At 40.0% G+C, this 288358-nt stretch overlaps 2 protein-coding genes, 1 non-coding gene and 1 pseudogene across 10 annotated transcripts in view; 3 read left to right on the forward strand and 1 right to left on the reverse strand.

Moving 5' to 3' along the window:
• The first annotated feature begins 11110 nt into the window (after positions 1 to 11110).
• Positions 11111 to 11724, forward strand: LOC104675215 (annotated as a pseudogene).
• Positions 11725 to 27085: 15361 nt separating this feature from the next.
• On the forward strand, positions 27086 to 180420 carry MBOAT2 (membrane bound O-acyltransferase domain containing 2). Of its 4 annotated transcripts, XR_749744.2 has the most exons (14): positions 27086 to 27353; positions 66717 to 66862; positions 81242 to 81319; positions 130056 to 130151; positions 144314 to 144369; positions 149829 to 149883; positions 154869 to 155052; positions 159181 to 159373; positions 164661 to 164764; positions 168943 to 169007; positions 170438 to 170570; positions 170839 to 170890; positions 172387 to 172538; positions 174168 to 180420. XR_749744.2 is itself a non-coding variant. In XM_010379688.2 (13 exons), the coding sequence occupies exons 1-13, from the start codon at positions 27279 to 27281 to the stop codon at positions 174391 to 174393; spliced, it is 1563 nt and encodes a 520-aa protein (XP_010377990.2). In that variant the 5' UTR covers positions 27086 to 27278; the 3' UTR covers positions 174394 to 180420. The 4 variants fall into 4 exon arrangements, 2 of the variants coding, with proteins under 2 accessions (XP_010377990.2, XP_030777450.1); XR_004054436.1 differs by having other exon boundaries at positions 170438 to 170890; XM_010379688.2 differs by lacking the exon at positions 170839 to 170890.
• Positions 52043 to 52147, reverse strand: LOC115894470. Its single transcript, XR_004054586.1, has one exon. It is a non-coding gene; the product is annotated as a small nucleolar RNA U13 (small nucleolar RNA).
• Positions 180421 to 196164: 15744 nt separating the features above from the next.
• Positions 196165 to 288358, forward strand: part of KIDINS220 (kinase D interacting substrate 220) — a 113490-nt gene continuing 21296 nt past the window's right edge. For 2 of the 5 annotated variants that reach the window (XM_030920929.1, XM_030920931.1), the window contains exons 1-23: positions 206685 to 206792; positions 214965 to 215063; positions 216058 to 216156; positions 223835 to 223933; positions 224676 to 224777; positions 230812 to 230910; positions 234047 to 234244; positions 236678 to 236776; positions 238877 to 238975; positions 240325 to 240423; positions 243184 to 243361; positions 247334 to 247498; positions 248783 to 248962; positions 249704 to 249869; positions 252190 to 252341; positions 252519 to 252808; positions 259111 to 259251; positions 259363 to 259606; positions 259765 to 259853; positions 261758 to 261902; positions 268156 to 268318; positions 286850 to 287028; positions 288131 to 288354. In XM_030920929.1, coding sequence (XP_030776789.1) covers positions 206685 to 206792; positions 214965 to 215063; positions 216058 to 216156; positions 223835 to 223933; positions 224676 to 224777; positions 230812 to 230910; positions 234047 to 234244; positions 236678 to 236776; positions 238877 to 238975; positions 240325 to 240423; positions 243184 to 243361; positions 247334 to 247498; positions 248783 to 248962; positions 249704 to 249869; positions 252190 to 252341; positions 252519 to 252808; positions 259111 to 259251; positions 259363 to 259606; positions 259765 to 259853; positions 261758 to 261902; positions 268156 to 268318; positions 286850 to 287028; positions 288131 to 288354 — 3417 coding nt within the window. Of the gene's footprint in view, positions 196310 to 206648; positions 206793 to 214964; positions 215064 to 216057; positions 216157 to 223834; positions 223934 to 224675; positions 224778 to 230811; positions 230911 to 234046; positions 234245 to 236677; positions 236777 to 238876; positions 238976 to 240324; positions 240424 to 243183; positions 243362 to 247333; positions 247499 to 248782; positions 248963 to 249703; positions 249870 to 252189; positions 252342 to 252518; positions 252809 to 259110; positions 259252 to 259362; positions 259607 to 259764; positions 259854 to 261757; positions 261903 to 268155; positions 268319 to 281165; positions 281752 to 286849; positions 287029 to 288130; positions 288355 to 288358 lie in introns of those variants that run through there. The other 3 variants (XM_010379689.2, XM_030920932.1, XM_030920930.1) reach the window with 3 other exon arrangements.

Below are 288358 nucleotides of genomic sequence, written 5' to 3' on the forward strand. Positions count from 1 at the left end.
AATCTCCTGGTGTGCCCGTTTGCTTAAAGGGCAGTATTGGGGTGGGAATTACCCGATTTTCCAGGTGTTGTGTGTCTCAGTTCCCCTGGCTAGGAAAAGGGATTCCCTTTCCCCTTGCGCTTCCCAGGTGAGGCAATGCCTCGCCCTGCTTCAGCTCTCGCTGGTCGGGCTGCAGCAGCTGACCAGCAATGATTGTCTGGCACTCCCCAGTGAGATGACCCCAGTACCTCAGTTGAAACTGCAGAAATCACCGGTCTTCTGTGTCGCTCACGCCGGGAGTTGGAGACTGGAGCTGTTCCTATTCCGGTGCTTTGTCTTTTTATCTTATGTTCAAAAACAGACTGATATACCTCTGATCAGACCTGGGCTAAGTTGATAACATGGAAATGGTAAAGAAGAAACATTTTTCATTTTATTAATGATAAGGAAATTGACAAAATGATAGATGAGTTGGAGAATTTGGAAGGTGTTGTCAAAAGGTCAAGTTAGCATAGAAATTTTCTGAAAGTGTGGAACAGTGGAGAATCGAGCGTTTCTAGTACAATGAGCCTGGTTTTCTAAGTGTGAAGTTTCAGGCATCAGAGACACATTCAAATGCAGATATTCCAGAAGAGAGTTGAGATGTGATAAAATAGGTACCAAGCATTTCCCTATCTCTGTCTCCTCAGGGTCATTCTGCTGCCATCAACCATCCCACATGCTTAGAAAAAAGATAAATACTTCAAAGACCCAACGTCTTTGCTTTTCCCAGCTACCCCTTCTTAGGCAGACCTTCTTCTCACTATACCCACTGCAATCCAGTTCAAATAGTTTGTTAAAATGCACCTCTATGCTATAAAGGAAGTTAGACGGTATCACTGTAAAAGTTGAACGAGGCTGGGCACAGTGGCTCACGCCTGTAATTCCAGCACTCTGGGAGGCCGAGGTAGGTGAATCATCTGAGGCCAGAAGTTCAAGACCAGCTTGGCCAACATGATGAAACCCCCATCTCCACTACAAATAAAAAAAAATTAGCAGGGCGTGGTGGCACAGTCCTTTAGTCCCAACTACTTGGGGGGCTGAGGCAGGAGAATTGCTTGAATCCAGGAGGTGGAGGTTGCAATGACCTGAGATTGCTCCACTGCACTCCAGTCTGGGTGATAGTGTTGGGAACAAGCCCCCCAAAATCTGGCCATAAATTGGCCCCAAAACTGGCCATAAACAAAATCTCTGCAGCACTGTGACATGTTCGTGACGGCCATAATGCCCACGCTGGAAGGTTGTGGGTTTATGGGAATGAGGGCAAGGAACACCTGGCCCACCCACGATGGAAAATCGCTTAAAGACATTCTTAAGCCACAAACAATAGCATGAGCAATCTGTGTCTTAAGGACATGCTCCTGCTGCTGTTAACTAGCCCAACCTATTCCTTTAATTCGGCCCATCCCTTTGTTTCCCATAAGGGATACTTTTAGTTAATCTAATATCTATAGAAACAATGCTAACGACTGGCTTGCTGTTAATAAATACATGGGTAAATCTCTGTTTGGGGCTCTCAGGTCTGAAGGCTGTGAGACCCCTGATTTCCCACTTCACATCTCTATATTTCTGTGTGTGTGCCTTAATTCCTCTAGCGCTGCTAGGTTAGGATCTCCCCAACCAAGCTGGTCTCGGCATGATAGAGTGAGACTCCATCTCTAAATAAATAAATACATACATACATACAGAAAATAAAATAAAATAAAAAATAAAGGTTGAACAATATACTGGATGCTGTGGTATAGTGTGGAGAGCTCAGATTCCAAAGGTGAATGTTACTTGACTCCTGGCTCTACAGTCTACCAAAGGTATGGCCATGGTCAAGTTAGTCTGGCTGAACCTCAGTTTTCTTCTCTGTAAAATGTGTGTAACGAAAATTCTCCACAGTGATTAAATGAGATAGTTCATGAAAAGTGCACAGCCTAGGTCCCGGCACATGGTAAACATCCAGTAAATGGGAGCAAGTATATCCCACGAGTTCTACTTGTCCCACACTTAGGCCAGGAGATGCATTCCTGGAAGTGGGAACTGTAAGTAAAACAGCACTGTTAGGGATTGTGGGCGGTATTGCATATTCCCTGTGAAGATGAGTTCTGGAATTATACATCGGCAACCGTTGTTTTGTTCTCTTCAAACCCTTAGAAGTCACTGTGTGCTCAGGCCATGGGCACCTCCAGCCACTATTCATGTGCTTGATCATTCCTCCCAGGCTACTTTACGATAGCCTTGAAGATTTTACAGGATTTCCAATGATCATTAATTACCTGCTTATCATTAAACTCTCTCCTCTCCACTATATTTTTCCTCCTCAATATAAAACTTGATTTTTGTTTTTTGAAATAGAGTTTTGCTCCTGTTGCCCAGGCTGGAGTGCAATGGTGTGATCTCGGCTCACTGCAACCTCCACCTTCCAGGTCCAAGTGATTCTCCTGCCTCAGCCTCCCCAGTAGCTGGGATTACAGGCACCCTCCACCATACCCAGCTAATTTTTGTATTTTTACTAGAGATGGGGTTTCACCACATTGGCCAGGCTGGTCTCGAGCTCCTGAGCTCAGGTGATCCACCCGCCTTGGCTTCCCAAAGTGCTGGGATTACAGGTATGAGCCACAGTGCTGGCCTAAAACTTGATTTTTGACATCCAGCTTGAAACGCTTCCATGACACTTTGGAAACAGGTGCAGCACTGACCCCATTTGTGGGCAAATGTGTTCACCAGAACATGAAATATTGGTGGAAGGCGAGATCACAGCCATGTCATGAGCAGACAGGTGAGCACATTTCAAAACAAGGAAATCTCCTTGATGGGCAGAGTTCCATGGAGCACCTGTCGTGTTGTAAGTTACACAGATGTTTGGGGATGAACAGGGGTAGGGCGAGTCAGTGTGGTATGAGGGGGGATTGAAAGAGCAGCCTGACTTCAGCCACATACTAAACCAAAGGGTTTCCCCAGGACATGATCCACATTAGAAAAAGACCCCGAATTCAAAAAGGACTGGGAAACCCTGGATAAATCGTAGGGCTCTCAAGATACTAAAGACTTGGAGGAGATCTGAAAGTAAAGAAAGCCTTCTGGCTCTGTTAAATCCATACTCTCCTGAGTATACGGACCACAGAACACATTTTGGAGCAATAAGTAGAAAATCCACACCAAATACCTGCTTCCAGGTACTTCCTGTCCCACTGCAATTTGATCAGATTATTGTCCTTCTCCTGGACCTTGATCTTGATGGTTACATCCTTGTAATTAACACACATTACTTCTACCTCTACCTCCAAATGAACTACCATTTTAACCATTTTTCGTTTTCTTGTTAGACCAAAATCCTTTCTCTTTGAGTCTCAGGTATATTCCAATTGTCATCAGTTCCATTAATCTGCATAGCTATGACTATATAGATATTATTTCTTATGCCAGTAGCTTATCAATTTTATTTCTTAGAGCAGTGCTGTCCAGTAGAATTTCCCGTGATGACGAAAATGGAAATTTCTCCCCTCTGTCTCTCCACTGTGTCCAATACTCTAGCACTAGCCACAGGGAACTATTGAGCACTTTATGTGGCTAGTGCAACTGAATCTTAGTAGAATGGAATTTTTTATTTTAATCAATTTAAATTTAGATAGCCACATGTGGGTAATCACTGTCATATCGGAAAATACAATTGTTGGGAAAACTCCCTGCCAGAACAGAAAACTGCCCTCTTTAAGCAGAGAGCAAGCTCAGACCAAAGAAAGAGGTGGAGCACTCCAGTCTGGGAGGTCATCAAAGATTTATTCAGGGGGAACTTACATGTGAGGCAGTCCAGGGTGGCAGCAAGACAAGGCAGATCTTGCAATGCATGCTCTCTATTCTCTTACACCATGAAAATAAAAGGGAAAGGGGGAAAAAGTCACTGGTGGTGTGTCAAACCTCATGGCTATTTTCCTAATCTATTTACTTTCTACTTAAAGGGACTGGTTGAGTTCCCTACAACCTGGTCAACATTCCTAAACAGGGCTGTTTCAGGGGCAAGCAGTTATCTTGTTCCACCGGTTGCTCTATCCTACAACTCACACTGTGGCCACATACCCAGAATACATTTTCACAACAGCAGTCTTACTAGATCCTGTATACGTATGTATCTGCATCCAGGAGAGAGATAAGATAATAGTTAGAAGTCACGTGAATCAGATAAAGCCACAGTAACCCCTACAAGGCACAAAATATTGCTGATCACCAATCATCTCTTCAAAATACAAAATGTTGAGTATTCTCTTGATGTGCCATTTGCATAATTTTAAATAACAAAAACATAGATAATTTTTTGTATAATATAGCGAATAATATAGAGAAAAAGCACTATTGGAGTATAATAAATGAAACCACTTATTGGCAAAGCTAATATTATTAGACTAAAGAGAATTTTTGGAAAGATACACTCTAAATAATGATGGAAAGGTTGGAAATAACCGCCAGGAATATTCAATGTGGATCCACTCTGATGTAAAATTGACTTTCAAATGTTCCAGTGGAAAAAGCCAAATCTGAAAAATAAGAAATCCATATGATTAAAGTATCGTTGTGTGTCTATGGCCACCTCCAGAGTGGAGGGGGTGGCCTCCCTACGGTGAGAGTGCAATGCAGACGCCTCAGTGTTCACGAAAGGGTGCTCTGCTGCTTACATATCTGGTAAAGGGAGGATGCGGCTCTCCTTTCAGTTACAATATTGGTTATCTGACTTTCAGCTACATGTTAGAGACTCAACTTATGAACTGTCTGGACATAGCTCATTTGAAAACTCCGGCTGAGACAAATGTCATTTTCCAAGGACCCTGTTCCTTAAGGTTCCCTGAGTTTCAGCACTGTGTCAAGATGAGTCTCTAGAAAACTTGGACCCAACTTGTATTCCCTTGGCACCTTCATCGCAGAAGAAAAACTTCACAGCATGGTTCAGCCTCATAAGAAACAGTCATGAGTAGAACTTTTGGGCCTTTCTTGTGAGACTGGGAGGGGACATTGTCCGGCGTGCTACTCACTAAATCCACCCTCTTGAGAAGTTGCTCACAGACATGAGAGCCAGAAAACGATTGTTTCATGATGGACTGGAGTGTTTCATTTTCTAAGACAATGAAAAATATGTAACCAGTGTGTTTCCCTCTTTGTCTTCATCCCCAAGCAACTCAGAGCCACTTATGTGCTTATTTGCAGATTTTCTCAGTCCAAGATTTCTTTTTTCTTCTTCTTTTTTCTTTTTTTAACAAGGCCTTTTTTTTTTTTTTTCACTCCAACATCTGGAGAAAACACATTTAAGGAAATGTTATCAAATAGTTACAGGAATTGATAACTTTGAAATATATGTACTTCCTTATAGAGGGAAAAAATAATCAGAGTAGATAGAATCTTTTAAATCAGTTTTACACAGAGAATACCGAAAAATGTAATCATAAAAATGATCTCATTTAAGAAGATTCAGTTTATGTCCTTTCCTAGGGTCAACCAAATGACTAATGTCAAATTCCCAAAGCACATAGATACAATAACATTTCCTCACAAAAGAATGACCTAGGATTTCAATGTTCAAATTTTCAAATTTTCCACTTTTTGAAAAAACTGTGTTTTATTTTAGATTCAGGAGCCCATGTGCATGTTTGTTACATGGGTATATTGTGTCATGTGGGATTAGGCCTCTAGTATACTCATCACCCAAGCAGTGAACATTGTACCCAATAGGTAATTTTTCAGCCCTCATCCCCACAACCCCCCCTCTGTTGGAGTCCCCAGTGTCTCGTGTCTCTTATTTCCATCTTTTTGTCCCTGTGTGCCCAGTGGTTCACTCTCACTTTTAAGTGAGAACACGAGGTATTCGATTTTCTGTTTCTGAGTTAGTTCACTTAAGATAATGGCCTCCAGCTCCATCCATGTTGCTGCAAAGGACATGATGTCATTCCTTTTTATGGCTGCACAGTATCCCATGGTGTATATATACCACATTTTCTTTATCCAGTCAACCATTGATGGACACATAGGTTGGTTCCATGACTTTGCTATTGTGAATGGTGCTGTGACGAATATATAAGTGCAGATGTTGTTTTTATATAATGATTTCTTTTCCTTTGGGTAGGTACCCAGTAATAGGATTAATAGGATTGCTGGATCAAATGGTAGTTTTATTTTTAGTTCTTTGAAAAATATCCATACTGTTTTCCATAGAGATTGAACTAATTTACATTACCACCAACAGTGTATAAATGTTCCCTCTTCTCTACATCCACACCAACATCTGTTGTTTCTTGACTGTTCAATAATGGCCATTCTGACTGGAGTAAGATGACATTTCGCTGTGGTTTTAATTTGCATTTCTCTGGTGATTAGTGACATTGAGCATTTTTTCATGTGTTGTTTTAAGCCCAAGATTTATTTTTTAATTTTTTAAATTTAATTTTTTTATTTCAATAGGCTTTTGGGGAACAGGGTGTTTGGTTACATGAATAAGTTCTATAGTGAGATTTTGGTGCACCCCTCACCTGAGCAGGGTACACTTTTACCCCTCAACCCCTCCCACCCTTCTCCCCGAGTCCCCAAATTCCATTATATCATTCTTATGCTTTTGCATTCTCATAGCTTAGCTCCCACTTCTAAGTGGTGTCCGCCACCACTCCCAGCTAATTTTTGTATTTTTAGTAGGCACGGGATTTCACCATGTTGACCAGGCTGGTCTCGAACTCATGACTTCAGGTGATTCACCCACCTCGGCCTCCCAAAGTGCTGGGATTAGAGCCATAAGCCACCACGCCCAGCCCAAAAAGATTTTTATAGGATTAAAAGGACCATCAAGTTTATGATGTTTCTACATAAAGTTATATTCTGACATCTTTGCTGAATAGCATTCAAATATTGCCAGATGGGTTGGTATCTCTGGCATTCTTAAAGTGCTGCCATGCCTCCGTTATGCACTTCGTATGATAATGATCTGTTAGCATCTAACTTTGAGCTCCTTAAGGGAAGGGCTATGTCTTATTTCATTTTCCCATTAGTGGTCCATAGCACAGTATTTTTTGCCCACTAAACAAAAAATGGATTTTCAGGAAGATTATTTTCCTCATTTGTCACTTTAATCAATACTCTATTTATGTTGAAATTCAGTACTGGTTATTTTATTGCTGTTGTTATTCTGCCCTTAATAAAAATGGGAAACAATGTTACAAAGAATCAAAAACAGAATAATCAAATTCCTTTCCCTAGCTACCTACCTTTCTGTCCTCAAATCTCTGATTTTTCAAGCTTTCCTTATGGATAATTTCTTCTTAAAAAATCATTACTGTGTAGCTACCTCAGAACTTGTCCAGATCCTCAATTTTATTTAGTTTGGAGTTTTAAATTTTTGTTTTTTAAGATACCTATACAAATTATTCCAATAACTTCTGAATATTTATCTTCATCTTTCATGTTGAAAACTTTCATTCAATGTAGTGAAGAAGAATTTATTGATCACTGAGGGCACTGTTCTATTAGAGGTCAAATAAAATTTACGTAAGTCTTTCTCATTCAGCTATGTGAAAATCCCCATGTTTTCCTTAGTATGTTGGAACTCAGAAACTACTAACTTACTTGCAGAAATGGAAAGGGTAAAAGGAGGGTGTGGCTGACTGCAAAGATGGCCAACAAGAATCCTGCCCATCCCTATGCATGCATGCTTCTCCTTCTACCAAGAGGTGCAGTGCGTTTCCCCTCCCTTGAAATTGGACTAACCTGTGACATTTTGATCAATGAAGTGACACTGTACTAGTTCTAAGCCAAGGGTATAAAAAGCCTGGCAGCCTTCTACTTTCTTTCTCTTGGATCCCTGAACCACAATGCGAAGAAGCCAGGCTACCCTGTTGGAGAGAGAGGTGGCATGGAGGAACACTGAGGTGCCCCAGCCAACAGGCAATGCCATGGTCCCAGATATATGAGTCAGGTCATCTGGCATCCTCTAGTCTTAATTCAGCCCAGCTGCCACCATGTGGATCAGAGAGAAAACATTCCACTGAGACTTCCCCCAACTGAAGATCCACAGAATGGTTAAGTCAACATGTTTGGGGATAGTTTGTTACACAGCTTTGGAAAACTGATGCAAAGGAGGTGTGGTGGTTAAATCATATGTGTCAATGTGACTGGGTTAAAGGATGCTCAGATGGCAGGCAAAACATTGTTTCTGGGTGAGTCTGTGAGGGTATTTCCAGAAGAGATCAGTATTTCCAGAAGAGATCAGTAGACCCAGTAAAAAATCTCCTCTCTCACCAATTGGGCTGGCATCATCCACTCCATTAAGGGCCCAAATAGAAGAAAAAGGCAGAGGAAGGGTGAAATCTCTCTCCTTCCTAAGCCAGGACATCCATTTTCTCCTGCCCTCAGACATTGGCACTCCTGGTTCGGAGGCCTATGGACTCAGACACACTGGCCTCCCTGGGTCTCCAGCTTGAGGGCAGATCATGGGACTTCTTGGCCTTCATAGTCACATGAACCAATTCCCATAATAAATCTCCTCTAGTATATCTCTACATATTCCATTGGTTCTGTTACTCTGGAGAACCCTGACTAATCTAGAGGGAAAAGGGAAACTCTTTCCCTGTGCTTAGCATCTATATTCCTTGTCTGCATATGCTACAATGCTAGTTTCTATTCTCCGTACCTATCAAAATTCTACCTGTCTTTAGAAACTACACAAAGATCCAAGCATAGGAGATTGGTTTTTTTCCAGATTATTTCCTCCCCCAGGACTGAGGCACAGTATCTTCAAGATGGGCCTGGAACTTATTGTTCCAGAAGTGGCCCATGCACTAGGAAGTAAGAAAGCATGCACACACACACACACACACACACACACACACACACACAAATTACAGGGACATTCAAGGGGATCTCACTGGTCAAATCTGTTGCAATTTGCCACCCAAATTAAAAAGTACAGTAATGAATTATAAATAATACAGGAATTCATGAGTTTAGACCAAAAATAAATATATATGAAACAAAAGGAGGAAGAAGGAAAAAAGAGAGAAGGATATGTTGATAGATGATAGACAGGTAGGTAGACACATAGATAGATAGATAGATAGATAGATAGATAGATAGATAGATAGACAGACAGACATAGAGGAGAAGAAGGGAGGGCTCTTGCTTATACCAAAATGCCAAAGCCAAATGGAAAATATGGTGGGAGTGTTGGAGTTGGAAAATCCTAATTTTGTAACCATCATGTTAAATGTTGGCTCCAGCAATTAACAGCTGCTAAGTGTAAGGGAAATATTGATGAGAAGCAGGATATTCATAAGTTCTTAACATGCCAGTCTCTAATAAAACTCATTATTAGTTACAAGGGAGAAAAATAAATCATAATTATAGACTGGAAAGATCAGACACCACCTTAACCAGATAATCAAAATGAGCATCGCTTATGAAGGACAGGTGGATATCACGTGCTACCAGATGTGATACCCTGAAAAGAACACAACCCTGCCTGTGCCGTCTTCTGGTCAAGAACACATAACCCCAGTGTAACCACAAAGGAACAGCAGATAAGCACAAATAAATACTGTTATCAAGGTAAAAAGAAAAAAATAGTGGGAACTAAAACCATACTCTCCAAAAGCATCAATGCCATAAAGGGCAAAGAAAGGCTGCGGTTTCAAGGAGGCTAAAAAGTCTCAATAATAAATGCAATATTTGACCTGGATCCTGTACTGGGAAAAATGCCTTAAAAAATGCTACTAGATCAAGGGAAAAAATTGGAAAATGGATTGTAGATTGATAGATTAGAGAAATGTATTATGTATCAATATAATTTATGAAGTTGATAACTGTACTGTGGTTACTTAAGAAAAAAATCCTAATCTTAAAAAATATACACTGAAGTATTTAGTGGTAACGGGCTATAATGTATGTAACTTATCCTTAAATAATTTTTTTAAAGTGTGTGTAAATAAATAAATAAATAAAGAGCAAGCACCAGTGATAAAGCAAATGAGGTAAAATGTCAACAACAGGTGAATCCAAATCTGGATAAAGGGCATACAAATGTTCCTTATACTATTTCTATTTTCGTAATGATTTTAAGGCTGAAATTATTTTCAAACAAAAGTTAAGAAGTTCTACCATTCTAAGATATAGCCCATGAAGCTGTTTAATTCTCAGACCTAAATCATCTCCCCTCTCTAAATCCCATGGCACTTTACTGTTTTGTTTGTTTTCGTTTAATTATCACATACAGCTTTGTGTTGTTAGTTGTCGCAGGTTGTTTGGGGTGTAGAAGTCTGGATTTTGGCTTCTTGGTTTCATAGGAAGTCCCCCGCATGCTCTTTGTAGCTCCCTCGTGTCCCTTGTAGAATGCTGGCACAGGGTAGGTGCTCTGCATGAGGTGTGGAAAGCTCTGGATACCAAGATTTGGCTTGAAGTCTTTGCTCTGCCGCTCAATTGCTCCGTGAACGTGGCAAATTAACATAAGTCTCTGTGCCTCAGTTTTCCTGTTTGTTAAACTGGAGTTTTCCTGTTTGTTAAACAGTAGGTGGCTTTTCCTGTTCTAAAATCAGTGGTTCAGTATTTGTGTGGTTACGTTTCAGCAGTTTAATGTTATAGATGAAAATGTAAACAATTTTGAGATTTTTTTTTTTTTTTAAGACAGAGTCTAGCTCTGTTGCCCAGGCTGGAATGCAATGGCACCATCCCGGCTTGCTGCAACCTCCACCTCCCTGGTTCAAGTGATTCTCCTGCCTCAGCCTCCTGAGTAGCTGGGATTACAGGCGTGCACCACCACACCTGGCTAATTTTTGTATTTTTAGCAGAAATAGGGTTTCACCATGTTGGCCAGGCTGGTCTCAAACTCCTGATCTCAGGTGATCTGTCCGCCTCAGGCCTCCCAAAATGCTAGGATTACAGGCTTGAGCCACTGCGCCCAGCCAATTTTGAGATTTTTAATGTGTGTATATATGTCAATTGATATGATAACAGGTTGCAGCTATTCAAAGCGATTCAATAGCCATTGCAGTACATCGAGTTCCATAGAGACTGCGCCAGGAGCCCGTGAGAGCTGGACAAGCATGGGGCAAGGCTGTGTCTCGTCAAGGAAACATAACTAACCATGGGCAAAGGTGATCTTAAAAAGCTGAGAGGCAAAATGTCATCATAGGCATCCTTTGTGCAAACTGGCCGGGAGGAGCACAAGAAACAGCACCCAGATGGTTCCATCAGCTTCTCAGAGCCTTCTAAGAAGTGCTCAGGGAAGTGGAAGACCATGTCAGCTAAAGAGAAAGCAAAATTTGAGGACATGGCACAGGTAGACCAGGCCATGAAATGAAAGAGAAATGAAACCTACATCTCTCCCAAAGGAGAAATGAAAAAGAAGCTCAAGGATCCCAATGCATTCAAGAGGCCTCCTTCCGCCTTTTTCTTGTTCTGCACCCCAACATTAAAGGAGAACATCCTGGTATGTCCATTGGTGATGCTGCAAAGAAACAGAGAGGTGTGGAATAACAGTGCTGCTGGTGACATGCAGCCTTGTAAAAAGAAGACTGCAAAGCTGAAGGAAAAATACAAAAAGGACATTGCTTATTGCTGCATACCCAGCTAGAGGAAAACCGGATGCAGCAGAAAAAAAAAAAAGAGTCATCACAACCGAAAAAAGCAAAGAAGGAAGAGGAGGAAGATGAAAAGGATGATGATGAGGAGGAAGATGAAGAAGATGATGATGACTAAGTTGGTTTTAGGGCAGTTTTTCCTTGTCTATAAAGCATTCAACCACTCCGCACATAATTCACTCCTTTTAAAGAAAAAAACTCTGAAATATAAGGCTGTGTAAGATTTGTTTTTAAACTCTACAGTGTCTTTTTTTGTACAGTTACATTACCAAATACGTCTTTAAATAACCCTGTCCTGGTGCTATTTTCAATAGCCACTAACCTTGCCTGGTACAGTATGGGGATTGTAAATTGACATGGAAATGTAAAGCAGGTTCTTGTTGGTGTACAGCACAAATTAGTTATATACACGGATGGTAGCTTTTTCATTTTCAGTTGTCCTTGATGCAGCTTATAGGAAACAACTGTTGTTCTGTTAGCATTGTTGTTCTGAATACCACTCCATAACTGCAAAAAAAAAAAAGTTGTAACTATTTGGTTGACATTCCAAATGCTTCTAAGTAAATACAAGTTTTTTTTTTTTTTTAATTAAAAAAAACAGTAATTTGGGGGCAGGGGGTCCAAGAGTCTTAGAAGTGACATTTTGCACACATTTGTTGAACCATTCATAGATCCTTTCCTTGTATCATTTGACGACATTTTTCTGTACCATAGATGTCATGATAATGACTTGGGATGGAGGCACAGAGAAAGCTGACACCCGGGACCCCAGACGCTTGGGTTGTCTTTTTCAGCAGTTAAGTTGGTTTTATATCAGTCTATCCACACTCCACCAGTTTCCCTTGTGGCTCGTGAAATACATTTGCAAGATACTTGGTGAAGGTAATTAAGTGTGCCCAGGGTTCCTAGTAGTTTAAAGTTCATTTAATAATTCTTCACTTCTTATGTCTTACCTTATTTTTGCCACTAATGATTTTGAACAAAGGCCCATAGAGTTTCAATCTTCTTTCTCCCTCCCCTTCAGGGCTAAAAATTGTTGAAATATAGTGAGAGAGTAGTCAAAATTGTGTTTTCAGATTGAAGCTATAAGAAGTCTGGTTCAAATATACATTTTGTTACTGAAATATGAAAATAATGGGGGATTGGTGTGGTGGTTCACACCTATAATCCCAGTGCTTTGGGAGGCCCAGACAGGAAGGTAACTTGAGGCCAGAAGTTCAGACCAGCCTGGGCAACAAGAGACCCCGTTTTTATAAAAAAAGAAAAAAAAAATTAAAGGCTTAGTCAGGCACTGTGGTGCCTACCTGTAGTCCCAGCTACTTAGGAGGCTGAGGCGGGAGGATCACTTGAGCCCAGGAGTTTGAGGTTACAGTGAGCTATGATTTTACTACTGCATTTCAGCCTGGGCAACAGAGGAAGGGCAAAAAAAAAAAAAAAAAAAAAAAAAGAAAAGAAAAAAATAAACAAAACAATGGACATAAAAGGAGTCCTTCTCTTTAATTGATTAAATTATCAAATTGTTCTCTTTTAATTTGACCATTATTAAAATAGTACCTATTTATTGTACTATCACATGAAAATTTTAAAAGATTTCAGCTGTTTTGAAAAGATTTGACCCACTGACGTAGGAATAAAATGTACCTTATGTTCTATTTACGATCTTTAGAAACATTTTAGATAATAAAAATTGTGTTGGAGCACCATGCTTCCCAATTGTCAAATCTTTCAGAGTGTGTATTAGAATGAAGTGAAAGTGGCATGTGTGTGGCGGTTAAACATGTGATAAATGAGGTTTGCAGTTCACAGAAACGCTGTTCGATATGTTTCTATAATCTCCTCAGTAAACATAAAGATATTCCACTCTTTGGAGGCCTGACATTCTTGTTCACTCTGATAGTCCCAGTGATTAATACAGTATCTGGTATTTTAGGAACTCAATAAATATTTTGTGAACAAATGAATCAGTGAATAATAACCGATACTTCAAGAAATCTTAATTTAATAAATTTTACATGCATTTAAAACTATTCTCCAACAACTGCATGAGCCATCTGGTTATACTGATGAGTTTATTTTATTTTTATTTTGTCATCTGTGCAAATTTTAAAGACCAAAGCTGTGTCACCTAAAATTTCTAATATTAGGACCATGAAAGCTAACTCTTTTTATCCATTCCGGTTGAATCAGGTTTGTTTTGTTCTCCAGATGGGGACACACATAGTAAATTGGAATAGTCATGACCACAGAACGAATCTTCTTCTTCTGCATAATTCTGCACCACTCTTGAGCCCTGGTCTCTCTCTACTGCATCACTGAGCTTTGCTTTGTATTGGTTGATTGAACGTATATCGGGAATAGTGGAGAACTTTCCATGATTGATCTTGTTGTTGTTTTCATTGTCATTTTTTATTTTTATTTTATTTATTTATTTATTTATTTTGAGACAGAGTCTTGCTCTGTCACCCAGGCTGTAGTGCAGTGGTGTGATCTCCACCCACTGCACGCTCTGCCTCCCGGGTTCACGCCATTCTCCTACTTCAGACTCCCAAGTAGCTGGGACTACAGGCACCTGCCACCACGCCTGGCTAATCTTTTTGTATTTTTTTTTTTTTTTTTTTTTTTTAGTAGAGACGAGGTTTCACTGCAACAGCTAGGATGGTCTCGATCTCCTGACCTCGTGATCCACCTGCCTCAGCCTCCCAAAGTGCTGGGATTACAGGCGTGAGCCACTGCGCCCGGCCTTCATTGCCATTTTTTAAAGGTTGATGAGAATTTTAGCTTGTGCCGAAGCTCTTATAGATATCAAAATAGCCATGGGGGAAAACATTGTTCAGAATTTCTACTTTGTTAGCAACTCCTCTATCACTATTACTTCTAAATAGAACTATACTTTTTGAGTCTTGTGAATAGGACATCTGGGGAGGAAATGCTTGGTTTGTATATATAAAATCAAATATATTACCCTGGCCATCAAATGAGACCACTGACCAGGGTCAAAGATGTATTTTACTTACTACAGGAATACCATTGAAGGGGAGAAGCAATATTTTCTGAAATTTGTGTCCACATTATAACCCACTGCCTACATTTTCAGAAGCAGTATTGGCTTTTTTTAAAAAAACAAATGCATTTTCAACATGTTGGTGAATTTATAACTCAACCCTCCCTTTAAATAAAGCATATGTCTTCACTAGAAATGCAAGCTGTATTTCAACTTGGAAGCCTAGGGGCTTATTATGATATTGTGTATATTTTTAAATGAAGGTCAATTTTTTTTTTTTTTTTTTTTTTTTACTAAATTGTTTGCCTGACAAAATGTTTACACCCCAAACCTTGAAAATATCTTTATTCAGAATAGGTTTATGTTTTCACATTTCAAATCGAACATTAGAAATACTACGGTAAGTTTGTCCAATTTATACACTTAAGATAAATTTTGTAAGAAAGCCTTGGCATAAATACAACTTAGGAAAAAGTAAACTTGGTTTAAAACTTAAATCTGAACATTGCTCATGTGTAACATGAAATATTTTAAATTATAAAAATGCATGTGTGTTTGTTTCTGTTTTTCTTTTCTAAGTAAACTAAATCTTAACAAGTGCATAAATATTAATTTGGGAATAGGTATTTGGAAACGTCTGATAGATGAAGTCATATTCTTTGATATCATGTTATATGTAATGATATATAAAATTGACTTAGTGGACATTCTATTTAATTAGAACATGGTTTAAATGGATACTTTAATATGTATAGACATTACTCTTACTGATATTTATTTGGTGTTCTTTGTTATTCATGCTATTTTAATATAAGTTGTGACTAAATTCCTCTTCTTTTTTTTTTTTTTTTTTTAGATGGAGTTTCATTCTATTGCCCAGGCTAGAGTGCAGTGGTGTGGTCTCAGCTCACTGCAACCTCCAACTCCTGGGTTCAAGCCATTCTCCTGCCTCAGCCTCCTGAGTAGCTGGGATTACAGGCATGTGGATCACATCTGGCTAATTTTTAGTAGACGGGGTTTCACCATGTTGGCTAGGCTGGTCTTGAACTCCTGACCTCAAGTAATTCACCCACCTTGGCCTCCCAAAGTGCTGGGATTACAGGCATGAGCCACCATGCCCAGCTGACAAATTCTTCTTCAGTATAGTGAAATTCACTATTTCAGCAAAACCTGCTCAGCAGGTTATAAGAATTGCTTGCTTTTTACTTTGAAAATATTCACCATTTAGAGTTAGTGAAGATCGTATGAGTTTGGCACTGACATTGTGAAAATCAGAAACATGAGGTAGATCTCGTATTAATGTTCTCACTTACATTTCATAAGTGATTGATTGAGGAGTTACATAAACTGTAACGTGCAGTGGGCTAGTTGATGGGAACAGTCTTTGCACAGACATTTGGGTGTGTTCTGGGTGCTTGTTCACATTTGTTTATTGTTTCTTTTATTGTACAAACCCCTTTCTCATAACTTAAACTTTTTAAGTGTATGAAACATATTTCATTGTTATTTCATTTTGTTACTCTTATTCATTGTAGGAATTTTCAATGAGGAGAATGTATATATTTTTGTGAACAATTTAATGAAAAATATCTAGAGAAAATAATAGTAAATCAGGAGAAGGTTGGAAGATAAAGTTGAGAAAGTTTATAGAAGACAAAGCTGGAAAATAGAGACAAAAATTAAGTTAGAGGATTAATCCAGAAAGTCCAATATCCTACAAATAAGAATTCCACAAAGAGAGAACAGTAAAAATGAAGAGAAGACAATTATCAAAGAAACACGAAAAACTTCCTGAACTGAAGGTCTTGTGTTTCTACATCCAAAGAGTCCACAAAATACCCAGCCCAATGAATAGCAAAGACCCACCCTAAGACAGATCACTACAATTTCAGAACATCAGTGATAAAAAAGAATATCTCTAGAGAGGGAAGAAAAATTAAAAACCAGGTCACATCTAAAGAATCAGGAATTAAAATGGCATTTCTTAATAGCATCATTGGAACTTATAAGAAAATGGAGCAATGCCTTCAAAATTCTAAGTGATAAAGGTTTCGGTCTGAAAATTCTAGACCCATCTTGGGCAGATACCACAGACTGGGGCATCAGCACCCACTCTTCCATCCCCTTCCTAACAGCTTTCCTCTGCTTTAGACGCTAAAAAGAAAAAAACTGTATTTCCCAGGCTCCCTTGCAGCAGCAGCTTTGCATGTCACTGAGGTCCATCAGGCAAACTCACCCAGGAGAGATTTGGGCATTGGAGACAAGAAATGGTAACTACACAGAAGTAGCACACATTCTGGGCATTGTGGCAAAGGCTCTGCTATCTGTGTTTCTCATCCTTTTTTCTTTTTATTATTGCTCCTCTGTGGAGCCTTTTTAGACATATTTTCCTTTACCCCATCCATGAAATCTGAATACCATAGATATATTGTTTACTTATTTATGTACTATATAAATATCTATTACCCCCAATCTCCTAAAACCAATTTTCACTGCCATTGAGAATGCATGTACTATCTGGTCCCTAGAGTTAAGCACCAAACAGCAGGTGGCGGGGGCTGTGGGATTACTATTAGAGCAGTCCTATGGTGGAACTGGGTGTTGTTCCTGGTTGTGTAACATCCAGGTGTCCCATTATGGCAGAGGAGTGAAAGGAATCCCTCCATCACACCAAAGGAAAATCCTAGGCCGCAGGCTTGCTTTGGGGCTTAAGAGTAGCCAGGACAGAATGAAGCAGAAGAACACAAGGGGCCAGGATACCCAGAAAAACACAGAACAAATAGGTCACTCCGTGCACATGGCCATGTTGATAGGAGTTCTAGAGTTCTGTGGTAGGATTTGGAAATGAATTCAAATTAATGATAGTTATGTAGAAAACTGAGTGATGAAGGAAAGGCAACTGTTAGCTCCAGGAAAAACACAAAGTTGTAGAGGACTGAAAACATAATCATAATATACTATGTGGCTCCTCTCTGAAAAATATTTATGAGTTCATAAAAATGGAAACACCAAATATTTGTTTAGCCCAAAGTAGTAATATAATTATATTGGGAGAATCAGGTTGAAGGGAGAATGGGAAAATAATTCTATTCTCATCATCCACAGTTAGGTTGTCAATGTACAATGTTTAAAATGGAAAAGTCCTGAAGTAGCACTATAAACATCTTCCCCCACAACCCCAGAAAATGTGAAGGCCAATTCATATAGAAATAGTTAAAAGAGATGAAAATGTTGGCCAGGTACAGTGGCTTATGCCTGTAATCCCAGCATTTTCGGAGACAGAGGCAGATCACTTGAGGTCAGGAGTTCAAGACCAGCCTGGCCAACACGGTGAAACACCGTCTCTACTAAAAAAAAAAAAAAAAAAAAAAAAAAAAAATTAGCTGGGTGTGGTGGCGGGTGCCTGTTATCCCAGCTACTTGGGAGGCTGAGGCAGGAGAATAGCTTGAACCTGGGAGGCTGAGGTTGCAGTGAGCTGAGATCGCGCCAGTGTACTCCAGCCTGGGTGACAGAGTGAGACTCTGTCTCAAAAAAGAAAAAAAAAAAAAAGAAAAAAGAGTTCAAAGTGTTAACTATAGGAAGCAAAATTTAGGAGAAAACATAGAACAGGGACTTCTCTTTCTTTGTTAAAATCTTATAGTGTTATTTGCCTTTTAAAATTATTTAATACAAATAAAGTGAAATCCAAAAAATAAAAACAAGAGAAAAATGCCTGCCTTGTTCTAAAACTTCTTAATTGCTTCTTTCTTCATTTCCTTCTTTTACAGTTTTTGTCTGTGATTACTTTTTCTCCATGAAAGACCTTGGCTATACCATATGTATATTACTTATGAGTCTTCACCTAGATGAAGCTCTTAAAACTGAACACTGTGCTACACAAATTCCCTTCACTTCCAAATTCTCTTCCTGGTCCAAATGCTCTATCACTTGCACGGTGTATCTAGCCAATGCTGGCTCTCAAACGCAGGATCTCAAAGCTAGCAGGTTTCTGAAATTTGTAAGAAACCATAGCTACTCGGAAAGATATAAGACTATTTACATCTTTATTACACATAATCAATAAGAACCCTGGACATTTGATTTTTATTTTATTTACATAATAAAATGGATATAGTAATGTTAGTTGTCATAGTTATTAGTACTGATGTAATGTTAGTGAATTTAATTAACATTTTAACATACAGAAAGGATTGTGGATTATTTGTAAATTGAAAAGACACAATAAAACCTAGTTAATTTATTATGGCATATGAATCAGCATATATGAATTATTTTTGTATTTGCTTAATTATAATGAAGTTCTTAATAGAATATGATATATTAAGGGCCCAGGGCAATAGTTCTTAAACTTCAGCGGGTACTTAGGAATTACCCATGAACACTAATAAAATGCAGATTCTAGGGCTCTGATGTAGAAAACGCTGATTCTTTATGTGTTGACTATTGCTCAGGGATCTGGATTTTAAATAAGCATACTGAGTGATTCCAATAAAGATGATCCTGGGACCCCACTGAGACACATTGTCTTGTTGAGTTGTATCAGACATACTTGAGTTGATTTTGTCTTTTGATTTATTTCTCAATGACACTCAGGCAACTCCAAAGGGAGCAATTTTAAGTGCTCTCTTAAATAAGTATCTAGGGACCAATAGTGGAATATATTTCACACAAAGAGGAATAGAGTGGCTTTATGCAATAAAAACAAGTTCCTGGCTCTTTCCTATAATAATGTAGAATCATTGTACTGGTTACCAGCTGGACGCCAACCAAAAAGAGATAAATATTTGTGGATTCAGAGATGGTATTTAGAGAAATACTGTGCAGAAGGATGAAATCTCATGGTGCCTGGCATTTTCAAAATAATCAATCAGAGTAATAATTTTAAATGTGCCACAAAGTAATATGGTACTCCAAATTACAAATTATGCATTCATTTGCTTAGTTCTTATCCATGAAATTTTTATATGAATTACTGTTTGTCCTTTTAAAATCCCTTTCCTACTGTGTAAGTTGTAAAGACTCAAAAGAGATACTAACAGTTAAAAGCAAAATATCTAACCACAGTATATTCCAGTATTTAAGAAGAAAAAGTTCAAAACTAGTTGTCGCCCAATTCATTTCCGTAAGTGCAAAACTCTGTTAACGCTTTCAGGTGAGTAGGCCAGGAATTTATTAATTACTTAATGTACTCTTTATACCCTAAATTTTAGCCCTCAGTGGTTTTTATCCCTCAATCTGGAGGGATAAGCTGACTAAAGCAACAACTTGTGTTTTTTGTTTGTTTGTTTGTTAGATTTTGTTTTAAGTTATGGGATACATGTGCAGGACATGCAGGTTCGTTACATAGGTAAATGTGTGCCATGGTGGTTCGCTGCACCTATCAACCCATCACCTAGGTATTAAGGCCCGCAGGCGTTAGCTATTTATCCTGATGCTCCCCCCTCCCACCCCCCAACCCCCGACAGGCTCTAGTGTGTGCTGTTCCCCTCCCTGTGTCCATGTAACAACTTGTTTTTAATCTACCCTTCTATCTAGCATATGGTACCTATGATGATAAATGTAACCATATGCTGTAAGACATAACGGTGATGATGATGATGAAGGTGCTGCTGCTGCTGCTGAAGGTGATGATGGCTAATATTTATTGAGCACTTACAATGTGACAAGCATTAAGTGTATTAAGTTATCTGAACACCACAACAAATCATTATTACTTCCATTTTATAGATGACAAGATTGAGGCCCAAGGAAGTTAAGTAACTTTCCCCAAATCAAATAAGTATGCTTCAGACTTAAGGCAGTCTCATTCCCGTGCTCAACTTCTTTATCCGTTGTTTTATATTAACATAACCCTCACCACCCAATGCCTCAACAAAGCTAAGGACAAAACTTCAGATGAAGTATCTAATAAAGGACCCTCCTTTCGTGTTTATTTCCACCTGACCTACATCTTCACTTTGGAAGTGGCAACCCATTATTTGTAAATTTAATAATAAATTGGTTTAAGCTTCCTTGGGAACAATATCTCTTTGATGATAGGTTTTCCTTTAAACTTAATGTTTTGTGATTTTAATAACAACTGTCTTGCAATATACAGTATTTTAGGCCTAGATCAGAATGTACACACAAAAAAATCTAAATAAGAGGGAATAAGTATCTGATTTCAAATGGGAAATAAATTAAAATATAATTTGATGAGATCGAAACCAGCCTATTATCTGATTATAAGGCCATTCCTTAGCAGGTACCTCATGTTTATCCAGAGTCACCCATCCTGGAGAGCAAGTTCTTTGGCAAGAGAACCAGGTTAGATGTGGTAACTCCAGACATTACGGAAAGAGATGACTCTCATTTCTAATTTTTCACTGGCTGGAACCCTGACATTAGTTAGGACACTGGTATTGTAATCTGTGGACCAAAACCCAGCATCTATAAATGACAATAAGGGAGAAAGGGTTTAGACATAAAATAACGCACAACAAAACATGCAGTTTGACACATTTACTTACAAAGAGGGAATTCTGCTGAAAGTGAGAGGCTTCTGGGGACTATACAAAACTCTTCAGCAGGCTGGAGAATAACTTACAGCTTTCTCTTTGTCACAGAGCTGGCAGCAGAAGAGGGTGGGTGTAACTCCTCCCCTAGTAGCCAGACTACACTGTTGAGAAGAACAGTGATATGTCAACATGTATCAGAAAGGCAACTCTTCTTACAATTATAGATAAACAGAAAGAACCTGGAATAGTAGGTGAACTGGGAAAATGAGACTTTCTTCCCCAGTGCAGTACCCCAAACAGATGCAATAAATGCTGCTAGTGGTGACAGTGCTTATGATGAAACCTGGGGAGGCTAGAGCAATTTATATTTAAGATGTTTCATAATTTGGACACGAAAACTATTATGCAGACATGAAAGAGACTGAACTTTATTTTTCTGTACCTAGGGATCAGGGGTTGCAGATTGCATGCTCATGCTGTAATAAATAAGCATGAAAGGGGTGTTCTTTGTGTTGAGATTTGACTCATTCACATAAAGATAAAAACGCCAAATAAAGCTATGAGGAAAACAGAATGCTTCCCTAAGATGCAGAGATTTAAAACAGAAATCTTTGCAGGCCACTAAGAAATAATAGGCATTTTTAAGAAGAATGATTGATTAGAGACGTAATAAATTCGAGGTAGTTCTGGAACCTGTGAAGTAATTAGAAAGCAATGCTATTCCCAAACTGATGAGTAATCATTAGTTTCATTTGCATCTTTTAGCCTAATTTAAACCTAGACTGTGGTCTCACAGAGACAGAGAAAGTACCAAAAATTCTTGGGAATCATATAATTTTAGAGGAAGAGGGGACCATTGAAATCATTTATTTTAAAAATCTCTTAACATATTCCCAATGAAATTGAAGATAAGTGATTTGTTTGCTGGTACAGTCCATGTCAGTGGTGAAGCCAGAACACAGTGGAGCCAGGACTTCTCCTATTGTGTTTGCTACCTCTTGTTTAGCCTACTTTGTGATTTCCTAATTAAACCATGTTAGGTCTTAAAAGGGTGACAGTCTCGTTCCATTTTCCAGTCTCAGGCTAGGGTTAGCTTCTAAGTGCTTAAAGATGCCCTTCTGGTTAACTTGGGTGTTATTATGTGTATGGTTCAATGTTCTTCATCAATCAAAATTATTCCAGGGTATAGGAGCATAGAATAGGCAAAATAATTGCCTGAGAGCTCGAATTTCATAGCACATACTATTTTTTACAAAACAAGAGCAGCTTGGCAGATTATTCATTTCTTCTCAGTGGTTTCTTCAAAGCTAAAAATAAGTTGGGAAGGAAAAATGTCATTTTAGCAATCTTTAATGATCACAGCGATTTTGGGAGGCGAGGGCAATGAATCCAGGACAAGCACACTGCTGCACTGCCATCTCACCACACATGGATGCTGCCTGGTGCTCCTACGCCTTTGTCTAAATAACTCTTGTTAACAACGTGGTTGCTATACTGAAATCCCTTACTACTGGTTATTATTCCTCAGACTAATAGTACTAGTAACTTTAAAAATAATTGAGTCTATGATTAAGTTCATGCTCATAGCCACAACACTCCTATGAGGTAGGACGAACAGTTACCATTATTCACATGTAACAATGGGAAACTTAAGGCGCACAGAAGTTAAGCCAATTTCTAAAGGTCACAGCTATCTGATGGAAAAGTTAGGGTTAAAATTCAGGTCTTTCAACTTCAAGCTAAGCTTCTTTCTTATAGACATGTTCCTTTAACATTAAAAAAAGAACCTTCCTTGGTACTTTTCTTGTAACATGTGAATTTGTGAATACGACTGTTTCTTCTTTTGATTATAGGCATCATTTATCCTTTACATCACCTCACATAGTTCCTTGAACATAGTAAGCGGTCAATAAATGTTTTAACACAAGAATCGCTCTTTATAGGATGGATGTTATCCAAGGTAGGGCGGTGAGGCATTATATACAATTAGTTTAATTCTTTCTCTTTTGTCTCCACTGAAGAGCTTCTGGTATAATTAGCAGATACTGGTCAGGCTAATTGTATGGCCTGCATACAGTTTATGCAACCATCACTGAGTTATCAGCTTAAAATGCCAGCTTCAATTTTTCATTAAAAACATGAAGAGGTAGTATTTTTAATATGAAACAAATGGTTTCCATTTTCAGAATTATACTAAATTTCTTGGATTAATATTATGTGTCAAGTCCACTGGGCTAAAAGGTGCCCAGATCGAGCTGTTGAAACATTATTTCTCAATATGTATTTGAGCATGTTTCCTGGAGAGATCGGCATTAGAACTGGTAAACTGAGTAAAGAAGATTCTCTCACCCACGTACCCTGGCATCATTACATCTGTTGAGGGCCCAAATAGAACAAAAAGATGGAGGAAGGGTGAATTCATTCTGTTGGAACTGGGACATCCATCACCTCCTGCCCTCGGATATCACTGCTCCTGGTTCTCAGGCTTTCAGGCATAAACTGAATTACACTGTTGGCTCCTGTGATTCTCAGGCCTTTGGGCTTGGACTGCACCTACACTACTGGCTTTCCTGGGCCTTTAGTTTACAGATGGCAGATTGTGGGACTTCTCAGCCTTCATAATCTCAACCCAATCTCTCGTAATAAACTTCTGTCTGTCTGTCTATCTGTCTATCTGTCTGTCTATCTATCTATCTCATCTATTTATCTCTATCTATATCTATCTATTACATATCTATCTATTATATCTAGAGTTCTCCAGAGAAACAAAACCATATCTATGTCCTATTGTTTTTGTTTCTCTGGAGAACTCTAATATAATCTTTCTTAAGTTTTATCATGCACCAAGCAACGTTCTGAGCTCTTCATGTAAGTACACCTTTATAACCTCATAAACTATGGAGTTGGTGCTGTTATTACGCTCATTTTTACACGAGGAAATGGAGACTTAGAAAAGGTTAAATAACTTGCCCAAGATCTTGCTGCTAATAAATGGAAGAGACTAGGTCTGTTTGATTCGAAAATCTAAGCTATTATTACTACTATACTATATATATATATATATATATTTTTTTTTTTTTTTTGAGGCAGAGTCTCGCTCTGTCGCCCAGGCTAGAGTGCAGTGGCCGGATCTCAGCTCACTGCAAGCTCCGCCTCCCGGGTTTACGCCACTCTCCTGCCTCAGCCTCCCGAGTAGCTGGGACTACAGGTGCCCGCCACCTCACCCGGCTAGATTTTTGTATTTTTTAGTAGAGACGGGGTTTCACCGTATTAGCCAGGATGGTCTCGATCTCCTGACCTCGTGATCCACCCGTCTCGGCCTCCCAAAGTGCTGGGATTACAGTACTATACTATATTTTACCTATAGTTTTGTAACTCTGACACAGCAAAATTTTCCCAGATGGCTAAAATACTCCCTATTCTCTCTCTCTCTCTCTATATATATTATTTATTTATTTATTCATATTTTTCTGAGACTGAGTCTTGCTCTTTCGCCCAGTCTGGAGTGCAGTGGTGTGATCATGGCTCACTGCAACCTCCTCCTTCTGGGTTCAAGCAATTCTCCTGCCTCAGCCTCCCGAGTAGCTGGGACTACAGGTGCCTGCCACCATGCCCGTCTAATTTTTTGTATTTTTAGTAGAGACGGGGTTTCACCATGTTGGCTGGTCTCAAACTCCTGATCTCAAGTGATCTACTGGCCTTGACCTCCCAAAGGCTGGGATTACAGGCGTGAGCCACCATGCCCGACCTATTTATTTTTTTGAGACAGGGTTTCACTCTGTCACCCAGGTGGGGTGCAGTGGTGCGATCACAGATCACTGCAGCCTCAACCTCCCTGGGCTCAGGCCATCCTCCCACCTCAGCTTTCTGAGTAGCTGGGCCTATAGGTATGTGCCACCACACCCATCTAATTTTTGTACTTTCTGTAGAAGTGGGATTTCGCCATGTTGCCAGGCTGGTCTGGAGCTCCTGGGCTCAAGTGATCCCCCTGCCTCAGCCTCCCAAAGTGCTGGGATTACAGGCATGAACCACTGCACCTTATCATTCCAGATATTAAAAAATTTCGTGTAGTTACTCCAAATACAGACTATGTTCTGTCATGTCTGACTAAAATAAAACTTTAGCTTTAGGAAACTCCTTTCTGCAGACATTATTTGTTCTAGCTCTGAGATTGTATCTCCATGCTGCTTACTTTAGGTTGCAATATGTTCCCAACACCCACCTTTCAAGTTTTTAAAATGGCATTTCAATTTTTTCTTCAGTTTGTATGCTCAGCCACCTGTGCGCTTCCTCTACTTCTCTAAAGTGAAGAAAAGGAAAAAAATAATTTCTTTCCAATATAATGTTAGTAGAGAGATCTGGATTTTTGGATTAATATACTGTAAGAAGCAGCTCTCTAATTGATTACAAATCCCACTGGAACACTCCCCCGGGGGAATGAAGGTCCTGGTTTTTTTACTCTTCCTTTTATCTTCTATTCCGTTTCAGCTGAGAATCCACCAAACTAGGATTGAGTCGACCAGTGAAAGAATTCTAGGCAAGAAGGGATTGCACTGATGAGTTCCACTGCCTCCTTTTCTGAGAGACAAATGTAAGCCCACAGACTGATTACTAAAGCAGGTGTATTTTTATCTGTGCTGTCTTCTTATTCGAGACTCTAAGCTAGTCATCAAGCCAATGGTATAAGTGATAGCTGACGGGAGTTTCTGGAATGGGTGTTAAGTGTGAGAGACATGAAGCGGTAAGGTCAGCTCTAAATGTAGATTTACTTGGATTCCAATCTACTGATCAGCTGTGTGCCCCTGGGCAAGTTACCTAACTTTTCTGTGACTCAATTTCCTTTAAGGAGGGTGTGTAATAGTATCTATTTCACACGGTTATTGTGAGGATTAAATGAGCTATTCTACCAAAAGTATTAAAGCTGTGGTTAAACTCTCATTAAACATTAGTTATTTCTACCAAAGTTAAACTGCCAAATCCTTGAGTCTTGATTTGTTCTTATAACTGCTGTGGCATTCCTCCTCTTTTAGAAAGTCTTCTGAACAGAAGTTGACGTCTGCATTTTAAAGGAGCTGAAATGGCTTACTTTTACAAAGTTTGGGGCAAATGGATCATATATACACGAGACCCGCCAGGGCATGTAAACCTGGCGAACTTCAACAGTCTGGGGGTGACTACACCCAAGGGGTGAAGGGATGCTTAGAAACCGTCTTTCTCAGGAAGAAGATGAGGCCTTCAAGGAGGGCGGCTGGCTACCAAAGAACTAAACTTTCACACAGCAAAGCGGAGCCGGTCTCCCTGCGCCCGCGGGCGTCGAACCCAGGCCCGGCTCTCACCACCCAAAGGCCCAGGTGCGACTGGAGGGTGACGAAAGCGTCAGACCCCGGGGCCGCTCTCAGCTTTGGGCTTTCACCCGGCAGTCTCACAAAGGGGCTTCTCAGCCAGGTCGCTGTTTTGGTTTGTCGTCCTCCCAGCCCCCACGTTGGTCCCCAACTTCCCCCGGCGCTGACTCGGCGGCGTCCCTCACAGCGCCCCTTTGGCCGCCACCCTGGGCCCCTTTGTTGTCTGCAGTCTCTCCTAGAGAGGGGTGGGGGGCCACGACATTCCAGGGAGGAGAAACCGAGAAGTCAGGGCAAAGACGCTCTTACATGCTCCCACCCGAGGAGCGCGCCCCACGACGCTCGCCAGCCGCCCTCCGTCGGCAGCCCCGGCCGCGCCTCAGCGCCCTCGCCCGGGTCCTCGGCACAGAGGAGGGGCGTGGCGCGGCCGACGCTCTCTGATTGGCTGCGGGCGTCAGGGCGCCGCGCCGCGATTGGGTCGCGCAGCTGTCTGGAGCGAGAGCGCGCGAGGTGGGGAGGGGGCCGCTGGAAGCTGCTGGAAGTCGGGGGCGGGGGATGCGGCGGGGGCGCCGGGGCGGGGACGACTGGGGCTACGGCAGGAGGGGCCGCGCCTGTGCAGGGCGGTCGGGGGCGACAGGCGCGGGAGGCGGTGGCGGCGGAGGGGGAGGTGCGAGCCGGGCGCCGCCCCCGGCCCCTCCCCAGCCCTCCCCGCTCAGCGCTCAGACCGCGGGCGGCCCAGGGGCGGGCGCGCCGCTGCATCCCCATCTCCTCGTCGTCGCCCGGCACAGCGCGAGCGGGCGAGCAGCGCGGGCGGCCGGAGCGCCGAGGCCCGGCCATGGCCACCACCAGCACCACGGGCTCCACCCTGCTGCAGCCCCTCAGCAACGCCGTGCAGCTGCCCATCGACCAGGTACCCCGAGGCGCCCTGGCGCCGGGCGTCGCGCCCTCGCCGCCCCTCCTCCCTGCCGCGGTGCCACCCGACCGGGGGCCCGGGAGGAGGGTGGGGGCTGGGGCCCGGCGCCCATTGCCCCCCTGCCCGCCGCTCCCTGGAATGGGGGGGCAACAAGCCGGTTATTGTCCCAGAGCCCCCTCCCTCGTCGGTGCGCCCCCAGCCCCGGGCCTGGCGGGGGTGGGCCGGGCATTGTTGCCGGCGACAGCCCCCGGGGAAGGTGGTCGTATGGGCATGCGGGTGTGCATGCGGTCCCTGCCCTCCGCGGTAGCGGCGCTCGGATTCAGGGGTCGGGTCCCGGAGCAGACCCCGGTGCGCATGGACCGGGGTGTAGAAAGGGTGCGGAAGGCTGCGCTTTGGTGAGCCCGGCGTGGTGCTGCCTGCCCCGCGCGCGCCTCTGAGCGACCCCCGGAGAGGCTGATGCATGGGTCTGGGTGTGCTGGGTGCCTTAGAGACGGCGTCGATGGGTGCTAGGGGCCCGGAGAGGCTTAAGCGCTATTGCACTTTGGGGACAGTTTGCGTTGGATTGTGGCTTAAGAGAGACAGAGGCAACAGTTTGGGGGAAGGCAGACAGGTTTTGAAGAAAAGTCAGAGGGAGTTAATCCCAGGATTCTAGCTGAGAAAGTGGCAACCCTGTAGATTGATGCAGCCGCCTTACCTCCTTGCTCAACCGTCAAAAAAGCTCTTGACAGTGTCTAGGGAAGGGTGGCATTTAAATGAGGCCGATCGAGTTTGATGGTTTAAAGGGCCTAAGGATTACTGAGAAATAAACAGCATTGTGATGGGAAAAGCAGCGCCATTTTTACTGAGAAAAGAAAGTTTGGAAGTGTTTTGTTGTGAGAGTGAGATTTAGGGAAGTTGTTAATGGGGCTGGGGGGCAGGCGGGGGTATAGTTAGGTGATTGCTGTAGCCCCAGGCTAAAGGTAGTTAACTTTGGAAATTTTGCTTACAATTATTTCAAGTGTACTTAACCTGGAAGTGTTTGCACTTCACACTGGATACAGGTTCACTGTCTTGAACTTGAAGGTGCTGCGGTCATTTAGTCTTCAGGGATTTCATTTCGATCTGGGATTCCTTCTTGTTCAGACGGCTTTCCATAGCAGCAAGCTGGAAACCTGACATTAGGATACTAGCTGCTTTGTGCTTTACTGTTTTAAATAAAGTCGCCTTAAGTATGTCGAAGGAGTGTTAAACAATTGTGGCTTCTGTTGAAATTCCACATCGCAGTCATAACTTCTGGTTGATAGTAAAGTACCTATCCCCCACCTGTCTTGAACAACAGTTCTAATGTGTGTCTTGCTAATAAAGTATGGTAGTGAAATTGATCGTGTAATTGAAGAAAATATTCTTCTCTCTTTATTAATAAATTGACCAGAATTTAGGGTTTTTCATCCTCTCTGCCCTGCGGAGGATTCTTGCTGACGTTTCCACACTGGTGTGCAGTGTATGACCTTTTAGCGTATCACACTCCTGCCTGAAATAGGCTGCTTCCAGTGTATCAGCAAATGCAGGGTGGGTGTCTGTTGAAAAGTTCCTTGCTGATGAGGAACAAGGGAGATAGGTGTATACACTTACATTTCTTTCAGAGAGATGGGCACATATTCACGTTCTTTTTCTCTCCCCCCTTTCTTTCCCTTTCACTCCATGTCTGCTGTAGCCCTACCTGTCCCTGCTATGCTGAAATATTTTCTTAAATATGCTAATAATACCTATTCATTTATATAATGCTTATAACTTTTTAAAGTGATTTTATATTAATGAACTCATTTAAGCATCCAGAGAAAGTTCTTTTCAGTACTGAAATAGTCAGGAGAATCAAGGGAAAGTGACAGGACTTAAAATTTTTGACATCCTTCTTTATTAGCTAAAGGTCTTAAGTTGGTACCTTGGGACTACTCTAAATTTGTATAGCCATATGTAACCCTGACTTTGTGTAGCACAGTCATGCACTGCATAGTGACATTTTGGTCATCAGACCGTATGTCCGATGGTGGTCCCATAAGATTATGATGGAGCCGAACAATTTCCATTGCCTAGTGAAGCTGTAGTCATTGTCATGTCGTAGCACCACGCATTACTTAGGTGTTTGTGATGATGCCAGTGTAAACAAACCTACTGTGCTGCCAGTCCTATAGAAATCTAGCACATTGTGTATAAAACTACACAGTTAGGTACAGTACATAATATTTGATAATGCTAAGTGCATCACTGCTTTGTGTATTTACTATACTTTTTATTGTTGTTTTAGAGTATACTCCTACTTATTTAAAAAAAAAAAAGTTAACTGTAGAACAGTCCGAGGCAGGGCCTTCAGGAAATATTCCAGAAGGCATTGTTATTATAGGACATGGCAGCTCCATGCGTGTTATTGCCCCCTGAAGACCTTCCAGTGGCACAGGCTGTGGAGGTGGAAGACAGTGATGTTAATGATCCTGACCCTGTGTGGGCCTAGGCTAGTGTGTGTGTTTATGTCTTAGTTTTTAATCATTTTTTAAATTACAAAAAAATTAGTAGAAAAAGCTGATAGAATAAGGATATACAAAAAGAATATTTTTGTGCAATTGTGCAGTGTATGTTTTATGCTGTTATTACAAAAGAATTAAAAAGTTAATAAAATAAAAAAGTTACAGTAAGCCAAGGTTAATTTATTATTGAAGAAAGGAAAATGTATTTTATAAATTCAGTGTAGCCTAAATGTAGAGTATTTATGAAGTCTACAGTGGTGTACGGTAGAGTCCTGGACCTTCGCATTCACACACTACTCCCTCACCCAGAGCGACTTCTGGTCCTGTAGGCTCCCTTCATGGTGAGTGCCCCATACAGCTGGACCATTTTAAATCTTTTATGCTGTATTTTTACTGTACCTTTTCTATGTTTAGATACATACATACTTACTATTGTGTTACTATGGTATTCAGTACAGTATGCTGCTGTATAGGTTTGTAGCCCAGGAGCAATAGGCTGTACCATCTGGTCTAGGTGTGTAGCAGGCTATGCCATCTAGGTTTGTGTAAGTACACTATGGTGTCCGCACAGCAACAAAATTACCTAATGATTTTTCAGAATATAGCCCCATCATTTAGTGACACATGACTGTACTTTGAGTTGTTTTCTCTTTGAGCAAGGCTTTAAAATACTGGATTAATTTTTCATAGTGATAATAAATTGTTTCTTTGAAGCACTTAAAAGTTGACTTTCTTGTTGATGAAGCCGTTGGAATAACTAAATCTCAATTTTGTAAAATTGGATGACTGAAGTCATTTATCCATTATTTTTAAATTGAGCAAAATAGAAAATTTTTATAATGTAAATAATTTATTCCAAGTTGAGAGAAGGCTTATGAATTTGTTATAATCGGATAGTGTGATTCAACAGGAAAAAGACAAATCAGGAAATGAAAAGTGTAAAAATACAACTTGTTAGTATGTTAATTTGGTATGTGCTAATTAACAATGTTTTGAAAAATTAGGAAATTATAAAAGCAGTTGTTTGATGTCTGAGGAAGAAAAGGATTTTAGTGTAAGAAAAACAATTGACTTTTTACTAGGTAAGTGTGGAATTTATGAGATGATAGAAATTATGGGTCTGCATGGAATGTAAGAATGCACCTTGCAGGGCAAGGTAGCAGAAAGGAGGAGTGTTTTGTGGTTAGGCTGAGGCCAGGGAGGGAAAAGAAGCAAAAGACTTTGCCGTAGACTCCTGGGCTGTTTGATCTTTACTGAGAATTCCAGAAGTATTGGAATTTAGGTAGCCATAGTATTTGTTCAGTAGCCCTTAAATTTTAATAAAAATATAGAATCTATTAAGTGAGGTTACATGATGCTTCAAGATAGGAAGTATCGGGCATCTGATGTTTGCCTTTCTAGGCCTTGTTTTCCAGATGACTTTATTTCTAGGGTAATGTTTGGTAGGTGGTTATGATTAAAGGAATGTATGGAAAGTGGGTTTTGAGGAGGGAATTGTACTGAGAAAGAGCTGTGCCAAGAAAAGGCTCAAATGTGCTATTTAGACGACATCAGGAATCACTGAAGGTATCTGTGTTCTTTATTATTAATAGTTGCTGATGTGCTGGATTTTTAAGACTCGAAAGCGAGTACCAAAATGAAACAAGAAAATAATTAAATATCCCAGATCAACCTATTTTTTAGAGTGTTTTTATTTTTCAATCTTAACATACCCTATGCTCTATTACATTTGATTTGCCTAACTCCCGGTTACCAGACTGAGGTTGCTATCCAGCCTTTTCCCTCTTCCTCCCTCCCTCCCACCTCTTTCTTGCCTTTTTAACCATTTTCTGTCCTTATTTCTCATGATGCTGTAATTACTGCTATGAAACTAGAGTAAATTTCTCTAGTGATGTGATATCCAGGATGGCATACTTGGCAGAAGGCCAGTTAGGGATGAAACTGGCCTGTATAAAGTCATTGAGCAGCCGTGTTTAGGGATAGGGGTCATTGTTTTAGAGATAATGTGCTGAATGCTGGGCAGGGAGAGGGGCAAGATGGAGACTCAGGATCTTTTGAAAGGTTTGGAGGGGGAAAGGGAAGGAGGAATGGTTATATGTTACTAATCCTGCAAAGTCAGATAATAATTATAATGTCTAACACTTAATACAGTTTTCAAAGCTGTTTCACACAGATTATATTATTTAATCAAATCCTCACAGCACCTTGTGAAGTCAGATAAAGTTCAAGGCCTGAAGTATTTAGCTTCACGGGTGTGTGTGCATGCATGTATGGTATTTACTATTTGAATAAAAAAGGTCAGTTTTAGTTTATAGTCTTAATAATATGCGGCAAATATTTTTGGCAGATCGTAATTTTAGATCATATTTTTGGAGGGAAAGGTGGAGAGCAACTGAAGGTGCCTGAAGTCAACACTGAAGGGCTAGGGGTTGTGGTTGACACAGGGAAAATAATGATGTGTGTAAGGGAGTGAAAGCATTGTGGGCTTACGAGATCTTTGTTTCCTTTTTGGACAGTTCGTTGACTGATCTTTTCTGTATATTCCCCCCTGCCGCACTGTATAGATAACCAGTGAAGTGAAGTTGATGTTAGGGAAAAGAGTAGTTTAAAACATTCACTTCTTTAATCTTCCTGCAGGTCTGTACTATGATGAATTCCATTTCATAGGTGAAGAAACAGGTGAAGTTCTCAGTATTGAGCCTTCTTAAGAGTGTGACTTTTAGGAAGGAAAGGTGAATGAATGGTAACAAAACAAGCAGATCAAAGATTTATTTTCAACTTGCCATTTGAATGCTCTAGGTTTAGAACATAAATATTTAATTCTTATCTCTTGTCTGTCTACTTTTACACTCATAATGAGCATTAGTCTTCATCATGAGAGCATGAAAATCCTGACAGTCTGCTGTGGACGATTCCTTCTCATCAGGAAGGCATATGGGACTGAGAATCTCTAATCTGTATTTTTGCCCCTGTCAGTTAACAGTTTTAGATATGTTACTATACATGAATGAGTTTCCTCCTCTGTGTGTGTTGGTCTTAGTTTTAAAATTCCATGATTCTCTGTTTGTCTTATTAACTGATGAAGCTGCCCAAATTCTTTTTGGACTAAGTTGGAGAGAAAATAAATAAAAATTTAAAGGAAGAAAGTGAACTACTAAATTTTGAAGATTTTTCAATAGTAAAGAGAGTTGAAACTGCCCCTCTGTTTAATTCAGAGCAGCTAAGCAAAATACCACAAGCCCTGACAACAACTGCAGCTAATATGGGTCTCCCTGTATTTCATTGTCCTTCATTAAGAGGAAGTAGTGGGGCAGTGGTGTAGTGGAAATGGCATGATTAAGTTGGCAGCCAGACTCTGCCAGCCTTGTGCTCTTTGGTAAAACACTATGTTTTTCTTTAAGCCCTGATTTCCTTATCTGTAAAATAAGGATAATAATAAGTGGTAGTACCTACTTGTAGGTTATCGTGAAGATTGAAACCGTAATCTTTGTAAAATGGCAGGCCTCTAGTAGATGTTCGATGCACAGGTTCTTCCTCTTTACAAATTATCAAATTTCTGGAATTTATGTTTTTCTTTTGAGAAGTTAACATCTGTTCATATGTATTTCATTTTTAATCTTTAGGACTTCCTTTTTGGGAACGGAAATACAAGGCTTGGGTCGGGTCATATGCCCACACAGTGATTAAACTAGGATTAAAATCTAGTTTTGAATTTGGAGTCAAAAGTGGTTTTTCTGCTTCCTCACTGCTCAAGAGCTCTTTGTCTCCCTGCTTTAAAAATGCTTCCTATGTTGTTACTGCCTCTGTAGGTGCAAATAGCCCTCATGTCTGTTTATTGGGTCCATCAGGACCAACTTTCCAGGGAAATAAAACAACTCATACTCAGCTTTTGGCTCCAGTTGGTTTAACAGGTGGGACTCTACAAGGATAGCACTTGGTAAGATTCCTTTAAAATAAAACCAGCCATAAATATTACCCTCAGCAGAGTGGTCTTTTAATGATTTTTATGCATGCTATGAGTGATTGAAGCAGGCTTTTGTCAGTATGTAGTGTGTGGCAAGTGGGGCAGCTGATGGGTGGAAAGGTAGGCTCAGGATTCAGGAGATGGGAACAGGCACTGGTGACATGCCCCTTCTACCATGGCTTCCCAATTCTAACCATCCTTCCTGTATCCACTGCACCTTCCATACGAATCTTTTTCTGAATCCCATCTGATGTGACCACTTCCTTATTTGAGCCACGAGAGTATTTTGGATTTGGCATTGTTCTGGCATTTGCATTCTGCTTAATGTTGTACGTATCATTCAGGGTTCTGGTAAGAGAGACAGATTGAAGTAGGTAACTAAGGCAACCAGGTAACTTAAAGAGCTATTTACAAAGATGTGGGCAGGTCTTGAGGAATATCAAGGAATAGCGAAGTTCCCAAGCCAGCTGTACTAGACGTGGAGGGTCAAGGGGGAAGGAAGGAGCAGAACCCCAAGATAGTGGCTGTGGAGCAGGGACTTCTTCGCAGCAGGGGAGGAAGAGCGATGGCCTCCAGTTGAAGGACTCAGTCAGCCTCCAGCGAAGCTGAGTGAGGGCTGCAGCCGGGAGAGCATGCCCCTGCCTTTCGCTTCTCCCATCCTCTCGTCTCCTGCTGGAGTCTACTTCAGAGGACAGGTTGGTGCTTTGGGGGCACAGAATACAGAGGAGAGTGGATCTGAAGGGGCGTTTAAATACAATCCAGAACGTTAGGGTTGCTTCAGTATTACTTATTTCTCTATCCGATGAATACAAATAAAAAACCCGTTGTCAGACTCCTTTATGCACATTCTTATTTTGTCTCTTTCTTCTTAGTCATACATTTTGAAAGAATAGTTGATTTCCTAATTCCAGTTCACTCTTTTTTTTTTTTTTTTTTTTGAGACGGAGTCTCGCTCTGTTGCCCGGGCTGGAGTGCAGTGGCAGGATCTCAGCTCACTGCAAGCTCTGCCTCCCGGGTTCACGCCATTCTCCTGCCTCAGCCTCCCGAGTAGCTGGGACTACAGGCGCCCGCCACCTCGCCCGGCTAGTTTTTTGTATTTTTTAGTAGAGACGGGGGTTTCACCATGTTAGCCAGGATGGTCTCGATCTCCTGACCTCGTGATCCACCCGTCTCGGCCTCCCAAAGTGCTGGGATTACAGGCTTGAGCCACCGCGCCCGGCCTCCAGTTCACTCTTAAAACCATTATAATCAGGCTTCTGTCTCTGATACTCGGAGCTGAATCCAGTGGCAAATGTTGAGACGCGCAGCACTCATCATTTACTTCCTTGCTTAAAACTCTTCACAGCTTCCATGTTGCCGAGCCATTGTGGTGCTTTTTTAAAGTGTGGCTCTGAGACCACTTGTGTCAAAAATCACTGGGGATTGTTACTAAAGTACATTCCCAGGCTCTACTCAGGCTACACCCAGTGAGGGCCAGGGAGTCTGCCTTTTTGACAGGGTTCCTTCCCCCCACCTCCCGCCACCATCACAGATAAGAGACTTGGACCAAAGTTTTTAAGCTCTTCGTATTATTAAAAGTTTATTAAAATGGAATGTATTTTTAAAAAATGTTTATATTTAACACATTAACATGTACTCGCCAAAATATAAGGCAGTATAATTGTGCTATTGACAATATAGTCACAAGGGAAAAATAAAATTCATAGTGGACTCTACTCTAGGCAATTTGGCCCTGAAACAAGACAAGACTGAAGTTGGATGATGTACACATCTCCCTTCAATCCTGTCACTGCATCTCTGGTGACTGTATGTATAATCCCATGTGTAGAAATGTTGACAGTCTACATTTGGGGTCCTCCCCGAATGGGAGGCCTGGGCCAAGTATCCCTTTTGGCCTGCTCTATGAGAGAGCCTGCTCCATGTGATTCTTTTTACCCTCCTTTAAAAATTTTATTGATTGATTGATTGAGATAGGCTGGAGTGCAGTGGCTCAATCTCAGCTCACTGCAGCCAGTAGTGAAATTGCTGGACTATGTGGCAGTTCTTTTCTTACTGTGAGCTTACCTTTGAGAGCCTCTGTCTGATGGGGGTAGGCTTAGACCCTCCGAAGGATGGCTTATTCAACCCCCGACCCCTGGCAGACTCTCACACTCTTTCCACACATGCCAAGTAAATTGCTTAGAGCAATGTATGCAGAAGTGGCGAGCTGGAATTTCAATCCTGGCTTTCTGCTGCTTAAAGTACTTGCATACTCAATTACTTAAAATGCTCCTCGATACATTTTCTGTCTTTTAACTCCTTGCCTTTGATTAAGCTGTTTCCTCTTGAAATCCCTGCTACACTTTCTGGCTTGGCAGATCCATAGTTTTCAATAGTCAGCTAAAGCCTGTGCCTCCTTAATGAAGCGTTTTAAGATTTGCTCATCCTTTCCTCCCTTTTTGGGTATCTTGTGTGCATCATGTGTTCATGCATACTACACCTACATGCCCTAAGTATTTGTAATACTTCAGCCTCAGGCTGCAGGCATCCCAGGTGGACCCATGACTTGGGACGCCTTCACACAGCTGTCTCGCATCCCATGCAGCATTTATGTCATGAGGCCAGTGTTCTGGAGAAGGACTGAGAGAAGAGAGACCCCTGGTAGTCCTGATCCGCCTCTTGCCTTTGCTCTGGACTAACCAGCGTGTCCCATTTATGTACCGCAGAAGCCCAGTATCATCCAGTCTTTCTGTCTTTCTTAGGAAAGAGTTAATGGCAAGATCCCATGCGGGGTACTCACCTCTCTCCACTGACTCCTTGTCATGTGTGAGTACCCCTCCAACTCCAGGAGGCAGTGCTGCAAGAGTGCCTGATGTTTCCAGGTGACTGGGCCGCCCTGTTGATTAGGGTCCTCTGAACAGTCCCCTCATGCCCCACTTTCACTGTATTCTACTCTGATAACACCTGGAGCATTGAAGTTTTTTTGGCTTGCTTTACAAGTCTCCCTCCCAAACTAAATTCCTTAAGAATAAGGATCTCCACTTACTCATCTTTGTGTCCCAGTCTGCCTAGGACCATTCTTGGCATGGAGCATGTTTGGAGTCCGCAGGGCTGGTGTGATGAAACATAGACTGGCTCAGCTTCTGACTGTCGCTTGTTAGCTGGGTGCTCTTGGCAAGGTGCTGATCTTTTATTCGCTTCAGTTTCCTGGTCTATCAAATAGGGCACATAGTGGGTCCCTCCCCACGGAGTTGCGGTTAGCACTGAGAAGACGATGCACACAGAGTCAGAACCTGGTGCTTTGGGTGTTACTGACTTTAAGTGCTTTTCCAGGGGCTGAGGAGGTCACCATGCTGTTTAAGTCTTCACATTTTTCAGAGCCTAGGAGAGTGTTCTCTGTCATCCATTTTACAAGAAGTGGAATGTCTCATATATTCCAGGTGGTGAACAAGACACAGGGTACAGCGGAGGTACTGCAGTTGAATGCAGTGATTTTCAGACTTATAACACCACAGCTCCTTGGAGCACTTAGCCTGGTAGAGAGGGCCAGGTCCTGCCGAGGAAGTTAGAAAGGCCAGGTTCTGAGAGGTGCTGTCTGGTGGGGTGGTGCTGGGTGTTCCCAGGGGACTTTTCCTGGTAACTGTGCACTTTTCCTGTCTTTCACTGGCACTCACGCCTCCTGGGCTAGGTAGAAGGCAGGTTAGGGGCTGGGGAATCTGAGGACACTCACTTCACTGGCCGACAAGCTTCTACACAGACTGAGCTTCTGGTCATTCTGTAGCTGCTTTCTCTTGCAGCTGGTCTGTGCCTCTTACCGCTGTGGAGTCTTGAGCATTCTGATGCCTTTGGTGGTTAAGCTCACTGAAGGACTGCGCAGCTGGTCTCTCTTAGGTAAGAAGTGAGCGATAGAAACCTTTTTCAAATGGGTTACTTAAAAGGAGGCTAGAGACATGCAAAACATTGAAGAATTTTGGGGGATTTTGGCTGGATTATTCAAAAACAATTGAATATAACTGAGAGGTACCAGTATTTTCAGCTGGATGATTACAGTGTCAGGTGTGGTTAGAAAAAGCTTTATGAGCATTTTAATCAAGAGATTCAGATAAAAGAAGCCTGCAGTTGCACAATTGTCTTTATCGATGGAGAACAAAGGACTGCCACTTTTAGTGTCCCTCTAGTAGGGCCCTCTAGAAAGACTCCTTTGGGATATCTCACCCACCCTCCATGTCTTCCAACCATCCATCCAGTCCAGGGAAGCCTGACTTTTGGGCAGCAGCGGATGAGTCATCGATAGATCCTCCCAGAGCAGCTCAAAGGAACAGGTAAACTCGTGTCCCTGTGGAGTGGGGAAAGCTCTGCTGAGCCAGGCGACCAGCCAGCTGCCAACCCTGTGGACCACATTCTTCTGGGAAGTCCCGGGCTCTGACCAGCATGCCTTGCTTCTGTCTAGGCATTGGACAAAGATGTAACATCCCATTTTAATCCATCATCTCTTAGAAACTTTTTTAGGTTTTGGAGATTTTCTGTGCCAGACTTAGGTGTGTTAGTGGAAGGTCAGAGTGATACATAATGTATAATTTTAGATATATTTAAGTTGTTCAATTTCGTGTATAGTGTATGTTAAAATAAAATAGATAGCTCCCTGCTTATACAAACAAAACATTCTGGTTCTTTTAACTTTCTTTTTGAAACTAAATTATAGCTGAAACTACAATATATACATGAAAAACATCTAAGTGATGCTTTCCTTGTTAAAACTCAATGCAGAGGCTGGGCACGGTGGCTCATGCCTGTAATCCCAGCACTTTGGGAGGCCAAGGCAGGAGGATCCCTTGAGTCCAGGAGTTTGAGACCAGCCCAGGCAATGTAGCGAGACCTTCATCTCTATTTTAAAACAAACAAAAAGAACGAATGGAGAGAGGTGCTGCCTGTTACATAGCAAGTAGTTACAAAACTGTTTATCTATTGGGTGCTCAATAAATAGTAAGTAAAATTGGATTTATCTAATTTAACAATATTAAATTTCATGATAGATGTAAAGACCTGCAATAAAGGTCTAGAAATTAATTGTAGACAGAAAGTGACTTGAGACCAGAAGTACATTTTATCAACAAGCCCTGGGAGTTTTTGTTGATTGTATGGTGTTGCTTAGCTGACCGGATCGTGAGGTTAGGTGAAATAGCTAATCCCAACATAAATTCCAAGTTCAGATGTCTGGAGGGTACCAGGGAAGGAACATAAATGGAAAGGCAGATGCATGGGTTTTCTGAGGTGTGGACAGCATGACCGTCCGAAAGCCCATGCCCAGTCCAAAGGGAAAGCACCTACTCACTTTTGCTAATGGCGACCGTAAAGGAATGTTGGCTTGGTGCGACCAAAGCTGATTTGTCAAGGGAAGATGGAAATTTTGATTTTTTGTGAAAATAGGATTTTTAAAATTTTGGGTAAAATTTTAAGTTTTCTCCTTTTTGAGCCCTGATAACACATCTAAGGCTAGATTTAGTTGATTGGCCACCAGGAGTTAGGTAACAGTTTCTGTTACAGTTTATGGTATTCAGTCCATCTGAAGTACACTTGTGTTCTGCGACTTAAAAGGAGCATTCACAAATGGGATTATAACCAGAGCAGGGCACTGAGGACTACAGAATGCTTGGAAACCATGTCAAACAGTAGTTGAAGATACAGTTCTTATATTTCACCGTTTAGTAATTTCATCCTTAAATTGACTGAAAGAGTTTCACATTTTATCTGACTAGTTCTTTTCATTTGGAGAAGATCACATCTTGGAAATAATTTTGAAAGTTAATACCCCATTACAGTGGAAGGTTGGAATTTCACACTACTAGCATTTTATTCTTTTTGCAGATCCAGTATTGCTATTATTAATTGGTTTACATTGTCAAGGCTATTTTATGGTATGTGACATTAAAATAAATGTCTAGCTGGAGGGGAATAAAGTAATACTTGGAAAGGTCTTGATAAGTCCCTGTCAGTTTTTTGTTTTTCTAGAATGTGTATTGATTTTTGGCCAAAATGTTTTATTTTGTGATAACTCTGGAGTTATCAGCTTTGGAGTTTAGGTTTAATCTGCAGTGTGCTTCACTGTGAGTGTCAGCATGCCTTTTCTAATACTAGGACTGACACAGCTGTTCTTATTAGCTGTATCCCAAGAATAGCAGTGACGGAGATTTTTGGTTTGCAAGTAGAGCCAAGAAGATGAAGGTAGAGGACAAGGCAGAGGTTTGTTGAACTAGTACTTAGTATCTTTGGAGATAGTTAAGGGGTTCTTAGTATAAGCTTATAATGTTGGGTGCTGTAATTATAGCCCTTGTATATTTCCTGTACAATGAGACTAGTTATGTCTTCACCTTTTGTTCTTGGAAAATACTTTTAAAGCCACATAGTAAAGGAAAATTTTGGTAAACTTGGCATCAAACATTGAGCCTCAGCTGTCTATTAGACTTGAATGGAAATTCTGATACACTAATCAAAATTAATTCTAAGTATTGTTGCAATTTTTATATGAATTGAGGGAATTCATTTCTAAGGACTCAAGTTTCTTTTTAAGGTATAAGAAATATAAATTAATGGAGAAATATTCCAAGAAGGGTTTTGGCATAGACTCAGAGTTTTACTTTATAGGATTATAAAGTGATCTGTTAAATAATTTTTGAATGAATATTGCATTGGGTAGGAAATGCTTCAGTAGATTAAAAAATTCTTAGAGATTAATATTAAAATAGTATATTAAAGATAAAAGGATGTTGGTACCATGTCAGCAAAGACAGAAAAGACTGGAATAGTGCCAGAGGCTGGGCTTGGATTGCTTTCCTTTTTGTATTTTATTGAAAGCAGGAACCACTAGAAAATAATATAAAAATATTTAACTACTTTCCCTATTTTGTCTGTATCTCCAGATTTGATAAATGTGTGACATTGAAGTTTAGCCCTTGTGAAATGAAGGAGAAAGTATAAATTTTCTTGGAATCCTGTAGCAAAGGTGCAACTTCTAGTTAAGGAAACTGCAGTGTAAAGAAGGGACAGCTTAGCTCATTCGGTATTTATTGATTGCCAGACTTTTTTCTAAGCCTCAAATTTCAGAGAGTAGAGGGTCGAGTTGGCAGGGTTGGATGATATAGCAGATGAAAAAACAAATGTGTTTCATATATTTAGATTATAGTGACTAAGATCATGGGTTCAGGAGTCAACCTCTATTCCAGTTTTGGTTCTGCAATGTAGCATCCCTTACAAGCTGTGTGAGTTTATCTGTGTGCACAGGAGTATAGTGTGTAATGAGTACTCTATAAATGGTAGCCATGTCTGCCATTGTACCTTTTGTGCAAACTGCTTGTGTGAAATAAAATTTTATCAGGTGGTGGTTATCTGGTTTGTACTTGAACACTTCTGCTGGTACAGAGCTTGCTCCCTTCGTTAGGGCAGCCAGTTTCATTTCTGGATAGTTGTAGTTGCTAGAGAGTTTGTCGTTTACGTGCGTGCAAACTTTCTGGAGTAACCCAGAAGTGGTAAGCCCATTTCTTCGTGGTTACCTTTCAGAGAATTGGACGCTTCCTATTCTTTTTTCACATGACTGGCTTATGAACAACTGCATATTTGTACATTAGGCGTCAGTAACCCTCAGTCTTCTGTGAAATCCATGGGCTTGTGATTGAACATTTCTAGCTCTCCTGGGATGATACAGCCCTGTATCTTGAAAGTTCACTTTCTAAGTGTTGTCCTCTCTAGAGTTTTGCAGTGTTGGTGTACTTATTTGAAGATATGTTTTTTTTCTCCATTATTTACTAAAATGTACTGAAAATAAAATGGCTAATTTATAATAAGCATGTTCTCATAAATTATCCTGTTGAGCCAATGATAGAAGCCAGGAGGCATGCCCAGAATACCATTTCTTTTGACGCAGTAGACTTATTTGACATTAGCTGGCTGATGGTGTGTCAGGAGTGAGAAAGGAGCATAACTGAAGGATGCAGGTGGCATGCTGGAAATGTGTTACCTAAAATTGCACTGAGATACGGGCTTATCAAACACATTTTTGGTCAAATGTCTCAATGATAGTGTTAAAATCAACGTTGAGTTAAAGCTGAATATCATCTACTCAAATCTCAAAGATTTCTTTGTCTTCGACTCCTGAAAATGATCAACAATGTCATCTAATCATTTCTGCAAACATTTGTTTCCCTCCGTAGATTCAAAACAATAGGAACTATTTTATTAAAACATTCTAAGACTTAATTTCAGGTTTGATTAGTGAGAACAATACATGTTTTAGATACTCCAGTTTTCTTTAACACTTTCCTTTTTTCTTCATATCCTTTATATATTTTATTGTGTATGGTTCATTATGGATATTATTATGTATGAGTTTAGGATTTTTTTCTCCTTGCAGTGTTCAGATGTCAGAGCTAATTGTTCTCCTGAATTCACAGATAGAGGTTTTTCATGAAAAAGGCTGTTTTTCATTACTTGAATGAAACTAAATAACTCAAAATCAAATACAGCTCCTAAGGGTTATTTTGTTTAATGTTGGCACACTAAACAAGCTTGCAAATAATATATTGTGAAATAATTGAATCTCTTAATGACTTCTTTAAAAATTTGGCTCAAAGGATCTAATGTTCTAAAAGTTGTCATATAATGAGCCCTTTCTCAATACTCACATTAACTTATTTGTTTCCCTAGTCTCAGCTATAGTATTTTATTTTTGTAATAAATATTTAAACTGATACAATAGTAATATATGAATCATATAAAGTCATTTATTCTTTACATTCCAAGGTAACTGTAGAGTGTTTATACGTATTTGAAAGTTGATGTTCATATAGTAACAATAAATATGAATGACATGCATTGTTTGTATTTTTGATGTTACTTTGCTGATCAGAAATGATGGTAGTTTAGGCTGTCAGATGGTCACTGACCTCCACCAATTTAAGGATGCCACAAATGACCAGCAAGCAGACATGAGGCCAAGACCCAAACCAAAGCAAAATAGCAGGGATTTGGGCTTAACCACGGACAAAGCCAAAGTTCACTTCATCTATACCTTAAAAAGGGAGGTGAAATGAGGTACTTCATAATGTTTTTGCTGTTTGAAAGCTAATTCTTCTCTTATAACATGCAAATATATTTAACATTTTTGCATTTCTAATTTCATTTGTGTTTTCAGTAATATGTTACATACCCTAGTAGGGAACTGAATTTAGTTTGTATATTTCTCATCTGATTTAGAAAGTAATACATCTTTACCATATGAAACTTATAAAATAAAAAAGTATAAATAGAAAATTAAAAAATCACCCATTACCCTTTAGTCCAGAGACAACTTTTGTTAATATATTTATATTAGAGTATGTGTGTGTGTTGAAACAAAATTGGGCCTATACTGAACATAAAATTTTTGTAACCCAGCCACCGCGTTGTGAGGAATCCCAGGTTATATAAAGATGCCTTGTGTAGGTGTTTGATCTTACAGGCCCAGCTGAAGTCCAGATGACAGCCAGCATCCACTGTCTGACATGTGAGTGAGCAAGCCTTTAGATAATTCCAGTCTCTTATGCCAAATAGAGAAACAGTGAGGTATCCATGCTGAACCTTGTCCAAACTCCAGATTCTAGAGCAAAAGAAATGTGAGTGTTTTCAGCTGCCAAATTGAAGGGTACTTTTTAGGTCATCAGCGTTTTCATTTGGCAATCATATATATTTAAAAAATTTTAATTGAATCTAACTTAAATATGGTGAAATGTGTAGATGTTAATTGTGCAGTTTGACCAATTTTGACAAATGTGTACACTTGTGTAACTCATATCCTGTGTAACCCTAGTAAAGGTGAACATGGTAGGCCAGAGTGAGCAAGGTGTAAGTGTTCGATGATGAGTGGAAAAGACTGGGAGGACTTTGGTCATAATATAAATATGATAGGAAGCCATGAGATTTTTGAAAATATACTTTTAATTTTAAAATAGTTTCAAATTTGCAGAAAGTTGTGAAGATAGTACAGAGAGTTTCCACATACCCCATGTCCAGTTTTTCCTCTCGTTAACATGTTTCATTAGGATGGTCATTTGTCATAGCTGGTGAAACAATATTGATACATTATTGTTGACTAAACTCTATATGTTATTTGATAGATTTCTTTAGTTTTTACTTAAGGTTAAGGTCTGTATTAGTTAGCTTTCATAACAAAAACCATAGACTGTGTGGATTAAACAACAGAAATTTATTTTCTCACAGATCCAGAGGCTGGAAGTCTGAGATCCAGGTGCCAGCATGGTTGGGTTCTGGTGAGGGCTCTCTTCCTGCCTTGCAGATGGCCACCCCTGGGGGGTGTGCTCACATGCTCTTTTCTAGATGTGTTCTTGGTGAAAGAGAGAGCAAGCCCTCTGTGTCTCTTTTTATGACGGCACTAATCCAGTCAGGCCAGGGCCCTACCTATCCTCACAACCTCATCTAATCCAAATTAACTTCCAAAGGCCCTATCTCCAAATGCATCACATTGGGGGTGAGGACTTCAACATATGAATTTTGGGGGGAAACAGACGTTCAGTCTATAGAGTCCTTTTGTGTTCCTGGATCTGATGCAGGTTACTGTATTACCTTTTTTTTCTTTCTTTTTTTTTTTTTTTAAAGACAGAATCTCGCCCTGTCACCCCCAGCCTAGAGTACAGTCATGTGATCATGGCTCACCACAGCCTTGACCTCTTGGGCTTAAGTGATTCTCCCACTTCAGCCTCCTGAGTAGCTGGGACTACAGACTGCGTGCGTCACGAGGCACAAATAATGTTGTATTTTTTGTAGAGAGGGGATTTCACTATGTCGCCCAGGCTGGTTTTGCAAGTGATCAGCCTGCCTCAGCCTCCCAAAGTGCTGGGATTACATATGTGAGCCACCATGCCTGGCCCATATTACATTTAGTCGTTGTGTCTCCTTAGCTTCCTCCAGACTGTGGCAGTTTCTCAGACTTTACTTTTTTTTTTTTTTTTTTTTTTGGTGACCTTGTCAGCTTTGAGGATTACTGGTCATGGATTTTGTAGAATCTCTCCAGTGGGATTTATCGAATGTTTTTCTCATGAGTCTGTGCTTATTGGTGTTTGAGAGGAAGACTACAAAGATGAAGTGTTGTTTTCATCACATCATTCCAAGGCTGTGTACTTTCAGTGTGACTGATCACTCTTGATGTTAATTTGATTACCTGGCTGAGGCAGTGTCTGTCAGATTTCTCCACTGTAAAGTTTCTCTTTTTACTCCCACTTTCCGTATTGCACTCTTTGGAAGAAGCCATTCTGAGCAGCCTATGCATAGGGATAAACTGTGGATGCTTTGAATAGAGGAATTAGCTACTCTGGTTTACCTCTGAAGAAGCTCTCATTACTGTGTGGAGGGCAAGAGTTGAATCAGGGAGGGAAGTTGGCTTGTGATCACAGTAGTCTAGGCTGGGTGATGGTGGTTATGGTGGGTGTGGTGAAGAGTGGCCTCATTTGGGATATACTTGAAGGTAGAACTGATATGACTTACTGGTAGATTGAATGTGGTTATGAGAAAAAGAGAAGACTCAAGGATGACGCTTCCTAAGTTTTTGGCCGAAGCAGCTCGGACAGATAATTGTGGGGAGCTAGGGGAGAGGGTGGGGAGGACTGGAAGAGAAGTGGCTTTTGGAGCATGGGAAGGGGTGGATATGAAAGGTTTTCCTTTGGGCTGTGTAAAGTTTCAGATGCTTGTTAGACTTTGAGGTATAAACATGTAGACCATTGAAGATGTGAATCTGGAGTTCAGGTATAGATCGGGTCTCAATATTCTATTTGGGGGTCACACATTTTATCTTTAAAGAATTCCATGTATTTTTAGAATAAAAATTTAGTTTGGTAGAATAAAGAGCCTGTGGTAATTCGATTCGAATTATGAAAAAAATTTAAATCAAACTTTTTTTTTCCCCTAAAAGCATTGTGAAAAAAGGGTAAAATGTAGATGATTTACAATCAGCATCAGTGTGACCTGTCTGTGTCTGACCTAAGTCTCAGCTAATATATCCAGTTGAGCAGTGGAAGATTAAGAATTTGATTTGCATGTCTTAAAGCCGTTGAGAAAAGGAACTAGACATTTTAGTTTTTTTTTTTTTCCCCTAAGGAACTATATGCATATATTTTGAGCCTTACATTTTTTTTTCTTAGAGGGAAACTAGTCAGGAGTGGGAGGCCTCTGAACAAGCTGCATTCTGTGTAGCTGCCAGCTTTTCTTTTTCTTTATCCAGGAGAACACTGGCCTTCAGCGCCTCTTTCTGCTTCCCCTTGTTCAGACCAGTGGGGGCGACTGGTTTTCCTGTCTGACTCCTCCTGTTCTGGTAATGAAGATAGGGAGGCTGAAGGATTGATATTATTTGGCTCCCTATTTAGAAGGTAGTTATGTAAAATTAAATAAAATTTGGCCGATACCACTTATAACTTTAAGTTGTTGTAGAAATTGATTCATTATTATTCAGAAAAGATAATTTTAAGTTAATAATACTGGAAGAATTTATGGTTTTTTTTCTCTTCCCTTCCCTCCCCCCTAGTTCTTTATTTATTTTTAGAGCTTTTTGTACTAGTACATCCTCCCTTTTCTGGGGAGTTGATTTGAAAAATTAGATTTGCAAGAGAATGTATGCTTTTAGAGGATGATGACAGCCACTTGCACTGCAACTTAAGGAAAACCCTTTTCAGCTCCCTGCATGCTCTTTCTAGACCCCATCCCAGAGAGGGATGACTTCTGGAATATTGTGTTAATCATTTCCTTGCCTTCTTCGTAATGTTAACCACAAATGTTTATATGTATGTGGTAATAAACATGAAATTTACCATCTTAACCATCTTTAAGTGCACAGCTCAGTAGTGATAAGTATATTCACAGTGTTGAGCAGTAGATCCCCAGAACTTTTTCATCTTGCAGAATTGAAGTTGCATATTCATTAAGCAACTCCCTGTTTTCCCCATGTCCCAGCACCTGGCCTTTTGTTTTTATGAAGTTGACTGTTCTAGATACTTAGTGTAAGTGGAAACCTATAGTGTTTGTCTTTTTGTGACTGGTTTAATTTCACGTAGCATATGTTTTCAAGGTTCATTTGTATTTTCACATAGGAGGTATGTTATGGGACTTCATAAAAGCCAGAATTTCTTTCCTTTTAAAAGCTTAATAACATTCTATTCATAGTTCTTAATTTCCATGTGATTGAAATTATAACATTTTATTCATGATTTGTGATATTTTTGTACTTAGTTTAGGAAAGTCTTCTATATGCTGAGATCATAAAGATATCTTCCTATATTATCTTTTTAAGAAATAATTTTTATTTTAAAACAATATTAAACTCACAGAAAAGTTCCAAGTACAGTTTAGAGAACGTTTTCCTGAACATTTGAGAGTAAGTTGCTGACTCGTTGCCCCATCACTTCTGAATACATTTGTGAGATTTCCTACAAAAAAGGACATTCTTCTGTGTAATCTCAAAATGACCATCAAAATTAGGAAATTAATACATTTCTATAATCAAGTCTTCAGATTTTAAGTTTTACCAGTTATCACATAAAGTCCTTTTTAGCAACAGCATCCAGTTTAGAATCACAGGTTGCATTTAGTTCGTGTGTCTCTTTAGTCTCCTTAAGTCTGGAACACTCCCTTTATTGAATTGAGAAGTATTCCTTCTTCTGTTTTCTGGAAGGGATTGTGTAAAGCTGGTATTAATTCTTTTTTAAACATTTGATAGAATTCTCCAGTAAAACCATCTGGGCCTAGATATGTTTTTTTCTAGGAGATTTTAAATTCCAAAGTGTTTCGTTAACAGTTACAGGGCTATTTAAATTATCTATTTCATATCGGGTGAGTTATAGTAGTTTGAGTATGGAATTGGTGCATTTCACCTAAGAAATTTCCATTTTAGCTAATCTGTGTGCAGTTTTATTCTTCCTTACTTTATATAGATATATTTGTAATGAAAACACAATATGTATTTATGAAAATAAATATGTATTTTACATCTGTATATGAAAATAAATATGTATTTTACATCTGTATCATATACTTTTATATCTGTATCATGTAATTTGGATCAAGCTCTAGATGCAGTCAGGACCTCAGTGGCAGGCTGTATTCTGCACAGATGGGAGTCTCAGTGACCTGTAAAGTCTGTGCCTTTACACACTTCAGAATTTGCTACGCGTGAGTCTCTCTGACCGTGCATATAGTTGTCCTGTGGCTGTTCTGTACACACACCTCATTCTATTTCAATTTTTTTCCTTCAAAACAGTGTGATACAGTGAAAATCAGATTTGCTATGGTCCCTGCCCCCAGGTTGCTTAGAGTCTCTGAGGGGTTATGGAGAAGTAATTAGGAAATTGGGAATCAGAGTGGTTTGTGTTCTGATGAGGAAGGGACAGGTCCTTATGAGAACACAGAGAAGAGGTACATGTTTTATTCTCCTCTGCATCTCTAGCACCGGGTACAGTACCTGGCACATAGTAGGTTCTCACTAAATCTTTGTTGACTGAATGAATAAACTCAGAGGTGGGTTGATTGCATGGTCACTTTTGGGGAGATCTTACGTCTGAGCTAAGTTAGTGATATCCACTGGAGGTAGATGGATAGAGGGAATTCTCCCAGGTGGGTGCAATAGTACGCAGTGTCATAGAAGCAAAGAAAGCTTAGCGATCTAAACAGTTGTCTAGAGGTGACTATTTGCAAGTGAGGAGTGGTTTCCAAAAGTGATTACAGACAGAAGATTAAGAAGTTACTCTGACCAAAGTATATATTGGACAAGGTTAGCGAAGAACTGGAATTGATTTTTATGGATTAGCATTTTTGGTTCTGGCTGTTGTTTACCATTGTTAAATTTAGTTTCTAATATGCCTTAAGAATAACGCTTCCCAAATGAATGAGAAATATTTTTTTGTGAAGTGTGGTACAGCTTTCTTCAGGTCTTACCTACTCATCTTACTCAGACTATCTTTGCTCGAAAACAAACCTTTCCTATGCTGTAAATATGTCTGTGATAAATCATGAGTTGACTGCTCATACTGGTGGGTCATACATGAGCATTTTCATGTGCCAGATACTGTATTGAGACCCTGCCGTGGGTTACCTCATTTAATCCGGACAACAGCCTATCCGAGAGGAAACCAAACCTGGGTTCGCTCCCACTTTACAGAAGTAACTAAGGTGTGGGGAAGTTGAGTGGTGTGTACCCAGCGTCTCTTAGGTAAGCCCACTACTCGTGTTTGGATCTAAGTCTGTCTGTCTTCATTAACTATTGAGTTTTGTGTGCTCTTTCCAAGGTTTCATATGTCTTTTTATTTAAATAAAAAAGACCTGGGATTTAGTTTTGGGTACAGATCTTTAGAAAGTTCATCAGTTAAATAGGGAAATAGTTTGTAATGAAGTAACATATTAGGACACCCCTAAAGCAAATTACAGAAACCCACTTCAGCTAGCCAACATGGCTGGCTGGATGCAGATAGTCCAGCAATAAACACTGTGTTCTTCGTCTCTGTCTTCCCTCCTTTTTTCTTCCCTGTTTCCCCCTCCCTCCTTATCTTACTGCCCCACTCCCTCTCTCATCCTGCTTTTCTTTGAGTGTTGGCCCATTCCCTCTTGTCATAGAAGCAGCTCATTTGAAACCAGCTCCACTTGTGATCCTGGGAAGGGAGATCATCCTCTTCTCTGAGGCTCTGGCAGAAATGCCCTAGGGAAGACTCTTGTTCCTGGGGCCTGGGGCTGTGACAGGACTTTGTGAAATTACATGGAATGGGGCTGTTGGGGGTGACAGAATATCCTTATTTCATCTTGATAAGACATATTCGATGGCTGAAAGCTATAATTATTATGTAAAGATAATGCACAGTATATTTTAATAGGTTTATCAAGATATAATTCATGTACCATACAACTCGCCCATTTAAAGTGTACAATTCAATGGTTTTAATGTACTCAGTTGTGCAACTATCACTGCTGTCTAACCTGGAACATTTTCATCACTAAAATAAACCTTATAGCATTAGCAGTCACTCCCCATTTCCCCAAACCCCTCAGCCCTAAGCAACCACTCATCTACTTTCAGTCTCTATAGGTTTGCCAGTTTCATGTAAGTGGAATCATACAATATGTGGTCTTTTGTGTCTGGCTTCCTTCATTATCATGATGTTTTCAAGGTTTATCTTTGCATATCAGTGTGCATTTCGTATTGCCAAATAATACTTCATTATATGGATATACCACATTTTATCTATCTGTTGATGGACATTTAGGATGTTTTCACATTTTGGCTATTATGAATAATGCTGCTGTGAACATTTTTGTAGAAGTTTTTGTGTAGATTTAAGTTTTCAGTTCTCTCATGTATATACCTAGGAGTGGAACTGCTGGATCATATGATAACCGTGTCTCACATTTTGAGGAACTGTTTTCCAAAGTGGCTGTACTATTTTATATTCCCATCAGTGGTGTGTGAGAGTTCAGTTTCTCTACATTCTTGTCAAGGCTTACGATCTTTTTGATTTTGGCCTCTTGGTGCATGTGAAGTGGTATAATTTATAATATTTTATGAAAAGGTTGTTTTGTGTTTTAAACACTTGCCTGTTTACTTGTTTTTTTGTTTGTTTGTTTGCCTTGTATTGGAGCTCTCCCAGTTGTCTCCCTGAACCTTTTCCACCTCAGTCCAGGTGGCCAGGTAGGCAGACCATGTCACTCAAAGGATCAGAAGTGCATGTTTGCTTGTTTTTCTTTTTCTTTATAAACTTCATAATCTACAAGTACAGATAGGGATTATTCTTATTTTCATATTAAGAAACTGTGACGTAAAGAGGTTGTAAATGCCAGAGGTTATTTGGTCAGGGCTGAAACAAGGGTTTGTCGTTAGGGTTGATTGGGTGGTGTTGAGTTGCTTGCCTCAGATCTGCTGTTGTCCGCCTGCTGTGATGTGATAGGTGCATTCCTGTGGCACATATTCCCACTGTGTTCACTGTGTTATATGTAGTTCCCACACCCTAGTTGCATCTCTACTGCTTTTTTTCTTAGAAATGTGAGGGCAAGAGTAATGTTTTAGGAATAATCTTTATTAAATTGTTCACAAACTTGACTACTTTAATTTTCATTAGTATAAATTACTTGCAGCACACCAGAACTGAACCACTTTTCTATGATTCACAATTGGTGCCTTTGACTACTTAATTATGATGACCTTTATCACCTGTGTAGGGCTGTTTACCATTCACCTTGGGGTTGGTGTAAAATGTGATATTCTGGCAGTCCATAGTCTGGGATGCACAGATGGTTTTCCATCTGTGGCTTTCTCCCTGGCCCTAAAGAGGCTCTATTGTTAGCCGTATTAGTAGTGGAGTCTGCGTTTCAGGACTCCATGTTGAGTCTTGCATTGTCAGCACAACATGAAAGAATCTATGTTGATCACACCTTACGCAAGAATCTATGTTGATCTCTTGCCATCGATTTGCCACATGCCACTGTGTAGTTTGGAAGTCAAAAACTTGTGATTTAGAATGCTGTTTAGCTCATGCTTAATATTATAATGGCATCAAGCAGTAGCAAGAAGAGATTACACGTATTGGCTGCACCCCCTAAATTTGGAATAATACAGTGATCTGCATGAGATAAAAGGAAACATGAGCTTGCAAGTATCTTAACACATACTTGTTAAGCTGATAATGTGCTGGGACTAGGTGCTGGGGGATACAATAAACAAAACAGATAAAAATCCCTGTCCTTATAAAATGGACATCCCAGTGATTAATTTAATGATTTCCTAGAAGATCAATTCATCATATGTGACATTCAGGCAAAATAATCTATTGCGGTTTTTTTTTGGTAGCAGTTTCTGGAAACTTTAAAATTCTAAAAAAGAAAAATAAGAAATTAAAAATGCCTAAATTGATTCATTTAGATAGTGTATTATGTAAGTGATTATTGGTTAAATATCCCAAAGGCAAGATACCGCAGATCCCAATCTATCCATTAAAAGTTAGTACTTTTTGTATTGACCTGATCCTTCTTGAAGAGTGTACTATTTTAGTGGGAAGCAGTATAATTTCAAAATCACATCATCATATCCATAAGTTGATAAGTTGATATTGTATCTAATGGAAATCTGATGATAATGAGGCAGGCCAGTAGAGGAGTTTTTTTTGTTTTATAGAAGCATAATTTGAAGATGTGTAAAATTAGCACTCTGGAAATTGATCTTTATTTTTAAATACTAGATAGGTAGTGTGCTGATGTTGTAAAAAAGGTTTGAGGAAAGGACATCTCACACATGAGTGTGGAAACTCAATCATCACACTTAGGAATTAAAAAAGGGTCAAAATAGATGTCCGCTCCCCCGCCCCCCCTTTTTTTTTTAAAGATGAGTGCTTTTTTAATTTTTATTTTACTTTAAGTTCTGGGATGCAAGTGTAGAATGTGCAGGTTTGTTACATAGGTATATGTGTGCCATGGTAGTTTGCTGCACCTGTCAACCCATCATTTAGGTTTTAGGCCCCAATGCATTAGCTATTTGTCCTAATGCTCTCTCTCCCCTCACTCCCCACCCCCTGACTGGCCCCAGTGTGTGTTGTTCCCCTCCCTGTGTCTGTGTGTTCTCATTGCTCAACTCAGGTGGATGGATGCCTTTTACCCCGTAGTACCTAGGCACTTGGAGAGGAATGCTTTCAAGTTCAATTAGGAAAGGATCACAATTCTTATTTGGGCTAATGTTTCTGATAGTCATAGCAGGAATGAATGAGTGAATAGATAAATTTTATTAGCATAAATAAATGAATGAGTGAATAAATTTTGTCTAAGTTTTTAAGATAAATTAGTAAATTTACTTATTATTATAAATAAGTAATTGTTTACAAGGTAATTTTAGATGATGAAAAATACTGTAAAGTCAGTAACATGGGGTCCATGACAAGTGATTGGGGATGCTTCTTTAGATTGTAAGGTCTGTGAAGCTTTGGGAGATGTTATGTGAGTTGTGAATGGTGAAACATCTGTGTGCACTCCAGGTGTGGTGGTGGGGAAGTGTCAGCTTTGGGTTGGAAGTGAGTTGAGTGTGTTGGAGATGGTCAATATGTTGGAATATAGCCAGTGAAACAGTGTGAGATGAGGCTGGAGAGGTGGAAGGGGCCTTGGTCTTTTAGGGCAGAATAAGGAGTGGAGATTTTGTTTTAATCATGGCAGTCTGTAGAGTGTTTTAGGTCTGGGGATTGGTGGCCTCGTGTCTGTGGCTTCTGTGTAGGGACTGACTGGTAGAGTCAGGAGAGAAAATGGGGACCTTAAAGAGCTGTTGTCCAGACAAGAAGCTATCGCAGCCGTGGAGACAGAGCCCGGCCCAGCTTTGTGATGTGCTTTGAAGACAGAGCTAAGAAACATAAGCGTGGATTCCTTGTGGAAGGCAGGTGATGAGGAGTCAGGGGTTGATTGCTAGGTGTTGGTCGAAGTGTGATGGTGCAGTTACTGAGATGGGTCAACTTGGAGGAGAGGTTGGTGGTGAGGGAAATCAGCAGCTCCATTTTGGCCACAATAAATTTTAGATACTTATTAGATATTCAAGTGAGGTGGTTTAATGGGCAGTCGAATAAATATCTGAAGTTCAGCGGAGAGGTCAAGACTAAAATGACAGAGAAAGGTGTCTGCAACGTAGAGCTCAGTTCAGAGCCATAGGACTAGACAAACTCCCCATTAGGGAGTGGGCTCTGCAGTTTACTTCCTTAAATTGAGAAAGTTGGATGCGATGGTCTTTAAGGTCCCTTTTTTCCCCCCCAAAATTAGATATTCATTGAGTTCTAGGAGCCTTTGTGAGAAACTTGAAGTGATGAGAATTTTCTCTAAAATGTTCTAGCTTCTTTTAAGCCATGGAAAGGATGAATGGGGAAGAAACATAGACATTTCAGTATTCCACATCTGTATTCATTCCACAATTGCTTGTCCACGAAGTGTGATATGTAACTTCAATGAAATACCCTTCTGAGAGGGAAAGTAATATCAATCACATTGCAAGGTTTTCAGTTGAACCCAGTGGTGGTCAATGTGAACTTATTTTTGTTAGAAAAAATTTAAACAGCTTCATTGAGGTATAAGTGACACCCAAGCTGTACATACTACAAGTGTAAAATTTGGTGTTCTGACATAGGTATCCACCCATAAGGCTGTCACCACAATAAAGGTGATAGACATATCTGACACCCAACAGTTTCCTTGTGCCCTTCAGTACTGTCTTGTGCCCTTCAGTACTGTCTCCCTCCTGCCTCTCCCTGGCCTCTATCCCCAGGCAACCACTGATAAGCTTTTTGTCACTATAGATTAGTTTGGGTTTTCTAGAAATTCATATAAATAGAATCATGCAGTAGGCACTCTTCTCTTCTTCTGGCTTCTTTGACTCCACATAATTATTTTGAGATTCATCCATGCTGTTGTGTGTGTCAATAGTTCTTTCCTTTTTGTTGCTAAGTAAGTCATATCCTATTGCATGGCTATACCAGATTCACTTGTGCAGTCATTGTGAAGTTAGACTACTTTCTTTTTCCCTTCAGCAGGTCTTCTGATTTGCTGGTATTATTTGTAACCACCTAAGAGATTAAACGTGTAAATGTGCACACACACAGAGACACGCTCCGAACTTGCTTTATGGAAGGGCTTCCTTGTTCTTGTATTCATCCCCCTTCTTCCTGTTCAGGGATGGGCTGCTTGGCTTTTCATTTGTCAGAGCAAGCTTGACAGTGTTTGGAGAGGAAGCAGGCCCATCCTTTCTGTGCATCTGTGTTCTGCGTGATGTTTGGGATGTGTGTATGTTTTTGAGCCTTACTTATTTTTTATCTGGCTTGTATTTATTTCAGTAGGTCGCCTACTGAAGCTTCATAGTTTAACCCTTCCTTAGGCTTCATTCCACTTGTGGATGCAGTTAATCTAGTACCTTTTAATTTCATAGGAAGTGTAAATAAATTCCTTCTCAGTTCATTGGAATTTTTTATAGTTGGTTAAGACAGAGATCAAAATGAGACAAGCACTCATTAGCCTGGTAGGTAGGTGCCTACCTTTAATCTCTGTGGTGCTTTGATTAAATCACTCGCTTTCTGCTTCTGTTTTGGTGCATTTGGAAAAACTCACCGCTTTTTGGTTTGTATGGATGATCTGAGAATATATTTAGGGATTTGTGAGTTAACCTTTGGGAGTCTGGCTGTTTTTAACAACGTCAGCTTTAGCGTGGAGTTTATGGATGTCTGGGCTGTAGATTGGCAGTTCTCTGTGCTGTTGTCTGGGGAGGAAGAGGAGAGGATGTTGTGTCTGATGTACAGGCTTGTCCTGGCAGAACAGGGCTTCTTGCTGGCTGAACCCAGTGTGTTTGGTGTAGGTGGGATTAGAATGGGCAGTGGCCATATAATTCAGGAGATAAGAAGTAGTCTTGAGAGAGGCATGCCAAATAAATCCCTCTACTTTGTGTTCTCATGATGCTGTTTCTCTGCCTAACATAAGACTTAGTGGCCATCATTTTTTTTGTATTATTCATTCAATTGTCTTCTTTTACTGGCCTGTAAGTTTTGTGAGTACAGGGAAAACCATGGCTGTGTTGTCTGTCCATCCATTGTACCTATACAAGAAGTGTTTACAGAATGTTATTAGAATGTATCCTTATGCTTCTTGTATTTATTTTACATTTGTGGTTATAAAGTTTCTAGTTGTAGCAATTAATGTTAAGAGTTTTAAGCCCTTTAGGAACGATGGAAGATAAATGTGAGCTGTTTTATTAGTCTGCTCTCCTTGGTTTTAAGCAAACTCTGGAGGCATGATTCTGGCCCCCACCCCCTCACCCCCATTTTCCTTTCAGTGAATGAAAGGCACAGATGGAGCCAGGCCTTCCACTCAGGGATTGGTAGGAATGCATAGATGAATACAATTTGTTCCCAAGCCATCAGAAGCCCACAGTCAAAAAGGAAAGTCAGACTCACAGGCCAGTAAGTTACGGTTTAATATAAGCACGTACAGAAATTAAAAGTATTTTGGGATCCCAAAAAATATGAATAAAGGTTCTACTTTCTAGGTTGAAGAGGTGGGTAGAAGTGACCCCATTAAGTAAAACAGGAGATCCAGCAGGAAACGAGGCAGATTTGGTAAGATGGTGACATTGGTCAGGTACAAGTATAGTAAATAATTCAGTTTTGGGATGTTTTCAGTTTGAATTTTGTGCAGTGTTGTTCTTTTTAGGTAATCTGTAGATTTTTGTGTTGGTTTATAAAAAACGCTTTCCCCAGTTGGTAGCTTTGAATTCGTCTTCGTTATTTATGAGGAGGCTATACTTTTTGGATTAGATATTCCCCGTTACCTTACCAAAGTTGGCTCTAAGTAGTTGAACCAACTGTCTGCTTACGTTATGCTTGGAAAAATTGTTTTTTCTATGGCAGTGACCTAGAAATGTTTGAAAATGCTTGCATCCTTTAGGGTGTGGTTGCCATTGCATAAAATGTACTGGGATGAAACTAGCAGATTCAGTATAGGGAGATGAGGTAGTTACTATCTTAAATTCTGGTGCTCAGTTTCTTGTTGGGAAATTTGAAAACAAGCATGTATTATTTTAAAAAATCATCTATTTGGGAGTAGATAATAAATGCCCATGTTGCAAAATATCAAGGGAGATGGGTACGTAATGAAAAATAAGTCTCCCTTTTACCCCATCCTCTGGATTCCCAGGTGCCTTTCCCCTTCAGTGTGTCTCATATACATGGCAAAGTCCACAGGCGAAAAGCAAGTATCTTTGTTGTATCCCTTTTTAAGAGTGAGGAAGATTTTCCCAATAATCCCTAGCCATATTTCTCATTGAACAGAATTGCAGCACAGTTACAGTCCCAGATTTAGTTGTTGGTGATGATTGGTTGAGACCAGTGACTGTTCATCCCATGAGACTAGGGAAGAGTCTAGCTTTTCTTAAAACACATGGCTGCCTGGTCTGCTTACTGAACAAAATCTGGTTTCTCTTAGCAGGGAAAAAGATTACTGCTATGGGTTATCTAAAAGATCGTTACATCTTAGTGCTTAGTACTTGGTACAGGGCTACCTCATTCTTTGTAATGGCTAGAGAACATTCATTCCGTTCACTTCATGTACATGCTTTAGTAGTCTCTGTCTTTTCCAGTTTTTCTATTATCACCATGCTGCAGTACATGTTTATAAATGTAAATACATCATCTTCTCTATTTCCAAATTGTTCCCTATTAACATTATATCAGCATATATTAAATACTTCCACCAACAGTGTTCAGTGTGCCTGTTTCCTTATACACTTGGCACTGCAGAGTACTGCTGAAGTCCATCTGATAGGTGAAAATGTTATTTTACTCTTATTTTAATTTCCGTTTCTCTTATTATAGGGTTTGGGCATCTTTTCTTATGAATGAATCATTGGTGAATCTTTTTCTGAGACCTGACTGTGCCTATGCTCTGCCTACTTTTCTATTAGGTGGTTACTGTTTTTATTATTGATATGTAGGAGCTTTAGATAGATTAAAGAAATCAGCTCTTGGTGATATGACTTAGGTTACGGCTTTTAAGTTTGTTGTTTGTCCTTTGACTTTCCTTATGGTGTTTTGCCATGAAGGAATTTTTTATATTTATGTGATGAAATTGTATCTAATTTTTTATTGCTTCCATAGTTTGTGTTATACTCAAAATATTTCAGATATTACCTTTATCATGTTCTGAATACCCAGTATGCGTTTGGATCTATCACTGGAATTCTAGTTACGTTTCACTGATCTGTCTGTTCATCTGTTCATCATTCTAGGTTTTAAAAAATGTGTTCTAGTCTCTGAAAGGAAAGTCATAAATTTTCTGGCTATCTCACATGATTATATTTCTATATTAGTTTTAAAATCAAGTTTTCTTTTTTCAAAATCCTATTGATATTTTTATTGTATGGACTTAATGATTAACATAGAGAGAAAGTAACATCTTTATGATTCTGAGTCTTCCATCCAATTTTGCATTTCCATTTATTCGAGTGAAGCTCTTTGAGCAGGGTATCTGCTTTGGACAGTTATGTGAACCTCTGTTTCATTAGAGCCAGTTACATATTTTTTGTGTCTATTTATTTCAGTACATAGTGTTACTATTAATAATAAGGTTTAACAAAAAACTAAAAGTCAGTATCTGTGTAACCACCCTGGGCAAAAAGTAGAAATATTCAGCCCACAGAAGCCCCTTGTTGTCTGTCACTGTTATAACCTGTTCTCTCCCTTCATAGGTAAACACTTTAGTGACTTCAGCGATAGTCATTTTCATCTTCTTCTTTATAGTTTTATCAATTATGGAGGCATTCCCAGGCAATATGGTTTATTGCTTGCTGTTTGGAACGTTTTGTGAAATACATTTGTATGTTGTATATATTCCTCTGAATTGACTTGAGATGTATGGTTTCTTCTAGAACTTAGTTTCTTCATCTTCATTGTTTTGTGTAATTTCCTATTGTACAGATAAATCAGAATATACGTAGCCATTTTGCTGTTAAAGGTTTTATTTTTCCTTAGCATTTGGCTATTATGAGCAACATTGTATTGAACATTCTTGTACATGCCTCTCCTAGTCCCCATGTTAGACACATGGGTATTGAGTGCTCTGTCACGGATAGGACTATTTTCAGTCCTGTAAGAAAATACTGAATTTTTTTTCTAAAGCACTTGTTGACCATGTATGAGAAATCCCATTGCTCTACATTGTATTTGGTATTGTGAGACTAAACTTTTGGCAATCTGGTAGGCGTATAACGGTGTCTTATTTGGCTTTGTTTTATCTCATAAAGATGTAAAAAAATGGTTCTTTCCTTTGCCTTTGGGCCCTGTCATCTCTACTTAACTTTGAAGTTGGTTTGTGGCTGGGAGGTTGGTTGATGAGGACACTTACTTTCCAAACATAGCTGCACATAAGTTTTGCCTGGGAAATTAAAAAAAAAAAAAAAAAAAAAAAATTCAAGGTCCCATTTCAAACTGGGGAATAAAAAGTTATGGAGCTAGAATCCAAGAATCTGTTTCTAACTAGCTGTCAGATGATTACTACACAGCTAAACTTCCACAGATAAGATCCCAGCACAGGGTCCTTAAAACTGAAGGTTGTTCTGTCTATCTGTGCTGTGTCTTCCTAGTCTGGTGAGTGTTTGGCATTTAAAACATACCTCAATTTGGAATAGCCACATGTAAGTGCTCATAGCCACATGGGGCCAGTGACTGTTATGTTGAACAATGCAGATCTATTCAGAAAACTGCTCAGCAATAAGTGTACAGTTTGATACACATTTTGAACTTTGATATACACTTTGATCTTTCGCATCAGGTTGTATACTTCACGCCTCCCCACGCCCCTTTCCATCAATGCAGGGTCTCACAAAGACTGGCTCTTCACCTTGGGAGGGACTGGTTAAGAATATGTTATCGAAAATCCATTTATATTATTTTTAAAAATTAGAACATATTTTGTATTCCATCAGTAGAGATGTGGATGTAACAATTGATTTTTGGGGGCTGTATTTATTGATTCGTTGAAGATTGTAATCACTTTGCACTATCTTAAAATTTAAGGTTTTTTTACTCCAAAATTATTATAGGTTAGTTTTTGGCTTAGTGTAGAATGCTTAATTCTGATGTGGAGGTAATTAACAAACTTTTGTTGGGCACGTGTGACAGTGGATGGGCATGTAGCTAGTGGCTATCATATTGAATGGTGCAGATCTTTTCAGAAGATTGCTCAGTTACATGTAAGTGTATGGTTCGATATGCATTTTAAATAACCCAGAAACTCCTTTCTCGTGTTCTATCTAGTAAGAGGGAGGAAATTTAAAGCATATAAAGCTGGAGAAAATATACAATCTATTGTGGAGACAGAATGTAAATTTGTGAATAACATTTTTATATTTTTTAACCACACATTAATTAAAGTGTAAGCACCCTTAGTAAAAATTTAAAGATGATAAGATCAGGTTCAACTTTGGAACTAAAAGGAAAAAAGTGTAAGATGGAGATCACAGAGGTTGAGGTCCCACATCTGCCATACTTGCTGTTTCCTTTTAAAGTAGAGATAACACTGGTCTCACATGAGCATTGAGGATAGCTTAGGTTTCATGAAATGTAATAACATTTATTATACAGAAATGGAAAATGTTAGCACTGGGAGCACTAAGGTATTTGGTTTAAGTAGGAAATAGGTATAGATAAATGTTTTAATGCTGTAAGTGGAAAATTCAGAATTCCTGGTTTCTCTTAACTCAATGATATAATTACACTTGAACTATTCTGTTTTTTAAAAAAACTAACCCAAGAAGTACATTGATGCGTGTCCATGTATTCATGTAATACAGTTGTATGTATACTGCAAAAATAAAAAGCTAAAGAGCTCACAGACTGTAATGGAAATCACTATTGGAAAAGACACCATAAAAAAAGATACAAGACTAAGCTATAGACTGAGAGAGATGCTATTTGCAAAAGGTCAGTTTCAGATATATAAAGAATTCTTTTTAGGCCGGGCGCGGTGGCTCAAGCCTGTAATCCCAGCACTTTGGGAGGCCGAGGCGGGCGGATCACGAGGTCAGGAGATCGAGACCATCCTGGCTAACATGGTGAAATCCCGTCTCTACTAAAAAATACAAAAAACTAGCCGGGCGAGGTGGCGGGCGCCTGTAGTCCCAGCTACTCGGGAGGCTGAGGCAGGAGAAGGGCATGAATCCGGGAGGCGGAGCTTGCAGTGAGCTGAGATCCGGCCACTGCACTCCAGCCCGGGCCACAGAGCGAGACTCTGTCTCAAAAAAAAAAAAAAAAAAGAATTCTTTTTAAAGAAATCAATGAGAAAAAGACAAGCTGATAGAATAATGGGCAAAGGATATAAAGGGAAAACTAAATGTCCAATAGACATAAGAAAAATATTCATCTGGGCTAGTAATCGGGAGAAATACACATTTAAAAAATAGAGAAATAATGTTTTACATTTATTAGCTTGGCAAAAATTAGTAGTCTTGACAGTACCAACTGTTGTCAAGAATGTGGAGCAGTGGAACTCACATTGCTGATAAATACTTAATTAGGAGAGCAATTTAGCAATACTTAGCCAAGTGGATGTTGCTTGACTTAGAGGTTCTACTCTGGATGTTAACATAATGAAATACAATACACAAGGTGAGTAAATAAGGTAGAGCCGTGTGTATCAACATAGATAAATGTCAGCAATGTAATATTAAGTGAAAAAATTTGCAGAAGCTTACATTCAGTTTTACACCATTTTTAGTTTAAAATGTTCAAAGCAATACCATATGTAAAATACACAAGTAGCAAAAATATAAAAATATGCATGAGAATACTGCAACAAACTTAAGGCTAGTAATCTTTGTGGGAGGGATGGAAGGAGTAGGGCCAGAGGAGGGGTTTGCACAGGAGGCTTCATTGTATGTGTAGTATTAGAAATACTGGAATATTTCAAGTCCCTGTCGTTCTCTATTACCTCCTTCCTAGAGGTGACAGCATCTAATGGTTTAGTGTCTAGTGGTTCTGGACCTGTGCATATGGAAGTAGAATAGCATGGGCTCTGGGGTAAGGGTGCCTCGTTGTGCAAGGTGGCTATGATTATTACATGAACCCCTCCTTGTAAAGCACAGTGTGCTGCACTGCCTGGCACACGTCTGGTATCTACTGAGCACCTACAATTAGTGAAGTATGATATATAAATGGACTATATGGAGACTATGTTAATGTCTAGCACATAGTAGGCTCATAATACGTACAGAATAAATGCATGTTTAATAAATGAATGTATACACATAGTTTGGATTTTTCTTCTACAAATCGTACCTTTCACTTACTAGTATTTCTTGGTAATCTTCCATATCAAAATATACAGATTTATATAATTATTTTCACCACATTTTAAAAAATCTGATTTTAATTTTTAGTTTCAGGTTGGGCATGGTGACTCATGCCTGTAATCCCAGCACTTTGGGAGGCTGAGGTGGGTGGATCCCCTGAGGTCAGGAGTTCAAGACCAGCCTGACCAACATGGAGAAACCCCGCCTCTACTAAAAATACAAAAATTAGCCAGGGGTGGTAGTGCATGCCTATAATCCCAGCTGCTTGGGAGGCTGAGGCAGGAGAATCGCTTGAACCTGGGAGGCGGAGGTTGCAGTGAGCTGAGATTGTGCCCCTGCACTCCAGCCTGGGCAACAAGAGCAAAACTCCATCTCAAAAAAAAAAAAAAAAAAGAAATTTAGTTTCTTTTTGTGACTTGTTAGTTTCTTCCCTCCCCCTACCATTTTTTTTTTTTTTTTTTTTTTGAGAAAGGCTCTTGCTCTGTCGCCTTGACTAGAATGCAGTGGCGTGATCACGGCTCACTGCAACCTTGATCTCCAAGGCTCAAGCAATCCTTCCACCTCAGCCTCCCCAGTAGCTGGGACTACTGGTGTGCACCACCATGCCCAGCTAATTTTTGTATTTTTTTGTAGAGATGGGGTTTCGCCATGTTGCCCAGGCACGAACTCCTGGATTCAAGTGATCCTCCTGCCTTGGCCTCCCAAAGTGTTGGGACTATAGGTATGAGCCACCTCGCTTGGCTCTGATTTTTGAACTGATGTTTATCTTTCTCTTACTGACTTTTAGGAGTTCTTTCTACCTTTTGAATACTAACTCTTTGTTACGTATCCCATGTGTGTATATAGGTTCTTTTTCCTTCCACATTGTTACTTAGGATGTTTTTAGTATTTTTTTGTTGTTTGTAGAAGTTTTTTATTTTTATGTAGTAAATCCACTCAATATATAAAATTTATATTAAATTATTGTTATATCACATAAGATTATAATCTCTTACATTCTTGTCTAGGATATATATATATATATAGTTTTAGTTTTCATAGTTAGGTTATGCTGCAGTAATAAACTATCCCCAAATCTCACAGGCTCAAAACACCAAAGGTCCCTCTCGCTACTTGTCCACTCATGGACTGGCAGGGTAATTTGCTCCGCATCACTTCTGGAACATTACAGATAGCACAACTCTGAAGATTCTTGTTCTGGCAGTTAAGTGTCCTGGCCGAGAAGCAACACACATCACTTCTGCTAACAATTCACCAACCAAAACTTGTCTCCACAAGGGAGTAGGAAATACATCCTCTGTCTACCCAGAAGGGGAGGAGAACCAGATATAGGTGACTGGTACTAAAGAACATTACAGTTGTGTATGGACCGTTATTTTGTTTGGGGTTTGTTTTTAAATGTGGTAAGCAGTATAATGTAGCGGTCAGAAATTCAAGTTCTAGATCCAGACTACCTGATGAGTAACGAGTTACAGTAGTTAAACTGTTTCAGACTTGGAAAGTGGAGATAATAGTAGAGTTCTCCTCATAGGGTTATTGTGAAGATTAAATAGATTATAAATGTAAGGTACTTAGAATGTTGTGTCAGCTTGGGTCCTCTGAGGAGCAGGTGCCAAGGAGCAATTAGAGAGCAAGTGATGAGCTGGGGAAGTTGTCTGTGAGACAATGCTCTGGGGAGCTGGCAGAAGGAGGGAGAGCTGCGGACTGCAGGACCGACCCCTCTGGAGGAGAGGGAGAAGGAAGGAAGGCTGGGCAGGTGGAGGCGCAGGCTGTCAGGAGTATGGCCTTGGCATGAGTCTGGGCAGAGAGCCTGGCTGTGGGGCAGTGAAGTTCTAAGGAGGTCCCACCATGGCCTTGGCATGAGCCTGGTGATGGGTATCAGGTGTGCTGCAGATGATGCTGTAGGTCAGTTATGCCCCCTGCGGGTGGAGATCTGAGGGGCGTGTACTCATACCTGCCACATAAGCACACGATTAATATTAGCAATGTGGCTTATGAAACGGGAGTGTAACTTGGTTTTTTCCAAAAGGAAAACCAGTTACCCCAGTTACATTAATTGGATAATCTAGCTTTTTTTTTTTTTTCCTACTGATGGGAAATGGAAATGTTGCTTTTCTGTAGATGTGAAATGCTCTATTTGTGTAACAGTCTCCTGTGGATGGCCCTGTGCATGTGTGCTCTGACAGTGTGTAGTGGATCTTTGTGTGTGCCTAAGCTCTTGTGCTTTTGTGCCACTTTATCTGGGGTATAGTTGTAAATGTTGAATTTCTTGGTAAAGGATATTATGTTTTAAGTTTTGGTGGCCGTTGTCCAATTTTCTTTAAAGAGCTGTCCCAAGGTGCAGTCAGATAACAGTATAGAGCACCAGCTTCCTCATGTCCCCAGCAGCACTGAGAGGTGGAAGATAGTGCCTCACTGATGGTTTTTTTCACACTTCGTTAATTATGGTTGAGAGAGAATATTTTTCAGATTGTATTGGACATTGATATTTGTAAATTGTTCTTTCCTTTTGCCCAGTTTTCTACTGAGTGGTTCATAGTTTCTCATGGATATCCAAGAGTTCTGGATATGTAGAGGTGGAGGGTCAATCTCATCACTTTCTTGTTTTAAAAATCTTCCATGGTTTTGTCGTCACTACGGGCTCAAACGCCTTGGCATGACATACAAAGCCCTCACTTCTGAACCACCCTACTTCCGACCTGATCTCCCATGATCCCTGGCTATGCGGTGCGTTTGCGCTTTCCTGTCCAAGTGCTTCCTTCATGTTGTTTTCTTCCTTAAAATGCCGTTTCCCTTTTTCTCCAACACAGTGCTTCTCACACCTTGAGGATCATAAGGACCTGTGTTTTCATTTTATTTTTTATATATATTTTTGGGCCTATCCCCCCAAAGATTTTGATTTCAGTGTCCAGAGTGAGGCCTGATCTCATTTTCTTTATCTGAATGATGACAATGTTGAAAAGAGATTTCAAAAATTCTGTACAATCCTGTATGTGTGTTGTCCTTGACATATTCTTTCTTGGAAAGAATCATACTTTGTCTTGTAATGTATGAATAGACTGATATGGAACGGGGAGGGGAAGCTGCCCCCTCCGATGGTTGTGGAGCTGTGTGGGATTGGGAAGCACTGCCCGCCCAGCTCGCCCCTCACATGCTTTGTGGCACGCATTCCTTCAGACTCGCTCTTTTGTGGTGTCTTGAAGGGTGTTCTATGTAACCATTGAGAAGACTCTGATGTTGAGTTGACGTTCCTTCTTTATATGTTTATGTTTTCCATTAGGTTCTAAAGTCATCCTGAGCTAGGACTGGGACTCGTGCATTTTTAGATTTCCCATGTTTGCCCATAGTAGATGCTCGGTAAATTTTTGCTATAATTAAATTAGGAGCTATCTGAAAAAGAAAGAAATAAGAGATATTTGAAACAAAGTTTTAAACTGTAAAAAACCATGTAGATGTGAGTAGTTAATATGAAGAATACTGATTTTTCCATTTTATTCACTTTTTGCTTAATTTAAAAAATGCTGTTAGAACCCTTTAGAAGGCAAGAAGTGTTAGAACTTTTGGAGAGACATTTTGCTTTTATTGAGCCTGTTTTAAAGAACAATTGTTTCTTCGACAATGTACAACAGTATTCTACTGTTTTCCTCCGTGAAATGTGAGAAAGAGAATATACTTGTCTGTGTCTTTAGGCAGAGATATCTCTATGGGTCTGTGGAAATAGCTACATGTAGATAGTGTGATTTGTTCACAATTTAGGTGCCTGAAACACTGATTGTTTTGTTATGTATTTTTTTGCAAGTTCCTAACGTCAATGGGTTTTTTCTTTTATTTATAGACTTTAAAGCCTATTATTCCTAAGATTCTATGAGAATGTGTTTCGTAAGAGAGAGGAGATTTTGGCTAGGTGTGATGGTTCATGCGTATAATCCCAGCCCTTTGGGAGGCAGAGGCAGGCAGATTGTTTGAGCCCAGGAGTTCAAGACCATCTTGAGCAACATAGTGAAACTTTGTCTTTCCAAAGAAATGCACAAATTAGCTTGGCATGGTGGTGTGTGCCTGTAATCCCAGCTACTCGGAAGGCTGAGATGGGAGAATTGCCCGAGCCCGGGAGGTAGAGGCTGCAGTGAACTATGATTTCACCACTGCAGTGCAGCCTTGGCCACAGAGCAAGACCCTGTCTTAAAAAAAAAAAAAAAAAAAAAGAAAAGAAAAGAAAAGAAAAAGGAAATGGAGATTTTTCTCCAGTCTGTCTTTACATACCATGAGAGATTCTTATTTTCCGTCTTTTTGTTTGAGAGAAAAGAGTAGCAGCAGTCTTACCAGAGTGTATTTCACTTCTATAAGTCAAGAACAGTTTAGTTCCTAGTGAACTATGAGGAAATTTAAAAATTGAGGTTGGTGGACTTGAACTTTTTGAAGGCTGCTTTGTCCCTTATCTAATTCATTCCTTCCCCTTGGGAGCCAATCCTTGAGATGCCTCAGAGCTTAGCTGCAGATTCCCACTGTTCACAGTGGTGATGTTTAGGCCGCAGTGGACTCCCGTTTACTCCCATTGCCACAGACTGTCTTGCATCCCACCAGATCCTCCAGCCCCTGGTGCCCTTATAGTCTCAGGGAGCTTGGGGACTTTGACCACTCCCGGAGCTTTTGCGAAGAAATTTAGGGCTCCTCTTTTTCACCAGTTATAGGATTCCTTCAGTCATTAAACAAGTTTCTCTTCCCCTTAACCCGTAGGTGCCCTGGGCTTTTTGTTTCTGTGTCTGCAAACCAGTGTCAACCAGATTTTTCCAGATGTCCTTCTACACCTCTCCCCACGTGGCCACACCTGTTCCCTGCCAGGTCTAGCAGAGACAGTATTGGTGGGCATTGGCCCATCACTTGGAACTTGAGGCTCATCCTTGGGATTTCCCTTAATTTTTGTTTTTGTTTTGTAAATTTGGAAGGTCTTAATTTTTGTGTAACCTTTATGTTTTTGTCCTGAGAATTTCAATGTAACATGATATGAAAAATTCAGGTCTGTGTTGCTAATACAAAATTTTAATTTTTCTTTACAGGTCAACTTTGTAGTGTGCCAACTCTTTGCCTTGCTAGCAGCCATTTGGTTTCGAACTTATCTACATTCAAGCAAAACTAGCTCTTTTATAAGACATGTAGTTGCTACCCTTTTGGGCCTTTATCTTGCACTTTTTTGCTTTGGATGGTAAGTAACTATTTTGATCCTTTTAAAATGAAGACTATTTGGATATATTTGAGAATTGAGTGTGTGGAAAGATACAGTATGTAGGGTGTTGTTCTTACATTTACTTAAAAGTTTTTTTTCCAGGCCAACTTTTAAATTTTTATTTTTAAAACAAAAAATAACGAATGGGAAATGGACTCTCTCTCTCTCTTAGTTAGTCTTAGAGGAAAATTTACTATTTATAATTTATGAAAAGACAGATGAAAAGTATATAAAGGCATTTTATCCTGTCATGAGTAGTTCTTTACACCTATTTTGCAAATCTTTTATACTGACAGAAAAGCCATTTAAAATGTGTTTTTCTTTGTTGTCTGTTTTTTCTCTGGGCAAGTAGCTTTTAAGAGCCTGATAAAGCCTATTGATAGAACATTACTGCTATTTTTTAGATTCTGCCATTAGCAAAAAGAGGCTTTTTGTTTGTTCATTTGTCTGTTCTTCATGGGGAAGAATTATTTATGATGGAAAGCTTTTATTTCTGACTTTTCAGATGGATGTTGGTATTTTCTTTCATTAGGTCTCTTTCTCAGTCCTCAAGGCTACCCTGAGAGTCTTAAATACAGAAATACTGAAGTAACAAACAAATGTTAGCTGTGCGTGCAGAAGAAATCAGAAGGGTACACTGTCTTGGCAAAACAGCAGAAACTCTCAGTGGCAGTCTCTTTGTGGTCTCTTCCTGAGCTTGCTTTCTTATGTGAGCCCTTGTGCTGCGTGCTCATCTGCTGTAGTGCTCGCCATTCACAGTGAAGGACTTCCAGGCTTGCTCTTCTGCAGATTGTTGTTTGATATCAGAATTCCCTGAGAGGATGAAAATGCACTCACTCGGTCTGTGCCTTAGTAGTTTCCTGTTGTGGGTTGTAGAATCTGGGACTTTAATGACGCTTTTGTGTTTGTTCTAGGATGTTGTTTTTTGCTGGTTATGAGGATTGGAATACACTGATATTTCTTAATCTAATTTTTGCCTCTGGCAATTACAAGTGTTTCCTAGAAACTCATGAAAAATTAATTAGGGATAATTTATTCAGTCTCTACCATATTGCCTCTGATAGGCACTGCCCTGGTAGACAGTGTTTAGTATTGAGATTTAAATATGACCTCTTAAATAAGACCCAAGTCTGGTCTTTTTTGCTTCGTTGATATCACATTTATATCATCACAGTTTTTTAAGGTTTCTCAGGTGATACTATTTAAACTATAGAGTAGTGTATATTTTTCAAACTTGTGATTATGGAGCTTTTCAAACATAAAGGTACAAAGAACAATATAGTGAGCCCTCATATGCCCATCACTCAGCTTCAACAGTTATTAAAATTCTACCATTCTCGTTTTATCCTTTCCAACTTATTTTTGTAGAGTATTTTAAAGCATATCCCAGTCTATGCATTTCATCCACAAATAACTTTGATATTCAGTATATATTTGGGTAGCATATTTCCATAATGCATTGGGAAAGGCTTATAGTTCATATTGGCCAACTCCAGGGGACACCATTCACTCTGTGGTCTATGGAGACAGAGTAGAAGATAAAAATATAAATAGTATCTCCTACAGTTGTGTAACATGGAGGTACTGCCAAAGATGAGGAGGCATCTCTTAAAAATCTTTTACTAAGGAAGTGTTCTCTTGCTGTGAAGCCTTCTTGGATGCCTTGTAACACAATGTCACAAGTAACCCGACACTGTTAGTGTCAGGTAGTCTGAAGTACTTCAAATTATATGTGATAACCAGGATTTCTTCTTTTTTCAATTTTTTAAGACAGGGTCTCACTTTGTTGCCCATGCTGGAGTGCAGTGACGTGATCACAGCTCACTGCAGCCTCAATCTCCTGAGCTCAGGTGATCGATCCTCCCACCTCAGCCTCCCGGGCAGCTGGGATTATAGGTGCGTGCCACCACACCCGGCTAATTTTTTGTAGAGGTGGAGTTTCGCCATGTTGTCCAAACTGGTCTTGAACTCCCAGACTCAAGCAGTCTGCCCACCTTGACTTCCCAAAGTGTTGGGATTATAGGCGTGAGCCACTGTGCCCAGCCAGGATTCTTATTTTTATTTTTCAAAAGAGTTCTCTATTTTTTTCTTAAAGGAGAAAGCTTTCTGTATTCTTTCTTTGGAAAGAGGGATTATTTATGCCTCTGTACCATGTGTAAGATCACTCTTCGTTAATTGGAATTAACTAATAGGGATATATTCTTTTGATTTGCATTTCAGTATTTTCTTTTGTAGGCTCAAAAACAATTGTATCTGCTATTGATTTTGACAACTTCTCTTTTGGAAAACATGTTAGTACTCTGTAAATATACAGGCATGCCTCAGAGATATTGCAGATTTGATTCCAGACCACCACAATATAGTGAATATCATAATAAAGCAAGTCACATAAGCTTTTTTTGGTTTCCCAGTGCAATTAAAAGTTATATTTACCCTATATTCTAGTCTATTAAGTATGCAATATAATTATGTCTAAAAAATGTATATACCTTAATTGAAAAATTTTTTGTTGGTAAATAATACTAAGGATCATCTGGGCCTTCAGTGGGTTGTAATCTCTTTGTTGGTAGAAGATCTTGTTTGATGTTGATGGCTGCTCGCTTACCAGAGTGTTATCTGCTGAAGGTTTGGGTTGCTGTGGCAAATTCTAAAAATAAGGCAACAATGAACTTTTACCATAGTGATCGACTCTTCTTTTCACAAAAGATTTCTCTGTAGCATGTGATGCTGTTTGATAGCCTTTTACCCACAGTAGAACTTTCAAAATCGGAGTCAAACCCTGCTGCTGCTTTGTCAGCTAAGTTTATGTAATATTCTAAATTCTGAATTAAAAGTAGAGTCCAAGATGGCTGATTAGAGACTTTCAGTGTGCATCAGCCACTTGGAAATAGCATGATAGTACATAAAGATCAACTCTCTGAGCTTTAATTCAAGAAGGAAAACAGGAATTCACCAGAATTGTGAAGGACACCTCAGATCCTGAAGGGAATGCTAGCAAACAGCCCCAGTACGTGAGAGAGGCAGGGAGCCCTTCTCTATTGCTTACCTTTCCACTGGGGATCTGAGCAACCCACTCTGAGGGAGAGCACTTTGTTTCTCCCAAGCCCTGGAGCCAACTTGGGGAGAGGGTTTGAGACACTGTGAGAAACAGACATCATGAAAAGCTGCAGACATTCTCTCAGACCTGAGATGGAAAACAGGACTCCGTTTTTAATCCAGGCACGTATGAAGCCAGCCATTCCTTGGTGACTCAGCAGCATGGCCGTGCAGGCATTTCAGTCTTGGTCCAGAGATTAGAGCACCTGCTCTGGAGTAGGGTAGGGGCCTCCACAGCTAGAACTGTGGAAAGTGCCTCAGCTGTAGGGCTAGAATTGTGCTTTCCTCCATTGCAAGACTGGGTCAGGAGGAGAGCTGCTAAGTTGCAGTTTCTCCTGGGCAGCAAGACTTGTAGCCAAGGCCAGCTTGGTGACCTGAAACTGATCCATGTGTGCCATTGTTGGGTGCCCCACTCTGCTCTACTGATACTGTGGTATGACAGGGCCCTCTCTACTCCACCTGCAGGCAGAAATCCAGACATTTGAGAGCACCTGTTTGCCTGGACCAGCAGACTGAGCCACCCCACCCTTCCTGGACATAGATCGTGGTACAGTGAGGCTCTCTCTGCTCCACACCCAGGCAAATCTACAGGCATTCAGAGCTTCTGTCTGTCTGGTTCAGCAGCCTGAGCCGCCGCACTCTTCCTGGACGTAGATTGTGGTTCAAGGGGACCCTCTGTGTTCCATGCCCAGGCAGGTTTCCAAGCATCTGGAATGGCAACTCTTCTAGATTAGAAGTTTAAGCCATCTCCCATTCCTATGTAGAGAACATGGAGCCCAGATGGTTTCCAAGCTGCATGCCTAGGCACAATCCTGCGTTCTTGGTGGCTGCCCTCTGGATTCTCCCTTGGCACTAGTGTCTGTGCCTGCCACTGGGGAATCTGTAGGCTAGCCTGCTCTGTTTGGCCCTGCTCTTTGTGGCCCCTGCCCCTCTGGGGCTGAATAGGGAGCTCAGACCACTATATACTCCACAAACCAGCTTATTGCCTGAGGCAGTAGAGAGCTTCTGCTAGTAAACAAGGATCGAGTATATACTCAGCTGTGTTGGCTGCAGCCAGCTTTCACTTATAAGCACCATCTGTGGGCTTGTAGGTTGAACTCCACAGCCCAATCTCATTAAGGAGGGAGAAAAAGGAAAAAGGAAAGAAAAAATAACATGATAGGGAAAGAAAGAAAAAGAAAAAAATCTTACCTGCATGAAAATAATTACAAAAATTAGAAGTGACAGCATCTCTAGATGAGAAAGAACCAGTGTAAGAATTTTGGCATTATGTAGTGACACCACTAAATGATTGCACTAGATCTCCAGCAATGGACCCTAACCAAAATGGAAACTCAGAAATGACAGATAAAGAATCAAATCCATGGATTGCAAGGAAGCTTAGTGAGATCCAAGACAAAGTTGAAAGTCAACACAAAGAAACTTCTAAGGCAATCCAGGAAATGAAGGAAGAGATAAACATCTGTAAAAGAAATCAGTCAGAGCTTTTGGAATTGAAAAACTCACTCAAGGAATTTCAAAATACAATTGAAAGCTCTATCAATAGACTGGACCAAGCAGAGAAAAGAATTTCAGAGCTTGAAGACCAGTCTTTGGAACTAACCCAATCAGACAAAAATAAAAAAGAATTTTAATAAATGAACAAAATCTTCAAGAAATATGGGATTATGTGAAGCAACCAAATGTACAAATTATTAGCATTCCTGAGAGAGAAGGAGAAAAAGTAAACAACCTGGAAAATGTATTTGAGGAAATAATTCAGGAAAACTTCCCTAATCTTGCTAGAAGTAGCCATCCATATATAAGAAATCCAGAAAACATCCACAAGATAGTATATAAAATGAATAACACCAAGGCGTATAGTCACCAGACTGTCCAAGGTCAGTGCTAAGGAAAAAATCTTAAAGGTAGCTTGAGAAAAAGGGCAAGCCATATAAAAGGGAACCTCATCAGGGCTAACCTTACAAGCCAGGACAGATTGGAGAGCTATTTTCAGCATTCTTAAAGACGTTCCAACTAAGAATTTCTCAACCCACCAAACTAAACTTCTTAAGTGAAGAAGAACTAGACTCTCTTCTAGACAAGCAAGCACTAAGGGAATTTATTACTACCAGACCAGCCTTAGCTCCTTAAGGGAGTTCTAATACAGAAACAAAAGAACAATACCTGCTACCATAATAACAGCATAAATATATAGCCCACAGACCCTGTAAAGCAGCCACACGATAGAAACTGCAAAGCAACTAGCTAACAATGTCATGATAGAATGAAAACCTCACGTATCAATATTAGCTTTGAATATAAATGACCTACATGCTCCACTTAAAAGGCACAGAGTGGCAGGTGGAATAAAAACAAAAGACTTATTCTTGTGTGGTCTTCAAGAGACCCATCTCACACATAATGACACCCATAGGCTCAAAGTAAAGGGTTGGAGAAAGATCTACTATGCAAATGGGGGGGAAAAAAACTGCAGAGGTTGCTTGCTATTCTTATATATGATAAAACAGACTTTAAACCAGCAACAGTAAAAAAAATAAATAAATAAAAATAAGAGTATTACATAATGAATCCTACATGCATAAAATCATAAAATTACATACAATTCTACCTGAATAAAATTACATAAAATTCTACCTCTCAAGGGTTCAACTCAAGAAGAAGACTTAACTATCCTAAGTATGTACGTGTGCAACATTGGAGCACTTAGATTGATAAGACAGGTACTTCTAGACCTATGAAAAGACTTAGCCACACAATAATAGTGGGGAACTTTAACTCCCACTGACAACATTAGACAGATCAGTGAGGCAGAAAACTAATTAATTAATTCTGGACTTATAGTCATCACTTGACTAAGTGGACCTAATAAACATTACAGAATACTCCACCCATCAGCCACAGGATATACATTCTTCTTACCTGCACATGGAATGTACTTCAAGATCAACCACATGCTCAGGCATAAAGCAAGTCTCAATACCTTCAGAAAAACTGAAATCATACTGTCTATGCTCTTGGACCACAGTTGAGTAAAAATGGAAATAATACCAAGAAGATCTCTCAAAACCACATAATTACATGGAAATTAAACAATTTGCTCCTGAATTGCTTTTGGATAAACAATGAAATCAAGGCAGAAGCATAAAAATTCTTTGAAACAAATGAAAACATAGACATAATATACCAAAATCTCTGGGATGCAGCAAAAGCATGTTAAGAGGAAAGTACACAGTGATAAACACCACTTCAAAAAGTTAGATCTCAAAATAATGATCTAACATCACACCTAGAGGAACTAGAGAAACGAGAACTAACCCCAAAGCTAGCAGAAGAAAAGAAATCACTGAAATCAGAGCTGAACTGAATGAAATTGAGACCCAAAAATCCAACCAAAGACCCAACAAAACCAAAAGTTTGTTCTTTAAAAGGGTAAACAGGACCAATAGATTGCAAGCTAGATTAACAAAGAGAGAAAATCCAAATAAGCATAATCAGAAATGACAAAGGTGACATTACAACTGACCCCACAGAAATACAAAAAGATCCTCAGAGACTATTATAAGCATCTCTGTGCACACAAACTAGAAAATCTAGGGGAGATGGATAAATTCCTGGAAATACACAGTCTTCTAAGATTGAATCAGGAAGAAATTGAAACACTGAACAGACCAATATTGAGTTCTAAAATTGAACCTGTAATGAAAAACCTACCAACCACAAAAAAGCCCTTGACCAGATGGATTTACAGCTGATTTCTATTAGATGTATAAAGAAGAGCTGGCGGCCGGGCATGGTGGCTCACACTTGTAATCCCTGCACTTTGGGAGGCCAAGGTGGGTGTATTACCTGAGCTCAGGAGTTTGAGAACAGCCTGGCCAACATGGGAAAACCCCATCTCTATTAAAAATACAAAAATTAGCCAGGCGTGGTGGCACACGTCTGTAATCCCAGCTACTTGGGAGGCTGAGGCAGGAGAATTGCTTGAGCTCAGGAGACAGAGGTTGCAGTGAGCCAAGATCATGCCACTGCACTGCAGCCTGGGCAACAGAGTGAGACTCAGTCTCAAAAAAAACTGGAATCATTTCATTGAGAACAGGAATGAGAGAAGGATGTCCACTCTCACCACTCCTGTTCAACATAGTTCTGGAAGTGCTAGCCACAGCAATTAGACAAGAGAAAGAAATAGAAGGCATCCAAATAGGAAAAGAAGAAATCAAACTCTTGGTCTTTGCTGATGATATGATTCTATACTTAGAAAACCCTAAGGACTCCTCCAGAAGGCTGTTAGAACTGGTAAATGATTGTAGCAAGATTTCAGGCTATAAGATCGATGTACAGAAATCAGCAGCTTTTCTATATACCAATAATGTTCAAGCTGAGCGCCAAATCAAGAATGTAATCTCATTTACAGTAGCCACACAGATAAAAAAATTACCTAGGAATACATCTAACTAGGGAGGTGAAAGATGTTTACAAGGAGAGCTTCAAAACACCACTAAAAGAAATCATAGATGACACAACAAATGGAAAAACCTCTCAGCTTATGGATTGGAGGAGTCAATGCCACTAAAATGGCCATACTGCCCAAAGCAATTCGTATCAAACTACCAATGTCATTTTTCACAGAATTGGAAAAAAACTATGCTAAAATTCATATGGAACCAAAAAAAGAGCCCGAATAGCCAAAGCAATCTCAAGCAAAATGAACAAAGCTGGAGGCATCACACTACATGACTTAAAACTATACTATAAGGATACAGTAACCAAAACAGCATGATACTGGTACAAAACAGATATAAACCAATGGAACAGAATAGAGGACTGCAAAATAAAGCCACACACCTACAGCCATCTAATCGTCAACAAAATTGACAAAAATAAAGAGTGGGGAAAGGACTCCCTAGTCAATAAATGATGCTGGTATAATTGGCTAGTCATATGCAGAGGAATGAAACTGGACCCCTACCTTCCACCATGTACAAAAATTAACTCAAGATAGATTAAAGATTTAAATGTAAGACCTCAAACTATAGGAATCCTGAAAAAAAAAAAAGCAAGGAACATCATTTTATCTGGGTATTGACCTTGGGAAAGGATTTATGACTAAAGTCCTCAAAAGCAATTGCAAGAAAAACAAAAATTGACAAGTGGAACCTAATTAGAACCAAAAAACTTCTGCACAGCAAAAAAAACTATCAGCAGAGTAAACAGACCACCTACAGAATGGGAGAAAATATTTGCTAACTATAGATTTGACAAAGGTTTAATATCCAGAATCTATAAGGAACTTAAACAGTTGAACAGGCAAAAAGCAAATAATCCCATTAAAAATGGGCAAAAGGCATGAAAAGACACTTTTCGAAAGAAGACATACAAGTGTTCAACAAACATGAAAAAATTACTCCGCATTATTAATCATCAGAGAAATGCAAATCAAAACCACAACGAGATACCATCTCATACCAGTCAGAATAGTTATTATTAAAAAGTCAAAACACAACGGATATTGGCAAGGCTATGGAGAAAAGGGAATGCTTCATACAGTGTTGGGAAAGTAAGTTAGTTCGGCCACTGTGGAAAGCAGTTTGCAGATTTTTTAAAGAACTTAAAACAACTACAGTTTGACCCAGCAATTCCGTTACTGGGTATATACCCCAAGGAAAACAAATTATTCTGCCAAAAAGACACATGCATTTCCCTGTTAAACACAGCACTATTCACAATAGCAAAGACATGGAATCAACCTAGATACTCATCAATGCTGGACTGGACTAAGAAAATGTGGTACATATATACCATGGAATACCACACAGCTATAAAAAAGAATGAAATCATACCCTTTGGGGCAACATGGATGGAGTTGGAGGCCATTATCCTATGCAAATTAACATAGGAACACAAAACCAAATATTGCATGGTCTCACTTATAAGTGGGAGCTAAACATTGGGTACTCATGGACATAGAGATGGCAACAATAGTCACTAGGGACTACTAGAGATGGGAGATAAGGTGGGGAGCAATAGTTGAAAAACTGACTGTTGGGTACTATGCTCAGTACCTGGGTGATGGGATCATTCATACCCTAAACCTCATCATTATGGAATATACCCAGGTACTGCACATGTATCCCCTGAATCTAAAATAGAAGTTGGAAAGAAAATGTTTTTGTTGTTATTCCAACAATGTTCACAGTATCTTTACCAGGAGTAGACTCCATCTGAAGAAATCACTTTCTTTGCTCATCCATAAGAAGCAATTACTCATCTGTTGAAGTTTTGTCATGAGATTGCAGTAATTGGTCACATCTTTAGGCTTCACTTCTAGTTTTCCTGCTATTTTCCACCACATCTGCAGTTACTTCCTCCACTGAAGTCTCGAACCCCTCAGTGACATCCATGAGGGTTGGAATCAACCTCTTCCAAACTGTTGCTAATGTTTATGTCTTGACCTCCTCCCATGAATCACAAATGTATTTAATGCCATCTAGAATGGTGAATCCTTTCCGAAAGTTTTCAATTTAGTTTGCCTAGATCCATCAGAGGAATCACTATCTATGGCAGCTATAGCCCTACGAAATGCATTTCTTAAATAATGAGACTTGAAAGTCAGAATTACTCCCTGATCTGCAGGCTGCATAATGGGTATTGTGTTAGCAGGTATGGAAACAACATTAATCTCTTTGTCCACCTCTGTCAGAGCTCTTGGATGATCAGGTGCATTGTCAATATACAGGAATATTTTGAAAGAAATCTTTTTTCTGAGCAGTGGATCTCAACAAGGGGCTTATAATATTCAGTAAACAATGCTGCAGAGCTGCTGTGGTTCAGACTTTGTTTTTCCATTAACAGAGCACAGGCAGAATCGATTTAGTGTAATTCTTACTGGCTTTAGCATTTTGGAATGGTAAATGAACATTGGCTTCATCTTAAAGTCACCAGCTGCATTAGCCTGTCCTTTGAAGCTTTGAAATTAAGCATTGACTTCTCCTCTCTAGCTATGAAAGTTCTCTATGACATCTTCTTCCAGTAGGAGGCTATTTGATCTACACTGCAAATCTTTTGCTTAGTGTAGCCGCCTTCATTAGTGATCTTAGTTAGATCTTCTGGGTAACTCGCTACAGCATCTAGATAACCTCAGCACTTGCTACTTCACCTTGGGTTTTTATTTCTGGAGATGGCTTCTTTCCTTAAACATCATGAGCCAGTGTCTGCTACCTTCAAAATTTTCTTCTGCAGCTTCACCTCTCTCCACCTTACTAGAATTGAAGAGAGTTAGGGTCTTGATCTGGACTAGGCTTTGACTTAAGGAATGTTTGGCTGGTTTGAGCTTCTGTCCAGACAATTAAACTTTCTCTATATTAGCAGCAATGCTGTTGTGCTTTCTTATCATTTGTGTGTGTTCAGTGGAGTAGCACTCTCAGTTTCCTCCTATAACTTTTTCTTTGTATTTACAACTGGTGCAAGAAGCTTAGCTTTCAGCCTGTCTTGGCTTTTGACATACCATCGTCACTAAGCTTAATCACTTTTGGCTTTTGATTTAACGGTGAGAGACATACAACTTTTCCTTTCACTTGAACACTTAGAGGCCATTGTAGGTTAATTAATTGGCCTAATTTAAATAATTGTTGTCTCTCCGGAATGGGGAAGCCTCAGGAGAGGGAGAAAGACAGAGGAAGACAGAGACTGCTGGTCAGTGGAGCAGTCAGAACACACCTAACATTTATCAATTAAGTTCTTATGTGGGCACAGTATGTGGTGCCCCAAATGATTACGGTAGTAACATCAAAGATCGTTGATCACAGATCACTATAACAGGTAAAATAATATTGAAAAAGTTTGAACTATTGTTGAGAATTACCAAGCTGTGACAAAGAGACACGAAGTCCCAGCACGTGCTATTGGAAAAATGGTGCCAAGAGGCTGACACGATGCAGGGTTGCCACAGACCTTCAAGTTGGAAAAAATCTCAGTATCTGCAAAGCACAGTAAGGCAAAGTGCAGTAAAACAAGTCATGCCTGTAACTTATCGTTTACCTCCTTCTCTTTGGTCTTAGTTTTTTTTTAAAAAAAAAAGAAAGAAAGAAAGAAAGAAAGATCATCTGCAAGTTCCTTTTAAGTGAGAATTAATTTAGACTATTTATTTAAATGTCTTTGATACTAACACTATATGGTAATGGGATAGAGCTTAAACTCTGAAGTCAGGCAAACCTGTATTCCAGTGTGGCTGCCTTGGTCTGGTGGCTGTATGACTTTGGACATGTTATTAGCCACTCTAAGCTTCACTTTCCTCATCTGTGAAATAGAACCAATGATTACAGTGAGAAGTAAATCTGTAAAACTACAGAAAGAACATGGTGTGATAGCTAGTCATTATGAACATGGAAAGTTACTCAGAGTCGTTCATCTGTTATTACCATCATCCAGAGTGATGCAGATTGGAAATTTTTGTGTTTATCTCTTTTTTAGCATATATCGTACAGTACTGAGGTAATCTATTCTTATCTTTCTGTCTAGACTGGGAATTCTATGAGGACATAAACTATGTCTCATTGACTCTTATATTTCTAGTGTTCAGTACAGTGCCTTTCAGAAGGTAGACATTCGGTAAAGATTAGTGGCACAATTGAAGAGATGTTTTCAACCTTTTTTTAAAACTTTTTTTTTTTTTTGCTAAAAATAAACCTTATGCTTGCCTTTAGTGTGACTTGAAATTCAGAAGACTTAAAATGTGGTGTCTGAAAACAAACTAATGTTTTGTGACAAAGTATTGTTTTATTTTCCAAGTGCTTATTTGGTAGCTTAAAAGATTATGATACACAGCTCATGGGGTTCCATTCTACCCCGCTGCATTCCCTGGAGAATCAGCCAGTGGATAAATTGCCCCGAAACAACTTGAGTTTTGATGTGAGTTGGAATATACTGACTAGATATATGATCTTAGTTTCCTCAATTCTGAAATTATGAGGGTTGGATTGTAATAGACTTTTAACATATCTGTCTTTAATTTTTACTTTACTAATAATACTTAATAGTTGAGTGCTTACTGTGTGCTAGATAACCCTGCCAATGCTTTTCGTGTGTTATCTCTTAATTCTGAAAAATCTCAAGTAGCTACTGTGTTTATTATGGTCACTTTACAAATGAGAACAAGCAGAGTAGCTCAGTACAGAAAATTATGAAGAATATCAGCAGTGCATTCACTGAGTAGAAAAGCAACTGAATGCTTGTTGCGGAGGTCAGTGAGATAGAGGTAAATGCAGATTCACCTTCTACTGCTAAACTTGGATTGTTGCAACAACGAAGGCTTACACAGCAGGAGGCTGCCCAAATGTTAAACTGTACTGCAAAGATGGCCAAACATATCACCTGAATGGCTATATCAGGAGAGGAGGGGCCACCTTAAGGTGATATGAGACACCACCATAGCACTGTTTGAGAAGACTCTTAGCTTCTAAAGTTGTGATATATCCCTCATGTTTCAAGAAATTTAACATAGCAAAGGAGCACTTTTTTCCCCCAAGAGTCCTCAAAAATGTATTTTCCATGTTTTAGATAAGTACCTCTATTGAGTTCTACTCTCAATTTAAGAAGACCTTGAAGGTATTCTAGCAACCCTTGTCACCTTTTCCCACGAAGTCAGAAGTCAACCAGTGAACTGCTAGTGTTGGCAACAAATAAGAAGTAGATCATTAATTTGAAATATGTGTGTTTTAATTGTTTTTTAAGAAAGCTTTCTTCTATTTCCTTTTATACTCATTTAGGTTTTTCTGCTTCCTCTGATTATAATAGTTTTTTTAAAAAACGCCAACATTTTTTCATCGTGTGTGTGTGTGTGTGTGTGTGTCAGTCAAACACATAGACTGACCTATTCTGTACAACAGGTCAAATAAGTTTCTCCTACGGGCCTGCCTTGGAGACTATTCCTGATTTATAATATTTCTATGGAAAAATGTGTTCAAAATTTTGCATAACTTTTCCACGTTGGAGGTGCCTGTTATTCCATATGGATTAAGTTTAAAAGTTATTTTGATCATAGGTTAACACCCTCAGTAGTAGTTTAAAATTAAAGTAGATTTAGAGATTCAAAAGAAAACAGAAAATACTTTAAATTGTGCCTGATGATTCGAAAATTTTATTTTAAATTGTTTGTGCCACCAAAGGGGAAAGAAATTAGAAAGAGTGTGTGCGCATGCACGGACATGCAAAAATTAGGGATGGTTTTGATGGATTTTAGTCACAGACATGCTGATCATATTTTGCCTGAATTTTGTGAAATGAGTAAATTATCTCATTTAATGGTGGATTTCAAGAATATTGGAATATTAGAAAATATTGTGTCATGGGCTGGGTGCGGTGGTTCATGCCTGTAATCCCAGTACTTTGGTAGACCGAGCTGGGTGGATCACGTGGTCAGGAGTTCGAGACCTGCCTGGCCAACATAGTGAATCCCTGTCTCTACTAAAAATACAAAAAATTAGCTGGGTGTGGTGGTGGGCGCCTGTAATCTCAGCTACTTGGGAGGCTGAGATAGGAGAATCGCTTGAACCCCGGAGGCCGAGGTTGCAGTGAGCCGAGATGGCGCCATTGCACTCCGCCCAGGCGACAGTGTGAGACTGTCTCAAAAAAAGAAAAGAAAAGACCGTGTCGTGTTAGCCAGAATGTTTGTAGATATGTTACAGCAAATTAAAATTAGTAAATTAGATTTATATAAGGAAGTTTATTTGACTTGAGCCATCATGTATTGAGAAGAAGTGGATTTGAGTATACCCTTTTCTTTTGTAAATTCTAATATTTAGTACTTTTTTGTTGTTTTGTTAGTCATACTGTTAAAAAGGTAGAGGCAGAGTACAAAGTTGGTATTGGAGAAACTAGTTTGGGAAAACAACTGATGTTCTGTCAGGATGATCCTGAAATTCATATTAATTACTTTTTAAAATAATTGTGCCTTGAGTTATGAAGAAAGCTATAATCCTGAGCCATGTAATCCCACATAGCTTCCATGCAGCCAGGAGACATGGAGTGCTGGGCACTGGGCATGGCTTTAGGCCTTGTTTTATTCCCCCCAGCTCTTCTGGAGCCTGTGGTATGGGACTCCCTCTTTAGGGTGTCCACAGGATTTTAGGCTTCTGAGATTTCATTCCTTATTTTTTTTTCTGGGAATATTCTGTGTTGTGCCTGAGTATTTTTTAGCTTAATTCACTTCAGCTTGATGTTTGTGACTTGGCATCCCTCTTCTAATAGTGCTCTTACTTTTTATAGGTATGCCTTACACTTTCTTGTACAAAGTGGAATTTCCTACTGTATCATGATCATCATAGGAGTGGAGAACATGCACAAGTAAGTATTCACTTTGTTCACATGCAAATACATATTTCACTTGAATAGAATTGCATGAGAATAGGATTTTATTCATTACATTAAAAGTAATTCTGAATTGTGATAACTTTCTAAAGAAGAATTGTCATAAATACAAAATTAAAATCATTGGTATGCATCATTCTTCTTTTTACTTAAAGCGCCGTTGACATTTTGGGATGGATGATTCATTGACGTTCAGGACTAACCTGTGCTTTCTTTGTAGGATGTTAGGTAGCATTCCTGGCTTTCACCCCCTAGATGCCAGTAGCACCCCTTGAGCTGTGACAACCATAAATGTTTCCAGATGTTTTCACATGTCTCTTGGAGGAGCGAAATTGCCTACTGTTAAAAACAGCTTAGTCTGTAGGTGATAGCTGTGGAGAGATGCAGTGAAGTGAGTAGACTGGAGAGAGACTTAGAAGGACCGGTAGGAAATAAGGTGTCAAGGATGACTTCTGTGTTTCTGGCTTAAACAGTAGGGTAGATGGCAGCACTGTCTTCTGAGGTGGGGAGCCCTGAAAGTGGGGAGCATGTTGAGAGTGGCATAGAGCATTTCAAGCATTTTGCCCCTAAACAGTGCTTGGTATATAGTAAACACTCAATGGATTTTTGCTGTGTAAGTGGATGCTGACTTTAAGATATCTGTAAGACGTGTAATAGGGGATAGGTAACTAAGGAGACATAGTAGGAGCTGAGTAGCTGGTCTAGAGGTGGAAATTTGGGAATAGAGAAGGATAAAATGTACTTGATTGAAAACCCAGGGACAGAGTCTATCAGCAGATCCTGCTGGGTGTTCTGCAATGTCTGAGCTATGATGTGTGACATAGATACCATATTTCTGAATTCTGAATCACATACGTCTGCAAAAACTTTGTATAAGGAATCAAACCTATGGCTTTTATTAGCCTTTTTCTAAGTCTCATTTTATTTTGCATTTTCCGTGTTTGGCATTGTCAGTCACTACCTCTGTTGTGATGTGTACTGTCTTCTCCATTTCCATTGACATCACCTGCACTGACTTTGCTTTTTCCTCTGTAAACTAACCCTTACAAGTTCCTGATGTTTTTATTTTAATTTTTCTAAGAGGAGAAAGGGTATTTAGATAGTGTTTCAGATGAAGCAATTTTTATAGGCTTATGACCCTATTTTTAAAAAAACTTGTACCTCTGACGGGTTCAAAGTGATGCTACAATTAATATCTGATACAGAAGATATTAATCAGGTTTAGATTCGATTAGACTACAGAAAATAAGGGACTTACATACATTTTGGCTAAAGCAAAAGTAATATGCTTTTCAGCTGGAAGGTTAATCAATTCATGTTTAGCAATGGGAAATTGTTTCTTTTTCTGAAAGGCAGTTGCAGTCTGTGAAGTAAACTTTGTGATACTTTAGACCTGCATTGTTCAGTATGACAGCTACTAGTGCACATGTGACCGTGTAAGTTTAAATTAATTAAAATTTAAAATTCAGTTCCTTAGTTACACCAGCCACATTTCAAGTGCTTACTAGCTACATATGGCTAGTGGCTACATTGGACAGTGCAGATAGAGAACATTTCTGTCATTGCAGAAAATGATATTATTGGATAGTGCTGCTTTAGGGACATACAGTTGTATAAAATTAGTAACGTTCCTCTCTTACAGTAAGTATTCAGGGAGATAATGCTACTTGCTTATATGCTGCTGATATTTAGAATAGAATCTTGGTGTTGTAATTTGACACTATTAGTGTAGAAGATTAGGGCAGGTAAGTAAGGTTTGCCATGTGAGTAAATTGCTAGGGTTGGCAGTAAATAGTAGGTGGATAGGCCGGGTGTGGTGGCTCAAGCCTGTAATCCCAGCACTTTGGGAGGCTGAGACGGGCGGATCACGAGGTCAGGAGATCGAGACCATCCTGGCTAACACGGTGAAACCCCGTCTCTACTAAAAATACAAAAAAAAACTAGCCGGGCGAGGTGGCAGGCGCCTGTAGTCCCAGCTACTCGGGAGGCTGAGGCAGGAGAATGGCGTAAAACCCGGGAGATGGAGCTTGCAGTGAGCTGAGATCTGGCCACTGCACTCCAGTCCGGGAGACAGAGCGAGACTCCGCCTCAAAAAAAAAAAAAAAAAAAAAAAAAAAAAAGTAGGTGGATAATTAATTTGAAAAGTACGTATTTTGATTTCTTTTTTAGCTCCCTTCTTTTCAGCTTATACCCATATATATTTTTCTATGACTTTACTTTTTTACTTTTTTTCTTATTGTCTGAATACGCTCTTTTTTTTTTTTCTTTTTTTTTCTGCTTAGGCCTTTACAGTAATTAGAAATGTTTAATGGGTCAGACCAAATACACTAGATGGAACTTAGAGCATTTTTATGTGTTGTCCAAAGTGATTGTTTATGTGCAATACAATCTGTTTATTTCTAGTTTTACATGGTATATATTTGTTATATTATATTTTAATATATTTCTTTGACTAGCCAGAGTTTGTCTTTAAAATGAACGATTTGAACTTATCTGAGTACTGAACAGTTTTTAAATTCTTACCTCTCTCTGCTTTATGATTTTTTTTTTGCTTTATGCTCTTTATGAGATATTCATAATGTAGTTATTGTATTTGCTTTGATTGACCCATGTATAAATACAAATACATATATAATATATATTATATATGTTTATATACACATGCACATACATACTTTATTTTTGTAATTCCCTTTAATGCCTCTATGGTATGTTTTATTATTCTGATTCATATCTAGATATTTTACCTTTAAAATGTAATCTAGGTCAGGCACAGTGGCTCACGCCTGTAATCCCAGCTCTTAGGGAGGCCGAGGCAGGTGGATCACTTGAAGCCAGGAGTTTGAGACCAGCCTGGCCAATATGGGGAAACCCCATCTCTACTAAAAATACAAAAAATTAGCCAGATGTGGTAGCATGCCTGTAATCTCAACTACTCGGGAGGTTGAGGCAGGAGAATCACTTGAACCCGCAGGCAGAGGTTGCAGTGAGCCAAGATTGTGCCACTGCATTCCAGCCTGGGTGACAGAGTGAGACCTTGTCTCAAAAAAAAAAAAATAAATAAAATGTAATATATTCTAAAATTCAGTGCTTTTTCCTAGTCTGTATTTTCATATAAGCCTTGAAATTTTTGAGGAAAACATTGAACAGTTTAGGTAATAGAGACAAAGAAAAGAGTGTTTGGGATGGAGTATCCTATATGTCTTACTTTGGACTGCGGTAATGATACACCTTAAGCTACATGTCTGATAACAGAAGTTTATTTTTCCCAGTTCTGGAGTCTGGGCTGTCCAAGATCAAGGTGCTGATAGATTTGGCATCTGGCAAGGACCTGCTTCCTGGTTCGTAGTCAACGATCTTCTCTCTAACCTCACATGGTGGAAGGGGCAGGAGCGATCTGGATGTCTTCTAGAAGGCACTAATCCCACACATAAGGGTTCTATCCTCATGACCTAATCAACTCCAAAAGGACTTACCTCCAAATATCCTCATATTGGGGATTAGGTTTCAGCATACGAATTTTGGGACACTCTATAGCCCTATATATTATGATATTAATTCCCCTTATTTGACATAGCAGGAATTTTAAGTTTCACCATATTCACCCAGCACTTCTGAGAGCAGATTTGACAAACTATCTTTATAAAGATCCATTTAGTGAACTTTCAGCTTGCAGGACGTACAGCCTCTGTCGCTATTCCACTCTGCTGGTGTCGTGCAAAGGTATCCATAGACAACATGTAAGTGAGGAGTGTGGCTGTGCTTCAGGAAAACTTTATTTACAAAAGCAGGTGGTGGATTGGATTTGGCTAACTTGTATTCTAAGCAGACTCCTGTCATAGGGATTTTTAAAAAGAGCAGGAGGCAGAGAGACACCTTTGCTATTGGCTTCAAAACTAGAAGTTTAAGTTTGCTAAGTGGTAATTTTAAACTCGCTAGGAGCACAAATAATGAATGTGAACTTTTAAAAATTAATGACTTACGGTTCACAAAAAATGTGAACTTTTAAAAATTAATGACTTACAGTCGGGGGTGGTGGCTCACGTCTGTAATCCCAGCACTTTGGGAGGCCGAGGCAGGTGGATCATGAAGTCAGGAGATTGAGACCATCCTGGCTAACACGGTGAAACTCCATCTCTACTAAAAAATACAAAAAATTAGCCGGGTGTGGTGGCGGGCGCCTGTAGTCCCAGCTACTTGGGAGGCTGAGGCAGGAGAATGGCATGAACCCAGGAGGCAGAGCTTGCAGTGAGCCAAGATGGCACCACTGCACTCCAGTCTGGGTGACAGAGCGAGACTCCATCTCAAAAAAATAAAAATAAAAAAAAAAAAGACTTATCATGGATTATTGTTCTGAAGCAGGTGATTTTTTAAATGCTGATTGAACTGTTTGCCTTTCCCTTGGTATAGCTGTTGTGTAAAAGGGAAGTAAAATAATGTAAGGCCTGATATTTAGCAGTTGAAGTGAGAAATATTATTCAAAACAATATAAAAGGGATAGTTAAATCACAGGATGTAAGATCAATATACAAAAATCAGTGTTATTTCTGTATGTCAGAAATGAATAGTCCAAGTAAAATTGTAAAAATTCATTCACAGTAGCACCAAAAAGAACAATATGCTTAGGAATTAGCAAAAGAAGTGCAAGATCACTACACTGGAAGGAAAAAGCATTGCTGAGAGAAATGAAAGAAGACCTAAATAAATGGGGAGAGACACCATGTTATGGACTGGGAGAGTCAGTTCTTGTTAAGATGGCAGTGCTTTCACTTCCACATTTGAGCAACAGGTTCAGTGCAATCCCTGTCAGAATTCCAGTGAGCTGTTTTGTAGAAATTGGCAAGCTGATCCTAAAATTTAAATGGAAATAAAAAGAATTTAAGATAGCCCCCCAAAAAGAAAAAAGTCAAAGGCCTACACTATCTCATTACAAAACTTACCACAAAGCTACAGTAATCAAGACACTGTAGAGATAGACATGTAGATCAGTTGAACAAAATATGATCAAATGATTGTTGACAAATGTGTGCAGTCAAGGCATTGGGGAAGGGATTATCTTTTCTACAAATAGTGCCATGAATTAGATATACACACTCAGGCCAGGCATGGTGGCTCTCGCCTGCAATCCCAGCACTGTGGCTGATTGAGGTGGGAGGACTGCTTGAGCTCAGGAGTTCAAGAGCAGCCTGGGCAACATAGTGAGACCCCATCTCTAGAAAATAAAAGTTATATGCATGGAAACAAGTAAATAATAAATCTTGAGCCCTACCTCAGCGTGTACACACAAATTAACTCAAAATAGACCAGAGACCTACATGTGAGAAAAAACTATACAACCTCTAGGAAAAAATAGAAGTAAATATATTTGACATTGGATTAGGCAAAGGTATGACATTAAAAGCACAAAATAAAAACAAAAGTAGTAGTTTGGACTTAATGAAAAGCCACAGACTAAAATAAAATACTTGCAAAATACATATCTGATAAAGGATTGTATCCAGAATATTTAAAGAACTCTTACAACTCAATATTAAGAAAACAAGCTACCCAGTTAAGAAAGGGGCAAAAGATTTGAATAGACATTTCATCAAAAAAGATACGTAAATGCAAAGTGAGCATATGAAAAGATACTCAGCATCATTAGTGATTAGCAAAATGCAAATGCAAACAGCAGTGAGGTACCAGTTCACACGCACAAAGAGCAGCAGCACCAAGTGTGGGTGATGCCGTGGGGAGGGTGTAAATTTCACACATCGCTGCTGGGAATATAAAATGGGGCAGCCACTGAGGGAAAGAGTTTGCAGTTCCTTAAAACCTTAAACATATACTTCCCACAAAACCTAGTAATTCTACTCCAAAAGAAATGGAAACATACCCTCATGGCCACCTGTCTGTGAAAGCTTATGGCCGTATTATTCATCATAGCCCAAATTGGACATAACCCAAGTGTTGATCAGCAGTGAGTGAACCATGGTACATCCACGCAGTGGAATACTACTGAGCAGTGACAAGGAATGTGCACATGCCACAGTATGAGTGAACCCCAAGTCCACATGCTGAGTGAAAGAAGCCAGCCACAAGAGACTAGCTTATAGGATGCCAGTTGTATGAAATTTCTATGCAAGGCCAAACCAGAATGACAGAAAGCATCAATGGCTGCCCAGGGGCAGGGGATGGGAGTGAGGATTCACTGCAGATGGGAATGAAGGAACTTTCACAGTGATGGAAGGATTCTAAATCTGCACTGTAGTGTGAACTCATTGAAACACATTGACTTGTACACTCAAATTAGGTAAGTTTTATGTCATGTAAGTCTACCTCAAAGCTATTTAAAAAAGATAAACGTTATAAAGGAAAATGTAACAAGGAAGGTCAATATTAAAAAGTCACAGCTTGAATGTTGGTTTAAGGATTTTGTATATTTTCTCATTGAAGCAAATGTATAGATGTTTATATACATCTGTATTTTTCTGAGCTGAAAAGAATGAAACATCAGAAGGAGCACTGACCCTCGAAGGTGCCCTTGAAGGAAGGAGGTCTAGAGTTGAAGGGGAGGCATGGTAACTGTCTTCAGATACTGGAAGGGAGTAGATGTGCTCATTCTTTGGCGTGCTCAGATGGAATACTGCCAAATGAAATGTGAAAAGGCACACATGGCCCAAGGAAGGATGGCCTCAGGTACAGTGAGAATGTTTAACAGTGTGGTCTGTGGAATATTGCATTTGTCATTGGAGATCTGTAAATTGATGCTGAGGGGACATTTTGGTTTGGATGCTGTAGGAGATTGTGTCAGGTGCCTTCTACATTCCCTTCCGGTGGGCGTTCCTGACAAGCCATGGCAGGAGCTGCTGAGCAATGATATAAGCTGTTCACGAGTGCCTTCCCCTTAAATCCATAAAGAACTAAGAAAATGGAAGAGTCAGCTGGGTACAGTAGCTTACACCTGTAATCCCAGCACTTTGGGAGGCTGAGGCAGGTAGATCACGAGGTGAGGAGTTTGAGAATAGCCTGACCAACATGGCAAAACCCTGCCTCTACTAGAAGTAGAAAAATTAGCTGGGCGAGGTGGCAGGCGCCTGTAATCCCAGCTACTCAGGAGGCAGGAGAATCGCTTGAACTGGGGAGGCGGAGGTGGCAGTGAGGCAATATTGCACCACTGCACTCCAGCCTGAGCAACAGAGCGAGACTCCCTCTCAAAAAAAAAAAAAAAGAGAAAAAAGAAGAAAATGGAAAAGTTCTATCATTGCAGCATTGGCTTTCTCCCTGTTCTCTGCCTTTTATACCTTAGTACATCCGTTCCTTCTCTTTATATTCCCAGTACCTTGTTTTCTATCCCCCATTAAGACATAGAAGGGAAGAGGGGGCTGATTGTGTGCCCCATTGGCAGTTTCACTGCTTGAGAGGTGGTGGCACCTCATTGTATAAGTAAGCAAGCAGAGACTGAGTTATTGGGTAACTGAGGACGTGTGGCTGGAAAACAGTGGGTATGAACCGGTATCTGTTCTGTTTTGAGCATGCTGTTTTAAATAATCTAATTTCATTTGACCGAAATTTATTTGCACGATCTGTCACAGGTAATTTGCCCTTTATCTCTTTTTATGAAACGAAAAACTATTGCTGTTAAAGGAATTACAGATATCAGCAGACAGAGGAGAATCTTTCTTGAGATATGGGATGAGAAAGTTCAAGTGAGTTTCTTTCTAGTAATTTTGACATCATGTGATGTTTTAGAACCATTTCCAAAGTTTATTCTGTGTGTGTATGTGTTTGAAGATTGCTCCAGGGAAAGGATTGGCTGTGTGTCTTTCCTGGCCTCAGATGACCTCCCTGCTCCCCAGGGATTGTGTGCTCTGGAAAGCAGCCGCGGAAGCCTGTTTCCTAGGACCTGTGTGGTGTGGAGGGTCTGAGAGCATCTTTGGCCTGACTGTGTCTCTGACCCTGCAGCCTAGCATAAGCTTGCTTGCTTCAGCATAAGTCGGGAAGCTGTGCCCCAACCTTGATCTCCTTGTCCTAGAACCTCCCTTCATCCCTGTCACAAGACATCTTTCCCCCATGCTCCCGCTGCAGTTGATGCCATCGGACTCTGTCCTGCCGTTTTCTTTGGCCCCAGTGGTCCCAGGTCCTCTGATTCTAGGCCAGGAGGAGTGAGCAGCAGAATTTACTCGAGTGCCACCTTGTCGGGGCTTTGGGCCTCCATCGAGTTCAGCTGTGGAGTGTGTTCCCCAGGCACAGGACATGGATATGGGGGACAAGTGACTCTGCCAGAGTGCACAGGGACAGAATTGAGATTAAATTCCTGAGATATGAATACCAGTCTCCATTTAGTAGAAAGATTCCTTCACTGTTTTGTGGTAGACAAAATTCCAGTAAGGGTGATGAATCATGAAATCAGGCTGTTTTATTGGTTCATTCATTCGTTTGTCTTATGTATAAGACTAACTTCACACCCCTCTCCTGTGTCCTAGGAGAGGACTGTCCTCTCCTAGGACACTGTCCTCTGCTTCTCCTCTGAGGAGTTCAGTATGGCAGGAGGCATGTGAGCACATTTTAATATTGTGTGCTAAGAGCTCTGGTGGGAGAGAGTTTACAAAAATAGCTAACCTAGCTAGGAGCAAGCAACTCAGGGCAGAGCTTCCTGGGGGGAATGGTATGTGAATTAGATATGAGGACTCTTAAGTAGCTGAAGAGGTAGCAAGGGCAGACTTTACTGCAGGGTGGACAGCACAGGCAGAGGCGTGGAGGACATGAAATGTGGCAGCATGAAACATGGTGGCATGAAACACGACGGCATGAAACACAGCAGCATGAAACATGACGGCATGAAACAGGGCAGCATGAAACGTGGCGGCACGAAACGCGGCGGCACGAAACGCGGCGGCACGAAACGGCGGCATGAAACGTGGAGACATGAAACGTGGAGGACATGAAACGTGGAGGCATGAAACGTGGAGGCATGAAACGTGGCGGCACGTGGCGGCATGAAACGTGGAGGCATGAAACGCGGCGGCATGAAACGCGGCGGCATGAAACAGCATGGAAGCACTGGCGGCTTAATAAGTAACCTGACTATAGGGGGTGGTGAGGTGTGAGTGTGTGTGTGTGTATGTGGTAGACAGTCAGAGCGTATGCCCAAGCATATGAGCTTGGTGGGGGTGGGGTGACAGCGTTACATCTCAAGGCATGCTTTCCCAGCCATTTCCCTTTGGCCAAAGTATATGGTTTGTGTAATAGTCCCCTTGTCCTCTCAAATGAGAAACAAATGCATCAAATGTGTTTCATCTACTAAGGGAACAGAGATACAGAGAGGGCTAAATTTCTCTTTTATCTAGCATTTATTTAGTATATACAATTTAAAAATAGACACACATGTGCCTTGCCTATAAAAAACGGTATGATCTGGCTATGAAAATAATCCCTATATGCGTCTTGATGTGTGCCACAACCAGCACCATTTAAACCAGGCCCTGGGGTAGGTATAATCTGTGTACTTGGACTTCCCTCTCACAGAAATTCAGCACCATGGTGGCAGTCACATGCACATAGCACTGTTTGACGTGATCTTGCTTGTTTACATCTTGATCTGTCTCTCCCTGGCGAGTGTGAGTGACGGAGGGGCAGGAGCACATCCTGCCTGTCTCACACACCGCTTCATCCCCAGGGCCTCGCAGAGTGCCTGGCACATGGTATGGTCTCAGTCAATACTTACTAAAAGGGTGAGTTTAGGGTACAGCCTGGTTTTATCCACCCTCTACCGACTCCTTTGCCTTGTTCTCTATGACTGCGCTTCCTTCCTTCCTGGGAAATGTCTCTTTTCTAGCAGGTATGGTTCCCTGTGTTCCTTCTGTTTGTAGTGTTCTTCATCCTAGCAAGTTCTTCATCCTAGCGTATTACATCCCTAGCGAGTCTTGCTGAGATGTCTCAATCTAGGACAAATGATTCGTTACACACCCTCTCGTGGAATTATGTTCCTTTCCTTCAGAGAATCTATCTCAGTTCTTGATGATAAATGTTTGAGAGAGTTAATGTGAGGAATGTGTTTTGCCCTCATTGACTGCAAATTTTGTGATGGCCATTGTGCTGTGCCTGTTTTGTTTTCTGAATATAGTCAGTACCTAAGAGATTGTATGCTCTCAGTGAGTGTTCAGTGGTGAATAGATGGATGATGACATGACTTCCGCATCACAGCACACCTTGTCCAAGGAGCCCCCTCAAGCTCCTGCTTCCCAGCCATAGCCCTGCCTCATTTGGAACACTGGGATCCTCCTCAGGGCCCGCCCCATGGGGGTCTCATGAAAGCCACTGTAGACTCCCTGTCTCCTTCTCTGTGCCCCTGGAGCAAGTCTCATCCCTGATTCTTGTACCTGCAGCAGCTCTTGCCAGACTGTACTCTCTCTGTTCCCAAGGAAGAAGCAGAGGGGTGGAAATTAGGGAAGGGCTAAACATAAGGAGCCTCTCCACTTAGGCTATGGACGAAGGGGAAGAGAAATGTGTTTCAGGCGTACCTAATTGGAATTAGAATACACCATGGAATACTATGCAGCCATAAAAAAGGATGAGTTTGCATCCTTTGTAGGGACATGGATGCAGCTGGAAACCATCATTCTTAGCAAACTATCACAAGAAGAGAAAACCAAACACCGCATGTTCTCACTCATAGGTGGGAACTGAACAATGAGATCACTTGGACTCGGGAAGGGGAACATCACACACTAGGGCCTATCATGGGGAGGGGGGAGGGGGGAGGGATTGCATTGGGGAGTTATACATGATATAAATGATGAATTGATGGGTGCTGACGAGTTGATGGGTGCAGCACACCAACATGGCACAAATATACATATGTAACAAACCTGCACGTTATGCACATGTACCCTAGAACTTAAAGTATAATAAAAAATTAAAATAAAATAAAATTAAAAAAAGAAAGGTATTTTCCCTGGCGAAGGCAGCACAATGTGGCCGTGTTCTGTGATATTCAAGAGTGGAAACCTATTAACCTTGAGAAGTTAAGCTGAAAATTTTCTTTATAACTTGGCAAGTAATTTCCTCCCTCCCTCCCTCCCTCCCTCCTCTCTTTCTCTCTCCCTCCCTCCCTCCCTTCCTTCCTTCCTTCCTTCCTGACGGAGTCTCCTTCTCTAGCTCAGGCTGAGTGCAGTGGGGCAATCTTGGCTCAATGCAACCTGTGTCTCCCGGGTCCTGGTTCAAGCAGTTCTCCTGCCTCAGCTGCCCAAGTAGCTGGGATTACAGGCATGTGCCTCTACGCCCAGCTAATTTTTGTATTTTTAATAGAGACGGGATTTCACCATATTGTCCAGGCTGGTCTTGAACTTCTGACCTTGTGATCTGCCTGCCTTGGCCTCCCAAAGTGCTGGGATTACAGGCAAGTAATTTTCAACAAGATACATGACCTGAAGAAAAATGTAAAAGATGTAAGTATATGCAATAAATTATTGCATAGATCTAATGGGTTGCTTTGCTGTGTGTGGAATTATATTGTAAAAGCTGTAGGAAAGTGATTTTAAAGCTCCCATTATATGGTTCAGCTGCCCACCGATTTGAACAAACACTTATTGTCGGCCACAGTATTTCCAGGAACTCAAAGATAAAGGAGATGGGCTCCTTACCCTCTGAAATGAACAGTTAAGTTGGGAATATTACAACGTCATTCCTGCAACAAATGTTTATTATGCTGATGCTGGGATCTAGTGATGAATAAAAAGACAGAGTCTTTCCCCTCATGAAGCTTACAGTCTAACTACCCACCACAGGCAATTAGTTACAAAAGAAGGGTGTACCAAAGCAGGGGGGCATCCTGGAGGGAACAGCTGTGGTGGAAAGTAGTAAAACTATGTGTTAGCCACTGACTGTATTCAGTAGAATAAAAAAGTTACAAATGATTTACAGATACTTGGTGTTAAGTAGAATGATGCCAACATATACTTATTTTAAAATATTGGGAAATATATTTTTTTCAGAAGTCTACTTTATTGATGATAAAATTGAACAGCAGACAACGACATGAAAAAAGGTTGAATTTAAACTCTGATTCCCACTGGGTGGCTTTAATGATTGATTTTTATGAGCACTGGTTGGAATCAGATATATATGGGTTTGAATTCAAGCTCTGCTAAGTTTCCATTACCTTCAGAACCTTGGCTAAGTCACTTTGCCTTTCTAGGCTTAAATTGGATTAAATCAGTAACTTTGATGAGGAGCAGGGTACCTACATGCTTCGTATTATGGGCACGTAGGTAAACTTTTCTTGGAATAATGGGTTCAGCTACCAAGAAGAGATGTTCAAACTCCTAGATCAAATCCTTTCAGAGGTCATTTTTAGTTCTGAAGTATTTTGCTGGTTTTTTTTTTCTCTCTCCTGATTATGTGATATTAAAGCTTATTTTAAAGCATTCATACTTGTCATATTTACCACCGTGTACTGCAGTTCATTTTCTTCTGCCCAGAGTGTGAACTCCTTGGCAGGGATATTTTACTCTTTTTAAAATCCCACTGTTGAGCATACAGATGATAACTCAGTAAGTGAAGTTACCTGTTGTATTCTGTTCTATCAGATGAGTATTTGTGAGTTCTTGCCTTTGACTCTTTTTAACATTTTTTTGGCTGGTTATTGGTTCCTGGTGTAAGAGATTTCTAAATTCTTTTCACTATGCTCTTGGCCTTGAATGCCACACTCGATGGGTTGACTTGCCATAGTCTCCTGGTGTTCTCTGCTTCTCTTCCCTCTTGCTTTTCTCCCTCTTAGGCTCTCCACAGGGTCAGCGGACATGGTAACTGGCAAAGTGGGGTGGAGTCGGGGCAGGAAGAAGCAGCTCGGGCTGCCATGGTCTCTATCTCAATCCACCATTACCCTGAAGAGCAGACTGTCCTGGGGTCTGTGTTACCCTTCATCTGTCAGTACTCACGGCACTCCTACAGTGGCTTCCTAGATAGAAGTGTCATCAGGAACTGCCTCAACTCTACTGGGAATGAATGATGATCTTGGAAGTGTCATCTGGCAGGCAGAAGGCTCAAGTCATTTGAAAATGTGTCCTCATGGAGTTGATTAGCAGTGGTTAGTGGCTTGGCAGGAACTCTGGGGAAAATACTAACTTCACTGAGGACAATCCCATGATTCCACAAGAGAGAATAAAATGTGGCAGCAAGGAAAGTGGACTTTAGATTGTTTTCTTGTATGTTCTCTGTGGACCATATTCACCAGCCTTTCAGGGGTTTGGAATAAAGGTACAGGCCCTCTTGGTATTGCTGTGCTAACCCAAGATAAAAATTGAATTTCATTTGGGAAGCTATGAGTAATTCTAAAACTGATTTTTTGATATTATCTTATCCTCCTAAGAGTTAATGTTTCAGTAATTACCATGTGTCAGTCACTGTGATAAGCACATGCGATTGCATCCTAGCAACAGCACTTACAGGTTTGTGTGTTATGCCTCTTTCACCAAGAAACAGAAGTTAGTAACGGTGATCTGGGATTTGAATTAGTTGTGTCCCATTCCACCCAGGGCTTTTTATTATTATTTCTAAGCAGTAACCATTATGATTATGAGATTGTGTCATTAAAAAGAAATACTCTAAATAGATTGAGGAGAGTTTGTGGAGCCAACAGGGTCTCCGAACAAAAGCGGGGGTTGTAGGTGTTCGTGATTGTTCATCAGAGCAAATATGCATATAGCTCTATCCGAAAGAATGTGGTTGCCTTTTGGCATATTGTGCTTAGGATGTAAGGTTTTAAAAATATTCTCAGTTCCCGTAGGGAGTTACTTGGTAATAGGTAATAGGATGTCCAGGTCCTGTTGGATTTCTGAAAGATTTTCAGAACATGGCATTATGCCATCAAATCCTACACTTAGGAAAGGCTGTGATTGAGATTCCTTTGTATACTGGTAAGTCAATGTCGTGTCTCTTTTGGAGGTGTTATGTTTGAATTAACTTTATTTCAAATTGTAAACTGAATCCCTGTTGAGGTTTCAGTCATTCTTGAGCAAGTAAGGGAAGCACTTTTTTTTCTTGGATCAAGGGCTTTTATATGAAGTAGGGGGATTCCGTTAATTAGAGGGATGATAAGACTAACACACATGTTTGGTAAATAAAGGCATTACTTTGGACATTCTAAACCTATTAGAGTAAAAAGAAGTTCACATAGATTGCTCATAAAATGGGGCTCTGCCAGGTCAGGACTGTCTAAAAGGTCAGTTTGATAGTTAATGCCACAAATAAATCAATTAAAAATCAAAAGATGTCATTCATGATGACTCATGCCTGTAACCCCAAATGCTTTGGGAGACTGAGGTGGGAGGATTGCTTGAGGGCAGGAGTTCAAAACCAGCCTGTGCAATATAGTGAAACCCTGCCTCTACACAAATTGTATAACTTAGCCAGGTTTGGTGATATACCTGTAGTCCCAGCTACTTGAGGAGGGCAGGAGGATTGCTGAACCCAAGAGTTCAAGCCAGCAGTGAGCTGTGATTGTGCCACTGCACTCCAGCCTGGGGAACAGAGCAAGACCCTGTTTCCTCCCTCTCTTCTACCCAAAACATTTTCAGGATATCATCCAATTTGATGATATATCTGATCTTGAAAATAATTATATATTACTGAAACATAACTGGGTAGTTGTAGTAACTTAAAATAAGAATATTACTCTTTATGATAAAGTACAAGGATGCATCTTTTGCCTTTGGGAACTTCTAGAAGCTAATCTTACTTTTATACCAAGATCCTAATCCTTGCCAGAACACTGAAAGAAAAATTAAGAGCCCATGCAACCATCCATTAGAATGACGAACAAAATTATTCAGTTGTTATAATACCATGCCATTTATATAAAAAATTGTGGTTCATGTTGAAGTTTTGTGAGAAAAGAAGCATAAGTGAAAGGGGTATTTTTTCAACTTTTGGTTAGTAAAGGAGGAAATTGTCTTAGACAGTTGAGACTTGCTAAATGATGAACTCTACCTATGATGTGGTGTGTTGTTATAAGTATATAGACTTGGCATGTGCACGTTCTGTAGTCACTGTGTTAGAAAGAGTATGGTTTAATAAAAAAGAGCTTTTGGCCTTTGACTTTGGAATCTGAATGATGGAGTGATTTCTATGTGCTACTTTGCTGAGTGTTTTTTTTTTTCCTCCTAAATACTGTATCCCATTTGACCGTTGAAACAATCCTGTATAGGAAGTGTTACTGTCTGCTTGTACAGATGGGGACACTGAGGTTCCAGAAGATTAAATCACTTCAACAAGGTCACAAAACCAGTAACTGGCAGCTCTAAAAGTCTGTAAAATTCATTAGTCTTTTTGAGGGTTGTTAGATTGCTTATTTACTCAGATTCTTGTAAAGAATGTTTTATTTAAGTTGGAGAAACAAAGATATTTTTACTTGCTTACCTGCTAGCGTAAAAATCTTGGTTTACTTTTTGAAAGAATAGCAGGCACTATTGAGATATTGTATTGTGACTGGCTTGTTCTCTGTCTTCTTCATCAGGATGTAGTATTGGGAGTCTTTAAAAAAATATTTTAACCTTTAAATAAATGTCTGAGCATAATAGTGATTTTATTCTCTAGAATCTCTCTATTTAAAATTGTTCAGCCTTCTGTAAGTGCTTGCAGTTGGTATTTATTAAAATACTAATAAATATAGACTTCAAAATAGTATTTTAATGTCAGCTGACTAAAAATATAATTTTAGAATCTTTTAGATAAATTGTGTAGGGAAAACATGGCTTCCTCCTACTTGTTGCTAGCTTATTAAACAGTCCTTATTTAGAGTAGTTATGGAAAAGACAGATAAAAGGTAACAGAGGCAATAGCTAAGAACCTGAAAAACTGCCAGGCATTTTGGTGAAAGGATATTAGAACAATTGAGCCTGGCATTTATTTCTCATGGTGAAAATTGAACATTTATGGTACAGGTACAGAAACAGACACATAGACCAATGGAACAGAATAGAGATCTCAGAAATAATACCACACATCTACAACCATCTAGTCTTCAACAGACTGACAAAAGCAAGCAATGGGGAAAGGATTCCCTATTTAGTAAATGGTGCTTGAAAAACTGGCTAGCCATGTGCAAAAAATTGAAACTGGATCCCTTCCTTACACCTTATACAAAAATTAACTGAAGATGGATTTAAAGACTTAAATATAAAACCCAAAATGATGGAGACCTAGAAGAAAATCTAGGCAATACCATTCAGGAAATAGGCACAGGCAAAGATTTCATGACAAAAACATCAAAAGCAATTGCAACAAAAGCAAAAATTGACAAATGGGATCTAGTTAAACTAAAGAGCTTCTGCACAGCAAAAGAAACTATCATCAGAGTGATCAGGCCACCTACAGAGTGGGAGAAAATTTTTGCAGTCTAACCATCTGACAAAGGTGTAATATCTGGAATCTACAAGGAACTTTAACAAATTTATAAGAAAAAAAAAAAAACATCAAAAAGTGGCCAAAGGACAGGAACCTCCTGAGGTTCTTGAGACCTCCCCAGAAGCGAAGCAGATGTCAGCATCATGCTTCCTGTACTGACACTTCTCAAAAGATGGCATTTATGCGGCCAAGAAACATATGAAGAAAAGCTCAACATCGCTGTTTAGAGAAATGCACATCAAAACCAATTTGAGGTATCATCTCACACCAGTCAGAATGGCGATTATTAAAAAATCAGGAAACGACATGCTGGCGAGGCTGTGGAGAAATAATAATGCTTTTACACTGTTGGTGGGAACGTAAATTAGTCAACCATTGTGGAAGACAGTGTGGCGATTCCTCAAAGATCTAGAACCAGAAATACTGTTTGACCCAGCATTCCTGTAACGCCAAAGGTTGTTGCCTTAGCCACACCAAAGATTTGGTGTGGCAGCAGCCCGTGGTGAGACAGAGACACAGATCGGACCGAGAGAAAAAAAAAACTGTAGGCTTTATTGAGCAGAGTGACAGTACAAAGCACAAAGCTTCCACAGCATGGAAGGGGTCCCGAGCGGGTAGCCAGTGTTAGATTTTTTGATCACCTTTTAAACTCTTTAAGGCGGGAAATACATGCAGCGGGAAGATGTTACCAGAGCGAGAAACAAAGACAATTAACATGTCTCAGATCTTGAGGAAAACTGGAATTGTAACTTAAGTTTTATCTACTTTATAACCTTGCAGCGACATGGCAAAGGAGACAGGATCTCACAGGATTTTACAAATTGTGTTTACAAGGAATTGGAATTGGGACATAGATAAGGTCTGCTGGTCACAGAAAAATGAACTTTTAACATTCCTTTTAGTTTCAGGGGAGGGGAAGGGAGAGAGGGAGAGAGGACACAGGGAAGCTTACAACAAAATTTTCGCTGTTTATAGCTTTTTTGGGGAAGAAAACACGTGCACAAATTCTGACGTTAGGAATCTTTTAAGCATATAGCTTCAATATTATTCTTCCAGGACCAAGTCCTGATGCAGGAAATGAGTGAGTTTCACAGCTTTCTGAGCCCCTGCTCGACCCAGGAAGCCCAGTTGGAACCCCATCTCAAATACCATTTGACCCAGCAATCCCATTACTGGGTATATACTCAAAGGAATATAAATCATTCTGTTATAAAGATACATGCATGCATATGTTTGATGCCTCCTATAAAATGTTAGAGCTAGCCAGGTGTGGTGGCTCACGCCTGTAATCCTAACACTTTGAGAGGCCGACGCAGGCAGATCGCTTGAACTCAAGAGTTCAAGACTAGCCTGGGCCACGTGGCAAAACCCAGCCTTTACAAAAAAATACAAAAGATTAGCTGGGCATAGTGGCGTAGGCTGGCAGTCCCAGCTACTTGGGGGGCTGAGGCGGGAGAATTGCTTGGGCCTAGGAAGTCGAAGCTGCAGTGAGCTGAGATCGTGCCACTGCACTTCAGCCTGGATGACAAATGAGACCCTTTCTCGAATGAATGAACAAATAAATAAAATGTTAGAGCCATGGGTTAATCAGTGGTTTTTCTTACCCCCAATGTATCTAACAGAACATAGTTTAATTAGTGATAGTACTTTCTATAGCAGTAATTTTTACCTCTTTGAAGTAAAGGGTTATACCAGATTTTGTGGGACTGGGACAGTGATTCTGATATGTTATTATACTCTTTTATCCCCACCTGGCTTACAAAAAAGGTGCCAGCCAATTTTGAGATCTATTTTTGTGTCTGCTGACATATCAAGTAGAAAATTCCCCACCTCCCCACTACCTTTTCCATTTACCACTGTTTCAGTTTGGGGGCTTATCTGGCTGTTCTGTTCTTTGTGTCTCTCTAAATTGCTGTCATTTACCATCCTCTGGATCAGTCATTTGCAAAGTCTGATCTGGAGATCTCTGAAAGTCCCTGAGACCTTTTTAGGAGGGAGGTGGTAAAGTCAAAACTATTTTCATAATAATAACACTTAGACATTATTTGCCTTTTTCACTTTCATTCTCTCAAGAGCATATGGGGACTTTCCAGAGTCTGTATGATGTGTGATATTGTAGTAGAAACATTTGAGGATCTGTTGGTCTACTGTTAAGTCAGACATTCAATAGAGTTGTAAAAATATAGGACAGTACCACTCTTCTCACTAATTTTTTTGTTTTGGAAATATATTTTTCATAAAAACTTTATTATAATTATTCTTGAATTAATAGATTTTTTAAAATGCTCAGTTTTAATTCCTAATATGGTGTATATCAGTGGCTATTATTTATGTAGGTTATGTTTCTTTGGTTTCCTCAATAATTTTTAAGGGTAAAAAAGGTCCTGAGACCAAGAAATTTAAGAACAGCTGCTCTAGAATTAATTCATGCCTCTTGGATAGCTGGCTCTGTAGTCTTCCCCAGTCATCCCATCCTACCAGCCTCTGTGCCAGGGGTCACCTTAGCCCCTCGTTAGCGTCCGTCATGTTTCTGCACCCTCACTATTCACTCTCTTGTCTAGTGCTGCTCTATCTGAAATCTGTAACTTCTGGAATTGGCTGAGACCCCTCTTCTGGAGTCAGGCTTGCTTACTGATATGGTTTGGATCTGTGTCCCCTCCCAGATCTCATGTTGAAATGTAATCCCCAGTGTTGGAAGTGGGGCCTGGTGGGAGGTGATTGGATCAGGGGGCAGGTTCTCATGAATGGTTTAGCACCATCCGTTTGGTACTGTTCTCACAATAGTGAATGAGTTCTTGTGAGATCTGGTCATTAAAGGTGTGTGACATCTCCCCCTGCTTTCTTACTCCTGCTCTGGCCATGTGATGTGCCTGCTCCCCCTTCGCCTTCTGCCATGATTATAAGCTTCCTGAGACCTCCCCAGAAGCCAAACAGATGTCAGTACCATGCTTCCTGTACAGTCTGCAGAACTGTGAGCCAATTAACCCTATTTTCTTTGTAAATTACTTGGAGATATTTCTTTGTAGCAGCATGAGAACAGCCTGATCACACAGTCTTACTCCCACAGGACCACCCACATTTGGATGTCTGCCTGACTGTGGTGGGTGACGGAGGGACTCAAGAGTTGAGGGCCTAGGAAGTGTGCTAGAGGTGATGCTCCTCCTCTTTCCCCTTCCCCAGTTCTCCTGGCTGTGCCTTCCTGCCCTGCCCTTCCTTGAACACCAGCTCTACCTCTCCTGCCTGCGCCCTCGTCTCCCTTGCCTCACTGGCACTCCATGCACCACCGGCTGCTTTCCCAGCCTCAGTTGGACACAGCTGTCTATTGTACTTGGGCTGCCTGTTGTTTGAGAGAAACGCAACTTGACGGAGCTACTGCAGTTATGATTTCTTACCTCACTTAAGTCTTCAGTTCTCTTGAAAATTGTTTTAATCGATGGGTTTCAGTTTCCATTCCATTCTTTTCAAAGGTTAATCTAAATCTTAGTTACCTTATTAAATCCATTCGCTTTATCTCTGTCCCTACACTTAGCAGACAATATGAATTTATAATGAAAAGTTTTAAAATGAAGATAATTCTTGGGAGATAATCCTTAAAGATATAGGGTAACATGTTTAAGAAGTAACAGAAAGGAAGAAAATGAAGGCAGAGAAATGGCCATTGGAAGAAGGAGATGGGGGTTGATGGTCCGCAGGTGCACCTGGGCAGAAAATGTTCCTGCTGCAGTCTCGCCCTGCTCATTTCTGCGTCCACCCCAGCATACCTAACGCCACACTCATCTTGGCCTCAGATCTCTTCCTCACTTACGCTTTCTGTGGCATCATTCTCTCTCTGAGGTGCCCAGGTACTGGACTAAATCATCCCTTCTTTCTTCTCACCTCCATATCTAGCCATCACTAAGAACTATCTGTGCTTTGGTTTCCGATTGAGTTGTTTTGAGGACTTGACATTCGTAAAGCGTTTAAAGCAGCCCAGGGTATGTAGTAAGCACTAAGTGGGTGGTGGTGACCCTTAGCTCTTGTTACCCCCCAACCCATGTCAGATCCACTGTTGGTCTTCAGCTCTACCCATTTCTGCTGTTTACCATCTGGTACCTGCGTCTCACATTACTCTGCCAACCAGTCCCTCTGGCCTCTGGTCTGTGCTGTGCTTTGCTGCCCAGATGATTTTTACAGTATCTGTCTGACCATGCCTCTTTTCTGCTTCAGACTCCGTTAGCTTGGCAGCTTCGCAGCGCCCATGGTGACTGCCCCTGCCTTCCTTTCCACTCTCAGTTCACAGCACTCGCTCCTCGACTGAGCCGGGCCCAGCCATAATGAACCATTTGTAGTAGTGCACACATGCTCTACTGTTTGACACTTGGTTCCTTTGTATTTGCAGGGAGCCCCCTGCCCCCAGCTGAGTTCTGGCTGGTTTTTCAGAGCCCTGTTGACCTGTGACCTCTGTGGTGAGGCCTTTTCCCTCTTAATAAAATAAGTCAGCCTTGTACTCTATCTTGAGTTTTCTACCTAGAGTTGTACTTTACCTTGTACTTCTTGTATACTTCACATATTGCACTGTATTACTCATACTTGTGTTCAGGTGATTTAACACTGCAAGTGGTCAGTGTGTGGTGCTGTGTGCCTGTAGTCCCAGCTATGCAGCAGGCTAAGTTAGGGGAATCGCTTGAGCCCAGGAGGTCAAGGCTTCAGTGAGCCATGATCATACCACTGTACTCCAGCCTGGGCGACAGACTGAGACCCTGTCTCAAATCAGACAAAACAAACAAACAAACAAACAAAAAACAAAACAAATCTGCTGCTAAGATCCAGACTTCAGAGCCACACTGCTTCTCATCCTCGCTCTCCTGCCCAGTATCTTTGTCACATTATCCAAGTTACTTACCCTCTCCATGCTCAGTTTCCTCATTTGTAAATTGGAGCAAGAATACCTACTTCATAAGATTGTAGTGAAGATGAAATGAAATGCTGCATTTCATTAAATGTGAGATGCCATTGATAGTAAGATGTACCGTTATTTTATGTACCACTAAAAAGGTTTACATGCCATCAATTATGAAGAGGATTCTTGATTTCAGAGATGTTAAAATGTGAAAACACACATGCATCGTATTCAGTGGAGTGGCCACGTGTTTGTGAGCCAGCACACGTTTGCCTTCGCCTCCTGTACTGGACTTCAAACTCAGGATGGGGACTTGTGAGTCTCATTCAATATTGTGTCCTCAGAATCCTGCCAGACAATTTTAGATGATTCACATGTATATTCTAGCAGAACTGATAGCAGACTCTGCTCACAGCTAACCATTTTCTCCTATCTGCAGTCAAAGAGCAGACTGGAGAGTGTGCCTTTTCTTCAGGGCCTCATTTCTAAGAGGGTATGGCAGCTCGTCTGTTGCTCAGCCGTGGCGGTGTCTTCACCCTGTTCCCACTTACTGGTTCAGTTGTGTTATAAACCAAAATATGGGATGGAAAGAACTGTGACCCGCATAGTCTTGTCTGCCTCGCTTTTAAGTGGTTTTCAGAATCATTTGAATTTCTTTTTTTTTCTTTTCCTACTTTCCGCCTAAAGGTTTTTTCTCCTGAAGTCGATAGAAGAATGATGAGTGATCTTGTGTGCGGGCAGGTGGGGAGATCTGGACAGTAGCACCCTTTATTAAAATGTGGCCCCTGAGGAACAGTCAGTGATAGGTTCTAATCTTGATGCAAAAACCAAGATCTTGGCATTGGGGTGTGAGAGGGGTGATACGAAGTCTTTTCCAAACATTTTTTTTCAAAGTCCTGGTTTTATTAGTGACTAGAATAGGCTGAAATCTGGATGTGTTTTCATGGATAATTGTCTTTCTCAGTTGCTCCATGATTCTGCCATTACATTGGTAGTTTTTGATGTTATTAAAAAGCTTCAAATTTTTTTTATGTGTACTTATTGAGATACTAGGAGAGCTTGAATTGGGGACTGTTAATCAGGTGATTTGTTGAAGGTCTTAAATCTTCATGTAAACTACAATATTATTCCTTGTATTTTGAAAGATAAAATAATCTTGCTTAATACCGACAGCCAAAGACCAATTTATTTGTATATTTTAGCTAGCTTTGAAATTTTCTTAGTGAAGAACAATTAAGTGACTTCATTATCTTACTGAACCAGGTGTGGGAACAAAAGTTAGATTTTGTTTTTTAAAAAAAAGCATCTGAACAATAGCTGGACAGGGGGGATGGTTCATTTTTGTCATCCGTAAACAAAGTGAGAACAGGAAAGAATCGAGTGACTTCATGTTCATTGTCACTATTTGTGTCTGGCATAGTGAATACATCGAAGGTCCTTTCCTCTTTGTTATGAATAGGGCTTTGTAAAGGAACAAACAAAATCTCTCATGACTTTTATTACATCTGTAACTCATTGAGATCCCTTTGTTCTAACTAAGAGAACACCTGGCCAGGAGAGACAGGGCAGATCACCAAGCAAGCCCACACTTCGTAGTACAGCAGAGTTTTTATTGAGGATTATGTGCAGGTCTCTAGGAAGGAAGGAAGTGGGTGTTCTGGTCACCAGACACCAGAATCTGGTGTGTCTGTATTCAAGGAAAAGCCTAGTGAGGCTATTAATCAGTGAAATGGGATTCTAGAGGAATGGCAAATTTCCCCTACAGAGGACCCCAAGTGTTCTAAAGTGAGTGGGAAGAAAAGGAGGGACCTCTGAATCTTGTGTGAAGATGGCATGCCTATCTTGTGCTGATAAAGCAGGTGGTTTAAAAAATTCTTCTATTTTTTAATAGATGCACCTGCCAGCTATTGAATAGTGAAGGGGTCAATGAATGTTCTTCCCCCTGAAATGTCTGTAAAACTGGATGAACTTTTCAGAAACACTTTTGGGCTCTGGAAATTGACCAAAAGCAAACAACAATTTGAGAAGCATTAATTCATGAAAAACTGCTGACTTTTAGATAAAAACAGTGGGAAGTGATGGTATTCTTGCTTGCAATTAGCCTGTTTCCCATTCCTTGGCAAAGTAATGCTACCAGGGTATCAGCCCGATGGGTTCTTCTTGACTACTGCCCAGAAAAACCAATGCACTGAGAACAGCAGGTATTGCAGCAAAGAAAGAGTTTAATAATTGCAGGGTCAGCCAAGCAGAGGGACAGAGGAGGTATTTCACAAATCTGCCTCTCTGAGAATTCAAATTAAGGGTGCTTTGGTTGGCAGGGGCCTGGAGAACTGTAAATAAATGATTGACTGGGGATGAAAGCATAGGGGTGTCTAAAACTGTTTTTGCATAGCTGAGTTAGTTCCTGGGAGGAGGTCTCAGGTGGTGTCTCCTGATCTGCCAAAGTGCTACTCTGAAAAATATCTCAAAGACCAGTTCTTTAAGTTTGACAATAGTGATGTTTTCTGTAGGAGTAGTTGAGGAAGTTATAAATCTTGCAACCCCTGGTTACATGACTCTGAAACAGTAAGCAATTTAGAGAAAAGCAAGCTAAGCAATGGCAGGTCATGGTCAGGTGTGCCTATTCTTTAGCAAAGATGTAGTCCCTACCATAATTCTAACCTTGTGACCTTTTGTTAGTCTTTACAAATATGGTTTCAACTTTTTTTTTTTTTAACAAAAGAATGTGATTTTATTTGTATTCAAAAAGGATTAGGCTTTAGACTTTTTTAATCAAAGAAGGTTATTACTTATAGGAAGCTAGTTTTTTATTTAATAATAGTTAATGCAATGCTTAATGACTCCTCCCATCCCTGCAGACAACATTTTAATTATACAATGCAGAATGTTCCATAATTATTTGGAATTTTAATATTTTTTCTCAAACTCTCTGTCTCCCTTCACATGTAAATTACCCATGGCTATTATTCTTTTTATTATTATTATTATTATACTTAAAGTTCTAGGGTACATGTGCACAATGTGCAGGTTTGTTACATATGTATCCATGTGCCATGTTGGTGTGCTGCACCGATTAATTCGTCATTTACATTAGGTATATCCCCTAATGCTATCCTCCCCACTCTCCCAACCCCACAACAGGCCCCGGGGTGTGATGTTCCCTTTCCTGTGTCCAACTGTTCTCATTGTTCAATTCCTGCCTATGAGTGAGAAAATGTGGTGTTTGGTTTTCTGTTCTTGCGATAGTTTGCTGAGAATGGCGTCCTACAAAGGACATGAACTCATCTTTTTTTATGGCTGCATAGTATTCCATGGTGTATATGTGCCACATTTTCTTAATCCAGTCTGTCATTGATGGACATTTGGGTTGGTTCCAAGTCTTTGCCATTGTGAATAGTGCCGCAATAAACAGTACGTGTGTATGTGTCTTTATAGCAGCATGATTTATAATCCTTTTGGTATATACCCAGTAATGGGATGGCTGGGTCAAATGGTATTTCTAGTTCTAGATCCTTGAGGAATGGCCACAGTGTTTTCCACAATAGTTGAACTAGTTTACAATCCCACCAACAGTGTAAAAGTGTTCCTATTTCTCCACATCCTCTCCAGCACCTGTTGTTGCCTGACTTTTTAATGATCACCATTCTAACTGGTATAAGATGGTATCTCATTGTGGTTTTGATTTGCGTGTCTCTGATGGCCAGTGATGATGAGCATTTTTTCATGTGTCTGTTGGCTGCATAAATGTCTTCTTTTGAGAAGTGTCTGTTCATACCCTTTGCCTGCTTTCTGATGGGGTTGTTTGTTTTTTTCTCGTAAATTTGTTTGAGTTCTTTGTAGATTCTGGATATTAGCCCTTTGTCAGATGAGTAGATTGCAAAAATTTTCTACCATTCTGTAGGTTGCCTGTTCACTCTGGTGGTAGTTTCTTTTGCTGTGCAGAAGCTCTTTAGTTTAATTAGAACCCATTTGTCAATTTTGGCTTTTGTTGCCATTGCTTTTGGTGTTTTAGACATGAAGTCCTTGCCTATGACTATGACCTGAATGGTATTGCCTAGATTTTCTTCTAGGGTTTTTATGGTTTTAGGTCTAACATTTAAGTCTCTAATCCATCTTGAATTAATTTTTGTATAAGGTGTAAGGAAGGGATCCAGTTTCAGCTTTTCAAATATGACTAGCCAGTTTTCCCAGCACCATTTATTAAATAGGGAATCCTTTCCCCATTTCTTGTTTCTCTCAGGTTTGTCAAAGATCAGATGGCTGTAGATGTGTGATATTATTTCTGAGGGCTCTGTTCTGTTCCATTGGTCTATATCTCTGTTTTGGTACCAGTACCATGCTGTTTTGGTTACCGTAGCCTTGTAGTATAGTTTGAAGTCAGGTAGCATGATGCCTCCAGCTTTGTTCTTTTGGCTTAGGATTGTCTTGGCAATGCAGGCTCTTTTTTGGTTCCATATGAACTTTAAAGCAGTTTTTTCCAATTCTGTGAAGAAGCTCATTGGCAGCTTCATGGGGATGGCATTGAATCTGTAAATTACCTTGGGCAGTATGACCATTTTTACGACACTGATTCTTTCTATCCGTGAGCATGGAATGTTCTTCTGTTTGTTTGTGTCCTCTTTTATTTCATTGAGCAGTGGTTTGTAGTTCTCCTTGAAGAGGTCCTTTACATCCCTTGTAAGTTGGATTCCTAGGTGTTTTATTCTCTTTGAAGCAATTTTGAATGGGAGTTCACTCGTGATTTGGCTCTCTGTCTGTTATTGGTGAAGAATGCTTGTGATTTTTGCACATTGATTTTGTATCCTGAGATTTTGCTGAAGTTTCTTATCAGCTTAAGGAGATTTTGGGCTGAGATGATGGGGTTTTCCAAATACACAATCATGTCATCTGCAAACAGGGACAATTTGACTTCCTCTTTTCCTAATTAAATACCCTTTATTTCTTTCTCCTGCCTGATTGCCCCGGCCAGAACTTCCAACACTGTGTTAAATAGGAGTGGTGGGAGAGGGCATCCCTGTCTTGTGCCAGTTTTCAAAGGGAATGCTTCCAGTTTTTGCCCATTCAGTATGATATTGACTGTGGGTTTGTCATAAATAGCTCTTATTATTTTGAGATACTTTCTATCAATACCGAATTTATTGAGAGTTTTTTTTTTTAATTTTTTTATTATACTTTAAGTTCTAGGGTACATGTGCATAACGTGCAGGTTTGTTATATATGTATACTTGTGCCATGTTGTTGTGCTGCACCCATCAACTCATCAGCACCCATCAACTCGTCATTTACATCAGGTATAACTCCCAATGCAATCCCTCCCCACTCCCCCCTCCCCATGATAGGCCCCGATGTGTGATGTTCCCCTTCCCGAGTCCAAGTGATCTCATTGTTCAGTTCCCACCTATGAGTGAGAACATGCGGTGTTTGGTTTTCTGTTCTTGTGATAGTTTGCTAAGAATAATGGTTTCCAGCTGCATCCATGTCCCTACAAAAGACGCAAACTCATCCGTTTTTATGGCTGCATCATATTCCATGGTGTATATGTGCCACATTTTCTTAATCCAGTCTGTCACAGATGGACATTTGGGTTGATTCCAAGCCTTTGCTATTGTGAATAGTGCCGCAATAAACATACGTGTGCATGTGTCTTTATAGCAGCATGATTTATAATCCTTTGGGTATATACCCAGTAGTGGGATGGCTGGGTCATATGGTACATCTAGTTCTAGATCCTTGAGGAATCGCCATACTGTTTTCCATAATGGTTGAACTGGTTTACAATCCCACCAACAGTGTAAAAGTGTTCCTATTTCTCCACATCCTCTCCAGCACCTGTTGTTGCCTGACTTTTTAATGATTGCCATTCTAACTGGTGTGAGATGGTATCTCATTGTGGTTTTGATTTGCATTTCTTTGATGGCCAGTGATGATGAGCATTTTTTCATGTGTCTGTTGGCTGTATGAATGTCTTCTTTTGAGAAATGTCTGTTCATATCCTTTGCCCACTTTTGATGGGGTTGTTTGTTTTTTTCTTGTAAATTTGTTTGAGTTCTTTGTAGATTCTGGATATTAGCCCTTTGTCAGGTGAATAGATTGCAAAAATTTTCTCCCATTCTGTAGGCTGCCTGTTCACTCTGATGGTAGTTTCTTTTGCTGTGCAGAAGCTCTTTAGTTTAATTAGATCCCATTTGTCAATTTTGGCTTTTGCTGCCGTTGCTTTTGGTGTTTTAGACATGAAGTCCTTGCCCATGCCTATGTCCTGAATGGTACTACCTAGGTTTTCTTCTAGGATTTTTATGGTATTAGGTCTAACAATTAAGTCTCGAATCCATCTTGAATTAATTTTCGTATAAGGAGTAAGGAAAGGATCCAGTTTCAGCTTTCTACTTATGGCTAGCCAATTTTCCCAGCACCATTTATTAAATAGGGAATCCTTTCCCCATTTCTTGTTTCTCTCAGGTTTGTCAAAGATCAGATGGCTGTAGATGTGTGATATTATTTCTGAGGACTCTGTTCTGTTCCATTGGTCTATATCTCTGTTTTGGTACCAGTACCATGCTGTTTTTCTGTTCTGTTCCATTGGTCTATATCTCTGTTTTGGTACCAGTACCATGCTGTTTTGGTTACTGTAGCCTTGTAGTATAGTTTGAAGTCAGGTAGCGTGATGCCTCCAGCTTTGTTCTTATGACTTAGGATTGTCTTGGCAATGCGGGCTCTTTTTTGGTTCCATATGAACTTTAAAGCAGTTTTTTCCAATTCTGTGAAGAAACTCATTGCCAGCTTGATGGGGATGGCATTGAATCTATAAATAACCTTGGGCAGTATGGCCATTTTCATGATATTGATTCTTCCTATCCATGAGCATGGTATGTTCTTCCATTTGTTAGTGTCCTCTTATTTCACTGAGCAGTGGTTTGTAGTTCTCCTTGAAGAGGTCCTTGACATCCCTTGTAAGTTGGATTCCTAGGTATTTTATTCTCTTTGAAGCAATTGTGAATGGAAGTTCATTCCTGATTTGGCTCTCTGTTTGTCTGTTACTGGTGTATAAGATTGCTTGTGATTTTTGCACATTAATTTTGTATCCTGAGACTTTGCTGAAGTTGCTTATCAGCTTAAGGAGATTTTGGGCTGAGACAATGGGGTTTTCTAAATATACAATCATGTCATCTGCAAACAGGGACAATTTGACTTCTTCTTTTCCTAACTGGATACCCTTGATTTCTTTCTCTTGCCTGATTGCCCTAGCCAGAACTTCCAACACTATGTTGAATAGGAGTGGTGAGAGAGGGCATCCCTGTCTTGTGCCAGTTTTCAAAGGGAATTTTTCCAGTTTTTGCCCATTCAGTATGATATTGTCTGTGGGTTTGTCATAAATAGCTCTTATTATTTTGCGGTACGTTCCATCAATACCGAATTTATTGAGCGTTTTTAGCATGAAGGGCTGTTGAATTTTGTCAAAAGCCTTTTCTGCATCTATTGAGATAATCATGTGGTTCTTGTCTTTGGTTCTGTTTATATGCTGGATTACGTTTATTGATTTGCAAATGTTGAACCAGCCTTGCATCCCAGGGATGAAGCCCACTTGATCATGGTGGATAAGCTTTTTGATGTGCTGCTGAATCCGGTTTTCCAGTATTTTATTGAGGATTTTTGCATCGATGTTCATCAGGGATATTGGTCTAAAATTCCCTTTTTTTTTGTTGTGTCTCTACCAGGCTTTGGTATCAGGATGATGTTGGCCTCATAAAATGAGTTAGGGAGGATTCCCTCTTTTTCTATTGATTGGAATATATTCAGAAGGAATGGTACCAGCTCCTCCTTGTACCTCTGGCAGAATTCGGCTGTGAATTCATCTGGTCCTGGACTTTTTTTGGTTGGTAGGCTATTGATTATTGCCTCAATTTCAGAGCCTGTTATTGGTCTATTCATGGATTCAACTTCTTCCTGGTTTAGTCTTGGGAGAGTGTATGTGTCCAGGAATTTATCCATTTCTTCTAGGTTTTCTAGTTTATTTGCGTAGAGGTGTTTATAGTATTCTCTGATGGTAGTTTGTATTTCTGTGGGTTGGTGGTGATATCCCCTTTATCATTGTTTATTGCATCTATTTGATTCTTCTCTGTTTTCTTCTTTATTAGTCTTGCTAGTGGTCTATCAGTTTTGTTGATCTTTTCAAAAACCCAGCTCCTGGATTCATTGATTTTTTTGAAGGATTTTTTTGTGTCTCTATCTCCTTCAGTTCTGCTCTGATCTTAGTTATTTCTTGCCTTCTGCTAGCATTTGAATGTGTTTGCTCTTGCTTCTCTAGTTCTTTTAATTGTGATGTTAGGGTGTCAATTTTAGATCTTTCCTGCTTTCTCTTGTGGGCATTTAATGCTATAAATTTCCCTCTACATACTGCTTGAAATGTGTCCCAGAGATTCTGGTATGTTGTATCTTTGTTCTCTTTGGTTTCAAAGAACATCTTCATTTCTGCCTTCCTTTCGTTATGTACCCAGTAGTCATTCAGGAGCAGATTGTTCAGTTTCCATGTAGTTGAGTGGTTTTGAGTGAGTTTCTTAATCCTGAGTTCTAGTTTGATTGCACTGTGGTCTGAGAGACAGTTCGTTATAATTTCTGTTCTTTTACATTTGCTGAGGAGTGCTTTACTTCCAACTATATGGTCAATTTTGGAATAAGTGCGATGTGGTGCTGAGAAGAATGTATATTCTGTTGCTTTGGGGTGGAGAGTTCTGTAGATGTCTATTAGGTCTGCTTGGTGTAGAGCTGAGTTCAATTCCTGGATATCCTTGTTAACTTTCTGTCTCGTTGATCTGTCTAATGTTGACAGTGGGGTGTTAACGTCTCCCATTATTATTGTGTGGCAGTCTAAGTCTCTTTGTAAGTCTCTAAGGACTTGCTTTATGAGTCTAGGTGCTCCTGTATTGGGTGCATATATATTTAGGATAGTTAGCTCTTCCTGTTGAATTGATCCCTTTACCATTATGTAATGGCCTTCTTTGTCTCTTTTAATCTTTGTTGGTTTAAAGTCTGTATTATCAGTCGGGCACAGTGGCTCATGCCTGTAATCCTACTTTGGGAGGCCGAGGCGGGAGGATCACGAGGTCAGGAGATCGAGACCATCCTGGCTAATATGGTGAAACCCCATCTCTACTAAAAATACAAAAAATTACCTGGGCGTGGTGGTGGGCACCTATAGTCCCAGCTATTGGGGAGACTGAGGCAGGAGAATGTCGTGAACCCAGGAGATGGAATTTTCAGTGAGCCGAGATCGTACCACTGCACTCCAGCCTGGGCAACAGAGTGAGACTCCATCTCAAAATAAATAAATAAATAAATAAAGTCTGTTTTATCAGAGACTAGGATTGCAACCCCTGCCTCTTTTGGTTTTCTATTTGCTTGGTAGATCTTCCTCCATCTCTTTATTTTGAGCCTATGTGTGTGTCTCGGCACATGAGATGGGTCTCCTGAATACAGCACACTGATGGGTCTTGACTCGTTATCCAATTTGCCAGTCTGTGTCTTTTAATTGGAGCATTTAGCCCATTTACATTTAAAGTTAATATTGTTATGTGTGCATTTGATCCTATCATTATGATGTTAGCTGGTTATTTTGCTCATTAGTTGATGCAGTTTCTTCCCAGCATCGATGGTCTTTACATTTTGGCCTGTTTTTGCAGTGGCTGGTACCAGTTGTTCCTTTCCATGTTTAGTGCTTCTTTTAGGAGCTCTTGTGGGGCCGGCCTGGTGGTGACAAAATCTCTCAGCATTTGCTTGTCTGTAAAGGATTTTATTTCTCCTTCACTTATGAAACTTAGTTTGACTGGATATGAAATTCTGAGTTGAAAATTCTTTTCTTTAAGAATGTTGAATATTGGCACCCACACTCTTCTGGCTTGTAGAGTTTCTGCTGAGAGATCCACTGTTAGTCTGATGGGCTTCTTCCCTTTTTGGGTAACCCAACCTTTCTTTCTGGCTGCCCTTAACATTTTTTCCTTCATTTCAACTTTGGTGAATGTGATAATTATGTGTCTTGGAGTTGCTCTTCATGAGGAGTATCTTTGTGGCCTTCTGTGTATTTCCTGAATTTGAAAGTTGGCCTGCCTTGCTAGGTTGGGGAAGTTCTGCTGGATAATATCCTGCAGAGTGTTTTCCAACTTGGTTCCATTCTCCCCATCACTTTCGGGTACACCCATCAGATGTAGATTTGGTCTTTTCACACAGTCCCATATTTCTCAGGAGCTTTGTTTGTTTCTTTTTACTCTTTTTTTCCCAAACTTCTCGTTTCATTTCATCAGTTTGATCTTCAATCACTGATACCCTTTCTTCCAGTTGATCGAATCGCTTATTGAAGCTTGTGCATTTGTTACGTAGTTCTCGTGCCATGGTTTTCAGCTCTATCAGGTCATTTAAGGACTTTTCTACATTGGTTGTTCTAGTTAGCCATTCATCTAATCTTCGTTCAAGGTTTTTAGCTTGTTTGTGATGTGTTCGAACTTCCTCTTTTAGCTCGGAGAAGTTTGATCGTCTGAAGCCTTCTCTCAACTCATCAAAGTCATTCTCCGTCCAGCTTTGTTCTGCTGCTGGTGAGGAGCTGCATTCCTTTGAAGGGGGAGAGGTGCTCTGATTTTTAGAATTTTCAGCTTTTCTGCTCTGTTTTTTTCCCCTCTTTGTGGTTTTATCTACTGTTGGTCTTTGATGATGGTGACGTACAGATGGGGTTTTGGTGTGGAAGTCCTTTCTGTTTGTTAGTTTTCCTTCTAACAGTCAGGACCCTCAGCTGAAGATCTGTTGGAGTTTTTGCTAGAGGTCCACTCCAGACCCTGTTTGCCTGGGTATCGGCAGTGGAGGCTGCATTAGAGTGAATATTGCTGAACAGCAAATGTTGCTGCCTGATCATTCCTCTGGAAGCTTTATCTCAGAGGGGTACCTGGCCATGTGAGGTGTCAGTCTGCCCTTACTGGGGGGTGCCTCCCAGTTAGGCTACTCGGGGGTCAGAGACCCACTTGAGGAGGCAGTCTGTCCGTTCTCAGATCTCAAACTCCATGCTGGGAGAACCACTACTCTCTTCAAAGCTATCAGACAGGGACATTTAAATCTGCAGAGGTTTCTGCTGCCTTTTGTTTGGCTTTGCCCTATCCCCAGAGGTGGAGTCTACAGAGGCTGGCAGGCTTCCTTGAGCTGCATTGGGCTCCACCTGGTTTCAGCTTCCAGGCCACTTTGTTTACCTACTCAAGCCTCAGCAATGACGGATGCCCCTCCCCCAGCCTCGCTGCTGTCTTGCAGTTAGATCTCAGATTGCTGTGCTAGCAATGAGGAGGCCCTGTGGGCATGGGATCCTCCAAGCCCGGCGCGGGATATAATCTCCTGGTGTGCTGTTTGCTAAGAGCCTTGGAAAAGCACAGTATTAGGGTGGGAGTGACTTGATTTTCCAGGTGCTGTGTGTCACGGTTTCTCTTGGCTAGGAAAGGGAATTCCCTTACTCCTTGTGCTTCCCAGGTGAGGCGATGCCTTGGCCTGCTTTGGCTCTCACTTGGTGGGCTGCACCCACTGTCCTGCACCCACTGTCCAACACGACCCAGTGAGATGAACCTGGTACCTCAGTTGGAAATGCAGAAATCACCCGTCTTCTGTGTTGCTCACGCTGGGAGCTGTAGCCTGGAGCTGTTCCTGTTCAGCCATCTTGGAATCTCAGTCCCCTTTCAACTTTTGAACAAGGGCAGGATCAGTTCAAGAAAGGTTTATTATAACCCCTCCAAAAGCAGTTTAGCCTGATAGAAGCAAGCTTGAGTCAGTTATGTCAGACCTCCCTTACCACTATAATGTTTGCAAAGGTGGTTTCAAGGGCAAGGCTGGCCGTGAAAACCAGCTGACTTGATTTGGAGTGAAAGGCAGAGAACCCCATGCAGTAGCTAACAGAATGCCTCCAGCTCTCCTAGCCTAAGGGTGGTCCATCATTTAACAGGGATATCTTGGAAGTGAGAGAGCCATCGAGGGACTTGATGAGATCTCCACACACCCCTGGCTGATGGTGGCTGCATCTCACAACAGATGAGGCCTGAGAGGACCTGGGGGAAAGTAAGAGCTGGGGCTGACTGGAAAAAGATGGAACTTTGAGCAGCTCTCTTACTTGCTTCGGGTGTTTAAGCATAAGCTCCGACTAATCATTGACTGACCACTCAGATATGCAGACACGGGGGCAACCTCTAGAGTGAGACTAAAAAAATAACACTGAGGCTTTAAAAAACTGAGTAGAGACATCAGCTGCTGCATCAGCTCTCACCGTGAGTGAGAAGGATTCAGTGGATTAACTTCAGGCTAAGAAACAAAAACAGCACAGCAGTGCTCAAGAAAAAGTTGATTAAAATCCAGAGTTACTGTCATGTATTATCTAAAATGTCCAGTTTAAAAAATTATGAGAAACGAGGAAAAAAGCAGTCAATTGAAACCGCCTCTAAACAGACCCAGATGTTGGGTTTACCAGACAAAACAACTGTTATAAATACATTTAAGGAACTAAGATAAGGAGGATCATAATTTAACAAATAGGGAATATAAATAAAGAAATGGAAACTTTGAAAAGGAAACAAATGAAAGTCCTAGAGCTGAAAAGTAATGAACCGAAATGAAAAATTCACAATAAGTGCAACATAGTGATTTGCAATGGCCGAAGAATCAGTGAACTTAAGGGTATGTCAAAGGTATTAGCCAATCTGAAGAAAAAAGGTATAAAAAATATTGAAGAAAAATAAACAGAGCTTCAGAGGCCTATGGGATAATATCCCATGCACCAACAATGTTTAACCTGAGTTACAAAACAGAGGGGAGAGAGAAAGGGACAGAAAAAGCATTTGAGGAAATGATGGCCATTGACATCCCAAATTTGATGTAAAACATTAATCTGTGGATCCAAGAAGCTCAACAGACCTCAAGTAGGATAAACACAAATAGATCTTCACTAAGTCATACTGCTGAAAGACAAAGATGAGGAGAATATCTTGAGAGCAGTGAGAGAAAAACAACTCATTTTAGAGACAGCAATGATAAAATTCTTATCAGAACAGTGGAGGCCAGAAGGAAATAGAATGACATATTCAAAATGCTGAAGAAAAAATTTTTAACTACAAGTTGTATATCCAGCAAAATTATCCTTCAGAAATGAAGGTTTAGTAAAGACATTCCGCGATAAACAAAAACCTGCTTTATAAGAAATTCCAAAGGAAGTCCTTAAGGTCGAAAGGAAGTGCATAGGAAGGAATGAGAAGCTCCAGAAATGGTAAACAGGTGAGTAAATGTGGAAGTCTGTATGCATCTCTCTTTTCTTGATTTTTTAAAGGTCGTAACAGTGTTTAAAGCAATAACTGTAATGCTATATTATTGGTATTGTAAAATTTGTAGATGCCATATATATGACAGTAGTAGCTCAAAGGATGACAGAAAATGAAGCTGTATTGGAGCAAGCTGGCCATATTTTATCAGAATTAAGTCAGTATTAATCTGAAATAGATTGTGATGAAATGAGACACGTGGTAATTCCTAGAGCAATTGCTAAATAACTATACATTGAAAAAAAAAGTATACATTGAAAGAATCAACAGAGGAATTAAAATAGTTCACTACCAAATATTTGTTTAATACAAAAGAAGGCACTAAAGGAGGAACAAGAAAGGCCTGAGACATAGCTAAAACAAATAGCAGTTAAATCTAACCATATAAATACTTACAGTAAATATCAATCAGAAGTCAGAAGTTGTCAGACTGGATGAAAAACAAAATCTAACCATATGTTTGTTATATACAAGAAAAACACTATAAAGACATGAATAGGTTGAAGGTAAAAGAGTGGAAAAGATGTAAGCCATGCAAACAGAAACCAGAGGAGTGTTAGAATAGCCAGAGAAAAATACTCTTGGGACTAATAAATGAGGCTGGCAAGGTTGCAGTTTATAAGATCAGTGTACAAAATCAGTTATATTTCTATATACTACAAATTGAGAGTCCAGAAATGCAGGTATAAAAACAATTCCATTCACAGCAACATCAAAAAGAATAAAATACTTAGGAATAAATTTAATAAAATAATTGCAATTGCACTTGAAAACTATAAAACATTCCTGAGAGAAGGAAGATTAAATGGAGAAGTATTTTATACTTATGAGTTGGAAGACTTTACATTGTTAAGATGGAATTTCTTCACAAATTCATCTGTAGATTTAATGCAATTCCTAACAGAAACACTGGCAGGTTTTAAGCTTTTCCTAAAATTTATATGGAAATACTAAGGACCTTAAATAACCGAGATAATTTTGAAAAGGAACAACAGAGTTTAAGGATTTATACTCCTGAGTTTCACAACTAATGCTACTGTGATCAAGACACTGTGCTATTGGCATAAGGATAGACATATAAATCTTTGCAACAAAATGGAGAGTTCCGAAATAAACCTTTATGGTCAGTTGAGTTTTGACAAAAGTGCCAAGGCAGTTGGAAAAGTATAGTTTTTTCAATACACAGTGCTGGGACAATCAGGTTTCTATATGCACAGAAATGAACCTGATCCTTACCTCACATCATACATAAAAATCAACCTAAAATGCATTGTAGTCCTAAATGTAGCAGCTAAACCTTTAAAACTTCAGAAGACAATATGGGAGAAACTGTGACTTTTCGGTTGGGCAAAGACTTCTTAGGTATGGCAACCAAGGAATTGTCCATAAAGAATAAAATTGGCTGGGTGTGGTAGCACATGCCTATGATCCCAGCACTTTGGGAAGCCGAGGGAAGAGGATTGCTTGAGGCCAGGAGTTTGAGACCAGCCTGGGCAACATAGTAAGACCCAGTTGTTTTTAAGTAGAAAAGTACCCCAATGTGGTGGTGCACACCTGTAGTCTTAGCTGCTTGGAAGGCTAAGGCAAGAAGATCACTTGAACCCAGGAGTCCAAGGTACATTGAGCTATGATTGTACCACTGTGCTCCAGCCTGGGAAACAGTGAGAACCTGTCTCAAAAAAAATTAAAAATAAATCATAATAAAATAAAAAAAATTGAATACTCGTTTTTCAGAATTTAAAACTTTTGCTATTCAAAAGACACCTTTAAGAAAATGAAGAGATAAGCCACAGAAGAAAAATACTTGCAAAACATGTGTCTGATACAGGACTTGGGTCTGGAAGGTGTACAGAACTCGTACAATCAATACTAAGAAGACCACCCAATTTAAAGATGGACAAAACTGCTGGTTAGACATTTCATGGCTAATATGCAAATTAAAAGATGCTCAAGATCACTAGTCATTAGTGAATTGCAAATTAAAACTGTAATGAAATTAAAACTACAATATATAATAACTACTATATATCCATTAGAATGGATGTAGTTTAAAAGACTGACAATACCCAGCATTAGTGAAGATATGAAGAAACTGGAATCTTCATACATTGCTTACAGGAGCATAAAAATTACAGTCACTTTGGAAAACATTTTGGTTGAAAGTTAAACATTAACTTACCATATGCCCTGAAAATTATGTTGTTAGGTTTCTACCCAGGGTAAAAACATATGTCCACATCAAGTAGCATTATTCATAATAGCCAAAAGCTTCAAACAGCCCAGATATTCACTGGCTGGTGAAAGGATAAACGAAATGTGGCATGTTCATGCAATGGAATACTATTCAGCAGTTTACAAAGAACAAACTGCCGAGATATGCTGCGACACGGATGAACCTCAAGAGCATGCTACGTGGACGAAGCCCGATACAAAAGACTACATATTGTATTATTTTATTTACATGAGATTCCCAGAAAAGACAGATCTAGAGACAGAAAATGATCGGTGGTTGCCTAGGGTTGAGGGTACAATTAGGGGGTACTGCAAGTAACCACAAGGGAACTCTTGGGGCAGTGGTCTTGCAGGGATGGTCACACAACTCTACACATTTACTAAAAATTGTTGAATTGTACACTTACAATAAGTAAATTTCATGGTGTGTCAATTATACCTCAATAAAGCTGTTTAATAAAAAGCCTATTTCAGTGAGGCTTGCAAGCTTTTTAGGCCTGGAGCAATAACAGCTCCTTATTCAGTATTCCTTCTGCCTTTCCGGTAGGAACTATAATTCAGGTTAAACAAATATGGGCACACCTGTTTTATTGCATTCCATTTTATTGCGCACCATAGATACTGCCTTTTTTCTTTTTGTTAAACAAACAGAAAGTTTGTGACATCCCTGCACCCAGCATTGGATTCATCAATGTTGGTTTCCAGCAACATGTGTTCACTTAGTGTCTCTGTGTTACATTTGATAGTTCTGACAACACTTCAAACATTATTGTCTCTGTTATGGTGATCTGAGATCAGTGATCTTTGATGTTACTATTGTAATTGTTTAGGGGCACTGCACACTGTGCCCATTTCCTCTTGAAAATGAATGTAAATGGAGCAAAGATGCAAACTGAACCCTGGGACCCCAGGATAAGAACGAATCTGCAAAGGGCTTGTGCAAAAATTGTTTGTTTCCAAATAATTTCTTAATCAGTTTTATTTAAGTACAACTTATCCAAAATAAAATAAAGCTGCCTGTTCCATGAGCTTGGACAAATGTATAGACCGGTGTGACTACCACCCTAAATCTAGATATAGCACATTTCACTTGTCCCAGAAAGTTCCTTCGTGATCTTTTGCAGTCAGTCCATCCTGTCTTCTGCAACCAATGATCTGCTTTCTGTCACCATAGATCAATTTAGCTTGCTCTAGAATTTCATAGCAATGGAATCATACGTTCTGTAATCTTTTGTGTCTGGCATTTTTTACTCAGCTTAATGTTTAAAAAACTCAGTCCTGTTGTTGTGTTTCACAGTTTGTTCCTTTTTCTTCCACTGTATGAATATATCTCAATTTATGTATCCTTTCACCTATTAATGGACATTTGAGTCGTTTAAAAATTCAAGAATGGGCTATTAGGAGTAAAACTTCTGAAACATTCTTCAAGTCTTTTTGTTGATACGTATTTTCATATCTCTTGTGTAAACACCTAGGAAAGGAATTGCTGGGGCATCAGATAAAAGTATTTTAATCCAGTAAGAAATTGCCAAACTTCCCAAAGTGATTGTACCATTCTACACTCCCACTGGCAATGTATACGAGCGCCAGTTCCTTTCCGTTCCCGCCAGCAGTCGGTGTTCTCAGCCTTTTCCATGGTGCTCAGTCTAACGGATATAGCGATATTTCACTGTGATTTTAATTTAGATTTCGCTGATGATTAATGATGTCAAACATTTTTTCCTGTGCTGTTTGACGAATTGTATATCTTCTTTTGGGACATTTTGTTCATATCTGTTGACTGTTGGGTTTAATTTTTGTTATAATTCATTGTTTCTATGTTTTGGATGTAAGTCCTTTGTCAGATAGATAAATTATGAAAAAATGTTTTCAACCTATGTTTGCCTTTTCATTTCCTTAGTGGTGAGTTTTGAAGAGCAGAACTTTTAAATCTTGATGAAGTGAATTTGATTTTTTAGTTCGGAGCTTTTTATCTTTTACTAAGAAATCTGTGTCTGCCCTTGGTTTATGAATAGTTTCTTCTAGAAGTTTTACAGTTCTTGTTTTTGTGCCTAGATCAGTGATCCATATCGAGTTAATTTTTGTGTATGTTAAGAGACAAGGGTTGGAATTTATTTTTTCTGTATGTATGTTCATTTGTCCCAGCACTGTTTGTTGCAAATACTTTTTCCTTTTGAATTGCAGTTTACCATCTATGTATGGCTTTATTTCTCTACTCTTTATTCTGTTCATTGATCTATGTGTCTAACTTTAGGCCAATGTCATACTGTTTTGGTTACTGAAGTTTCATACTTAGTCTTGAAATCAGGTAATGTAATTCCTCTGACTTTTCAAAAAAATGCATAAAACACTATAAAACAAGAGGTACATAGTAACAGTCTTGGAAAATATAAACAGAGGGGAAGGCAAAATAGAGAGAAAAAAGTTAGTATTCAAATGTGCAAGCCTTTTGTGCAGTTGGGCTACAACCAAAGCCGTCTAAGCCTGAGAACCTTGGAGAGTAAACAGTTTAATTTGATTTCATCGTGTTAAAACACTCATTTGTTAGTTTTTGTTTTCATTCCCATCAGGATTTTGAACCTTTTGGTGACATCACCTGTTTTCCTTTTTTGAGAAGAATTCGTTTTTAGTTCTCTTCAGCCTTTCTAGTTCGTTAATTCCCATAGTTGCTGCTACATGGGAATTAGCAATTTCCCTGAGCAATTTCCACTCTATATCTAACACCTAAGTGAACAGATATTTTAGATGTGGTTTCACCTTTTGAAATAAGGCAGCAATTCAGCAGTTCTTGTTCAATTAATAAGAAAATGTTCTCTTCTGGAACTCTTCAGAAGCTGTTGATTTTATTTTGATATTAGTAATAATCATATCTGAATTCTTTTGGCTGTGAAGAGCAGAAATCCCAACTTATAGTAGTATCTGAATGGTGTAAACAGCAGAGAAAGGTTACCTCTCGAAGCTAGAAGTCATGAGACAAGGCACCTCGTTTTCATTAATTCAGCAGCTCAGTGTCGATGAGGACATCAAAACACCAAGTTCTGTTTTTTATTTTGCCATCTCAGCATATTGACTTTGTCCTCAGGCTAGCTCCTTGTAAGCTAAAGATGGACACTGCACATATAGACGTGCCAACAGCAAGTGTCACACTAAGAGTAAGAAAGGCCTTTCCAAAAGCTCTGTGTCAGGCTTCATCAACCAGACCTAAGTTTTCTGCTACCCATAAACCAGTCAGTTGCAAGGAGTGTGAGATGACGGTGATGGGGTTACCGTAGCCAGGATCCCTGGAATAGTGCATCCACCTTTTAGAAGTGAGAGAACCAGGATGCAGAAGGATAGTCACTTTCTAAGGTCACACAGGTAGGAATAATAAAAAGTGATTGGGACTGCTATTTAAATCCAGCCCAGGTCGGTCTGCATTTTATTTGCATGTATATTCTTCTATTTGAAGACATTCAGTGAAATTCATAAATGGACTGTTGCACTTAAAATAATTTGTGCACATAGTGGCTTATATGTCTGCTTTCTCTGCTGATGTGTGAACTTGAAAAATCAAAGGCTTTTCCCAACACCCTTCCCTGCAGTCTAATTCGAAAGACAAGATAGCAACAAAAGTTTGATGTGCTTTTGGAGTTGTACAGACAGTAAACAAAACAAAACACGGAAAAACCCCCACCACCTAGAATTGTTTCTCAAGTTAGATTGTCCAGAGCTGGTATAGCAGCTCAACAATGTCATTAAAGAACCAGGTTTCCCCTCTTGTTCTGCTTCTTAGCTTATTACCTCATGGGTACAAGATGGCTGCTACAGCAGCCGTCAGATCCATATTCTAGGTAGAGAGAGTGGCAAAAACGTGAAAAGCCCCACTGGCTGTGTCTGTTTTCCTTTTTTCAGGAAAACTGTCTAGCACTGTGTGATAGAAATACAATGCAAGCCACAGATATAATTTAAAGATTTCTGGCTGGGCATGGTGGCTCATGCTTGTAATTCCAGCACTTTGGGAGGCTGAGGCAGGTGGATCACTTGAGGTCAGGAGTTCAAGACCAGCCTGGCCAAATGGTGAAACCTTATCTCTACTAAAATTACAAAAATTAGCTGGGTGTGATGGCGGGTGCCTATAGTCCCAGCTACTCGAGAGGCCGAGGCAGGAGAATCGCTTGAACCTGGGAGGTGGAGGTTGCAGTGAGCTGAGATCGCGCCACTGCACTCCAGCCTGGGCAACAGAGCAAGACTCTGTCTCAAAAAAAAAAAAAAATAAAAAATTTAAAAAATTCCAGTAGATGAGTAGATTGCAAAAATTTTCTCCCATTCTGTAGGTTGCCTGTTCACTCTGATGGTAGTTTCTTTTGCTGTGCAGAAGCTATTTAGTTTAATCATATCCCATTTGTCAATTTTGGCTTTTGCTGCCGTTGCTTTTGGTGTTTTAGACATGAAGTCCTTGCCCATGCCTATGTCCTGAATGGTACTACCTAGGTTTTCTTCTAGGGTTTTTATGGTGTTAGGTCTAACAATTAAGTCTCGAATCCATCTTGAATTAATTTTCGTATAAGGAGTAAGGAAAGGATCCAGTTTCAGCTTTCTACTTATGGCTAGCCAATTTTCCCAGCACCATTTATTAAATAGGGAATCCTTTCCCCATTTCTTGTTTCTCTCAGGTTTGTCAAAGATCAGATGGCTGTAGATGTGTGGTATTATTTCTGAGGACTCTGTTCTGTTCCATTGGTCTGTATCTCTGTTTTGGTACCAGTACCATGCTGTTTTGGTTACTGTGGCCTTGTAGTATAGTTTGAAGTCAGGTAGCGTGATGCCTCCAGCTTTGTTCTTTTGGCTTAGGATTGTCTTGGCAATGCAGGCTCTTATATCCAGAATCTACAAAGAACTCAAACGAATTTACAAGAAAAAAACAAACAACCCCATCAAAAAGTGGGCAAAGGATATGAACAGACATTTCTCAGAAGAAGACATTCATACAGCCAACAGACACATGAAAAAATGCTCATCATCACTGGCCATCAGAGAAATGCAAATCAAAACCACAATGAGATACCATCTCACACCAGTTAGAATGGCAATCATTAAAAAGTCAGGAAACAACAGGTGCTGGAGAGGATGTGGAGAAATAGGAACACTTTTACACTGTTGGTGGGATTGTAAACTAGTTCAACCATTATGGAAAACAGTATGGCGATTCCTCAAGGATCTAGAACTAGATGTACCATATGACCCAGCCATCACATTACTGGGTATATACCCAAAGGATTATCAATCATGCTGCTATAAAGACACATGCACACATATGTTTATTGCGGCACTATTCACAATAGCAAAGACTTGGAATCAACCCAAATGTCCATCTGTGACAGACTGGATTAAGAAAATGTGGCACATATACACCATGGAATATTATGCAGCCATAAAAACGGATGAGTTTGTGTCCTTTGTAGGGACATGGATGCAGCTGGAAACCATCATTCTTAGCAAACTATCACAAGAAGAGAAAACCAAACACCGCATGTTCTCACTCATAGGTGGGAACTGAACAATGAGATCACTTGGACTCGGGAAGGGGAACATCACACACTGGGGCCTATCATGGGGAGGGGGGAGGGGGGAGGGATTGCATTGGAAGTTATACCTGATATAAATGATGAATTGAGGGGTGCTGACGAGTTGATGGGTGCAGCACACCAACATGGCACAAGTATACATATGTAACAAACCTGCACGTTATGCACATGTACCCTAGAACTTAAAGTATAATAAAAAAAAAAAAATTCCAGTAGTCAGTTTAAAAACTGAAAAAAAAGCACATTAAGTAATATATTTTAGTAATAACATTTCATTTTACCCAATATAGCCAAAATAATATTTCAAAGTATAATCAATGAAAACAATTTTTGTTTTTATACTTAGTCTTCAAAATCTGAGGTGTATTTTACAATTGCAGCTTATCTCAGTTTATACTAGGCACATTTCAAGAGCTCAGTAACTACACATGGCTAGTGGGGTATATTGGTGAGTACCAACTAACTGGCTTTCTAGAAAAAAATTCATAAATATGCATACATGAGTTTATTGTAAATTTTACAAATTTAACAGACTTAGTGCACAATTTACAAATAATAATGAGAATAGAATATCCTTTATTTTCAGTTCTGTATAGCTCGTTGATTCTCACAAAACACTTTCATTGATTTTTTTGGTTTGTTTTTTCTGAACTCTCACAGCTAACTTATGGCTGCAATTCAACTGTAATTTGACCAAAATGACTATGAATAAATGCTTGGTTACTATCCTATTTAGTAAAGTAATTGCTCACATTATTGGCAAATGAATGTAGTTCCAATATGAACGTTGGTTAATATTTTTGCTTATGTTAATGAGATTTTGGTTTTTTGTTTGTTTTCTGTTGAAGCTGTACTGGCTACAGTCATGATACGCTGTATCAAGGTGCACCCATCACCCAAGCAGTATACACTGTACCATATTTGTAATCTTTTATCCCTTGCCCCCCTCCCACTCTTCCTCCCAAGTCCCCAAAGTCCATTGTATCATTCTTATGCCTTTGCATCCTCATAGCTTAGTTCCCACATACCAGAACATACGATGTTTGGTTTTCCATTCCTGAGTTACTTCGCTTAGAGTAATAGTCTCCAGTCTCATCCAGGTCACTGCAAATGCTGTTCCTTTTTATGGCTGAGTAGTATTCCATTATATATATATATATACACATACACACCGCAGTTTCTTTATTCACTTGTTGATTGATGGGCATTTGAGTTGGTTCCACAATTTTGCAGTCGTGAATTGTGCGCTATAAACATGCATGTGCAAGTATCTTTTTCAAATAATGACTTTTTTTTCCTCTGGGTAGATACCCAGTAGTGGGATTGCTGGATCAAATGGTAGTTCTACTTTTAATTCTTAAAGGAATCTCCACACTGCTTTCCATGGTGACTGTACTAGTTTACATTCCCACCAGCAATGTAGAGGTGTTCCCTGATCACTACATCCACACCGTTATCTACTGTTTTTTTATTAGGGCCATTCTTGCAGGAGTGAGGTGGTATCGCACTGTGGTTTTGATTTGCCTTTCCCTGAGCATTAGTGATGCTGAGCATTTTTTCATATGTTTGTTGGCCATTTGTGTATCTTCTTTTGAGAACTGTCTATTCATGTCCTTAGCCCACTTTTTGATGGGATTGTTTGTTTTTTTCTTACTGATTGAGTTTGTTGTAGATTCTGGATATTAGTCCTTTGTTAGATGTATAGGTTGTAAAGATTTTCTCCCACTCTGTGGATTGTCTGTTTACTCTGCTGACTGTCCTTTTGCTATGCAAAAGCTCTCCAGTTTAATTAGGTCCCAACTATTTATCTTTGTTTTTATTGCATTTGCTTTTGGGTTCTTGGTCATGAAATCCTTGCGTAAGCCAAAGTCTAGAAGGGTTTTTCCAATGTTTTCTTTTAGAATTTTTATAGTTTCAGTTCTTAGATTTAAGTCTTTAACCCATCTTGAGTTGATTTTTGTATGAGGTGAGAGATGAGGATCCAGTTTCATTCTCCTACGTGTGGCTAGCCAATTAAATCCATTTGTTGAAAAGGGTGTTCTTTCCCCATTTTACGTTTTTGTTTGCTTTGTTGAAGATCAGTTGGCTCTAAGTATTTGGGTTTATTTATGGGTTCTGTATTCTGTTCCGCTGGTCTGAGTGCCTATTTTTATACCAGTACCATGCTGTTTTTGTGACTATGGCCTTATAGTATAGTTTGAAGTCAGGTAGTGTGATGCTTCCAGATTTGTCCTTTTTGCTTAGTCTTGCTTTGGCTATACGGGCTCTTTTTTGGTTCCATATGAATTTTAGAACTGCTTTTTCTAACTCTGTGAAGAATGATGGTGGTATTTTGATGGGGATTGCATTGAATTTGTAAATTGCTTTTGGCAGTATGGTCATTTCCATAATACTGATTCTACCCATCCATGAGCATAGGATGTGTTTCCATTTGTTTGTGTCATCTATGATTTCCTTCAGCAGTGTTTTGTAGTTTTCCTTGTAGTAGTCTTTTGACTCCTTGGTTAGGTGTATTCCTTAGTATTTTATTTTTTTGCAGCTGTTGTAAAAGGGGTTGAATTACTGATTTGATTATCCACTTTGTTGCTGTTTGGTGTATAGAGGAGCTATGGATTTGTGTACATTAATCTTGTATCCAGAAAACTTTGCTGAATTCTTTTATCAATAAGTTCTAGGAGCTTTCTGGAGGAGTCCTTAGGGTTTTCAAGGTAAATTGACTTCCTTTTTACTGATGTGGATGCCCTTTTCTTTTCTCCTCTCTCTTTCTCTCTTTCTCTCTTTCTGTCTGTCTGTCTTTCTTATTGCTTTAGCTAGGACTTCCAGTACTGTGTTGAAGAGGAGTACTGAGAGTGGGCATCCTTGTCTTGTTCCTGTTCTCGGCAAGAATGCTTTCAACTTTTCCCCATTCGGTGTTATGTTGGCTGTGGGTTTGTCATAGATGGCTTTTATTACATTAAGGTATGTCCCTTGTATACCAATTTTGCTGTGGATTTTAATCATAGAGGCATGCAGGATATTTGTCAAATCCTTTTTCTGCGTCTGTTGAGATATCATGTGATTTTTGTTTTTAATTCTGTCTATGATTTGCACTGTATTCTATTGGTAAAAACAAGTTACTAAGTCTAGCATAGATTCAAGGGGGGTGGGACAGGAAAGTGTCTTAATTTAGTGTTTCTATAAAGAAATACCTGAGACAGGGTAATTTATAAAGAGAAAGGGTTTATTTGGCTTATGGTTCTGATGGTTAGAAAGTTCAACATTGAGCATCTGTCTCTGGTGAGGGCCTCAGGCTGCTTCTACGTGTGGCAGAAGGTGAAGGGGAGCCGGTGTATACAGAGACCACGTGGCCAGAGAGGAGGAAAGCAGGGAGGTGCCAGGCTCTTTTTAACAACCAGCTCTCAAGGGAATAAATAGAGTGAGAACTCACTCACCTCCTCATCCCCCAGGGAAGGCATTCATCTATTCATGAGGGATCTGCCCCCATGACCCAAACACCTACCATTAGACCCCACCTCCAGCATTAGAGATCAGATTTCTACATGAAGTTTTAGAGGAGGCAATCATCCAAACTATAGCAAGAAGTTTCTTTCAGCTCTTGATGTAAAGAGTTAGACATGTACAACAGGGAGGGATGTTATTGATGGCAGCAGTCTTGAAAGACAGCCAGTCCTCTGGCCCCCACAGTTCACATGAATCCTACATGAAAGGTTATTCACTTTCCTCCCAGGATCCCCAAAGTCTCATCTCATTAGGACATCAAGCTCAAGTTCCTGATCTTGTCATCTAAGTCAGGCCTGGATGAGGCTTCTTGGGGTGGGTCCCCAAGTACAGTTCTTTTTGATCTGAAGGCCAGTGAACTAATAGGCAAGCTTTTTGCCCCTCACACACCTAGTGTCCAGGGATGATCAGCAATAGGACGGCTGTAGGAGACACTATTGTTAATGAAAACTATCGTACTGTAAGATGCTTCTCAGCCCTAGTCCACATGTGATTGTGAAATCCAGACAGATATGTATGATCAGTTCCTTGATTAGGGCCCAGACCCAGTCCCTTGAGTGCATCTGTGTGGCTTTTGGCTTCATCCTCTGAGCTCTTGACTCCACACCATGGACTAGTCATCCTTTTTCATAAGAAATGGTCAGGTTTTGCATTTGAATAGCTTTGCTAGACTGCTTCCTATGGGTAAAATTTGGGGACCTAAACATCTCTTTTCATTTTGAACTGTCTCTCCTTTTCAGCCTAATCTTTTATAAGCCCATTAGAGAACTATGTGGGCTTCCTGTGTATCTAATTGTAATCTTCTACATTAGACAGAAACTACACCCACAAATCTCTTTTAGACAGCCTCCTTTCTACTTTCAGAGTCGGGGTGCTGTGTGACAACACCCTTGAGCTTCTTAAAAACTTTTTTTTAATCTATCAGAGAATGTCTAAGAGGCATGCCCTTAGGATTCTTAGAAACGGCTTATCTGACATATTCCATGAAGGTGTTTGGTTACAGTAGCACCCCATTTTCAGTTATCAGTTTCTGTTTTGATTATGTCATTATATCAAAACATAGTGGCTTAAAACAAAGTGATACTCTGTATTAGGTTGCTTATGACTGTGGGTAAGCAGTTCAGGAAGGATTCCACTGGATAGCATCATCTTTTTTTCATGTGGAATTAGCTTCCTCACTCACATGTCTAACCACTTAACCACTTGGTGCTCCTTGGTGCCTCACTCTCCATTTCCACCCCGCTCCTCTCTCCTTCACCCCTCTTTCCTCCCTTGCTTCCTCCCCTAGATGTGTGTGATCAGGTCCTTGATTAGGGCCTAGACCCAACCCAATCCCCAACCCTTCCTTTATCCCACCTTTTCTCTCTTGTTCTTTCTCTCTCTCTCTTTCTGTGCATGGTCTCTCATCCTCCAGAATCTCTACATGTAGTGGTCTCAGGATAGTCACACTTCTTCCCAACAACCAACTTCTAAAAGGCAAAAAGTAGAAACTGCCAGGTTAATTATGGTTCGCACCTGGAACTAGCAAAATGTTGCTTCTGTAATCCGCTGGTCTGTGCAGTTAGAAGGCTACCCACACTCAAAGTGGGCAGAGAGGTAGACTCCTCCTCTTGACAGAGAGCAGCACAGGCTGCAGAAGAGCATATGAAATGGGAGATACTGTTTTGGGCATCTTTGGAAAGTGCAGTCTGCCACATAATTTTTAGAAATTATTTTAAATTTGATTTTTCAATGCTTTGTGTATGGGTATCCATATATGCTATTTTTGTCAGATATAGCAATCATGAATATATTAACTTTGTTAAACATTTGGATTAGGAAGCTCTCCTTCCCTGTTAGTTGCTCAGGAATAATTCAAAAGATTATAATTAACTATTTGTCAAAAGTTTGAAAAGAACTTTCATAAAACCACCTGAACTGCCTACATGACAAAGATTTTTATTTGGTCAATTTTTTTTTTTTTTTAGTTAAAGGTTTTTCCCCCCTTGATTTCTTCAATATCATATATGTTTAGAAAGTCCTTCCCCAATTTCAGAACATTTGAATATTTAGTCACAGTTCCTATTTGTTGTACTTGTATATTTTACATGTAATTCATTAATCCACATAGAATTGTTTTGGTGTGAGATGAAGGCATAGCTTTCTTTTCCCCACCCAGACTTTGAACCAATTAAATAACAACTCATCCATTCCCTGATAATTTGCATTGCAGCCTTCATCCTATTCAATGTTAAGTATTCTGGAGTCTGTTTCTGGGGTTCTCTTCTCTCTTGTTGATATATAAGTTCTTTTTCCCATGCTGTGTTTTTAATTGTAACTATATTCCAAGCATCTTAAGTTGTAGAAATCACTAAGTGTTCATGGCTATGAAATGTGTGTAAATGCCACCCAACTCACACTAAGACGGTATGCTTTTAGACTATCGAGGACAAGTTTTTTTCAAAATTCTATTAAGAATTTGTTTAATGTATACCTTAGCCAAATATTTTTGTGCTAACTTTTGTGTCCTAGAAAGGAGGAATAAATGGAACACATACTAACCACATATTTATGCTCATGATCATGACTTTCAGATATATAAATTGGTGTGTGTATGTCTCTCAGAAGGAAATAAATAAAATGAATTTACCATTGAAGATGATAGTCAAGTAAACTGAAGCAGATGCTAGAAAAGAGTGTTCCTAATTTATTAAAGAAGGCTGTTTGTAGAGTAGATCTAGTAGTATTTAATTTCTGAACCATGCCATTTAGCTAATAAATTGCTTTAAAATGTACTCTTTAACAAAATGAGTCTTTTATCTTCATTAATGTAGCTTATTTTTGTTTTCCAGTTACTGCTTTGTGTTTGCTCTGGGATACCTCACAGTGTGCCAAGTTACTCGAGTCTATATCTTTGACTATGGACAATATTCTGCTGATTTTTCAGGGTAAGATGAAAACTGATTCAGTGACCTGTTTATCCATTCTAACAAGGTGGTTAAAGAACAAAATATATTTGCATTTAGTAGTTCAAATGAAAAGCTATTATTAAATATTTTAGTTGAAAATTTCTTTCTAAATTTAGAATTTCCCTCTTGTAAGTAGTCTTTTATAGTACTGTGTAAGTCAGTAAGAGCCTTGTTCTGCTTCTTCCTACCTAACGGGTCTTCCTTTGGTTGTTAGGTCCTTGGGCTAGGTCAGTCTGAGTTTCCTAGAGAAGACGCTCAAGGATGCATTTTACTTCTATGCATTTCACCTCTTTGCAGTGTTCTCCATTCAACACCAGTATTCAGTTGAGCAGTGAAAATAACTTCTAGTATTTGTTCCTTCGAAGGGGATTTATTTTCTTCCTGGTGCTAGATGAGTCTTTTTGTCCTGTAACAAAACTGATTATATGTTATCAGGGGAACTGTCCCCCAATGTTTCAATGTAGGTTCTTTTTATTTTCCCTAAGTGTCGACCAGTCTGAGAAATAAAGAGAAAGAGTACAAAGAGAGGAATTTTACAGCTGGGCCACTGGGGGTGACATCACATATTGGTAGGTCCATGATGCCCACCTGAGCTGTAAAACCAGCAAGTTTTATTAGGGATTTCAAAAGGGGAGGGGGTGTACGAACAGGGAGTAGGTCACAAAGATCACATGCTTCAAAGGGCAAAAAAGGAGAACAAAGTTCACATGCTTCTGAGGCCAGTAAAGATCACAAGGCAAAGGGCAAAGCAAGATCACAAGGCAAGGGCAAAATTAGAATTACTGATGAGGGTCTATGTTCGGCTATGCACGTATTGTCTTGATAAACATCTTAAACAACAGAAAACAGGGTTTGAGAGCAGAGAACCGGTCTGACCTCAAATTCACCAGGGTGGGATTTTCTCACCCTAATAAGCCTGAGGGTACTGCAGGAGACCAGGGCATATTTCAGTCCTTATCTCAACCACATAAGACAGAGACTCCACAGCGGCCATTTATAGACCTCCCCAGGAATGCAGTTCTTTTCCTAAGGGTCTTAATATTTAATATTCCTTGCTAGGAGAAGAATTTAGCAATATCTCTCCTACTTGCACATCTGAAGAAAATGTGGCTCTATTCTGCCCAACCCTGCAGGCAGTCAGACCTTATGGTTGTCTCCCCTTGTTCCCTAAAATCACTGTTACTCAGATATTTTTCAAGGTGCACTGATTTCATATTGTTCAAACACACATTTTACAATCAATTTGTACAGTAGTGATCCTGAGGTGACATACATCCTCAGCTTACAAAGATAACAGGATTAAGAGATTAAAGTAAGACAGGCATAAGAAATTATAAGAGTATTATTAGGGAAATGATAAACGTCCATATTAAAATGAAATCTTCACAATTTATGTTCAGAGATTGCAGTAAAGACAGGCGTAAGAAATTACAAAAGTATCAATTTTGGGGACTGATATATGTCCACGAAATCTTCACAATTTACGTTCCTCTGCCATGGCTCCAGCCCATCCCTCTGTTTGGGGTCCCTGACTTCCCACAACAATATGTCTGTTGTGAAATAAATGCACAAGCTCTTATAAAGTAACTTGCTTTCCATCTTTATAAAGTGACATCTGCTAACACTTTGGTACCAGATGGGGAAGTTGAAGATAAACCTTTATATATATATTTTTATGTCAGGCTTGACTGCTTTCTCCAGTGAACAAGATACAGTAGGCCTGCTTTGGACTAGTCTTGAGTCATCTGGACAGCATAAGTAATGAGCAGTAAATCCAATTTAAGGATACGTGTATTGGAAAAATCATGGTACCTCTGACAAAAAAATTGTTCAGCAATAGAAATGGACCAAAGTTGTATGAGCTCAGGGAAAAAAATCACTTCTATGAAACAAGAGAATTTTAGAAGAGAAAGAGGAAATACCTTTTTCTCCCTAATGAGATTGAAGTGTATTTTACTACACAGATCTTAAAAATAAGTTCAGATGAAAGGAAATTACATCAAAAACAAATAAAACCCAGGTCAAAACAAAACAGTTTAAATGCACTAAAAAACTAGTTAAAGCTATTGAGTGGAATTGGGAAATACACCTGGAAGGGCAGAAAAGGAGAGCAGATGTTGGCAATCCGGTTTATGGATAGTAGGTATTCCTGGAGAACATGACCTCATGGGCAGGATCAGTAGATGCTGGACCACTGTGAAAACCTTCATGACCTTGAGGAAGTAGCCCAGGTCACATTGTCATCATAGTGTAATGAAATTAGGAAATAGTTATATAAGTTTAAAAGAATTGCAATCACTTAGAAAATTTAATTCTCCTAAGAATTTGCAACCATATTGATCTTGTTCATCATGCATCCTAGTGCTTAGCACATGGTGGCATTAAATATATATTGAGTCAGGAATAATACTTCAGTACAGAAGAAAGTTGAAAATACAGTGAGAAAAATGGGGGAAAGTAACAGACAACACAAATGGAGAAACTAGAGCCATGTGGGCAAAGGCTGTGCCATCTGAAAGAGAAATTAAGAGCTTTGAATACTTGAATTATAGTAAGTGAGAAATAAGCATTTATTCATAGTAGAAAATAGAAACAAAAAACATACTTTTAATTAATTTAGTTTAATGTTGATAACAGAAATATTAACATTAGCAACTCAAGGTTAGCGATACCATAAAATCATGAGTTTTCACACTGACGTTTAGAGTCCTGGACTCTGCAGGCAGGTTCTGCAGGTGTCTTAGGAGCTCAGCAGATGAGGTTCTAGGTCTTCCAGTCTTGCTTCAGCCACATCTGCTCTGTATTTCTCTAGTTTGTATTTTGGGATCCCATGTAATATTTCATTAAAAATATTTTGTTGCTCTTTTAACCATTCGATTTAAAAAGTGATTTAACATAACCAAATTGAATTTATTATACAACCATGTGGATTGGTGTTAGTATGGATTTGTGTGGCCCAGTCTTTGCTGGGCTCTCACAGCCCCTCCATCAGTTTGATCTTGGTCATTACCCTTTTTATTTCCCTCTTCAGCTATTCCAAATTATTGTCAGTCTCAAGGCCTTTACCTAACATTTCTGTATTATCTAGGGATAGGCTTACTGCATTTAAAACAGTAACTTTATTTCAGTGGCTCAGCATAGTAAGAGTTTATTTCTCATTCACATTACAGTTCATTGAGGAGGGAGTCTCTGCTCCACACAGTCATTTAGGGAACCAGACTCCTTCCTTCTTGTGGTTCCACCTCCTTTGGGCTCTGGAATCCTCTAGGTTAAGTTGAGGGCAGGGTGGTGAGTGTGAGCAAAGCGAGGGTGTGCCTACGCAACAATTCTGCCTGCATCCTGTCGGCAAGCATGAGTCACAAGGCCTCACAGATCAGAGAACAATTGACATTAAGAGCATAGTGCATGTTTAAAAAACAGCTGTGTAGGACGTGACTTTAGAAGTATTTTGCTGACCTCTAAAATGCCATTGAAGGCTGGGTGTGGTGGCTCACCCCTGTAATCCCAGCACTTTGGGAGGCCAAGGCAGGTGGATCACCTGAGCTCAGCAGTTTGGGCAACATGGCGAAACCCTGTATCTACTAAAAATACAAAAAATTAGATAGGCGTGGTGGCACATACCTGTAGCCCCAGATACTCAGGAGGCTAAAGTGGGAGAGTTGCTTGAGCCCTGGAGGCCGAGGTTGCAGTGAGCTGAGATTGCACCACTGCACTCCAGCCCAGGTGACAGAGTGATACCCTGTCTCAGAAATAAAATAAAATAAAATAAAATAAAATAAAATAAAATAAAATAAGGCCATTTAAATACTTAAATGTAGTTTTAAATGTTTAAATATGTAGAAGAAAAACAACTTGGCCTTTTTAAGATAGAAAACCTGTTTATAAAACTCCAAGTTTAAAGAATACCTTTTATCCATTAGGAGAAAACTTTTTTTATTATTATTATACTTTAAGTTCTAGAGTACATGTACACAACGTTCAGGTTTGTTACATAGGTATACATGTGCCATGTTGGTTTGCTGCACCCATCAACTTGTCATTTATATTAGGTGTATCTCCTAATGCTATCCCTCCCCCAGGCCCCCACCTCCCGACAGGCCCCGGTGTGTGATGTTCCCCTCCCTGTGTCCAAGTGTTCTCATTGTTCAGTTCCCACCTATAAGTGAAAAGTGTGTGGTTTTCTGTCCTTCTGATAGTTTACTGAGAATGGTGGTTTCCAGCTTCATCCATGTCCCTGCAAAGGACATGAACTCATCCTTTTTTATGGCTGCATAGTACAGGAGAAAACTTTTGACCATTATCAGTGAACTGATAAAGATTAGACAGTCGAATTAGCTGAAGGAGACCATTGTGGCGGAGTGAACTTGAAGGCTCTTGGTTTTTTGTTTTTCGTTTTTGTTTTTTGTTTTTTAATGGACACAGGAGAGAAAAAAGCCACCTAGAGACAGACTCTCCCCTTGATGAAGTATTTGCGCACAGGGAACCCTTGAATGTGTTATAATACATGAGCAGAAAAGATCCTGACTTGATCCTAATTAGAGTGAATATCATAGCTATTCAGAATGTCAAATGGCTAAGAAGGTGAATTGGATAGTGACTCACCCTTCGTGCCGAGCTGGCCCGTTGCTCTGATGCTAGAAAGCGCAAGAAGCAAAGCCCAGACTCTTGCTGAGGAATCAACATGAAATCTCTCTTGTATGGGACAGTTTTACTTGCACAAGAGTATGGAGAAACTGCGTGTGTGTGTGTATGTGTAAATTGTTAGGCTTAAGATACATTTAAAATGTTGATTAGGTAAAGATAAACTTATACCATAATACAAGTTTATATTTACAGAAAGGTTGAAAAGCTACTGAAGTTGTTTGATCTCACGTTAGCCTCAGAAAATAGATACAAGAGAAGTATAAAACAACTAAATAGCTTTCTTCATGCCAGCAGTAATCAGTTAGAAAATGTGATAGAAAAAGGATCCTTTTTCAAAAGCAAGAAAAACCATGAAATATCTAGTAATATGTGTAAAAATAAATGTACAGAACTTCTATGCAGAAAACTATAAATTTTTACTGTAGAACACCAGAGTAATTGGAAAAAAGTTCAACCCGTTTGTTTGAATAATAAAACTCAGTATTGTGACTGGGTACAGTGGCTCACACCTATAATACCAACACTTTGGGAGGCCAAGGTGGGAGGATTACTTGAGCTCAGGAGTTCAAGACCAGTCTGGGCAACATAGCGAAACCCATCTCTACAAAAAATTTAAAAATTAGCTGGGCATGGTGCTGTGTGCCTGTAGTCCCAGCTACTCAGGAGGGTGAAGTGGAAGAATCGCATGAGCTTGGGACGTTGAGGCTGCAGTAAGCCATGTTCGCACAACTGTACTCCAGCCTGGGTAACAGAGCAAGACCCTGTCTCAAAATAAAATAAAATAAAATAAAATGAAAACAACCCTCAGTATTACAAAGATATGAATGGGGCTGGGCGTGGTGGCTCATGCTTGTAATTTTAGCACTTTGGGAAACTGAGGCGAGTGGATCACTTGAGGCCAGGAATTTGAGAGCAGCCTGACCAATATGGCAAAACTCGTCTCTACTAAAAATAGAAAAATTAGCCAGGCGTGGTGGTGCACAACTGTAATCACAGCTTCTTGGGAGGCTGAGGCATGAGAATCACCGGAACCCAGGAGGTGGAGGATGCAGTGAGCTGAGATCAAACCACTGCACTCCAGCCTGGGCGACAGAGCTGTCTCAAAAAAATAAAAAATAAAGTAAAAAGAAAAAAAATACTGATTCCCCCAAGTTAATCTGTTGGTGTAATGCAGGTAAAATTGGAGTTTTGAAGGAAATTAGATAAATAAATTGAAAATTTTCTCTAGAAGAATAAATGCTTGAGTATAGAAAAGTTGATATAAAGACATACTACTGTCTGTAAAGCAGGAGTCATTAAAATATTCTGGACTGACAGGAATAGACAAACCAAGGAAACCAGAGTGAAGGACTGAGAAAGAGACTCATGGATCTAAGAAATAAAAATACAGAACAGCAGTGGTGGGATCAGAAATCCGTGGGGAAAGCCAGGCTCTACTCTTCAGTAAATGGTATTGGGATGTTTGGAAAGAGAAGAGAAAGGTGAATCCTTGCCCCATGTATAGATAGTAGATTGTAGATGGAAGCAAGAATAGATTTTTTGGCAAAAGAATATGTTGTTTTCTGTGGTACTGAAAGAGTTGCTTTTAGTGCACCCACCAAAAAAATATGTATGTGAAATAATTTTTCATTCACGTCAAGAATATATCTTAGAGCTAACCGAACTGTATCAGAGGGTTGGTAAATGTTTATTACTGCTCAGTCGTGTGTGCTCCTTCACTAAGGTTTATTAAGCATGCGTTGTGCATTTTGCTAGGTTCTTGAAGGCTGAGCCGGGTACTTTTGTAGGCAGCATTTTTTTCAGGTATAAGAAGAAGTGATAGAGCATGTGATCTGGTAGCCACAGGTGTGCTTGTCATGTCCATCAGTCCTTTTTAGAAAGCATTATTCATGCTCAGAGTCTAATCGTAGATGTGTTTCTGTGTTCTGAAATGAGTCATGGAAGACGCCCCTTGGCTCTTCATTATCTTCCCCGCACATGGCGCCCAGCAGCTGTGTTGCAAATAGGGTTGATATGAATCATTAGACTGCCTGCAAGCAGTGGGCCTTTATCCTGGCCCATTCTGTGGGAGTGTCTCCCAGCCCCTTGACCTACGTTAGATTACAGGAAACATTCCGTTTGGCTGCCACTAATGTAATTCAAGTTACCAGGAGTAAACAGAGATGGATCCATTTATGGTTTGCTTTGTCTGTTCCCCACCCTACCCAACCAAGCCTTTCTCCCTGAATGTATGTGTGTTCACAAAGCAGTGTGGCACAAGATTCATCAGAAACATGCAGTGTTGTTCTCGCTCATAAGTGGAAGTTGAACAACGAAAACATTTGGACACAGGGAGGGGAACATCACATATTGGGGCCTGTTGTGGGGTGGGGGTTAGGGGAGGGATAGCATTAGGAGAAATACCTAATGTAGATGAGGGGTTGATGGGTGCAGCAAACCACCATGGCACATGTATACGTATATCACAAACCTGCATGATCTGCACATGGATCCCAGAACTTAGAGTATTAAAAAAAAAAAATGCAGTGTTTTCCTGAGGCTGAGAAGCTGGTGACGGACCTGCAGGGCCCCCTTGGTGTGTGCCCTCTCACCTGTTCTTTCTGTTTTCGTTCTGCCGCTCATCCCAATGTCTCTCCTTGGGACACCCTTCCAGCGATATCTATGCGTCCGAACCTCCGTCGTCTTAAAGGCCCAGACTAAATGACCCTTGTTTGAAATGCGTTCCCTCAGCTGTCTCTGTGCAGATCTTCATAGCTCGCTGGGCAGTGGATACTTTGTTATGTGGTTATTCACATACCTTTCATTGTTCATTTCTTGTTCTCAAAAGAAAGCTTCTCCAGAAACAGCACTTCCCTTTTGACGACTATGTCCCTTCAGCACCGTTGGCTTCATGGCAGTTCTGGCAGTTACTATGCAAAGGTGTGAATGGGAGGAGGGACCCAGCTCCTATTAAACATCTGCTGTGTCTCAGATACTATTGAATCTAATCCAGACAGTGGCATTGTTATCCTGTGTTTTATAGATAACCATTTTGAGAAAAGTTAAATAACTTCCTTGTCTTCCACAACTGATGTGAAGTGGGGTCAGGATTAAGTGTTCTGACCCGTATGTCCAGCTGCCTATGCACTCTGCTGTCTAGGGCCTCTTGTGCCAAGTGTGCCTAAAGCTGCAGTCCTGATTTTCCTTCTCAGTCAGTTTTCTCCTCCTAGTTAGTTACCCTGGTCAAAAACCTTGGTGGTGCCAGGTGTGAAACCCTGCATTGAATGCATTATCAAATCCTGTTGAGTTTCCCTTCAGAATAGATCTAGAGGTGACTTCAGACCTCCTGTGCTGTTACCTTAGTCTGAGCCACCATCTTCCCCTGCCCACCTCCCCTGCCTCCTCCCTCTGACCCCTCCCTCTGCCTCTGGCGGCCCCACAGTCTTTTTTCAACCTAGAGTCAGAATATATTCTTTTAAAACCAAGTCACTCTTTTGCCTAAAATCCTCCAGTAGTTTCCTGTCTCACTCAGATTCAAGCCTCTGTCCTCACTCTGCAGAGCCTGCTGGATCTGGCATCCTGCTTGCCATCTTTAGCTTCTGTTCCTGTCCTCCTTGCTCGTCACATTGGCCTCTGTACTGATCCTCAAACATGCCAATCACACTTCTTCCTGGGGCTGTTGAACTTACTTTTCTCTCTTCCTGGAACATTTTTACCCCAGGCCTCCACAGAGCTTGTCCTCTATTTCACTGTCATCTTCTGGCTGAGGCCGGTTCCCACCTTTGTTCTGTATTCCTTAGGCCCCTTACTCTGCTTCATTTCACTGCCCAGGACTTGCAGCATCTGACACACTGTATCTTTTTTTTTTTTTTTTTTTTTTTTTTTGAGACGGAGTCTCGCTCTGTCGCCCAGGCTGGAGTGCAGTGGCCGGATCTCAGCTCACTGCAAGCTCCGCCTCCCGGGTCCACGCCATTCTCCTGCCTCAGCCTCCCGAGTAGCTGGGACTACAGGCGCCCGCCAACGCGCCCGGCTAGTTTTTTTTGTATTTTTTAGTAGAGACGGGGTTTCACCGTGTTAGCCAGGATGGTCTCAATCTCCTGACCTTGTGATCCGCCCGTCTCGGCCTCCCAAAGTGCTGGGATTACAGGCTTGAGCCACCGCGCCCGGCCGACACACTGTATCTTTACCTGTTTATTTGTTTATAATCTCTCTCTCTCCAGTGTAGTATAAATTTCATAACAGCGAGGACTTGGCCTGTCTTGTTCACACTGTATCTTTGGCACATAGAACAGTACTTGGTGAATCGTAGGTGCTCATTAATTAAGTCTGGTTTTTTCTGAATGAAGCTGTAAGAAAATAAATGAATGGATGACTAAGACCAATGGCCTTTTCCATTATCTCTCACTTTGTATTCATTCGGTGTTAGGTAAGTGGGGTTACTTGGTGTCAGTGGATCTTGTTTGGATGCCAGGGTACTTGTACACTTAGGATAACTGAGGTGAACAGTTAACAGTTTGCCTCCGTTGCTGGGTAACACATGTCCTGGTGGCAAGCTGTTACCTAGTAGATGCTTTTAGTTGATTTGTAGCATTAATATACAGACTTCCCTTAAGCTTAGTGGTCTCCCAGAGATAATGGAACAATCATGAAAGTAATTGTTCATTTTTAGCATTCATTCTCTTATAATGTTTAACTACATTTGAGTTTTACTGTGTAATAGAACCAAATCCTACTATTCTTGTTCTTTGTAGAGAAAAAAAGTGTGTGAATATATTTTTTAACTTTTTCATCCTTTGTTTTATTTCAGGAAGTCTAGAGTTTTTACCTCAGCTGGATTTTTTAATATTAGCTGAAACTGTTACATCAGTTGAAGCATTACTATGAACAGTTACATTTCACATTTTCCCACATTCTTAGCAGAGGATCACTGGAAGGAAATTTCAGTAATACCACTTAAATATACTGATGTTGTCCTATAGAAGGAAAGGGAAGCTCCATCCTGAGGCCCTGACCTCACTCTGGAAGTTCCAAAGCCTTCTGCTTCCCCTACCTTCTCCAGGTTCCAGCTTCCATACTAGGGAAACAGGAGGTTCTTTCCAATTCATGTCGAGGTATCCCAGACTTTCCTAGGGCCCGGGAAGTGGTTAGATACTGAGGCTCCATTAATACAAAGTCAACAGATATTTAATAAAGTGTCAGTAAAGGCCGGGCGCGGTGGCTCAAGCCTGTAATCCCAGCACTTTGGGAGGCCGAGACGGGTGGATCACGAGGTCAGGAGATCGAGACCATCCTGGCTAACACGGTGAAACCCCGTCTCTACTAAAAAAAAAAAAAAATACAAAAAACTAGCCGGGCGAGGTGGCGGGCGCCTGTAGTCCCAGCTACTCGGGAGGCTGAGGCAGGAGAATGGCATGAACCCGGGAGGCGGAGCTTGCAGTGAGCTGAGATCCGGCCACTGCACTCCAGCCTGGGCGACAGAGCGAGACTCCGTCTCAAAAAAAAAAAAAAAAAAAAAAAAAAAAAAAAAAAAAAAAGTGTCAGTAAAGACGTAAGTGAAATAGTTGTGTAAATCACCCTAATTGTCCTGAAACAGATATTTATGAACAAAATATGCTGTTAAGAAAGCCCACTGCAGTTACCCGCTGTGCACCATTGCACTGTTTTCATTTGTAAATGCTTCCTGCACAGTCGTTCCTGCTGCGGAAGGGTGAGGTGTGCCCTTTCCCATCAGTCTTTCTTGTCTCCCAGCCAAGTACCTGCTGCGTTGGACTCATCTGTCTGTTTTGGCCTCCAGTTTGCATTTCTGAGCTCTCTTTAATCTGCTCATCCCTTACTGAACTTTTCCTATAATCCTTTCTTATTTTCATCCACAACATACTCCTGCATAGTTCCCTATGATAATTTTGTCTTCTGTCTTTCTGTTTCTCCATGTGCTACACCCTGGCTGACGGGTTGGACCAGAGGCATTGGGACTGCCATCTACTTAAAATAAAGGGAATGTATGGAGCTAATGACCATCAGGAAATGAAACCAAAACTTGATGAGGCATTTCTATAAACCCGTCAGCACACTGACAGTGTATTAGGTGCCAGGTACTGAAGGCACAGAAATAATTAAAGCAGTGTTCCTAACTGTTGAGTAGCTCATGGGTTTTTTGTGGTAATAGAAAAGTAAACGAATCATTACAATATATAATAAATGCTTTCAAGCACAGATAAGAAAGAACAAATGGGAGAGAGTATAGTTAACCTACAGAAGGAGTAGTAGATCTTGACTGGACACTTAGATTCAGTTTATTTTATATTTTAAATATATTTATTGGCCAGGCATGGTGGCTCACACCTGTAATTTCAGTATTTTGAGAGGCTGAGACAGGTGGATCGCTTGAGCCCAGGAGTTTGAGACCAGCCTGGGAAACATGGCAAAACCCCATGTCTACAAAAAATTTAAAAATTACCCATGTGTGGTGGCACGTGCCTGTAGTGTCAGCTGCTTGGGAGGCTGAGTTGGGAGGATCGCTTGAGCCCAGAAGATTGAGGCTTCAGTCAGCCGAGATTGCACCACTGCACTCCAGCCTGGGTGACAGAGGAAGAAATTGAAGAAATTTTTTAAAAAATTTATTTAGCACATATTTTGTGCCAGACACTATGCTACATGTTGGAGATTCAGTGGTGAACAGGACTGTTAGGTTCCTTGCCTCATGGACTTTCTAAAAAAGGGAGAGATTTTAAAACAACCACTGAGATTTAATAAAGAAAACAAACAACTATGAATGTTAAAACACCTTGAAGGAAACAAACAAGGACTAAGATGAAATGAAGGGTGTTTGCGTGCATGCGTGTGTGTGTTTTTGTGGGCAGAGGGAAGCTACTTGAGATCGAGTTGTCCGGTGGGCTTCGTGTGTGAAGTGATTCTTCAGCTGATTCGTGAAGAGGGAGAATAACTTATCCTTGTGAAACTGTTCCAGGAAGAGTAGTCTGGGTGAAGGGAGTAGCATTTGGAGAGAGGCTGGAGTATTCAGGTCTGTTTCCTGCCTGCCTTCCTGCTCTGTTAGGGCATGATTCTTGGAATCAGCAGTACAGCTACACGTCACCTGTCCTCCCAGCCACACGTCACCCATCCTCTCAGGTACACGTCACCCATCCTCCCAGCCACACCTTACCTGTCCTCCCAGCCACACGTCACCTGTCCTCCCAACACAGCTTACTTTCACAGGAGCTTCTGTGTCCTTTGCACCTGATGCTTCTGTGTCCTTTGCATGTGGGTTCAGGGGCCCAAGTGGGCACAAGAAGGACACTCAGAGCACTTATTTGCATTTTTGTTAACATCCTGTCTATGTATACCTGACAGCTTACTGTGTCACTGAATTGACAAAATAAATGTAATAGTTGTTTTATCAGTTGTTACTATGTTTTAAGGTGACATGGAAATTAGAATTTAGAACTGAAGAGAATGTTGTAACTCACCAGTGAGCTAAACTATGAAAATAATTAGGCAGAGTGAGAAAAATTATTCTCTCCCCCAGGGAAATGGAAATTATAGGGCATTTTTATCATTTTCAAGGGCTTGAAAATGATAAAGCCCTTGTGAGGATGTCCGTGAGGACGTCCGTGAGGATGGACATGAAGTGGAGACAGAGGGGCCTGTGTTCGTTGTCCCTCCTAACAGCAAACCCAAGGTCTCCCACACGCCCGGCCACCCAAGCCGCTCAAGGCAGCCCCCCTTCTCTTTCAGGCTGCTCTCTGCTCACCACTTGGTTTGCACGAGCGCCTGGTGCATCCCAGGACATCTCTCCCCCGGCTCCACTTCTGTCTGTGGTGCCCACATGACCTCCAGGGCACACACTGCTTCTCATCCTTGCGGCCTCCAGGCTGGGCAAGGCCCCCTCCTGGGTATCTTGCAAAGCAGAAATAGCAATCGGGTGTTCCAAGCCACCTGGGGGATTTAGGTTGGTTGAAGCATGATTCCCTGAGAAGTGAGTATGTAAATGTAAGAACTGACTTTTAAGGGAACCTAAGAGAAATCTCCTCCCTTAAGTACTTCCAGTTTAAGAACATTTGTCATTGGTGAGACCTTCCTGTTAGTTGAGGAGAATGAGCTGTAGCTTCTCAAGGGCCCAGGTCTGTGAATCAAAGTTCCAGTGGTAGGAATGTTTAAAGCAAACCCTTGCTGCCGTTTGCTGATGTTGTGAGAAAGACACCTCTGTTTGCCAGAGGCAGCAGTTTGAGTTTCTGCACTGAGCGGTGTGGGCTGCTGGAAGAGAGCAGGTCAGAACTAGACCCATGGGGGTCTAAGCCTGGAGCCTGGAGCCCCCTCCCCTCCTGGCCCCTTTCGTTGGCAGTGCATGGGGTGATGCTGTGTGCGCCACAGTGTCCTCAGGTTCTGTGAAACATGTTCTCCTCTGCATGTGTATAGAGCACAGTCTACCTTGGGTCAAAACACAATTTCCTGGTTTTATTATATTATTGTTTCAAAAAGTTAAATAACTTCTTGTCAATTGTTCTTCAATACAATCTGTAAGCTAATGTAATAGTTAAAATAATAAATAGTTAAAATAATAGTTAAATAATAGTAAAATAGTAATAACAGTAATAATTAAAATAGTAAATAGTTAAATAAAATAATTAAAATAGTAAAATAGTAATAATAGTAATAATAGTAAAATAATAGTTAAATAGTTAAAATAATAAAAGCCTTCCTGGTGGTTTTATTTATTTATTTATTTATTTTTATAGAGATGGGGTCTTGCTCTGTTGACCAGGGTGGTCTCAGACTGCTGAGTTCAAGCCATTCTCCCACCTCAGCCTCCCAAAGTGCTGGGATTATAGGCATGAGCCACCGCGCCCAGCCTTAACTGTTTTTTAACACTGTCTGTAAGCTAATGTAATCTTTAAAGGATAAGATGCATCCTGGTGGTTTTCTTATGTGGATGTATTTTTTTTCCTTTCCAAGTTACTCATTCAATTATAATGACTATAAAGTATGGGAGAATAATGCCATTTTTTAAATGATTTTAAAGTCCTTTTTCCTTTCAAATACATCATGATTTTGGTTCCTTAGATGGCTGTGTGTAGAGTCCGTAACCCCTGGGTGCCTAGTTTTTAGAATAGGGAGTTGAGAGTCTGTCCATGATATGTTGAAGAAAGTACTGAGCTGAAAGCAGGAGACTGGGCCCACATCTCATGCCTGCGCACTTCTCAAAATCTCCAGGCCTTGTTTTCTAATGTGTGAGATGAGGAGGCCAGGTTAGATCACCGGGTCACCAGAGATTTCTTTTAGGGGTGGAAACTTTTTCTTTTGTTTTTTGTTTTTTGAAGCCTTGGAGAAATCCCAGATCCCCATCTCCTATGCTGTCCTCAAATACATAACTCCTGAGTTATTGCTGAAATCCCTTGGAGGTCTTTTTTATGTTAAAAATTTCAGGATTTGTAGTGATAAAAGCAGAACAAACTCTTAACTCATAAGTATTGTTTTAACTTTCTTCTTTTAAAACACTAATTTTTTTTATCTTGTCACAGCCCAATGATGATCATTACTCAGAAGATCACTAGCTTGGCTTGCGAAATTCATGATGGTAAGAATTCTGAAATTAATTTTTATTGCTGAAAAAATTTAATTCCAGTAATATTTTGCTTGAGATATTACCATAACTTTCTGCTATTAGAGTAAGGAAATGGAGGGAGGTAAGATAGGGAAATATACTTCACTGTGCTTAGGGTTATGAAAAATGCTTGCTTTCCTTCAGTGTTTTATCTTCATTTTGAATTCAGTGCAGGGACAGAAAGTAGAGTAGTGTGATTTAGTCATGTGGCCCACAGTAGTGAGAGTTTGACATATAAAGGAAAGAGACGTTTGGTCTAGATCAAGTTTTATTATTTCCTGCTTCAACTCTCCTGTTAAATTTTTATTATGATTTATGTGTTTTCCCCACCTCTTCTCCTTTATATGCACACATTCATAAGTACATGTTTCCATGTGTTTTATCATGAATGCTCTCTGTTGAAGACGAGTGGACACCTCGTCCTGGCCTCACAGGACTCCGAGTCGCGAGATTTGGATTCTGACTCCTTCAAAGACGAAAAAGCCAAGCACCCTGTTAGAACGGTCACTTGTATGTAGCCTGGGGAGCTTCTGAGATGAGTTTGAGCCCCACTGTGTCTCCACCCATCCTGTGCCCACTCCCCGGGCAGGCTTTCCCTCTCACTGTCAGAGGACTAGCCTTGACAGTACTGTGAAGAGCGAGCGAGAGAGAGAATTTTTCCTCTTCTCCCCTCTGGCTACTAACAAGCAAAATTAGCACTTAGTTTTTTTTGGGGGGTGGTGGAGGGAAGGAGGTAGATTAAAAAAGTCTCTGCTACTTGTTTAATCAAGTCTGCAGGTTAAACAGCAACTCTCTTTCTGCCCTTCAGAGAAAGAAACACCACTGAGGGAAAATTCTGCATACAGGAGGGAACATGAGGATGTGGCTAGAGTGTGGGTTTTGGTGGATGGGCAAACATACGTTCAGATTCCAGTTCAGCTTCTTACTGCTTCCGTTTTCTCCTTTGTCAGTTAACAGTATGATTCAGCTTGGAGGGTTTTTTTGTGGATTATAATTTATGCACAATGTCTTGTAGTTCTTGCATCCTGATCAATGAAGTGGGTGAAACTCACCAGACTCATACTAGACTGTAGTTATAAAACTTATACTAGGAAACACTATAGGTAAAAGCCTACAGTTACCTTCAGGTGCTGAAACTTCTGTAGTATGCTGGTAACAGATTACTCCTGTGACACTGGAAAGAGAATATAGGAAAGTTGTGGATCAGGGATATAATTTTGTCTGTAGGTCTAGAAGTATCTGATGACAATATATATTCAACTCAGAAGAATAACAAACCTCATTTTGTGACCTGTTCTTTTAAATGGATTTAATGGTAATTATCTCTTTAGAACAGTTTAGATTTTGATTAGTCTTAGTAGCATTAGAGGAGTTCATACACTTTAGCTTTTCAAACTGGGTTCCTCTTGCAGTTTGCTTCAGTACATCCTCCGAGACAGTCTGCTGCAGGTCCTCTACACCCCATACCACCTACCCCTTTATTCCCAGAGGATAGATTGAACCCTGTCTAACCCATATTTTATCAGCTAGTCTTTCAGAGAAGGGCCTTATTATCTGTGTATCGGGGGACCCCAAGACCACTCCCAGTTTGGTGATTCACAGGACTTAGCATGTAGTTGAATTCATGACTAACATTTATTACAGCGAAAAGATTCCAAGCAAAGTCAGTAAAGTACAAAGGTGCCTGTAATGAAGTCTGGAAGAAACCAGGCACAAGTTTCCAGAAGTCCTCTCCCAAGGGAGTCACAGAGAATGTACTTAATTCCCCCAGCAACAAATTGTGACAACACCTGTGAAGTGTCTATCAGGCAAGCTCTTTAGACACTCAGCACCCAAAGTTTTTATTGGGGGCTGGTCACATAGGCCCCCTAGCATACACCAAAATTCCAGGCTCCCAGAAGGAAAGCAGGTGTTCAGAATAAACCACACTGTTAGCACAAATAGGCTAGGCATAGGAGACATTTCCTACTGGTGTAGGGGACTGTGGACCAGCCAAGTTCTCGCACACCAGCCATGGGCACAACTTATAAGCAGGCCTTTCTAAGGATAGCAGTCTCAGAACTATGTTAATTTGTTTCTGCACAGCCTGGTTCTGGACCACTCCTAGATGAAACCAAATAAATTACCTACAACTGTGTCTGTTTCTCAACTATCAATCCACTGGCGTCATTCATATTTGTATCTTCAGGAAGCAGGTGTTATTTTATCCTTGGGTATTTCTAGGCATGGTTTTTAAGACATTTCATCACCCTCATATAATAGAGCCTGCTTACCCTTCTGGCTTTGAATTGTGTATATGAGATGGCTGAGGGCTTAGGATGAATGACTAAAATAACCTGCTGGCATGTTTGCTCATGAAGTCTGGCTTGTATTGTGGCCTGTCGGGATAGTGTAGCTGGTTGTCTTGCTGGCGGCTTCGTTGATGTCACTTCACAGTAGAAATACTTCAACCTAATGGAATGTTTGTACAGGTTGAATATCTCTTATATGAAATGCTTGAGAACAGAAGTGTTTCTGATTTTGGATTTATTTGGATTTTGGAATATTTGCATACATATAATGAGATATCTTGGGACCCAAGTTTAAACACAATTAATTGATGTTTTATATATACCTTATACACATAGACTGAAGGTAATTTATACATTATTTTTAATAATTTTGTGCATGAAACAAAATGTGTGTACACTGAACCATCAGAAACCAAAGGTACCACTATCTTAGCCACGCATGTAGATAATCAGTAGTTGTTTGGCATCACCATGATTCCTGACTCCGAATTTACATGAAAATGATAAGCAATCATTTTCTTATACCTATTCATACATAAGTACTAAACAGTGGAAGATACGCCATTCCATTAATTCAGTGAAAAAATGGTGTGTTCAGGGGAACTAAGCAGCACAGTAGAATCACTGGACCACCCGTATCAGCTGTTAGACACAGCAGCAGTGGCAGGCTTTCCGTCTCCACCTGCAACGTGGTGTCCCATCGAGGTTCAGAAGTCTTCTCATATCCCATTGTTTGCTGGACCACCTCACTTGTACTTGGTTAGACTTCTAGCTTTAAAAAATGGTATCTTGTCTTTAATTGGTTTTTGGTGATTCTTTTGGCAAGTTCCCAAGTTGTGAACTGAGAAGGGAGGCTGGGCTTGTTGTGCATGTAGACTTTTGACACAAGTTTTTTCTGTGAAACTCTGTCCTTTAAGCTCTGTGTCCACTTTTCTTGGCTAGTTTACACTTCAAAAGCAGTAATTGCTTCTTTGAGTAACATGGCAGACTGAACTGGTGTAGAGACCCACCCTATGCCAAACACTTGGAAATGCTGACTAAACATAACAACATAGTTTATGTGTGGCAAAGCTTAAAATCACAAAGAAGGCTATTAACATGTCACTTGCCTGGTAAAAAGCATGAGGAAAAAAGGATAAGAAGTTTTTAAAAATTGAATACTTATCCTCATTTCTAAAGATGGCTTTTTTTTTTTTTTTTAAGGAAAGGGTGGACAGCATATATCTGATATGGGGGAAGAAAGTAGAATTGTCACAAGTAGGAATTATCCTTTTTGGGGGTTTAAATCCTGATAATGTTTTACCGTTTTCTCATCTTCTATCATCTTTTTTTTAAGTGTTTTTTTTTTCCTCCTGTTTATAAAAAGTAGATATGTGATCATTGAGGAAAATTTGAAAAATACAAATTGGAAATATGAAGAAAAATAATCTTCCATGTCCCTCCCCCAACATTTCTCAGAGCCAGACTTACTTTCTTTCTTTCTCTTTCTTTTCTTTTCTTTTCTTTCTTTTTTTTTGAGGCAGAGTCTTGGCTCACTGAAACCTCCACTTCCCAGATTCAAGTGATTCTCCTGCTTCAGCCTCCTGAGTAGTTGGGATTATAGGCGCCTGCTGCCACACCCAACTAATTTTTTTTTTTTCTTTAGTAAAGACAAGGTTTTACCATGTTGGCCAGGCTGGTCTCAAACTCCTGACCTCAGGTGATACACCCACCTTGGCCTCCCAAATTACTGGTATTACAGGTATGAGCCACTATGCGCCCGGCCCTTTCTATTTTATTAATATTTCCTTTATCATCTTATGAGGCATAGTTTTCTTTTTACATAATTGTCAAAAGTGGAGTATGTAATATATTCCCATTCCCCAATTGTTGCATATATAGGCTGTTACTTTTTTTTCTACTATTATGTATAAAGTTGTGATGATCCTTGTCATAAATTTTGAATCGCACCTTCAGTTATTTCCTTAGGGCTAGAGTTTTAGGAATAAAGGGTAGAAAGATTTCTAAAATGTTTGCTATACTGGTTTACAGAAAGATGATGTGAGTTCCTCTTGGTACCTCATTTATTTGTTTATCTTCTGTCTCCGTACTAGAATATAAGTGCTATAAAACCAGGGAGTTTGTTTTTCCTCTGCTCTTTCCTCAGTGCATAGAATAGTTCCTGAGGCATTTTAAAGCAGTAATTATTTTCTTCTCATCTTTGTTTTATATACATATAAAATACATAAAATATGTGTTTTACATAATTTAGATTCTATTATATGAGTAAGAGCCCTTTAAAATTTCTGCTTTACTTATAAGAGGTGAAAATGGCATCTTGCTCTTTTAATGTACATTTAATGATTTATAATGATAACGTTATTAATCGTGGAATTAACATTTCATGTTAGTTGGCTACATGTATTTCTTCTATGATTTGTCTTTTCATGTTTTTAGGTTTGTCTATTTATTTCACTGTTTTTTAATTGCTTTAGCTTTGGTTCTTTGGGGGAATGTTACTACTTTACTTATATTAATTTATTAATATTAATGTTGCTATTTGCTTTTTAATTTCATTCCCCTTTGATCTTTAAATTGGATTTGAGGTATATATTTTTAAAGCATATGGATCTAGTAAGTTGATGTGTAATCTTAAATAGTATATCCTCCTCTTTGAAGAGAAAGGTAAATAGATGAAAGAAGATGATGTATTTGAGTTTGGTTTTCATATATTGGAGTCATGGAGGAGTAAGGAAATTGCTCCTTGCTTTATGTTGAGCTTCTAGTTTATAGTACTCATGTGTAGTCATTTAAGTCATCCAATAATAGAAAAATTGTAATGCCCCTTTTTGAAAAGTCACAGCATTTACGATTAAGGATAATAACATTATAATTTAAAAAGTGCCAGCATTTGGGAATTCTTTAATTATAACTCCCCTTAGAGTGGAGTTAGATACCCAACCATGTGTTATTTTATAGAGACTTTTCACGTGATCGAGCCTGTGTTGCCATGAGAAGGAAAAGAACAGTCATTATATCAAAATTGGGAATATAATAGCATGAATTTCAAATGAGGAAAGTAATGAAAGTGTCCATGGGCAAAAATACCATTTTGGGGAGAAATCTTAATTGGTAAGAAGAGTACCTATTTTTGTTTCTCAGGGATGTTTCGGAAGGATGAAGAACTGACTTCCTCACAGAGGGATTTAGCTGTAAGGTACGTGCCTTTGCATCCTGTTCTGCCATGCTTCCTGCACTCCTGCCTAGGACCCACTTTCCTTCTGTGACTGAGGCTGATTAGTCCTTCTAGAGGTACTTACTTATGAAAATCAAGCCTCACTCCCTCCATGCACCTCCCTCCTGCCAAAGCCTGCTGGGCGGGGCTGGGCATCCCTTCTGGCTCCTGTAGCACCCTGCCTCTGTGATTGTACATGTGCGCCTCCTATGGGCCACAAGGTTAGCTGCTAAAGTTTTCGTTCCTGTGAGACTCTGAGTTCCTTGAAGACAGGAGGATAGTATTGTCTTCATGTCTGCCGTGTAGTAATTACTGGTAATAATAGCAGCTACCATTTACAGGCCAATAACTTGATGGCAGGTACTGGGCTAAGATATAATACATTAATATAGCATATCGATGCCATATTTTGAAATCATAAAGAACCAGTCAGATAATTCTCATTATTATTTGAGGAATTCATTCTGGGATAGGCTTCTACTTCATTTACTGAAGGCACTCTGATGACTAATCTAAGGAATGGCTTAATTTCACAGGGTCTATCTCAACTAATAAAATTTGAGATGGAATACTCATTATACTTACAGAAAAATTTCCCATGGATTACCTTGTTTCCAAAACTAGAATGAATAAGTGCATAGCTGCTAGAAGAATGAGATTGTTTGTGATATTATTTAGAACTAAACTAAGTATTCATCTTTCATCCCAGGTAGCATGTCTTGGGGGTCTTTTTGTATTTTCCCATCTTTAAAAATGTTCTATTCTGATAGCCCTTATAGTCAATCTTTATGTATCAATAAATAGACACTCGAGTAGCTTTCCTGACGAGAGGTTAATTTGGTCTTGGTTCTTTGATCTTTAGGAGCCCTTGCGCCATCCCAGTAGCTACTCATTTACAGACACTCAGCTGCCATTTCCCCTATGCCTCTCACATCGAGAGCAAATCTCCAGACCTAGGTAACCCCACCTCTCACCTACCTGAACAGTGGAAGAAAGCTGAGTGGAAAAACACTGTCTTGCTGACTGGACTCATTTTAAATTTGTTACCCCACATTTAAAATTAGGATCCTTAGTATTGCCAGTGGTTCTGCGTTTCCTCGGTCCACTCACTTGCCCACACTCTTCTAAAATGATATATTCTCCTTCCTGCCAGACTTCTAACACGCCGTCCCCCATACTTGTGTTGGTAGCAAAATTTTATTTTTTGGAGAGAAAAAAAGCAATCCTACTTTGATTCTGCAACCACCAAATCTACCATGCTGCCTGAATCTATAACACAGTGCTCTACTTTCTTTCCTGGTGTCAGGTGCTAGCTGTGCATAATCTAATCGAAGGCCATCTTCTCACTGCTGCACAGAGTTCACTTCCTTCTCAAAGATTTTGCTGCGTCAGTTACTCCTGCCTGTTCACTCACCGATTTCTCCCTCTCTGTTAGGCCCTCCCCACCATCTGAACAGAATAAGCTCATGACACCTCTCATTCCCTTCTGGCCATCACCCCGTTACTGCGCACTCCTTTAGAGGAGCACTTCTTGAAGGCTTTGTGGACATTCAGTGTCTCCCCCCATTCTCTCCTCAGCCCCCTGCATTCAAGTTTTTGTGCCCATTCTTGGTCTGAAATCATTCTTTCAAGATTGCCCTTAATCTTGGCCGATTTCATTGTTAGCTTGTTTGCATGATGCTGAACCTCAGCAGCACTGGCCAGTTGGCCACTCTTCTGAAATACCTTCTTCACTTCCTTCCAGGACATTCCCTTCTTTCAGTTTTTTCTCCTCCTTCACTGGCTCTTTGTCTCTGTATCTTCTGCTGAATCCTCTGCCCCTGCTTCTGCCTTACCACTAGCCTGGGCTCAGCCGTGGACTTCTCCGTTTTCTCCAGGTGGTCACATCCATTGGCTTTAAAGGCCATCTTCCTGTTTGAAGTCTCCTAAATTTATATTCCCGCCCAATCCACTCCCCTCAGCTCCAGCCTCATTTATCCAACTGCCATTTTAAGGTCTTCCGTGGATAGTGACAGGCAGCTCAAACAGAACATGTTCAAAACAGAACTTCTGATTTGTCTCCCTCTTCCTTCCTCCTCCCACATCTGCTCCTCCACCATTATCACCCAGTTAGTTAATAGCAGTACCATTATCACTGGTGGCCTGGGGGGACTTCCATTTTCTTACAGCAAATCCACTTCACCAGCAAGTCAAGTTAGCCCTTCCTTTAAAATTAATCTCTAATCTGACAGATTTTCACCGCTTCCACTGGTCACATCCCAGTACAAACCCTCATTTTCTACTTGGTCTGCTGTGGTAACTTTCCTTCCTGGCTTCTCTATTTTCTCCCATGCCCTGTGCAGCCTAGTTTTCAGCTAGCAGCCAGAGAAGCTTTTAATGTGCATTGGATTATATTATTCCTGTCCCCTGATGAAAATCCTCCAGTGGCTTCCACTGTAATTTAGAATAGAATTACAACCCCCCGACCACAGCATATAAGGCCCAGCAAGAGCCCAGAGCTCGACCCCGCTTCCTCACTCAGTCCATTCTTAACTGTGCAGACCACTCTGTCACAAATACCCCTCCCTTCGTGCCATCACTTTCTATCCCTTTGCTCTGCTTTGTTTTCTTCATAGTAGGTATTACTGTCTGATGTTATACAAGACATTTGTTTTATTTGTCCTTCCCCCTGCCCCTGTCATTGAGGACAGGAACTTTGTCTCATTTATTGTCCCCATCATCCAAACCGTGATCATTATTTGGAGTGATTTTGCCTCCAAGAGTCAGCTGACAATGTCTAGACATTTTTGGTTGTTACTGCTGAGGGAGGTGGTGCTACTGGCATCTGGTGGGTAGCACCTAGGGGGTGCTGCTAAACACCCTGCACCGTACACGAGGACCCCACAACAGAGAATTATGGGTCCAAAGTGTCAATAATTCTGCAGATGAGAAGCCCAAACTTGAGGCAACACATAGTTGATACCAAATATCAGTGGAATGAATGAATGAATCTTTTGTTTGATATTATACACTACAATTAGACTTAAGTTCTCATTTTATAAATAAATATAGTTATTTACTTCAGTACCTAAAATGACTTGTTGTTTGATATGACAGTTGAGCCAAAAATTACTTAAGTAAGTTTCATAGTTTAGAACTGTCTCCTGTCCTTGCTAATGGTGATACATAGTTTGACTTGGTGTTAAAATAATTGGTATTGAGAATGGAGCTCTGCTGCTGGAGTACGAGTTCTTTTATAACCTTGTGACTGCACCCTGGTCTTTGATACAGTGAGAAAGCATGCTGTTTCATCATTAAGTAGAAAGAACTAAAAGAGAAAATTTGCCAGAAGCATTTTCTGTCATCAATTTCAAGCCCTAAAAAGAAAATACTTAAGGTTCAAGACATTTTTAAAAGTGGAAAAATAATTCTGGAAAAGTTAGAAAAATGGTTTGGGCTGAGTGGTAACCCAGATAGTATCAGATGAACAGGAATCACTATTTTGTTCTATTTAATTTCTCAAAGAAAAATAATATATGCTAAGCTAGGCAAGGTGGTGTGTGTCTGTCATCCCAGCTACTCAGGAGGCCAAGGCAGAAGGATTGCTTGAGCTCAGGACTTTTGAGTCCAGCCTGGGCAACATAACAAGACTTAGCTCTTTAAAAAATTGTTTATGAGGGTATTTTCTCAACCTCTCTTGTCCACAAGAGTGTTTGTATTTTTTAAGGAGACAGCTTATCATATTCAGAGAGGAGAAGGGACTGTAACATGTTCAAGAAGCCTGCCTGCTGTCCCCAGGTGCAGTTGTGCTTTCTTTATGATGGTTTATAATTGACAGTGGACGGTAGACTTTCTTAATGGAGCTGTTTAAAAAAAAAATACACTCCTTATTCATTTATATGATAACATAAATAGTCTCCTGTGTTAACTACCCATTTTCACCGTGTTACCCATAGGTACCATGTATCATTTGGACAGACCTCTAAGGAGCGGAATTAAAAATGTTTTGAGATGTCCTTGACTCCCTTTTCTCCTCCACCTTACAGCCAATCCCTCTGCAGCCTTCAGGCTTCACTGCCAGGATGCATGCAGAGCATCTGCCCCCTCCTCCAGCCATTGTCACTTTCTGCCTGGAGACTGCAGGAGCCCCACACTTGGGCTGGAGTGATGCATGGAGACATAGGTCTTTTAAACACCTACTGTGTTTTTTCATTCCAGTCAGAGTAAAATCTGAAGTTCCTGCCATGGCTTGTAAGGCGGGCCCTGTCTGATCCCACCTCAGCTGTCTTGCCTGCTCCCACCTCTTCCCCTGGGTCCACTCTGCTGCAGCCCCACGGCTGCCTTGCTGCCAGCTATGCCCAGCTCAGGGGTCTTCACGCATCATTCGCTCTGCCTGGAAACCCCTGTCACCAACATCCACACAGCTCCTCTCACTTCTTCCTGGTCTCTGCTCAACTGTCACCTTACCAGAGAGGCCTTTTCTGACTTCTTAATAGAATAAAAGAGTTCCTTCTTTTTGTAGCACTTAGCACCTCTGAAAATATGTTTTATGTATTTTATTATTGTTTTCTGCACCCGGTATGCAAGCTCCGTGGATGCAGGATTGTCCTCTCTTTGTTTACTGCTGTATCCAGGCCCTGCAGCAGATGGGGCACACAGTGCGCAGCACGTGTTTGTTAGAAGAGCAAATGATTGCCTAGGAGGAGACAGCAGTGTGGATAGTGCATCTGTCTTTGATTTGTCTCATCATGAGAAATCTAAGTCGAAACCTTCATATTTGCTCATAAGGATCTATATAGAAACTCCTATTCAGACATACTTTTGAGCATGACTATGTCCTGATCCTTAGAATTCCTATTATATGGGTACAAATGAAAATGAAAGCTTGTCTTATTTTGGAAATGGAGAGCAGTGAGGTGGATTGTTACTCTATCAAATGTTCTGAAGCTTATGCTGCATCTCACTGGTTGCGTGTCTTTTCATTGCAGGCGCATGCCAAGCCTACTGGAGTATTTGAGTTACAACTGTAACTTCATGGGGATCCTGGCAGGCCCACTTTGCTCTTACAAAGACTACATTACTTTCATTGAAGGCAGATCTTACCATATGACACAATCTGGTGAAAATGGAAAAGAAGAGACACAGTATGAAAGAACAGAGCCATCTCCAAATGTAAGGTCATGAGATTTATCTGGAGCCTTTATTTATTTATTTATTTATTTATTTATTTATTTATTTATTTATTTATTTTTTGAGACAGAGTCTCGCTCTGTTGCCCAGGCTGGAGTGCAGTGGTCGGATTTCAGCTCACTGCAAGCTCCGCCTCCCAGGTTTAGGGACTACAGGCGCCCGCCACCTCGCCCGGCTAGTTTTTTGTATTTTTTAGTAGAGACGGGGTTTCACCGGGTTAGCCAGGATGGTCTCCATCTCCCGACCTCGTGATCCACCCGTCTCGGCCTCCCAAAGTGCTGGGATTACAGGCTTAAACCACTGCGCCCGGCCTATCTGGAGCCTTTATAGCATGTATTGGTTAGTCTTATTTAAAAATACAAATACTTTCACATTGGGAACTTATCCATCTGTTTCTTTAAAAATACTTTTCAAGATAAATGACTCTTCACACCGTACCTGGTAGAAGTACAGTCATGATTAAGAACACAAATAAGGTCACTTCAGAAACTATGTGCTGAATTCCTCAATGAGAATAATGCTTTATAGTTACAGGGGATTTTACAAGAAAGCTCTTATCATGGAATTGGCTAGCCAAATAATTTTCCAGGCCCCCTTCCCCCTTCCCCCTTCCCCCTTCCCCCTTCCCCCTTTCCCCTTCCCCCCTTCCCCCCTTCCTCCTTCCCGCTTCCTGCTTCCCTTCCTTTTCTTTCTTTCTTCTTTCTTTCTTACCTATGTCTTGTGTTCCAGCAGATTGTAAACACTCTGTGTCCTCCATTTCTTTTTTGCTTTTCCTCTCCTCTTCTTAATTATTGCCAGTTGAAATCTTTCTTCTCTTTAAAAGCCTACTTCAAATATCACCTTTTTCCACAAAACAGCTCCTGATTCCCACAATGAAGAGATTAGTAATATTATAAAGATATTAATAGTAGCTAACGCTTTGACAGTGCTCACCATGTGCCAGGCACTGTGGTGTGGACTTCACACGTAGTTACTCTTTCAGCCCTCACAGCATTCATACAAGGTAGGTGCTGTTTTTCTCACCATCTAACAGATGAGGAAACTGAGACTCATAGGCTAAGTGATTTGACCAAGATTTCCCAGGTTGACAGTAGAACTGGAATTCATACCAGTGCAATCTGATTTCAAGTCTATGCTAAGTTGCCTTACAACCAAACATAATTTTTACTTTCTTTAAGCCATTGGGGCACTTGAAATTGCTGGGATGCTGCTTCGTAAAGAAAGGCAGTGAGGCTCTGTATAGGCTAAGTTTCTGTTAGATTTCATCTGGTAAAATGTATAGTTTCCATGAAAAAGAATAGGCCAATCAGGAAGTCTGTGAGATGAAGGAAAGGGGCTAGTGTGTTTTCTCTGAACGTAGGGTTTAGAGCAAGGGGTCACCTTCTTTCTCCTGCAAATCTACCACCCTCCACTGTGTGGGCAACAAAGAGTGAATGTAGAAATGTACATGCACTCGCAAAAGATAGTATATTATCTCTTTCCTACCATGTGGCTCATTGTATTTTATACCAAAAAGATGTTTTTGTCTTCATATTTTCTATTACTGGTTAAGTGCTGAGAAATGTCATATCAAACTGAGTGGGATTCCAGACATGAAATTGATGTCTCTTCATTGACTGTTTTGTATCTCCAGGATGACCACTCAATCTTTTAGTGGTCTCCCTGCTGTAAGAGAAGGTAAAGACAATTGTAGACAGTTTCTTCAAAGTTTATTTGGGAATGCTAGAAGGAGAAGAAAAACCTAGGAATCAAGATGTTGGACGGTCAGTCAGTGGCCAGTTTGGCTCATCATTTCGGCACATCACTTAATGTGTATGAGTCCTTGTCTGCAAAAGGAGAATCTTAATGTATTCCCCATTTTAGAGACTGTATGAAGATCAAATGATTTTGTAAAATACTTGAAAATATCCAATGTTATAAACATGTGATAGTAGTAAATCAAACTTGACAAAGAATAATACAAATGTGTATATTCTGTCACTTCACTGAGTTTTTATGGGTTTTACTCTCTAAAAAGAGAGTAAACTCTTTTGGGTTATAAAGAGTTCCTCTTTTGGGTTATAGACATTCTAAATCAGAGGTTGTTGATAATGGCAAATATTCTTAATGTTTTTTCCCACCATTTAAATAATATATTTTATTTAAATTTCACATGCATATACTTTAGAAAGTCAAATAGTGGTAGTTAGTCATAAGTCCCTCAAGGGGCATTTGGAAGCTCCTTGTGCATCAGTGGAGTGCATAGATGCTGAGGATCCTAAGGAGGATGCTCATGGAGCCCACTGGCTCTTCTGTCGGGGGCCTCTCCACTGTCCTCTCCTCTATCTGCATCAGTTAGGATATGGGTTTGGCTGCTGAAACAAGGACCAAAATAACAGGAATTAAACAAGGTGGAAATTTGTTTTTATGTTACATGTGGGACAGCTCACCTGTAAACAGTACATTGATAATATGGGGGCCCCAAGGTGTTAGAGATCCAAGCTCCATCTTCCCTGTGCATACTACTTTTGCTCGCATCCTATTGGCCAGAACCTAATCATAAGCCACACTCAGGTGCAACAAAGGCTATGATGTGTCATCTTTAGCTAGACTTCTAAGCACCCAAGAGAAACTTCCTTTTCTGTGCAGGAAGGGGAGGAGGGCTCCTGGGTAACACTTGGCAGTCTCTGTCATGATGTCTGTAGCCATTTCTCTGGGGCTCTTTGTTTGTTTGAATGAAGGATTCTCCAGTCTTCTGCCTGGGGCATACAAACTTGACTGCGGGGACTCTGGGTCTAGGCAGGGAAAGGGGGCTGAGGATATCACCTCTCAGGATACAGGGTGTCTTGGTATTCTCTACATTTTCATTGCAGCACCATATCCCTGCCCTGCTTCAGAACCATATAGTCTTGTGGCCACAGTACTTCTTATTACATTACTAAAATGATATGCCTCATTTTAAAATTAAAGTATGGGGCCATTTATTTCATTTTGCTTCATTTATAATTACAATTTTTTTCTCTTCCATTTTAAAATCTCATAATTCAAATGTATAGGTAAGATATTTGGGAGGCATTGAAGAAAGAGTAGCCTTATTTTATTAAAGAAAGGGATAAAAGACAATGGAAAATGAGAATAACTACTGCTGCAAGGAGTCCTTGAACACTGAGTTCCATCTTGCAGGAGCAACCAATAATAAAATACTGTTCTCAGAAGTGCAGTGCATCTGGCATATGCTTTGGCTCTTGCCTTGGAGCTTTTCTTTTGGCACCATTATATAAAGTGTTAAAATGTGGAGCTTCATTGATAAATTACTTCAGTTAATTTGAGTACTGTTTGGTTACTGTATAGAGCATTTCTAAATCCAGGTATTTTGTTGCATATTTCATCTGAATCTAGCCTTCTCTTTGCTTGTTTCTTTTTCTTCATAGCCTATATAATCTCTTTCATACCAAATGAAGTTGAAATATTCTGACCTTCTACAAATATAAAAACAGCACGAGTTGTAAAAATACAGAACACCATGAGTTGGTAATGTGACCTTACCGCAGCATTGCTGAGAAAAGCGTCTTCTTTTCACCAATTTTATGCAAATTCTTATTCTTCTCAGGTGTATAGCTCTTTTGGTTTTTATTATTCTTGAACAAAGTTGTGTTAACTTTCAGATTTACAGAGATGCATGGATTGTTTATTGTAAAAATAACATCCATGAGATGCCTAGAATTTGGAAAATATAGAAAAGATGCAATGGAAAAAAATATACATCCGTGTAAAATTTACTGCCAGAAGTAATTAATGTTAATTTTTTTTTGTATTCACTTCCATTCACACCAATACACTTACGCTTGCTTTTAGATTTTTTTTAATTCCTGAAAGTTCAGAATACAAAATGGAGGTTTTAGTATGAGTTGAGCAATAACCCCTAGGTAGTACTTATAGATACAGTTGGAAAAGTTCATACCATGAGACTATGGAAGACTTTAAATGCCAAGTGCAATGTAGCTCTTGAATTTTGAGCAGGAGAATTGTAAGACTGATGATCGTTCAGGAAGGTTAATCTGTCGATAATACACAGAACGAATTAAAAGGAGCACGGATAAAGTTGGTGAAGTCTCGCCTTGCACTTTTCAGACTGCAGTTATTCAGAAGCTCTTAATTTGTGGGCTGTCCTTGTTATTTCACTTGACCGTCTGTACAACGCTACCCGTGGAGCACAACATCGATGAGCATTTTCAAGCTACAGCTTCGTGGCCGACAAAGGTTATCTATCTATATATCTCTCTTTTGGCTGCCAGACCCAAATACTATTTTGCATGGACGCTAGGTAAGTAACATGTAAACAGACTTCCCTGTGTCTGTGTTGAAGCGTCTCTTACCTTGTTGGTAGATTGCTATCAGCGCGCCCTCTTGAGGATACATAAAGACCAATTGGAAAAATTAAGTCATCTGTGTAGAAAAAACAGCCCTCACAACTCGTATGTAAGGATATTCTAAAAACTGAATCAATTTTATTATAATACAAAATAAAAATAATGGATCAATGAAAAGACAACAGATATTTGTTAAATGCCTATTGTATTCTAGATTCAGTGCTAGCCAGGATAGATACAAGTATGTATAAGACATAGTCCTCATCCTCCAGATGGTTATAATTTAGTGTGATTGTATTCAGCTCACCATTTTGATACCTGTTAAATAGACCATTTAGTATAATATGATCAGTAGCTTATCAGCAAAGTGAATAAAATGATATTGGCACACTGATAGGGGGTCATCAGTTATGCTTGACAGGTAGAGCAAATTTTAGAGAAAAGATAACATGCAATCGTGCCTTTAATTGAATGTGGGCCAGTTATGGTAGCTCACGCCTATAATCCCAGCACTTTGGGAGTCGAAGGTGGGAGGATTGCTTGAGGCCAGGAGTTCAAGACCAGCCTGGGCAACATAGTGAGATCCCTCTCTCTACAGAAAGATTTTTAAAAATCAACTAAGCCTGGTGGCGTGTGCCTGTATTCCCAGCTACTTGAGAGGCTGGGGTGGGAGGACCGCTTGAGCCTAGGAGTTTGAGGCTGTAATGAGCCATGATTGCACCCCTGCACTCCAGCCTGAGCAACATAGTGAGGTTTTAGTATGAGTTGAGCAATAACCCCTAGGTAGTCTCAAACACAAAAACAAAAAGATTAAATGTGATTTCACAAAGTGGAAAATGGCTAGTTTTTCACTCATGAGCAAAGAGACATGAAGGTACCTCACTTTGCATGGCAGATGTTAGCAGGGGCATGTAGGAAGGAAGGACCTGGTCAGGTGAAATGGGCTTTGACAGGACCTTGCATGCTCTGCTGAATGAGCCACAAGAGGCTTCAGGTAGGCTGACAGCCTGATCCTGTGGCAGAAGAAGACGATGCTGGCCACGTTTTGAAGGTGGGACTGAAGTAGAGAGAATGCTTCATTGGATAAATTGAAACCTCTTTTATATATGTGTTGCCTTTTTTATCTCACCCACAAGATTATAAACTCCTTTATTCTTAAGATTGTGTTCTGCTTGCCTTGTTTATATTTGTTACTCAACAAATATTTGAATGAATGCATGAAGAAACACATCAGCCAATAATTAGGCCTCTGAGGATTAGCATTTTACTGTCGGTTTTATTTGATTACAATGAAATACAGTTTGGGGCTGGAATCATTATTTTCAGTCTTTCATCATATAGCTGTGCACAGTAGCATCATTAAAAGTTGCTTTAACCTGGTGAGTTAATGGCCAATTAAAATATAATGTTACTTTATGGATTTTAATCTAAGATTTAAGGATTGAACATTTTTATTGTAGCCAAATTTAGACATCAATAATACCAAATTAAATTCCTGTACTACTTAAACTCTGACTTTAAATTGAGACTGAGAACTTTCCCAAACAAACCTGGTACTTTTAGGGGTTTATAAGAATTGTGACCTATTGGTTGAATCACTAGATTTATAGAATATAAGAGTTCTGCGTGTTTTTGGATTTGGTTGGACATCTAATTGTTGAAAATCTTATCAATAGAACAAGGGCATTGAATTTATAAGGCTTTTGAGAAAATCACAAGATCTCTGTAAATACTTAAAAATATACAAGATTTATCATTAGGCCGGGCACAGTGGCTCACACCTGTAATCCCAGCATGTTGGGAGGCTGAGGCAGGAGTTGGAGACCAGCCTGAGCAACATGGTGAGACCCCATCTCTTCAAAAAATTTTTTTAAAATTAGTCAGGTGTGGTGTTACATGCCTGTGGTCCCAGCTACTCAGAAGTCTGAGGTGGGAATATTGCTTTAGCCAGGGAAGTTGAGGCTGCAGTGAGCTGTGATCGCACCATTACACTCCAGCCTGGGTAAGAGTGAGACGCTGCCTCAGGAAAAAAAAAAAAAATTATCATTAATTTTTTATTTGCAATTATGACAATTAAAATGATTATTTGGGTACTTCTGATCTTCCAACCCCAATATTTGGTTTGAAAAATGAATCTTGTGCATTTTTACGTATTTACAAACCAAAGCAAAGGTGAGTTAATTCCTTTTCCCTGATTCTTTCCTAAAGAAATAATCATATTAGAATATATATGAATGACAATTTGAAATTGAACTATATTTAAAGAATTTAAAGAATTTTTAGCTCTAAGGCAGTAAAGTTATTCCATTCAATAAATACTTATACTATGTCTGTACTGTCTTAACACAAGTAATGGTTGAGTCCCTGGTAATGGTGCAGCCCTGAGGTTCAGGTTTCGACTTTGTCAGTGGAGACGCCAGCTGAGGCTCAGCATGCATGTGCCCACGTTCATCTCCACCCCCACTACCTTTCTTAAATTGTTCATTTGGTTGTAAAATTGGAGTTTAATGATCTCTGGAGGTCCAAAAATCTGTGTTTTGGGAAATCCAAGAGTTCCAAAATTCTTTAATTTTTTGTATTTTGTTAATGATTTATAAAATAGTATGAATGTATTCTGGATCATATGGACAGTTACTTTCCAATTTTTGTATCCACATGTACATTTTTCAAATTATAATTTCATGGATACTAGTGGCTAGGCAGGCTATATTTAATTCCTTAATTCAGGGTTCTCAAAATGGGAATCAGGCTTCTCATCTCCACAGCCATGTGGCCCTGCCCTTTTCTCCTTATCACCTCAAAAAAATGATGTCTTGGGATCTGAGCAGTTTTTTTCCCCTTTAACTCAAGTTTGAAAAACATTTAGCCCATGTAGGGACAGATTAAAGTTTAAATTGATGTTAATGGTCAGTTATTTGGAATATCTCTATATAATGACAACTTGGAAGCTCTCTCAGGGGTTACATTACCTGAGGTAAAGATTAGGCAGGATCTGTGGTGGGAGACTGGGGGGCAGGGAAACATGGAAGGTGGACTCCTGCAGTTTGATATCCCCAGTTCTCTTCTCGTTTTGTTGCTGTTGACCATACCCTGGGCCAATCTTGTTGTCAAGTGTGAAGTTGGTTAGGAGTTTCATTGCTCTTAGATCACAGCAGGGCTAAGAAAGATAGAGAGGATGAATACATGAACAAATCAGAAGTGGAGGCACCCATGAGGAAGGGAAGGAGTTCCTCAGCAGCCATGTGTATGGGTATGCTGCCCATGTGGGTAATAGATTTTTATTTTTAATTCTGTAATGGGCTTACCTTTAAGGCTCATATTTATGTGAACTGAACAAAGGTGGCTGACCTAATTAAACCTGATAGAGGAGTAAATCTTGTTTATTCTTTTCCCCAAAGTGTAATTTTTAAAGGATCTTGTTTGATGTACTAAAATGCACTAATAAACAATAAAACAGTTTAAGGATACATGTCTGTATAGGCATATTATTTTGCTGGGCTTTGATGGATTTCTGTTTGTTTATTCTTTGGTCATGATACAAATAGCATAAACAGTTTTCCAGTTGATTGGAAAAGGGCTCATTTGAGGCAGAAATTTTCTTTGCAGCTTAATCAAGCATGTACATAAAGCAAAAATGACTAATCAACCATTGTGGTGAAAAGGATTAGAAAACAAATTCTGGGCCGGGCGCGGTGGCTCAAGCCTGTAATCCCAGCACTTTGGGAGGCCGAGGCGGGCGGATCACGAGGTCAGGAGATCGAGACCATCCTGGCTAACACGGTGAAACCCCGTCTCTACTAAAAAATACAAAAAACTAGCCGGGCGAGGTGGCGGGCGCCTGTAGTCCCAGCTACTGGGAGGCTGAGGCAGGAGAATGGCGGTAACCCCGGGAGGCGGAGCTTGCAGTGAGCTGAGATCCGGCCACTGCACTCCAGCCCGGGCGACAGAGCGAGACTCCGTCTCAAAAAAAAAAAAAAAAAAAAAAAAGAAAACAAATTCTGGGTTGGGTGCGGTAGCTCATGCCTGAAATGCCAGCACTTTGGGAGGCCAAGGTGGGAAGATCCCTTGAGGCCAGGAGTTCGAGACCAGCCTTGGCAACATAGTGAGACCCCCCCCCCATCTCTACCAAAAAAAAAAAAAAAAAAAATTAGTCAGGTATGATGATATGCACCTGCAGTCTCAGCTACTCAGGAGGCCAAGGGAGGAGGATTGAGGCAGGAGGCTGAGGCAGGAGGCCGAGGCAAGAGGATTGAGGCAAGAGGCTGAGGCAGGGGGATTGAGGTAGGAGGCCAAGGCAGGAGGATTGAGGCAGGAGGCTGAGGCGGGAGACTGAGACGGGAGGATTGAGGTGGGAGGCTGAGGCAGGAGGATTGAGGCGGGAGGCCGAGGCAGGAGGTTGAGGCAGGAGGCTAAGGCAGGAGGATTCAGGCAGGAGGCTGAGGCAGGAGGCTGAGGCAGGAGGATTGAGGCAGGAGGCTGAGGCAGGAGAATTGAGACAGGAGGCTGAGGCAGGAGACTGAGGCAGGAGAATTGAGGCAGGAGGCTGAAGCAGGAGGATTGAGGCAGGAGGATTAAGGCAGGAGGCTGAGGCAGGAGGATTGAGGCAGGAGGCTGAGGCAGGAGGATTGAGGCAGGAGGATTGCTTGAGCCCAAGAGTTCAAGGCTGCAGTGAGCTATAATCCTGCCACTCCAGCCTGGGCAGAGACAGAGGGAGACCCTTTCTCTATTTTTTAAAAATTCTAGAGACATATACACAGAGTAGGTTCTGGTGAACCAAGAAAGAAAGAAAATGGAAGGAAAATATTATGCCTCACTTATATATTATTGTTTATACTAAACTTCAAATATATGATTAAAAAGAACATGGTGCTCCCAGAGCAAAAACATTCCCTTAGCAACTTCTTGGCAGCTGGTTGAGCATACTCTGCTGTGTTCCACTGGCACAGCTAATGTCGGGGAGCATTTCCTGTTCGAGTCTTCACCTTTACCTGCTGGTCCTCAGCAGCTTTTAAACTCCACCTGCCCCCAACTCATGCATAACGTGTCATGTATTACTGACTAAGCAAATTGTCCTGGGTGTGTTATTTTCATTGTATGTGATGTTGTTTCTGACCTAAAAATTAGAATAAATCTACTTTTACTGTTTAAGAATAAAAGGTATAATAACACATACCTTCTGGGAGAATATGGTAGATTGTTGTGGAGATTCTTAATAGTTTTTTTGAATTTTGTTTTCTATAGCTGATGCCATTAATAATGCTGCAGGCTTTGGTTTCAGAGGGTATGACAAAAATGGAGCAGCTCGCTGGGACTTAATTTCCAATTTGAGAATTCAACAAATAGAGGTGAGTCAATCATTAAGAAGTTAGTTAGTATATACTTTAAGTACCAAGTTTGCTTTCATAAGTTATGGTGTGATGTCCTAGGAGTGGTATTGAAGGTTTTTTAATATTCACATTCATTCTTTCATTTAACCAATATATATTGGTCGCCAACTATGTGCCCTGGGCACTGAAGACAATGAATAAGATAGGTACAATTCAGGCCCTCATGGAGCTTTAGTTTCCTAGAGGTTACAGAATAAGGTAAAATAGGTGGTGATCAGAGAGGGGTAAGGCATGTGGGTATCCATGAAATAGGAATCCAGGTTAGTTTAGGTGTTTGGGGGAAGAAGGTCCCAAAGACAATGATGCTTAAGCTGAGTCCCAAAAGACAGGCAGACACTCCAAGCAGAGGGAGCAGCCTGCGGGCTGAGAGAAGCTGTGTGGCTCATGTTGCTTCATAGTTGAGGAAGCCATGAAGGATGAGGTTGGGGAAATGGAGGCCAGGCAGCCACACTCTTACAGGCCGTATTAAGAGTTTTGGTCTTTCTTATAAGAGCAGTGGGGCACTGTGGATGGATTATATGTGTAGCCAAGTGAGGTGATCATATAGGTGTTTTAGAAGGATCTGGCATGTAGAATGTATTTCCCTCAAGAGGCAGAGAGCTCTGTTAGGAGGATGTTTTGTTAATCCAAGATGATGGTGCCCTAAACCACATACCGCCAGTAGGGCTAGAAACATATAAACATATTGGAGAACTGTGTAAGAGACTCAACAGAACTTGGTGATAAATTGGGATCAGCAAGAGAGAATGAGTTATGAATCAGGCCCAGAAATCTGATTTAAACAACTAGGTTTATGGTGATACCTTCCACTTAGATAAGGAACAGGGAATAGACATGAGTTTGAAGGGACAGGTAATATCTTCAAATCACAGACTTAGTGAGTTGTCTACCAGGCAGATCATGGTCAGACACTCAGCAGAGGCACCCGAGCTTGAGAGTAAAATCTGGGAACTGTCAGCACGTGGCAGTTCAGGCCCTGGAATGAGAACGAGAAGAGGTGAGAGTCTCTAAAAGAGCACCAGTACTGAGAGGTTGGGCAAAGGAATTCAGGAGCAGCCAGAAAGAAAAAAGGAGAAAACCAGCTGGGCACTGTGGCTCACACCTGTAATCCCAGCACTTTGGGAGGCCGAGGCAGGCAGATCGCTTGAGCTCAGGAGTTTGAGACCAGCCTGGGCAACATGGCAAAACCCCATCTCTAGAAAAAATACAAAAACTAGCTGGCATGGTGATGAGCACCTGTAGTCCCAACTGCTCAGCAGGCTGCAGTGAGCTGTGATTGTGCCAGTTGCCCTGTAGCCTGGATGATACAGTAAAACCCTGTCTCAAAAAAAAAAAAAAAAAAACATTGTTTTGCCAGCCTATGAAAAGGATCATTCCAACATTCCAAATCCAACACCAAAACTTGAGGTGAAGAGGTCAAGCTGGATCCTCTGATGAGCCCTAATGTTGCTAAAAGTGGGCAGTCAGGCAGTAAGTGCCCAAGATGGGATGCCGTAAGAAATGCAGGCCATCACTGAAGTGTGCTGAGATACCCAAATCCGAACCGGATTTCTAGATCCTTCTAAATTTAGAGGGGATGTGGAGTATAGAGAGTAAGTTAAACACTGGATCAGATCAAAAGGGGAAGTGCTATGGGACATATGACCCAAGCTATTACAGATTAAAAGGCTTTGGCCAAATGCACTGGATGAACCTTTTTTGGGATCCTGATTGACCAAACCAACTGGAAAGGACTTTTGTAAACATCAGGAATATTTTAATACAAAGGGGGATTAGATGATGTTGAGGAATTATTATTAATTTTGTCGGATCATGTCTTTTAAAAAGTCTTTATTTATTGGACACACATTCTGAACTAATTGTGGGTGGAATAAGAAGTCTGGTATTTGCTTTGAAATATTCTTAACAACAGTGTTGGCAATAAAAATGGAGAAGGAGTGGGAAAAATTGATCATTGTTGAAGTTGAATGGTGGATATAGCAGTGTTTCTGACCTTTAATTATTAACACCTTAAGGGGAGTTTTCTAATAATTTCCCCCCTGAAATTTTAATACCACAGATACACTGTATATCTGTATACCTATGGATATACTACTGTATGTATATATGTTTTTTTTTACATGAAAAAAGATATTTTTGCCCCTTAAGAACCAATTTTCATCTCCTGGGGGCGATATCACCCCTGCTGAGAGTGCATGGTGTAAGAAAAAGTAAAGAAAGGAGTTAATTTTTCTGAAGGAAACAATGGTCATCAGTGCTAAGTGCCACTGAGATACCAAGTAAGAGAAGGACACAAATGCCTTTATTATTTATTTATTTATCTATTTTCTGAGACAAAGTCTCACTCTGTTGCCCAGGCTGGAGTGCAGTGGCGTGATTTCGGTTCACTGCAACCTCTGCCTCCCGGGTTCAAGCGATTCTCCTGCTTCAGCGTCCTGAGTAACTGGGATTCAAGGCGCCTGCCACCACACCTGGCCAGTGTTTGTATTTGTAGTAGAGAGGATGTTTCACCACGTTGGCCAGGCTAGTCTCAAACTCCTGACTTCAGGCAATCCACCCACCTCCGCCTCCCAAAGGGCTGGGATTACCGGCATGAGCCACCATGCCCATCCTTGTTTATAGTTTTATGAACAACAGTTTCAGGAGAGGTATTGTCATAAAGGCCAGATTATACAGCTCCTAGGAGTTCATTCCCCATAAAGGGAAGAGGGTAGAAATAGGACAGTAGCTGAGGGGAACAGGGAATTAAGGAGAGCTGTTTGTTTAATTTTGTTTTAAAATGGAGAGATTAAAACATGTTTACTGAGTAGGAGACTATTTGGAGGGCAGAGTGTGAAGCGTCTCCTACAGTTGAAGGAGAGAGACCTATTGATCATTGAAGTCCCTGAGAAGATGGAAGTGGAGAGACTGGCCCTGAAGGAGAAGGACCACTTCTCCTGTTATAAAGACAGGAAGGAGGGCAGGATAAGTATCTATGCAGCTGAGTGTGTAGTTTGATGGTGAGAATTGGAGTCTGATGATTTTATATCGTCTCTGTAAAGTAGGAGGCCAACTTACCTGTTGTGAGGGAGAAAGGAGGTGATAGGACCAGATATATAGATGGGGTATTAGGTTGAATCATATGAAATTGCTGACACTTACCTCTTCTTGACTTTATTTTTAAAAAAAGAGAAAAGAAAATTTCAAATGGTTCAGTCCAGTAGCTGTTTTCAGGAAGAGGAGAATGAACTGTCTAGGAAAACAGGATTGTAGGTTGAGGGCTCAGTCGTGGTGGAGAACCATGAACCATGAACTTCAGACAAAGGTCTGAACTGTGGTGATACTCTGCACTCAGTGCGCAAATGTTACCAGTGGGAGAGTGGACGACAGTGTGGTTGATCTGGAATTAGGGTTTTGATAGGGAGGTGAATGGAAAGGAAAAAGAAACAAAAGCATTGAAGATTCTGACATAAGAATAGTAAATAATGGAACACAAAATCTAAAATGGTCAGAAGTGAAGACCAGAGGATGAGAGAGTTACATAGGATAAAAGTAGGGTGGGAGACGAAAGGCCCCCTCTGAGATCAAAGAATAGCTTTAATGGGAGTAACTTGAGAGAGGAAACTGGGAAGGTGGGACACCCTGCAAGATCTGGGTGTACAGATCCACTCTTTCAGGGGCAGCACAGCCAGGCAGCGCCAGAACTGAGAGTAGCCAGGGCCTCAAGAGACGATGGCAGGGCAGGATGTTGCAGTGGACGTCTGCTTCACCCAGAACCATGGCGGAGCTTGGCGGGAAGGAGGTAATGAGGTAGGCGCCCCAGTCTTCAGTGTGAGAGGGAGGCCATCGACAGGCATCTGTACACACTCTCAGGAATTTCTCTGGAAGAATTCCATGACATCCCTTGTAAATGTTAACATACAGGAGAAAATGGTGATAATCCATCTACCTCATAGATGTTCCCAACAGTAAATAAACTTGTCTTACATAGAATGATGTTACCATATTAGAAAAACAAGATTAAGGAAAGAGAAATCAGTATACTACCATTGATGTTAAGTAATTTTTGTTTTAATTTTTTAGCATAATAATATATTATTACTTATATTTAAAGCTTCATTATTTTGTGACACAAAAAAGTTTCCTTTTTTTTTCAGATGTCAACAAGTTTCAAGATGTTTCTTGATAATTGGAATATTCAGACAGCTCTTTGGCTCAAAAGGTGCGTTCCTTCAAAAACAGTCTTTAGATGTGCTTTGGCGTCTAGTTCTTGAGGTTGAGCTTCATTGAATTCAGGTTCTTGATTAAATTAACAGTGTTGAGTGACATTGTAACCTCAGTGTCAGCCGGGAAACACTGTTAGCCTCCTCCTAAGCAAGTCAGTATCGAATGAGAAGTATTTTGGCTTGAGTCACAAATGTAGCTATTCTGCAGGTGCAGCTATCCTGCCCTCTCAGCCTCCTTTAAAGGCCTCTGCCAATGTCAGAAGTCACCAGTATCCTCCTTTGCAGCTCCTGATCCCGTTCAGTAGAGATGTGGTTTAAATTAACAAGTGCCTGCACAAGCACAATACTTACGCCTGGGTATTCCAGAACAGTCCCGGTTTTAAATATTTCAATTCAACAAATCTTTATTTGTTAGGCAAGGGATAAAAAGACGAGTAAGATAAAAAGACTCAGCTCCTGAAGGTGAAAGAGTTTGCAATTTTGTTAAAGACATGGTGGTGTAATCAGACACGTGCCGTTCCCTGTTGTGAGGATTAGGAGAGACAAAGCAGGAACAGTGAGGGCACAGAGGGATGCAGGAAGAAATCCCTGGAAGTGTGGATGCTTGAGCAGAGGTTTGTGTCAGGAGTGTGTCTCATCAACAGGGCAAGGTAGAGGCAAGACAGGCTGGGTGGAGTAACAGGTGCGAAGGACAGAGCTGGGGAACAGCGCACTCTCCCAGGGGTTCTCTTATCATCCCTGTGAGCACACTGCCCTGTCTTGAGCTTACTTCATTAAAAACGGCCCCTATAATGATAGGGTGCTAAGCAGCCCTCTTTTATAGTGTCCTTTTTAAAATGACAAATGAAACATCTTTGTCCCTTGAGATGGCGAGCATACGCTAGCATCTCTTCACAGTGCCTGGCAGAGTCTCCCCAGTGGCTGCAGATCCTCTGAGCTAATCTGTTGTGTTATTTTTTGTTATTGTTATAATTTAAATTTGATACCTTAGGGAAACTTTATTTTCACTGCGTTCTCTGTCTCTGTTATAGGAAAACTGTAGACTAAGCACAGTCTATCTGCCAGAAAGAGTAGTGTATTTAGGTCATTTGAAAGTTATTGATTTTTTTTTTTAAATAAAATAATGTAGGATAAAAGTAACCTTATTCTTTTTGTGAATTGTATAGACTCCCAAATACTAGAAATGATCATTTAAGTTACTTATATGTACCAGTAAGAAGATGGGAATTAACTTTATGTTCCTAAGTTTGACACTTAATAGCTATAGCCTCCCTGAGATCATAGAGAAGTGATTGCCTAAGATAAGTTGTATTTGTTTTTCTAGTTACCCTAAATCCTGTCAGGTAATAAAAGAATGATCATTGCAGGCTTTGTAAACTCGGATCACTCACTCCGCTTGGCTCTCCATGTTTTTCATGGTTTCTAGGGTGTGTTATGAACGAACCTCCTTCAATCCAACTATCCAGACGTTCATTCTCTCTGCCATTTGGCACGGGGTATACCCAGGATATTATCTAACGTTTCTAACAGGGGTGTTAATGACATTAGCAGCACGAGCTGTAAGTATCAAGAATTTTATTTTACAATTCAATGGTCCACTTGAACTGTTAAAAAGGCTGAGTACATCTCTCTTACAAGGTAGACCCTCTTTCCTTGGCCATAGTCAGTATTGTCCTTTCCACTAGAAGCAAAGTATGTAACTGTGTGCATGTTTGCTGAGCGCTCACCAGGGGCTAGGCTCCACGCCCAGTTCCTGTGAGGAGAAAACATGTTTCTATGTGCCTGGCAGGTAGGAGGCATTCACAAAATGTTACTTTGTCTTTACAGAATTTTCTGAAGGAGAGATAAAAACTGAGTTAAATAAAGATGATCAGAATGGGTAGGTTTATTTTAGAAATGTTTCCTGAAAGTTGTAACCTTTGAGTCCTCTCTGAGACAAAGAGTAGACTGTGCAAGGCCAAGACAGTGGATGAGCCACACTGGAAGTGGGCACAGTTCTCTAAAGTATTTGCCTAGATAGAACCTAGAGTAATATTTTGGGAAACAATTGAGAAATTAGGTTGGTGACGTGAGAGAGGTGAGGAGAAGGATAATTTAGTGTAAGCCCTTGAAAAGCAGTTAGAGGAAAGTGACATGACAAAAACCACGTTTGAACAAGCTGCTAATGGCACTTACAGGTAAGAGGGTTTCATTTAACAAACTAGCAGATATTTACTATATTCCATTTTGAGGTACTCTGGGGATATATGAGGGAAATTTCAAGAAGTATTGACTAAGGGTACCTTCCGGTAGTTTGTAGTCTAATTTGGGATAAGGTGTATGTGTGTGTACATACCTTATGCATACGTGTGTGTGCACACACGTGCATCACAAGGCATGTGTGACAGATTCCATGGGTGTTATAAATACTAAGTCACATAGGTGTTTAGAGATGGAAGAAGTCTCTTTGGGTTGGGTTAATTAGAGATGGCCCCATTAGGAAGGTGTTTGGATCTGGACTTTGAGAGATGAAAGTTATTTCAATAGTGAGTGAAGTACAATGGGGAAGAAAATGACATTCTAAGCATGGGAAGGACATTAGCAAAACCCATAATTCTTAGTGGCTAGGCTCTGCTATCTCTTGCCTAGCTCACCGCCATGGCAGTCACCTGCTCTTGATTGCATCCTGTTCACCAATGACAAATCCATTTGTCCTGAGGTACGGGCTTTCAGCATTCCATTCTTGCGCTTAAAAACTGTACCTAACTCCCTCCCATTGCAGACAGAATAGGATAGGCTTCTTCCCCACTTGGTGTTCAAGTTCTACCAATGCCCTCCTCCCTTCCCCCATTTGCCTCTCTAGAATTACCCAGTGTCTATGCATACATGAATTCTCTGCTTCCATTAGATTGACTTGTCATTCCCCAAATACACCATGCACTTGCACATTAGCAAAGCCAAGTTTGTCTTTCACAAATGCAGAGGTTAAATAAGAGTTAAGGATGAAGGCAAACCAAACTTTATTTATATACTATATTTTACCAAATATGATTTAAGGGTCTCTAGGCAGTGTTGTCTTAAACTTTTTTTTTGAAACTTTTACAGAATCTAATCTACAGAAAAGTTGCAAAGAAATTCTATATGCCCCTTACCCAGACTCACCAGTCATTTGTGTTTTCCCTGTGACTTCCTCTCTTTTATACACAGTGTGTACAATGTGTATTAGCCTTTTTAGAACCAACTTTTTCCATAGTAGCAGTGTACGTTCCCACTAGCAACATAGGAGAGTTTCAGTTACTCCACTCCACATCCTTCCAACAGTTGCTATCACCAGTGTAATTGCATAAGTAATGTTAATTTAAAGATACAGCAAATATTTTTGTTTCTTTATTTCAGATGAGAAATAACTTTAGACATTATTTCGTTGAACCTTCCCAACTGAAATTATTTTATGATGTTATAACATGGATAGTAACTCAAGTAGCAATAAGTTACACAGTTGTGCCATTCGTACTTCTTTCTATAAAACCGTCATTCATGTTTTACAGGTAAGTGTTACTCTGAAAACTTTGTCAGTGGGAATAACTTTATTTTCAAAAGAAAGTTTCTTGCTATTGGATAGAATGGAAAAATAGTACCACAGCCACATTTCCTGCTGATAAATGCATTATCAGTTACTTTTTAATTCTGAACCAAGCAGTCTCAGCATTACTCTGTGGAATGACTCATACTACTCAACCCTCAGATGAGTGATTCAGCCAGGTAACCACTGCCTCAAACCTCTCCTAAATTTAACAGAAAACTTCTTAGCTTAATTGTCCTGAACCTCTTTAGGGAAAAAACTAGCTATTTCCAAATAATTATTAATTATCTTTTTTTTTTCTTTTTTTGGGGGGGGGATGGAATCTCGCTCTGTCGCCCAGGCTGGAGTGCAGTGGTACAGTCTCGGCTCACTGCAACCTCTGCCTCCCAGGTTCAAGCAATTCTCTGCCTCAGCCTCCCAAGTAGCTGGGATTACAGGCGCCCGCCACTACTCCAGGCTAATTTTTGTGGTTTTTTTTTAGTAGAGACGGGGTTTCACCATCTTGGCCAGGCTGGTCTTGAGCTCTTGACCTCGTGATCCACCCGCCTTGGCCTCCCAAAATGCTGGGATTACAGGCATGAGCCACCACACCCAGCCTAAGGAAAATAAATTATATTTTATTTGTTCCTTTTCACTGTGTCTTTTATGTTTTATTGATACTGTGGTGATCTGTATGTTATAGAAATTGTCTTGTCTCGAATTCTATATTTTTATAATCTACTTATCTCCTCTCCCTGCCCACCAAATTCCACTCCCCCATATTACATGGTGATATTTTAGAGATCAAAAACTTTATTCTTTTATAAATTCTTTATTACTCTAGCATTTAGAATGACTTAGCACAGAGTATATAGTCAAAAAATTATTGAATCAAATATGACAATAATTATACAGGAAGACATTAAGTAAGTCCTGCTAAAGTTTCCATTTTAACAATGTTAGTACATGTTTAAAAATGTGATTGGGCTGTTGGTTAGATTTTCTATCCCAGGTACTTTGTTCAGAATCACTTGGACTTATAGCTATAGATACAGTTTAGGTTACATTCGATTTATATAATTTGAGAAATGATGTTTTCAATATTTTTAATCATGTGGCCTTTCTTTGCTTCATGAAAGTAACCATCAAGAAGCAATATTGCTTCTCTGTCACTCCCCTCATTAGAATATTTGTCACTTAGAGACAGTAAATAGCAGGTGAGGCCAGACTGGTAAAAGTCTTAACTATCTCCACATTTTCTTTGTTGAGTCAACTTTTGATTCTGTGAATTGGGGAGATTTTCAGATGGCTACCGGTATTATTATCTACCTTTTTGTTTTTATTCTGTTTAACCATGGCCTTATGACCCTTACAAAGGAATGTAATATGCTATCTAGAAAATCAGGCTTCTAATCAGCCTGGGTTTATCCAGTGCTATAAATACCCACTGGCCTACACTATCAGGTTTCTCCTCCTGAGGGGGAAAAATAAAAGAATAATGTAGTAATGTAGTAAACAAATACGTCCTAAGGTGGGCTATGGGACATTTTGACAAGCGGGCAGTTATTAAGGATTATTATCACATTTGAATAAACTTTTTCCCTTTTTCTTTTAGCTCCTGGTATTACTGCCTGCACATTCTTGGTATCTTAGTATTATTGTTGTTGCCAGTGAAAAAAACTCAAAGAAGAAAGAATACACATGAAAACATTCAGCTCTCACAATCCAAAAAGTTTGATGAAGGAGAAAATTCTTTGGGACAGAACAGTTTTTCTACAACAAACAATGTTTGCAATCAGAATCAAGAAATAGCCTCGAGACATTCATCACTAAAGCAGTGATCGGGAAGGCTCCGAGGGCTGTTTTTTTTGATGTTAACAGAAACCAATCTTAGCACCTTTTCAAGGGGTTTGAGTTTGTTGGAAAAGCGATTAACTGGGGGGAAGTGGACAGTTATAGATAAGGAATGTCCTGTACACCAGATCGGAAATGGAGTGAAACAAGCCCTCCCATGCCATATCCCCGTGGGCCACGCCTTATGTAAGAATATTTCCATATTTCAGTGGGTCCTCCCAGCCTCAGCACTTGTCCCAGGGTCACATGCGTGCCCTGTTGCTGAATGTACGTTGCGTATCCCAAGGCACTGAAGAGGTGGAAAAATAATCGTGTCAATCTGGATGATAGAGAGAAATTAACTTTTCCAAATGAATGTCTTGCCTTAAACCCTCTTATTTCCTAAAATATTGTTCCTAAATGGTATTTTCAAGTGTAATATTGTGAGAACGCTATTGCAGTAGTTGATGTTGTGTACTGTAAAGGATTTTAGGAGGAATTTGAAACAGGATATTTAAGAATGTGGATTTTTTAAAATGCAATAAACATCTCAGTATTTGAAGGGTTTTCTTAAAGTATGTCAAATGACTACAATCCATAGTGAAACTGTAAACATTTAATGGACGCCAAATTATAGGTAGCTGATTTTGCTGGAGAGTTTAATTACCTTGTGCAGTCAAAGAGCACTTCCAGGAGGAATTTCTTAAAACATAATGAAAGGTTTGGTAATGTGATACTTTAAGCTTATTCTTTTTCTTAAAAGAGAGAGGTGACTAAGGAAGGCAGGAATGAAGAAGCACTGCCTGGCCTCCAGTGGAATGCACAGGGTGGAGCCACAGCTCTGCAAGGCCGCTTCTCCCCCACGCCAGGGCTCTGCACCATCATGTGAGACTTAAAAAAAAAAAGTGGAATGACTTGGTGATACTTTGGACTTCTAAACTAAATTTATCAGGCATAAATTATGTAGAATTAGAAAGAGGCTTTGAAAATAATATCGGTAGGTTGCTCAAAGGTTTTGAAAGAGAAATCGCTAGGTAGGTTACTATCTGGCTAATCAATTTCTTATCCTTGACAATTTAATTCATATTTGGGAAACTTTTAGGGAAATGAAAACTGAAAGTCATTGAGTCTAGGTGACATTTTTTGAGAATAATATAAATTCATTTTCAAACTCTTCTCATATTAAAATTTTGCTGTGATCTCTTACTAAAATGAGTTTTAGGTTCTGTAAGTGGAAAAATGTGCTTTTATTTTGTGGGCCATTTTTACCATGATTAATCTTGCCTTGGATCGCTAGGTGTCTCCTGCAATCCCACAGAGGACTGTAGTGGCCACAGGAGCTGAAAGCAGGAGAGTGGGATTTGACGCCAGGCAGTGGAGCGGCCTCAGCCCCAGATGGTACCTCCTGCCCTGTGGGAGGGGAGGGGGCAAAGCCTTCTGACTTCACCTTTATTTGACCTATGTATGGAGCTTACTTTTACTTTTTGCCTTAAATTTTTAATGAAATGCAAATTTTCTGTGATGAGTTTCTCTCTCTTTTTTGGGGGGTGGGGTCACTAGCAGATTTGCAAATGAAGTTAAGGACAAGCCAACCATCTGGCTGATGCTGTATAATACTTCATTTAAAGAAGAAAGGAGAAGTAAATGCACTTGCAGCTTTTGAGGTCTCAGCAAAAATGGGAATGTGTCTTTTTTGAAATTTAGAAATATCCTGATCTATTTTTATTTCTCTAAAAGTAAGTGTTTTCTAGCTGATAAGGCTAACCTAACCATTCCTTCTCAGGAAAGGATTGATAACTAAATAAATTTCCTCTGTTTTCCCATGCATTGAAATTATGTTGGCTGGGCGCAGTGGCTCACACCTGTAATCCCAGCAGTTTGGGAGGCCGAGGCAGGTAGATCACTTGAGGTCAGGAGTTCGAGAGCAGCCTGATTAACATGGTGAACCCCATCTCTACTAAAAATACAAAAATTAGACGGGTGTGGTGGTGTGCACCTGTAATCCCAACTACTTGGGAGGCTGAGGCAGGAGAATTGCTTGAACCTGGGTGGCGGAGGTTGCAGTGGGCTGAAATTGCACCACTGCACTCTAGCCTGGGCGACAGAGGAAGACTCCATCTCACACGCACGAAAAAAAAAGAAAAGAAAGAAAAAAAGAAAAAAATTATGCTAGCTGTTTAATGTGAGAGAATAGAAAGAATGTTCATGGAAAGTACCTGCCCTGTAAAATGTTTGATCATTTTCATTAATGTTGCAGAGAATCCAACTGCTATTAAGAGAAAGTGAACAAATTAAGAATATAAAAGACAGATTCAGGCATGTCATAAGTGAAAACAAGAAGGCTTAATACAAACTTGTTGGGTTTTGTTTTTGTGTGTGTGTGTGTGTGGTTTTTTTGGGGTTTTTTTTGGTTCAGCCTATCTAGCCACTTAACAAATAATCACATTTCTGTTACGTGAATTTACTTTATTTCTCAGCCTGTAAACCTTAGTCACTGTTACCTGTTTCTTGCTCAGTGAATATAATCTAAGCACCGTCATCTAGAAAGCAAGATATTTGATTTTTTTTCCGGTTCCTTTGAAGATAATAATTCCATGTCCAGTTTGACTGATTTTCATACCCCTGAATCAACTAGTTATTTTTATGAAGTGGTTTTTGGATAGCTCTCCTCTAGTTTGGAGAAGTAATAATCACAAAGATTAATATTTTGCTTCTAGTACTTACAGTAGAAGAATTTTAAACTGGTACGTCTACTCCTGTTAAATAGAAACAGGATTCATTGTATTATGTGCTTGCTTTTTTTTAAATCAATAGAATCAGATTCAATGCATATTTATGTTACATATTTTCCACTATTCAGGTATCATGAAATCACTCCAGAGATGATCAATCAACATCGTATTTATACTTTTGGTTAATTATATACTACTCAGGGAAAAAATGAACAAAAATAATTATTCATCCTTCAATTTCATTTTCTTGAAACAGAGTTCGTTTAATTTGGTATGCCTCAGCTGTCACCATTTTATAAGTGGCTCGTTCTGTTTTTAAAATAAGTATTTTTATTGGAACTCAGGGTAATTGGGGGAATTTATTTAGCTTCTGAAATATCCAGCAGGATAGAGAAGATTTATTTGGCTTCAAAAATGTCTGGTGACCCCTTCTTTTATTAGCCACTACTGCCCATTTGATTCAAAAATAAATTTATTGGTCTCCACCATGTGTGACACAGACAGGATTTCCAAACATACCACTTTTAAGAAAAATGTGCAGTAGAAAGGAGGTTTCTAGAAAGTGACGGTAACTCACATTTAAGCACTACCTGACCTGAGAGGGGACCTGGATCTTCATTCTGGTTCTGCCTTTCATGAGACTTAAGACTTGGAGGAGCCACCTGTCCTATAAACCCCAAGTTCCTCAGCCATAAGCAAATGGGTTAATCATAAGAGTTCAGGACCAGTTGGGTGTCATGAATGGAGCCATTAGCAAGGTCTGTAGGATTCAAGGAGTTGGGCAGATTCACAGTCCACACTATCGTCATGGTTACTGACTTGTACTCCTTGAGCTCAAAGCCCTGACATTTCAAAAGGTTGTCATGATAACAGTGAAACCTCTGAATCCCTTAAATCAGAAGGCATGGCAACATACTTTTTCTACTGGCAATAGCTCTTACAATGAGTGTTTCATAATGAAATAGTCTCTGCTGAAGAAAACATGTTTTCCTTTTGCTTTCTCTGCTTTGTTGGTTTCTGTTTGTGCTGTGTAAAATTGGAGAAGATATATGCTCTGAAATATTTTATACAGATTACTGACTACTGGACAGGGTTGACCACTATACAACATCTCAAAGTTATTCAAGGATATTTAAAGCATATTTACTTTAGTTACACCTTATTTTAAACTCCAGAAAACAATAGCTTTAAAATTTTTGACATTAAAATAATTATAAATGTATACTTTTACTCGAGGACTAGATCACAGTTTTAGGACAAAAATCTTTCCTATTTAAAAGTAATGCCTTGTAAATATTTAGTTTATCTATTCATGAACAAATCTGGACATTTATACTTTTTTTGTTTCCTTATCAACTGTTCACAATTATTACTTAATTGGTTTTAACAGTTCTACATTATAATTGAAAGAAAAACTACTTGAGAGACTGAGTGTTTCAGAATAGTGCCTACTATTTCTGTGTCAGCTAAAAATTTGTCCAGAGTTTTAGATATAAGCCAGTATTTTGTGGCGTTTTATCCAGGCATTAATAGTTCTTCCTGGCTGAAATTTAATACATCAGATTTAATATAGGTGCAGAATCCTAAATAACACTGTGAGATGTCATCTTAACTGCCCTCAATACCTTATAAAACTGCTGCACTTAACCCAGTGTGCATTTAATGAGTGGCTGGTCGTTGATACACTCATCTTAGATGCTGAAATTTCTGTTCTGCAGCCCTTGTAAAAGTGGGTTTCTTGATCAATGTGTGCTCCCAATGCTGAAGGAAAAGATTTGTGTTTAAGAAAAGAAGTACATCCTGAAATTTGAATGTGAAAGATTAGAACGTAGAGGGTCTCTACAGGGTTTTTCTGCCACACTAGGATGTCAAATCTGTTTATAGAGACTCTGATTACAACAGAAATTTTAAAACAAAATTTTCCACATAAGTATTTTGTAGGAAAGCTCTTATAATCAATGCTTAAGCTGCTTTTTGAGGCTTTTCTTGTACAGAGGTTGCAGCCAATTACATTTTAATTGGTAGGCTGCTGAATAATGTTTTTGTACGTTTTAAAATAATATTTATTTTAATAGGTTTTTTAACATTATGCAAACCCCAATAAAGAACTGACACGCTGCACAGGCCATTGACTGGGAAATTTTGTGAAACACAGCCTAAATACACAGTTTTTACACCAACTAATTTGTCTTGCCTTTAAAACTGATAACTCTTTAAGTACAACTTTTATAAAGAAAAAACACAACACTAAGACTATATATTCTATAAATTACAGTGTAATGAGCCATGCAGAACCACTGTCTGAAGCTTCCTCAGTGATGCATAGCCATCTCTCCAGCCATGTTGTATCAAATTGCACACTAAAAAGAAAGGGAAATACTACAATGAAAAACCAAAAGTTACAGAGCAACATAAGTAAAATGACTAACCAGTTTCTTAGTAACATGTTTGAAATGGAAAAGGTGACTGACTGCCTTTCACTAGAGTCTTAGCTGTTTCATGTTCACTATTTTAGGTTAATTTTCTTGGGAAATCAATTTGAATATTCCTCCCTGTCCTTTTGCATTATAGGACAAAAATATATGTTCAGAGTTTGACAGACTTTTTAAATATGCCTCTTTCCCAATTTTAAGTATTTTTGGTTCTGCGTGCACAGATTTATCAATGAAGTACATTTGCCTCTGACTTTATCACAAGGAAAAAGGAATCAAACATTGAACACAAATGTGTTCCAAACCAGTCTTGTCCATCTTGTCACTTTTATGTGACTGCTCCTCTGAACCAGAAGGGGCATGATAGACGGCAATAGGAATTAAAGTAAAAATCATTCAGGGGAAGTGAGAAATTCTACCATATACAGAGTGAAAATGTGTGATTTCATTCCTGCCTTCCTTTAAACGTTGTGTCTTGATCTCTGCCTAGTAGTAGTTAAGCCCTCAGTCGCCGAAACATGAGGAGAGACCCAACTCCAGCAGCCAGAATTTAGTATTTACATTTGTCTTCCCGAGTTGAGAATAGAATGTGGTGTTCTGTACTTTCTGTTTTTATTATTCCGAAATATTTTTTTAAAGAAGTGTTATTTTTCAACAGATTCATAAATTAGTTCCTGATGTATGGGAAATTAAAACTCCCACTGTGTCAGTCAAACTGATATGCTAATTTCATAACCACTCATTTCTAGTCTGTCAGAGCTGTACTGGTGGCTTATTGCTGGGTTTTAAAGGTGTTTTTAACTTACATATAAGTGTTTTTTTTTTCGAATTTGTGTGTCTTTACAACTGATTAAACAGTAGTTTAAAAATACGCGTGTGTGTGTTTGCTAATATCTTAGGCTTTTAATTCCACTTACAGAACAATACTGGCTCTGTTACGAGACTTAATGGTCATTTTTATTGCAGGATTCTTCAGCAATATGGTAGTAATATTCTAAAGAGTTATTGACTCTTTAGCTGCTTAAAGGTTATTTAAAAGAAACTATTGTCATGTTATAAACACTTTGGAAGGTAATTTAAACAACATTAAATTAGTGTATAGTATCTATATTCTCTCCTAAAACAGACTTGTCAAGCGAAGAAGATACTGACTTTGCTCAGCTGAAAGGGAACGCCCACCTCCCAGGCCCTGCAGTTAGCCAGTTCCCAGCACTCCTGTGGGAGGACGTGGCTGTGGCTGCTGGGAAGCAGAGTGCGGGGACTCTGCGAGACACTCAATTTCTGTGCCATCACAGACCTAGAAGAACTTCGGAGCGTTCCTGGGGGCTCTTCCTTTATGCCGTTGTGAACAATTGTAGGGAAACGTCTTCTGTTTTACTCTCGTGTAGAGATGCTAGGCTGAACATGCAGTCATAGTGCTTTCTCTCTGGAAGACCTTAGAATTTCATGCCAGATTTAAGTTACCCCATTTTGAGATTCAAGACCATGTTGAAATTGGGCCATGACCAAAAGCAGTACAGACTCAGAATTCCTACCCACGTGCTGGGTAAGGAGAATAAGTCATTACCCTTGTCCTCAAGGAGTTAGTGAACAGTGACCATGTGCCACCATCAGTGCTTTATTGGAGGCATTCACCAGGGGCCCTGGCAATAGGAGGAGGAGTGAGGACCCAGAGCTGAGTGTGGGAGAGCTCCACAGAGGAGCTGGCTCCTGGACTCCTGGGGAAGGCTTTTCCTGGGCTGAGAAAGAGGGGGTGGGGAGTTAGAGGAAGAAAGAAAAGCTACACCAAGAATTTTATAAATTATTACACACAAATATAATAAAAAATGAGTTAAGCAAGTTTAGATGTATTATGTACCAACAATAATGTCTATCTGTTTAATAACATTAAAATTTCCTATTACTCAACTGGGAAAAGGAGTAATAGGAAATCAGCCAATTTTTTTAAAACGCCAATGAAATATTTCATGCAGGGAGTTCAGCACAGAACAATATAAGACACTTGTGTGCCCACCCTCAGATTAAACAGATGTTACCACTTTGCCACATTGGGTTCAATTTTCTTCTTTTCGCATGAGAAGGATGTTGCACATAAGGACAGCATACCCACCTGTCCTGGCCTTCTCTCCCTCCTAAGGGGTACCAGCAATGTCAGCATGCACCTGTCCTGGCCTTCTCTCCCTCCCGAGGGGTACCGGCTGTGTCAGCATGGGCCTCTTTGGGGAGGCTTTGCCTTTGGCTGCCTTTCTTGTGGGCTTAGCTGTGTGATTTTAGAACAGAACTTTGTGTTACATTTCCAATAGCTTTTCTCGGTGTTTTGTGACATGATGGGTTGTGTTGGCTCAGTCAGTTTGTTGCTGGAGCCAGATGTCAGCTCAGATTTTAAGTCTTTAAATACTGCATTGTCTCTTTCCTGGTAAAAGCTTTTCTGTTTTCTGACTGTGTATCTGTTGTTCAAGTTTGCTTTGTTTTCTGCTTGAGTCTTCTTTTTTGGTACATCCTCCTGAGTGATCCCAGTGGCATCTTTTGGCACAGGCTGAGCCTCACCATGAGCAGGGGCCCTGGTCCTGATGGGTCAGCAGTGCGGAGCTGGATGCCCTGTGGCCCGGGACAGGGAGACCATTCCCTGGGTGCCATCCCTTTGTGAGGGGTGAACATGAGAGCTGCCCTAAAAAGGCCTGAGATTTTAGTTTAGATGCCAGCTGTTTTCAGCCATTACTGGGAAAGTCAGCTGCGCAGCACCAGAGACCGGAGAGTTGAGATCCTGATTGTCACTCCACCCTTTTTTAATGCATGTGTCAGTCGCCTCAAGAAGAATACTATATTCACATTGCCTTAGGATCAAGCCTGTTTCATGGGAGGGGAGGACCAATAAAAAAGGAACGGCAACCCTTTCTGCGACCCTCAGCCTTTCCAACGGAGCTTCTCAGAGGAATAGGCAACACCACCTCTGTTCCTTTTGTCCACAACACTCTCCTGAACCATTTTTACAAAGGTCATTTTCAGCCTCTTTGTTGCTGAATTCAAGGTTTTCAATCTTTATGTCACTTTATCTCTGTAGCATTTGACTATACTGACGAGTCAAATGCTCTTCTTGAAGTTATTTTCTTGGCTCTGTGTAACAATTCTTCCTTACTTCTCTTCCTGCCTCTCCGGATAATCATTTTCATTCTCCTGAGACTCCTCTTCCTTCTCTCAGTGCATACACACCTACTGTTACAGCTCCTCTGTGCTGATCCTCCCTCCAGCACACATCTGTCTGCCTAACTCCCCTCCCGCCAGCCCTTCCTCCCTTTCCCATATCTGATCAATATGTATGCAACTCCCTGCTAAGTATCTCCATCCAAAACTTACAGGCACCTCCAGCTCATCACATCTAAAACGAAACCCATTATGTCATTCCATCAGCCCCAAAGCTTGTGATAACTCTTGTAGTCCCTATCTCATTAATTATGAATATTTCCCTGGCTACCCAAGTCAGAGACCTGTGTACCATCTTGACCTCATCAACCCTGTTTGCCCACCCCCCGAATAACCGACTCTATCTCATTGCTCTCTCTCCCGATTGCTCATCTAGTTTATAGGAACAGCTTCCTAACCGGACTTCCATCCTCCAGTCACGCCTTCCTTGTCCATTCTCTACGATACAGGACGGGGTCATCTTTCTAAAGACATTTTTTATTCTCCTGCTTCAAAAGTGAAACTGGGCTGGGCACAGTGGCTCACGCTTGTAATCCCAGCACTTTGGGAGGCCGAGGTAGGAGGATCACTTGAACCCAGGAGTTCGAGACCAGCCTGGGCACACAGTGAGACCTTGCCTCTACAAAAAATAAATTAGCCAGGCCTGGCAGTGTGTGCCTGTGGTCCCAGCTACTCAGCCGTGTGAGCAGGGAGGATCGCTTGAGCCCAGGAGGTTGAACTGTGTTCTCGCCACTGCACTCTAGCCTGGGCAACATAGCGAGACCCTGTCTCAAAAAAAAAAGTCAAACTCTCTGAAACACTTGTGATAAGTGCAAACTTTTAGTGTGACATAAAAGACTTGTGGTCTGGCAGCTGCTTGCCTTCACTTCATCATGTTTCCCTCTGATTTGCCGCCCTGCCGGTACACACGTGCTCACTCTCATCCTCCAGCCATGCGGAGTAGCTGGACTTGCCTCACTGTCTGGCTTGCTCCTGCCTCCTAGCCTGTGTGCCTGCTGCTCCATTTGCCCAGAACTCCCCTCCTCCCCGCATCCTCCCCACCCCTCTTCCCTGGCTGGCTCCAGCTTCATCACCAGGATTCGGGTTCCTTGTCACTAATCAGGAAATGTTCGATGAACTTGTACTATGCTCCAAGCACTGTGATGCATCCTAGGCATTCAAAGAGAAGGTGTTTTTCTCCAGGCAACTTTTCCTGAGCCTTCCAGACACAAGTTCTCTGCTCAATATTCTCATGTGCCTTACACTAACCACACGCTGTTGTCATTGTTAATGTATAATATATGTTTGTAGAAAGTCAAAAAGTACTTCATAACCAAAGAAGGAGATAGAGTACTAAACGTAGAACAGTCTACAAATTCATGAATTATCTAACGTTTACTTCAGCCTAATTCACTTGGCTACGGGACCTCCATTGCCAAGGGCCTTCATTACTAGCCACTAGTTATAGTTGACGTGCAGATATAATTCCCAAAGTCTCTACACTGATTCATGGTAGCCAGCCCCGTTTTGTCAACATGTGTAAGTCCTGGAGGCTATATTTAAAGCATGAGAAACACTTAAAACACATACATTGGAATTGGGTATAAACAGAATCACTTAGAAAATCAGTCATTGTTAAACAGTTGCTAAACTGAAATAACCTGTACTTCTTAAATACATTTTATATTCACACAAACCACAAAGTGTTGTGAAATTTGATAAATTTTAGAAAATCTGCAGTAAGGCAAAAAAAAAAAAAAAAAAAAAAAAAGGCTTAATACTAAGACTGAAGGTGTCCTGTAGACAAGATTAAATATTTTTCATCTAAACCCTCAGATTAGGAATTAATCGGTTCACCACACACACAAATTGGTGACTCCCTCCCTGATGTTTATATTAGGCATGACCTGGGCAGTAAAATGCATTCAAGTAAATAGATCCATTGTCCTAACACTGATAAACAACTTTAACATTTCGGTACATTTCTTTCTAATCATTTTTCCATCGACAGATAAAAAGATGGAGATATATTTTACAAAGTAATTTTGTGAACTTCATTTTGAATTGAACATATTTTGTTCCTCTTTTTTCCTGTTACACTGAACATCTTTTGTTTTGTTTTTGAAACGTGGGGAAAAGAGAGATCAGACTGTTACTGTGTCTATGTAGAAAGAAGTAGACATAACAGACTCCATTTTGTTCTGTACTAAGAAAAATTCTTTTACCTTGAGATGCTGTTCATCTGTAACCCTAGCCCCAACCCTGTGCTTGCAGAAACATGTGTTGACCCAAGGTTTAATGGATTTAGGGCTATGCAGAATGTGCTTTGTTGAAAAAGTGCTTCAAGGCAGTATGCATGTGAAAAGTCATCACCATTCTCTCATCTCAAGTACCCAGGGTCACAATACACTGCGGAAGGCCACAGGGACCTCTGCCTAGGAAAGCCAGGTATTGTCCAAGGTTTCTCCCCATGTAATAGCCTGAGATATGGCCTCCTGAGAAGGGAAAGTCCTGACCATCCCCCAGCCTGACACCTGTAAAGGGTCTGTGCTGAGGAGGATTAGTAAAAGAGGAAGGCCTCCTTGCAGTTGTGATAAGAGGAAGGCATCTGTCTCCTGCTGGTCCCTAGGCAATAGAATGTCTTGGTTTCTACGTTCTATTTACTGAGATAGGAGAAAACCGCCTTAAGCCTGGAGGTGAGACATGCTAGCAGCAATATTGCTCTTTAATGCACAGAGATGTTTGTGTACATGCATATCAAAGCACAGTGCACCTTTTCTTAACCTTGTTCATGACACAGAGGCCTTTGTTTACATGTTTTCCTGCTGACCCTCTTCCCACTATTACCCTATTGTCCTGCCACATCCCCCTGTAGAGAGATAATGATCAATAAATACTGAGGGAACTCAGAGACCAGTGCCCGTGTGGGTCCTCTGTATGCTGAGCGCCGGTCCCCTGGGCCCACTTTTATTTCTCCATACTTTGTCTCTGTGTCTCTTTCTTTTCTCAGTTTCTCATCCCACCTGACGAGAAACGCCCACAGGCATGGAGGGGCAGGCCACCCCTTCAGAAACAAGGTCTCACTCTATCACCCAGGCTGGAGTGCAGTGGGCAAGAACACGGCTCACTGTGGCCGCAACCTCCCATGCTCAAGCAATCCTCCCACCCCAGCCTCCCAGGTAGCTGTGACTACACGTGTGCACCACCACACCCAGCTAATTTTTTAATTGTTTATAGAGATGGGGCCTTGCCATGTTGCCCAGGCTGGACCTAAGTTTAATTAAAAGGACAACAGCGGACAAAAGCAAAATGATAGATGCAGTTAATATGCACATTAAATAAGCCACATGTGCATGAACCCCACTCCTACCCATCAAGACAGAAAATGAGCTGTAGAGTTACATTTGCAGACTGAAGCGGTAAGCAGATTCCAGACATGGGGGCCATGATATGTATTTCTCTTCCTTGACCCTGGTGCACAGTATTTTCCCGAAAAATTTTTTTCCAGGCTAATAAACAGAAAAAAAATGAATTTGTCCAGAATAATAGAAAAGTAGACAGTGGAATAATTCAGGATATACCCAATATAAGGAAACAGCCTGTCTGACTTATCATCTGACTTTCTGAGTCAGTCTGCTCACAGAAAAACTGACTAATGATGAAGAACTAGGAAATGTTGCACCAGCAATCATGTGTTCCTGACATTTTATTCCATAAGGAATTTGGACCCATGAACTACAATGTGGGTAGTGCTTTTTAAGTACACGATGGCGGTGCTCTCTGTTGGAACTTGCTGTGTGAATGGCTCAACAATCAGCCTAATGATGCTGTTGTAAATACGGGGACTGTTTTTTATTTTTCTTCTTTGTCTGTAGTCATAGCATTCAATATACCTAGGTTTGCCAAATCATCTCCACTTTTATTAATATTCAAATTGAGCTGGGCATGGTGGCATCTATCCCAGCTATAGGGATCTATGAGGCCTAGGTCATGCCTAATTTGAGGCAGGAGGATTGCTTAAGCCCAGGAGTTTGAGGCCTGCCTGCTAGTGAGACCTTGTCTCTTAAAAAAAAAAAATTTAAATTGAAACCTTGTTATCCCCATTCAGATCTATGTAGTCCATCCGCCACCCCTGCCTCCAACTCCGCCAAACACGACCACTGACCTGGGAAATTCATGGCACATGACCAGTAAAACCAAAACCAAAACAATCCCCGTTTCCTCAGACTCTACCATTCACCTTTTGGTCTAATGAAAACCCACATCTCACCTGAGGACATAGCTTCTCTTGTAGTCCTCTGAAGTGACAGTTTCTCTCTCAACCCTCTCATCAGTGGGCCTATAGAGGAGGCAGGCACTATCCTTCCTCCTCCATGTTATCTGTAAACAACTGTCTCTTTTTCCTTCCCAAGATGCCAGAGTCCAGCTTAGGCTAGCTGACATCAAACCTCCCATTCCTCCTTGCTGCCACCATCTACGGACTTTTCTGGGTTACCCCCTACTAGAAAATATTAGAATCTGGTTATTGTCACTCTCTTCAACACAACATATGATTCTTAATGATTTCAGTATCCCTGTAGAAAACCTTCCAACACCCTGGCCTCTCAGTTCCCTGATTTGCAGTCCTCCAGTGATCTTCCCCTTTTTCTAGGTAAGCCACCAATAGACATGCTTTAGACCTTGTTGTTAGCAGTAGTCTTCATTTCAAGCATTCTATTCTCGACCACCTCCCAACTTTCCATCTCACCCTCTCTAGTATCCAGACTCTATCAGCTCACCACCATACTTCTATCCCATTGATCTTAGTTCATGTCCTACTGAGGACCCCACTGAGACTCAGTGGTCTGAAATTCTCATCATCAGTTGCATATCCCTTCAAGTCCTTCCTGTTTCCCTTCATCAGCTCGACCTGACAAAGCTAAGCAAGTCCTCCTGAAATCCACTGGCGTCCTGTGCTGCACCTGCTCCTGCACCTGGGTGGCTGACATCGTCGTGCTGCCTAGTTTCACCTTAGTAGTGCCTAGCAGTGCCAGGCAGTTCTGCCCATGTCACTTACTCTGCTTTCCCTTCTCCTAGAAGAAGATTTAATACCTTCTCTCATCCCATTTGCCGCACATCCTCCCCACTCAATCATCAATAAGATAAACTGAAGCTGCTGCTGCTAAATGACATGCTGACCTAAATTATTAATATATCTTTAGCAAGAAAAAATGGTTTGATCATTTAACATTTAAAATGAAGCTAAATTTTATGATGAAGATAGGAGGTAGGTGAAATTTCAAAACATGCTAACTAGCAGATCCAAATTACAAATTTTTTCTGGCACAATAAAATTAATATTAACCCATAGTTCTCATAGAGTTGAAGGGATTAAAAACACACCAGTGGACTGAATGGACAATATTAACCGTCTCTATTCCAGTTCTTGTTCCCTTTCATGGGAATCTATGCTGTGCGTGAACTCTGGCTTTGGAGGTTAATGGAGATTCAAGGCGCCAACTTACACTGGGTGAGATGCCAAGACCCTGGAAATGAGCAAAGGTCCCAATTTTCAAGAAAGAGAGGAAGGAACTGAACCTCTTGCTAACTTGATGTTGCCCTAAAAATAATTGCGGTTTGAGACTGTGAGCCAGTGGGGTTGGACAGCCATCCTGAGCAGAACTCCTGGCCATGTGGTGCCCATTTCACCTTATGGTTGCTGTCATTCACCTGACCCCTGCCAGACCTCTCCCGCTCTTTGAGGGCATTTACTCAACTCTTCCTAACCCCAGAGGCCACTCATTCTTCTGAGCTGCCACTTCCTCGGTTCTTACTTATGCTATCTTGTACTGATAATATCTTCCATTAGTCTATCACCTGTCTCGCTAATTAGATTGCACTCTCAAGAAGAAGGGCTCTGAGTCTTCCATCTCTATTAATGAGTAAGAATTTGGTGATGAAAACAACTTTACAGCCCTGGCAACATAGCAAGACCCCGTCTCCACAAAAAAAGAATTTAGCTGGGCGTGGTGATGCACGCCTGTGGTCCCAGCTACCTAGGAGGCTGAGGTGGGAGAGTGGCTTGAACCTGGGGAGTTGAGGCTGCAGTGAGCCCTGATAGCACCACTGCACTCCATCCTGGATGACAGAGTGAGACCCTGTCTCAAATAATAATAATAATAAAAGCAAAAAGCTCTACAGTGTAAAGCAGCTGTGGCCAGGCAGTGGGTGGGCAACATGGACATGGTCTGCCCTGTATGTTGAGCTTGCGAGACGCCACTGAAACCCAACATCTTTTCACATGAACTGATGAATGTGACCTGCAGACAACAAGTAATTCACTTATCACTTTCTTTGTCCTCTAACCATCTCTCCCTGTCTCTGTCTCTTGCTTTCCGTGTCTCCTCATTTGAACTGGCCCTTTGAACACAGGATCGTGCATTTGCCCCTCTTCTCTTGCCTCTCATATTTGTTCTAAACGTTGTCCTCTTGTGTACTCCTTTTCTTTCTGCTGCCATCCTAGAGTTAAGCAAACTTGCTTCTACGTATTTTTTCTGTAGAAGGATTGTACTGATCAATGGGGTAAGGGAGGCAGCTGGCAAAGATATCAAGAGAAGTGACATTGACAACATCACACCCTGCAAAAAATAACATCTCAGGAGTATCCTTCCCACCCCTCCCCTTTCCAACGATGAGTCTTTAAAATAATGAAATGGGTTAATAATGATTATGGTTTTTGTTTTGTTTTGCTTTGTTTTGAGATGGAGTCTTGTTCTGTTGCCCAGGCTGGAGTGCAGTGATGCAATCTCAGCTCACTGCAACCCCCACCTCCCAGGTTCAAGTGATTCTCCTGCCTAAGCCTCCCAAGTAGCTGGCATTACAGGCATGAGCCACCACGCCTGGCTAATTTTTGTATTTGTAATAGAGATGGGGTTTTTGCCATGTTGCCTGGGCTGGTCTCAAACTCCAGACCTCAAGTGATCTGCCCACCTCAGACTCCCAAACTGCTGGGATTACAGTCTTGAGCCACCGCACCCAGTCAATAAAAATTATTTTTTAAATCTCTGTTTAAGAAGTCAGAGTGATAAGATTAGGGGAGCTATCTCTTCAAACTGTTACGTATTTTCCAAATTCTTTATAATGAACACATATTCCTTTCATAATCACAGAAGAACAATTTTGAAAGCAATATGGTATGCAAAACATCTTCAGACTTCTATGGAAAATGTAATTACCATGAACTTGAAGCCTGGACTGCTGAAATCATCATCTCAGTGTGCTGATACTGGTAAAAAAGATGAAAGGGCAATTAAATTATAGTCTTGATGGGGAGAGTGGTGAGGAATGGAAAGATAACTCCTATTTTTTCCTCTACATCAAAACCACAGAGCAAGTCGAGAAGCCAGACCCTTAAACTGATTTGAGTAATTCTGCTGGAGTGAAACGCTGGGGATGAATTTGCCAAAAAGATTTAGGCTCCAGGAACCATGAGAAAAACCAAAGAATGTGGAAAGAGGGATATATTTGAAACAAAACTGAGGAGAAATAATTTTTGTTATACTTTGCAACAGTTATATCTTTGTAAAATATGAGTTTTAGAGCTCATAAGTATGAAAGAAATAAAGAGCATTTGGCATGAGTGAGGACATATTTGTTATTAAAATAGATATAATTTACTAAATGTCACCATCACTTTAATTTTTCTTTTTCTTTTTTCTTTTTTTTTGACAGAGTCTCATTCTGTCACCCAGGCTGGAGTGCAGAGGTGCAGTCTCAGCTCACTGCAACCTCCACCTCCTGGGTTCAAGTGATTCTCTTGCCTCAGCCTCCCGAGTAGCTGGGATTACAGGCATATGCCACCACTCCTGGCTAATTTTTGTATTTTTAGTAGAGATGGGGTTTTGCCATGTAGGCTGGTCTCGAACTCCTGACCTCAGGTGATCCGCCTGCTTCAGCCTCCCAAAGTGCTGGGATTACAGATGTGAGCCACCACGCCTGGGCTAATGTCACCATCATTTGAGACAGGTGAATGCAGTACAGCAGAATTGCAAAGAAACTTGCCTTTTCCTCAGGACTGCTCCTGCAAATGCCTGGGCCTATAGACCTCTTGCTCCTGTCCCTAGAGGAATTTTGAGTAGGTCTCATAATTTTCATAATTTTTCTTGTCACTTTTACATCATAAAATGTTATCTTGCCACTTTTAGTCATTACAAATTATCATTTTTAGTAATTAAATGCCTGGCCCAGTATAATAGCAAAAGCAGTGAAACCAAGGGTCTCCCCTCTCCAGTTCAGATCTGCAGGGGGGGAAGGGGCTAGGGTTTCTCCTTGCCGGCTCTCCATCATCCGCCCCCTGCGACGCCTGGCATCTGATCCTCCTCTCCTCCATCAAAATGTGGCTATAGCCGAGCCTGTTTCCAATAACTTCTTTCCAGGCTGTTATCTGGATTGCTTTCCAAAACATTCCAAAGAAAGAACAAGTTGCATGCTGTATATTCTCAGGGATTTTTCTTTGCTGGGGAGAGGAGCAGGAGGTTCAGGTGGCGTGGGCATATTCTTATCAGTGTCTGGGACTGAACCTCCCATGTCTTCTGAGATGGACATTTGCAGAGTTCTTCACTGAGAACCCCCAGTATAGTTCAGCAGTGCTTGGACCACCCAAGCTGGAGAGCCCAGCACTCCCTCCCTCTCCTCCTGCCTTGCTTACTGTTGTGTTCCAAGTTCCTCCAAGAGACGTGTTTCGGTTGTGCAGGTTCACTCACACCCAGCATGGCTCACACCCAGTAGGCAGAGCTCGGCCTAGGCATGAGCCTGGACCTGCTTAAAGCCAGTCTCCTGGGCTTGTTGTAGAGGGATGGAGTTACAGAAATTACGACGGCAGAGGCACTAGGGGGTTTGGGGTGTGAGGTGGGGTAGAGAGGTGGGGTGGGGGTTAGAATGAGGGTGGCCCTTCTCAAAATGGAGCTTGATGGGGGAGGCGAAGGCTTCAGGAGCCCCATCTTCCTGGGTCATCATTTCACTAACCAGCACACTGCAGTGAGCCCTTTCAGTGACCAACCTCTGATAGAGAACCCACATTTCCCGTGTCTGCAAGCCCACCAGGAAAAGCTGTCAAGTGCCTTGCTGACTATTCACATAGTTCCTTATGTTTGGAGCACAGCTTCCCATTCTGGGGCTATCGATCCCTGCGAGAACACAAACTGCAGCTCCCGTGTTGCTTTCACAATCGGTGGTGACTAGAAGGACACCTGCTGTCCTTTGTGGGTCCTCCCAACATTGCTTGACCTTAACAAGGGAAGTTCGTATTTGAAATCACTGATTTGGACACAATGGAACCGAAACCAAGTCTGTCAGGTGTTTCGTTAGAATCAGCTGGAGAGAACTTTTAAAATCCACATTCCTAGGCCCTGCGGCCAATAAGTGTCCATCTTGATTTTTAAAAAGATGATTGCGATGTGCATAGGTTGGGAACCATTGAAAAGCACCACCTATGTGTCATCCTGGCAACTCAGGCTACAGCCAGCAAGTACCTGTAGTCTCAGCTACTTAGGAGGCAGAGGTGAAAGGATCACTTGAGGCCAGGAGTTCAAGGCTGCAGTGAGCTGAGATCACACCACTGCACTTCAGCCAGGGCAACAGAGCAAGATCCTATCTCAAAACAAACAAACAAACAAACAAACAAAAACAGTAGTTGGTGTGCCCCCCATGAAACAAGGAGCAAATACCCCAATGTGTACAGTGAAGTCCTAAATGGTGTGATTTCTTCAATAATGGCTTGCTAAGGCCAGCCACTGTTGTAAACAGGGCAGGGTGGGTCAGGAGTTGGGGGTATGGTAGGTGTATTAGCCCGTTTTCACACTGCTCTAAAGAACTGCCTGAGACAGGGTAATTTATAAAGAAAAGAGGTTTGATTGACTCACAGTTCCGCATGGTTGGGGAGGCCTCAGGAAACTTACAATCATGGCGGAAAGGGAAGCAAACACGTCCTTCATCACATGGCTGCAGGAAGAGAGGTGCCGAGTGAAAGGGTCAAAAGCCCCTTATACATCCAGCAGATCTTGTGAGAATTCACTCACTATCACGAGAACAGCATGGGGGAAACCGCTGACATGATCCAATCACCCCCCACCAAGTCCCTCCCTTGACACCAGGGATTATGGGAAATACAATTCGAGATGAGATTTGGGTGGGGACACAGAGCCAAACCATATCAGTAGGATATAAGGATGAAGCCAACCTTAGAGTAGGGAAGAGGACAAGGACAAGGTTAAATGTGCGTTATCATCACAGCCTTTCTGAGTCCTGACCATATCCTAGGCACTGTGCAGTAAGGAGGTAAGTATGGAGGATGGAGTTACCAACTCTGCTTGGGGTCCACTAGGAAGGTTCACAAAAGAGGGGACCCCCCCCGCCCAGCTGTATCTGAGGTAGAGTTTGTCCATCACAATCAGTTGGATGGGGCTAGGAAGAATGTCCGGGTGGGGGAACAATGCTTTGGAAAAGAATAGAGATGAGAAGGAGGGTGGCCCAAAGTTCCAGGAACTGTCAATATTTGCCAGCCTTGGGGCTGGGGTGGCAGCAGGGGAGGGGGCAGTAGACAGAGCAGGGGTCAGCCTTTGAAGGGCCTTGAGTGTGAAGTACCATTTGGGAATTCGTTTTAGGGAAACAGAAGTCCACTGAAGGGATTAGAAGAGTATGGAATTTGTCTTATGGAAATAGAAGGCTGCCTCCCCCAGCATTCCCTACCCTTCCCACCACCCCCCAAACCCATCTTTCCTCGGTCTCCAGCTGCTTCCCTCAATCCCCTCCATCCTCTTCTTATCCTCCCACCGCCTCCTCCACCCTCTGCCCCTACATCCTCCCCCAACTCCCCCCACCCCCCTCTTCCTCCCACCCCTCCCTCTGTCCTCCCCTGTCTTCCTCCAGCCACCCAAGCCCCGCTAAACCTCCCACCGCTTCCCCTAGTCCTCTTTCTGTCCTCCTTCATCGTCTTCCCTCCCTCTCTTGGTAGCACAGTTTAGGACTCCCTCCTGGAAATATTTCTTCTCCTGGGCTTTTATCCTATTCTTCTGGCGGCTCCTTCTCAGATTCCACCTCCCATGAACTGTTGAGGTTGCAGAGTTCTGTTCCCACTGGACTCATCCATACCCCTCCCACCCACCCTTCCTCCTGCAGCACTAGTTTCAGAGCCCTGGCTCCATCCCTAACCACCAAAACAGGAAGTTGGAAGTCATCTTCCCCCTGATTAAATGGTCATTTAATCAGCCCATCACCTGACTGTGGCCACTTTCATCCCAGGGATCTGTTTAAAGGCCTCAGAGCTCCCAACCAGGACTATCCCAATAGTCCCCAGCAACTCTCCCTGCTAACCCAGTGGCCCCGCTGACCCAGTGGCCCCGCTGACCCAGTGGCCCCACTGACCCAGTGGCCCCGCTAACCCAGTGGCCCTGCTAACCACTTCTCCACAAACTTGCCAGCTAATGCCACTTCTTTCATTAAACTCTTCAGTGGCCTTCTGTTTCCCCAGAACAAACTCCCAAGTGGTACTTAACACGCAAGGCCTTTCAAAGGCCCTGCTCTGTCTCCTGCCCCCTCCCACACTGCTACTCCCACCCCAAGGCTGGCAAATATTTATAGTTCCTGGAACTTTGGGCCTTCTCATCTCCATTCTTCTCATCTCCTTTTCATCTCCGTTCTTTTCCAAAGTGTTGTTCCCCAACCCGGACATTCTTCCTAATCCCATTCAACCGACTGTGATGGGCAAATTCTATTTAAGATACAGCTGAGGGGGTTCCCTCTTTTGTGAACCTTCCTAGTGGACCCCCACAGAGTTGGCCATTTCATTCTCCGTGCTTACCTTCATACTGCACAGTGCCTGGGACAGCGTCGGGACTCAGAAAGGCTGTGTTAAAGAAGGCACATTTAACCTGTGTCCTTGTTCTCTCCCCTACTCTAAGGTCGACTTCATCCTTATATCTCACCATACCTCCAACACCCCCTCCCCACCCCACCCTGTTCACAACAGTGGCTGCCCTTAGCAAAGCCATTACCAAAGAAATCACACCATTTAGGGCTTCGTTGTATGTGTGAGAGTATTCTTGCCTTATTTCAGGAGGGTATGAACCCAAAATATCTGAGACAGTCTCAGTCAATTAAGAAAGTTTATTCTGCCAATGCTAAGGAGCACCCGTGACATACTCTCAGGCAGTCCTAAGGACATGTGCCCACGGGGGTCAGGGTACAGCGTGCTTTTAAACATTTTAGGGATGCATAATACATCAATGGATACATGTAAAATTTACACTGGTTCCATGGAGGGCGGGACAGCTCAAAGGGAGGGGTGCTTCCAGGTCATAGGTAGATTTAAAATTTTTCTGATTGGCAATTGGTTGAAAGAATTGTTATCAGTAGAAGGGGTTTACTTTCTACTTTTTAAGACTTTACTTTTTAAGACCGAGGTTTTATTATGCAGGTGAAGCCTGGAGTATCAGGCTTCAGAGAGAATAGACTGTCAATGTTTCTTACCAGACTTTATGTCTGCATTGATGTTAATGCTGGAGGGATATAAAGAGGCCTGACTCCCTCTTCCATCATGGCCTGAACTAGATGTTAAGGTTAACTCTGGAATGCCCTTGGCAGAGAAGAGGGGTCCATGCAGACGTTTGGGAGGCCTTAGGATTTTATTTTTGGCTTACAAGGGTCATGTCAACTTCTGATGAAGCCGTCCATGCTCCTCGCTGGCAACTTCTGATGAAGCCGTCCTGCCACGCCACGCCTGGCGAAGTTTTGCAGTTTCGTATTTTGTTTTTTGTAGAGACGAGGTCTCTCCATGTTGCCCAGGCTGGTTTCAAACTCCCGAGCTCAAGTGATCCTCCGCCTTGGCCTCACAAGCGCTGGGATTACAGGTGTGAGCCATTGTCCCCAGTCCGCACCAACTTCTGATGAAGTCAGGCTCCTTACTGGCTCTTTCCTGAGTTGCAGGTTGACATATCGGTAGGTGCGTCGCAATCATCCTTGGACTTTTTCAAAAATCAAGATTGACGCTTATTGGCAGCAAGGCCTAGGAATGTGGAGGCTGAAGGAGGTGAGGGGAGGTGGTGGGAGACCTGGAAGGCCAGGAGTGTGAACCACAGGCCCCGTGGAAGGCGGAGGTCTCGCTCCTGGATCCGGAAGAAGGCTGCTGAGCCGGCTTTCACTTCTCATGTCTGTGCAGTGTCTTCTGAAGTTATAATTGATGTTTATTTCTCTGAATAAGGTTGATATAGTGGCAAATAGGGATAATAAATTAACTGTAATAAGAGTGACAATGACAGTGAAAAACATTGCCTAGGGCGCTGGTCCCGGGTGTCCCCGCCCCGCGGCCCCTCCAGCCCCGCCTGCTCTACGCCCCTCCCCTTCACGCCCAGGGGGCGTGACAACCCGGAGTCCCGCCCCTACCCAGGACACGTGATCTGTCAGTTCGCGGAGAGGGAAGAATATGGCCGCCGGGTGTGGTGAGGGCGACTTGCTTGCAGTCGCCGTCTCTTGCTTTCCCGTGCTCTAACATCGCCTGCAGCCAAGTGGGCCCGTTCCGCCGGAGCCGAGGACCAGGTTGGGAGACGGTCAGTGTGGAGGCCGGTCGTGGGGCTTTGCCGCGGGATTGGGGAGGAGATGGGGGCGAGGCCGGGCGGGGGGAGCCGGGCGGGGAGGTGGGATAGCTGGAGAGTGCGCGGGAGGGGCGAGCTCGGGACGGGGTCCGGGGGAGGGCCTGGCGCGGGCCCCAGACGCTCGGGCCCCGGCTTTCGGGGCGAGTCCGCTTTTGCTGGAGCGCCGGGAAGGTCTCCGACCTTGGAGTCTCAGGTGGTCTGTCTCCTCGGGGCCCCTTGGGTGGGTTGGGGTGAAGGGTGTTGGTAAAACCGTTTTTTTTTTCTTTTGCCAAGCAGCCTCTGGCACATCCACCACCTTGAGAGCCCCCTTAGCTGGTACCGCTAATCGTTCTAGGTTCCTCTTCCTAGGCTTCTACGGGCCCGGAGGTGGTGTTTTCTCCCTTGCTTTTATCGTGGGCTCCATTGCTCCATTGTCCTGTGCAGGCTTTTAAACGCCTGGCAAAATAGTGCAAGCCATTGATTTCCACCCCTCCAAGATTTGTTTATAGGGAAATAATTTCTTCATCACTTTGTAATGTTGAAATTTTTATTCTTTCAAGTTGACAGGTTTAAACCGATGAATAATTTTTTTTTGAATTACTATTTATGCAGTCATATCTGCTCCCTATGGGCGCTTGTTAAAAATGTAGATTTCTTAGCGTTTTAGAGATTCCCATTCCTTCGGTCTGAGGTGTGGCTCGGGAATCACCCCTTCAGGTTCGTTCCTGTCCACATTTTGACAACACTGAGGACCAGACCTTTTTAAACCACCGTGGTGTGCCGAGTGCAGAGCCCAGGTTGGGAAATGCCGTGGCCAGGCGTGTTCTTTGTTCTCTTCTAGCTTTACTAGCATGGACTACTTTCATCAGAATCATTTTGGGGTGCTAGTTAAAATGTCAGTTTCTGGGCACCACCCCAGATCTAGGGAATGGGATTCTCCCGGGAGGAGCTCAAGGGATATGTGTATTTGACCAACTTCCCAAATAATTTTGATGCACACAAGTTTGAGAATCCTTGTTCTACACCCTTTATGTGAATAATTTCCAGATGATTCACACACAGTGTGAACGATGTATTTTTCCAAGTATTGGGTGGATTTCTCCAACTTAGCTCTTTTGGGACACTTCAAATTCAGCCTGGCCAAACCACCCCATAACCCCATTCACCCAGCTGGGGTGGTGGGAGGGAAGAGAGGAGGCATAACTAAGTAGAGGAAAGTCTACTCTTTCTCCTGTTTTTCTGTTTTTTTTTTTTTTTTTGTTTGTTTTTTTGTTTTTGTTGTTGTTGTTAAGGGCAGCTCCATTCTTCAGTCACCTATGCTGGGCATCTGGTCATCTTCCACCTGTTCTTTTCTTTTCCACCCAGTCACATAGTTAGTTTTATCTTTGTATTCAGAATATCTCTTCTGGATATTTTGGTAGGTCAGAAAATTCAAATATTGGGGATTTTATATTTTTCAAGTTAATATCTCTCATTTCTTCTCTATTCCCACTGCCTCTCCTGTGTACTGTCTGTTTGGTGGTTCCTCGACTGGCATATAGGGCCCTGATTCTTTGTGTTTTTTTCCAGTCTGGGTCACGTACACTGCCAGATTAATTTTTATAGGATCATGTATGAATGTGCCATCCCCTTCTTCCTGGTTTTGCTCAAGAACTGTCAGTTTCTCCATTTTATGTGCTGCTGTATTTGTCAGGACTGTTTAGAAGACAAAGAACAGAAACTTAAATCTTTTACTTCAAGGAAAAGGAGATTATGGGATTGAATGAGAGTCAGAAGTCAGGATCCCAGGTAGCTCCATTTTCTACATCTCCCTGGGGCAACTTTTTTGTTTTTTGTTTTTTTGGAGACAGAGTCTGGCCCTGTTGCCCAGACTGGAGTGCAGTGGTGTGATCTTGGCTCATTGCAGCCCTGACCTCCTTTTAGGGGCCACATTTGTTCTCTTACTTAGGAGGAGTCTCTTTTCTGTTCATATCTGTTGTGTTCTCTCTTTGCTGATTGGATGTCTCAGAACTGTATCATTTTATATGTGACCTGTATTGATTGGCCCAGTCTCTGGTTTCTAATTCCCAGTTCTAGAGATAGGAGTCTGATTGGCCCAGCTTATCTTTTTCAACAGTTTCATGCCACAGATCATATGCCCATCCCTGAGTATGGCTGATGCTAGAGAACATGGCTGTTGAGGGTAGCAGGGGCTGTGGGTGGGCAAAGTCCTCCAGAAGAGGTATCTTTAGCATACCTACACAGTTATTCAATTTGACAGTTATCTATTAAGTTTCTACCTGTTCTAGATCTGTAATAAGTTCTGGAGATATAAGAATGAAGGAGAGAGACAGCCCTTAATAAATTAGTTCAAGGCCGGGCATGCAGGCTCACACCTGTCATCTCAGTGCTTTGGGAGGCTAAGGCAGGAGGATCACTTGAGGCTAGGAGTTCAAGAGCAGCCTCGGCAATATAGCAAGACCTGTCTCTACAAAAATTAAAAATATAAACAATTATCTGGGTGTGTTGGTGTGTACCTGTAGTCCCAGCTACTCAGGGAGGGTGAGGCAGGAGGATCAGTTGAGTCCAGGAGTTTGAGGCTACAGTGAGCTGTGAATGTGCCACTGCACTCCATCCTGGGCAATAGAGCCAGACCCTGTCTCAATAAAAATAACTAAATACATACATACATACATATATATACATAAGGTAGTTTAAAGGTGACCCGCGAGTGGGGTTTTGAAGGATGTGTTTTGGCTTGTTAAGAATGTTCAGGTTGCTCAGGCATTCCAGGTAGTTGGATCAGCGTGGGCATGTCCATTCATTCTACCAATCCTGGGCTCTGTGGTGTGCCAGGCACTTCTCTAAGTGCTGGAGATTCAGCAGTGAACAAAACAGAGATAGTCTTTATTCTTATTGAGCTACATTTGTTTGGCTAGGGGAAGCAGACCAAAAACAAAGTATGTGGTATGTGGAGTGATGCTAGGTGTTATAAGGAAGACCTTTAAAGTAGGGCCATGGAAGAGGGGGATATAGTAGAGGGGAGAGGGCTGTTTTATACACCATTTATACACGGTGGTCAGAGAAGCTCTGACCAGGTGACATATGTACAGAAAGTCATTGTGGCCTGAGCAGAGTCAAGGAGAAGGAGCAGGAAGAGTTGAGCTTAGGGGGGTGGGAAAGGGGTGGAATAGATCAAGCAGGGCCTTGTCGGCCATGGTAGGGATCTGGGATTTTATTTTGAGTGAGAGGACAACTGTTGGGGTGTTTTGAGCACAGAATGGTCGTAAGAAGACACGATTCAGGAGGACCACTTAGGCCTCTGTGTGGAGGGGGCAAAGGGCTGCCACCTTGGCCCAGGAATGTCAGCACCAGGGTAGGCTCTGGGGACTGCATAGGGATGATCATTGCTGGAGACTTAAGTGGGAGGAGGAAAAGAGGGGCTGGAGATAGGCGAACCATGGGAGGGGCCACATTCAGGAACTTACTGTGTCATATCTGGAGGATAAGAAGTAAGCATGGGGCAGCATGGCCACTGTCGTTGCTTTCATACACTGTGTCTGTAACCGGAGAAAAGTTATAGGGTGCATCTGTTAACCGATTGGCCTTTTGGTGAAAGCATTTTGAATACATTTAGAGATTTTGCCTATTAAATTGGCAAGTTCTAAAAATGAGCTTACTGCAACATAAATTTTTTGTTCCGCCATTGCTGTTGGCTACCTCTGTCATTTTCAAAACGGGTGGCAAGACATTCATTTTTCTGCTAATTGTGCAAAAGAATGTATAGCCTTATATTCCCATTAGACAGAAAATGCTGTGGACATTAGATTCAACTGATGTCCATTTATTTAAGAAATATAGTGTCTTGTATGGTATTTGGTATAGAACAAAAGAAAATAATCCATTCTTTTTATGAGCTTATATCCTAGTGGGAGAGACAACTATTAATGAGGTAACTATGTCCCATTCCAGCAGGTGTAGCTAAAAAAAAAAAAAAAAAAAAAAAAAAAAAAAAACAAATGTAAAAAAGGTAAATATGTAAGTTACAAGTTTAGTAAAGTTTTATGAAGGAATAAAAATGATTCCATAATAGAGAACAATCCAGGTATTGAGAGTCTACCAAGAAAGGGTGGTTAAGAAATGATCATATTGTTATTATGTAAAACAGCTAATTTATTGGCTTCATATGGGTAAGGTATTATTTTAATCCCATTGCATGTAATTGTGCAGTTATTTGAAGATGGGGAAACTCAGACCCTGAGATGAAGAAACTAGCCCAGGGGACAGGGAGTGATAAAGAGAGGTTGGTTCATGAATACAGACATACAGTTAGGTAGAAGGAATAAGCTCTAGTGTTCAGCAGCACGGTACTATACTTAACAGTTTATTGTATATTTTATTTTTTATTGTATGTTTTAAATTGCTGGAAGATAAGATTTGAGATGTTCCCACCACCAAGAAATGATAAATGTTTGAGGTGATGGATATCCTAAATACTCTGATCATCACACATCATGTGCATGTAATCCAAATATTACACATACCCTGTGAATATGTACTATTATTATGTATTAGTTAAAAAATTAAAGAAGTAAAAAAGAAACTAGCCCGAGATGATATAATGGTCAGCAATAAAGTCAGGAGTCAAACCGAGGCAGTCTGTCCATACTTTTGACCACTAGACAGCTTCGTTTTAAGCCGAAAGGCCTTTTGGAAGTGAACATTGAAACTGAAATGTGAAAGACGAGAAGCTGTAGTTTTCCACCTGTGATGAAACATTTTTTTTCTAATGAAAATGAATGTAGACGTATCAAGTAAAACAATACAGCACAAAGATGCGTAAAGGCAAAGCTAATTATCTCCTTCTTTTAGTCCTACATGATAAGATAATGAATTTTACAGCCAGCTGTGTGTCCTTCCACGCTTTTCTTTTTGTTCATGTGTACACACTGGATAGATACATATATGGGGGTCTTATTTATTTTATCAAATAGCATTATACTACACACATACTTTTTAACATGACAGTGTGTCGTTGGTTTTACTATTGTTTGTATCAACAGATGTGGATTTAATGTTCAAATTTTATTTTGTAATTTCTAGGTACTTACATATGTGCTTACAAACATGACATTTAATAATAGATTATTCAGTGAAATTTATTAAACACTGTCAATGCCTTCTAGTCAAAGACTGCCAGGACCGTACCTCTAGTTGAACAAAGTTGGTCTTATTAACTCCCTGCAATGGAGAATGCCTGTCCTAGGGAACGATGGGGGTCTCTGTAAGAGGTTGTTAGAAAGCACTTAGAAGAGTCGAGATGATGTTAGGTGATTCGGGGAAGAGTTCAAGGAAGCAAAGCTTTGCTTAGTCTTGGGTGCTTCAGGAAGCAGGAGGACTGGGAATTCTGCAATTGGATATTTAAAATCTTAACGAAAAGGCGAGAGGTACGGAGTAAGGCTAAAGCTGTAGTTGATAAAGAAGCAGCAATCCTTCATATTAGCCAGGATAGGAAGATGTTTGAGCATTTTGTGGTTTGGGTGATGTTCATGTTTTTGTCTGTTCAGATATGATTCCAGAGTAGTCTTATTTTTGTCTTCATATCCTGGTGAGAGAGTGACCTTGTTTGATGTTGGCATTCTTTGAAATTGTTGCATTTACGTTAGCACACCAAGTCTGGCTGTGCGTGCCAGGTCAGTTTCCGACAGTCAGGGGCTGCTTTTCTCTCTCACCCCCTGTTGTGTGGGCATTGTGCTAGATATAAAGCAGATCCTGCTGCCAGAACTTCTAGTCTAAGGGAGATGTGGAGAGTAAGTAAAATGAGATGAAGAGGAGAGTTGAGTGTGATGTGAGCAGTCTTTGACTGTATGTATACACAGGTGTGGAGGAGCCCAGGGCCTGGCCCAGCTTGGGGTAAGCAGCCAGTCAGTGAAGGCTTCCAGAAGATCTGTTAGAGCCATGTTCTTAAGGATTGGTAGGAGCTGTCCAGGCATGCATACGTGGAGAGTGGACTTGCTAAGCAGAGGGGGCATTAAGTGCGAAGGTCTGGAAAGAACAAAGTGTGGGGCAGTGAAGGAGCTGCAAGTAGATCAGTCTGGCTGGAGCCAGAAGTTAGATGTGACTGTGTAAATGGTGGGAGGGATGGGGCTGGGGAGGGGAGAAAGAGATGAGGCTGGAATGGTAAGATGGGGCCAGATTGTGGAGGATCTGCATGCCCTCATTATAATCAAGAATTGAACTTCTGGAGTTTTCTGCTCTATGGAGAGCAAAGCTTTCCGTAGGAATTGCGTATTTGCATCTTTACAATGGCTTTGAAAGCCCTAGAAGGTGTAAGTTCCTTGAATAACTTGTAAGTAGTAAAGCTGTCATCTGTCCCCCCAACCTTGGTTTTAAGAAAAATGTATTGTAGGTTCACTGTTGCTTCAGTGTAGCAAATGGATTACAGAGGGCGGGACTGGAGAGAGGAGGCAAAAGTTTGCTGGCCTGTCACATTGATCTGGGTAAGAGATGGTGTAGTAGACGTTTTCAGGATTGATGCCTAGATTACAACTGTTTACTGTTTTCTGGAAGCAGTGCCAATATGGTGTGACCTCGTAACCCCCTCCCAACTTTGTGTCTCTAGTTGATTGGTTCTGGGTGTGCAACAGATCCAGCCTGGGCAGTCAGAGCCCTTTTCTGGGACTTTGGATCTGGGAACAAAGAATAGCCTGCTTTCTCTGGTGTTAGAGACTATCTGATTTAGGCCAGGTGCGGTGGCTCACACCTGTAATCCCAACACTTTGGGAGGCAGAGGCAGGCGGATCACTGGAGCCCAGGAGTTTGAGACCAGCCTGGGCAACATGGTGAAACCTCATTTCTAAAAAAAATACAAAAATTAGCTGGGCATGGTGGTGTGCGCCTGTAGTCCCAACTAAGGAGGCTGAGGTGGGAGGATCGCTTGAGCCCCAGAGGTCAAGGCTGCAGTAAGCCTTGATCGTGCTACTGCACTCCAGTCTGAGTGACAGAGTGAGACCCTGTCTCAAAAAATAGATAAACGATCTAATTTGAGGCTGGATGGTTGTGGGAAGCCATATTTCCCTTTCTGTAGAAGTAGTTGGTCTAGAATGAAAGTAGATTAAGCCGGTAGAGAAAGAGAATCCTCCTGGCATTTGAGGTCCAGTGGCACCCACTCTTCCCGTAGTATGGTTATGGGAATAAACCAGTATCCTTCAAATACATTTTTCTGTTTTGCTTAAGCTAGTTTAAATTAGTTTCTTGCAACCTTAGGGGTCTTGATTAGTATAGATGGTGTAGGCCTAAACTAAGGCACTGAGTGTGGAGTTGGGTGACCTCACACTTTAGGGGGTTAACTAGATGAAAAATGGTAGCTGTGTGACTCAGAGGGCCATGGATGCCTTGGTAGAGTGGAGATGAGAATGGTGTTCTACATGGAAGGAGCACATTGAGCATAGGCAGGAGTGTGGAGCAGCACTGGGGGAGTGTGGTGAATTTGAGTTCTTCTGCTTGGCTGGGCTGTGGGGTGAGCTGGGGCTGATATAGAGGGAGAGCCAGATCCAGCAAGCCCTACGGAGGTCTTAGGCTTGATCCTAGAAGGAGTAGGAACAAGTGAAGGTGAGTGTTGGTGGTGACTGCTAATAAAAAGCCTCACTGCTTTCTAATGAGAGAAGCGTCACATTCCAGAACATGTAGGAAATAAAGGTTTTAAAGGAAATAAAAATTACACTGATGCCCATCACCATTTATTCTTTTTTTATTTCCAGTATTTAAACATGTATATATTTAAAATAGCTGAGATGCTGTATATATAGCTCTTAATCTTTTACCCCACTTCTGCTATCATGAGCATTTTTCTGTAACACATTTTTTGAGACATTTTGATGACCGTATGTTATCCCGCTTTGTGAATTTTTATAATTTTATAGTTTATATAATATCCATTTCTAAGATTTTTGTTTGTAAGGATAAAATTGTTTTACTTAAAATCTTAAAATGTTGTTCATGTTTCTCATGTTTTTAGAATAATTCCTAGAAGTGAAACTATGGGATCAAATAACATCATGTTTTAAAATAAAAGTTTTTCAACCCAGGAGTATGAATTCAAGTTGCTCTGAATATATACTCCCTGAAAGTAAGGTATACTGATTTGTGGTTTACATATAATAACATTCGCCCTTTTTAATGGACAGATTTGAATTTTGACAAATGAGTGATTGTGTAACTGCCACCACAGTCAAGATATAGAACAGCCATTAACGCGCCAGATTCTCTTGTACTCTTTTGTAGCTATCTCATTCCCCTGCCTTAGACCCTGACAGCCCCGATCTTTTTTCTGCCCCTGCAGTTTTCCTTTTCCAGAATGCTGTATAAGTAGAATCATTAGAGCGCGATAGTTTCTGCCCTCTGGTCCCCAGAGATAAATTTCCTTCCCATGTCAAAACATATTCATTCCACCCCAAGGCCTCCCCAAAAGTCTCAGTTCATTTGGGCATCAACCCAAAGTCCACAGTCTCATTTAAATCCCATCATCTAAATCAGGTGTGAGAGGCTCTGGGCGTAGTCCATCTGGAGGCATGATTCCTTTCCACCTGGGAACCCCAAGAGACAAGTTATCTGCTCCAACGTAGAGTTGGGGAACGGGCATGGGGTATCAGTTACAGACAGTCCTGTTCAAGGGTAGAGGAAAAGGAAGGAAAAAAGGACTCATCAGTCCCAAACAATTTCATTTTCATAACAGCAAAAGTTTTCAATTTTGACGAACTCTGGTCTATCAGTTTTCTTTTTTTATGCACCATGCTTTTAGTGTTATATCAAATCTTCCTTAATCTAAGGTCACTAAGGTTATCTATGTTTTCTTCTAGAAGTTTTGTGCTTTCAGACATTATATTTAGGTGAATTTTGAGTTAGCACCTGTGTGTGGTAAAAAGTATGGATTGAGGTTTGTTTATTTGCATTTGGATGTCCAGTAATAAAATTTCTACTCCTTTGAAACTTAAAGTGTAGTTATGGTAGACAGACAGTCAGCGAACAATATGTCATTTTTTGGATGATGGCAAGTGCTACGGAGAGCGGTGGAAGCAGGGCAAAGGGTTGAGAGTGCAGGGCGACAGTGAAGCCTGTGTGGGGTCGGTACCCTGACATCCCACATCAGGTGAGACTTTCTAACCAGGTGACCTGACGGAGGTCAGGGCATGAGCCATGTGCATGTCCTGTGGAAGATAATTTTAGGCAGACAGAAAAGCAGCACAGAGGCCTGGTGAGGTGGGACAGGTGCTCAGCATGGCCAGGCAGCCAGAAGGGTGAGAAGGAGTGGTAGGAGCTACAGTCACAGGTGTAACACAGGTCAGACGCTTGCCACTTAGAGTTATCTTGGCCAAGGTAAAAACATTTGATTTTATCTTGAGCACTCTGAGAAGCCCTTAGAGGGCTTCGAATAAAAGAGGTCATGCTCTGACTTAGTACTACCCACATTGTGGTTCTTCCTCAGTGGTGTCAGTGTCACAGGGAGCTGGATAAAGATGCAGAGTAAGGGGCCCCACTCAGACCTGCTGAGTCAGAATCTCTGACGGTGGGGCCCAGGAATCTGCTTTAAAAGCTCTTCAGGTGATTCTGATACATGTTAAAGTTTTAAAAAAAGTAATGTAATTTTAATTGACAAATTTTATATATTTATGGGGTACAATGTGATGTTTTGATACATGTATCCATTGTAGAATGATCAAATGAGGCTAATTAACATATTCATCACCTCACATACTTAATTATTTATTTGCAGTGAGACCATTTAAAATCCACTCTTCCAGGTCAAGTGGAGGCAGGGAGGCCAGTTAAGAAGCAATGACAGTGGTGCAGATGAGTCACAGTGGCTCGTCCAGGGTGGCGGTGATGGAAGTGGTGAGTAGTAGTCAGATGTGAAATGTGTTTTACAGGTAGAACCAAAAGGATCTGCTAATAGATTGAGTGTAGTGTGTAAGAGGAAGAGGTAAGTCGTGAACATTTCCAAGGTTTTTGGCCTTGGAAGAATGGACCTGCAGCTGCCGTTTACTGGGATGGTGACAGCAGGAGGAGCAGGGAGGCATTTTAGAGTGGTGATGAGGAGGGTTTGGGGATGGATCTGGAGTTTGGTGTTTGGATAAGTTAAGATGGAGGTGAGCGTGAACCTAAGAGACATCTTGGCAGCTTTTTGACACCTGAGCTATGGGAGCTGTTGGAAGCCGTGTCTTCACTTTGCCACTGGAGGTGTCCTTGGATGTGGTTAATGTTAAGAAGGGTATTGTATTTAATAGTAACTTAATTTTTTTCTGATTGTAAATTATATGTATTTTGTCTAATTTAACAGGTATTCAAATAAAGTTAACTGCAGCTTTCTGTGAAAATGTCAGTTTTGATATCACAGAGCGTAATAAATTATGTAGAGGAAGAAAACATTCCTGCTCTGAAAGCTCTTCTTGAAAAATGCAAAGACGTAGATGAGAGAAATGAGGTAAGACCAAGTTTGCAAAATTACATTCTTTCACAAATATTTGTTGACTACCTACTACGTATAGAAGTGTGTAAGAAATAGGTAGTTCTAACCCTTAGTAATATTGCACTGTACTTATGATATAATGTCTTATAGTTAAAAGTACTTCAAATCCATGTTTTTGGAGTACATTTTAACTTATATAAATGATTGACTATTGAATTTAGATTTATTGATTTTTTTTTCCACTGATGGAATAATGTATATTCAGGAAGCTTGATTACTGAAATCATGTACTTCTATGAAACTTTAGAGATCATCTGGACCTGATCTTGATTAACCAGACAAAATCAGGGATTGTTGAAATACTTTCTTTAATGAGCTCCAACTATCTTCCTCCATTGTTTGTCCCACACACTGTGGGATTTTAAAAACCCTATATCTTTATTAGAGAGTTAAATAGGTTAGGTATTATATTTAGTAACACATTAATAAACATTAACTGAAATGAGATATTTCTCCTCAATGTCATGAGTTAAAAAATGTGTATCTTAGTTCATTATGAAAAACCAAGCTATTATTATTATTATTATTTGAGATGAAGTCTTGCTCTGTTACCCAGGCTGGAGTATAGTGGCGCGATCTCGGCTCGCTGCAAGCTCCGCCTCCTGGGTTCATGCCATTCTCCTGCCTCAGCCTCCCGAGTAGCTGGGACTACAGGTGCCCGCCACCTCTCCTGGCTAATTTTTTTTTTTTAGGAGAGACGGGTTTTCACCGTGTTAGCCAGGATGAGTCTCCATCTCCTGACCTCGTGATCCGCCCGCCTCAGCCTCCTAAGTGCTGGGATTACAGGCGTGAGCCACCATGCCTGGCAAGCCAAGCTATTATTATTTGGCAGGACATTTTAGGTGGTAATACAGTTTTGTGTAAATTTTGTGAGTGTCAGGGTATGTGTTTGTTTTACAAAACTTAAGGAAAACAACCCTGTCTCTTAGAACTGTATGTGTTTTCAAGAGTATAATATTTCTTGCCAGTAGATAAGATGAATAAAGAGTGACTTTGTACTTTACACTATATGTGTATGTATATATATGTATGTGTTTGTATATATTTGCTTACATATATATCTTGTGTAGACATATAAAAAGTTTTTTTTTTATTGTGATAAACACATAATATAAAATTTTACGTCTTTACCATCTTAACCATTTTTAAGGACAGTTTAGGAGTATTAAGTATTTCTCCATTGTTGGGTAATAGATTCCAGAACCTTTTCTTTTTCTTTTTTTTTTTTTTTTTGAGACGGAGTCTTGCTGTCGCCCTAGCTGGACTGAAGTGGTGTGATCTCGGCTCACTGCAACCTCCGTCCCGAGTTCAAGTGATTCTCGTGCCTCAGCCTCCTAACTGGGACTACAGTCGTGTGCCACCACACCTGGCTAATTTTTTGTATTTTTAGTAGAAATGAGGTTTCACCGTGTTGGTCAGGCTGGTCTTGAACTCCTGACCTCAAGTGATTCGCCCGCCTCGGCCTCCCAAAAGTGCTGCGATTACAGGCATGACCACTCCATCCAGCCTACCAGAACTTTTTCATCTTGCAAAATCAAAATTCTGTCTATTAAACAACGGCTCTGCCTTTCCCCCTCTCCCTAAACCGTGGCAGTGACCATTTTACTTTCTAGTTGTATGAATATGACTATTTAGACACCTCATGTAATTGGACTTACATACTGTTTGTCTTTTTGTGACTGGCTTATTTCAGTTAGCATAATATCCTCAAGGTTCATTCACGTTATAGCACGTAACAGGATTTCCTTCCTTTTAAGCCTGAATAATATTTCATTGTATGTACATAGCACATTTTCTTGATTTATTCATCTGTGGCTAGAAATTGGGTTGCTTCCATCCGTTGGCTGTTGTGAATAATGCTGCTATAAACATGAGTGTGCAAATATTATACATGTTTTTGCTTTTGTTTTTTGTTTTTAGACAGGATCTCACTCCATTGCCCAGGCTGGAGTGCAGTGGCAGAATCGGGTCACTGCAGCCTTGACCTCTCAGGCTTAAGCGATCCTTCTGCTTCAGCCCCCCAAGTAGCTGGGACACAGGTGTGCACCACCATACCTGGCTAATTTTTTGTATTTTAGCCGAGATGGGGTTTTGCCATGTTGCCCGGGCTGGTCTTGAACTCCTTGACTCAATCTGTCTGCCCGCCTCAGCCTCCCAAAGTGCTGGGATTACAGGCGTGAGGCATCATGCCTGACGTATAAATGTGTTTAAAGCTGCTAAATTGACTTAGGAATTACTTTATTATTACTTTTTCTGACTTGTGGTACCTAATTTCATTTAATGTTAACTCAGTCGTTAAGGAAATGTTGATACAAAAATGTTGTTATTACAATAATACTATGCTAGCTAATGTTTTTATTGAATACTTATGCAAATATTCTGGTATATATTTTCTATATCTTAGCTCATTTAACTTGCATAGCAACTGTATAAAGATTAATACTGTTATGTATCTTTATTTATGGGTAAATGATCGAATTACTCAGTTTCCTATTCAATGTATTATTTGGTAGAGTCCATATTTGAACTTTGCTCGATTTGACTTTAAGCAGATTATAATCGGTTTAAGCTCTATGTTTTTTCTGTGAGTTTTCAGAATAAAGTTTATTTAATGGTAATGCCTATATTTTCAATGTTTCTATATTGAACAAAATATATTTTCATTAGTTAACATCATTACCCCCTTCTATGATTATGAATAGTCAAAAATTGTTATACATAGATAAGATACTTATCATTGGAGGTTAATTGTTATAAAATTATTACAGAAGTAGTCATTTTGTTAGCGTATGTTAGCATATTTGGAATAACCATACGATAGTTTGAAAACATTAAATTTTACTTCAGAGACACTTGTCTAGGGAATGCTGAGAAAACAGCTTCACTCGGAAGGAGAAGATAGCACATCAGTAAGCGTAAAATTGATCTTATTGCTGTAAGGAGTAAAGCATAGTGGCATAGAGCTTAGTTTAGCATCATGCGAGATAAGCATTTAATGGATATTAACATATCCAGTTTCATATTGTATCAATTTAAATTGGAGTTTTAAAGTGATAATTTGAAACCACCTAGGCTTATTCAGTTATGGCTCAGTGTAAAAGCTGGTATTTTTTTTTTTAGCATTTTGCTTTTACAACTTCTGATAAAATGTAATTTTTATAGAATTACAAAAAGTTGTTTGTATTTTTTCCCCTTTTCTCTCATTTTATATTTATGTAACTTCATGTTAATGTGTTTTGGTTATCAGTTTTGAGAAAGATTCTTAAGTATTAGATCAATTAAAATAATGTGGGTAGACTGTATGCAGTGGCTCACACCTGTAATCCCAGCACTTTGAGAGGCTGAGTCTCTTGAGCCTAGGAGTTTGAGACCAGCCTGGGCACTGTAGTGAGACCGTACTTCTAAAAAAATTAGCTATGTGTGGCACCTTTTAGACCTAGCTACTTGGGAGGCTGAGGTGGGAGGATCGCTTGACCCCAGGAGTTCAAGGCTGCAGTGAGCTATGATTGCACCACTACACTCCAGCCTGGGTGACAGACTGAGACCCTATCTCTAAGAAATATAAAATAAACAAATTTAAAAAGGGGTAAAATTGCCTGATACTGTGCTTATTAGCATATAATTGGCCACAAACAGTGAATTCTAGTTTCCTTTTATTGCTTTATTTATAAACTAGAGAAATCTTTGGCCTATGAATATTTTCAGTGATGGCAAATCTTTGTCCTTTGTAGAGTAGCGAAGCGTTTTTATTTTTATTTTATTTTTGAAAGGAACAGACAGTCACTCTCAGCTCTCCTTGGTATAAGGGGATAGTGTTGAGGCTGGTCATTTTTCTCCTGTTTAAGAAAATGAACTGAGACTTTAAGCAATGGAATTTGCTATATGTTTATGAGTAAACTTTATTTTATTTTATTTTTTTGAGACAGGATCTTGCTCTGTTGCCCAGGCTGGAGTGTAATGGCATGATCCAGCTCACTGCAGCCTTGACCTGCTGGGCTTAAGCAATCCTCCCATCTCAGCCACCCGAGTAGCTAGGACTACAGGCGTGTGCTACCACGCCTGGCTCATTAAAATTTTTTTTTTTTTTTTTTGTAGAGATGAAGTTTCACAATTTTGCCCAGGCTATTCTCCAACTGCTGGGCTCAAGTGATCCTACTGCCTCAGCCTCCCAAAGTGCTAGGATTACAGACATGAGAGTCACTGCGCCTGGTCTGTAAATAGACTTTAAAGGAAATTTCAAAGGAGGATTTCAAAATATTTTAGTTTCACTATAGTTATTGGAAGAAGTAGAAACTCTTTATAAAAAAAGGACTGCTTTAAAAAAAACAAAAACAAAAACAGTGGTTATTTAGGTTTCATACACTTAAATAAGTAGAAATGGGAATCTGGAAATTGGGAAGAGCAAAAAGATGCTTGAATAGTAGCTGTTTTTGCATTGTAGTCTTCTGGGAAGCTGAGATAAAGTCCAGTATTTCAGTAGGTGCATAGTGTTCTGTTTTGTTTTTGGTGTGTTTTGGCTTGAGGTCACTATAAGTAGTAGAGCAGGGTTTATGTGGATTATGTAATCCTGTGTTTTCTGGAAGGAGATAGGCATGGAATTTGCTGGGATGTGTGGGTCAGGTATGGAAAGGATCTTTATTGATTCATTTTCAAGTAGAAAAATGAAAGTTTTCATGATATAAGTTACTCTATCTCTACAACTGTAGTTACTAGACTGGTTAAGCAAGAACTTGGAGAATCCAAAGGTAGGCTTTGTTTTCAGGCCCAACTTTTAAAGTAACAATCGTTCTATTTTTGGGGGTCCTGTAAAACTTTATGGCAGCCTTTCCTGAAAGTCATTATCTTTTTGGATAGTGTAGATACAAAAGGTGCATCAGTTAAGAATTGCTTTATACTGCATGGAACAGCTCTCAAGACAGTGATTTAGACAAATTAAGGTTTTGCTTTTCTCTCATTATGACAAGCTAGATGAGCCATTTCAAGGCTAATATGATGGCTTCAGGATATCCTCAAGAACCCAGGCTCCTTCCTTTCTCTCCAGTCCTCACTGTGTGCCTATTGCATCACATCCGTCATGTTCAAAAGCTCCAGCACTGTGTCTCAGTTCGGCCAAGAAGAAGGAAAAGGCACAGACCAGCAGAATTAGTCCCTGACAGAGCTTTCCTGGGAGAGCTAGCCAGGGCACCATTGTGGGATTATTTCCAGGTGCAAGTGAGGCTGAACACTGGGCATTTTTTTTTCAGCTGAGCTCATTGCCACCCCCAACAAGCCCTGTCTGTCTACATACTGGGTAGACAACTAATAGTTTCTGCAAGAAAAGATAATGACAATTCAGGTCTTTCATTTGTTGTGTTTCTAGGCTATCAAATTTATACCATCTTTCCTACTTGTGTTGTATGTATTTATAACATTTATATTCTGTTATATATTTATAACATTTATATTATGTTATATATTTATAACATTTATATTATTAAAACATTTATATTATGTTTTTCTCTCATTATCTAGAAACACTTCTCTATGTGAGCATCTGAAATGTAACTGTGACCCAGAGAGTAAACAGAAAACTTCCCTGAGTCTTTGGAATTATAATTTTGAAAACTGTGATGTAAAATTGATGTATCCTCAGGACTGTGGATTTAGAGTCTGTTGCTTTAATTTACATATTTTACCAATGACTTTGATACCTGACTTGTATCCCAGTAGATTAGAAGGAAGGACAGTTCTGTAGAATGTATACCAAAGAACCTAGAGCTGACAGAGGCATGCATGGCAAAGTAATTGATGTTGGTAGTTATGACTCAGAATTATAAATGTAATGTTTCAGGTAATCTGTTTAACAAGTAGCAGTACGTGCATAACTTTTTAGAATGATGATTATCATAAAAGTTATAATCAGCTTTAATGTTGAGAAGATAAATTGTTTCACCCAGAAAATCTATTTATGTGTAATGCGTCATTCCCTAATGACCATGGTTGGATGACATGTGGCTACCACATATAATTTAGCATCCATCCTTACATAGGAATGTCTGTATTTAATGTGACCGATATTTGAACTTTAAACCAGTGTTTGTGTTTAAATCCTTACTTGTATTATTCTTATAATAGCATCTGTTGTATTTTGCTAATCATTATAACTGTTTGCTTATTTGGATTTTGTGCCTAATAGAATTTTAAATTCTTTGAGACTTTGCTCACTCGTTTACTCAGCAAATATTTGGATACCTGTGTGGCAGTCACTGTCCCTCACACTGGGTATATAGTTTTAAACCCATAAGCAAAACAGACATGTTTCCTGGCCTTTAGGGGAGACAGAAATAATCAGTTGTTAAAATCACACAATAAAAATGTGGTTACAAACGAGGATTAGTATAGGAGAAGTAAATTATAGGGGATCAGTAAGGAGGTGGGAATGAGCAGGAGGGCACGTTGAGGCTGGAGGTGGCACAGACTGGGTCGAGAGCCAGGCACGTGTCCTGCTCCGCATCACTCAGGGTTTGTGTCAGCATGGGTAAGGATGTTGGTTCTTATCCAAAAGAACGATGGGAAAACATCGAAGGGTTTTAAGCCGAGGAATAATGTCAGGTGGGCATTTAAAAGAATCGTAGGCCGGGCGCGGTGGCTCAAGCCTGTAATCCCAGCACTTTGGGAGGCCGAGACGGGCGGATCACGAGGTCAGGAGATCGAGACCATCCTGGCTAACACGGTGAAACCCCGTCTCTACTAAAAATACAAAAACTAGCCGGGCGAAGTGGCGGGCGCCTGTAGTCCCAGCTACTCGGGAGGCTGAGGCAAGAGAATGGCGTAAACCCGGGAGGCGGAGCTTGCAGTGAGCTGAGATCCGGCCACTGCACTCCAGCCTGGGCGACAGAGCGAGACTCTGCCTCAAAAAAAAAAAAAAAAAAAAAAAAAAAAGAATCGTAGACATTTCCCTCCATTCTATTATACATGTAGTAAGTAGGTGTTTAAGTGTTTGCATAATTAAACTTAATTTTTGGTGTACATTTTTCTCATATGCCTTAGTGTGTCTCAGTACCTTTAGTATCATCACTCTTTAACCTGGTACTTCCTTTTTTGAAAAATTTTAATTTTTTTTTGAGACACGACTTGCTGTGTCACCCAGGCTGGAGTGCAGTGGTACGATCTTGGCTCACTGCAACCTTTGCCTCCCAGGTTCCAGCGATTCTCGTGTCTCAGCCTCCCATGTAGCTGGGATTACAGGTGTGTGCTACCATGTCTGGCTAATTTTTTGTATTTTTAGTAGAGACGGGGTTTCACCATGTTGGTCAGGCTGGTCTTGAACTCCTGGCCTCACATGATCCATCCACCTTGGCCTCCCAAAGTGCTGGGATTACAGGCTTGAGCCACCGCGCCCGGCCTAACCTGGTACTTGCCGATCTGTTTCCTGTCATGGCACTTACAGAAATTGATAACTTTTGACTGCACTTGCAGTAGATGAGGCTTGCTGGTAGGGGTGACTTGTCCAGGTACCTAGCTGCCTGAGCCCTGCCCTGGTCTCCAGGGCTGAGGGAGCATCGTCTCTGTACTCCTGGGACTCATTTTTAACCCGAAGGCTGGGACACTGATTTCACTAGTAGGAGCTTTATTTAGTTTAGTGAACTAAGTTTCTAAGAGAAGGCTTTAAAAAACTACATATGTGTATTATACATAGCACCTGGTTGTACATTATTTGACTTTTCTTTTTATGGTCCTATTTCAGACAAAACATCTATATGTAATTAAAAACACATTCTAGATCGTATTCTACCTGTATTGTTAGAGAATTTGGCTACCATAAGTATTCTGAAATTTTATGTATATTTCAGTAATTGCATTCCAAATCCCAGTATTATTCATATTTACTTGCTTTAAATGAATTTGCAGGGCCAAAAACAGATTGTTAATACTGTGGGAAGAAAAATTGTATTTATTTTTTCTTTGACTTTTAAATTATTACTAAACTGCAGCTTAAAGTTCAAAGCGATTTCTAAATTAAATATAGTAAACACAACTAACCAATGCTTAACATACATTCATGAAAATGTTTGGTATATTTAACTGTGATGTTTTAGTAAAAGTAGCATATCTTGATAAGTTGCCTGTGTCCTTTAAATTTTCTAGTGTGGCCAGACTCCACTGATGATAGCTGCTGAACAAGGCAATCTGGAAATAGTGAAGGAATTAATTAAGAATGGAGCTAACTGCAATCTGGAAGATTTGGTATATATTAAATAATTTACTCATTATTTGCTCACTCTTTTCTTTGCTATGTTTTTTGTTTTTCAGAAGTGATTCAAAAGTAATAATTAAAACTTTTACATATATTTCAACTTTGCCTAATGGGCTGTATCAGTGTTTTTTTAAAGGAGTAATACAGGAGAGAAATTTTTACTTTCAATGAAGGATCTCAGCTCTTTGGTTTTTTTATATGGATGAGACTGGCTGAATAGAGAGCATGTGTACATACAGTTAAATGTCTGCCTAGAAGATATCCACATAGGAGTTATGTTAGCTAACTCCCCACAATGGTAACTTATTATGAATATCATTACATATGATAATGGCCCTGAATATATGGTCCCTTCTGATACCACCTCTGAGGGGTAAATCGACGTTCCACACGGTTACATTTCCTCTGATTCTCCCTGTCTTTTTGGAATTGCTTTTGAGGGTCACACAGCTACATCTATTTTGTTTCTTAATTGAATGATTATAGTTAGGAATAAAAGTTAACATAAGATGCTTATATCCTTTGTTTAAAAAATAAAGGAGAATAGTTCTTTTCTTTATCACATTGTATCTAAACATTTGAGATTTCTGTAGTCTGGTAGTCTGTGAATGTGCTTTTAAATCTGATTACAGTCTCTTTAATTTGAATTTAAATTATAGTAATGGTGGCTAGCCATGAGGATTAGCTTTGAGGTTTTGATGATCATCTTTTCTCATTTTTAAAAACCACAGTATATGATTAGAAGTCCAGTGAGAAGACTGAACAAGCAGTTATAAAACCATGTTTACCCCATTTTTAGTGATGCAAGTGGACAGATGGATTCTTAAGAGAGCTTCAGTGTGACTGTAGAGTAGTTTAGTTAGCATGGGTCACATCATGTCAACTTGGTATGATCATTTGGTATGTAAGGTGAAATTTAGTTTTCCTTACTTTGAAGTGTTATTTTTGGTTTGAAAATGATAACTTTTAAAATATGTGTTCAAGGATAATTGGACAGCACTTATATCCGCATCGAAAGAAGGGCATGTACACATCGTAGAGGAACTACTGAAATGTGGGGTTAACTTGGAGCACCGTGATATGGTATGGACATTTTTATATGTTCTTAATTAGCTGAAATCTTTATAATCATAGATATGTGTGAAATCTTGTATTTTTATGTGTGAAATGATATTATAATAATGTTTTTAGAATTTGGGGTTAGACATTGAAATGACCCTCAAGAATGTTTTAAAACCCAGGTGTTATAATATACCTCCGTAGTACATTCTTAGTCATTTTTTGTTTATTTCAGAGTTTAAAATTCTGACATATTGTTACAAATAACTCATTACTCTTTAATATATCAACGTTTTGGATCTTCCGAGACAGTTGTTTCCTTCAGGTAGGACTTTAGGAGGGACAGTGTATGGTTTTAAAACTATTACCAGGTGTTCAAAGTTATACTTTTCAGAATAATATTTTTAGATTTATTTTTAAAATGTGATTATTTTCAGACATGCTATCTGTGCATGACAAGTTTAACAAGATGTGATCCTTGATTATTACTTAGCTCTTACTTGAGCTTGGCATCTGGTTAAAGCATAAGGTGAAGAGAGAGGTCATTTCTGGCTAATTCTGTAAAATGTTCAGCCCTTTTAAAAGTTGATTTAGGCCGGGCGCGGTGGCTCAAGCCTGTAATCCCAGCACTTTGGGAGGCCGAGACGGGCGGATCACGAGGTCAGGAGATCGAGACCATCCTGGCTAACACGGTGAAACCCCGTCTCTACTAAAAATACAAAAACTAGCCGGGCGAGGTGGCGGGCGCCTGTAGTCCCAGCTACTCGGGAGGCTGAGGCAGGAGAATGGCGTAAACCCGGGAGGCGGAGCTTGCAGTGAGCTGAGATCTGGCCACTGCACTCCAGTCCGGGGGACAGAGCGAGACTCCGCCTCAAAAAAAAAAAAAAAAAAAAAAAAAAAAAAGTTGATTTAAACAGTAGAAGAAAAGAAGAAAATGATCTGCTATGATATATAAAATGTTTATTACTTAGCTGGTGATAGTTTGAAGTACAGACAGTCTGAGTTTTTAAGAAGCCTCAGCATTTCACCATTTTGCACTTAATAACACATGAAAATTTCACAGTAGTTCAACCTGTATAATCTTATATTTGTTCTCAAAACTAAGTGCAATGGGTGGTATCCTTATTTTTATAGGAAGATACAGGGAACCACTGGTATCTTACATATTTCCAAAAAGAATTTAAGTACGTTGCAGTGAAAGTTTAGGGAGAGAAGATAATGATGTCAGTAACTGAGGCAAAGATGGATATGACAGCTGAGAGTGAAGTGTGGTTCTTGTCTTGTTGGTACGAAAGGTAGAAGGGAAATGCAGGGAGTTATCGAGTTCTCAATACTTTATTAAAGGTACCTTACCAGATTACCAGATGGGTTAATGACATAGCAGCTGTAAAGCACCTAAAGAGACCAGGTGTGGAATAGGTACCATACCAATAGGTACTATACCAGTAGGTAGCTATTCCATGCCTGGCCTCGTTAGGTGCTTTATAGCTGCTGTGTCATTTAACTGACTTCTCAGAACAATCCTATGGACTAAGGGTAGATTTTATTCTCAATGTATAATTGAGGAAATTGAGACTGGAAGAGGTGAATCTTTATCCTAAGTCACGCAGCTAATAAGCACTGAGGCTGGGTTTTGAACCAGGTCTCCCTGCTCCAAAGGCTTTCTCCTCTATCATTGTTTTACATATATCAGCAAGGGAATTAGGAACAATAAAATATACATTATGCATGTGTAAAAGTGCATTAAGATTTGTAAAAACTGATTTCTTAAACTTTTTTGGTTCTCCCTATTTCTTCAAAGTGATGACCAGAAAACCTTTAACATTTAAAGGGTCTTTATTTTGGCTTTAAAACACTGAAAACTGGGGAAACTGAGGACCGTGTCTCTCTTAGTAACCAGTATTGTGGGACCTTAACCTCAAAGGATTGGGTGGGTGGGCAGTAGTAACTACCAAGCTGAGGGAAGACAGAGTCCCTGGGACTTGTTTAAGGCGAGGAGAGTGACCACTGAGGTCCTGTGGGGCTCAGGAAGGATCCCAGGATTTAATATCAGAAGTCCAGTGGGGACTCTTCCTGTGAGGACCTTTACTGGCACCAAAGTAAAGAAAGAGTTCATGAAATATAAAGCTATACTATAGTTAATTGGTCTCAATCTTTTGCCAATTTAGCTTCATTTTCTTGAGATTAAAATTTTTCTCGTAGTTTCTTACGTAGGGGGCCAGAGGGATATTATTCTTTTTTTTTTTTTCCCCCTGAGACGGAGTCTTGCTCTTTGCCCAGTCTGGAGCACGGTGGCACAATCTTGGCTCACTGCAATCTCTGCCTCCCAGGTTCAGGCAATTCTTCTGCCTCAGCCTCCTGAGGAGCTGGGATTACAGGTATATGCCACCACGCCTGGCTCACTTTTTGTGTTTTTAGTAGAGACAGGATTTCACCATGTTGGCCAGGCTGGTATTAAACTCCTGACCTCAAGTGATCCTCCTGCCTAGGCCTCACTTTTTTTTTTTTTTTTTTGAGACAGGGTCTCTGTCACCCAGGCTGGAGTGCAATGGCACGATCTCAGCTCACTACAACCTCCGTCCCCCAGGCTCGAGTGATCCTCCCACCTCAGCCCCCCTTGTAGCTGGGACTACAGATGCACATCACCGTGGCTGGCTAATTTTTGTATTTTTTGTAGAGTCAGGGTTTTGCCATGTTGCCCGGGCTGGTCTTGAACTCCTGAGCTCGAGTGATCTGCCTGTCTCGGCCTCCCAAAGTGCTGGCATTACAGGCATGAGCTACCATGCCCAGTTGGGACATTATTCAAATTGAAGTGAGGGCATGATGATAAAAAGTTCTGGGTCAGGCTGGGCGCGGTGGCTCACGCCTGTAATCCCAGCACTTTGGGAGGCGGAGGTGGGCAGATCACGTGGTCAGGAGATCTAGACCATCCTGGCTAACATGGTGAAATGCTGTATGTACTAAAAATATAAAAAAATTAGCTGGGCGTGGCGGCTGCCTGTAGTCCCAGCTACTCGGGAGGCTGAGGCAGGAGAATGGCGTGAACCTGGGAGGCAGAGCTTGCAGTGAGCTGAGATTGCACCACTGCCCTCCAGCCTGGGTGACGGAACGAGACTCTGTCTCAAAAAAAAAAAAGTTCTGGGCAAGTATTTTACAAGTTAAAATATAGTTGTAAGACTTTACTTGACCAAATGCCCAGGTCTGTAATTTGACCTAACTACGTTGTGTCTTTCATGGTCTTAACACTTTAGAGGAGTACTCATCAGTAATTTTAGGATGTTCCTCAGTTTGGATTTGTAGATGTTCCTTTTTTTTTTTTTTTTTTTTATTATACTTTAAGTTCTAGGGTACATGTGCATAACGTGCAGGTTTGTTACATATGTATACTTGTGCCATGTTGGTGTGCTGCACCCATCAACTCGTCATTTACATCAGGTATAACTCCCAATGCAATCCCTCCCCACTCCCCCCTCCCCATGATAGGCCCCGGTGTGTGATGTTCCCCTTCCCGAGTCCAAGTGATCTCATTGTTCAGTTCCCACCTGTGAGTGAGAACATGCGGTGTTTGGTTTTCTGTTCTTGTGATAGTTTGCTAAGAATGATGGTTTCCAGCTGCATCCATGTCCCTACAAAGGACACAAACTCATCCTTTTTTATGGCTGCATAGTATTCCATGGTGTATATGTGCCACATTTTCTTAATCCAGTCTGTCACTGATGGACATTTGGGTTGATTCCAAGTCTTTGCTATTGTGAATAGTGCCGCAGTAAACATATGTGTGCATGTGTCTTCATAGCAGCATGATTTATGATCCTTTGGGGATATACCCAGTAATGGGATGGCTGGGTCATATGGTACATTTAGTTCTAGATCCTTGAGGAATCGCCATACTGTTTTCCATAATGGTTGAACTAGTTTACAATCCCACCAACAGTGTAAAAGTGTTCCTATTTCTCCACATCCTCTCCAGCACCTGTTGTTTCCTGACTTTTTAATGATTGCCATTCTAACTGGTGTGAGATGGTATCTCATTGTGGTTTTGATTTGCATTTCTCTGATGGCCAGTGATGATGAGCATTTTTTCATGTGTCTGTTGGCTGTATGAATGTCTTCTTTTGAGAAATGTCTGTTCATATCCTTTGCCCACTTTTCTATGGGGTTGTTTGTTTTTTTCTTGTAAATTTGTTTGAGTTCTTTGTAGGTTCTGGATATTAGCCCTTTGTCACATGAGTAGATTGCAAAAATTTTCTCCCATTCTGTAGGTTGCCTGTTCACTCTGATGGTAGTTTCTTTTGCTGTAGAAGTGGTGAGAGAGGGCATCCCTGTCTTGTGCCAGTTTTCAAAGGGAATTTTTCCAGTTTTTGCCCATTCAGTATGATATTGGCTGTGGGTTTGTCATAAATAGCTCTTATTATTTTGAGGTACTTTCCATCAATACCGAATTTATTGAGCGTCTTTAGCATGAAGGGCTGTTGAATTTTGTCAAAGGCCTTTTCTGCATCTATTGAGATCATCATGTGGTTCTTGTCTTTGGTTCTGTTTATATGCTGGATTACGTTTATTGATTTGCAAATGTTGAACCAGCCTTGCATCCCAGGGATGAAGCCCACTTGATCATGGTGGATAAGCTTTTTGATGTGCTGCTGAATCCGGTTTTCCAGTATTTTATTGAGGATTTTTGCATCGATGTTCATCAGGGATATTGGTCTAAAATTCTCTTTTTTTGTTGTGTCTCTGCCAGGCTTTGGTATCAGGATGATGTTGGCCTCATAAAATGAGTTAGGGAGGATTCTCTCTTTTTCTATTGATTGGAATAGTTTCAGAAGGAATGGTACCAGCTCCTCCTTGTACCTCTGGTAGAATTCAGCTGTGAATCCATCTGGTCCTGGACTTTTTTTGGTTGGTAGGCTATTAATTATTGCCTCAATTTCAGAGCCTGCTATTGGTCTATTCAGGGATTCAACTTCTTCCTGGTTTAGTCTTGGAAGAGTGTAAGTGTCCAGGAAATTATCCATTTCTTCTAGATTTTCTAGTTTATTTGCATAGAGGTGTTTATAGTATCCTCTGATGGTAGTTTGTATTTCTGTGGGGTCGTTGGAAGTTCTGGCTAGGGCAATCAGGCAAGAGAAAGAAATCAAGGGTATTCAGTTAGGAAAAGAAGAAGTCAAATTGTCCCTGTTTGCAGATGACATGATTGTATAGTTAGAAAACCCCATTGTCTCAGCCCAAAATCTCCTTAAGCTGATAAGCAACTTCAGCAAAGTCTCAGGATACAAAATTAATGTGCAAAAATCACAAGCATTCTTATACACCAGTAACAGACAAACAGAGAGCCAAATCAGGAATGAACTTCCATTCACAATTGCTTCAAAGAGAATAAAATACCTAGGAATCCAACTTACAAGGGATGTCAAGGACCTCTTCAAGGAGAACTACAAACCACAGCTCAGTGAAATAAAAGAGGACACAAACAAATGGAAGAACATACCATGCTCATGGATAGGAATAATCAATATCGTGAAAATGGCCATACTGCCCAAGGTTATTTATAGATTCAGTGCCATCCCCATCAAGCTACCAATGAGTTTCTTCACAGAATTGGAAAAAACTGCTTTAAAGTTCATATGGAACCAAAAAAGAGCCCGCATTGCCAAGACAATCCTAAGTCAAAAGAACAAAGCTGGAGGCATCACGCTACCTGACTTCAAACTATATACTACAAGGCTACAGTAACCAAAACAGCATGGTACTGGTACCAAAACAGAGATATAGACCAATGGAACAGAACAGAGTCCTCAGAAATAATACCACACATCTACAGCCATCTGATCTTTGACAAACCTGAGAGAAACAAGAAGTGGGGAAAGGATTCCCTATTTAATAAATGGTGCTGGGAAAATTGGCTAGCCATAAGTAGAAAGCTGAAACTGGATCCTTTCCTTACTCCTTATATGAAAATTAATTCAAGATGGATTAGAGACTTAAATGTTAGACCTAATACCATAAAAACCCTAGAAGAAAACCTAGGTAGTACCATTCAGGATATAGGCATGGGCAAGGACTTCATGTCTAAAACACCAAAAGCAACGGCAGCAAAAGCCAAAATTGACAAATGGGATCTAATTAAACTGTAGATGTTTCTTGTGTTCAGATGCAGATGTGCTTTAGAGGGAAGGATGTCCCAGAGGCGATGTGCTTTTCTTGCTGTACCTCCTAGGGGGAACGTGATTTCAGTTGGTATCACTGGTGATGTCAGCCTTCATCTCTTGATTAGGGTGGTGTCTGTTACTGTAAGGGTACTATTTTTCCGTTTGTAATTACTTAATATTTGGGGGAAGATACTTTGAGACTAAACAAAATACCTTTCTTCTGACTAAACTTTCACCTATTTGATTTAGCATTCATCAGTGAATCTTACCTGCAACAGTTATTACCATAACTGTGGTGGTGTAATGATGATTTTCTGCTGCCCTAATATGTTCTGCATTAATTAATTAGAATTCTTCTGTAAGGAAGAGTGCCTGCTTCCCTTCCCCACACCCTACTCTATCTGTCTATCATCTGTCTGTCCATCCATCCATCCATCCATTCATCTATATATCTATCTATATCTTTCTATTTCAGTATGTACTTGTAAGTATTTATTCCTTGGGTTATAGTCCAGTACTAATATTACTGCTCATGTTATTCCAACTTTATCCATTAGAAGCTCTTTCAGGCTGGCTCTGTGTCCTTTTAAGATGCTCCATACTTAAAAAAAAATTCCTTAGTAAGATTTGATTACATTGGTCTTTTTTTATTGAATTGTATCGTAGTTAAGGAGAAAATTGCTCCTGTAGCTTAGTAAGTAGAACATCGTCAAGTGTGGTGTTAGTTCATACCCAATGACCTTGCCTACATCTGGAAATCCTGATCACGGATGAGATGCCTTCGCATCCTCTCTCTTTTAGCAAGAGGTACTATAATGATCTGGGGTTTAAAGGATGTGTTTAAATGCAGGAATTGAATATGATTGTTAGAACCTCTCTCTGGATAAAGTTTAAATTCATATAAAGAAGTGAATATCTAGGAACATAGAAAGTTTTCTGAAGAAAATTTTTTTTTTTTTTTTTCTGAGACGGAGTCTCACACTGTCGCCTGGGCTGGAGTGCAGTGGCACAATCTCGGCTTACTGTAACCTCCGCCTCCCAGGTTCAAGTGGGTCTTCTGCCTCAGCCTCCCAAGTAGCTGGGACTACAGGTGCACGCCATCTTGCCCGGCTAATTTTTGTGTTCTTTTGGTAGAGATGGAGTTTCACCATATTGGCCATGCTGGTCTCAAACTCCTGAGCTCATGATCTGCCTGCCTTGGCCTCCCAAAGTGCTGGGATTACAGGCATGAGCCACCACGCCCAGCCTGAAGAAATATTTTTAGACAGCCAAAATAAATCTTAGAAATTTGGAAGAGTTCATAATGAATGTTCTCTAATTCAGGTTTCGTTATATAGTATAAACTCTGGACTAACCATTTGTGGATGCAAGAGATTTGACTTACTTCATGTACTATTGTATTTGGGGAGCCTGGGAATTTAAAACTGTGTAATACTACCATCATGAAACAATGGTTTATAAAGATATTTACTAAAGAAATTTCATTAGTGACATTTTTTATACTCAGAGATGATCTAAAGTTTGATTCCCTTACCCCTACTTTTTTTCTTTAGGGAGGATGGACAGCTCTCATGTGGGCATGTTACAAAGGCCGTACTGACGTAGTAGAGTTGCTTCTTTCTCATGGTGCCAATCCAAGTGTCACCGGTCTGGTAAGCATTAACAAACAAATTTGTTTGTATTATAAGTGGTAAGTTTTCTTAGGATATACTTAAGGTTGATTATACTTGGCTTCATTGTGGGTAGAAATATTCTTTATCTTATTAAACATAATGTAGAATATGATTTCAAAACACACAGTAATAAGAATTTTTATCTAAAGCTACATTTATTTTTCAATTGTTGTCAGCAAAAAGGCAGCTCTTAGAGCTTAAATGTTAATTATAACTATATAACATTGCAAAAGGAGATTTTGAAATCTTTAGTCATCTTCCTGTTTTCTGTGTATAAATCCTTAATCTGAACTTATTTAAAGAAAAGAGACATTTACCAAATAATCATGCTGTTTTTCTATACATTCTGTTATATATATTTACATTCCTCTTATTTCGCTTTCTTCTTAATAGTATTGCCTTTTGACCAGATAACCACATTTTAATGTGTTGAATTTACAAAAATAAATGTGTTCATAATATATGTTTATTTAAGATTTGTTATCTCTTAGTTGCCAATTATGTGTTACGAGTATTTCATCTGTTTTTGAAATGGAGAATGGTTTGTAATCTGATTAAAAAAACATTGCTTTGTGTTACTTCCTTTGATATTTACTTTACTTAGCAAATGTGTGTTGTAAATATCTACCTAAAAGATTTTATTTCTCCTTCCCTCCCTCCCTCCTTTCTTTCTTTCCTTCCTTCCTGCTTATCTACCTACCTACCTACCAATCTATCCTAGCAGTACAGTGTTTACCCAATCATTTGGGCAGCAGGGAGAGGCCATGCAGATATAGTGCATCTTTTACTGCAAAATGGTGCTAAAGTCAACTGCTCTGATAAGGTAGGTCAGCAGCATCTTTTCAGGTTCCAGTCCATGTTGTGTCCACTCAGTGTCTAAGTTATAAACATTTTTATATGATTTCATGAGGCTTCTGTATTTTATATTTTTGTATATTAATGTATTTTATATAGATATATATATATAGATGGATTCCCTGGGTGTATTATGTAGTAAGTATCCTTCTGATGTTTTCTTACGTCACATGCATCATTCCCAAGAAAACTGCCTGGGATGATAGAGTCCCTGTCTTCATTGTTTGAAGTTTTCAATTGTAACTCTTCTTCCTACCTTCAGTCCTATCTGCTTTCTCTGTATTGTTGTGTGAGAGATCTTTCTAAAATTGAAGTTTGGTTTTCTTTCTCTTGGGCTTAAATTCCTGAAGACCGTCTCTGGTATGGTGGGTGAAGATGGGCCTTGCTTTCCTTTTTCCCTTTCTCTTGCTGCTTGTCCCCCATGCTTCCTCGCATGCCAGCCACCAAATGACCCATGGTCCAGGGCTCCTTCTCAGTGTGTCCGCCTCTTCTTCCTCAGCTTCTCTTCATCTCCGAGGCTCTGCCCATTTGCCATCACCTCCAGAAAGCACTCCAGAATGATGTGCTCTTCTTTTCTTTTTTTTAAATACTTAACACTTACCTCAATCATTGCATAAATACTTATCTAATTATCTTTTTTTCTTCTTTACTTTTGGAAAGCTTCATTGGCTTTCCCTGTTTGGGGATAAAACCCAGGCTTTTCAGTTTGGCTTCAGCCTGTCTCGCAGGCTCACTTCTTGCCATTTCTTTCCATATATGCTGTGTTTTAGATACAACAGATTGTCGAACGTTCTGTGAACGTTGTTTCTGTGTTTATTCTGTTCTCTCTGCTAGGTATGCTATTACTTCCTCTGCCTGATGAACTCCTGTTTATTTTTCAAGGCTTACTTGAGGTGTTGCCTTCTTTGTTAAGTCTTCTTACCCTGAGTGCCCCTTCCTTGGTACTCTGCACATTTCCATTAGGGCACATAACCTATTGCCTTGTAATGATCGATTTCCACATCCTTCTTAGCACTAGAGTGTACGTTTCATGAAGATAAGGACTGCTTTTTTGTTTTTTTCCTATTTTGTACCTCCGTTATTTCCATTAGTGGTCTTAGAATTTGGCACATTGTGGGGATAGTTGTAATCTTTTCACATTTATTGTAGCTAAATATAGGGAAATAGCTATTACTTTAAGATTTGTTTTTGTCGTTAAAATAGATTCTGCACACAAATTTCTTTAAGTACAAGAGTATTGTTTAACCTTATGGGGCTGTTGGAAATCATTCATCTCTTGATCTGGGCAGTAGTTATGCCAGTGTATGCATATGTAAAAAATCATCAAGTTGTACAGTGAAAATTAGTATATTTTTTGCACTTTGTACATGTTATGCTTCATTTAAAAATATTACACAAAATAATAGCTTAATGAAGCCTAGGGAGGCTGTTGTAAATATTTATATTATAATATGGCATTTAAGAATATTGCATTTGTACTGTTGGCTAATTCAGATTGACTGAGATTTGACGTATGTCTAAAATGGATACAGTTTTGTCTGTGGATGGAATTTTTTTTTTTTTTTTTTACATGGGTCTCGCTCTGTCACCCATGCTGGAGTACAGTGGTACGATCTTGGCTCACTGCAACCTCTGTCTCCTGGGTTCAAGCGATTGTCCTGTGTCAGCCTCCTGAGTAGCTGGGATTACAGGTGCGTGCCACCACACCTATCTAATTTTTGTATTTTTAGTAGAGACGGGGTTTCACCGTGTTGGCCAGGCTGGTCTCAAACTCCTGAGCTCAGGTGATTCACCCGCCTCAGCCTCCCAAAGTGCTGGGATTACAGGCGTGAGCCACCACGCCTGGCCTGTGATGTAATTTAATTATCATAGAGAAGCCTTTATTTTCTCCTTGCCTATAATAAAATGTTTATATATAGCTTGGCTTTCAAGGCCCTCAAGAATCAGGTAATAATGCTACCTAATCTGTCACTCATTAGCATTTTGAGAAAATGTTTAGTATCCACTATGCAGTGCCCTGTACCTGCACTTAGCACAGAAGATATAAAAACAAAGAAGAAATGATCTTGTTTAGAGAAGTAGGGAGATAAGTGGGCCATGTAAAATGCTAAGGCCCAGGGTCAGGTGACTTAGGAGTATGGAGGTGGGAGAATGCACTGATAGTGCAGCAGTCAGTCAAGATTTGGTAAAAGATGCGACTTCCTCTAGACCTTGAAGAAAGGGTAGAGTTTACATCCGTGAGAGAGGAGGAGGAGAGACGAACTGGGCACAGACAAAAGAGAGCACAAGGTACCAGGGGATGGCTTCAGGTGGCCTGTTGAGCTAGTGTTGAGTGCACCCTCAGTGGTGAGGAGAGGGGTGGGAGGAGGAAGCTGGGCTGCAGGTAGAGCCACCTTTGGGTGAGCCTTGGATACTTGGCTGAGGAGCTTGGACATCTGGCCTGTAGACACTCAGAATCACTGGGGATTTTAACTAGTAGGTGGTCGCAAAGTGATGTTTTGAAAACATTAACGTTTAATAGCCCACAGTGGGATGGATTGGAGATTGAGAGTCTTTTTATTTCTGACAGAAGTAGGGAGGCTTCTATGGGAAGGAATTCTTAGAGAAGGGAAGGAAGTCTGTTTAGATGTGTTGACCTTGAAGTGGTGGGAACTTGTAGTTGAAGGTGTCCTACTAGGTAGTGGACATAGAGATTTGGGTTGCTGGTGGTGAAGGGCTTGCCTAGAGGTGATTCTTGAAATGACGTGAGTGTGTGGATTTGGCAGCTGAGATCAGTAGTAACAGAATATGGTGAGCATAGGGCTGATTATTAGGAATAATAATAATTATTTTCTTAATTATAATACCTAGTTATTTATATAATTATTATTAATCTCCAGAGCTAGGAGAACTTGGCTGGTATAGCGTCAAACGTGGTGAATGAATCAAAAATTCAAGTTGGAAGGGACAGTCAGTATAGTTCAAAATACTGCAGAGCTTTCAGGAAGAAAAGAAAGAACTTAGTAAAAGATACATAGGTGGCTGAGTGTGGTGGCTCATGTTTGTAATCCCAGCACTTTGGGAGGCCGGGGCAGGTGGATCACCTGAGGTCAAGCGTTCAAAACCACCCTGGCCAACATGGTTAAACCCTATCTCTACTAAAAATACAAAAATTAGCCGGGCATGATGGTGGGTGCCTGTAATCCCAGCTACTTGGGAGGCTAAAGCAGGTGAATCACTTGAGCCCGGGAGGTGTGGAGATTGTGGTGAGCTGAGATCGTGCCACTGCATTCCAGTCTGGGCAGCAGAGTGAGACTCCCTCTCAAAGAAAAAACAAACAAACAAAAAACCAAAAAAAAATACATAGATCTGGAGTTTAGATGACTATTTGGGTGACCTCTGCAATGGTGGTTTTGTAATGTTTGTAGCAGAAACTAGTTTTTTAGGGGGATTTGGTAAGGGGTTATAAATTATCTTGAAAAGCTTAAAAGAAAGGACAGTGATTATCTTCAGAGGGTAGCCTGTTGGAAAAATCTGTTAGGATAGGAGAGACCCACATTGGAAGGACCTCAATCAGAGACCAATAGGAAGAGGGAATAAGAAGAAAAGACTGATGATGTGGCAGGAGATTATTGAGTAAGGGCCTGGGTGAAAGAGGACCATAGGGTCAAGAATACACATAAAGGGATTAGATTGAGAAGGGATAGAGAGCAGAATTTGAGAAAGAGATGAGAGACTTATTGAGATAGTTCAGAGTGTGGCTGCAGAGCTGTTTTGAAGCAGACAGAATGCAAGGTGAGGGAAGGTCTTGCTGGATGTTAGGAATTCTTTGTAATGTTGAGCATGGGACTGTCTCCCGAATGGGAGTAGGTGAGGACTAGCTGGCTCATGTGATGAGGCAGGGAAAGGAGCAGAAATCATAGCATATAATCGTGGATAGTTCAGTTCCATAAGAAGGGCAGAAATCCAATGCAATAGGTATTCGAAGGATGAGAGCTCAGTTACAATTAGTATATTTTTAAAAGGCTTTATGAAGGGTGATTTTCTATGTGTATTATGTTTGAAGATGTCTAAGATACTGATACTGTAAAGTTGGGAAAGGCATTTTAGCCAGAGTAAGTATTATCCACAAAGCAGGAGGCTAGAAAAGAGAATTTAGTTCTTTTTAGTGGAGAAAACCACAGATGCAGGAGTGAAGTTGGGAATCTCCTCCTGGATTTCTTTTCTTTTTTTTTTTTTTTCTTTTTGAGACAGAGTCTCGCTCTGTCGCCCAGGCTGGAGTGCTATGACGTGATCACGACTCATTGCAACCTCCACCTCTCAGGTTTAAGTGATCCTCCTGCATCAGCCTCCCCAGTAGCTGGGACTACAGGCATATACTACCATGCCTGGCTAATTTTTTTGTACTTTTAGTCTAGATGGGATTTCTCCATATTGGCCAGGCTAGTCTTGAACTCCTGACCTCAGGTGATCCACCTGGCTTAGCCTCCCAAAGTGCTGGGATTACAGGCATGAGCCATAGTGCCTGCTCATCCCGTATTTCTTATTCGTTCTCCCTAAACCTGCTTTGAGGCAGTGACTGTGGCAGCTGCTTCCCCTCCATTCTCTTCCTCGTTTTGTGAGGCTCTGGCTCCCATGTGCTGTATTGGCAGCCTTTTGATTCTGGCTGTCATCGAGTCTTCATCCATCTGGGAAGCCCGTCCAGGGCTCCAGCCCTCAACCGTGTGGTTGCTGTGGTGTCCGACATGATTTATAGAGCGACTCTGCTCCGTACAGTAGCCACTAGCACAGGACTACTTAGACTTACATTAATTAAAATGAAATGAAAAAAAAAAAACAAAAAAGAACTCAGTTCACAGTCACAGTAGCCACATAGCATTCAAGTGCTTCATAGTCATTATTTGACGAGTGACTACTGTATCTCACAGCACAGAATTATAGAGTATTTCCATCAACACAGAAAGTTCTACTGGACAGGGCTGTTGCAGACAGTAGATTAAATTGAATTAAATTAAATGTTAATTTCCATCTGTGGGCTGCATGTACTGAAAGGTCACTGTGGGCATTCATGAGTCTGCCGATCACTAGCTTCCCCAAAGGCAGGCAATGCCTTAATGCATGGTTTATATTCCTGGATGCCTTTTGAATCATGTCTCAGGGACAGGTGCTTTTGAGTGCAGTTTCAAGGGCTCATGGGTCTTGTCCCACCTCGTGATAACTTTGTGACCTTAGCCTATGAATTAAGCTCTTAGGGCCTCAATGTCGTCATCTGTGAAAATGTGGTACTGTGAATTGTTCTTATGATAAGGATCACACACGCAGACCCATGTAAAGTGGTTAGGCTGCTTTAGTTTGTTTGGTGCTTAGTTACTATTCCCGCTTACAGTCAGACTGCTGGACTTTAAATTCTGTTTCACAAGATATGGGAAGCAATGAAATCTTGTTGAAAATTTGGGGCTGTGTTACTTTGTGATGGAAACATTGTCACTCATTATAAAAGTTAAATAAGAGCCTGGTGCAGTGGCTCATGTCTATAATCCCAGCACTTGGGGAGGCTGAGGCAGGCAGATCAGTTGAGGTCGGGAGTTCAAAACCAGCCTGGCCAACATGGCAAAACCCGTCTCTACTGAAAATACAAAAAAATGAGCCAGTTGTGGTGGTGCATACCTGTAATTCCAGCTACTCAGGAGGCTGAGGCATGAGAATTGCTTGAGCTGGGAGGCAGAAATTGCAGTGAGTCGAGATTGCACTACTGCATTCCAGCCTGGGCGATAGAGCGAGACTCTGTCTCAAGAAAAGGTTGAATAAGATTGGTTAAAAGACATTTCATGGACTGGTCGATCATCTACTCAGGAGAAATAAAATGGGAAAAATAGGATTTATCTAAGATTAAAATTACGATAAATGTATACAGTTTTCTAAGAATCATAAAAAGTAAGATTTTTATTAAAATTCATGTTAAGAGCTAGTTTCTTTGAGTATACTTTTTATAATAATTTTAAATTTATTGTTTGTTTTCATAGTATGGAACCACCCCTTTAGTTTGGGCTGCACGAAAGGGTCATTTGGAATGTGTGAAACATTTATTGGCCATGGGAGCTGATGTGGATCAAGAAGGAGCTGTAAGTATCTTATATTTTAATGCTTGGCAATAGAAACATGTTTTTTATTTTAAGAGAGAGAATTTATGTCTTTAGTATACGCCTAGAGAAATTTCCCTCTAGTTCTAAAATGATAGTAACAGGAAAACAAGCATTTTCTGTTACCCTAAGTATGTTATATTATAAACATATATGCTATAAATAGATGGTTTTAAGGATCTGCTGCTAATGCATGCACAATTGGGGAGGCTAAAAGTATAAAGAATAGCTTTCAGTAATCTTAGTGTGATATATATAGAGTTATGTGTCGCTTAATGACAGGGGTACATTCTGAGAAATGTGTCATTCGGTGATTTTGCCATTGTGGGAACATCACCGAGTGCGCTTACACACATCTGGCTGGTATAGCCTACTCCGTACCTAGGCTCTGTGGTATGGCCTGTTGCTTCTAGGCTGCAGCCTGTGCAGTGTGTTACTGTACTGAGTACTGTAGGCAGTTGTGAGACAATGGTATTTCTTTATCTAAACATACCTAAACACAGAAAAAGTACAATGACAGTCCAGTATCATAATCTTATGTAACTTCTGTCATATATGCCATCTGTCATTGATCAAAATGTGCTGTGCATGACTATTTTGGTGTTTGTCCATGGTTCCTGGCTGACTGCTCCTATAGCCTGTGTAATATCATAAGTGACTACAGCAGTAAGAATATCTTTGGTCATATTTGGCCTTTTGTCCTTGGTTCTTGAAACAGCTCTGGATCAGTTCTAGACTGATAAAGATGAAATACAGTCTTTTGTTACTTATCACAAGCCCCTTTCAACCACACTTGAGCTTATGTTAATGAGATTATTTTTGGAAAGTTTCTAGATAACCCCACTGGTTGAGGTGCTGGTTGCCAGGTACACCAACCTTGTGCTCAGAGGGTTGGAACTCACAGCCCTAACCCAACACCTCTAGGGAGGGGAGAGGAGCTGAAGATTGCATTGATTATCATTGACCAATGATTTAATAAATCATGCCTTCATAATGAAGCCTACATAAAAACCCAAAAGGACTGAGTTCAGGGGGCTTCCAGGAAGATGACCAAGAACACATCCCTGTGCTGAGAGGGCGGCATACCGCAACTCCATGGAGACAGAAGCTCCTGTGCTCAGGACCCTTTGAGACCTCATCCTATGTATGTCTTCATCTGCCTGCTCATTTCTATCCTTTAAAATATCCCTTTTGGAAACTGGTAAATATTGTTTCCCTGAACTGTGTGAACTGCTCTAGCAAATTAATCATACCTAAGGAGGGGCTTGTGGGAGTTCTGATTTAGAGCCAGTCAGTCAAACAAGCTGAGCTTTCATTGGCATGGGAAGCGGGGGCAGTCTTGGGCACCGAGCACTTGCCTGTGGGGTCTGATGCTATCTCCAGGTACGTAGTGTCAGAATTGAGTTGGAGAATACCCAGCTGGTGTCTGCTGCAGAACGGATTGCTTGCTTGATGGGTGGGGAAAAACCCCACACATCTGGTCATAGAAGTATTTAGTGTTGTAAGAATTTATGTGAAATGGAGTTTGTTTTTTCCTGTACGTAGTACAAATTGTTTAATAAACTATTCAAATCAAATGGTTTTTAATATTGTGGGAAAATATTGTGCTGCATTAAAATATTTTTTCTTAAAAAATTTAAAATAATATTGTAATATTGGGGATATTTTTAGCTGTGCCTTATTTTCCCTCTTCAATGAACAGATTTTAAAAAATCAGAAATCAGCTGATAGAACCCAGAAAGCTTAAAAACTGGTTAGATACATCTTACCGATAAGTGGTTTTTAATTCCTTGTTCCCCAGCCTGTGCCAGTTGTGTTGGGGAGATGAAGAAGCCTAATATCGCTTTTCCCTTGAGCCTATAAGAATATGGTTAAAGGAAGCAATATTTATGCATAAGAACAGTTAAAATAATGCAGACTGCTATTTATAGAATTAGTATATTACGTGAGTGGATCATAAAGGATTCTGAGAGGAGATAGTACTGGATCTTGGGTCGTAGTGAAACGAGTAAACTCTTTATGTCATACTTTGTGGCACACTGTCAACCCGTTCCTCCTGTTTGCATACTGGTAGGAGCTGACTCATTGCCAGTCTTCAAGGTATAGACCCTGTTTTCGTGCTGGTGGAGGCAGCATGGTCCATAGGCAGCTGCAGATGCCATACCTTCCATCTGCCTCCTCTGGACAGTTGGTCAAGTGAACAAGTGGCTTGTCTCTATGATGATTGATGGCTCAAGAATTTGAAAGGCTATGTTATTTTAATATGTGGGAGAATGACAGCTTAATTTTGGGGACTGACCTAAAATATTTCTATAAGGAAATTGTATCACAGCTTGAAGTAGATGAACATCTCGAGAAGCAATTTTAATACTACTTGTGGTAGTGAGTCACATTCTTCTCTTAGTTGATTTATTGTTTGTTTATTTAGAGACAGAGTCTCATATGTTGCCTAGGCTGGTCTTGAACTCCTGGCCTCAAACGATTCTCCTGCCTTGGCCTCCTAAAGCTTTGAGATTATAGGTGTGGGCCATCATACCTGGCCTGATTTATTGTTATAAAATAGATGTGCAGTTTTTAAAATAATTACTTAAAATAAGACAGGTTTTGAAAATGTAGTTTCTAGATCACTATGAAAGTCAAAGAGTATATTACACTTTTCTTGAAATAGCTTATGGCTATGAATTCATTGTTGACTTTAGTGTTTTTTATGGGTTTTATTACAAAGAATTCTTGAAGTCTGATTCACCTGACTTTGGATTATTTAATTTAGAATGTGTTTAGTCACCCTGTCAACTATTTTATCCTTCATTACATTAGTGAGTTAGTTTGTTGATTGTAGATGAGTCCAATTTCAGATTATCATTTAAATAACTGAACTTCATAATAGCACTAATGACTGAAGATCATTAATGTATTTTCAAAAACAAAAGATACCTCCTAGCCATTTTTGGTATGTTTCTTGCTATTTATTTTGGCATTTTATTATTGGAAATGACAATAATAGGCCACCTATTTGAAAACATTAGTTTTATGATTATGGCATAAATCATATATTTTCTAGAATACACTAATTTCTTGGGCTTGTGTTTTGTTTTGTTGTTGTTGTTGTTGTTTTTAGAATTCAATGACTGCACTGATTGTGGCAGTGAAAGGAGGCTACACACAGTCAGTAAAAGAAATTTTGAAGAGGAATCCAAATGTAAACTTAACAGATAAAGATGGAAATACAGCTTTGATGATTGCATCAAAGGAGGGACATACGGAGATTGTGCAGGATCTGCTAGATGCTGGAACATATGTGAACATACCTGACAGGGTAGGTCACCTGTTTCATATTTGTCTCCTAGTGGCGAAGTGGATGAAAGATGACCCTAGTGTCTTACTACCTTTCAAGATTCTCATGCATCACATAAACTTGTTTTAAGACAAGTTTATTTCTGCCTTTGAAACTAGTAAGTTAAAAACTGTTCGGTCGTTCTGAAAAATATCCTTTTTAATTTTTGTCAAATAATGTTATCGAAAATGTCACATGTACTATTAGTCTGTAACTGACCTTGATGTGTCACTGTAGATGTGCTTTCTTGTGCCCTAACTTCTCTGCGCTCACATTTACTGATCCTTTTCTACCTGAACTCTCCACTTGAATGTCTAATTGGCCTCTTAAACTTACAGCAAAACAGATGCCTTGTTTTTTTCACCCCAAACCTGCTTTTCCCTCATTCTCTGTCTCAGCAAGTGGTACCACCATTCCCCTCTTGTTGAAGCCCCAAATCCTGTGCATTAGCCTTGATTTCTCTCTTTTCCTCATCTGCCCTCCAGCAGGCTCTTGTTGACTTTACTCCAAAACAAATCCTTTATCTGTCCACCTGTCTTCATTCCACTATCACCTCCCAGCTGAAGCCACTGTCTCTGGTGGTGCTACTGTTAAAGCAGCAGCTTTGCAACTGGGTTCTCCACTCGAATCTTGTAGTGATCTTTAAAACAATAAATCTCGTGTGTACTTCTTTGTTTAAAGCCATCCAAGACTTCCTGTTGCACTGAGGATGAATGTTATCTTTTTAGTTTATAGACATGACATGACATTGTCTGTGCCTAACCTGTCTCCCCACTTTGTATCCCTCTTCTGCCAGTTTTCATAGCCTGCAGCTGTGTTTGCTTCTTTCCCTTTCTTGAATGCACTGAGCTTGTTCCTGCTGTGGGGGCCTTTGCCGCACCTGTGCTCTTAGTCTGGAACACTGATCTTGTGGTTGGCTCCTTCTTGTCCTTCCCACCTGGGCTTCAGTGTAACCTCCTTGGAAGGGTCTTCAACTACTCAATCCAAAGTAGCTACCTCATCACTTTTTTTGAGACAGGGTCTTGTTCTGTTACGCAGGCTGGAGTGCAATGGTGTGATCACAGCTCACTGTGGCCTCAACTTCCTAGACTCAAGCAATCCTTCTTGCCTCAGCCTCCCAAGTAGCTGGGACTATAGGTGCATGCCACCACGCCTGGCTAATTCTTGTTTGTTTTGAGAGACAGGGTCTCACTATGTTGACCAGGCTGGTCTCGAACTCCTGGCCTCTAGTGATTCTCCTGCCTTGGCCTCTCAAAGAGGTGAGATTACAGGCATAAGCCATCATGCCCAGCCTACCTGGTAGTCACTTTCTAGAACATTACCTTATTTTATTTGCATAGTGTTTGTGTGATTTTTTGTTTATTGTATGTTGTCTTCTCTGCCAGGCTATAAATTCTTCCAGAGGTAGGACCCTGTCTGTCTTGTTTCCTAGTACCTAGAATGGCGGATGGCACATTTAGAGGTTTACTAGTCTACACCCATGTTAATGCTAATGTTCCCAACTAAAATTTGTCTGCCTTGGATTTATTTCTGCTATAAATGTGGTAGTTAAGACACTACATCATGGTGCTGAGCTTAATAACCCTTAAGGACCTGCATCCTGATTAATATCATAGTGCTTTTGAGGTCCACTCAGGATTGAATTGAGCTGTAACTCGTGGGCTCATTCAACTCAAAAGACTACAACTGATTTTTAAGTTAGCAGTAAATAATAAAATATTTATGCCCATTTCCAAAATAGCTGTTTCCAGTATTTTAAGTACAGGAAGGTATAACTAAAAATGATTGTTGCTTGGTGAATATGGTTCCAGGGGAGAGCGATGTCCTCATGAGGTCGTGAACTTAGTCTTATGCTGGCGAATGAGTCAGTCCTAATGCACTACTGGCCTGTAACTGCCAAATCCACTAGGTTTTCGTGGATGCTGCTTGGGGAACTGTCTCCCTTAATTAAATGTGGCTGTGGATTCATTGATAGTTTTAACTTTATAGCTTCGTTTTTTAGAGTTCATGGCTTTCATCATATAGCATTATTCCAAGATATTTTTACTATATGATTTTAAAATGTTCATCTGGTTCATTGACAGCCGCAGCGTTATTGTATTTAATTTACATGTGTAACAGGCGGTTACCTTAAAAGAGAATAGGTTATTGTTCTGGGTAACAGGTCTTTCTAAACTTTGTTTAGGAATTTCAGAGTCCTCATTTTGGGGCATAAAGTCCTCTGTCCCTTACTCTGATGTCTGTTAATATCAGGTATTCATATTAGTTAAGTAATATTTTTCTCTCATTTAGAGATAGACTTTTTCCAAGAAATTTTTAGAAAAAAATATGAAAACATGATTAATTTGAACTTCAGAAGAGTGCTTATTTGTTATCAATTCACCTTGTTTTTGTTTTTTTTTTCTGTCTTCTTAGAGTGGGGATACTGTATTGATTGGCGCTGTCAGAGGTGGTCATGTTGAAATTGTTCGAGCGCTTCTCCAAAAATACGCTGATATAGACATTAGAGGACAGGTATGTGTGATTACAGTGCAGTTGCTCTCTTAGAGTATAATTGGATGTAAATGTTGACTGATCATAACCTTATTCTTCCCACTTTCCTATGGAGATAAACTTGTAAACCCTAGTACGTTTAACAGGCGTATGTTGTTACTAAGTTTCACTGCCATTATTGTAAAATTTCTATATTAATGTCGAGTTAAATGTAGATAGAGGTAAACCAAAAAAGCTCATGTTTTTAGAATATACTGTCCTTACTAATGTGTGTATATAGATTCAATCCTCAAAACTATAATGAGTAGTTAGTGATACTGAGAGAGTCAGTGGCACTTTGAATATCTGGTACTTACTTATTTTCTTTAGTGTTTTCTCCCTGTTTTGTCTTCTTCCTCCATCTGCTATTCTTCTATTGTTGTTGTTTTATTTTCTTCTCCTTTTTCTCCACTGTGCCTGCCTTTCCTAGGACCATTTGGTAGTCCTATGGACATTGCTTAAGGCAATCATAGTTCATAGAACCACAAAGGTTATTAATTTTAGATAAAAGCCTTGCCCACAGTTGTGAATTTATCAAATACTTCAAGAGCTTTAGACTTAGGAAAAGTTCTTGGTGTCTCATTTTGTTGTTGGACAGTATACATTTCTGCTCATTTTTTTCTTGTATTTGGCCAAAAATCTCTTGTATCCAAATCCATTTTTGGATCAAACTATAACCATTATGCCAAATGTTATGGGGGAATTAACATGGGCCCCTTGTCTTTAAGACACATATATTTTAATTTGAAAGATTTTAGTTTGTTTATTTTTATGCTTTTATTTAACATAAAAAGTGAAGCCACAAGATGATATATGATTGATTGCCTAGCAAAAGGTTCAAGTATGAGTCTTGAGGTGGGAAAAGAAGGCCTTAAGGTCAGGGGCTTTTGGAAGAAGGTAGAACTTGAGCTAAGTTTGAAGATGAGTTGGATTTAGATAGGTGAAGAGCCTGGCAGGGTGGCTGATGCCTGTAATCCCAGGCTGAGGTGGGAGGATCTCTTGAGCCCAGGAGTTTGAGGTTATAGTGAACTGTAACCATGCCACTGCACTCCAGTCTGGGTGACAGAGTAAGACCTTTTCTCTTAAAAAAAAAAAAAAAAAAAAAAAAAGAAAAAAAAAAAAAAGAAAAGGAAAGCCAGGTGTTTCAGGCAAGGGGAGTGGTAATAGGATGAGAAAATAAGAAAGTGAAAGACTGCGTTTCATAGCTGGCGAATGAATCATTTGGCATTGGGCAGTGGGGAGGTAGGCATGGTGGGGAAAGTTGGAGAAATGAAATGGGAAGGGAGGTAGGGCCTGACAAGTTTGAGTTGAGCAGCTAGTGTGCATTTTTTGGAAGAGAAACTCTGTTGGGGAAATTTTGGTATTAGGAACTTAATGTGGCTGCTGCAAAAAGTCATTCATTATCTCCTGGGTTAAAATAACATTGCCACTAAAAGTTGGGTTCTAGGTCACCTATTTGGACTTTTACCTAACTACCTTGCGTCTGTGAGTCCTCTTCTGTGTTTGAATTCGGTTTTTGTTGTTCTCTAGTTCTACTTTCAAGGTCTATATGGATTGATTTTTGGGTTTTGAGCTAGATAAGATTTTAAAGATCTGATCAAGGCAATATAGGGGTATGGGATGGATGGAAATTAAGAAAGCTAAAAATGATAATGCCTTGTATTTGTGAAGTACATTTTCGTGCGTTATCTTTTGAAAAATTGGGCAATACCTACAGCATGTTACAGATGAAAATCCAAGGGTCCAAGGGTCCAAGACTTGTCCAGGTTTACGGAGTTCAGGTATTGATGACTCCTACCCCAGTGTGTGTTCCTGAAATCTGATAACATTACAAAAGTATCATTTACTTTGTTAACTATGTGGGATTACTACTTTTTAGGTTAAGTAATACGAAGTTTTCCTAGACTTCTTTCACGAAGAATTTCTCAAAAGTAACTTCAAGATAGCATGAGGATTAATAGTACTTCCTACCATGCTGCCTGTTGGAATGCTTTCTGACAGAAATGATGTTTTGTATTTACAAGTGGCAGTTTTAAATATTGTATCTTACATGAAGTGATTGTGTTTTTTTTAATTATCTAGGACAATAAAACTGCTTTGTATTGGGCTGTTGAGAAAGGAAATGCAACAATGGTGAGAGATATCCTACAGTGCAATCCTGACACTGAAATATGCACCAAGGTATAAGTGGCATTTCTATTCTGTTATTAGCAGCACCTCATGCTGAATGTTAGTGCTGCTCATTTTATTTCAGTCGTCTTTGTTTGATGTTAGAGTTACACTGATTTTACTGGTAATATTCCCTGTCAGATTGAGGAGTAACTTTGTATCCTTTCAGGATTTGTGTATTCATAGCAAAATACAGTGTGATATTTGTTACTTCAATTAAATACTTTTCAGAAAGTGCAATATCAGCTATTCATAAGTTGTTATTATTTGGACAGATCATTTCCCCCAAATTCATTTATGCTGCTGTTACCTGAGAGGCAGAACACATTCCTTTGTGGGGAGATTGTGTGTGCTCAGGAGTTCCAGGCCAGCCTGGGCAATAGAGTGAGACCCTGTCTCTTTAAATGAATACATAAACAACAATTGTGATTGGTGGTTGGTTCCCTACACTAGCCACTTTCAACTATTTTACTCAAATCATGTAAAAAATACAAAATTATCTAATCCTGTGGTCTCCTATTTAGCCTATGTGTGATAGTTTTCTATGGGGAAAATATATTTGGAATTCTGGGTTGATATGACAGGAATTCTTAATGAATAAAGCAAAATTATAGAGTCACCCATAAGACAATCCCATGTCATCTGCTGTAGATCAGGACCAGCCAATTTCTAAATCAGTGATGGTACTTCTAGTACCCCAGGGTAGAAAATTTCTGAGATACCTTCTGGTTTGCAGGTGGCTCCTTAATCTTCTTTTTTCTTTTTCTTTTGGACCTTGGTGTCAGCCGGGGTGACTGCCTGTGGCTTCTGATGAGATTTTTGTCTTAACTAAGTGCTGAATTGTGGGCTCTTCTTGCTTCCCTTCCTTTGGTTTTGAAAGCAATCATGAACTTTTTTGAGGTTTTCTGAAGGCATACTGCTTGTTTCAAAAGGTTTCACTGAGAACTGAAGTGATATTGGTATACATTTCTGGAAAACTCTGGACACTGGCTTACCTGGATGTTGACAGGCTGGGCTGTGGGTTGGCTGGTGGGGAGAACGGGAAGTAGCCTCTGGAGGGGAGCTGCCCCAGGTCAGTGGTAGAACCTGGGGAAGGGCAGAAGCAGCCACTGCTGCCAGCTGTAGCTTACGAGCAGGTGGGGCAGGTCCCACACCTGGCTACGTGATATAAAGTTACTTTGAGACAAATGAGTGGTTGTAAAGGAAAAACATTTTTTTGTTGTTTGCTTTTATGTTTTCTTGAGGGGGTTTTAAATATAGACTGTTATCAGAGTCAGATATTTCTTGACATGTGCATTTGTATGACATAAACACAGGAGTCAAACTATTAATCTGGCAAATGTTCTTATTTGTGCCCACAGGATGGTGAGACGCCACTTATAAAGGCTACCAAGATGAGAAATATTGAAGTGGTGGAGCTGCTACTAGATAAAGGCGCGAAAGTGTCTGCTGTAGATAAGGTAAAACATCTGTGCAGAGAGAACTCTGTATGGACAGCTGTTGGTAGACTGACCTCTGTATGGAGGGGATTTAATGGGGATCTGATTTTAGGTTGTGTGGGGAGAGATGACTTGCTGGGGATGTCTGTGTGGGATTTGGATCCCACACAGTAGCACGCTGAGGAGTGGGCAGGTTCAGTGTGCTGTTAAGGCAGCTGCTTCCGATTTTCCTTCTATGGCTCACAGCAGCTGTGGGGCACTGCCATTGACCACCACATGAGGAGGAGGCTCCGCCTTCATCAGGGTAGAGCTTGTTGCAGATAAACAGGAGGAAAGAATGCACAGGGGCTGGAGGAGGCCGACTCTCAAAGCAGACAGCATTAATGTTCACTGACAGGAGATAATGTGTTTGTTCTGCTGCGTGTCCTTGCTTTAGCCTTTTAGAGAAATTTTTGTATTTTCTATAGTAAGTTTAGCTCTAAGTGACTTACTACTTCATATAGATTTGATTTTTCATTTTAGTTTCTTTTTGTTTTAAACAAGCTTATTTCTTTCTGTACTTTAAACTGATTTTCCCCCAGAGTAGAAGTGAACTAATTGATATATGAAGTAAGAAATAATATTGTAAATTTTCTCCTCTGATGAATAATATGATTAGGGCTTTACTAATTAATAGCAGATTGAAGTTTGTTTTTCTGTTAGTTATAAGGCAGTTAAACAAAAACAGGGAGTCAAGAGTCAATGCGTTTGTGTTTCATTTTGCCAAGTTACAATATTATTTTAAAACATGAAAGCACCTCCCCTGTCATTACCGTATTAACATAATGTCGTATCAAAGAAAGGAAACTTTAATATTGAAGATTAGAAGATATAAAGTCAAAGAAGAGTTTTCAAAATGGAATATGTGTAGCTTTCTAGAAAATTTCTTCTAATGCCTGTTTTTCTCAATCTGCCATTGACTCATCTGACACTGGTCCCCCAGCTTGCGATATAGAACCACCAGACTCTTCAAGGTTCCATATAGCCTTGTTAATTATATAATATGCTATTTTAAGTAATTGCTTTATACTAATTCATAAGTTTCTTGAAGGCCTGTGCCTTGGTATTCTTTTGTGTGTTGCTGTGCCCAGAGTCAGCACATGATACTTGTTGACAAATACACATGATAGTTGGAACAGTTGTTCATTCATGAACACATCTTACTGAGGATGGGTAAAGTACTATCCTGCTAGAATTTGGGATACATACTTATAAAAGTCTTGAACCTGGATCTTCGTAGAGAATTTCATAAAAACAATTTTAAAAGTGAGGATTAATGTTATTTTTACCTTGCCCATCACTGCTTTCTGATTTTCAGCCTGTCAGCCAAGTGTGCTGATATCCTCCCTGCATTTGTAGAATTTTTATATCTGGCAGAAATGCTGCTGCTGCTGTTTTGTCTTCTCACAGGTTTGGGGATGAGAATTGGAATTGAGATGTGAAAATAAAAGGAAATTGGGTTTGGATATGTTTAGTTTGAGGGCTGATAAGACATTCAGTCGTCTGTGGCCAGTAGACATTGGGAAATCTGGGCAAGAAATCAAGGCTGGTGATGGAAATTTGGCAGTTAGTTACAGGATAGAGAGTTGCATGGGAGTGACTAAGATGATCAGTGTGAAGAAAGATGAAAGCTGCAGTCAAAAATGGACTTCTCTTATGCTGTGTGTCATACTGCAGTTTTTAAATTGTGCATGTTTATCCAGTCTCTTCCTATTACGACATAAGCTACTTAAGGTCAGCAACTGTCTTTCATCTTTATATCCTCCAAAGTACCAAGCACAGAATCTTGCATATAGTGAACTTCGTGCATAGTTATGGTGCCACACTTTTTAGGACATGGGAGGAGAGTCTAGAAGATGAAAAGATCAAGATAAGGTCGTGCCTTGGAAGCCACAGGAAGAATGTGTAGGTCATTTTCATTTAGTGTCCTGGAGATCAGTGTGGATGAGAACCAATAATTTAATTTGTTAAGGTGTTTGTGAAGCAACCAGTAGGAGAGCACTTTGCAGCCCAAAGAGGGCTTTTGAAATTTACATGTTAGCTTTCATTAGTGTTGGATGTGAACACTCATGTGATTGGAGATGCTAATAAGGAGAGAAGGTGGGTTGATAGGGAAAAGTGAAAGGTGAGGAGAGTGGAAAGGTGAGGAGAATGGAAGAGTTGAGGAGAGAGTTGGAGGAGGATAGCTGTACCTAGAGGACTCAGGTTGAGAATGTAGAGTGATGAGATTTAAGGGTTCACTGTGGCAAATGGTTGACAAAGGTTATTGGAGCTGGCAAGATTACTTGTGTTAGATGGCTATCAGCATGGATTGTAAGGCTTTCTAGACAAATGAAGAAGGCTGTGAAATAGAATTTAAATTAGTTGAGGAAGGTAGTTGACATCCTTGGACAATAAATATTTGGATGATGGAGGGATACTAATGAAGTGGACCTATGGCCTAGGAGGAGCTGCAGGTGGAAAGCCTGTTGCTTCTCCTCTTTCACTGAGTTAAGGGAAGGAGAAAAGAATGACCTTCATTCTAGAGGGCTGGGGGAGAAATAGTATCTGAGCAAAGCTGGGTGAGGAGCTACAGAAAGAAATTATGGGGAAGATAGAGATAAAAATTCATGTTATATATGTGCTTTATATGAAAAATAAGAAAAGTTCAGAGTTTGTTATTTTACAGAAACATGGATGTTGTTACTCTGCACACTGTATACAAAGATAAGAACGTTCAAGCTTCCTACTATTATTTCACAGAAAGGAGACACTCCCTTGCATATTGCTATTCGTGGAAGGAGCCGGAAACTGGCAGAACTGCTTTTAAGAAATCCCAAAGATGGGCGGTTACTTTATAGGCCCAACAAAGCAGGCGAGACTCCTTACAATATTGACTGTAGCCATCAGAAGAGTATTTTAACTCAAATATTTGGAGCCAGTAAGTATTGAATTTTTCTCCGAACTGAGCTTTTAAGTAATGAATCTTCCATTAAAAAGTATGGAAAATAAGGCCAGGCATGGTAACTCATGCCTGTAATCCCAGCACTTGAGGAGGCCGAGGCAGGAAGATTGCTTGAGCGCAGGAATTTGAGACAAGCCTGGGTGGTACAGTGAGACCTCATCTCTACAAAAAAATTTAAAAAATAGCTGAGTGTGGTGGTGTGCCTGTAGTCCTAGCTTCTTGGGAGGCTGAGGTGGGAGGATCTCTTGAGCCAGGGAGATGGAGATTGCTGTGAGCCAAGATCGCACCACTACACTGGGTTTCCCTCTGTTGCCCAGGCTGGAGTACAGTGATGCAATCATAGCTCACGGCAACCTCAAATTCCTGGGCTCAAGCGATCCTCCCACCTCAGCCTGCTGAATACTTGGAACTACAGGCCCATGCCACCACACCCAGCTAATTTTTTTTTTTGTAGAGACGAGGTCTTGCCATGTTCCCTAGTCTGGGGCCAAGCGATCCTCCCACCTTGGCCTCCCAAAGTGCTGGGATTATAGACATGAGCCACTGTGCCTGGCCATGATTCTAATTTTTTAAGACTTTTTGTATTTTAAAATATTTTTTCTTATTTTAATAGTAATGTGCACTAATTACATTTCAAGAATGAAAACATGAGTATAGCAGAAAGTGAAAATTCCCCATTATCCCCTATCTCCCAACTTGTAATTGTTTAAATGACCCTCCAGGCTTTTCTTTATGCTTATAAAAATGTTACATACTATATATATAGTTTTAAAAAATAAAAATTGAGTTATACTATGTTACGAAAGCTTAACGTATCATATTTTAATTATTGCGTAATTTTTCATCATAGTACGTTGAGTTCTCTATTGGTGAATATTTAGTTTGTTTTGCTAACAATTAGTGCTGCAGCGAACACCTTTGTACATATATATCCATTGACTCTTATTTCTAGGATTTTTTTTCTTTCTTTTGAAAATAGAGATTCAGGGGGTACAATTAGGATTATTTTCTTAGGGTAAATTCCCACAAGTAGAATTCCTAAGTCAGTGGATGCCCATAGTTTCAATACACTTTCCAAAATGGTTGTAAAAATTTCTTCTCCCTCTGGCAGTATAAGATACCACAATTCCCCACAAGTTTGCTAGCACTGGGTATTTCCAGCCTCTTACTCTTTGCAAATCAGATAAGTAAGAAAAAAAAAATCTCATTTCAATTTGTGTTTTAAAATTATTAGTGAAATTGAGATCTTGTTAATATATTTATAGGCTACTGCTCCTCAGCCTTTTGACTTAGATAGTATGTAATATATTCATAGGCTACTGCTTCTCAGCCTTTTGACTTAGCTAGTATGTAATATATTCATAGGCTGCTTGTATTCTCAGCCTTTTGACTTAGCTAGTATGTAATATATTCATAGGCTGCTTGTATTCTCAGCCTTTTGACTTAGCTAGTATGTAATATATTCATAGGCTGCTTGTATTCTCAGCCTTTTGACTTAGCTAGTATGTAATATATTCATAGGCTGCTTGTATTCTCAGCCTTTTGACTTAGCTAGTATGTAATATATTCATAGGCTGCTTGTATTCTCAGCCTTTTGACTTAGCTAGTATGTAATATATTCATAGGCTGCTTGTATTCTCAGCCTTTTGACTTAGCTAGTATGTAATATATTCATAGGCTGCTTGTATTCTCAGCCTTTTGACTTAGCTAGTATGTAATATATTCATAGGCTGCTTGTATTCTCAGCCTTTTGACTTAGCTAGTATGTAATATATTCATAGGCTGCTTGTATTCTCAGCCTTTTGACTTAGCTAGTATGTAATATATTCATAGGCTGCTTGTATTCTCAGCCTTTTGACTTAGCTAGTATGTAATATATTCATAGGCTGCTTGTATTCTCAGCCTTTTGACTTAGCTAGTATGTAATATATTCATAGGCTGCTTGTATTCTCAGCCTTTTGACTTAGCTAGTATGTAATATATTCATAGGCTGCTTGTATTCTCAGCCTTTTGACTTAGCTAGTATGTAATATATTCATAGGCTGCTTGTATTCTCAGCCTTTTGACTTAGCTAGTATGTAATATATTCATAGGCTGCTTGTATTCTCAGCCTTTTGACTTAGCTAGTATGTAATATATTCATAGGCTGCTTGTATTCTCAGCCTTTTGACTTAGCTAGTATGTAATATATTCATAGGCTGCTTGTATTCTCAGCCTTTTGACTTAGCTAGTATGTAATATATTCATAGGCTGCTTGTATTCTCAGCCTTTTGACTTAGCTAGTATGTAATATATTCATAGGCTGCTTGTATTCTCAGCCTTTTGACTTAGCTAGTATGTAATATATTCATAGGCTGCTTGTATTCTCAGCCTTTTGACTTAGCTAGTATGTAATATATTCATAGGCTGCTTGTATTCTCAGCCTTTTGACTTAGCTAGTATGTAATATATTCATAGGCTGCTTGTATTCTCAGCCTTTTGACTTAGCTAGTATGTAATATATTCATAGGCTGCTTGTATTCTCAGCCTTTTGACTTAGCTAGTATGTAATATATTCATAGGCTGCTTGTATTCTCAGCCTTTTGACTTAGCTAGTATGTAATATATTCATAGGCTGCTTGTATTCTCAGCCTTTTGACTTAGCTAGTATGTAATATATTCATAGGCTGCTTGTATTCTCAGCCTTTTGACTTAGATAATATGTAATATATTCATAGGCTACTTGTATTCTTGCCAGTTTCCGTTTTGTATCCTTTGTCCACTTTTTAGTTTTCAATATTTAAAAAAAAATTGATGTAAGAATCTTTCTGTGTTATGGATATTGATCCTGGGTGTGTCCTATGTGCTGCATTCCCCTCCCCTCAGCATACTCTTGGCTGGTGGTCATGGATTTTTATTCCGCATTCAAAAGTTTTACATTTTTGTAGTTAATTCATTAGTCTTTTCCTGCAGTTCTGGCCTTAGTATTACATTGAGAAAGAAAGGCCCTTTTAAACAAAGATTTTTAAAGTTTCTCCTGTATTTTCTTCTGTTACTTCTATGGTTTTACTTTTTTCTACTTAATTTTTTAATGTTTCAGAAAATTTTGTTGAGGCTATGAGATACATAGCATTTTAATTTGATTTTTTTCATGAGTGATTAAACTTTCCCAACACCACTTACCAATTCATCCTTTCCTGCCTTATTTGAAATGCCACTTATGTTAATATCCTGTATGAGTTCCAGAATGTTCAAATTATTGTTTTACATTGTTATTCTTTTCCAGTGACAACTACCCTTCAGTAGTCTTTATTTTTTTTTCCTATTCTTACACATTCTTCTTTCCTTTCAATTAAAACAAAATTCTCATGGGTTTTTAATTAGAACTGCCTTGAAGTGACAGAATAATTTGGGAGAATTGCTGAACCTTTCTGCACGGAATCATAGAATGTTTCTTTTTCTCTTATCTATTATGCTCTTCAGTAACATTTTGTAACTTTCTTTGTATAGGTATTACACATATTAAATTTATTTTACATACTCATTTGTGTTAATCATCATATGTTACTGATTCTAAAATGCACACTGTTCCCATAATTTAACATCTCTGAAATTGGTATGTGTCTTATAAGTGATGGACAAGAAAGCATGATGTCACAATTTGGCAGCATTTTGTTCTTTCTTAATTATACATAAAAAGATTTATCATATAATTAATAGGTATCTTAAGTTCTATGAAATATGATAGTAATTTAAGAATCTCTGAAACTTTTTTTTTTTTAAATTTTAAATCAGGTAGCCTGCCAAGTCAGAGTAGGCTCAGAGACTCCCTGAAACTGTTTTTACATGGTTATAAACATTTGAAATAATTTTTTTCTCTCTAATCAAGTAAACAATAAATGAAAATAGTGTTCCTTTCTAATAGTAATGCCACTGTTTAACATAAGATATGATGTGTTTTAATTACAGGACACTTGTCTCCTACTGAAACAGATGGTGACATGCTTGGATATGATTTATATAGCAGTGCCCTAGCAGATATTCTCAGTGAGCCGACCATGCAGCCACCCATTTGTGTGGGGTTGTATGCACAGTGGGGAAGTGGGAAATCTTTCTTACTCAAGAAACTAGAAGGTAAAGAGCTTGCTTATACAAAGTCTCTATATGGAAAACAAGGTTTTCTCTGGGGATTTTTCTGAAATAAAGAGGAAGACCGCTTTCTGTATGGGCATGTGTGGTACGCGGTTTGCTGAGATGAACTTCCCTCTGGTTGGTCCTTCGCACGGTCGTTTGAGTTCTGTTTCTAAAGCAGATCCAGTTGTGTGATAAACCTACATAAAAACCCTTGCTGGCAGGTTTTTTCGGGCCCTTCACAGACTTGTCAGTTTGCATGGTTCCACCTGTCAGCAGCACCTCTGGCGTGTGCCCCAGCTTCAGTCACAGAGGACTATTTGCTCTTGCAAGAACAGACCAGACGTGTTTCCCAGGTTGCTCCCTCTATAAGCAACTTCTTAGCTGGCCTCACTATCACCCACCTAACACGTATGCCTTTTGCTTGGCAAAATCTTGCTCATTCTTCAAGGATAGGTTTCAGTATTGCCTGTAAAAATTTCCCCAAGTTTTGTACAAAGAATGACTTGTGTGGGGCTCCTTTGGGCTCAACATGCACCTTTAAGCACAGTATTCTCAAATGTGATTGGAGGGAGAAGGGATGAGGAGGAATGGTGGTGGTATGTAGTTTGAAGATATAGAGTATTATTTTCCCATGTGGAAACAGTATGCATATGCGTAATGTTTGTGTTGATGCAAACCACAAAAAATCTCAAGAAAATCTTGACAGGTGGGAGTATATGAGAAGGGATTTTGTGCATCCTCCACGTGAAGCAGGAGAGGGTGGTGATTCAGGCCTAGCTGTGGTCCTGGGGGTGAGATGTTCATCTTGGCAAGAGAACACTGGTTAAAATGGTTAAGTAGCAGTATTCTGTCTAGGGACCTAGTAAAGTGCCCAATAAATGTTTACATTGAAAATGTGAAAACTGCAAATCGGCCGGGCACGGTGGCTCAAGCCTGTAATCCCAGCACTTTGGGAGGCCGAGACGGGCGGATCACCAGGTCAGGAGATCGAGACCATCCTGGCTAACATAGTGAAACCCCGTCTCTACTAAAAAATACAAAAAACTAGCCGGGCGAGGTGGTGGGCGCTTGTAGTCCCAGCTACTCGGGAGGCTGAGGCCGGAGAATGGCGTAAACCCGGGAGGCGGAGCTTGCAGTGAGCTGAGATCCGGCCACTGCACTCCAGCCCGGGCGACAGAGCGAGACTCCGTCTCAAAAAAAAAAAAAAAAAAGAAAACTGCAAATCGTATTAAAAGTTGTATTTCTTAAAACAGGAATAAGATTTCATACTAAATTATCTTTCAGATGAAATGAAAACCTTCGCCGGACAACAGATTGAGCCTCTCTTTCAGTTCTCGTGGCTTGTAGTGTTTCTTACCCTGCTACTTTGTGGAGGGCTTGGTTTATTGTTTGCCTTCACGGTCCATCCGAATCTTGGAATAGCAGTGTCATTGAGCTTCTTGGCTCTCTTATATATATTCTTTAGTAAGTCTTTGCTTTTTATCTTTTTCAAAAATGGAGAAAATGTTAAGATTCATAGATAATGAAAAAAACGTTATCTTTATCTGTCTTTGCAAACCTGTATGTGATTTTCACTAATAGGGTGAGAAAACTGACCTTTCTGCTACTTCATAAATCTTCCTAAAGGAACATTGCTCACAACTTGGCAGAAGTAGCTTATAAACTGATGTACTACTTGTTAATCTTGAAGCAAGACCCTAGATTATTATACTTACTTTAATTAATGATTTATATTTAAATCCTTTTTCTGAAAAGAAGGCTTCTGAGCCATCAGTGGTGTGCTCTTGAGCATTTTGACCATGTCTGTACTTTTAATTTTATCTAAAAGCAAAGTAAAAAAATATAATATAATCCCTATTCTTGGGGGTGTATTCGGTTGCAAGAAAGGAAATAGATTTACTGTAAGAGGAACTGATAACCAACTTTACCAGTTGCAAATAGTGATAAATCCAGAGTCATTTGCATTTGAATCTGAACTGCAGTTATGTTTCTGTTTAAGGCATATTTTAGCCAGTTTACTTTTCATTTTTCATATCTTCTGTATCTTAGGGGAAGTTAATGGAATTCTTTGAGGAGTAGTTAGGAAATAGTATGGGACCATAGAAAGCTATGTAAGCTTAGCTGTCATCGCTTGATATTTGATCTTTGGAGAAAAGATCTGCTTGACTGATGACTGCTTTGGATAACTTAAACTGTGAATTTCAGTTGTCATTTACTTTGGTGGACGAAGAGAAGGAGAGAGTTGGAATTGGGCCTGGGTCCTCAGCACTAGATTGGCAAGACATATTGGATATTTGGAACTGCTCCTTAAATTGATGTTTGTGAATCCACCTGAGTTGCCAGAGCAGACTACTAAAGCTTTACCTGTGAGGTGAGTTGTTCCATTTGACAGAAGAAATCTTCAGTGAGATTCAGGAAAAAATATTTTTCACTTCAAAAAATTTATAGGGGCCGGGCATGGTGACTCAGCCTTGCAATACCAGCACTTTGGGAGGCAGAGGTGGGCAGATTACCTGAGGTCAGGAGTTCGAGACCAGCCTGCCCAACATGGTGAAACCCCATCTCTACTAAAAATACAAAACTAGAGGGGGCGTCATGGTGCATTCCCGTAATCCCAGCTACTTGGAAGGATGAAGCAGGAGAATCGCTTGAACCCAGGAGGCAGAGGTTGCAGTGAGCCAGGATCGTGCCATTGTACTCCAGCCTGGGTGACAAGAACGAAACTCTATCTCAAAAAAAAAAAAAAGTTTATAGAGTATAATTTCTCAATGTATGTTCCAAAAAACATTGGTACCTGGAAACTTTTACATACAAAAATAAAAACATGCCCTGGTCAAATACTGTGGGAAACACTTCAGATTATGTATCCCTCTTATACGTTAAAGGATCAGAGGCACCTTTCCATAAAGAAACCTGTTTAACCTTTATTTACCAAATTTTATTTGAGCATAAACCTTTTCTCCCTGTGATGTCACTTGTTACCGTCCTTTGGAACACACTTTGAAGAGAGCACTGGATGGAGGAAGGGTCCAGCCAATGGCCTTAGTTCCCAGAGAGCTCCTGGTTGGAGACCTGGCCCCTCCTTATGTGAGCAGTTAACCTGGGGAAACCCAGCTCCCTTCTCTGAGCTGTGCTTTTCTCAGCTCAGGAAATATCCTCACATGTCTATCTAAAATTATTATTCATACTAAGTGGGAAATTTATGAGAAAACAGAAAAGATGAAAAATGTTTAAGTCCAGGAATAAAGGAAAGGTAGAGGACTCCAGAGGAAAGTAAAATGGAAAAAAAGAAAAAAGAAAAAAAGGCTAGAAAATTAAAAGCAAAAGAAATTCAGTGGAAGTAAGCAATGTAAGAATTTAAATTGTATTAAGGCCAGATGTGGTGGCTCACACCTGTAATCCCAGCACTGTGGGAGGCCGAAGCAGGCAATTGGTTGCACTCAGGAGTTCGCAGCAAGCCTGGGTAATGGCGAAACCCCATCTCTACAAAAAATAGAAAAATTAGCTGGGTGTGGTGGCACGTGCCTGTAGTTCTAGCTACTTGGGAGGCTGAAGTGGGAGAACTGCTTAAGCTTGGGAGGTTGAGGGTACAGTGAGCCAAGATCATGCCACTGCACTCCAGCCTGGGCGACAAAGTGAGACCCTGTCTCTAAATAAATAAATAAAAAGCATTAAAAGATGAAACAATTTTAAATTATAAGAAAAAATAAGTGTAATTTAAGATGAAAATAAATAGGCCAAATCAGATAAAATATTAAAACTGAATATAAGAGAAAAATAAAGGTGAAAACTTTTAAGTAACTAGCATATAGAATTAAGTATTAAGAAAAGGATTTAAAAGTGAAAAAGTTAAAAGGAAAACAATAAAATAATTGGGAGAATGTTTTTACAGAAAATAAGGAAACCAGTCTAATTAATGAGGTGGTAATTTTTTTTTTTTTCAGTTAGAAAAATTAAAATAGCATCATCAAGACCACACAGTATAATACAGATTGTATTCTGAGAGCAGTGCTTATCTACTGGACTGAGATGAGAGTTTAATTTACAGATGGAAGGGAGAAAGGAACTAATACAGAAATAATAATGATTCAGAGACTCAGAACACAAATAATTCACTTAATTTTTAAGAACAATTGTGAAGAGAATACTTTACAACTATTTCTCAATCCCTGGTAGACGTTGAGGCTATAAATAAAATAAGCCATTCTAAAACTTGAGTTTTTAAATGGTATTACTGGGCTTGAAATTCTTTAATGAATGTAATTACTATTTTTTCAGGGTTAGAGTCTCTTTCGTTGGTGTTAGAAAACTTTCTTTGTGCAACTCTTGGTGGCCACATTGTGACACGGGTGTCACCTTTTAACCATTGTGTCATCAGATCTGCTGGGGTGTCCGGTACTCCACATCTAAGTTCTGGCATAACTTCCCCCCGACTGTCCTTAGTCAGAATTACTTCATATGACCCTGCATATTTCACTTTTATTACTGTTTTTTTCCTAAGAAAAGTATGTAAGATTTTAGAAGTGGAAGCTACCTGATTACAAATTCTTTTCCCTCCCTGGAATTTAAAAAACAACATTTTGAAAGAGAAATAAAATAAAGGGTAAATGATGCAAAGATGACATACATACATTTAAGTTATTTGTTACTTTAGATGCCAAAGTAACGTTTGATTTGTTCTCTTCTTCAAGGTTTTTGTTTACAGATTACAATAGACTGTCCAGTGTAGGTGGAGAAACTTCTCTGGCTGAAATGATTGCAACCCTCTCGGATGCTTGTGAGAGAGAGTTTGGCTTTTTGGCAACCAGGCTTTTTCGAGTATTCAAGACTGAAGATACTCAGGGTAGGATTTCCTTCCTTCCTTCTTTGTGTGTAAGGGGTTGGGGTGGGATGGATGTTCAGTTTATTTTCATGAAACACACCTTGAACATTGGACTCGTCAGGTACTGTGACTATAATGTTAGGATTTTCTAGATACTTGATATGTTAGTAATTATTAAAACCATTTGTTGCATTACAGGTAAAAAGAAATGGAAAAAAACCTGTTGTCTCCCATCTTTTGTCATCTTCCTTTTTATCATTGGCTGCATTATATCTGGAATTACTCTTCTGGCTATATTTAGAGTTGACCCAAAGCATCTGACTGTAAATGCTGTCCTCATATCAATCGCATCTATAGTGGGATTGGCCTTTGTGTTGAACTGTCGTACATGGTGGCAAGTGCTGGACTCCCTCCTGAATTCCCAAAGAAAACGCCTCCATAATGCAGCCTCCAAACTGCATAAATTGAAAAGTGAAGGATTCATGAAAGTAAGCACTCACTGGTTATTAGAAAAAATTGTAATGTGAATATGCTGCCACTGCCATGCTCATTTGGGCTTTAGGAAGTATACTCTCTAAGTGTTAAAGTGTTGCATTTATTTTAGGTTAGTTAATTTGTTCATTCATTCATTCATTCAAGACTATAATTTAAGGTAGTTTTAAGTTCACAGCAAAATTTAGAGGGAGGTGCAAAGATATCCCATATACCCACTTCCCCTACACATACACAGCCTCCCCAGTTAGCACCATTACTACCAGAGCAGTACATTTGTTGCAACTGACGAACTTAGGTTGACACATCATAATCACCCAGCATCCCTAGTTTACATTAGGGTTCACTCTTGGTGTGGTACATTCTATGGACTTGGACAAATGTGTAACATGTATCCACCATTATAGTCTTACACAGAGTAGATTTGTTGCCCTCAAAATCTTCTGTGCTTCACCTGTTCACACCTGTTCACCCTTCCCTCCACCCTCCTCCCTCATCCCTGGCTACCATTTCTTTCTCCTATCACCATAGTTTTGCCCTTTCCAGAATGTCATCTAGTTGAATCATACATGTGTAGTCTTTTCCGATTGGCTTTGTTCACATAGTCATATGCATTTAGTTTCCCTTCGTGTCTTTTCATGGCTTGCTAGCTCATTTCTTTTTAGCATGGCTCATATTCCATTATCTGGATATATCACAGTTCGTTTATACATTTACCTACTGAAGGACATCTTTATTGCTTCCAGGTTTTGGCAAGTATGAATAAGGCTGCTATAAACTTTTGTGTACAGGCTTTTGTGTGAACATAAAGGAGTTGAAAACTCCTTTGGGTAAATACCAAGGAGTGTGATTGCTAGCTTGTATGGTGTTTCGTTTTGTTAGAAACAACCAAACTGTCTTCCAAGGTGGCTGTACTATTTTGCATTCCCACCAGAAATGAATGAGGCTCCCGTTGCTCCACATCACATCCTCACCAGCATTTGGTGTTATTGGTGTTCTGGATTTTGGCCATTCTGATAGGTGTGCAGTGGTATCTTATTGTTTGAATTTGCATCTCCCTGATTACACGTGTTGTGGAGCATATTTTCATGTGCTTATTTGCTATCTGTATGTCTTCTTTGGTGAATTCGCTGTTAAGGTCTTCGGCTTATTTTTCAATCGGGTTGTTCATTTTCTTATTGTTGAGTTTTAAGAGTTCTTTGTATATTTTGGATAATAGTCCTTTATCAGATATGCTTTTTGCAAATATTTTTTCCCATTCTTTGGGTTGCTTTTCATTCACTTGACAGTGTCTTTTGCAGAACAGACATTTTAAATGACGTCTAGCTTATTCTCTCTTTCATGGATCTTGCTGTGGTGTACTATCTAAAAAGTTAACACCAAACTTATAGTCATCTAGATTTTATCCTCTGTTATTTTGTAGGTGTTTTATATTTTTACATTTAGGTCTTTGAGCTATTTTGAGTTAATTTTTGTGAAGTGTGAGTGTGTCTAGATTCTCTTCTTTCTTGCTTTCTTGCTGGCTTCCTTGCTTCTTCTTCTGTTCTCCTCTGTTCTGTTCTCTTCTCTTCTCCTCTCTCTCCTCTCTTCTCTTTCTTTACCTTTTCTTTTCTTTTTTTGTTTCCAGTTGTTCCAGAACCATTTGTTAAAAAGACTATTTCTTCCATTGTATTGCCTTTGCCACTTGTCAAAGACCAATTGACTACATTTGTGTAGGTCTGTTTCTGGGCGCTCTTTTCTCTTTGTCTATTTGTTTACCCATACCACACTGTTTGATTACTCTAGCTTTATTTTCTTGAAGTTGGGTAGTGTCAGTCTCCTTCAATATTGTGTCGGCTATTCTGGGTCTTTTTCTCCTCATAGGAACTTTTGATTCACCTTAAATAACTTGCTGGGATTTTCATTGAGATTGCATTAAATCTATAGGTCAAGTATTGAGTCTTCCTATCCATGAACATGGAATATCTCCTCATTTATTTAGTTCTTCCTTGATTTCCTTCAAGAGTTTTGTAGTTTTCTAATATAGATCTTATACATATTTTGTTAGATTTATACCTATTTCATTTTTTGCAATGTTAATATAGATAGTAATTGTGTTCTTAATTTCATGTTTGACTTGTTCATTGCTGATATGTAGGAAAGTGATCAAATTTTGTACATTTGTCTGAAACCTTGCTATAATTGTTTGTTAGTCCCAGGAGGTTTTTTTGTTGTTGATTCTTTCAGTTTTTCTACATAGAGTCAAGTCACCTGTGAACTAAGACAGGTTTCTTTCTTCCCAGTCTTCATACCTTTTATTTCCTTTTTTGTTGTTGTTGTTTGTTTTATTGCATTAGTTAGGACTTCCAGTACTATGTTGAAAAGGAGTGGTAAGAAAAGGGACATCCTTGCCTCGTTCCTGATCTTAGTATATGTTCTCATGTTCTCACCATTAAGTATGATGTCAACTATGGATGTTCTTTATCAAGTTGAAGAAGTTCCTCTCTGTTTCTAGTTTACTGAGAGTTTCTACCATGAATGGGTGTTGGTGTTGGCTTTTTCTGTATCTATTTATATGATCTTTCTTCTTCAGTCGTTTTTTTTTTTTTTTTTTTTTTTTTTTTTTTTAAAGACTGAGTTTCATTCTTGTTGCCCAGGCTGGAGTGCAGGAGTACAGTGGTACCATCTCAGTTCACTACAACCACCGCCTCCCGGGTTCAAGTGATTCTCCTGCCTCAGCCTCCCAAGTTGGTAAGATTACAGGAATGCATCACCATGCCCAGCTAATTTTGTATTTTTAGTAGAGATGGGGTTTCACCATGTTGATCAGGCTGGTCTCGAACTCCTGACCTCAGACGACCCACCCTCCTTGGCCTGCCAGAGTGCTGGGATTACAGTTGTGAGCCATTGTGCCCAGCTTAGTCTGTTGATGTGATGGATTACATTAATTGATTTTTGACTGTGGAACCAGCCCTACCTACCTGGCATAAATCTCACTTGATTGTGGTGTATAATTCTTTTTATATATCTTGCATATGATTTGCTAATATTTTGTTGAGGATTTTTGCATCTATGCCCATGAGATATTTATTGGTCTGTAGTTTGCTTTTCTTGTCATGACTTTGGTTTTGGTATTAGGGTGATGCTGACTTCATAGAATGAGTTAGGAAGCATTCCCTTTGCTTCTGTCTTCTGAAAGATGCTATGTAGAGTTAGTATAATTTCTTCTGTAAGTCCTTGGTAGACTTCACTCATGAACCCTTCTGGGCCTGATGCTTTCTGTTTTGAAAAATTATTATTGATGCAGTTTCTTCAGTAGATACAGGCCTGTTCTTATGAATTTTGGCAAATTATGTCTTTCAAAGAACTGGTCCATTTATCTAAGTTATCAAATTTGTGGGCATAGAGTTGTTCGTAGTATCCCTTTATTATCCTGTTTTTTCCATGAGGTCTAAAGCGATAACCTCTCTTTCATGTGCTGTTATTCTGAATTTGTGTTCCCTCTTCTTTCATCTTAGTTAGTCCAAGGCTTACTGGTTGTGTTTACCTTTTGACCTAACTAGCTTTTGGTTTCATTGTTTTATTTCTGTTTTAGTTTTTATTATTTCCTTTCTTCTGATTACTTTGCATTTAATTTGCTCTTCTTTTTCTGCTTTCCTGAGGTAGAAGCTTAGATTATTAATTTTTATTTTAGTTTTATTTATTTATTTTTTGAGATGGAATCTTACTCTGTTGCCCAGGCTGTAGTGCAGTGGTGCGATCCCAGCTCACTGCAACCTCTGCCCCCTGGGCTCAAGGAATCCTCCCACCTCAGCCTGCTGAGTAGTTGGGACCACAGGCAACATGCCAGCACGCCTGGCTAATTTTTATAGAGTTAGGGTTTCATCGTGTTGCCCACACTGGTCTCGAACTCCTGAGCTCAAGTGCTCCACCCTGCTTGACCTCCCAAAGTGCTGGGATTACAGGCATGAGCCACTGCACCCAGCCAGATTATTGATTTTATATTTTTATTCTTTACTAATACATGCATTCAGTGCTATACATTTTCTTCTTAGCAGTTCTTTTGCTGCATCCCACAAATTGTGATAAGTTGTGTTGCCGTTTTTATTTAGTTCAAAATATTTTAAAATTTCTCTTGAGATTTTTTTTCTTTGACCCATGTGTTATTTGGAAGTGTGTTTTAAAATCTGTACATGTTTTGGGATTTTCCAATTATCTTTCTGTTTTTGATTTCTAGTTTAATTCCACCAAGGGAAGACATTGTATGCATGCTTTCTATTTTAAATTTGTTGCTGGGCGCGGTGGCTCACGCCTGTAATCCCGGCACTTTGGGAGGCCGAGGCGGGTTAATCATGAGGTCAGGAGATCGAGACCATCCTGGTTAACATGGTGAAACCCTGTCTCTACTAAAAATACAAAATATTAACCAGGCGTGGTGGTGGGTGCCTGTAGCCCCAGCTACTCAGGAGGCTGAGACAGGAGAATGGCGTGAACCAGGGAAGCGGAGCTTGCAGTGAGTTGAGATTGTGCTACTGCACTCCAGCTCAGGTGACAGAGCGAGACTCCGTCTCAAAAAAAAAAAAAAAAAATTTGTTATGGTGTGTTTTATGGCTCAGAATGTGGTCCATCTTGGTGAATGCTTTATGTGAATTTTTTTTTTTTTTGGATGAAGTAGCTGTAGATGTCTGTTATACCAAGTTGATTGATGGTGGTGTTGAGCTGAACTGCGTCCTTACTGGTTTTATGACTGCTGCATCTGTCCTTGTAGAATGGTGTTGAGGTCTCCAGCTATGATAGTGTATTTATCTATTTCTTCTTGCAGTTCTGTCAGCTTTTGTTTTATATATTTTGATTCTCTGTTCTTAGATATGTAAATGTTTAGGATTGTTATGTCTCCTTAGAGAATGAGCTCCTTTGTTGTTATGTAATGCCCCTCTTTAATCCCAGTTACTTTCCTTGCTTTGAAGTCTACTCTGTCTGTCTGAAATTAATATAGTTACTCCCACTCTCTTTTGATTGGTGTTGGTATATCTTTCTCCATTCATTTACTTTTAATCTACATGTGTCTTTTTATGTAAGGTGGGTTTCTTATAGATAACAAAATTAGCTCTTGTTTTTTGATCATCTCTGACATCTCTTTCTTCTAATTGGTATCTTTAGAACACTGACGTTCAAAGGTATAATTGATTTAGATGAATTAATATCCATTGCATTTGCTACTGTTTTCTATTTGTTGCTCTATTTGTTCCTATTTTTGTCTTCTACTCTTCTTTTTAAAGTCTTTTATGCTTTTATTGAGCATTTTATATGATTCCATTTTCTCACCTTTCTTAGCATATCAATTGTACTTTTTTTTAAACTTTTTTTTGAGTGGTTGCCCTACAGTTTGCAATATGCATTTACAATGAATCCAAGCCCACTTTCAAGTAATACTGTATCACTTCTCAGGTAGTTTATCTTATAAAAGCAAAATAATCCTAATTTTTCTCTCCCATCTCCAGTATCATTGTTGTCCTTAATTTCATTTACATATACAAGCATACTTATTAAATATGAACATTATACACACACACACACACCCACACACATATATAAGCATACATAATCAAGGAGTGGCCACTTCTAAAGTGTTTACATATATGTAGAACCAGAAACCAGCAGTCCTTTTATTTGTTTTGAGTTCTATTCCAGATTTTTCCAGTGGAAGTACATATTTGGAGTGAGAAACATTATAACAATAGCATGTTTTTATAAAATAGACTTTTATAAGTTATTTGAAAGAGTTAGCAACTACTATCTAATAATGTAAGTTCCTCTAGAGCCCAGTAAAGAGATCTGTTTTTAAAAATAGCAAATTGAACCACCAAAATAAATAATACAGGATTTTGTTTTTCAAAGTGAAAGGAACTTTATAGAATTCTGCAGCTCATTCCTGTGGTCAAGGTCAGATGCCATCACAGAGCCAGCAGTAGTGTAGTGCTTCGATCATTTGGATTTGCATCCAGATCTGAATCTTTTGACATTGAGAGCCTCTGACCTTGGCAAGTTAGTCACTCAACCCAGTTTGTTCTTTTTAGAACAGATGTGGTAGTGTCTATCCCACAGTGTCATTCTGAGGATCAACCGCTGTAATTTATGTGTAGTCACTTGGTAAATTGTGAAATACTTGCTCTTATTTTAAGTGGAACCACAGCTGGCAGCACGGACTTTGAATGTCTTCTGTTCCTATTAGATGACTTTCTATCACACTTTCTAAGAAATATGTTTAAGCTTCTTGGGTCTTCCTTCAGTGCTTTCTGTACCTTCCTTTGCAATACAGGTTCTTAAATGTGAAGTAGAATTGATGGCCAGGATGGCAAAAACCATTGACAGCTTCACTCAGAATCAGACAAGGCTGGTCGTCATCATCGATGGATTAGATGCCTGTGAACAGGACAAAGTCCTTCAGATGCTGGACACTGTACGTTTGCGCCACCTCAAAAGTCGCCATTGTTATTTATTATCCTGTTTTTTCCTTATTCTTTTGGACAATTAAAATGTGTGTTACAACTGTACATGTCTTCTACCACAGGTCCGAGTTCTGTTTTCAAAAGGCCCTTTCATTGCCATTTTTGCAAGTGATCCACATATTATCATAAAGGCAATTAACCAGAACCTCAATAGTGTGCTTCGGGATTCGAATATAAATGGCCATGACTACATGCGCAACATAGTGCATTTGCCTGTGTTCCTTAATAGTCGTGGACTGAGCAATGCAAGAAAATTTCTCGTAACTTCAGCAACAAATGGGGATGTTCCATGCTCAGATACTACAGGTAAAGCTCAGGCTCCTAAAGTACTTTGAGTTTGAAATAGTTTTGTCGTTTCTTTATGGCGACTCACTTTTTTACCTTGAAAAATGTTGTGATTTCACATTTCTTTAAATATCATATACGACAGAATTTTGGTGTAAGTGATGCTGTCTTGCTTTAAGGGATACAGGAAGATGCTGACAGGAGAGTTTCACAGAACAGCCTTGGGGAGATGACAAAACTTGGTAGCAAGACAGCTCTCAATAGGCGGGTAAGATGCCATTGGTTTCGATCTGTATGTTTGTATTGCCACTTAAGTAATATTTTGTAAATATTGCATTAAGCTCTTCAAATAAACATTATCATTGAATTCCCTTTCAGCTTCATGTGTTTCAGGGAATGTTCGCACCTAGAACCCTAACAACTGTACTTCGTATAGGGGTCCCAACCTGTTCTCAGCCCAGGTGCTGCTCCTGATCCCTCAGATCTTAAAGCTTGCCAAATGATTTCATCCAGGGTTGAGAACCACTGTATTCATTCCTGGTCAGGTTGAGCTATGCCTGTTGCCACCATAGCAGTAGGGGAGAAAGGTTTGTAGTGTGAGAAAACTCCTGGCTTTGTCTTCCTGTTGGCCGTCCTTCCCTAAATGCTTGTGGGATGCTCACTCTTTTTTCTCTACCACATAGTGACTTGTGTCCTTCCCAGCCACTGGGGGTTTCTCCTTCAACACACTGGTTGTCCCTGACCTCCCCATCTTGTTTGTATGGAACGAGGGCATGTTCTGTGTATATGTCTGTATGCAAATGACAGGGAGATAATCACTTGCAGGGCAGTTGTGACAGTGCCACTCACACTCATTGAAGTTGGGCTACTGTTGGCCTTGTGTTTTTTTCTGATTTGCTACCATTAAGTTTGGATGTTTTACTTTTAAAAAAAAAGTCTTCAGTGACATGTTGATTTTATGCCTCTACCTTTTACAGATATGGATGCAAAGTTAATATGATGAATGACAGTTGACAGCACTAAATTCAGAGGTGTATATAACTTACCATTTTTAATTTCTTGCCTGGCATCCTTGGGTGCCGCATGGTTGCATCCATCCTTCCCGTGCATCAGGACCTTAGACAAGAGCACACCGTGGTTGTACCTCTACCTTTTACAGATATGGATGCAAAATTAATATGATGAATGACAGTTGACAGCACTAAATTCAGAGGTGTATATAACTTACCATTTTTAATTTCTTGCCTGGCATCCTTGGGTGCCGCATGGTTGCATCCATCCTTCCCGTGCATCAGGACCTTAGACAAGAGCACACCGTGGTTGTACCTGTTCCTCCTCTTATGAGATGGAATTCCTTTAGCCCATCCACCCTGTAGAGTGCCTTTCGTTCATATGGAGATGTGAGGATAGTTAGAGAGGCTGTCCCTTTGACATAGTTTTCACGTGCTTTAAAATAACCTAAACATCAGGCCAGGTGCAGTGCTCATGCCTGTAATCCTAGCACTTTGGGAGGATGAAGTGGGAGGATCACTTGAGACCAGGAGTTCGATACCAGCTGGGCAACGTAGTCACACCCTCTACATAAAATAGGAATAAAAAATTAGCTGAGTGTGGTTGTGCATGCCTGTAGTCCCAACTACTCAGAAGGCTGACGTGGGAGGATTGCGCAAGCCCAGAACATCCAGGTGGCAGTGAGCTATGATTGCCCTACTGTACTCCAGCCTGGGTAGCAGAGAGAGACCCTGTCTAATAATAATAATAACCTAAAAATCAAAATGCTGAATCCTTAAAACCAGACAAGGGCTTATTCGCTGTATTATTTAAGGGTTCCTATAAATAGCCAGACCCCATGGAGTTTGAATATCATTCTCTGTACACAATTCTGCTTACTTAGAATTGTAAAGGCATTGAGCTTCCTCTAACTGTACCACTGTAACTTAAAATGCATCTGAAGCTAAACCGTAGCATTTGATGCAGTTGCTGTGAATATGACTTTACAATTGCTTTGTGAAGATTCTACCTCACGGATAATAATTTATTAGTGTATGATATTCCTCTTTGACTAAAACTTTGGAATTTTTGTTGTTATAAACATTTATTAACATCTCAAAAAGCCTTAATTTCCTAGACTGGACGCATGGGTTCCTTCTCACTGATGATGTGCTGTTTCAGGACACTTACCGAAGAAGGCAGATGCAGAGGACCATCACTCGCCAGATGTCCTTTGATCTTACAAAACTGCTGGTTACCGAGGACTGGTTCAGTGACATCAGTCCCCAGACCATGAGAAGATTACTTAATATTGTTTCTGTGACAGGTGACTTTTGTCTCTTATTGTCTATGATAGATAATAAACTTTAACATTCACAAAACCATTTAATTTCAGAAACAAAGGTATGTATTGTGTGTATATGTTTACATTGCTGAATAGTGGGCTTATTTGTATTAAGTGCACTTAATGAAGTCAGTTTTAGTTTTAGTTTTGACAATGAAAAGTCAAAACTGAGATATTATCACTGTCAGCTGTATACCATTATTTTAAAACTTTATGATTTAAAAAATCTTTCACTTAATCTGAAGTTTAATTTTTCTTTTGCTGTAAAGATAATTTAATTCTAATTCATATTACTGAGTATAAATCAGCTTATAGGCCGGGCGCGGTGGCTCAAGCCTGTAATCCCAGCACTTTGGGAGGCCGAGACGGGCAGATCACGAGGTCAGGAGATCGAGACCATCCTGGCTAACACGGTGAAACCCCGTCTCTACTAAAAATACAAAAAACTAGCCGGGCGAGGTGGCGGGCGCCTGTAGTCCCAGCTACTCCGGAGGCTGAGGCAGGGGAATGGTGTAAACCCGGGAGGCGGAGCTTGCAGTGAGCTGAGATCCGGCCACTGCACTCCAGCCCGGGAGACAGAGCCAGACTCTGTCTCAAAAAAAAAAAAAAAAAAAAAAATTAGCTTATAATTTACAGTGTTGAAACTCAGATGTTATATGCTATTATTGTTTTAATTTTCAAATGATATTTTTGAATAAAAAATATTGACAATAAAATTGAGGATTATTGCCTGTGCCGGAAGTCCCTGCATGGAAGTCTGCTCCCTGCCTTGTGAATTCCTGCTTGTTCGTAGCTTCAGGGCGACCACATCAAGACTTGTAAGTTAGTTTGTAAAATGTATGTCTCTTTGCAAGGTATTGATTGGTACTTTGTAATATTTACTAGTGTTAACTCTATTATGATAGTTATACTAGAATTGTGTTTTATATTGTTGAGGTTCATGCTGTGAACTGTATTCCAAGTGAGGTTGTATCTAATATACTTACAATATTTTTGGTACTTAAATTCCTTTAAGTGAGTTCTCAAGCCTCACTGTATTTATGTTCAACAATGGGAATGTTTTAGTATGTTATCAACATATATATATTCATTTAACAGATGTGTAGTGAGTGTCTACCTTATGCCAGGTAACATTTCTGTCCTTTGTGGAGATAAGCAATGAACAAGATAAAGTCTCTGCCCTAACAGAGAAGACCAAAAGATATAACGTCACAGAATGATGTGTGTCGTGAAAACAAGACTGTAAACAGGAGATAGCCCTCCCTCTCACTCGAAAATTACTCCCATCAACACACAGATTGTTTCTCCCTTCCCAAGAAAAGCTGCTCTTGACTGCACCTCTGCCTCTAGCTACTACCCCATTTCTCAGCAAAGCTCCTCAAAAGACTTGTCTGTCCCTGTGTCTCATATTCATCTCCCTCTGTTTTCTCTAACCTATTCCAATAATCTCTTGCTCTCAGTTCAGTAAAATTGCATTTTCAAGGTCACCAGTGGCTTCTATGTTATAAAATTCAGTGGTCAGGCCAGCGCTCATCTTATTTGACCCCCTTAGTGGCGTTTGACAGTGTGTTGATCACTTTTCCTCTTTGAAAAACTTTTCTTCCTTTGGCTTCCAGAATGCCACACCGACTGGATTTCCTCCTTCTGTACTGGTGGTTAGTCTTCATCTCCCTGTACCATTTAGCATTGCAATGCTCTTGGGTGCGTTTCTTGGAGTTCTCCTTTTCTATTTAGACCTGCTACCTTGGTGATCACATTTACTCTGAAAGGCTTAAATGCCATCTATATGCCAGCGACTCTCAAATATGTATCTTCAGCCCTATAGCTCTTCAGTTGCTTGTTTGACATCTAATGGTGTCAACATAGATCTGACACATAACGTGTCTACAATTGAACTTTCGATTCTCTGACTCAAACTTCATCCATCCATGTCTTTCCTGTCTATTAATCCAACTCTTCCAATTCCTTAAGTAAGAAAAGCTTGATCTTTCTTTCATATACCACCACCAATCTACTAGTAAATTCTGTAGCACTGTCTTCAGTCTGTTTCCAAAATAGTAAGCACTGTTCACCGTTTCTAGCATACCACCCTCATTACATACATTATCGTGTTCTACCTTTATTAATTATGGAAATAGTCTGACTGGTCTCTACTCCTGTCTTTTTCTCTCTACAGCCTATTCTCCATACGGCAGCCACAGTGATTCTTTTAAAATAGAAGCCAGTCATGTTATGTCTCTCCTCAGAACTCCGTAATGTGTCCTCATTTCACTGAAAATAAATATCTAAGTCCTTATAGTTTCCTACAAAGCCCTTTATGATCTGCCTTTCTGCATCTCCTTCCCCCTTCTGACCTCATCTCCCACCATTCTCCTCCTCCATCCCGTGCTGACTTCTTTGCTGTTCCTTGAAAATGTCAGACATGCTCCCATCCATAGGCTCCTGCGATTGCTATTTCTTCTGCCTGTACAGATTGTTCTTTGGATGTATGCATCATGGGGTTTCTCACTTCCTTTTAAGTCTTTGCTTAAATGTCAGCTTTTCTACAAGATCTTCCCTCACCATCTTGTATAAAATGACATCTTCTTCGGTATGCCTTGTGTTGCCCTTCCCTGCTTTACTCAACATAAAAAGTCACCTCTAATTCACCACATCATTTACTTTTTTGTTTGTTTGCTTCTTTGGTTTTTGTCTGTCTCCCCTCAGGAGAATTTCAAATCCACCTGGCAAAGGTTTTCTATCTGTCTACCTTTCTTTTTTCTTTTTTTTGAGGCAAAGTCTCGCCCTGTTGCCCAGACTGGAGCGCAGTGGCGTGATCTCAGCTCACTGCAACCTCCGCCTCCCGGGTTCAAGCGATTCTCCTGTGCCAGCCTCCCAGGTAGCTGGGATTACAGGCACATGCCAGCACGCCTGGCTAATTTTTATATTTTTAATAGAGACAGGATTTCTCCTTGTTGGTCAGGCTGGTCTCGAACTCCTGATCCGCCCACCTCGGCCTCCCAAAGTGCTGGGATTACAGGCGTGAGTCACTGCGCCCGGCCTTCTATCTATCTTTCTTATTTCTGTTTTCTCAGCACCCAGAACAATGTCTGGGATGCTGTTGTTGAATGACTAAGAGACCTGAATGAAGGGGGAACTGAGTTTTATATCTGTCTTGAGAAAAGCATCTTAACAGGAGGAAGAGCAAGTGTGAAGGCTCTGGGGTGGAAATCCAGGAACAGCTGGAGGCCAGTGTGGTTGCACTTTGGGGATCAAAAGAGAATGGTGGGAAGTGATGTCAAAGAACTAGCCACTGGCCGGTTGTGCTGGCTCATGCCTCTAATCCCAGCGCTTTGGGAGGCTGAGGCAGGTGGATCACTTGAGGTCAGGAGTTCAAGACCAGCCTGGCCAACATGATGAAACCCCATCTCTACTAAAAATACAAAAATTAGCAGGCGTGGTGGTACACACCTGTAATCCCAGCTACTCAGGAGGCTGAGGAAGGAGAATTGCTTGAACCCAGAAGGCAGAGTTTGCAGTAAGCCGAGATTGCGCCACTGCACTCCAGCCTGAGTGACAGAGTGAGACTCCATCTTAAAAAAAACAAAAAAAACAAAAACAACTAGCCCCCCTGGGTAGTTCACTTTGAGCCTTACGGGCCCCAAATCCATAGAAAGGATTTTGGGTTACAGTTAGACATTTTCAGACACGCTAAAGAGGACCAAGTTAACATCATTTAATAGTTGATACTGAGATACACATTTTTAAAAATAATGATGTTTACACATTTCAGAATAGAAAGAAAATGTCTTCCTAAAGCCACATTTCAAATGTAAGAATTTTTCTAATATTAGTCTTTGACTATACAGTAGACTTTCTAATTGTTAAATGAGAGATATTTGTCTTTTATGTCTCATCAAATGTAGCTCTGCCCATGAAAAATTTCTAAGTAAAGTTTTCGTTTTATAAAAGCCCCTTAATACCATTAGTTTCATTGCTTAAAAGTGCTGTGTTGAAAAATAATACATAGATTTAAATCTGTGTATTTTAATGAAATTTTGATTTCTTTTTTGGTGATGTTTTCCATTTCTTTGGGTAACATTAGTTGGAAGTGTGTAGGGAACTATATTTTATTGGAAAGGATAGAATTTGAAGGCAAAAGACTTGGGTTTGAGTCCTGGGCATGTTACTTAGCCTCTTGAATCCCCAATTCTCATGTATGCAAAAGTGTATGTTACCTGCTGAACACCATGCAAATAGTTGTTGCTATTAGGAAAGTCATGCAACAGAGAGACTAATACCAGGAAAGAATTCGAGGTTTTAGCAGATAAATATTGGTAAGTATTTAGTTGAGTGGTTTCCTAATTAAAAATTGTGCTTTATCAAATATACTTTATTTCAAACTTGTTTTGTTGGATTGTTTTGGAAGATAAGATTAAAAAATTATCTTAGACATATTCGTTGTTCAGAATTTTCTTTTGATACTGCTTTATGTTTTAGCTAATTATAGGCTAGATATATTCTTAGGATAGAATATTTAATTTTAGTCACTCATTATAAGCTAGATATATTCTTAGGATAGAATATTTATTTTTATTCACTCTTTTTTTTTTTTTTTTTTTGAGATAGTCTCGCTCTGTCCACCAGGCTGGAGTGTGGTGGTGTGATCTTGGCTCACTGTAACCTCCACCTCCCAGGTTCAAGTGATTCTTCTGCCTCAGCCTCTCGAGTAGCTGGGACTGCAGGCACCTGCCACCATGCTTGGCTAATTTTTGTATTTTCAGTAGAGGCAGAATTTCACCATATTGGCCAGGCTGTTCTTGAACTCCTGACCTCAAATGATCCTCCCACCTCTGCCTCCGAAAGTGCTGGGATTATAGGTGTGAGCCTCCGTGCCTGGCCTATTCACTCATACTTCTAAAATAGTTTTCCAGTTCTCTCTGTCTACCAGTTCCTTCATGACTTTGCATGCATGCGTGGTGCATTTGCTCTTCCTTTTGTTTGAATGTCCTCACTCTGCTTCCCTTCCCTGCCAGCCCATGCCTTCCCACCAGACTAACTTGGCTTCATCCTTCATAGCTTAGTTCTAGTGGTTAGTTATATTCTTTTTTGTGTGTGTGTCTTTTTCTTTTTAGTGGTTATATTCTTAAGGAAACCTTCCCTTAACTGCCGCTTCTGGATTTGGTGCTCATTTTCTCTTTTCACACAGCACTGTGTGTGTATCTCCATCATAGCCATATCTCCATCAAATGCTCACATCTTACCTGCCAGGGAAAAGGAATCCAGCCATGAAAATATAAATTCTGTGTATGAGCAGATTTGCTGAGGGAGTGAGGGCCTGGTGATATAGGAAGAATTGGATTGGGGCTTACATATCTATATATCTGTATCTATCTATATATGTATATCTATATATCTATTAGTAGGGAAAGGAATAACTCATATTGGAACTAAAACAAGTAGGTATGTTAGTCTACATACAAACAAAATTGATAATGATGAAGTAAAATTGACAGTGTTTGAAAATTTAACAACAGTATCAGCAGCTCAGAATTCCTACCAAGTCACAGTGAAACATGATGCAATGAAACAAGGCCTCCGTTCTAAAAGTTTGAGGATTGCGACTGTCTACCTGTACAGATGCCTAGTGGTAGAACAGCGAATTAGAGTCCTCAGAAAATCCCAGGATAGACAAGGTTGTTTTAAAATACATAAATAATAAATATTGGAAACATTACAACTCAGTTGGTAGGTTACTTACATAGATGACCCTTAGTATGTGAAAATGAAAGCGTGTGGGATTGCCCATTCATCCATAATACAACGAGAATGGACTGGCATATTTGGATCTGTTTATAGTCCATCAGTAGGATCTCAGCAGATGGCACTTTAGAGGACTGGGGTCCATTGTGGGTAAATGGATGTTCTGCTCAATGATTGTGGTTGGTGTTGAACTGTGTGACACAGTTCTGAAAGATGTTTGTCTGCATGTATGTGGTCGAAGAAGTGTATCTCACCAGTGGCAAATCAAACAACCAAAAATTGCTTTAGAATTGAAATTGTGTTTAAGCCCTAAAAGCTTTACTTAGTGCAGCTCTTCTAAAATGAAGCCATGGCAGTACTAGATTTGAATTTGTAGTATAAATTAAATGGTAAATTTTAGAAATTTAAAATATTTGGGAATATACCACCTGTTTTACTTAACATACTATTACACATCTGTTAATTTTAAAATGTTTTTGTATTTTTTTAAAAGGGCGATTACTGAGAGCCAATCAGATTAGTTTCAATTGGGACAGGCTTGCTAGCTGGATCAACCTCACCGAGCAGTGGCCATACCGGACTTCATGGCTCATATTATATTTGGAAGAGACTGAAGGTATTCCAGATCAAATGACATTAAAAACCATCTACGAAAGGTACCTTTTTTTACCTCTTTATATTTTACTGTATTTTAGATTGAGTTAAAAAAAAAACAAAAACGCATATAAAGCAGACAATACAAAATAATATGTATAAAATGTATACTTCTGGATTTAATCATTCTTATTAATTCCATTATAATTTTGGAGTTGTATTAGCACAGGTATATATCCCATCATGTAAAAATCTATGACTTTATTTGTACGTGCTTTTCCTTTTTCAGATATATAAAGTTTATTTAAAAATTTTTTAAATTTTTTAGAAACAGGATCTCTCTCTGTCACTCAGGTTGGAGCACAATGGCACAATCATAGCTCACTGTAGCCTCAAACTCCTGGACTCAAGTCATCCTCCCATCTCAGCCTCCCAAGTAGCTGGGACTGTAGGTGTGCATCAAGACGCCTGGCTCTTTCTTTTTATTTTTTGTAGAGGCAGGGACTTGCAGTGTTGCCCAGGCTGGTCTTAAACTCCTGAGCTCAAGCAGTTCTCCTGTCTTGGCCTCCCAAAGTGCTGGGATTACAGGCGTGAACCACTGTGCCCAGCCTTAGTGTATAGTTTATATATTAAAACTTCTAAGGTTTCAGATAACTTTTATTTCCTTAGAGTATTGTCAGTACGTGGTTTTCTTATTTTTCTAGTTCCTATTTTTTATGTACACATTTAATGTTTTCTAAGTAAATAACTGGTTTTAGAATTATAGAGGTTGTTGTATTAGTCCACAGACTTGAGCTCTTCTGGGTTTTGCTGTTTAATTTATGTGAAATTAGTTGAGTGGTTTAAACCTGTGTGCTGTACCAAGTAGGTATTCCAGTAGATGCAGTGATATATAATTACCGTCTGCCTATTGAGAAGTGGTACTGCATTGCATCTGGTCTTTGAGGTTTTACAAATCATCTTATTGTGAGATGCATGCTTCGTTTTTCTCTTGGCTCTGTAGTACAATATTTTATTGTACATACAAGGTTTTATTTTGTGAATAAACGTTTGTATTCTAGTACAGGTGCTATATAATTATGAATGCCTGCTAGTAACAGTAATTACTAAGCGATTAAAACTTAACTTTTAAAAAGATTTAAGTGCTTCATAATAATTCATACCAACATAATTAGGTTTATTTTTTGCATGTTATATTGATACATAAAGCCCTATTTAATATAAACAGGTAATCCCTTGACACTGTCATCTGTCCTTGAGATTGTTGTTGTTATCATTTGTGTGAAATTAAAATATGTCATAAAAAAGAAGAAGCCTTCATTTAGGAACTGTGGAGTGATGGCTTAAGAAACAATAGTGGAAGGAATTTGCAGCTGCTTCAGATTCTTAGGCCCTGTCTGAATTGGTATTGTTTAGGAGAAGTATATTACTCCAGGAATGTATTTCTAGATTTCAAGAAATTTGTAAACTTGGGCACAGGAGAACTAGTTGTCTCACATGGGTTCTTACTTAAGGAGGTTGGGTCACTTCGTGTTCCTGACCTCCTTCCTTCACGTCAGGTACTCTGCTAGGTGCCTTAGGTATTCTTGAAGCTTTGGAAAGTGTGGAGGTGTTAGACGGGGATAGAATGAGGGATGTGAACTTTGCTTTGCCATTAAACCAACTCATTACTTTAAACTTCGGCATTTGGCAGGCTTGTCATCTGTGACTGCGCTGGATTTGGGGTGATTTTGAGATGCTCTTCTTCTCTTTTTGGTGAAATAAGTATATTTAAGTCTTAAATGCCGGCAACTACTTACAAAGAATATTTTGTAGCTAGTCTAAGGAAGAGAAAAAGTATAGTAAGCAGTCTTTGATAATTTGTAGGAATTGACTTAAAATCATTACATATAATAAGGATTTGGAATGAAAACCCATAGGAAGACACTTTGATCAATATATTGAAAAGCCAGATATTAAAGTATGTGAGAATAATCTGGATGATTATGTTTCTAGTTAACTGTAGTTGAGTTCTTTGATGCTATTGCTTGTCATTTGAAAGAGAAAATTTTATTTACAGTCGACAAAAAGCAGCAGTATGTAATTGATATTCATTTATTGTATTAAAGAAATCTGATTTGGTAAAAACAATCAGAAAATAGTATTTTTAATGCTAGTAGTGAAATTTATTTTTTTAATCCATAAAAAGCCTCATTTATTTTTATAGCAATTTGATGACACATCTGCTGGCTTTATTCAGGTGAAAAAGAAAATGTTGGTTCTTGGTGTTTGGTGAAATTGTGTTGTTAAATTATTTTTTAAATTGTTCAACTTTTAACAAATGACATTTGATACTAACACTGGAAAGCAATTTCAGCGAATTAAATAGACCCCTCTGTAAACCACAGTAACATTAAGATGACACACTGTTCATTCAAGATGGTTTTAATTGGTACAATTATTGTAATTTTCTTGCAATTATGTGTTGAGCTGAAAGCTTTTGTCTGGATCATTTGAGAGTTTTTTTTTTTTTTTTTTTATAGAACATACATTTAGTAAGAAAGGGAGTAAAATAAAAACTAAAAATTTTCTGTCTAGTTTTTATTGCAGCATTTTAGGCAACCATTGAAATATTTTAGTCTAAAACTTTATTTCTGGCATTGAAAGCAGAATGATAGTGGTTTTTAAAAAAATGAATTTAAGTAGTTTTCATGAAGATAGTGTTTTAAATTTCTGTTTTGACACTGCTCAGTCAATCTTTTACCCAGGATGATATGGTCAGAATAATTTTGCAATAAGGATAACAACATTCTTTATTTTGATACTTTATTTTGATGTTTAAAGAACAGTTGAATAAGTTCTAAGGGTGCTTCAGAATGGTAGCCATTTTCCATTTCATTGAAATAGCAGTTTGCTGTACAGACACTATGGACATCTAATTTATGACTTTAATAGACCTATCTGTTATTTTTAAATTATTCAAGTAATGGTGTTTCTATACATTAGTTAGGGCATTCTCATAATAAAATGTCATATTTCATGATAACCCTCCTGATACTCACCCAAAACTTTCATAAGCTTCATTTTATCACATCTAGTCATCTCATACCTCTTGTAGCTCTCACTAACCTGCTTGCTCTCTCCATCATTTTCTGGGTGATGATCAGCTCTCCTTCCCTCTCTTCCCCACCATCATTTGGCCTGGATTATGCACAGGCTTGTTTGTTTTGCCTGTGGACTTAAGTTATGAATGTGGATAGCATGAAAAATTTAACATTAGGTAGTTTAGAGGAAGTTGTTGCTTCATCTCGTTTGTAGTACAAAGTCCATCCTTTGTACTGATAATTTTTCTCTTTAGTTTTTAAGATGCTAGCAATATTTATTCCAAAAACTGTTTAATGCATGCTATTTTGGTGTTTTTAATATATAGCTTAGAATCTAAATGAAATTCTTTGTTTTTGATATATTACTTATCTGTAGGTAGTGGTGTTGTCATCATTCAAAATTTATTAAATTACTATCTTTTATATAATTATTGTTTCCATCTTTATTCTCAAAACACACTTGCTTTGACTGCAGAGGTTCAATATTTTATCCATATCTTTATCTTTTTAAAGAGAAAGCCTGATCTAGTTATTTGCAAAATTACAAGATAATTCCCCATATAGGAGAGGAAACTTAAGCAGGTTTTTACTGAAATAAAGATTGTGTCATCTATAATAGAAATCATATTTTATCTGGACAGAAATAAATGACATTTGTATATCTGCCAAGTTCAGTGTGAAGAGTGAGCCTGCAGACCTTGTATAAAGATGCCCATAATCAGATGTAATGTTGACCATTCAGTGTGCATTTCTGGATTGGCATTATTTTTCCCCAAGTCTTTGTGAAAATTGGACAATTCAGATTTCTAAAGATAAAGGTGAAGGGCATAATTTTTAAACTTATTTTGACGTATCTGTAAATCATGCCTACTTTCGTTGTTTGGAGAAAACAGTGAAATGCATTAAAGTAGACGTGTTTGGCTTTTTCTTAGCTTACCTATTTGTGTATTTGGCTACTTATTTATTTTGTTGTTGTTACTAGACTTCTAGCAACATCCAAAGATGTGAGAGAAATTAAGGGGAGAAAGCTTAAAATTCACTCATTTATTCAGAAAACACTTATTGGACACCTATTATGGACCAGGCACAGTTCTAAGAGCTTGGGTGTATCCACGAACAAAACCAGCAAAGATCCCTGCGCCGAGGAGCTTGCAGTCTGTCAGAGAGTGATGGGTAATAAACAACATATATAATACATAATTAGCATGTTAAAAGGCAGCAAGTGTGGTGGAAAGGATAAAAGGTAGAAGAGAGTTAAGGAGATGAAGGGTTGTATAGGTTCTGCGTTAAGTAAGGGGATCAGGATTGTCCTCATGGAGAAGGGAAGAGTTGAGGAAGGGTTGAAGGAGGCAAGAGAGTTTTCCAGGCAGGTATCTGACAAAGCATTTCTAGGCAGAGGGAACAGTTCTTGGCCAGAGAGCACCTGGAATCAATGTTGAAGGAACAGCAACAAGGGAGCTGATGTGGTGAGATGGGGTGCAGTGAAGCGAGTGAGTAGGAGGTCAGGTCGGGTCACCAGTGGGGTTCATGGACCCCTTTTGGAGGACTGTGGTAAGGACCTTGGCTTTTACCCTGAGTAAGATGGGGATTCATTGCAGGGTCTTGAAAAATTTGTAGCCATTACCCTGATGCTTCAGGGCCTATTTGCTGTGTCAGTGCAGCTTGGCCTGAGTTAGGGAATCCTGTTGATTTAAGGGAGCTTATTTTGAGACTGTCACAGTGGGAAGGGAATAGGAATGAACCTGGGTAGAAAAATTAAGGTAAATGAAAAGTTCAGAAAGTAATTGGCTATCCCACAGTAAAGATGAAATGATGAATAGAGTTGGGCATGGCGGAGTATGCCTGTAATCCCAGCTACTTGGGAGGCTGAGGTAGGAGCATCACTTGAGCCTGGGAGTTGGAGGCTGCAGCGTGCCATGACTGTGCCTATGAATAGCCACCACACTCCAGCGTGGGTGACATAGTGAAACCTTGTCTTTTAAAAATAATAAAAGATGGGTTATAGAAGTAGCACATTGTGGCATTTTCTATGTGAGCTAGGAAGTAAATAGCCTCACCTACAGTCCTGTTGCAGGGTATTGAAAGAAAACGTTATTCTAAACATCTGCAAGAATTTATAAGACTAATTTCCCTTTGTGTCTCCCCATCTCAATACTTTCTTGTTTCTTAGGATCGTTTTATTCTTTATTTTTTAGTGATGGATTTATAGCCAACTTTTTGTATCATTTAAAAAATTGCCTTCCTTCCCTTTTCTTGCCAACTACATGGTCTGGCTCTCTGATATACAAACCCCTGGCTGAGAGTGAATGAAAGGTGATTTTTGTGGCATTGAAGACTGCTAGGTGTAGGACAGATATCATGGGCAGGAGAGCAACTAATGAGTTGCTTTTAGAGTAATACTGATTTTGACTTACAGATAGTGTGAAGTGCAAGTGATGGTCTGTGCATCTCAAATTGGGCTCTAAAGACAAAAAGACATAATTGGTCAAAGTCTGTATGCAGGCACCAGGTTTCTGCTGGAGTTCCCAGTGTCCTCAGCCTGGTTCTGGCTCCTTCTCCCTCTTACTGTTTACTTTTCATGTGCTTCTCTCTCTGGCCCCTCCCACCTCCTTCTTCTGGTCTCATCTTAAATGTTACTACCTTAGGAAGCCTTTTGTTACCAAGCCCCCATCCTTTGAGGCTTTATTAGGTTAGTCCTTTATGTACTAGTATGTTCTTTAATAGCACTGGCCATAGTTACCTTCTTATAAGTATTTGCATTGCTATTTCTTTAATATTTGTCTCCTGAATGAATACACTTCATGAACTGTAACTTTCTTAAACATTGCTGATTTGTTTTGCTTCTAGACAAGTGATCGGTATTTAGGCAGTAGTGGGTATTTCTGAAAGAACAAAGAAATCTGATGATAACTTTTGGATTGAGGAAGGCATGGATTGGGGAGGTGGTAGATGAGAAGCCTCACTTTATCTTGAAAAGAATACTGTCCATCCAGATACTTCATTCTTTAGGCTTAAATATAGGCAAAATGTTTATTTTGTTATATACCAGTATATCCCTGGGCCGGACACATAGGAACGTCTCAGTACACATTGACTGAAGGATGACTGTATATTTCACCTACCACTTGGTTTCTGCCTTATGTCAGGTGATGCTAAAATCACAGCAATGTTTTTGAAGGCATTCCCTGTAACTCTGAGTTCAGCTGCGTTTCTAAGGTTTCTTACATTCATAATCCATTTATGAATGCCATGGTCTGGTGGGGTTGTTTTGTGTTTTTTAAAATGTTTATTTCAATAGCTTTTGGAGTACAAGTGGTTTTTGTTGCATGGATGGATTATATAGTGGTGAATTCTGAGATTTTAGTGCACCCATTACCCAAGCAGTGTGGATTGTACCTAGTGTGTAGTTTTTTGTCCCTAGCCTTCCTCCCATCCTGTCCCTTCTGAGTCTCTAAAGTCTATTATTTTACTCTGTGTGCCTTTGCTTACTCATAACTTGGCTCCCGCTTATAAGTAAGAACATGTGGTTGTTGGTTTTCCACTCTTGTGTTACTTCACTTAGAATAATGGTCTCAAGCTTCATCCGAGTTGCTGCAGAATATGTTATTTTGTTCCTTTTAATGGCTGAATAGTATTCCTTGGTGTATATAAACCACATTTTCTTCATCCACTCCTTAGTCAGTGGGCATTTAGGTTGGTTCCACATCTTTGCAATTGTGAATTGTGCTGCTATAAACATGTATCTGCAAGTGTCTTTTTCATATAATGACTTTTTCCCCTTTGGGTAGATACCCAGTAGTGGGCTTGCTGGATCAAATGGTGGATCTACATTTAGCTCTTTGAGGAATCTCCATACTGTTTTCCATAGAGATTGTACTAATTTACACTCTGGTGGAGTTGCTTTGGATTGGCTACTTCCGGACAGGTTCCTCTCACTTCAGATTCTTCTTACGGACTCAATTTCTTCTTAGAGACTTGTCAGAATTGTTTTTAAAGGATGACTCCAGTTCTGTTGTGCTAACCATTTTAATTGTGTTCATTTATTAAACAAATATTTATAGAATTTATTATATGTGGGGCACAGTCTGATAGAAGTAGTAGCTAATATATTATGTGAGCCCTCATTCTGTCCCATGCATTGGATTAAGCGCTTTACCTAGATTATCACATTTAATGCAGGCTGCATATCCCTAATCTGAAAATCTGAAATCTGAAATGCCCCCAAATCTGAAACTGAGTGCCAACGTGATGTTCAAAGGAAATGCTCACTGGAGCATTTGGGATTTTGGATTTTTGGATTAGGAATGTTCAGCTGGTACTGCCGACACTCCCACATCTGAAACACTTCTGGTCCCAAGCATTTCCGATAAGAAATTCTCAACCTGTGCTTCTAACCCTAAGAGGCAGAGAGTAGGAGTTACCTAAGACCTCACAGCTGTAACTGTCGCTTCCCCAAGTCTATTTCTGGGGGCCAGGAGCCTGTCCTCTGTAGCTGCCAGCTAGGCAGTGGGTCTGAGATACGAGAAATATAGAAGTAAGTATTTTAATTTCCAGATAGATTTTAACTTTTCATTGATGTATCTGTGAGTATTTAGAATAACTTGTTACGTATCAATGGGAATGTTATAGCAGGTAGAAATTTTTCTGCAGTGTTGAATTTATCTTTTCTATTAAAAAATGTGAACAACTTATCAACATATACAATCTCAGATAAATGCTTTATTTAGTTCTAATTGTGTCTAGTAACTGTGCTAGGTTTTGGGTGGAAAGCTTTGAAAAATCACTTCTGATATTTAGCACTTAAACATCTGGTACATCTGTTTGTTTAAGCCTTTATACCATTTTTATGTCTACTATATGACTATAATTTTTTTAGATAACTTTTTCAATAGGTTTTCTTTTTTTTTTCTTGAGATGGAGTCTCGCTCTGTTGCCCAGGCTGGAGTGCAGTGGCGCAATCTCGGCTCACTGCAAGCTCCGCCTCTTGGGTTCAGGCCATTCTCCTGCCTCAGCCTCCTGAGTAGCTGGGACTATAGGCACCTGCCACCACTCCTGGCTAATTTTTTTTGTATTTTTAGTAGAGACAGGGTTTCACCGTGTTAGCCAGGATGGTCTCAATCTTTTGATCTCGTGATCTACCCGCCTCGGCCTCCCAAAGTGCTGGGATTACAGGTGTGAGCCACCACGCCCGGCCAATAGGTTTTCTTTTACTTTTGATTTTGAATGTATTTTCTCAGCCTTTACTCTCATAATGCCATTTTTAGTGTTTAATGCAAATGTAGAATGAAGAAAAAGTGTTAAGTGTTCGAAAGTCATGTGTTTCTAATGTCATCATGAAAAACTCAGGTATATTAACCCAGATCTTCATTATCCAAAACTCTTATTATACAAGTTATCTTAAAAGATTTAACGTTGAAAAAGTATAGAACGCAAGTTCTACAATGTTTGAAATTGTTGGAAACTAACACCAAAGACAGTTTCTTGAAATAAGTGTTTTAATATGTAAGAAATATATGTTTAATATGTAAAAAAAATTTTTACTTTTGCAGGTTTACAGTTTATTTTATAATATAGTAAGAGCATTATGTATAGTTATATTTTTCAAACAAGTCTATTAAAGAATTCAGTTTACCAAAAAAGTTACATATGCCTTGGCAGATCAAGTAGCCAACTTTTTCCAGAAGTTGATTTTTTCAATAAAGGTTTGTGATTTCAGAATTTCAAATCAAAATATTTAAACACTTTTTAAAATATAAGAACAAACAAAAGTGATTTGTAACAAAAATCCTAGCTAATTCAAATGCTAAGATAATGTGGAGCTGCTGGTGTAAAACCATGCTGCAGTAGTGGCTCCTGTTAGCAATATTCAAAAAGTCCACAAGATGGGAGCATTTCACTACAAACATTATTAGCACATTCGGCCAAAAATAGGATGTAATACATTTTGCTTTCCCCTTCTGTAGAAAAACAAGTGAGAGTTTAATGAAAGATTGAATTTCCTTTTTTGTTGTTGTTTTAAAAAAAATGGCTTCAGGACATTTTTCAGCACTGAGAATCTCTATCACAGGCAAATGAATGGTTTTCTATTCATATGACGTAGTTTGGAAGTGTTGTGCTACTTCTGTCTCCTCAAATTCGTTTAAATTAACTTTTGGGAAAATAGTGGCTATGAAAAAAGAGGAGCGTAAAGAAATTGATCTGCTTACAAATTTGCCTTTAGATATAAAAATATTAAATCCTAAGCATTGTAGAACTTCGGCTCTATACTTTTTAAACATTAAGTCTTTTAAGAGAACTTGTATAATAAAGATCTTGCCTTAATCTGAAACATAGTCATAGATCTACTTTGAGTTCACAGCCTCCCTTCTCTATGCCTGTCATTCAGATTTATTACCCAACATTTGCATTCTATGTATGATTAATGTAATACACTTTTAGATCTCTTAAAGGCGACAATTGCATAGACAATTCATCACTTGGTAGCAACTTATGATATTACTAGTGGTGCCTAAAACAGCTATGAAAATTTGATCTCATGTACTTTTGTCGTAACATTTTAAAATATCAAGTATAAACTCTTGATACCAAAAAACAGGCTTTGCTTTTTAATGATAGACACTATTTTCACGTGGAGTCAGTTATGAGTTATTTTGCCTCTCATCACTTTACTAAAGTCTTCTCTCATTACCCTAGCTGAAAGTATTGCTTTGTCACCTGAATTACTAATATCTGATTACTTGCATGGTCATAACTGGGTAGATATCACGCAGTAATACACTGGTTTTTAGACTTTTACCCCAGTGGAAGCCTTTTTCCAAATCTTATGCAAAAGTCCAATAAATAAAGCAGAATTAATATGTTTATTGATTTAAATTATAACATTTCCTAATAAATTCAGTTAGTGAGAAAAATGAGCTATTCTGAAGAATATTAAAATTGGAGAATTGTGGATGACTCCTACAATCCTAAATTGGTTTAAACATCTATTTGTTTCTCTGATTAGTTTTGGGACTGTAACAGTAAGAAAATCCTAAATCATGAGAAGATACAAATGTTATCAGTGTTTAAACGTTCTTTGCAATGACAGGATGTTTTCATTTAATCTGTTCTAGAAACTTGAAAGATTAATTGGGAATATTGTTTTATAGGTGAATCACCAATGGTATCTTGGAGTTGTTCACATTTCTTATAATTATTTGAAGTGTTATCTGCTTCTCTGACTCGGTGAAAGTCATGTCATGCAAGTTTTTAATGATTTTTACAGACTTTGCTCAGGCTTCTGGTCTGTAGTGTAGTGTACTGGTTTGCATAATTTTGTAAACAAAAAAGTGCTGATCCGGATTCTGAAAAAATGATGAAGGAAATTAAATATGTGCATAAAGATGGAGGAGAAGCTTTATTTCCAAGTCTGCAAAAAACTGAAACTAAAAGAAAAATCCAGAATGACTTATCAGCACAGCTTATTTGTTGATCTTCTTCAGTGTGTTAAAATGTAATATGTAACAGCATTCTTTTCTATTATAGTTTTAAGGAGTTAAAAACGTGTAAGTCATTACCTGAGGGATTTTGAGCCATGTCTGTGGCTCCTGTTTGAACTAGTGCAGTGAGCAGTCGGCAGCTTTTGAAGCAGTCAGGAGCAGGTACCTGCTGTGCTGCTGTGTCCATGATGGGGCTGCATCCGTTGCTTACCTCTCTGAGCCTTAGTTTCCTCATTCTAAAAATGGAAATAATAAATACCTCATGGGATGCAGAGAGAGAAGTTAGGTAAACTAGGTAAAGCAACTGCCTCAGAGAATGGCAGACAGTAGGTATTCAGCCAATTAGTTCTTTTTAAATTTCCTTCTCAATTCTTCATAACTTTTAACTATAGTTTCCCTGTTAGAGTTTATATAAGAAGAGGGATGCAGAGCCCCTAAACGTACCTTCCTCAGAACATTTGACATAGTAGACATGAACGAAGGCAGTGCCTTACCAGTATTGTGCTTGAACCTAGGCAGATACCCCTTTGAGTTTTTATATTTTACCCTCCCTGGTTGTTGATTCTTCTTTCATCCATCTAGTTGCCAGAATTGCAGCCTTAATGCCAAAGACAGTTTGTGTACATGATGACATTCTACTGAGTTTAAGGGTTTTTTTAATCCTTTAAGTTACATGCATACAAGTTTCCTTCCTTCATATAAAAACGTAATCTTGGGCCCTGATGTTCTGGCCAAGTAGATCATCTTAGAGATATACACCCTCAGTGGGAATACTTTTTGTTTAATGTAGAGTAATCTCTTCTGGTGAGTGAGATAATAACTTTGTTTAGCTCTGCCGACGTTTTCCATGGCAACTTATACGAGTGCTTTTATGGTTTGCACCATTTAACCCTAATCACACTGTCCTTAAACACGTAAGTCAGACACATTAGATACTTGAAAATGCCTTCTTTTAAACCAGAAATAAACAGACAAACACACTTGAAGAAGCCATGCCATGATGATCTATTCGGCCTGCAGAGTATATAAGCTCTTCATTGTTTCCTAGTGTAGTTACTCAATAGGATGCCTGAAAAATGAGTGTCAGTGAGAACACCTGGCACTGTTCGCATTATTGTCTTGAGAATATTCTGTGACCACCACAGGAGCACAGATGCCTCTTTTCTCTTCCAGCGAGTTCTTTTCTCCGCAGAGAGCTATCGTGTATTTAATGCAGTCTTCTGCATGTGGACAGCTTCAGCTCTTGGTACTTTTATTACTTCCGCTGTGGCAGACAAAGTGTCTACTTTCTGACCCCCTAAGCTAGTGTTCTTTCCAACATGGTAGGAAAGGTGACTCATGGAATAGCGATGAAAATACTTTTACAAAAATACTAGGAATGATGAAAACTTACAGATGCAGCAAAGGCAGTGCTCAGAGGGAAATTTATGGCTGTAAATGCCTACATTAAAAAAAGAGAAAGATATTAAATTAATAGCCTAACTTTATACCTTGAGGAACTGGAAAAAGAAGAGCAAATTAAACCGCAAGCTAGCGGAAGGAAGGAAATAATCAAGGTTCGAGTAGAGAGAAATAAAATCAAGAATAGAATAACAGTAGAGAAAAGCAATGAAACCACAAGTATTTTCCTTGAACATATCAACAAACTGACAGATCCAGTGTGGAAGTCCAGGCTCAGAGGCAGAGCCAGAGGCCAAAGTGAGCAGAGGTGCCGCGAGTTGGAGTTGCTGCTGAGGCTAGGACCCGTTCCTGAGGATTGGTGAGGGTGAACAGGGCTTAATCACGGTAGGTTTTTCTCAAGTACTTTTTTTCCAGTCTGTCTGGAACCTGGGAAGTGAGGATTTTAATTTGGGGATTACACAGGAAAAAACCACAATTTTATGCAGATTACAGGTTGGAAAAGTCATTACTAACATTTCTATCATCAGATTTAATGTTGAGATGGTAACTTATAAAAACCATGCACGGCTGGGCACAGTGGCTAACACCTGTAATCCCAGCACTTTAGGAGGCCAAGGCAGGCAGATCACCTGAGGTCAGGAGTTCGAGACCAGCCTGGCCAGCATGGTGAAACCTCGTCTCTACTAAAAATACAAAAATTAGCCAGGCGTGGTGGCCGATGCCTGCACTGCCAGCTACTCGGGAGGCTGCGGCAGGAGAATTGCTTGAACCCAGGAGGCAGAGGTTGCAGTGAGCTGAGAGATTGCACCACTGCACTCCAGCCTGGGCAACAAGAGCGAAACTCCGTCTTAAAACAAAAACAAAACCAACTAAGAAAACATATAGAATTCCAAGTCTGGGATTTAGGAGGACAGAGCCATACTGAAGATATTATTATTCAAACACAGATGCTGTGGAGCAGAGAGTTGTGACCAAGACCGAATTGGCATTTCCAAGTCAGAGTTAGTTGCCATGTTGATGGAGAGCTGAGAAAAGCCATTTTAGGGGCATTTGCAAATAAGCAGGACATGGAACAGGCCATGACTCCCTCAGAGATGCACATTCACTTGGATTATCTGCCTCAAAGGACTGAAAAGGCAAATATTCAGAACTTCAGCAATCAGAGGCACTGGCCTTCGTGAGACAATGGAGTGATTAGTTGAAACATTAAAGAGCAAACAACAGTAGTCACTTCTGCTCCTCTGAAATGAAGATGGCCTCACATATCCCTTTGGAAACAGTCAAGTGTACTTCTCATGACTAAAGGTTAAAGCTGTATGACTGTTGGCATTTACTGAACTGACTGTGACATTTGTAATAAATAAATATTAAAAAAAGATATTTGGTTGAAAGGGTAATTCATCTTGATTGAGCCAAATGAGTGTTCTATGTTGTGGGACATGTTGCTGCCCTGCTTTCTTAATGTTAAGTACACTTTCCATCTGTATGGGATTTTTATTCAAATAGTCCTATTAAAGTATGCATTTTATTGGGGAAAAACAAACCCTATTTTTTGAACCAATGGTTGCATTTTGTTTGTATAACACTAGTAAATATCTTAACTTTTTTTTTCATAAAGTGAATTTCCAAAGATTGCAGTAAATAGAATAGGCTAGGAAATAGTGTGGGTAGCATAGTCTTCATTTTCGTAATTGACTACTTTATATTAAGCTGTTTGGTTTAAAAGCTTTTGGATGTAGGCCTGATGTTGAGATCATTATTTTAGTGGTTAACTTTACTCTTTTCTGCAGCTAACATTGTACTCAATGGTGAAAGACTGAAATTATCCCTCCTAAGTTACAAGAACAGGACAAGGATGCCTGCTGCTATGAACAAATGCTTGTGTCCTGCCAAAATTTTTTATGTTGAAGCCCAAACCCCCAATATGACATTATTTAGAGTTGGTACCTTTGGGAGATAATTAGGTTTAGATAAGGTCATGAGGGTGGAATCCTCGTATGGGATTAGTACCCTTCTAAGAAGAAACTAGAGAGCTTTTCTCTCTCTGTAGTGTCCTTGATGTCAGGACATAGGAAGAGGATCATCTGCAAACCAAAAAGAAGGCCCTTACCAGAACCTTACCATCTGGCATTTTGATCTCTGACTTCCAGCCTCTGTAACTTCAAGAAATAAATGTCTGCTGTTTAAGCCACCCAGCCTATGGTATTCTGCTACAGCAGCCTGAGCTAACGAAAATACCCACTTTCACCACAGCTATTCAACTTTGCACTAGAAGCTTTAGCCATTGCAATTGGACAAGCAAAATAAATGAAAGAATCCAAATTGGATGATGATTCTATATATAGAAAAATCCCAAAGAGCCCACAAGAAAGCTGTTAGAGCTAATTAATCAGCAGGTACAGATCAACACACAAAGATCAGTTGTGTTTCTGTACACCTTCAGTGAACAATCTGAAAGGAAATTAAGGAGGCAGTTCATTTTACAGTAGCATCTAAAAGAATAAAATACCTCAGAATAACTTTAACCAAGAAAGTTAAAGCCTTGTACACTGACAACTAAAAAAAATTGCCAAAAGAAATGAAAGATCTAAATAAGTGGGAAGACATCTTGTGCTCGTGGGTAGGAAGACTAAACATACTACCTGAAGTGATCTACAGATTTAATATTATACCCATCAAAATTCCAGTGGCCTTTTTTTGCAGAAACAGAAAACTGATCCTTAAATTCATATGCAATTGCAAGATACCTCATGCTTGGCTAATTTTTGGTATTTTTATTAGAGACGGGTTTCACCGTGCTAGCCAGGGTAGTCTGGATCTCCTGACCTCGTGATCCACCCGCCTCGGCCTCCCAGAGTACTGGGATTACAGGCGTGAGCCACCGCGCCCAGCCCGGGTTTTTGCCTTTTCACAGATGGCAGTGGGCGTATAAATGGACTCCATTTTATCTTTGTTTCTGACTTTTTGGCTGCAATGCCAAGTGGCTGTTTTCTGTCTGTGTGTTCTGTCTGTCTCCCAGAATCTCCAAAGTGTTCTGTACATGGATAGTACTTAATAAATGGGCATTCACTGGTAGAAAGTATTTGAGAGACTATTAGAAGTTAAATTTGTTTCAAGGTAATAAAATTCTAAGGCATTTAAGAGTTTTCTGTGTTTAAATTTTTAAAGAAAATGTGTCTTATTTTTTAATGCCCTACTAAATAATGACATTATTAGGCAGCTACTTTTAGATAAAATGTGATAAATAATACCTTCTTCATAAATTCTGCTCTAAGAATCTGTTTATATTTTGATTTAAAATAGAAGTCTTTTATGTAATTTAAAACCTCATTTTGAATGGAAGTGATATGAATAGTTTGTGCAATTTCTGCCAAGGAATTAATATGGACTTTGTATAAACCACTGTCATTTATAATCAAAATGCTTTTAACTTACATTGATGTTGGCATTAACAAGTATTGCTAGATTGGTAGCATAGAAGGAAATTGCATTTAGACTTACTAGGAGCTCATTGGTGCCTGAGGTTTTATAACGCTTTCTTTGGGCCATTTAACTGCTGGCAACTTTAATTCACATGATTCATAATACTGGAAATTTAAATTCACTCTTAATTGAAAAGTGAAGTTACTTAAATTCTTTAAATGCTAACCTTTGGAAAAATATCTGAAAAATAAAAGCACATATGATTTTGATGGCCCACTGCCAAAAGATTATCATTTACATAAATATCTCTTTCAGCAGAAGAGTTTAATGTATTGAGCTCAGAAGGTTAGAATAGAGACTTCAATCTGGAAGCCAGCAGTAGCCTGTTGGCTTGTGAACAGCAGCATTGTTCATCATACTGAGAACACTGTTGCATTCAGGCAGAAGCAGAGCTGGCATTAAAATGCAGTTAATTTGTTTCATGTGACTTGTCAGCTGTGTGTTTTTATCTAAATCTTTCTAGATTCTCTTTTTAGTATTTTGTGTTCAACTCCTGAAATAGATGAACTACCTATTTAACTGTTTAAGCTCTGATTTTATCGCCACTTGCAACCATTCTCCAGGTTTTCCATTTCATTTTAAATGTATTTAATAATCAGTTTGAACACGATTTTAATGTATTAAAAGTAACCCCATCTCACAGGGCTTTTCTGTCTTGTGCATGTGTCTGTGTCTGTAAAAGGAACTTTCTGAAATTAATTAAGATAAAATTGCTACCCTTATTTTCTCACCAGCATCCTATTCTCTTCTTGTTTGCTAATTGTGTTCTCTGGATTTTTCCCTTAGATGACTTTTAATATTTGGCTACTAGCCAAGTATTGGGTCTGAGCAGTAAAGTGCTAGTCCCAAAGAAATGCTATAACTGTTACTAACATTAGAATAAGGTTCCCATTTCACTTTTTGAAGAGCATGAAAATCTTACTGCTCCTCTGCAACTGTGCTCACTTAGTATAATCTAACGGGTAATATTCTTGTTTAATTGGAAAGATATATTCAGTGATTTTTAAAGAACTTTTTGAGGTATAATTGACATAAAATAAACTGCCATATTTAAATTGACCAATCTCAGGAGTTTGATAAATGTGTATACCCACAAAGTCACCACCACAATCAAGAGAGTGAATGTTTCCATCAGTTCCAAAATTTTCCACCTGTTCCTTACCCTCCCTTGCCTCCCTCCTGCCTCACATTCCTAACTTCACAGCAAACCCTGGTCTGCATTGATACTTTAGATTGGTTTGCATTTTCTAGTTTCATAGAAATGAAAACATACTGCTGTGCACTCTTTATTGGCTGGATTAATTTATTGAGAGATTCATCCATGTTCTTTGTATCAGTAGTTCATTTTTTTTATTAGTGCTGAGTAGTAGTCCACTGTGTGGATATACCACCATTTATTTATCCTTCCATCTGTAAGTGGACATTTGGGTTGTTTCTAGTTTTCTCATGTACCCCTTGTCTTTTAAATTCTCTTTCTTTTTCTTCTCTTTATCCCTCAGTGATTCGTTCTTGCTTACTGCCTTAGATCAGGAATTGTCAACATTTGACCATTTTCGACCTACAAAAACTACGGTTTCATACAGTAGTGTTTAATAAATGTTTTTAAATGAATATTACTTATTTTTACATTCAAGAGTCTCTGCATGATACAGAATTGTTTACATATCACTTGAACTCAGTTATACAAAACATTCCGCATAATAAGACTAAGTGATATATTATATTAGCAGGTATTGTGTCTGACTGGCAAAAGTATATGTTTTTCCTGTCTGTTTTTCCGTCTTGTGTATATACCTATATAGTAAGCATATATTACTTTTACAATAGGAAACAAAACCCTTTTTAAAAAAGGAAAAACTTATACTAACTTTTTTTTTAATTTGTGTAATTTATTTATAAGTTCTTCATTTCTTGTTTTCTTTGCAAAGGAAAAACTGTGGTATTCTATTTAAAAAGCATGGGTTTCAGAACCAGATTCTCTTTCCTAGTTGTGTGACTTTGGGCAGTCTGTTTAATCTGTCTGAGGCCACTGTCGTCATCTGTAAAGCGATAACTCAGTGAATCTTCACTGAGCGGTGACCGTAGCCAGCTTAGTTGACCTGGAGCATATGACATGCCTGTGCATGCGCGGCTGGCTCTCCTTCCTGTTTCCCCACCCATGTCCTGCCATGGCCAAAGGCAGTAGAATCTGGCCGTACACATTGTTACCTTTTTTTGTAAAATACTACTTTTTTGAGTTTCTTTCTCTTTTATTAAAAAAAAATTTTAGACTGGGTGAGGTGGCTCATGCCTGTAATCCCAATAGGGAAGGTGAGGTGAATGGATTGTTTGAGCCCAGGAGTTCAAGAGCCTCCTGGGCAACATGGAGAAATCTTGTCTGTATAGAAAAACATAAAAATTAGCCAGGCTTGGTAGCATGAGCCTGTAGTTTTAGCTACTCCGGAGGCTGAGGTGGGAGGATCACTTGAGCCAGGGAGGCAGAGGTTGCAATGAGCCAAGATTGTGCCACTGCACTCCAGCCTGGGCGGCAGAACAAGATTCTGTCTCAAAAATAAAAAAAAATTAAATAAACCCTAAAAATTAAAAATAGATTTTTGGCTGGGCGTGGTGGCTCACACCTGTAATCCCAGCACTTTGGGAGATTGAGGTGGGTGGATCACCTTAGGTCAGGAGATCGAGACCATCCTGGCTAACATGGTAGAAACCCCGTCTCTACTAAAAAATACAAAAACTAGCCGGGCGAGGTGGTGGGCACCTGTAGTCCCAGCTACTCGGGAGGCTGAGGCAGGAGAATGGCATAAACCCAGGAGGCGGAGCTTGCAGTGAATTGAGATCCGGCCACTGCACTCCAGCCTGGGCGACAGAGCGAGACTCCGTCTCAAAAAAAAAAAAAAAAAATAATAATAATAATAATACAAAAATTAGCCGGGTATGGTAGTGCACACCTGTAATCCCAGCTACTCGGAAGGCGGAGGCAGGAGAATCCCTTGAACCTGGAGGCAGAGATTGCAGTGAGCCGATGTGTAATTAGACCAAATCAATCAGACCAAGATGTGTATTTGTTGTATAAGTAACTTCAGGTGACATGCAGAATTTGCCTTTCTAATAGTGACATTGATAACCTTTTTCATTGATTTCTTATTTGAAGAATATCAAAGAATATTCCAACAACTAAGGATGTTGAGCCACTGCTTGAAATTGATGGAGATATAAGAAATTTTGAGGTGTTTTTATCTTCAAGGACCCCAGTTCTTGTGGCTCGAGATGTAAAAGTCTTTTTGCCATGCACTGTAAACCTAGATCCCAAACTACGGGAAATTATTGCAGGTGGGTATTAGTAGTAAATTTCATTTTTCATCTGAAGTCCTAAGAATTTTTCATGTTTCTAACTTATTTGTATACATTTCTCCTGCTCTATGAAAAACCAAGAGGTATTAAACTAAGCACTACACAGAAAAATTAATGAAATTAAAGATTAGGAGTCTTGGTATCCTTTTGAGAATGTAAAGAAAATCCTGTTAGTATTTGTGGAACTCACTTTATTATGATCCCTGTCCCCACCCGTCGCGCCCCTGCCCAAGTCCTTACTTTGGAACCTTGGAATTGGATTTCTTTTAACATACAGTCATGACTTCATGATGTCCATCCTTTGTAATTTGCCTGTCACCAGTCTTCGGTTCTTAATAGGGATCTCTATCCAGAGAAGTAAGAAAATCTTTATATTACTTTTCAGATATTAACTTAAATCTGGGGACTAGAGCTTCAGGGTAGTGACATTAAGGCTTTGAAATAAATGAAGTTCTGGAGGTACCACTCTATGCACATGCACACACATAAAACCTTCATTGAAACAGTCTTTTGTATGACATGGCTCTGCTGACCTGCCTTTGAGTTTTCCAGGAACTGTGAAGAGATCACCTTAAACTACTTCTGTATTCTGTTTTCTAGGTACCTGTTACAAGGCTGATGTCAAAGGATATTACATGGCTGTGGAATTTGTTATTGTTGTTCAGAGGTGGATCAGTCTCATAATTTGCAAACCCACAGTCTTTGCTGACATTGTATGTGTTAATACCCAATATGAGTTATTAATAGTTGATAACATTATGAATCAAAAGAATTGTTAGAATATCTTAAATCCTTTAAGAGTTAGAGATGAGTCAGTAGTTCTAATAACTGAAGAGAAGAATCCAGATATTGGTGACTTCGAATGGTGAAAAAGCTTTTTATGCAAAGTAGCTGGGCAGTTCTCACTGAAAGGCCTGTGAGTTTTCAAGATTTTCTGTCTTCTTTTTTAATCTAGTTGGAATCGCTGGCAAGAGTGATAAAGTCGTGTTTCTGCCTGGTAACTAAAGAAGAATGTGATAATTGGACTAATTCCTAATGTCCTATTTTCTCTTGCCTTGTGGGGTCTGATTGAATCTTTCAGATGTTCGCGCTGCCAGAGAGCAGATCAGTATCGGAGGACTGGCGTACCCACCGCTCCCTCTACATGAGGGTCCTCCTAGGGCACCATCAGCATACAGCCAGCCCCCATCTGTGTGCTCTTCCACGTCCTTCAATGGGCCCTTCGCAGGTGGAGTGGTGTCACCACAGCCTCACAGCAGCTATTACAGTGGCATGACAGGCCCTCAGCATCCCTTCTACAACAGGGTAA

The sequence above is a fragment of the Rhinopithecus roxellana genome, chromosome 17 (genome assembly GCF_007565055.1).
Source record: "Rhinopithecus roxellana isolate Shanxi Qingling chromosome 17, ASM756505v1, whole genome shotgun sequence".
Classification (NCBI taxonomy): Eukaryota; Metazoa; Chordata; class Mammalia; order Primates; family Cercopithecidae; genus Rhinopithecus; species Rhinopithecus roxellana.

Excerpts from the sequence above, each read along its gene's own strand:
- MBOAT2 (XM_010379688.2), top strand. The coding sequence starts at position 27,279 with ATGGCCACCACCAGCACCACGGGCTCCACCCTGCTGCAGCCCCTCAGC. Across the intron at positions 27,354-66,716 it reads TGCAGCTGCCCATCGACCAG|GTCAACTTTGTAGTGTGCCA; the intron begins GTACCCCGAGGC and ends TTTTCTTTACAG. Across the intron at positions 149,884-154,868 it reads CAGAGGGATTTAGCTGTAAG|GCGCATGCCAAGCCTACTGG; the intron begins GTACGTGCCTTT and ends TTTTCATTGCAG.